The 279,450-nt window shown below is 46.0% G+C and overlaps 7 protein-coding genes across 16 annotated transcripts; 4 read left to right on the top strand and 3 right to left on the bottom strand.

Annotated features, from left to right (window-relative positions):
* The first annotated feature begins 2,498 nt into the window (after nt 1–2,498).
* On the top strand, nt 2,499–10,698 carry Nle1 (notchless homolog 1). Its single transcript, XM_028866999.2, has 13 exons — nt 2,499–2,583; nt 2,688–2,831; nt 3,653–3,870; nt 4,598–4,677; nt 5,456–5,532; nt 5,661–5,758; nt 6,012–6,204; nt 6,654–6,789; nt 6,912–6,958; nt 7,731–7,933; nt 9,603–9,762; nt 9,848–9,918; nt 10,416–10,698. Exons 1-13 carry the CDS (start codon nt 2,566–2,568, stop codon nt 10,426–10,428), a joined length of 1,458 nt encoding a protein of 485 aa, XP_028722832.1. The 5' UTR covers nt 2,499–2,565; the 3' UTR covers nt 10,429–10,698.
* A 972-nt stretch (nt 10,699–11,670) lies between these two features.
* On the bottom strand, nt 11,671–18,156 carry Fndc8 (fibronectin type III domain containing 8). Its single transcript, XM_028867000.2, is given in 5 exon segments — nt 11,671–12,126; nt 12,659–12,763; nt 12,765–12,896; nt 13,593–13,959; nt 17,873–18,156. Coding segments are annotated over 5 exon segments (969 nt in total). The 5' UTR covers nt 18,085–18,156; the 3' UTR covers nt 11,671–11,973.
* A 2,134-nt stretch (nt 18,157–20,290) lies between these two features.
* Nucleotides 20,291–34,661, top strand: Rad51d (RAD51 paralog D). Its single transcript, XM_028866996.2, has 10 exons — nt 20,291–20,576; nt 20,882–20,943; nt 21,123–21,241; nt 26,376–26,457; nt 26,709–26,843; nt 27,357–27,452; nt 30,981–31,071; nt 31,170–31,240; nt 33,658–33,825; nt 33,993–34,661. Exons 1-10 carry the CDS (start codon nt 20,495–20,497, stop codon nt 34,074–34,076), a joined length of 990 nt encoding a protein of 329 aa, XP_028722829.1. The 5' UTR covers nt 20,291–20,494; the 3' UTR covers nt 34,077–34,661.
* A 10,359-nt stretch (nt 34,662–45,020) lies between these two features.
* On the top strand, nt 45,021–114,672 carry Rffl (ring finger and FYVE like domain containing E3 ubiquitin protein ligase). Of its 6 annotated transcripts, none has more exons than XM_028866990.2 (7): nt 45,021–45,213; nt 96,970–97,157; nt 102,313–102,717; nt 106,433–106,516; nt 107,347–107,557; nt 109,348–109,371; nt 112,257–114,672. In XM_028866990.2, exons 2-7 carry the CDS (start codon nt 96,978–96,980, stop codon nt 112,436–112,438), a joined length of 1,086 nt encoding a protein of 361 aa, XP_028722823.1. In that variant the 5' UTR covers nt 45,021–45,213; nt 96,970–96,977; the 3' UTR covers nt 112,439–114,672. The 6 variants fall into 6 exon arrangements, with proteins under 6 accessions (XP_028722823.1, XP_028722827.1, XP_028722821.1 ...); XM_028866994.2 differs by lacking the exon at nt 45,021–45,213 and adding an exon at nt 45,408–45,609; XM_028866986.2 differs by lacking the exon at nt 45,021–45,213 and adding an exon at nt 69,855–70,067.
* On the bottom strand, nt 114,216–138,361 carry Lig3 (DNA ligase 3). Of its 4 annotated transcripts, none has more exons than XM_028866984.2 (20): nt 138,188–138,361; nt 135,514–136,067; nt 133,262–133,405; nt 130,650–130,850; nt 129,764–129,915; nt 128,974–129,140; nt 128,782–128,859; nt 128,005–128,173; nt 126,344–126,499; nt 124,531–124,662; nt 123,855–123,934; nt 122,917–123,004; nt 122,552–122,629; nt 122,181–122,304; nt 121,173–121,315; nt 120,816–120,890; nt 120,330–120,476; nt 119,080–119,287; nt 118,340–118,461; nt 114,216–117,367 (listed from the first exon to the last, which is right to left on the bottom strand). In XM_028866984.2, the coding sequence occupies exons 2-20, from the start codon at nt 136,061–136,063 to the stop codon at nt 117,134–117,136; spliced, it is 3,048 nt and encodes a 1,015-aa protein (XP_028722817.1). In that variant the 5' UTR covers nt 136,064–136,067; nt 138,188–138,361; the 3' UTR covers nt 114,216–117,133. The 4 variants fall into 4 exon arrangements, with proteins under 4 accessions (XP_028722817.1, XP_028722818.1, XP_037056864.1 ...); XM_028866985.2 differs by having other exon boundaries at nt 130,650–130,847; XM_037200969.1 differs by lacking the exon at nt 114,216–117,367 and adding an exon at nt 118,014–118,152 and having other exon boundaries at nt 138,188–138,324.
* A 24-nt stretch (nt 138,362–138,385) lies between these two features.
* Cct6b (chaperonin containing TCP1 subunit 6B) lies at nt 138,386–198,897 on the top strand. Of its 2 annotated transcripts, none has more exons than XM_037200968.1 (14): nt 138,386–138,783; nt 159,708–159,771; nt 161,657–161,791; nt 166,186–166,359; nt 167,111–167,214; nt 177,726–177,836; nt 178,561–178,720; nt 180,350–180,432; nt 181,460–181,556; nt 182,211–182,358; nt 194,763–194,896; nt 196,205–196,307; nt 198,152–198,224; nt 198,712–198,897. In XM_037200968.1, exons 2-14 carry the CDS (start codon nt 159,769–159,771, stop codon nt 198,782–198,784), a joined length of 1,398 nt encoding a protein of 465 aa, XP_037056863.1. In that variant the 5' UTR covers nt 138,386–138,783; nt 159,708–159,768; the 3' UTR covers nt 198,785–198,897. The 2 variants fall into 2 exon arrangements, with proteins under 2 accessions (XP_037056863.1, XP_028722815.1); XM_028866982.1 differs by lacking the exon at nt 138,386–138,783 and adding an exon at nt 157,664–157,890.
* Znf830 (zinc finger protein 830) lies at nt 155,367–157,625 on the bottom strand. The gene has a single exon (XM_028866983.2). It carries the CDS (start codon nt 157,607–157,609, stop codon nt 156,497–156,499), a length of 1,113 nt encoding a protein of 370 aa, XP_028722816.1. The 5' UTR covers nt 157,610–157,625; the 3' UTR covers nt 155,367–156,496.
* Nucleotides 198,898–279,450: the final 80,553 nt, after the last annotated feature.

The following is a 279,450-nucleotide window of genomic DNA, read 5'->3' as shown; positions in this document are numbered from 1 at the left end:
TTGTTCATAACACCCCTGCTCTAAAGAGCCTACTTTTAGAAAGCCCAGCAGGACTTGCTGACTTGCTGTGCGTGGGTGGGCTGCTGTTTGAGTTCAACTATCTCCTATCTCTCCCTGTCTGCATTGATGAATGTACTCAGTTCTCCCATCTGGCTGTGACTCCCTTGGATGTGGGCTCTCTTCCTCTCCATCAGGTCAGACCTGGAATCCCCTGAGCTCAAGGACTGTCACCCACTTTCCTTTGATCCAGATCTCTCCCAGGACAAGAGGAGGCTCTCTTCAAAAGTAGCAATCACCATGGCAGAGGGGTCTCTCTGGGAGCAGGCATTACTTGCTTCCTGACAGCCAGCTTTAAAGGGTTGTCCTCACCCAGAGACAGAACTCTCCTCTCCTTCAGTGTCGGCTGCTGGAGGTCAAGGATGCTGCTCAGGGACTTCTCCTATCACCATCCCAGGTATGGAGCCTAGCAGACAGTGCTCTGGGCATGTTTTATGGATGAATGAATGAATGAATGAATGAATGGTGGGGTGGCTAGCTGAATGGCATCTTCATTCGTTTTTGTTTTTTGTTTTTGTTTTTTCGAGACAGGGTTTCTCTGTGTAGCTTTGCACTTTTCTTGGGAACTCACACTGTAGCCCAGGTGGTCCTTGAACTCTCAGAGATCCGCCTGCCTCTGCCTCCTGGGATTAAAGGTGTGTGCCACCACCGCCCAGCGGCATCTTCATTCTTATGGTTTGCTCCACTTACCTCTATTCTCCCCACACCTCCCACATAGTTCAAAACACGCCTGAAAGATACTGAAGAAAAGCCGCAAATGGGGGCACTCACAGTAGCTTCTGCAAGCAGGGCTGTGATTTTAGGATGTGGATTGTACATCTATGTGACCTTGGACAGGTCTCACTGCCCTGCTGAACAAAGGGCCCAGCCCTAGCACGTGAGCTTGTTTCTTTTTTCTCTCACCTTGTTTTCCCAGCTGGCTTCAGACTGTCTTCAAACTCCTAGACTTAGGCAATTCACCGCCTGAACAGCTGGAACCAGAGCTGTGTGTCACCATGTCCATGTTAACACACAGTTTTAAAATGGTAAAAGGGTGGGTGCGTGCGTGTATGGGTAGATGGATTCCCTGCTCTCATGGGATCCCAAGCCCAGATCCTCATTTGTGGTCCAAACAATGAGGCAATGTGACAAAGCATCTCACTGCCAGCAGAAACGCTTTGGTTCTGTAGCTTTTGGACCAAGGGGTCCTACATTCAATTCCTGATTCAGTAGTTCATTCCACAAGCATTTGTTCTGTGTCTCCTATACATCAGTGGACATGACCGACAATGAGGAACACCAGAATGCTTGGAAAACACAAAACAAGAAAGACAATGTCCTAGGAAAGGCTTCCTTTAAAAAAGGATAATTGAGTTAATCTATGGAAAGTTCCCAGAACACTATCTGGCAGAGAATAGTTGCTCAGTCCATTTTGTCAGATGATTGAATGTATGTGTGAATGAGTATATTTAAGGCAAGACATGAACACTGTAAATTGGTTCCTACCTGGGTCTGTGGAAGCTGTCACAACAGAATACCCAGGTAGAGAGACTTTAATAACAGACACATACTTTCTCGCTGCTCTGGAGTTGAAAGGACAAGGTCAAGGTGCTAGAAGGGTGGGCTTCTGGTGAGGCTGCTCTCCCCTGCTTAGACGCAGCCATCTTCTGGGTTTACATGGCTTCTCCTCTGTGTGTGCCTGGTCGAGGTGGACATAAAGAGAAGAATGGAGGGACTGGGTGTGCACTTTGGAGGCTTTTCCTCTTGTGAGGGCAGTGCCTCCATCTGCTAGGGGATCTACCTTTCTGGCCTCCTTTAACTTTTATTAGTTTCTTATAGGCTTTGTATTCTTTCCACTTATGCATGAGGGGAGCGGAGACTCAATTCTGTCCATAACAGTTCCAGACAGAATAAACTGCCTATGCAAAAACCACAGCTACAGGAGTAGGAGTACAGCTTGAAAGAGCTCAGAAAAAAAAATGCCAGGACAGCTGGGCATGGTGGCCCATCCTATAAGCCCAGCATCCTGGGAGGCACAGGCAAGAGAGAGGATCGCGGAGCTCAAAGTCAGTTTAGGCTACACACCCAAAGCCTATCTCAAAAGTAAATAAATTAATAAACAAATAAAATTCAAAAAAACACAAACCAACCAATAAATAAAAGTTTCCGCCTCAATCCAATAGTTTCCTGGTTTGGATTTCCACCCCAGGAGAAAAGGGGATGCTGCCTGGACCCCTTCACCATTTCCTGCCTCAGTGAATTAGGCTGGCAAATCAGCTAACTTCTTTGCGTTTCAGCATCCGTGGTCTACTAAAGTTGGCAAGAGTCGCCCTGGTGAAGAGTGTGAAAGATCATAGCCTGCGAGGGATACAGTAGAAGACGCGGTGGAGTTGGCTCCTGGTGACTCCACTTGCACGCCTGACTCTCTCCTCCGAACACCAGAGGGCACTGTGGCCCGCGGCTGCCCCCGCGACGCGAACGCGGCGCTCCATCCCTCCGCCTCGCTTCTCCTCCACGTGGGGACGCAGGATGGCGGCAGCTGTGGCGGTGGGTGTACGCGCACAGGGCGGGGACGCCGCCTCTCCGCGTGGGGGTCCCTAGGCTGGAGGGAGGCGGAGGGGGACTGACCGCCTCCCGGCTTGTTTCCGCAGGACGAGGCGGCGTCCGGCGACGTGCAGCGGCTTCTCGTGCAGTTCCAGGATGAGGGCGGCCAGCTTCTGGGCTCCCCTTTCGACGTGCCCGTGGACATCACGCCCGACAAGCTGCAGCTCGTGTGCAACGCGCTGCTGGCCCAGGTGAGCACTCCGAGAAGAAGCTGCGGTGTTGCCGGGGACCCCACTGCGCACCGATGGTGATGTGGGTCGGTCCATGGAAAAAGGTTCTCCACGCCGACCCACCTGCGGACAGGCTGTGTTTTGAATTCACCGGATGTAGTATTTCCGTAACTCCTTGGCGCAGCCCAACATAAGTATCCCCGTTTTACAGAGATGCGCAGCGGGATTAAATTGTTCGCTACGGTGGTACGCCGTAGTTGTTGGATTGATTGAGCATTGGAACCCAGATCTGTCTGCCCGTGTTACTAATGCTGCCCTCTGTTGGGGAGGAATGACAGACTTACAGATGCAGCTGGTGGACCTCCACCCTCTTACTTAACCAGACCTTGGTGTGCGTTTTTTAACCATCACCGATTTATAGGTGCAGCATATTTGGTGATTTCCAAAACAGTATATGATGCTGTGTATTGACTCTCATCCTAGACCTTAAAAATACCAAGGACCTGAATTAGTCGTCAGGATTAGGGCTTTGAGCTAATTATTTATTTGCACTAAGCAATTTTTAAAAACCCACCAAGTGGGGATATTAATCTTTACTTCCCTGTGTTCTGAGATGCAGCTAAAGGGCTTCAAAATTCTGTGAGTTGCCTAGGATTACTCCTCCGTAATTTTAAAAGGTTGTGCTTGGTGGGCAATGGTGAGGATATCCCAAGAGAGGTGGCTGGAAAAAGACAGCCTCATCCCCCCACAGCCCATTGGGGAGCAGGCTTCCCCCCAACTGAGGGCAGAGGCTCATCCTTCTGTGGCAGAGTTGCCCTTTACTCCATTTTTCTTGCCCTCAGGAGGAGCCCTTACCCCTGGCTTTCTATGTCCACGATGCTGAGATTGTGTCTTCGCTGGGGAAGACGCTGGAGTCCCAGTCTGTGGAGACAGAGAAAATCATAGACATCATCTACCAGCCCCAGGCTATCTTCAGAGTACGTGCTGTGACTCGGTGCACCAGCTCATTGGAGGGTCACAGCGAAGCAGTCATTTCTGTGGCCTTCAGCCCTACAGGAAAGTAAGGACCTGGGCAGAGTCATTGGGATTTGGAGGTGCAGCCTTTGGTGTGGAGAGAGCACTCCTGAATTACGATCCATAGGGTCTTAAGCTGGAGATCTGGACTCCAGTTACAATCTTATTGGGGTTGGGTCCCCAAAGGCTAACACTACCTGCCTGGAAAGAGGCTGTCTTGGACCTCTGGAGATTTGATCCACCCTGTTTTTTCCAAGCTGTGTCAGTTAAACAAGTCAGATTCCTTTATCTGTTACTTCCCTGTGAAAATGAATCGTTTTTTCTCACAGTACTTCTCAAGTATTCCAGCTCAACAGTTGAGCTGGGTGTGGTGGCCCATGCCTTCAATCCCAGCACTTGGGGTGGTAGCATACGCCTTAAATCCCATCATCCGGGAGGCAGAGGCAGGCAGATCTCTGAGTTCAAGGCCAGCCTGGGCTACATAGTGAGCTCCAGGACAGCCAGGGCTACACAGAGAAACCCTGTCTTGAAAAAGAAGAAGAAGAAAAAAAATTAAAGCCCTGGTTATAACTGTAGCTGTTCCTGCCAGGAAAGAGGAAGAGAGAAGTGGCGTCCTGGGGTCTTTTCTAGGTGGCATCAGTGTCCTGTCTCTCCTCCTCAGGAAAGGAGAGTCTGTTCCCAGAAGATGGTTGGATAGGCAGCAGGAAATGCACATGTGCAGTGTCTCAGGGTGGCCCCACCACTGCAGCAGTCAAGCGGCCTCTCTTCCCCAGGTACCTGGCCAGTGGTTCCGGAGACACCACTGTGCGCTTCTGGGATCTCAGCACCGAGACGCCGCATTTCACGTGCAAAGGTCAGTGTGCATTTAACCATGTAAGGGATCTTAATTCATGCCAAATGGTTAGCTCGGGTAGCTTCTGGTAGGACTCAGAAGGATCCAACCCATTAGCATCCTGTTCACAGCTGCCTGCCCCTAGAAGCCAGTCAGCCACTTAGAAACAAACAGATACTGGACCAACGTGTGTGTGGGGAGGAGCTGAACCGTTGGTAGCAGGGACAGCCTGACTTTGTGTTAACCTTTGCCAAAAGGGTTTTCAGACCTAGCGTAGATCAGAATCACCTGGAGGGCTTGTTGAAATACAACATCCTAGCTAGGTTCTTAACTGCTCCCCACACCCGGCATTCTCCAGAGCTTTTTTTTTTTCAGCAGGGTGGGGCCTGAGTCCATTTCTAAGAAGTTGTATGTTGTGCTGCTGGTCTGGGGACCCCCTAGAGGAGTCCACCGCAGGGTGTGCTCCCTAGCTAAACTTTAGTTTTTGCATCTGGAGAATGAGAGTGGTTCTTGCTTTTTATCCTAGAGCTGGTAGAAGAAGGGGTGGTGTGCGTAGAAACACCCCGTACCATATGTCAAGCACGGACTACTAGAACGTGGCCGAGTTAGCTGCAGAGCCGTGGCGCCTGGCCTGTGTGTGTCCCCACCACCCCACCCCACCCCTCCCGCACCACTCCTTTAGTTCAGTTCATTTACATGGCAGTTGGTTAAGGGGGGTTTGCTGTTTGCCACACAGCGCTAGGCACTGGCTAGAGATAAAGGTGAATGGAGCTCCTCTCTCCCTCCCCTGCTTTCACAGGACACCGGCACTGGGTCCTTAGCATATCCTGGTCCCCAGATGGCAAGAAACTGGCCTCAGGCTGCAAGAATGGCCAGGTAGGAGACATCAGGATGGATGGGCAGAGAATGGCCTCTGAGATCTTGAAGGGTGTGTTGGGGGGTAGCTGGGAGGTGTTTGTTAGGACAGGTTGCAGGAAGTTATTTTATGAACTTCTGTCCTTCAGATTCTCCTGTGGGACCCAAGCACGGGGATGCAGGTGGGCAGGACCCTCGCTGGTCACAGCAAGTGGATCACAGCCCTGAGCTGGGAGCCTCTTCACATGTAAGTGAGACATTTTCTGGAGAGAGAAGTCAGTGACAGCTTGACCTTCCGTGGCCACGTCCCCTGCTGCTTGGAGGCAGCTGCTCATCCTTGACCTGAGCTGCTCATCTGCTCATCCTTGACCTGAGCGTAGCCTGGCTATGCAGTCAGAAAGCCGACAAGAAATTGTCCTCAGCCTCTGAGCCAGGAATGAGACACGCTATGGGCAGTCATGGCCAGATCAGACCTGAGGTTACAATTCTCCCTTGACCAGGAACCCCGAGTGCCGATATGTGGCCAGCAGCTCCAAAGACGGCAGCGTACGAGTTTGGGACACAACCGCAGGCCGCTGTGAACGCATCCTCACCGGGCACACGCAGTCAGTCACCTGCCTCCGCTGGGGAGGTGATGGGCTTCTATACTCTGCTTCCCAGGACCGCACCATCAAAGTCTGGAGGGCCCATGACGTAAGGGCTGGGAAGATTCCGAAACCGGTCTCACGGGTCATGGGTGCGGGTGCCAGTGAGTCTGGTGTTTCAAGAATTATATTAGGAGTCCCGCCAGTCCTCCTGGGACAGCAACTCAGTGGTTAGTGCTGCAATGTTGTGGGGATTCTGGCTTGTTATGGAGTTGTTTGCCACCTACCGCATCCCAAACCCATTGGACTAGGTAAACCCTTTTATTCTGATGTACTTCTCTGCCCTGAAACAGGCCAGTAGTTACCTTTTCAAATGAAGAGGGGTGTGAGTCCCCAGGTGTGGTTTGACTAAGGTGACCATGCATAAGTGATGGATTCTTGGGTTCCTGATTCTTGTCCTATGTTACCCATCCCCTAGTGGGGTGTGGGGTATGATCTCTCCCCCAATCCTAAGGTGTGTGTGTCTGTGTATGTCTGACCTGTCTCTTTCTGCCCTAGGGTGTACTGTGCCGGACTCTTCAAGGTCATGGCCACTGGGTGAACACCATGGCACTCAGCACAGACTATGCCCTGCGAACAGGGGCCTTTGAGCCTGCTGAAGCCACAGTGAATGCCCAAGACGTGCAGGGGTCCTGTGAGTGAGAGGTGGGAGGGGAGCAGGCTGCCTGGAAAGAAGCCAGTTCTTCAGGCTAGTGCGTGGGTGTCGGATGTCTAACCAGTCTCGTTCTTTCTCTCTCTCCTTTGGTACCTGCACAGTGAAAGAGCTGAAGGAGAGAGCATCGAGCCGCTACAACCTTGTGCGGGTGAGTGTGTGCCACCAGCATGCAGCCCCAGCTCAGCCCCCCTCCCCCTCTTTCTTTCCCCCAAGACAGGGTTTCTCTGTGTAACAGCCCTGGCTGTCCTGGAACTCACTCTGTAGACCAGGCTGGCTTCAAACTCAGAGATCTGCCTGCCTCTGCCTCCCGAGTGCTGGGATTGAAGACATGCGCTACCACTGCCTGGCTCAGAACTCTTTCTCATCTGGTCACAGAAGTTCCACAGTCACTTAGGCCTCTCCCTTCTAGCCCCAGCTCAGTGTTTTTATTCCCAAAACTTGTTCTTGGTCCTCATCCTTTATAATCTTCAAGCCTTAAAGACTGGGCATCATTTAACTTTTATTATCTTATTTACTACTGTTGTCTATTTTTTTCCTTTCTTGTCTAAGGAACACATTTACATGGTCTGAGGTTCAAAAGATACAAAAAGATCATGAAACACCTCCCATCTTTCACCCAGTCAGGCATCCCTTCTGGAAGCATCCAGTGCTGCCAGTATGGCCGTTCATGCGCTCAGTATGCACAGAGTGTATATACATAAATACAAAAGCCATCCCCTTTTAGCGCCATTCTGTACGTTGGTTTGTATCTTAGGATTCCTTCCACCCGTATAGAATTCCTTCTCCTCGTGGGCTAACCTGGAGTTTGGTGTGAGCTTGTGTCCCTGCCGGGCTTCATGTCCCTGGTCCTGGCCTCTGTTGCTGTTTGCATAGCCAGTATCTGACCACATCCAGCAAACATGGTGTGCTTTCTTGCCCAGGGCCAAGGCCCAGAGCGGTTGGTATCTGGCTCAGACGACTTCACCTTATTCCTGTGGTCCCCAGCAGAGGACAAGAAGCCCCTCGCACGGATGACAGGACACCAGGCCCTCATCAACCAGGTGCTCTTCTCTCCGGACTCCCGCATCGTGGCCAGTGCCTCCTTCGACAAGTCCATCAAGCTGTGGGATGGCAGGACCGGCAAGTGAGTGCCGGGTGGGGGCCGTCCCTTATTAGCAGTGGCGTATGGCGTGAGCCTGAGGTCGCCACTTGCTACTTGTGTGGCACTGGTGGAGTCTGATTTCCTCAGCTCACACTTCTCTCTGACACGTACACTGAACTTGGATTAGTAAGATGGCATCTTTAGGGCTAGCACTAAATGTTCGGACTAGCCGCAGAGCCAGGGATGCAGCAGCCCTAGAGAAGGTGAACAGTAGCTAGGACTGAGTTGTCCTCGGAGGGTGTTCCACACACCAGTGGCACCAGCATATCTCTGGGAACTTGGACAGAAATGCAAAGTGTAGGAGGGGGTCTAGAGAGATGCCTCAGCAGCTAAGAGCGTATACTGCTCTTGGAGAGGACCCAAGTCCACTCCTTAGCACCTACCTCGGGTAGCTCACAACCACCTGCATCCAGCTCCAGGGGGATCAATGCCTCTGGCCTCCACAGGCACCTGCAGTCCTCTATTTATTTAAAAATAAAAATACGCCAGGCAGTGGTGGCGCACACCTTTAATCCCAGCATTCGGGAGGCAGAGCCAGGCGAATCTTTGTGAGTTCAAGGCCAGCCTGGTCTACGGAGCGAGATCCAGGAAAGGCACAAAGCTACACAGAGAAACCCTGTCTCGAAAAACCAAAATAAATAAAATAAAAATACATGTCTTTTAAAGGTTAAAAATGCAATTGTGTGGGGCTGGAGAGATGGCTCAGAGGTTAAGAGGACTGGCTGCTCTCCCAGAGGTCTTGAGTTCAATTCCCAGCAACCACATGGTGGCTCACAACCATCTATAGTGGGATCTGATGCCCTCTTCTGGCACATGCAGATAGAGCACTCATATACATAAAATGAATAAATCTTGAAAAATGCAAGTGTGGACTCCAGTCCAGACCTTGTGAATCAGAACCTGCATTTTGTAAGATCACCTGGTGATTGTGTTGTCAGTTAACGCCTGAGAGGCCCTGATGGGAGGGGGCATGATGCACCAACCATTATTGGGTTGGAAAAGAGGCATGAGTGTGTGGGAGCAGAGACGGAATGTCCGTTGCTGTGTATTTTCATACAAAGTTCTTTGACATGGTAATTCAGTTCCTTTAGAAAACCAGGAAATACCTGCCTTTAATCCCAGCTCTCAGGTGGCAGAGGCAGGGAGATCTCCGAGTTCGAGGCCAGCCTGGTCTACAAAGCGAGTTCCAGGACAGCCAGAGCTACACAGAGAAACTCTGTCTCGAAAAATCAAAAAGGGGAAAAAAAAAAGAAAAGCCAGAAAACAGTCCCAGGCCTAACAGCTCATCCAGACGTCACAGCCAGACTCTGTTAACTTGAACGCTCCAGCTGGGCCTGGCCCACTGTGTTACTCCATGCCACCTGTCAGCTGGCACCTGTTGTGTTGGAGGGCATCAGGCAGATGGGCTAAGCAGGTGGCACATTGGGTTTTCAGACATGCAGAGTCGTGCGGGTCTGGAGGCTTAGCAGGAGGCAGCCTCAGAGCTGCTCACCTGGAGAAGTTTCACACAGTAGTAATGGCCAGTGATGATTAAAATGGTCTAGCATGGGCCCAGGCAATGCTAGCAGGCAGCCAAGGTTGAGAACCACTGTTGTGGGTACAGAGGACATATTGAAGCTCTAATATCCATCCCTGGCTTCCCCTGGCTCAGGTACCTGGCTTCCCTGCGTGGCCACGTGGCTGCCGTGTACCAGATTGCCTGGTCGGCTGACAGCCGGCTGTTGGTCAGTGGGAGCAGTGACAGCACACTGAAGGTATGGGATGTGAAGGCCCAGAAACTGGCCACAGACCTGCCTGGCCATGCTGATGAGGTAAGACCGACCCCGCGGGGGCTGGGATTGACCCTGGCCCCTGGCCCCTTGCCCTTAACCACTCTACTGCCCAACTTCTTTCTAGGTATATGCTGTCGACTGGAGTCCAGATGGCCAGAGAGTAGCAAGCGGCGGGAAAGACAAGTGCCTCCGGATGTGAGTGGGGGTGCAGTAAAGACTGGGGTGTTCGGGTCTCCTGGCCTCTGCTCTTTGCCATGGCATGGAATTCAGAACGCATTCTTATGCTCTGGAGGGAGGAGGTGGGAGCCAGAATCTCTATGGGAGGTAGAGCTAGGGGTTTATGGGCGACCCTGGAGGAACCTATAGGTCTCCACGGTGCAGCAGTAGTTCACTATTAAGATATCAGGCTTTGCACTCGTGAGACCCAGGTTCAGATCCCGGTTCTGTCAGTGTGCGGGTACAGCAGCACTTTCCTAGACAGGAGGGTCACAGGAGAGAACGCTGACACCTAACGCGCTCTGCTTGTGACCGCAACTTGACGATCTGTAGGATCGCGGGGCAGGACTGAGGGAAGGAGTGGGGTCCTGGAGGGGGCTACTACATAGCTGAGCCTCAGAGCTAGAGCAGGTGCCAAGCTCTTGACAGGGCTGTAGGCAGCATGGACCCCTCCCACGACGACTCTCCCCCCACAGATGGAGAAGATGAAGAACTCCACAGCTTCCTGACCCCTACCTGGACTCAGCCTCCTCCTGCCCTGCCAGAGACCAAAGCACGTGGTGGCCACCTGCCCAGGACAGGTGGTCCGCATGTGGCAGTCCTTGGAAGTCACAACATGGAGCTAAGCCGTGGGCACGTCTGGCTAGTGCTGACAGCACTGGGAAAGCCAGGCCTCTGGTCCCGTGTCCCTTTTCCAAAGTGCCAGCCGTACAGGCCCGGACCCTCGGCTGTGAGGCCAAATAAATAACGTGTATTCAAGTGCCTGTCCTATAACCCCACGGTCAGCTGAGGACTCTGAGAAGGTCCATGCATCCCCTCCCTTGCACCGTGTGACAGCAGCCCATGCTTCCTAGCTACCCTTCCTGCTGCTTCACTGTGTGACAGTGACCTCAGGAAAGGCTGAGGCTCTGCCCTCCGACGGGGTCACTCTGGCCGTGCGCCTGTTTGTACCAGCCAAAGTTACGTCTGGAGACCCTTCTCAGCCTGCTCACGAGGACTCTGGTATTCAAACCCAGAGGCTTGCCGCTGTCTCTCCTGACCTAGCACTGTGCTAGGCCCTCAGGCTAGAGAGGAAGGCCAGGGCCATTCCACCTGGGGGTAGGGGGCACTGGTGTGGAACACTAGCCACGTCGGCACAGTATGATGAGGACCTGTGCTCTCTGAGGACCTTGAAGAAGGAATGAAGGTTATCCCAGTATTTCAGGCCTTGACTGAGACCTTTCCCCTGCAAGAACCTACCTTCCTTTTCTCTTGCTGTAAATGGTTAGCTGGGGCTCAGCATTGTCTGTTCGTGGCCTCCAGTCATCTGTGGAGGAATTCCTGAGTCTGCCTGACCCTGGATCCGTATGCTTCCCGCCTCCATTTGGGGCGTCTACAGTTTTGCAGTCACCTAGCTGTGGTGGTCAGCCTCCCCTCACACATTAGGACTGCAGGAGAGGCTTGGGGTCGGGCACTTCTGCTGTGTCCCTGACCCTGACCCTATCCCTGATTGGCCTCACCTATTAGGGTTAGCGACCCAAGCCCCAGGAGACAATGACCTGTTTGTACCTCACAAGAGGGAAGAGCTAGGATATAGCTAGAATATCTACCCCCACAAAGCTGGGCTCTTAGTCTCGAGTGTCAGCCTGTCACCCAGCCATCCTTATTCTCATGCTGGACTGTTGGTTCCGACAAGAAGCTGGTGCTCTGGCTCGGCTTAGATTTATGGCAACAGGAAGCAGACTCTCAGGGTATTGGATGGGCCTTCAGTTCTTTAATGAGGGACCTGGAACCAGCCAGGTCAGGGAGGAAGGAGGGCACCTAGCAGCTGTTGGGCAATGGCCCAGCCCAAGGTGTCTCAGTGAATGGGGCTTATGTCTGTCCTTGGCCTCGACCCAAGGGTGAGGTTCCAGTACATCTGCCCCCAGGCCCTTGGCTGACAGGCTAACTAGTGGTTCTTGGTACTTGGTGGTACAGTCCATCTCATGATTCTGGTTCCTGAGGACCCAGGGCCAAGACTGACAGTGGGCAGGGGATAGCCTCGACCCACGCCCCCTAATACGGATATAGGTATTCCAGATCCTCCATCCTCCGCATCTCATCCATCGTCATGGACACGGTTCTCCGCTGAGGTTGTTTGCGCTGCACGGTGACCTGGATGGGATTGTTCTCGGGGAAGCTGTTGAAGTCGGTAGGCACGGTTGCAAACTGAAATAAAACAAGCACGCTCAGGATGCCTTCCCAGGCTAGAGCCTGGCTCTTCGCTCCTCTCCATCAACCTCTTGCTGCTAAGTGAAATCTTAGCCTCATGCAACACAGTCATCGTGTGGTTCTCTCTACCCTAGAACCCTGACACCTACAAACTGTTCCCTTTGGTCTCTTCCCTTTTTCCCCTCACTCACAATTACTGGAATTGAGATATATGAGAATTCACAGCTTTAGAAAATGAACACTGTGGCAATACTACTACCATTATCAGCTTGCATTTCTAATTGGGCCCTGAACAGCTTAACCCCTAAACCAGCAGTCTGGAATTAATGCTTGTTGGCCCAGGCATAAGGAAAGCAAGGACATGAGGCTTGGGGGGGGGTCCTTCCCCCCACCCACCCCCCACCCCCCGGTTTGGTCTTTGGCTTGTAGTTTTTTGCCTATCTGGGCCAATGGTTCTTTCCTTCAGCACCTTCGTTCTCTGGGTGGGACTCCCTCCCTAGCCCTGGGCCTTTCTGCTTCCAGGACTTACTTTATAAGGCTTACACCACTTCCCTACCCCCGCTGTGTTGGCTGCGCGGACAGTAAGGCAGTAACCCGTGTTCGGCTTCAGCTCCATCAGCTTGACAGTGGTGCCCCAGGATCTTGTTGAAGATCCAGGGGCGGTTCTTGACCTTGGGCATCTCCTTGTCGCCTCGCTTGGTCGCCTCCTGCAGCAGCACCTGGTAGAAACTGACCTGCTGCTTGCCCACAGCATAAGTCCAGGAAATCTAGGGGGAGAGAGAGAGCCCAGGCTTCCTCAGGTCTAGCCTGGCCCACAGGGAGAGGTCACAGTGGCGCTTCCATTCCTGTTCCTACTGGAAGAGCTCACTCAGGCATGTCTGGAGGAAAGTGCAACCACCCAGCAACACTGAGAAGAGGAGGAGCTCTGCCCACCACTCCACCATAGGGTGCTCATTCCAGAGACCTAAGTGGCCAGCGGAAAGCTACCTATGGAAACATTCCTTTCTATCTGCAGAGAGGCCGTCACATAGCAACTAAATGACAGACTAGAAGTCTGACTCATATTCAGGGACTTATCATATTGTTTCCATTATCTGGGACTATGTAAACACTGCGCATTATCAGGCCTCCTCCTCTAGGAATGGAGCCTGGGAGTCTAGGTATTGACAAGGTGGCCTGGAGGAACGTGACTGTCCGAAGTCCTCGGTTAGAAACAGACACACTTTCCAGCTCCAACCCTCGCTCAGCTGGAAGTAAGCTTTCTCTGAATTTCTGACGAACTTGATCTTAATCTCTTCTGCATTGATCGGGAAAGCAGTGAGCCCATTTCATCTTGCACTAAAGCTCCGTAGACCAGCGCTCCCCTAGCTGCCTCCCTCCCTAAACCATGAACTTGAGGTCACACTCTCCATGGAGCTTAGTTACCGCCTACACGGTAAGCCTTTGCCAAGAGAAAAGCATACCATAGCTGTGGAATCGCCAACAGTGTGCTCGCAGATGAAGGGGGCCTCTGGCACATCCAGGACCACAGAAGACTCAGAGCGTGTTGAGGAGGTGTCTGTGTCCAGTGCAGGGTTGTCAAGGTCCAACAGGCCCGCGGGGGCTATTTGGGACCTTGAGCGGGGGCAGATGGCCAGATTCTCATTTTCTCTGTTCTTGGTCAGTGACGATAAACTGAGTTTGTTTAGCTCACCCTCCAGCATTCCGGCAAAGAAGCTGTTATTGGGCTGAGTCACAGCCAGTTTGATGGGGTTCATCAGAGTGGATGATATGGGGGACACACTAGTGTCATCTGAGCTGTATTCAGAATCTTCTGCTGGCATCTGCTTCCTGGAGTGGGGAGGATATGGATGTCAGATGAAGGAGGCTACGCCAACCCATCCAGCCTGAGGAACCCTGAATACATGGCCTGGGGCCTCCACCAGCATCCCCAACTGTGGAACTGCTTGGAACAGCAGCCCCAGGGCCTCAAATCCACCAAGGTGCTCACTAAAACTGCAGGTTCTCGGCTCCTGGTCCCCAGCGGGGATGAAAGCTGCATTTTAAGTAAGATCTTCAGGTGGTTCTGATATGAAGTGCTCTGAGAACCACTTAATTTGAGAAACTGCTAAAACTTTTGAGTCCTCCCACCAAAATGGGGTACAAGGGTCCCAGGAAATGACCACAGCAACCAACTGGAGTAAAGAGAAATGTCTGCAAGTACCTAATAAGAAAGTAATAAATTGAAATAATGTCTTTGTTAATATTTCTTTTCTATTACTTTGTGTTCAATGTAATTTGTATTTACTTACTTTCTAATAACTTCTAACAATATTAATTATAAAACATAAAATTAATAGTCTATATTATATGCAATACATATATTGGAGGAGCTCTTGTTCTCCTGGGTGGGGTGGCACAAACACACCTGTAATCCTAGAATTCAGGAGACTGAGGTGTCAAAAGTCCTAAGCCAGTCCAGGCTGTATGGTGAGACCCTTGACTCAAAAAAGAATAAAAACACAGCAAAACAAAACAAAAAACCCTTGTTCCCCTGTGGTGGTTTGAATGAGAATGGCCCCCACAGGCTCATATATTTGAAAACTTGGTCCCCAGTTAACAGAACTATTTAGGAAGGATTAGGAGGTGTAGCCTTGTTAGAGGAAGTGTATCACTGTAGGTAGGGTTTGAGGTTTCATAAGCTGGCACTGGGTCTGGAGAGATGGCTCAGTGGTTAAGAACACTGACTGCTCTTCCAGAGGACCTGGGTTCAATTCCCAGCACCCACATGGCAGGTCACAGCTGTCTGTAGCTTCAATTCCAGGGGATCTGGCACCTTCACAGACATACATATAGGAAAAAGAATACACATAAAATAAAGGCATCAAGCCCAGTCTCTCTGTCTCTGTCTCTCTGTCTCTCTCTCTGTCTGTGTCTCTGTCTCTCTCTCTCTCTCTCTCTCTCTCTCACACACACACACACACACACACACCTGCCTGTCTGCCGCTATGCTTCCTGCCATGATGATACTGGACTCAGCCTCTGAAACTGTAAGCAAGCCCACAAGTAAATGTTTTCTTCAATAAGCTGCCTTGGTCATGGTGTCTCCTCACAGCCGTAGAACAGTAACTAAGACATCCCCCATTCTTATGTTGTTGTTTTAATTAGGGGGTATTTTACACACACCACACCAAGAATAACATATTACACTTTTCTTTGCTCTCATCCAAACTCAGATATTAAGACATATTGGCATTACTAAGACCCCTGGATGCCTCTCTCACACTACAAATCCTCCAGCCGACAGAGCCAGCAGAGTAAGATTTTTTTTTCTTCTGTTTATTACTCTCTAGGTGTCATCTTAGGCTTGCTGCATATGTATATTAACTGGAGACAAGACCTATTTTTTTTGCATGTCTTTAGACTCTGTATAAATAAGAGGCATCATCCAGCACATACATACCTATCCAAAACTTGGATTTTGCTCTGTGTTGTGTTTTGATTTGTCTGTACTGATGTACTTACTATATGTAGCAGAGGCTTCAGCCGTTTTGTTTGTTTCGTGGTTTTTTGTTTTGTTTTGTTGGGTGTCTTTTGTGTGTGTGTGTGTGTGTGTGTGTGTGTGTGTGTGTGTGTGTGTGTGTGTGTGACATGAATAGTTGTTGCTTTTGAACTTACTTTGTGTGTGTTGGTGTTTTACCTACATGTATGTATGTATACCACATGTATGTATGTATACCACATGCATGCAGAGGCCAGAAGATGACATTGGATCCCCCATAACTACAGTTACAGATAGTTATGACATCATGTGGATGCTGGGAACCAAATGCTGGTCCTCTGGAAGACCAATCAATGCATTTAAGCACTGAGCCATCTCTCCAGTCCCTGCATACATATGTATATTGTCGCTATTCTTTGCTGTTACAAAGAAAATACATGACCCTGCATTGTCTTGCTGAAGTGCACGAATCAAAAAAAAAAAAAAAAATTAGCTTTCAAATCCTTAAAAAGAACAACTTTGATCCACACATACATATAAGTAAAACTAAACATCACAGACTGATCCTTCCCCTGTGATGTGCTCTGGGACTTCTGATTCTTTGTCTAATCATTATTATCATTTCTACCAGCTAAGATTTCCTGGCCTGTAACGAGGTCCCAATCTCAATTAGTCTAGTCCAGATTCTTACTTCCTGTTTGCTCTGTGGGTCATATGAAGCTCCCTCCCTAGGCTCTAACCCACCAACCTCCTGAGAGATCTGGATCAGTCCAGAACATCCAGCCCTCACCCCAACACTAGCTCTTGAAGGACATTTGAAGCAGATGTTCTTTCTCTTTAAGTTCTGTCCTGTATTTGTAAACTGAAGTGTCAGGATGTTGACATCGTTTAGTCAGACTGTCCTAAGAATCTCTTATTTCAGTCACCTACTGGAGCATGGCAGTGGTGGCACACACCTTTAAACCCAGCGCTCTGGAGGCAGAGACAGGCAGATCTCATGAGTTCGAGACCAGCCTGGTCTACAGAGCAAGTCCCAGGATAGCCAGGGCTACACATAGAACCCCTGTCTCAAAAAAAACAAAACCAACAACAGCAACAAAACAGACTTCCCTGCTGGAAATGCTGGTGCTAAAGGGTCACAGAAGACCCCTAGATCCTGGACTGCTTTCTGGACTCATCTCTTGATTTCCACAGCAGCCCTGCTGGATGGGTGTTAGCCTGTGAACTTGGCTGAGACCATGTATCTAAGCAGTTGAACTTGGATTTGAACTCAGGGATCCTTGCCTGAGATTTCCTCTCCCCCTCACCCAGTAAATCATGAAATTTCCTACAAACAATAGTCATTTATCCAGGTCACTCTAATGATGACCTAGAATGGACACATACCTCTCTTTCATCTAAACTAGCCCACAGTCTGTGGATCCCAATGAGAACTAAAGTATGGAAACTTTTTTTTTTTAAAGAAATAATGAAGGATTTCAAGAGTGGGGCTGGAGAGATGGCTCAGTGGCTAAGAGCAAGGGTTCAATTCCCAGCACCCATATGGTGGTGACTCAAGACAGTGACAGCAGAGCATTAAGCGAAGCCCAGGGCCCACTCATGGGTCACCCCAATTGAACCTGTACTGTTACCTCAGTCATCACCTTGGAAACCCTTTCCCTGGAGATCTCCCTCAAATGTCACCTCCTCTAAGAGGTCTCCCTTTCCTGCAGCTTGTCCCAAACTATACCAAGCCTTTTGAAATCCCCTCTGGTTTCTCAAGGCGCCCTGGGACAGTATTTCCCAGGCTGTACCGTACCACCCTCTTTATTGCCTGACATCCCCCACAACCAACACCACGCACATTAGGCCTGATGTTCTTTGAAGGCAGGCACTATGCTTCCCAGTCTTGCATTCCCAGCTCGACACTGGGTTATATTTCTCACCGAGAGGAAAAGAGTTTTGTGGCATGAAGTTAGAGGAAGCCCAGACTTACTAAGAGGACCAGTGAACCTCAGCTGGAAGGTGGGCAAGGACAATGAAGCGAGAGAAATGAAGGAGAGAAGCCTAGGATGGGGCAGGGCTGGTGGTAAGCACCCAGCACCCTAAACTGACTGATCGAGAAAGGCCTCCCAGAGCAGGCAACCCACATGCTCTCAGAAACTGTCGTGGGGCTCAGGGGACGCCTGGGGAACCTCCTGACTTGTTCTTCCTTGAGGGACTCCGGAGTGGGCTGCGAAGCTTCCCCGGCCTTCGAAAAGAGGACCCAGAATTGTATCTTACATGACGTCGGTGGTGTCTTCCTCTAAGTGGTTGACCAAGCTGTGTCCCGAGGAAAGCGGGAGGCCTTTGGTAGCCAAAGACCGGTTAATAAACTTGGAGTTTGGACAGGGCTTTGGCAGTTGGTCAATCACATTCATAATGTTGAGCGTTTCCTTCTTCTTCGGTATAGCCTCCTCCCCACCCCCCACTTCACAGAACACCTCGGTTGCCATCTGGTGTAGGTGGGACCAGAGCTGTCACCACCGTGCAGGAAGCAGAGAGAAAACTGAGGCAAAGGTCCCACCTTTAGTTTGGGTGGGATGGGTGAGCAATGAGCTGACTTCACAATCATCACCGAGTGTAACAATTAGGGGCCAGCCTCCCCTGGAGGTGAGCTTTGCTGTGCAGCTGGACAGACCAAAAGCCTGTGTCGGGGTGGAACAGAGCCAAGAAACAAACTTCATGGCCCCTTCCAGCACACATGGCCCCTTCTAGGCCACATGTGTGGCCACAGCTGCTCTGTCCTCCTCGGAGGACACCCTCTAGAGCTGTCCTGGGAGGAGGAGCAGGCTAGTGACAGAGAAACACCACCTGGGCTGAGCCAAGGAGCCATTGAAGAGGAAGACCTTGCCTACTGAGGCCGAGGCTCTCTGTCCTGGCATCTCAGCGGTAAATCCCACTGTGGCCAGTAGCACAGGCCCAGTGAAAGCTTACTGTGGTGTGCCGCTCACAGAATAGCTGATTTTAGTGCTAGAATTCCAAATACCTTGAAAGATATCCGAGGCAATTGGTGAACCTGGAGAAATGGTTCTAAAAACGAGCCAGACTTCTCTGCTATGGAAAGAGCCAAAGTATAGGTGGGAAGCACACCCACTACTTCCGGGGAGGGGAGAGAGCAAGTCCAGCAACACTGGCTTTGCAGTTGGATGTGGGCTTGAGATTCAGTTCTGTGCATACTACCTGTGTGACTCAGAGAATAAAAGTCCCATTGAGCCCCAATTCCTTCAACTACAAAAAAAAAAAGAGAGAAAAAAAAAAAAACCTCACTAAGGTTTGTAAAACTGCTTTATTTCTTCCACCGGATGTGGCAAAGAACATTTCAAAATAGTAAACTGTAGGCGGACTTTTCTGCTTGCCGGTTCCCAAATAACCGACACGGAGGCTTAATATTAATTAAAATGCTCAACCAATAGCTCAGGCTTGTTACTAGCTAACTCTTATATTTAAATTAAACAACATTTCTTATCTGTGTGTTTGCCATCTGTTCTCAGAACGGCATGGCCACCTTGCTTCTCTCTGCAACTGCTCCCTACTCCTCTGACTCCGCCCTTCTTCCTCCCAGCCTTCTCAGTTTGGCTCCTAACCTTATCTATCCTGTTCAGCTATTGGCCAGTCAGCTTCTTTATTAAACCAATCACAGCAACATAAATTCACACAGTGTAAAGGAATATTCCACAGTAAACTATATTTTATATGTTCTAAATCCTCAAGCATTCCCCTACTCTCACTAAAATAAAGATTTGGAAAATGCCAGGTGGTGGCGGTGTATGCCTTTAATTCCAAAACTCAGGAGGTGGAGGCAGAAGCAGGCAGATGTCTGCGTTCATGGCCAGCCTGGTCTTCAGAGTGAGTTCCAAGACAGCCAGGAATACACAGAGAAACCCCGTCTCGAAAAATAAAAACCTTCGGAAAATATGGGGCTAGAGAAATGGCTTAGCAGTTCGGAGCACTGGTTGCTCTTCTAGAGGACTAGATTTCCCAACACACCGCACACGCACACGCACACACACACACACACACACACACACACACACACACACACACACACACTGGCTTACAGTCACCTGTAACTCCAGCCCAAGGGAATCTGACTCCCTCTTCTGGCCTCCTTGGGCACCAGTCATGCAAGGGGTGCGGGGTGCACAGACCTTCATGCAGGCAAAACACCTATATACATAAGATAAAACTTGAAACAATTTCTTTTGAAAACACAGGGGTGCAGGTGTTCTCCGTGAACTTTGGTGGTTCATACAATCTGTAATGATATTGAACTGACTCCTCATTGTCTGTCTCCCTAACATGAATGCTACTAGAAGGCAGGTGTGCTTCACTCAGTAAGTAGGGTGAGAGTGTCCCTAGCGTTTGAATGGAGGCTAGTATACAAGGGGCTCTCAGAAGAGGGGGTAGGAGAGAGAGGGAGGGAGGGAGGGAGAGGGGAGGGGAGGGGAGAGGTGAGGGAAGGGAAGGGGAGAGGGGAGGGGAGGGGAAGGGACGGAGGGAGGGAGGAAGGAGAGAGATAAGAGTAGCTCTGAGGCTGGCAGGTGGTTTGGCGCGAGTCGCCAGGCCGCCGCGTTTGCCCTCTTGGTCAGCAGATGGCGCTGCAGGCCTGGGCCACAAAGCCGCTCCAGTCGCGGAACCCGGAAGCGTCCGCCGGGAGGGGGCGGGCCCAGGGTGCTGGAGTCCTGCGAGTCGGGAAGGGCTGGTGTCCCTCACCCCGACCTGCATCCTCTTTCCGCCCTCTCCTCCCGCGCTGGCGCATCAGGACCCTTTCCAGAAGTGGAACCGAGGGACGCCCATTGTGGGGGAGTTGGCGGGCACCCGCGTGACAGAAAGACCCGGGGGCGTCCCAGGTTTGCAGGGAACATGGGCATGCTCAGGGCAGGGCTGTGCCCGGGCCTCACCGAGGAGATCGTTCAGCTTCTGAAAGGCCGAAGGATCAAGACAGGTGACCTTTTGGGCTCGTAGCACACAGCATGGGCACGACCACAGGGATTGGCGCCACAGTCTTGGCACAAGTGCGGGGCGCTTCTCTCTAACAGGACGGCCACACTCTGACCTCTTGGGGAGGCCGGGTTCGAGACAGGGCTCTACTGTGTGCTGGGCTCCTCGCCGGGTCCTGCATCAGGGCCTGCGTACTTGAAATCGGGAGTAGACTAAGACCTTAACGCCGTTTCCCAACAGAGGAAAAGGCAAGCGTGGCATGGCTAAGTCATCCCTGTTGCTAATCAGTTGCACTTGGTCTCTTTCCAGTGGCGGACCTGGCAGCTGCTAACCTGGAGGAGGTAGCCCAGAAATGTGGCTTGTCCTACAAGGTGAGCTCACCATGTGCAAGCTCCATCTCAAGGTATCTTCTAGAGCGGGTCCTCAAGCTGCAGGATCAGAGTTCCCCGAAGTTGATAAGGGGGCGCTAGATCTGGATTGCTCTGCGAGGGGCGGCTGGTCGCTGGGCAGTCTGGGCATTCTGGAGCCTGAGTGTCTGCCCTATTGGCAGGCCCTGGTTGCCCTGAGGAGGGTGTTGCTGGCGCAGTTCTCGGCTTTCCCATTAAATGGCGCGGACCTCTATGAGGAACTGAAGACTTCCACTGCTATCCTGTCCACCGGCATTGGAAGGTTTGTACGCTTACCTGGGCAAGAAGGTGAAAGCCGAGCTTCCCATGCTGAGACTACCAAGGGCAGGGTTGGTGAGGGCATCTGGAGCTGTCAAGGAACCTAGAGGCATCTGGGCTCTTGAGTTCTTTTTCCTTAGAGTAAAACAAAAGGGCTTCTTAGCCTCAGCACCAGGGAGACAAGTAGTCATTGGCTGGGGTAGGGATAGCCTCTGTATTGAGAGACATTTAGCAGCATCCTTGGGCTCTACCCACCAGATGCCAGGATCACTCCCCCCCCCCCCCAGTTATAACAATCAAAAATGTCTCCAGATACGACTCAGTATCTCCTAGGGGCCAACATTTCCCAGTGAAGAGCCACTGCCCTGTAACACAAGATGTCAATAATATCCCATTTTTCAGTAGAGTCCCCGATACTTTAGGATTCCGGGCAGGATTGAGATTTCCTGGGAGTCTGAACCTAAGGTCTGACCCTGGAGCAGTGGTTCTCAACTTTCCTAATGCTGTGACCTTCTAATACAGTTCTTCATGTTGTGATGAACCCCCCTCCCCACCATAAAATTATTTTTGTTGCTACTTCATACCTATAATTTTGCTACTGTTATAAGTTGTAAATATCTGATATGCGCGACCCCTGTGTAAGGATTGTTCAATTTCCCAAAGGGGTGATGACCCACAGGTTGAGAACCACTGCCATAGACTATAGATGTTAGAGATTGTTGACCTCCTTTGTGGTTAGGGGCCGGCAGAGGTGAGCCCAGGGCCATATAATCCTGAGCCTGGTGCCTTTGCCATAGGAGGCAGCAGCCGGGACCGTGCACACTCACTGAAAAGAGCAGTTACAGTTACATTATGCCCTGTGGTTCGGGCTGGGAACGAATTGGAAGACAACTGGCATTTTCTGGCCAAGCAAGCCTGACCTCTCTCCTGGCCTGTTTGTGTGGAGTTTGATGAATAACATTGCCATCACAAAGGTCTTTGGATTGGTCTGGGCCTTGCTGTTTCCATAACACATTCTCTTGGCAAGGTCTGCACAGTCTGGTTCTTGTTCTTGTTGGTTGGGGGTCCGTGTGTGTAATCCGTCAAACATTGGCTGAGTGCCTACTGGGTGCCAGACACGTGCAGATGCTGTCTGTACGCGTGAGGCAAGACTCCCACTCTTAAGTGTGGTGGTTAGTCTATACAGGAGACTAGCGAGTACAGCAAGAAGGCACATTGGCGTTGGAGCCCGGGGAACTTATAAAAACAGCTTCCACAGAATGAGCCAGTGAGAAGGTACACCGACCGGCAGGATTGCAGCAGCGGTCATCATGGGGTGGGTGGGGTTGAGGACTCAGGGTGGTACAGGTAGCCTTGGCATTGGCAGACCACAACAGCCAAGCTTGCCCTGAATGCTCACCCTGACTCTGGCACTGTGCTCAGCATTTCATGGCATATATTCCATTTGTCCTTCACAACCCCTAATGAGAGTTCACTGCCCTTGAAATCATTGGTGTGTATGTGAAGAAATGGGGTTCAGGTTCCGGCTCAGGGTCCTGCAGCTGCTAGATGGTAGATTGGGCGCTGGAGGTCGCGTCTAAGAACTTCATTCTGGCTGGACTGTTCCGATGTATACCTGGAGGGGAGAGGCCACTGGGAAAGCGTTTGTAGGCCGTGGCGCAGAGATGTGCAGGATGGACGGGGCTGGCCAGACGAGGTCAAGCAGGGATCTGGTGGTGCTGGTATGGGGCGGTGTGAATCTGATCCAGGATTTGTGACGGTGGAAGACCTGTTGAAAGAGAGCTGTGACAAGAGACTTTCATGTCAGACAGGGTGTAGGCAGGAAGAGTAAAAAGCGATTGGCTAGATTTTTAGACTTCCCCACAGGGAGCTGTGCCTACCTAGTGGATGTGACTTTGAAACTTTGGAGGTAAGTCAAAGTTAGTGAAGTGCGTGATTGACTGTTGTTATCATATTAGGACCGTTGATATCTTATTAAACCGTTAAATAGGGTCCTTTGTTGTGAGTCTCGGGGTGCTGAGGAGCAGTGTGAATCTTTGCAGGGCAGTAGAGCCTGTGGCACACTAGGGGAAATGCTCTCGATGGGGGAGACTGGGTATGCCTTGCAAGCCAGAGCTTTTGTCCGTTCATCTCTGTTGGAATGAGGTCTTCAGGAAACGTAAGGCAAGGTGTCTGAATGACTGGAAGGAAGCTGATGGGAAGGTCAGTGGGAAAGGTGGGGAGAAAGCCCTGCATTTTAGGCAGCCCTGGTTGGAGTCCCTCCACATATATTGATATGCTCAGAGGTAACAGGGGATTAATGGTAGGGTGCTCCACTTCAAAAGCAGTGGGAAGAGTCAGGGGTAGAAACACGGGGGGAGGGGAAGATTGGAGAGAGGGACAGATGGCTCAGTGGTTAAGAGCACTGACTGTTCTTCTAGAGAACCTGGGTTCCATTCCCAGCACCCACATGGCGGCTCACAACTGTCTGTAACTCCAGTTTCAGGGGATCTGACACCTTCGGACCAATGCACATAAAATAAAGTTAAATAAGTTTGTTGTTTTTGTTTGTTTGTTTGTTTGTTTGTTTGTTTTTTTGAGACAGGGTTTTTCTGTATAGCTTTGCGCTTTTCCTGGAGCTCTCTTTGGAGACCAGGCTGGCCTCAAACTCACAGAGATCCACCTGCCTCTGCCTCCCAAGTGCTGGGATTAAAGGTGTGTGCTACCACCGCCCGGCCTAGTTAAATAAATTTTAGAAAAAGAAAAGAAAGAAAGAAACACAGGTGGGAGGTTGTCTGGGAGGCAGATTTGGAAGTACTTCATGCAGGTGGAGTCTCATAACCCAGTATGTGGTAGCTTTTTTTTTTTTTTTTTTTTTAAAGATTTTATTTTAGCTGGGCATGATGGTTCACATTTTTAATTCCAGCACTTAGGAGGCCAAGGCAGGCAGATCTCTGTGAGTTTGAGGCCAGCCTGGTCTACAGAGTGAGTTCCAGGATAGCCAGAGCTGCACAGAGAAACCCTGTCTTGAAAAAACAATAAATAAATGAATGAATGAATGAATGAATAATGTGCACAACCACAGCTGTCTTTTTTCCTTTTTTGAAAGTTATTTTAAGCCAGACGGCGGTGGCACATGATTTTAATCCCAGCACTCGGGAGGCAGAGCCAGGAGGATCTCTGTGAGTTCGAGGGCTGCCTGGTCTACAGAGCAATATCCAGGACAGGCTCTAAAACTACACAGAGAAACCCTGTCTCAAAAAAAATCAAAAAAAAAAAAAAAAAAAGATTTACTTTAAAAAAATTTAAAAAAAGTTATTTTAGCTTAATAATTATGTATATGTATCCATGTGTGAATGTGTTCCTGTATGCAGGGACCTATGGAGACCAGAGGTGTCAGATGTCCTGGTTGGTTGTGACCCAACTGCTCAGCCACCTCTCCAGTCCCTCACACCCAGTTTTTTTTTTTAGTAGGTTCTTTGGTGCAAACTAAGGCCCCCATGCTTGCAAGGCAAGCACTTCTAATTGCCTGAGCCATCATGCCAATCCCCATCTGGGTGGAGTTCTTGAACTCTGTTCAGAAGCAGGATCTCACAGTGTCTGTGTTGCTGATGTTGTTGATCTGGGGCCCACCCTGGGAGAACACACTGAGAGGAGCTAATGTAATGGACCTGGGCTTCCGGTGTCTCGGGGAGAACGGGATTCAGAAGCAGAGGCTGGGGAACTATTAAGTAGCTGCTTATTAAACAGACCCAGAGCTTGCCCAGTTATTCCAAGCCACTGGGCTGGAGTAAGAACCAGATTTCCACTGGCAGGAACCTGTGGTCCCTGGAGTTAAAGTAGGTGGGGTGGTGACTGGTTGCTGCTTGTCATGTGATCATAGGTCATGGTTGGTCATCAGGAACCCCTTCAGAGGCTTGCAGCCTGTGACTATTATTGCCTAGTTAAGAAGGGTGGTGCGCTGGGCAGTGGTGGCGCACGCCTGTAATCCCAGCACTCGGGAGGCAGAGGCAGGCGAATCTTTGTGAGTTCGAGTCCAGCCTGGTCTACAAAGTGAGATCCAGGACAGGCTCCAAGGCTATACAAAGAAACCCTGTCTCAAAAAAAAAAAAAAAAAAAAAAGAAGGGTGGTGCATGACAGTCAGGCATTGGTCCAGGCTGCAACACAGAAACTTCAGCTCTCATCTTGGGCCTAGCGTGGAGGGTAGTAACCTGGTTCAGGGGCAGAGCTGAGGTTAGGAAGTGGCCGTGTTTGGAGATTCATCGCAAGGCTTCCACAGCCAGAGTTTTGACAGTCTAGCCACTGTTCTTTTAATTTTTGCAGTAACATTTACTGTGTGCCTTCAGGGTTTTCGGCTCTGTGTGCTAATATTGGAGACACATCAGGGATAAAGACCCAGTCTTTGCCCCCGGGGTGCTCCTACCAGATGAGGGAGGCAGGCAAAAAAACAAGCAAATAAAAAATAATTACAAACTCCCAGAACTAATAATCGAGTTTAGCAAGGTCTGGGGATACAAGATCAACACATAAAAATCAATTGCATTTCTCTGAACTCACAATGAACATGTGAAAACTGAAATTAAAAACACAATGCCATTTGCTGTTGCATCTAAGGAAATGAAATACATAGTTCTAAGTCTGACAAAGCCCGTGTATAATTTGTATGCTGAAAATTAAAAATGCTGATGAAGAAGGTCAAAGGTGACCCAAATAAATGGAGAGACTTTCCGTGGTCGTGGATTACAAGATTCTACATTAGTGAACGCCAACTTTCCCTGACCTCCTTCCCACCCCCATACTAGAGATTGAACTCTGAGGGCTTTGCATGTGATAAGCAGGCATTCTACCATTAATCTATCTCCCCAAATATATGTTCAAAGATGTGTGTGTGTGTGTACATATATACATATATATACATATTATATATAATATATAATATACATTATATATATATATATATATATATATATATATATATATATTAGTCAGGGTCTTATGTTGCCATTGACCTCACAGAGGCCTGCCTTTGTCTCCCTGATATTGGGATTAAAGGCATCTGTTACCATGCCCAGCTTACTTCCCGAATTTATCTGCAAGTTTAATACAATTTCTTCTCTCCTCTCTTTGCCCATCCCCTGGTTCTCTTTTCTATCATCAGCCTGGACAAACTACTTGATGCTGGCCTCTATACGGGGGAGGTGACTGAAATTGTAGGAGGCCCAGGTAGCGGAAAAACCCAGGTACCCTTGGGGCCAACAGCAGGGAGATTTGGGGGAGATGGGTGCACTGTCCTGGATTCCTTGGGGAGTTCTTGCAGGTGTCCCTGTGGGTTGCAAGGTCAGAACAGACCAGATGGGTGCTGAGAATGGGTTTGGCTTTCGCCAGTGTGTGTTGTTGGAATCTGGGCAGGATGTGGCGGGGAAACTGTCTGGTGGCACTCCCTCTTCTCCAAGGGCTTCGGTTTACTCAGCGCCCCATCTTGTCTCTGAAGGTATGTCTCTGTGTGGCTGCAAATGTGGCCCACCGCCTGCAGCAGAATGTACTGTATGTTGATTCCAATGGAGGGATGACAGCGTCCCGCCTCCTCCAGCTACTACAGGCTAGAACCCAAGATGAGGAGAAACAGGTAGGGGGCAAGATGGCTGGGTTCCTTTAAAATCCTGATGCTAGAGGGCTTCATGACTCTTTAACATTGTAAGAATGTACACCATCTGTGAGAATCATTTCTTGAAACTGGAGAGTCCTCTGCATTCCTAGAGCTGCCCATGTTAACGGCATCACCCCAGCTTGGGTGCCACCCACACTGATTCTCCAGGAACTTCCAAGTCCTCGAATACCGTAAATCAGAGCTGGCAAAGACCTGCAGCTATGTTTCCAGCCCATTTCTTGTCAGGGCAGGCATCACTAATCAATCATATCCGTCCTTCCCGCTGAATTCTGAACGTCTTACAGCTCAGCACCCAGGTAGTCACCACTGTGAGATCCAGCCCATTAGGCAAAATCCATTTGCCATTTGCCATTCTGGATGCCAGCACTGTGTCTAAGTGCCTCTTTGCCTTTTCAGCTTGGTGATTCCTCTTTATCGCTTTCCTGGATCCCCTCTCCAAGTCCCTGCTTCTCTTTCCCACCCCTCCCTCAGGCAGGTGCTCTCCAGAGGATACAGGTGGTGCATGCATTTGACATCTTCCAGATGCTGAATATGCTGCAGGACCTTCGGGGCACCATGGCCCAGCAGGTGAGCCTGCTGATCTACCTGTTTCTGCCTTCCCCAGCTGGCCAGGTGTTGTCTGTATTGTGGCAGGTGTCCTACCACAGACTATTTGGAATGTGTGTGTCCAATGTAACATCTCCAGCTGTGTTTGCCAGCCCTCCCTCTCCCCCACCGGCCCATGCCCCAGGTGGAATTCCTTGGTGCTTAATTCATAATTCATGTGCTTCATTGTTTACAGGCTCACCAGCCCTGTACAACAGTGAGCTCCTTGAGTAGAGGATTATATTGTCTTTACCTCTGCATTACTCACTGAAATCAATTAGGAAAACTCGTGTGTGTGTGTGTGTGTGTGTGTGTGTGTGTGTGTGTGTGTGTAAGAGAGACAGAGAGAGAGAGACAGAGAGAGAGTAAGAGGGGGGAGGGTCTCACTATGTAGCCTGGCTGGTTAGGAATTTATAGAGAAGCCCTGCCCCGTCTCCTGAGTGCTGAGATTGAAGGTATGCTTCACCACATCTGGCTGGGAGACTTCACTCTTGAGACAATCTGATTATCTTTTGTGAGACTGGAGGCTGGCACTGAGTCCTGTGTCCGATTCTCCTGTTCTTTAACTCAAAATTGGCTAGTGGCTGCTGTAGCCCCAAGCACACATGTGCTCCATATTCAAGCAAGTAAGGGATATTTTTTTTTTTATTATCTCTTCCCTTTTATTAAGAAAAAACATAGCTGGGTGGTGATGGCACACACTTGTAATGCTAGTCCTTGGGAGGCAGAGGCAGGTGGATCTCTGAGTTTGAGGACAGCCTAGTATGCAGAGTGAGATCCAGGACAGCCAGGGCTACACAGAGAAACCCTCTTTCAAAAAACCACCACCAACAACAAAAAGCAAAACAAAAAAAAGGAAGAGGAGGAGGAGGGAAGAAAAAGAGGAGGAGGAAGAGGAAGGGGAAAGAGGAGGGGAGGAGGAGGAAGAAGAGCAGCAGCATCCTCTAGGGCCTCTAGTAGACTCCCTCTTTTTACATATAGTTAGCCAGGTTGGTTTGGTTTTTGTTTTGGTTGGTTTGGGTTTGGGTTTTTTCAAGACAGGGTTTCTCTGTGTAGCCCTGGCTGTTCTGGAACTATAGACCAGGCTAGCCTTGGACTCACAGAGATCCTGCCTCTGCCTCCCAAGTGCTGGGATTAAAGGCATGTGCTGCTGCCGCCACCACCCGATCCAGGTTTCTTTCTTTAATTGTAATGATAAGGATCTGGTGAGGATGTTTCCTGGATAAAGGCACTTGCTGCCAATCCTTACAACCCAAGTTCAATTCTCAGGACCCACGTGGTGGAAGGAAAGAACTGACTTCTGCAAGTTGTCCAAGGCTGTATCCATGAGTATATGCACACACTCACACACGCTCACACACGAAAATAAATAAGTACATATTTTTTTTATTTTTTATTTTATTTTTTAAGATTTATTTATTTATTATGTATACAGTGTTCTGTCTGCATATATCTCTGCAGGCCAGAAGAGAGCACCAGACCTCATTACAGATGGTTGTGAGCCACCATGTGGTTGCTGGGAATTGAACTCAGGACCCTTGGAAGAGCAAGCAGCGCTCTTAACCTCTGAGCCATCTCTCCAGCCCAAAGTATAATTTTTTTTCTCTTTTTGTGACACTAGAGATCTAATCCAGGGCCTATACACGTTAGCCAGACACAGCCACTGAGGTATCCCTCCAGCCATAGTTAACCAAAAGCAAATCATCTACCTCTATATGTATCTTGAATTGGGCGCTGGGCCCATCCTCACTGATGTCAGGGGATTTCTACCCAGTACCTAAACATGTTCAGATTAATGTTTATAAGGAAGGGAGAAGGAGATTTTGATGACACTTGGCTTTTTTTTTTTTTTTTAAAGGTTTTAAAATTGTATTCTATGTGTCTGAATGTATGTACATGGTGTGCTTGCCTGGTGCCGTTGGAGGCACGAAGAGGACATTTAATTCCTCTGGAACTTGGTTACAGAAGGTTGTGAGCCATCTTGTGGGTGCTGGGAATCAAACCCAGGTCCTCAGCAAAAGCAGCAAAGGTCTTGCTGTGCCATTTAGCTGGACAGGGCTGAGGAGGGCCCCTGCTGGTTGGTTTTGACTTTTCCCATTTCCGCTGTCCTCTCTTAGACGCATTGGTAACAGGCTCAGAGTCAGAGGCTGGAAGACTGGCGCACAGTTCCAGGCTGGAAGTGAGATACACAAAAGGCAGAGTGGAGATGCCAAATAGCCAAGGCTTGGCAAATGGAAACAACACATGTAGCGGAATCGGGATCTGAGGAGTAAGGGAGAGAAGAAGGAAGCGTGGAAGACAGCTTAGGTCCATAGACGCTGGGACCAGGCTCACCTGTGGAAAGACACCAGGTTATGGTCAGAGAAATGGCATCAGGCTCTTAGAGAAACAACTACCTTTATTTTTTATTTATTTATTTTAAGACAGGGTTTCTCTGTGTAGCCCTGGCCATCCTGGAACTCACTCTGTAGACCAGGTTGGCCTTGAACTCAGAGACCACTGCCTGGTTGAAACAGCTGCCTTTATTTGGAACCATGGTAGCTGTGGGAGAAGAGGGGGCTTGGGAGGTAAAATCTAGGAGATGGAAACAAAAGAAGACAAAGGGGCAGAGACTACTGTAACTAGGGGAGAATGCTTTCCCAGCATGCCCCAGGCCCTGGGTTCCTCAGTGGAGAGCAAATGCAGCTTGGAAATTTGAAGTGAAAGTGAGCAGCAGCAGCAGTGAGGGGATTCAGAAGAGGAGAAGGGGCTAACAGTAGGCTGGGTATAAGGAGATTGCCATTGGAATCTGCACGAGGATTCCTGGGTGGAGAGTTTCTGCTGTCCTATGACTTAAACCCGCTCTGTCTACTAAATCCTCAGTGGAGTCTGTTATGCGAATGAGGTCAGGGAAGGTGCTTCAGTGAGGCCTGTCGGATTTGGGTAGGAAAGGTTGTTTGCGACTGACTTTTTTTTTTTTTTTTTTAATGTATACAGTGTTCTGCCTGCATGTATGCCTACAGGCTAGAAGAGAGCACCAGATCTCATTATGAATGTTTCTGAGCCACCATGTGGGTGCTGGGAATTGAACTCAGAACTTTTGGAAGAGCAGTCAGTGCTCTTAACTGCTGAGCCATCTCTCCAGCCCATGACTGGCTTCTTTTAAAAAAAAGAAAAAGAAAAAGAAAAATTCTGAGGAGTAAACTTCATTTTTTAAATTGTGTGTGTATGTACAGACAGGCACAACTGAGCACATGCATGCCACCGTGTGTGTGTGTGTGTGTGTGTGTGTGTGTGTGTGTGTGTGTGTGTGTGTGTGTGTGTAGGTCAGAGAAGCTAACTCTGTGGAGTTGGTTCTCTGCTTCCACCTTTACTTGCGTTCCAGGGGTCAAACTCAGACTGCCAGGCTTGTCCAACCATCGCCTTTATCTGCTGAGCCTTTATCTCACTGGCCTCCATCTCCTAGAGGAGCTTGCCCCGGGCGTCCCCTACATCACTGGTTCATGGTACCTACTTTCCCCATCCCTACAGGCAACGGCCTCTTCAGGCACTGTGAAGGTTGTGATTGTGGATTCCGTCACTGCAGTGGTTGCCCCACTTCTGGGAGGTCAACAGAGGGAAGGTCAGTAGGAAGGAGAGCCTGGAGACAGGGTGGGGACTTCACCTCCCAGCTCTGTCCTTCGGCCCTCTTGCTGCCTCTCCTGTTTGCTCCTCCCCCAGGCCTGGCCTTGATGATGCAGCTGGCCAGAGAGCTCAAGATCCTAGCCCGGGAGCTGGGTGTGGCAGTGATGGTGAGGAGGCTTTTCCTATGAACATAATTTCTAATTGTAGCTAGCACTATTTCTCTTAAATGTTAGCTTAGAACTATAATAGCCCTTAAGGAGGAGGACAGAGCACAGAGCTCAGCTTCCACAGGTCAGAGAGTTATTTGGACTATGAATAGCTTCAGGGATTAGGGACTATCTTGTTTTAGGGGGGGGGGGTTGTTTGGTTTGGTTTTTCAAGCCTCCAAGTACTGCGATTACAGGCATGTGCCCCCATGTCTTGCTTTAAAATGCCATCTTAAAGAATCTATGTAAAGAACTAGGTATAGGGGCATATGCTTTTGCTTTTGGTACTCAGAGGCTGAGGCAGGAGGATCTCAAATTCAAGGTACTTTGGGATATATAGTGAGATCCTTTCTCAATAAAACAAAACAGAACAAATTGAAAAAGATGGTAATTGTTAGGTCTCAAACCCAGGACAAATGGCTGAAATGCCTAACATCAAAGCAGACTCTGACCACCAGGTTCTCCCAGCATCCCCCAGTCCTTACCTGTTACAGAGCCCTGGCTAGCATGCCATGCCCCCTCCCCCGAACTCTCCAGCCCAGGGGCTGGACTGTTCCTTCCCTCAGCACCTCTGGTGCCTATATACCTCAGCCATTTTGCTACACCAGTGTCTTGGTGCAGGCTGCCTCTCTTGGTCAGTGGCTCCACCTTGGCTCTCTCTCCCCCTCTCCTCACGTGGCCCTGCTCAGTCTGCTGGTCATGTCTACCCTAGATCCTTCCAGATGCCTCTGGCTGTTTTCTCCCTTTTATCTACAATAAACCTTCTCAACCCACACCTAGGAGCAGTCACGTCCTCCCTTTTTATTTTTATTTTTCTTCATTCAATAATGAAAATAGAAAAAAGGGTCTATGTAAGAACATAGAAAATGGAGCTGGAGAGATGGCTCAGAGGTTAAGAGCACTGGTTGCTCTTCCAGAGGTCCTGGGTTCAATTCCCAGCAACTACGTGGTGAGTCACAACCACCTATAATGAGATCTGGTGCCTTCTTCCAGTGTGCAGGCATACATGCAGGCAGGCAGAACACTATATACATAATAAATAAATCTTAAAAAAAAAAAAAAAACACAGAAAATGGCCTGAGATGTTACTTTTTTGGGTTTGGTTTTGGTTTTTCGAGACAGGATTTCTCTGTGTAGCCCTGGCTGTCCTAGAACTTGCTCCCGTAGACCAGGCTGGCTTCCAACTCACTGAGATCCACCTGGCTCTGCCTCCCAAATGCTGGGATTAAAGGCGTGCGCCACCACCACCACCACCACCACCACCACCACCACCACCACCACCACCACCTGGCAGCTTTTTTTAAACTCTTTTTATGAAAAGTATTCCTTCTATCAGGACAGGAAACAGCTCTGTGGTAAGAACAGAAGTTGGTCCTCTGCAAGAGCAGCCTGTGTTCTTGGCTGCTCACCCACTCACTGCTCCAGCCCTGACAGCGAGCACTCTTATGCATAACTCTGTACATCATATTTCCTGCCTTTTTGTTTGTTTGTTTGTTTTGTTTTGAGACAGGGTCTCTCTACATAGCCCTGGCTGTCTTGGAACTCCCTTTGTAGACCAAGCTGGCCTCGAACTCACAGAGATCCACCTGCTTCTGCCTCCTGAGTGCTGGAGTTTGAGGGGTGTATTACTGAGCCAGGGCTGCCTGTCACTTTTATGTGTTTGACATGGTGTCTCACTAGGCTGCTCAGGCTGGCCTCAAACTCCTACACTGAAGTACTAGCCCTACTTCAACCTCCTGAGGGGCTGTGACTATAGGACATATCACCACATCCGACTACATGTATTTTAAATGTCTAGATAGGTCATTGCCCCCTTTTAAGGAAATATTACACTAATCTGTGCACCTGCAGGCAGTCTGAAAGAACTGGTTTCCCCGCTCTTTTGTTCAAGTGCAAGGTCCTGGACCTTCCTCTCCTGGCTTCTGGGCTTTTGAGTGTTTGTGGGGACTTGGGTGCCAGTCTCTGGCATGGACTATAGGGAAGGAGCCATAGTCACTGTCATCAGGAGGCTTTGGCTTGGGTCTCTGTGGCTGGCTTGCTTGAGACTAGTCCTAGAGTGGGACTCCTTATCTAAACCTCCTTTTTGCCCAACACACAGACACTCCAGACACCAACGGCTGAGTGCACTGGTCTTAGGATGCCTGTGGCAGACCCAAGTCCAGCACCAGCTCCACTTTAAGGAAAGGATGAATAAAGGTGCCCCATTGCTTTGTGGAAAGCTGGGTGCGGATCTGGAGCCCTGAGATGTAGCTCTAGATTTAGCTGTAAGTTATAATACCTGGGAGAGTCAGAGATCTCAGATTTCTTGTGTGTAAAATGAAGTGGTAGGAACAGGTGTCCTCTGTACTACCATCATGGATCTGTGTCCCTTTCTGCAGGTGACCAACCACTTGACCCGAGACCGAGATAGTAGGAGAGTCAAACCTGCTCTGGGACGCGCCTGGAGCTTTGTGCCCAGTACCCGGATTCTCCTGGATGTCATTGAAGGGGCTGGAACTTTAGGTAGCAGCCAACGAGTGGTGTGTCTGACCAAGTCTCCCCGCCAGGTGAGCCAACCCAGGGGACGCCAGGGATCTTGGGCCCTGGAGAGGGTGGTTCCCGTGCCCACTGGTATCTCGTTGAAGGATTCTTTGATGCCGAAACCCTGAAACAAAGGCTGACCACTTAGATTGCTTAATTCTACCACCCCCCTCTCTGGTGTCTCTCCTTCCAGCCAACAGGTCTGCAGGAGGTGATAGACATTGGGACACTGGGGACCGAGGAGCAGAGCCTGGAATTGCCTGCCAAGCAGACGTGATGCTGTGGATTGGGAAAGGGACAGCTCCCAGGCCCTTACAGCATTCTTTCTCAGTCAGCTGCTGTCCACTGCCACAGGGGACCGGGCAGTGCAGATGTCTCAGGCTTGTCGGAAGCCAAGGCTCAGCTTCCTCAGCCTCACTCTGTGGGATCTCATGGAGCCACTGGCCAGAGGATGCTGCCACGGGGAGGCGTGGAGTGGGGAGGAGGACCTAGAAGTCCATCGTAGTCCATCTCGGCCTCAAGTTTTCTTCCTTTGCGTCTGCCATATGTTTCAGTGGAGGTTGAGGTCAACCTAGCTTGGGCACCGAACACAGTAGTGACTGGGTGAATAGCTTCTTGGCCCTGTGTGTCACCATCCCTCACACGGTAATTGATCCAGGAAGCCTTCACTCCACCCATTCCCGTTTATTTTGGCTGCTGTTTTCCCACCTGCAAGATGGGACTTCCTTTGAGTTACTCAGTAGAAACATCCTCAGAAATGTAAAGCTCTTTATGTATGCCCTGCTCTTAAAAATACATAATGCTGGGGGGAGGGGGATGGTGGCGCACGCCTATAATCCTAGCACTAGGGAGGCAGAGCCAGGAGGATCTCTGTGTGTTCAAGGCCAGCCTGGTCTACAGAGTGAGATCCAGGACAGGCACCAAAACTACCCTGGGGAAACCCTGTCTCAAAAAACCAAATAAAATAAAATAAAAATATTTTTAAAAAGTAAAAAGGAAGTCCTCTGAACCCTAGAGCCACTAGATTTTCCCCCAAGAAGGTTGTTTATCCGTTCCTGCAGTGGGATTCCCAGAGAATGAGAGTTCTTCCCTGCTTGCTGACTGGGTTTCACACACTTGCATGCATCACCCTGATAGGTGAGAACTTGAGCTCACTGCTGTCCCAGGGATATAATTTACCAGGGAGGAAGGATGTGACCTGCTTCCAGTGAACCAGACACTTGTTTCATATGCATGGTGCCCTGTGGGGGCCCTTCCTCAGTCTAGAGTAACCAGAGGTGCTGAACCATGGCCTAACCCATAAACAGACAGAGGAGAATTTGCACAGTAAATAGAACCAGCTGGGAAAATTGATGCTGGCATAAATAATACATGGCCAATCTAGTCTTTTATACAGAAATTCATTGCCGGTGGCTCTAAGACACAGGATAATTACACCTCTCGTCTTGCCAGCTGTACCACAGCCTCATGTCTTAGTGAATAAAACAACCCTCTGTCTGTTACCAACACTGTGGCCATCCATCTGAGAGTCGTAACTCTGCCCGAGAGGGGAGGATGGTACCAGGGAATGGAAAATGAAAGGCAGAGTAAAGAAATGATCAAGATTGTTTATGGACCACATCTTTTACAGGAGGGTCACGCTTGGTTAGAGAGCCTGTTGTATAATTAGTTTTGTCTTAGCAGCAGGAAAGCGGGACCAGAGTTACAAGATCTGATATTTAGGGCCAATGAGATGGCTAAGTAGATAAAGATGCTTGCCTCCAAGCCTGACGACCTGAGTTCAGTCCCTGGGTCCCACATAAAAGAGAGAGAATTGACTCCTGCAAATTGTCCTCTGACCTCCATACATGCTGTGTGGCATATGTATGCCCCCTCACGTATAATAATAAAAATGTAATAATAAAAGAAAATATGCCAGGCATGGTAGCACATTCCTTTAATCCCAGCACTCAAGAGGCAGAGGCAGGCAAATCTCTGTGAGTTCAAGGCCAGCCTGGTCTACAGAGTGAGTTCCAGGACAGCCAGGGCTATTACACAAAGGAAACTTGCCTCAAAAAAAAAAAAAAAAAAAAAAAAAAAAAAAAAAAAAAAAAAAAACAAAAACAGAAAAAAGAAAATATGAGCCAGGCGGTGGTGGCGCACGCCTTTAATCCCAGCACTCGGGAGGCAGAGGCAGGCGGATCTCTGTGAGTTCGAGGCCAGCCTGGACTACCAAGTGAGTCCCAGGAAAGGTGCAAAGCTACACAGAGAAACTCTCTCGAAAAACAAAAGAAAAAGAAAAAAGAAAAAGAAAATATGACCTGGGTAATGGGTATAGCAGGATAGAAGCAAACCTGAAGGATAGAGAATGAGTGCCAAGTGGTATAAGGGTATCTGTGATAACGTGGAACCTCAACCCTCACACTTTCTTCCATAGAAGACCGAGGGAGACAACAGTCTTTGGTAGCTACACCATGGCTGGTCATTTGGCAGCTTCCTGCAACCCTAGTGAGAACAATACATCAAACCAGGAAAAGCACATTCCTGCCACTCCCCGTGCTTTTTGGGCATCCCGATCTCATAGCAGACAGCACCAACTAGTCAAGGGCACTCTCTCGTGGAGTGTTTGACAGTGTCTTAGTGCAACTTAGGAACTACTTCCAGTTAGGGGGACTGGTGTTCAAGGAGGAGCCTGGCTCCCGCTCTGCCCTGGATGGATCTGTCCTGTTTCCTGCAGGTGGTGATTTCAAGTGTTTCATACTTGACTGAGGATTCCAGAACAGTGCAGTGTGAGGTTTTTTGTTTGTTTGTTTGTTTTTTGTTTTTGTTTGTTTGCTTTTTTTTTTTATTGCAGCACAAGGATTCCAACCTAGGACCTTACTCATGCTACGCAAAGGCTCCACCACTGAGATGCATCCTAGCTCCCATCTCATCATTTTGTTAGAGGAAGAACCCAAGGCTCAAAGTAAAAATGTGACAATTCCAGTGCAGAATGCAAGGCCTCCCGTGTGTGTTTTTCTCTTGTTCTTTCCACATTGTGGAGCTTGTTTAGGAGTGGGCTTTAATGAATTTTAGACGGTGGCCTAGGAGTGTACATCAGTGATAGAGTGCTTGCCTAGCACAGGCCAGGCCCTAGATTTCATCCTCAATACTAGAAAAAAATGAAGAGAGCAATGTAGGATTGTTTCCTCCTTGATCTAGATAGTCTTTAGGTCCCCACAGTTTATTGTCTTTGTTTAACCTTGATAAAAGGAGGTCATCGTATGTCTATTTGAAATTAGACCAAATAAACCTACTGGGCGCTAGTGCTTGGTGGCCTTGAGTCAGGAGGTTGAGCTTTCTGAGACTGTCAGGGAGAAGAGAAAAAAAAAAAATCCATGTATTATTGAAGCTGCTTTCCATAGCAAGTAACAAAATCCCACTTAGAGAGGCCTCAGTGATAAGGAAGATCACTCATCCCTGATAATGTGAAGCCAAGATTGGTTGATGCAGTGGCCCAGTGTGGAGAATAGAGGGCCTTTCCATCTCTGTCCTCGATTCTCTGTGTTGGTTTTGTCTTCAAGCTTGTTGCCCTCATTAAAACCTGGCTGCAGCCACTCTGAACATTAATCCAGACATGGCAGTATCTATGGACAGGAAAGGGATCATCTCCTTGTGTCCTTTGAAGAACAAGGAAAACTCGAGCTTCCTCCTGACGACTGCTTGACCTGCTTCCTATTTCATTGATGCAGAACTGCCTCGTGCACTGTGTCTAGTTCAGTAGCGGAAAAGGAAATGGTGCCTCAGTGGTGGGCTCAGACCAACCAAGAAACAGCCATGGAGTTGGGGCTGCGGCTTAGCTTTCTTGAGGCACCTGCTGTGGTCCTACTAGAAATGGACTGCGAGGGGTGAGGGTGGGTTAGACAGTAGGTGGCCCTATTTCATCCAGTGGCGAGTCTATCCGGGCTCGTGTGAGTGTGTGTGTGTGTGTGTGTGTGTGTGTGTGTGTGTGTGTGTGTGTGCGCGCGTGCTCAGCGCTTAGCACAGGACTCACGGGGGGCTTAGCACAAGCCAAGTGGCATTGGCAATCACTTCATCTTCCAGACTAAATGGAGCTCATTGAGGTTTTAGGACATGTATCTCTTAAGCGACAGCATGGGAATCTAAACTTGAATCCACTCGATGCCAGACTCTCTTTTTTCAACCTCTTGCTGCCTTCAGCTGTAAATATGTAAATATTTTAACAAAATTCTCTCTCATATTGTGCCCCAGCAGCTGAGGCTGAACATCGCAACTCCCTTTCGGCTGAGCTCACTATAAAAAGCTAGATCAGAGATCCACTTTATCAGCTTTTGCTGATTTTCCCCGGGGAAGAGGGAATGACAAACACTCCCGAGAAGGCAGATACCGTGTGCACGCAAGAGAGCTGAAGGGTTCGTGGGGGATAAAGCTGAATGAAAAACAACAGGCAGTGCATGCCTGAGATGTGAGCTGGGAGGAGATAAGATTTAGATGCACGCACGGCCTGCTAGGCTTTCACTGTATTCTGGCATGGAGGTGTCTGGGTAGAGTTTCAGCTGTCCAGTTCTCTGTGGCTGTGTACACCTGAAATTAGAATGAGATATATTATTCCGTATAAATATGTTTATGTCTCCACACATGTTGTGGTGGTTTGAATAAGAATGGCCCCCATAGGCTCATATATTTGAATGCTGAGTTATTAGGGAGTGATACTACTTGAGAAGGGTTAGGAGGTGTGGCCTTGTTGGAGGAAGTGTGTCACTGGGGGTGGGCTTTGAAGTTTCAAAAGCCCATGCCAGGCCCGGGCTCTCTCTCTTCCTGCTTCCTGTGGGTCCAGACATAGAATTCTCAGCTACGTCTCTACCACCATGTCTGCCTGTGTGCCACCATGCTCTCCGCCATTATGATAATGGATTAAATAAACCTCTGAAACTGTAAGCAAGCCCACATTAAATGTTTTCTTTCGTAAGAGTTGCTTTGGTCTTGCCAGGCATGTTGGCACATGCCTTTAATTCCAATTCCCTGGAGGCAAAGGAATCTCTGAATTCCAGGCCAGTTGGCCCGTGTGAGACCTTGTACCTTCAATCCTGCTTTAGCCTCTAGAGTGCTGGGATTATAGGTCTGTGCCAACTCAACAGGCTTTTATTGTTTGATTTTATTTTTTAAAAGATTTATTTATTTTATGTATACGAATGTTTTTCCTACATGTGGATATATGTACCATGTATGTGCCTGGTGCCTATAGTAGTCAGAAGAAGGTGCTGGATCCCCTGGAACTGGAGTTATAGATTTGTGAGCCACTAAGTAGGTGCCCGAAACCAAACCTGGGTCTTCTGCAAGAGCAGCAAATCCTCTTAATACTGAGCTATTTCTCCAGTCCCTTGTGTTGTGGAATATTCTTTCACACTGTGTGAAGATGTGTCACCATGATTAGTTTAATAAAGAGGTGAATGGCCAATAGCTAGGCAGGAGGTATAGACAGGACTTCTGGACAGAGAGAGCTCTGGGAGGAAGTGCTGAGGAAGCAGGATGGGCAGTACAGAATAAAGGTAACTGAGCCATGTAAAAGAACATAGATTTAAAAATATGGGTTAATTTAAGTTATAAGAGCTAATGGGACAAACCTAAGCTAAGGCTCAGCTTTCTTAATTAAGAGTAAGTCTCCAAGTCATGGGGGGGGGGTTGTGTGCACTGGTGGCCCTAAGAAAAATCCATCTACACCCTTGTTTTTAATGAGAGCAAGGTATATTATCAGCCAGGTGTAGTTCAGTAGTAGAGCTCTGTCTGGCATGTCTAAGGTCCTGGTTTTGATAGCCAGCACAACAGCTTTGCACACACAGATAAACACACTCACCATTAACACTTCTCTCTTTCTGTAAAGGAGCAGGATTTTTGACATCTCAACTAACTGGTCTCAGCTCTCTTCTTGCTATCTGACACTAGAGGACGAACTTGGCTTTTTTAGTTTCATCACAAATTCCATCCCTTTCTTCTATCCTTAACTCCATCACCATCACCAGGTGGCCAAAGCTGCCAAGTTCTGCTGCTTACTGGGGCTGGGCATGGCCCCCTCATTCAAATTACATCTTCACCAATTTTCTATTTTCAATGGTTTCCTTTACTGCCTAAGGCTGGCTGATCTGGAACTTGCTCTGTAGACCAAGCTGGCCTCAAACTCAGAGATCCACCAGCCTCTGCTGTAGCTAGAGTTTTCCTGCCTGGCCCACAGTCAGGACAAATCTTTATCACCCGCCAGTCCCACAGCCACTCAGACCCAACCAAGTAAACATAGAGGCTTATATTGCTTACAAACTGTATGGCCGTGGCAGGCTTCTTGCTAACTGTTCTTATATCTTAAATTAATCCATTTCCATAAATCTATACCTGCCACGTGGCTTGTGGCTTACCGGTACTCTACATCTTCCTTGTCCTGGCGGCGGCTCCAGGCAGTGACTCCTGCCTTCCTGCTCTTTTATTTCTCCTCTCTGTTAGTCCCGCCTATACTTCCTGCCTAGTGACAGGCCAATCAGTGTTTTATTTATTGACCAATCAGAGCAACTTGACATATAGACCATCCCCCAGCACAGCCAAGTGCAGACCATCTCAGACATCTGCACTCAGGCCCGTGGTTCTAATCATCCTCTATGCGGACCTGCTGGGTAAAGACACGAGGAAACCGAGAACGGGCTCCCACAGGACATACAGAACATCTCACAGCACTCTGCCTCTGGAGTGCTGGGATTAAAGGCATGTGCCACCATACCTGGCTCTAAGCTTTAATTCCTTTTCACAAATAGGAAACTAAGCAGGGTGGGATCGTGCCCTGAGGTCACCACTCCCTTTATTCCATTTCTTTCTTTCTTTTTTTGGTTTTTCAAGACAGGGTTTCTCTGTGTAGCTTTGTGCCTTTCCTGGATCTCACTCTGTAGACCAGGCTGGCCTCGAACTCACAGAGATCTGCCTGCTTCTGCCTCCCAAGTGCTGGGATTACAGATGTGCGCCGCCGCTGCCGCTGCCGCCGCTGCCACCTGGCTATTCCATTTCTTAATCTGTTTATCTCCTTGAACACAGGACTTAGCTCTATTCTACTTCCTGGTGCTCCTTTTCTCCTCAAATTTCACATTTTGTAATTTACCCTGCTCAGCGTGCTCCTTTTCATTATAAATCTTTACATTAGAGTTACCACTAATAACCACACAACTGAATCCATCCTAGGCTGTTTTGAGATTTTTCTCTACCAACTTTAGCCTCAGGCAGACACTTTGGACAAGAGCAAAAGGCAGCTACATGTGGTGGTATTCTAATTGTACTGAAATGTGATTTTGATTGTATGTTAATAAATAAAGTTGCCCGGGGGGTCAGAGCTATTAGAGCCATAGCAAGAGTGTGGTGGTGGTGGCACATGCCTTTAACCCCATAGATCTCTGTGTGTTCAGTGATACAGCCAGCATTGGAGACATATGCCTTTAAGACCTGGGGGGCTGTACATACAGACAGTGACGAGGCACATGTGTTTGGGTTTACAACCAATGAGAAGGCAGAACAACATACTATAAAAGAAACGAACAGACAGGATATAGTCTCTTTTGGGAAGCTGGGGACACCGCAGGCAGAAGGGTGAGATTTTAGCTCTGAGCTCTGACCTCTCGGCTTTCTCTTTTACATTGTTTCTGTGTTTCTTATTTAATAAGACGGTTAGTTACATCTACAGCTACATTCTTCACCAAAATATCACAAGATCAATGTCTGGGCAACATGTTAAATTAAATCTTCTCCTTTGAAACCTCTTAGCCAGGACTCCACAGTTCATATAACTCTCAGCACCTCTGTCTTCCATGCTCCTACTAGTACGGCCCAGTAAGCAGCGCTTAAAGCATTCCACTGCTTTCCTAAACCAAACTCCCAAAGTCCCTATTACTCCAAACAAAAACATGGTCCAGCCTATCACAACCATCCCCCAGTCCCTGGTACCAACTTCTGTCTTAGTTAGGGTTTTTGTTGCTATGAAGAGACACCATGACCATAGCAACTCTTTTTTTTTTTTTTTAAACCCTGGCATGATAGAACATTGGAGGGCCTGGGAATTGAACCTCTTAACCACTGAGCCATCTCTCTCCTCTCAACAGCAACTCCTACAAAGGAAAACATTTAACTGGGGTGGCTCGCTGACAGTTCAGAGGTTTCGTTCATTATCATCATGGTAAGAAGCAAGGCACCATGCAGGCAGACATGGTGCTAGAGAAGAAGCTGAGAGTTCCTACATCTTGACTCACAGGCAGCAGGAAGTGGGCTCTCACACAGGGTGTAGCTTGAGCATAGGAGACTTCAAAGCTCACCCCACGATGATACACTTCCTCCAACGAGGCCACACCTCCCATTGGTACCACTCCCTTTAGAGGCCATTTTCTTTCAAACCACCACGCCAGACTTGGAATGGGTACAGTTCTTGTACTCACTCTGGGGGACACAGCTGACTTCTTAGGGAATAGCTTTATCATGAATACCTTAGATTTTACAGGTTTTATATATATATATATATAAAATAATATATATATATATTATTATATATAAAAAAATAATATATATATATATATATATATTATTTTTTTTCAAGACAGGGTTTCCCTGTGTAGCCCTGGCTGTCCAAATCCACCTGCCTTTGCTTCCCCAGTACTGGAACTGAAGGCATGTGCCACCATGCCTGACTGATTTTATGGAGTACTATATCCTGAGTGTTGGAGTGGTCTGTGACTGGTGAAGTGGGATGGTGGTTTAGGACTTTGGAATCAAAGAAAGATCTAGGTTCAATACCCTACTGTGCTTTCTGGCAGAGAACATAATGTGTTTGTTTTCCTGGTAGAAATCTATGTTGTACAGAGTTACATTTTCCTTATTGGTAAAATGCATATCTCAGGGGAGTTAACAGGTGATTTATGGAAAGTGCCTTTCACAGAGAGCCTGGCACACAGTAGGTGCTCAATCACCATTAGTTCTTCTGGCTCTTGCAAGAAGGAACAGAAATCAGGGTACTAGGACTTAGAAGCCTTGCTGCTACTAATAAAAGAAATAATGTGATTTATTTTTTCAGTACTGTTTGGGGAAAGGCATGTGCTTCATAAATATGTATTGGAAAGTACTTAGCAAATGAGTAGAAATAATAAAAATATGTCAAAGTAAACAGCTCCTATAAATATGTCACTTGGTAGACAAATTAGTGTTTTATTACTACTAAATACTACTGCTCGCCGAAAAGGATTTCAGATTACTCGCACAATGGGTACATTATTGAATGCCTCTGCGAAGGGCACGATAAAGATGAAAAATAGTGATGGTGATAACGCCGAAGGTGGAAAAAGGAGGGGTGTGGGTAAATGCAGCTCCGAGGCCTCGCTCCAGTGATCCGCCCATTAGTTAGCAGTACTCCGATGCTTTAGCCATAAAATGGACCAGAGGGCCCTGAGAAAAGGATTTCCGTGGGGTGCCATGAATCCAGGTCTTAATTATTGAGTCCAATTAAAGGAGTAAGTGCACTCCTTTTCAGAACTGGGCACTCTGCTTGTGAGCTAAGTTAACAAAAAGAATCCCAGGTATGGGCCTCATCTCACCTCTGCTCTGGATTTATTATATGTTATTATATATCTGTGGCTATAATTCATATCCAGAGGAGGGGAATGTGGTGGAGAGTATGTGAGCCTCCAGCAAGGCTCACAGACCCATTTCAGAAACACAAGAGGGTGAACCATGTTGGCACATCAAGGGACCAGGAACCAGAGAAGGAAGGAGGAGTCGATAAACGCCTTTGTGGAAGAAAAAGCCCAGAAATAAGCAGGCAAGAGAAAGGCATGACTTTCAGTTCAGGTGCAGGGGGCTCCTAGAAGGCGGAGCTCCCCGTGGATTCAGGTTGGAGAGAGAAATGGTTTCACTTCCTGGCTCTGCTTTTCTCTGTGTGGAAGTGGGAAAATTACTTAAAATGTAGATCCTTCTTGATAACAAGCAAATAACAGTACAGAGCTTGCTGGGCTGTTTTGAGAACTGGAAACAGTAATGACACTTGTAAAGTGACAGCCTGATACGGATAAATAATATTTTAGCTCCCGTTCCCTTCTGATAGTCCTTACTTTAAAATAATACAAGGGGTAGAGCACTATTGTGGTAGAGCACCTGCCTAGTAGATACAAAACTCCCAAGCACCAAAATGTTGAAGAAGTAAAAATACAAATTGCTCAGGAAATCTCTGAGAGGTCTGTGATAGGAACCTGAAGCCTGAGAAAATGATGTCACTAGACACCAGGAAGAAGAATTAGCATTTATATGACTTCCATGACTAGGCATCTCCTTAGATCACTGGCTAATGATCCCCTATGCTACCCTGGTGTTTTATGCTTTACTAAGGCCTTTGTGCAGCAGCTCATTTAATCTGCAGGCCCGGCCTGCTTTTCCGGGATGGGGAAGAGTTCGGGAAGGTTAAATACCCACCAAAAGGTGCACAGCTGATGAATGATGGATGGGTGGCCCCTACCAGTCATTTTCATTGTACTGCAGCCTTTCTCGGCTCTGTCCCCGCCTTTTTTTTTTTTTTTTGGTTTTCGAGACAGGGTTTCTCTTTGTAGCTTTGCGCCTGCCTCGAACTCATAGAGATCCGCCTGCCTCTGCCTCCCGAGTGCTGGGATTAAAGGCGTGCGCCACCACCGCCCGAGTCCCCGCCTTCCTAACGTGAAAGCAGCTAATCCTAGTAGGAACGCTAAGGTTACGATGCTTCACAGACTTGCCTTTTAACATCTCCAAGTGAGTTAATACACTGGGTGAGTCTGGGTTTCTTCCACCATGAACTGGAAAACTGTCGTCTGCCGGGTACAGTGAAACATGAAATCAAGGGTTCAACATAAAAGCAACTTGAGGATGTTAAGAGACTCGCTCAAGGTCACCCCACGCACGGGGGTGGGGGGTGGGGGGGGAGATTGACTCAGCCAAGACTCGAACTCTGGACCCCATACCTAGCCGGGCTTCCGCCGGGCCCCTGCAGCCCGAGCCCGCCGGGATTCCGCCAGAGGGCGCTCGCGGAAGCTGCGCTCTTAGACCGCCGCGAGCCCAGACTCCTCTCTATGGTGGCGCGGGCGCGGGCGCGGGGGCGGGCGGGGCGCGCTCCCGCGGGGGGCGGGGCCGCACGTGGGGCGGGCGGGGCCGCACGCAGGACGGGCGGGGCCCACGCCGAGCCGCGGGAGAGCCGGCCGGGTCGGTGGGGGTGGACTTCCTGGGGCCGCGCGTGTGAGGATGTGGTGCGCGCACCCGGGCGCCCCTCAGCCCGGGAGTCGCGGCGGCGGCGGCGGCGGCGGCGGTGGTGGTGGTGGCCGTCCCCGCAGCTCCGCTGCCTGAGTGGCCGCGGTCCAGATCCGGCCTCTGCCCTCCCAGGTGCGGCCGGGGAGCGTCCGCGGCAGGTGAGGAAGGCGGTGGCCGCGGCGGGTCGGGCCGGAGGACACGGTGCTTGCTCTCAGGCGGTGCTCCCGGGGGTGTGGGGGCTCCCGCTGCGCTCCGGGAGTCCGGGCAGCCCCATCGTCTCAGGAACTCTCCCGCCGCCAGGTCACCCTACACCTGTCCCATTGAAAGTGCCGCAAAGCATTTCGCCTGTGTGCGCCGTAACCCGGGACGTGTGTCCTCAACTTGTGTACAAGTGTCGTAAGAGCCCGGCAGGTCCTGCCGGCTCCTGCCTGGGGTGGTAGGGTGGTGGTGGGGGGTGGAGGATGCATTTCTGTCGGACAGAGAAAACTGAGGCAGAGCTTCGGCGGCACTGGCTCCCTTCCTCCGGGAGGACCCTGAAGATTCGGAGTTTGGAGGTTAGATGGGAAGTTTGGGATTGCTGCTCTCCCCTCCTCCCTGCCAGGGTCGGCTGTCTGCCTCTGGAGGGTCGACCTCTGTTCCCGAGGTGTGTGAGGTCGCCCCTGTGTGGCCCTGACCGCCACTCAGAGGGAAGTGGGGCCCCTCTCCAGCCGGCTGCCCAGGAGACATTTGACCGGGCACGGGGGAAGTCTGGTTAGACCAGGGGAGCCCGCAGCTTTTTCTGGCATCTGTCTGCTCAGAGCTTGATTGGCGGCTGGCAGACACGACAGAACCGCAGCTTAATTTCTCCTTTTTGTGTTAGGCTGTCATTTTGGGGGTGTATGTGTGTGGGTCCTGGTTGTGTAATCAAGGAAGAGTACCACGTTCCTCTCTGTCCACCACGGGGGAAGATTATTTTTAGCTCGGAAATGGGACTTTACCCACAACTCTCACTTGTACCCTGGTTAAAGGCCATGAACAAACACCCCGGGGTGCATGTGGCCTTCTAAGAAAGCAGTAAGCTCCTTCTGCATGTTTTGGCTGGTGGCTTGGAGAACCAAGAGACTTCCCTGTCCCCTCTTTTGAGAGCCTTGTGTCTCGCCACGACAGTCTAGTGTTCTGAAATGTGGCAAGGCTGTTTGAGTTTTGTGGCATTTTTCTAGGAATGGGAGGGGACTTGGTCCTGGGCCGAGTTTGTAGAGTTCTAGGACTGAAGTTGGCCATGATATTTCTTCTCTGGCAACTTATTTATTCTTCCCTCTCCCCTCCCCCACATTCTTTCACATTCAAAGAAATAGATAGTGGCAGGCAAGTGTTTCTGAAACTTTTTTTCCCTCATGTTTGCTAATTCTGGATTCCAGAGTACAGTTCAAAAGTTGTGGTGTATTTATTTACAGGTTTTTGGTTGTTTTTTTCCCCCTTTTTTGGCGAGAGGGGGTGGAGGTTCAAGGCAATTTCTCTGTGTATCCTTGGCTGCCCTGGAACTCACCCTGTAGACCAGGCTGGCCTCTGCCTCCTGAGTGCTAGGATCAAAGGTGTGTACCACCATCGCCTGGCAATTTAGAGGTAGTCTTGCCTTTGAGAACGGTTGGGCAGTGTGGAGGACAGTAGTAGATTGATGTGGCAGGTCTAACTAATAACTTGATGGTGTTCTAAGATGCCCATGTAATAGGGGACACACACTCACCTTAATGTTTGTTTAATTGGGAAGTCCAGTTTAACCACCTGCTAAAATTGTAACAAAAAAAGAGAAACTTCTCAGAAAGCTTAACGCTTTTTCAGGCTCACTATTCACCCAGCCAGTTGGCCTAAGTGTTTAGTACCATCTAATAGAAATGCCTCTTAAAGAGATTTTCATGAACTAGTTTAACAAATAGCAACATTAACAAAAAGATGGCTTCTTTTCCAAGTACAGGAGCCTTGTGAAGTTCAGTGCAGCCACATCTGGCTCTGGGTGTTACCTGCTACTTTCTGACAGCATCTACATAAACGTAAGGAATGTTGGGGAGGGAGCTAAGTACATGGTTTTTATTCCTATCGTAGAATCTTTAATATGGCTGTTATTTTAATGGTAGATGAGGGACTTTGACACCCAACTTGTGCTGCTAATTCGTTTATGTTTGGAGAGGAAAGAGAAAGATAAACTGCTCTGGAGTCTCAACTCTACAATCTAGAGTTTAGTCTGATTCAGAGTTTGCTGAGGATAGATGCTTCAGATTGCTGCTAGTGAAGTCTCAAGGGAGGGGCTGCTTTGTTTTGTTTTGTTTTTGGAGGTGATAGTTGCTGGTTATTAGCACCATGGGGGGGGATGGTGGTCTGGTAAGGGGTAGAACTAAGGTGGCTTTGCACATAGTAAACACATACTGTATCAAGGAACTACAGCAGTAACTCCTTGGTTATCTTTGTTTGGCTACTGATAGTTACCTGCCGTCTATTTAAGAATGATTTGGGCAATTGTAAGGGCGATCTTTTCATATGCAGGCACGGACTCCCATTCTTTAACAGGGAAATGTTCCAGTTCCTTTCTCGTTTTGTGACTTTATATTAGCCATGGAATTTTAAAATCCTAAAACCAATTGGGCTCTCAGGCTCACATAAAGGTCATCTCAGATAGGTAGGAATTGACCTCTTGTGTTTATTGTCCTTAGCCCGCCCTGTCCCTAGGACTTAACAGTTGCTGGACTCTGGACAGTTGGTCACAACTAATTCTGTTAAGCTGATCTTAGTCTAAACCCATTATCTTTTCTCTTCCATAAGATGGTCACGAAGTTCCTTCTTTGCTTTTATTCAGCATATATGGCTGAATATTCCATATTTTTGGAGCCTGTTTACATCTGAAGTGGAGCTAAGCAGTTGGTTAAGAGTCCTACATGTTTAAAAACATTTCCCTTTTACAAAGCAAGCATAAAAATATGCATTTCTTCTGGGAGAAACCCAGCTCTTTGAGTCTGACAGTAAAACAAAAGCTGGTTTTTCCAGCTTTCTGCCATTAGGAAATCTGTGTTAAACTTTTCCTTACTTTCTGGTTTTGCCAGTACAATGACTAGTCCGTATTGGTGAGTGTTGACCCAGTGGTACTGGGAAACTCTGAAGTCTCCTGAGCCATCAAAAGAAGGTCATATTATTTTCAGTGTAGCTTTCAACCTTGTTTTATTGTGAGGAGTTTCCAGAAGTCAGCCACTCCTTGAGAGGTTCAGTTTGTTACCCAGGCATTCTTGAAAGAGGTTGATCTCAGGGCCGCACCTTTTGGAGGTTTTGATTCATTGGATGATGACCTACATTTTGAAACCATCTGATTTCCAAAAGGCTTTCCAACTGCTTCTGAGGTGAAGCCTAGTTCAGGAACCACTGTTGTATATGTATTTGTAAGTATATAAGTATGTACAATAAAAGCATAACATACATCAAGGCTATGGAACTTTGAAAAAAGGAATTCACTTCTGCTTTCTTAACTTTTTTTTCCCAAGACACAGTTTCTCTGTGTTGTCCAGTTGTCCTGGAAGCTGGCTGTGTGGACCAGGCTGGCCTCAAATGCAGAGATCCGCCTGCCTCTGCTTCCCAAGAGTGCTGGGGTTAAAGGTGTGCACCACTCCCCTGCACCCTGCTCCTGGTTTAACATTTTAAAAATTGAAATGGGATGCACTGAATTCTTTGTAAATTGGCCGTCTCTCTGATAACATCGTGATATTTTCCGGGATGTTTGGTTTGCTAGAATAGCCCATTTCCTAGTTGTGACAGATAAACAAAAAGCTTTTATGACTTTTATATTCATTGCTTTACAGCAAGGCCCCTCTACTGCATTATCTGCTGGGAGTCATGAGGGAGGGTTTTTGGTGAAAGTAGCTCTCTTTATCCCCTGAGTGGACAAATGAATGATAATGTGGAAACAACTGGAGGTTTGAATGGGTAGTGGAATGTAGTTATGATCAGTGTGGGATGGCAGAGATGCCTGGGGCTTTGTGTAAGATTTTAAAATAAAACCAACATACTGGTTATTTTGTTTCTTGTGGCTGAAGCTCTTACTGAAATTAATAATGGATGTTTAGTAAATCGTCAGGAAGTTTTAGTCCCAGGTTCTGTGCTGAGTTCCTGGGAAGAAGAAAAGTTGCTCAAGCCTGGAAGGAGCTTAGTTAAAACAGCATTAGGCACTAGATATACTAAGGAATCAAACTTGGTTTTAAGAAATGGAATAACCTAGTTTTGAAACCCAGCTGTTCATTTCATGGCTGCATGAGTTTAGGGAAATTACTGAACCTCTGTGAGCTTTATTTTCTTTCTTTTAAATTTTTTTTTTTTTTAATTTTATGTGCATTGGTGTTTGACCTGCATGTCTTTGTGAGGAAGTCAGATCTACTGGGACTTGAATTAAAGACAGTTGTGAGCTGCCACGTGGGTGCTGGGAATTGAACCTGGGTCCTCTGGAAGAGCAGCCAGTGCTCTTACCTGCTGAGCAATCTCTCCAGCCCTGAGCTTTATTTTCTTAATCTAAAAAATGAAAGTATCTGATGGGATTGTTCTATGGATTAAAAGATGGAAAGAAAGTATGCATATGAAGATTAAAAGAGGAAATAAATGCTCTTTGTATTTTTTTTCTCTTTGTATATTGAGGCAGCTCATTTAAATGTCCCTTTAGTTTTATCTCATTGGATTAGTCGGCCTTTTTTTTTTTTTTTTAAGATTTATTTATTTATTATGTATACAGCATGTATGACTGCAGGCCAGAAGAGGGCACCAGATCTCGTTACAGATGGTTATGAGCCACCATGTGGGTGCTGGGAATTGAACTCAGGACCTCTGGAAGAGCAGCTAGTCCTCTTAACCTCTGAGCCATCTTTCCAGCCTCCTAGTCTGCCTTTTTTTTTTTTTTTTTTTTTAATTTTCTGGATTTGAGGACAGAACCCAGGGCCTTGTGCTCTACCACTGAGCTAAATCCCCATCCCCTTGTGAAATTTTTGTTTGTTTGTTTTCGAGACAGGGTTTCTCTGTCTAGTTTTGTGCCTTTCCTGGAACTCACTTTGTAGACCAGGCTGGCCTGGAACTCACAGAGATCCGCCTGGCTCTGTCTCCCAAGTGCTGGGATTAAAGGCATGCGCCACCACCGCCCGGCCCCTAGTCTGCCTTCTTAAAATAGATCTTTTTGTTTTTGGTTTTGCCAGTAGTTCATAGCAGTGAATTTTGACCCAGTTGTGATATATTGTCTATCAAATAAAGCTTGCCTGAGGGTCAGAGGACAGAGCTAGCCACTAGATTGAACATAGAGGCCAGGCAGTAGTGGCACACACTCTTTATCCTAGCACTCCAGCACGAGGCAGAGATCCATCTAGACTACAAGAGATTGATTCATTCTAGGAGAGAAACAGAGCCAGGCAGTGGTGGCACATACCTTTGATCCCAGTGCTTGGGAGTCATACGCCTTTAATCCAAGCACTTGAGATCTCATGCCTTTACTTACTAACAGTATTTGGAATCACGCACACCATCAATCCTAGCACTAGGAAGGAAGTGATATGGCTGGGCAGAGAAAGGTATATAAGACGTGAGGAGACAGGAACTAGTGCCTTTTGGCTGAGGACTCAGAGGCTTTCAGTCAGAGGATTCATGGAGATAGGATCTCACCTTCCATTCGGCCTGAGGATTCAGTAGCGGTGAGAAATTTCTCTAGTAGCTTGTTCCTTTGTCTCTGATCTTTCAGCATTTACCCCAGTATCTGGCTCTGGGTTTTTTATTATAAGGCCATATGCAATGCCCAGTGGCTTTGGGAGATCCTGAAGTCTCCTGAGCCATCAAAGGGACATCATGTTTAGTGTCGCTTTCAGCCTTACAGCTTGTTGATTGTAAGAAGGTCCCAGAAGGCAGCCATTCCTTGAGAATTCATTGTATTCCATTTCAGTGTTTAAAATGTTAAGAAAACAGAAGTGAACCTCAGTTTCAAAGTTCCATCAGACTTGATGTACAGCTGATAAAACTATCTTCTTGTACACATGTGTATAGGTTTATGTCATCAATACCTAGGTCCGTATCCGTGCCCTGCACCAGTGGTTCCCACACTAGGCTGTGTGCCAGAAGCAGTTGGAGAGCCTTTGGGTTTGAAAAGATGTTTTCAAAGTGTAGGGCATAAGGTTTTGCTACATGGACCTGGATGGCTTCTGTTGTTTTCTTTGAGGAAGTCACTGTATGTAGCCCTGGCCTAGCCTAGAATGTGCTGTGTAGACCAGGCTGCTATCACGCGTTCCACTTGTCGCTGTCTTCTTAGTGCTGAGATTAAAGACGTGCACCACCATAACTTGCCTGGTCTCTGTTGATCTTTATTGCTTTGGTTTTCCTCATAAATGCTGGGATTACACTGTGATTGGCTTTACAGTAACATATTTGTGTGTGTGTGAGAGAGAGAGAGAGAAAGAGAGAGACAGAGACACAGAGAGACAGACAGACAGACAGCGTCTCACCTGTATAACGCAGGCTGGCCTAGAATTCAGTTCTTGTGCCTCTGCCTCCTAAGGGGTACCTGGAGTATCTGGAGCTTCAACCTAAGGCCTCAAACATGGTAGGTAGGCAAGTGCTGTTCCACTGAGCTTCATCTCTAACCCTCTTTTTACTTATTTACTTATGTATACATTTTAGATTTATTTACTTTAAGCGATGAGTGTTTTGTCTGCATGTATGTCTGTGCACCGTGTGCATGTCTGGTGCCCATGGAGGTCAGAAGAAGGTGTGAGATCTCCTGGAGCTGGAGTTACAGATGGTTATAAGCCACCTTGTGGGTGCTAGGAACCAAACTTGAGTCCTCTGTAAGAGCAACAAGTGCACTTAATTGCTGAGCTGCCATCATCATTAGTCATTGTACTGGCTCGTTTTATGTCAACTTGACCCAAGCTAAAGTCATCTGGGAGGAAGGAGCCTCAATTGAGAAAATGTTTCCCTAAGATCAGGCTGTAGGCAAGCCTGCAGGGCATTTTCTTTATTAGTGATTCATGGTGGAGAGCCCAGCCCTTTGTGGGTGGGGGGTCCTCCTGGGCTGGTAGTCTTGGGTTCTATAAGAAAGCTGGCTGAGGAAGCCATGAGAAGCAAGCCAGTAAGCAGCACCCCTCCATAGCCTTTGCTTTAGTTCCTGCCTCCAGGTTCCTGCCCTGCTTGAGTTCCTGTCCTTACTGCCTTTGATGATGAACTGTTAAATGGAGCTGTGAGTGAAATAAATCCTTTCCTCCCCAAGTTGCTTCTGGTTATGGCTTTCCTCACACCAGTAGTAACCCTAACTAAGATAGTTATCATCATCAGTTTGAGATAATTGTCCAGGCTGGTTTTGAACTTGTCATTCTCTTGCCTCAGCCTCTCCAGTAGCTGGGATTATAAAAACATACCACGCCTAGCTAGCTAAGGTATCTGTTAAAATCCAGCCTGCCTCTCACATCTTTGTAGGAATGAAACCCACTTAGCTCTTTAGAAAGTATACAGAGGAGCAAGGACTAAAGAGCTAGAGATTAACTGGGTGGTGATGATGGCGCATGCCTTTAATCCCAGCCCTCAGGAGACAGAGGCAGGCTGATCTCTGTGAGTTCGAGGCCAGCCTGGCCTGCAGAGCGAGATCCAGGACAGCCAGGGATATACAATGAAACTCTGTCTTGAAAAAACAAAAAAGAAAAGAACCAGAGAATATGGGTGAGAAAAATGAAACCACAGGACAATGAGCAATGCTTTAATTTTTTTTTTTTTAAATAGTGGAGTGTTGGCATGTGCCCAGAATTACTACCTGCAGTAATAAATTAATAACATTATCCAAATTCTGCTTGGTATATTTGGACAGTAGCCCAGAAACTCAAATTAGGCTAGCAGGCTTTGAGGGTGGCCCTGTTCAGTAGTGCCTGGCATTCGTTTGTTCCCATGTTTCCCTTTCTCTGGGTCTTTGTCCTTTCTGTCCCTGCTCTTCCTTCTTCCAGGCTGCCCTTCCTTTCAACTTGCTGATCCTGCCGTGATGATTACAGGCTGGGCTCCTGGAACTAGAGGCAGAAGGCGGCTGCTGGTTTGCTAACACCTGTCTCCCAGCGAAATGAATAGGCTCTTTTGTGGGTAGGGTGTTAAAGAAGCTGATTAGTACAAAGCGGGCTCCGAGGGCCTGCTAATGATACAGCATATGGAAATCATGGGTGATTTGGAACCATTGGAGACTGTGTCCCCCCTTACACGATGTCTTTATTTTTTATATTGGATTATCGTATCGGCCGAATTTTTGCATGTGACCTATGAATCTGTTCACTGCCTAAACAGACTAATTTCTGTCATATTGACTGGGAATCATTTATATTCTGTAGAAGTCCCTACCCTTAAGGGCCTTTGTATTGTTCAGTAGTTGTCTAGTGTGTAATACAATTAAAGTTTTGTTCACTGAGCGCTGACATAATTAGTTTAATTTCTGCCCCTTTATACATTCCTGTTGGCAGCTGGAAAATTAAAATACTAGATGTTGCATAAAACTGCTTTTTTGAGGGTGATTTTACTGTCAGTTGAATGGACTTAGGCCCCAGGGTACATTTTTTAAGAGGTCTCATTCAACTTGCCTGTAATGGTCTCCTTCTCTGTATAGAATTAATGTATTAAGACACATAATTGGCTATTTGAGCATTCAGCAGAGACAAGGTTTGGCCTTTTACCCCGTGATTATATTTTTTCCTACATCTCTTTTGAGGAAATGTGTGTAATTTTTGGAAACTCTTAAGTATATCACAGTTACATGAGTACAGGACTGTCTCACGGCCTGAAGACGGGAGTGGTTCTCTCTGATAAGCCGTAGTATTTAATTCTCTCCCCGAAGGGTCGGTCTGTTCCTTTTAGATCATAGCACTTGTAAAGTTGATGGGGAAGTGGGAAGGCTGTGAAGCCCGGTAAATCCTTTCATAATTTTCCTGTATGTTTCACAGAAATGGCTTTGAGTGTTCGGCAACTGAGCTTGCTCTCAAGGAGGCTTTACATTTAATTATTCTAATCCTCACTTAATTTCCTACGGGGTTCCTAGGGAGAGTCCCACCAGGCTGCTATCGTGGCTATGACCTACACGGGTTTTTATCTGTGCTAAGGCGCCAACCTTTGTTTGCTTTATTTATTGGAACTGAAAAGTGACCTTGGTCTGGTCATTTCTCCATTGCCCTCTTGTGTAAAGGAGTCGGCACAGCTTTCCTGCTGTTTCAGCAGCCTTTCCAGAGGAGCACAGTGGAAGTTTTGGAGGGGGTTGGGGCGGAGATTAGGCTTTATGATGCTGCCAGGCTGGTCTCCACCTTGTGGGTTCAGGTGACGGCCCTGCCTGGTAGCTGTGAATGGCTTTCACTGGATGGGTGTTACTTGACTTTGTCAGGCTGCTAACCTCCTTGTCTCCTAGTTTAACATTCACCCTCGGCTACCCTAGCGAGGGAAGACACGGCTTCACTGCCTCTGGGTTGTGGAGCCCTCGGGACTAGTTGATCCCCCCACTCAGAATGTGGCTCCCTCCAACAGGAGGGGACTCACCCCTGTTTGCACCAGTAGGGTTTGCTGGAGCATTGTAACTGACCGGATCCTCCTTAAGGAATTGCTGCCTAGCCATCCCTACAGGTGTCCAGAAGTCAGGCCAGCTGGAGGCTCCGCTGGCCCCTGAGTGGTCAAGGGTAGTTCATTAGTAGTCTGCCCACCATTGTTTATTTGCTGGGTTATGTTAATAGATTTGAAAGAAAAGAAAGAGCCTCCCCCCTCCCCCACCCCACTTTCTTGTTTTACCTCATTTGTTTTGGAAACTTTCTAGGCTTGGGATGATCTCTCTTGAACACACTGACCTAGTGACAATATGAGTCAACACACTGTATCATAAAATGTGTCCTCCACCCCCTATTTTTCTTCCCTTTTTACTCAGTCATGACTAAGACTAAGATACCTGCTTTGGAAATAACCATTGCCTCATCCTCCGTCTGTTGGTTTCCAGGCTCCCCCAGGTCTTGAGTTAGTTAGGTTGGGTTGTAGCCTCCCTTAACCATGGAACTGGACCATGAGCTGTATTTGAAAACGCTGGGTGAATGCACCAACTTGGGGAAAGAGCAGTGTCTTCTAGCACTCCAACAGGTGGGCCAGTGGAAGTCCAGCTGTTCTGAGGAGCAGTTTAGTGTGGTTCTCTGGTTTTTGGAGCTGTGTAGCTATTGTTTGGACAGTGTGGATTTCTGTTGGAATAGAGGGGCTCAAGAGGCTAAAATTATATATATGCAAGGGGGTGGGAAAGAAAATCTGCCAGGCAGTGGTGGCTCACACTTTTGATCCCAGGAGCACTCAGGAGGCAGAGGCAGGCGGATCTCTGTGCATTCAAGGCCAACCTGGTCTACAGAGCAGTTTCTAGGACAGCCAGGGCTACACAGAGAAACCTGGTGGTGGTTTGAAAGAAAATGGCCTCCCAAAGGGAGTGGCACTATTAGGAGGTGTGGCCTTGTGGGAGTAAGTTTGTCACTGGGGGCGGGCTTTGAGGTCTCTTTTGCTCAAGCTTTGCTCAGTGTGACTCTGAGACCACTTCCTGTTGCCTGTGAGTCAGGATGTAAGAACTCTCAGCTCCTTCTCCAGCACCATGTCTGCCTGCACACCACCATGCTCCTTGCCATGATGATAATGGACTAACCTCAGAACTGTAAGTGAGCCACCCTAAGACAAATCCTGTCTCGAAAAACCAAAAAAAAAGAGAGAAACTTTGCCCACCTCTAATTCTGACCACTTGGGAGAGCTGTCGAGTCTGTGTCAGATCGTAGGCGTTCACTAAGTGGGTGGGAAGAGGGGAGGCAGAATAGTTCTGGAGACCTTGACAAAAGGCCCTCTACTTCCTCTGGTCACCTTTGGTCATACGGTTGGACTGAACACTCCGGTGACAGGCCCAGCTCAGTGTTCCCCAGTGTTGTGGAGCTGACACCGGTGTAGACCAGCAGCAGCAGCCTGTGGGATAGTGACTGAGCCCAGCAGGTGCCGCAGTGCACGGTCAGTGCCCTCAGACGGTTTTGACCAGACTCCTAAGTCAGCCCTTGACAGTGCCTGAGGGAATTTTTCTTTCTCTTCCTTCTCTCTCTCCCCCTTTTCCTCCGCCCCTCCCTTTTTCTCCCCCCAACTCCACATTTTGTTTTGCTTGCTGAGGCAGGTTTTGCTGTAGACCAGGATGGCCTTGAACTTGTAGCTCCCTCTATTTGCTTTCCTCCAAGTTCGCCTCCCATGTGCTTTAGTTACAGGTGCACACCGCCACACCTGCATTAAACTTCCAAAACTAGTATCAAAAGTGAAAATATTTTTAGAAATACAAATACTTAAAAAAAAAAAAAAGTACAGGGACTGGAGAGCTGGCTCAGTGGTTAAGAGCACTGGCTGTTCTCGGTGCCTACATGGTAGCTCACAACCTAGGCATGCATGTGGTCCACATACATACATGTAGATAAAACATTCACATTGAATAAGTAAATAAAATGAAATTTCTTAAGGAGAAAAAAGCCTCTAGAACTTGGGTTTAGTTCAGAGGCAGAGCACTTGCCTAGCACATGGGAAACCCTCGATTTGGTTCCCAGCAGTATGAATGTATGTGTACACACACACACACACACACACACACACACACACACACACACACCCCTCTTCTGGTTCTGAGAGAAAGTAGGACAAATTTAAAGAGTTCTGAAAATCATGTCAAGTCAGGTTTTGATGCTGTGACATGTAGCTAAATGTTTGTTTTTGAGGCAGGGTCTCACTAGGCCTGGCCTTCTAACTCTCCATTGTCTGGCCTTCTAACTCTCCATTGTCCTACCTTAGATTCCCAAGAACTGAGATTACAGTTGTGTGTTTAACCTCCCCAACCAAGCATCACTTTTGAAAAGGGGGGCAGGCTGGGATGGAATTTGCTACTACAACATACTTTAAATATCAAAGTAGTAAAACATACTTTGTGTACTATTTAATATGCTGACTATAACATCTTTATCAGATATAGCACAGACATTTTTTGTTTTGGTTTTTTTTTTTGAGATAGGGTTTCACTGTGTAGCTCTGGTGATCCTGGAACTCCCTTTGTAGACCCTGCTGGCTTCAAACTCACAGAGATCCACTTGCCTCTCCTCCTGAGTGCTGGGATTAAATACATGCACCACCACCATCTGGATAACATTGTGTGTTTTTATTCCTAGAGCTTAGTGAGGTTATGTATCTCAAATTTTAGTTTTCATCAAATCTTTTTTAAATGCAGATTCCAGCCCCATGTGGTGGTGCACACCTTTGATCTCAGCATACTCAGGAGGTACAGGCAGGCAGATCTCTGAGTTCAAGGTTAGCTAGGATTACATACTGAGACCCTAAACAGATTCCTTGTTTCTAGCCCAGGCCTGTGGCATCTAGGTGCATGGAAGTGAATTGGTAGCATTCTGTCTGATACAGCTAATCTCTGGTTCCCACTTGGAGAAGGTATATCTGTGAGGAAACAAACAAACAAACAAACAAAAAACTCACATGTTCAAAACAAAAAACAAAAAAGGTTGAGAAGTCTGATTTCAAAGAGGAGAGAGCCAGGGCACAGAGAAACAAGGGGCTGGAGTCGGGTCTGCTGTCTCCTGATGGGGGCTGTTTCTCGATACGACAGCAGCATGCTTCCTTCCCGCCTTCTGCGCTGTACGACACAAGCCGTGAGGCTGTGAGAGCAAGGGCGCTTTGATTCCTTGATAACAGCAATGACCAGCTGGCCCTTGGTGGTGGGGAAAGTTAGCGTATGGGGCTGGAGACATGGCCCAGAGATTGGCAGCACTTGTTGCTCTAGAGGGACCTCATCTCGGTTTGGTGCCCAGCACTCACAGGGCAGCTCACAACCCTCTGTAACTCCAGTTCCAGAGCACCTGAAGCCCTCTGTGGGCACCAGGCATGCATGTAGTGCACAGACATACATGTAGGCAAAACATCCAGACACAAAGTAAGAACAACAACAACAAAATTGGTGTTTGAGGAAAAAAAGAGAGAGAGAAAAGCTAGCATGTCCTAAACTGTGGTGAAGGGCCAGCTTTGTAAAGGGTTCCCCCTACCCCCGACCCTCATCTGTTGTCAGTGTTCTTGTAAATTATAAGAGGAAAAACGAATAGAAAAACCATGGGCTTGAATGTCACAGCAGTGTCAAAGTGCTGTGAAAATATCTTAAGTGTTTACATGGTTTTCTCTCTCTCGATGAATCTTGCGCACACTTTGAATAGCATTGTTGTAGGTGGTTCTGAGGATATCTGAAGAATTTGATGCTGTGGGTCTGATATTTTCTCTCTAGTGCTACCTGTAGCTGTAGCAACCAAGTGAGACTCCTTTTCCTTTCTGAGGAGAGATGTTCTGTCACCTGGGGAATTCCTAGGTCAGAACCATAAAATGCAGTGTGAGAGACATTACCTTTGATGTATTTAAGAGTAAATTGGTAGAACTGTATCAGGAGGCTAGTCAGCTCTTTTGACCAAGTACTTTCATTTTTAACTTCTCGGCCTGTCATGTGTAACTCACCACCAACAAATGAAAGACAGAGACTAGAAAATGAAATTTTGAGGTGTGTAGTCTGAGGCACTTCATCTGTGCTGCTTTCCAGCTGTCCTGTGTAAGAAGTGTGGGAAGAAGTGTTAGTCATTGTATGTCTGTAATGTCCAAATTGGTGTCTGTTTGGGGCTGGGTAAAAAACTCTCTTCGTGTATGCTTTTCATTCCGGTTTGATTGATTGTTTAGTTGTATGAAATTTTGAACTCGAAAGACTATTGGAGCATTTGGGTAGTTAAACAATAATGAAGCTGTTTGGATGTTCACAGGGAACATGGCTTCCTGTGTCTGGACTTTGCACAGAGATGGTTTCAGTTGTTCAGAAGCAGAGCTGGTTTGAAAATGCGGTGTCTGTGGCTTCTGACACAGCTGTCTAGACTTCGGGCCACGCTGGGGCCTTTGTACAAATATTGCTTAACACTTTTGGAGAGAGTTTGTGTTTCTGATTCCAATGTCTCTGTTTGTTTGTTTTTTTTTCCCTGAATAGATGAAGTTACAAAGAGGAGAAAGGTATTGCTCCTCTCCAGGTTAATTCCTGGCAGGTAGCTTTCTCACAGCATCTCCAACTAAGGAAGAGTGAGTGCTTTATGGGACCGCTCTTGACCTTAGGCCTTTGTTTCCTGTTGATGACTAGTTGGTTGGATAGCCATCTGTCGGGTTGTGAGCCATCTTACAGTGGGCCTTGGCTAGTATAACTTCCATCAGGAAAGGTAGACGGGGCCCATGAATAAGGGTGCAGATGGCTTTAAAAGTCTCTGCTTGCCCTGTGAAGTCTTGAATGTCACATTTCCTTTGGTGACAGATGTAATAAAACTGTCTCTACAAACAGCCTCCTTCCTATTGGAATCATATGTTGACTCCAGGCGCTTGGGAAGGTGGGTGTGTTCAGCAGGGTTTATTTTACTCATTCCATTGTGAAAGATGATCATTTTCTGAATGAAGTTGTATGCTTTCTAAAGTAGGTGTTAGGAGAAAGCCTCCCCCTGCTCCCCCAAATAAGGGTTCTCTGTCTAGCCCTGGCTGTCCTGGAACTTTCTCTGTAGACCAGGCTGGCCTCAAACTCAAAGATCAGCCTGAAAGGCTTATTCTTGCCTAAAACTTGGTGTAAGACTGATCAAAAGACTGGCGTTTCTCTTGCTGTGTGGAATATGCCTCTTTGTGCTGTATTTTATTTGAATGAGACGTGCCAACTCAGCGCTCCGCAGTAGGGTACTTCTCTAGCACATGCTGGGCACTGTAGGTTCCTTTCTGTACCACAAAACCCGAACAGAACAAAACGAAACACACAGCATGTGCCAGGAATTTTGTGCCGCATCACCCCTTTTAGCCCTCCTGGCCATCCAGCAGATGTCAGGTGCTCTTACCTGGGTTCCTTAGATATGCAAGCACCCAGAGCAGACCCAAGGCTGCCAGCATTAAAACTGAACCAACTGAGTGTAGTAGTTGATTATAGTTGGTTGTTTACTCTTTTGGCTCTTTGTTCTTTGCTCTTTGGGGAACGCCACCTAGCTCCCAAATAAATCATAATGAATCTTTTTCTTACTTAAAAATGCCGGCCTTAGCTTGGCTTGATTCTAGTGAGCTTTTTTAAAATTATCCCATCTACCTTTTGCCTCTCGACTTTTACCTTGTTCTTTTTCGCTATATCTTTTCTTCCCTTCTTTTCTCACTCCTCGATCTCCCTTTCTTCTTTTTCTTGCTCATTGATCTTTTCTTCCCACATTTCTCCTCCCATTTATTCTCTCTGCTTTCTCTGCTTGCCAGGCTGCCTTTTCTTTCTCCTGCCTGGCTATTGGCTCTTACTAGACCTTTGGTGCCTGTCCTAGATCTCGCTCTATAGACTAGGCTGGCCTCGAACTCACAGAGATCCACCTGGCTCTGCCTCCCGAGTGTTGGGATTAAAGGCGTGCACCATTGCCATCTGGCCCAACCAGGTGTTTTAGACAGGAAAGTAACACAGCGTCACAGAGCTAAACAAATGCAACACATCTTTGCATCATTAAAACAAATGTTCCACAGCATGTTTTAAAATAATATTCCGCCAGGCAGTGTTGGCGCATGCCTTTAATCCCAGCACTTGGGAGGCAGAGGCAGATGGATCTCTGAATTCGAGACCAACCTGGGCTACAGAGTGAGTTCCAGGAAAGGTGCAAAACTACACAGAGAAATCCTGTCCTGGGGGGAAAAAAAAGAAAAGAAAAAGAAACAACATTCCACAACACTTGAGTCCTCAGCACTAGGCTGCCACTGCTGCCCACCCTTGCAGCTCATCTAATGCACATACTGAAGGGTTCACAACACGCCCCCACGGTCGCATATACCGGGCGGACACTTCCGCCTAGCCAATTCCAGGTCAGGATAGGCATTTCCGGGTCAGGGTGTCTCTTGTAACCAGGATACCTGGCGGACCTGGACACCTCTGCCTAGCAAGTTCCGGGTCAAGGCGTCTCACGTAACCAGGATCCATGACGTTACATGGCCACGTAAGCGCGCACACGCGTGGAGTAGTGACGTGACCTGGCCACGCCCCCAGCCAGTTTTAAAGTGGAGCGCCATGTTCCCAGTTCCTCTTCTTCTCCACGCACGTGTCTCTCCCACAGGCCTGCGCACTCGATCCCTTTATCTCTAATAAACTCTATAAGTGGATTCTGTCGTGTTTCGTGACATTTCCTTGCAGGGTAAGAACACAACGCAGCTAAATAACTAACACATACTTTTCAGACTGGGCCTTTATAGCTAGATTCCATTTCATATAACTGGACCGGGCCTTCACAGATAGATTCCATTTCATATAATGTGGGCTTAAAACTTCCTTTGAGACATGGGCCTCCTTCTGTGGAATGCTGCTTAAAAATGATGTATTTGTTCTTTATTTTCCTAGTTTCCTTTTTGTTAGTACTAAAGAATTGTCTTACCATTTATTCCTAATCCTAAAATTTTAAATGTATAAGTCAGCCACCCTGAAAAGCTAAATATCTAAGGCTTTGGCTTAGGGAAGATTTCATCGATGGGTTTTCAGATCATTTTTCTTCTCTATTTTTGAACACATCATCTTGTTTCCTCACATCTTGCCTTCCTCACAGATGGAATCCTATATGAGCTATGTTGATCGGCTTGCACGTTGGAAGTGATATTAGTGAGATATTTTGCTAAAAGGCACTGGTCATGTAGGAAAGTGTAACATGGCTCAAGGAGAGGGCATCACAGGAAATAGAAATACCGTCGTTATCTTTTCCTACCCTCCATCTCGTATGTGAAAGGCCCTGCTGGGTGGCAACTACCCACAGTATGAATGTCAGTCTCACACTGTAGACACGCCATGAGCTCACTTACCAGAGTCAGTAAACCTGTTTGCAGCAACTACCCCATGCATGAGGCAGCCTGTCTGCTGACCACACCTGGATCCTATAAGGAAGCAGGCTGGGCAAGCCGTGATGACCAAGCCTTTAAGCAGCACAGGTCCATGGCTTCTGCATCAGCTCCTGCCCCGTTTGAGTTTCTGTCCTGACTTCCTTCAGTGATGAACAGATATGGAAGTGTAAGCCAAATAAACCCTTTCCTCCCCAACTTGTTTTTGGTCATGGTGTTTCATCATAGCAATTATAACCCTAACTAAGATATCATGCATCCTTCATCCAGTTTTCCCCAATGGTTACATTTGTTTAACCACCATCAAACCAGGAAGTTGACATGGTACACACACACACACACACACACCACATTTTGTGGTACCTTCTTTAGAGTCTCACACATCCTTCTGTCTCCACCACTGATTCTTGGCAACTAATAATCTGTATCATCTCTGTCATTTTAGAAATGGTATGGAAATGGATTTTTGAGAATATGTGACTTTTCGAAACTGCATTTTTCCCTTAGCATAACACACTTCATCTCAGTTGCATGTAGTAATAGTCTGTTCTTCCTTGCTGAGCAGCGGTGGTCATTCACCTGTTGAAGAGCATGTTGGTTGCTACCACTTTGGGGCTGTTACAGATAAAGCTGTTGTGAACATTCACGTGCTGTAGGTGTGTATATGGACACAAGTTTTATCTTTTATTACATTTTCTTGTGTGTAGGCATGTGCCGTGCATGGTGCAGGTATGGAGGTCAGAGGACAACTTGACTGGCCTTGGTTCTCTCCTTCTACCTTGTGGGTTCCAGGGATAAAACTCAGGTTGGCAGGTTCACAGGCCCTGGTTACAAGTTTTAATTTCACTGGGTTAAGTGCCCAGGAATGCATTTGATGGGCCTTATGGTGAGTATGTGGTCAGATTTCTTTTTCTTTATTGTTTTCAAATATGGTTTTGTTGTATTGCTTAGGCTGGCCTCCAGCCTTTTGTTTTGGTGGGATTTTTTCTGTTTGTTTGAACTCCTACAAACTGGGCAAACTTCCTGCCATTGTTGTATTCCTAGCCCCGGGCTATTTGTTTTTTAAATTCATCAGATTACTAGGTAAATTGACTTGGCCAACAAAGACAGGTTTTGAGGTGTGTGTTTTTAGCCCTCCTTATGATTCTGCCTCTGTGCACTGTGGTGGAGATCTGGTGACTCACTGTAGAACCTGTTGCTGTGTGCTGTGAGTTGGAACCAAGACATGGCTCACTCTCTCGCTGCTGTTAGCACAGTGCTGCCTATGAGCGTACATCCCAGGCTGCAAGTTTCTGGTGACTTCTTAAAAATCTGCCTCTGAATATACCCTCAAAATTTGGCTACAAATAAAAATATTTCAAATTGTTTTCTTTGTCAAGTAGTTTTAGAAACCTTAAGGTCAAGTGATTTGAATTGCTTATTTAGGAATACTTCAGTAGAACAAATTGCACATAGATAGAAGGCCAACTTCCACCTCTGCCAGAAGTAACTGAATTAGTTGTAGACTTGTTAATTACATTTCTCTCTGCTTATGTATGTGTATGTGTGTGTCAGTGTGACCATCATAAGCTGCATGTCTGCATGCATTCTCACCTCACCTACCAGTCACAGTGTTTTCTCCTGATGGCTAGTATATTATGATAATTTTCCTTGTAAAGTTTTTAAAAGCACTATGTTAGAGTGTAAGCTTTCTTCCTGTAACTCATGTCCTGTTACACAAGGGATGGGAGAGGTACCTTTTTAGAAAGATGCCAGTTTTAAATTCATTTTTTAAACTGAGACCTAATCATAAAATTGTACATATTTATGGAGTGCCTTGTGCTGTTTCAAAATGTATATACACTGTAATGTTTTCCATCATCTGTCTTTGCAAACATTTATCTTTTCTTTATGGAAAACAGGATCAAACTCTGCAGCTTTTGGAAGTACATAGTATATTATGTCATCATTATGTCCAGTCACCACGCCTCTTGTTCCTATCTAACTGTAGTTTAGCAGCCATTTATCACCTTTTCCCCATTTCTCCTTCCCCTACCTTTAAGTACCCAAAGAAGATAAGTTTTATTCCTTGTTATATGGGCTTGAGTTGAAATAAGGCTGTAGCTTTATTTGCCCATAAATCAATAGAATCTGGATGTTAGGCTGTGTTTTCGCTTTATTATAAATAATGCAAGTCTCATTTGTGATGAGCTCTCTTGCTGAACCTCGGGGAGGTGGGGACTGTGAGTACCGTCATCTTCAGAGAATGTGCAGTCCTTTGGGTATTTGTCTTTTCAGCTGCTTAGTCAGATGGAGTGTTTTCTTAATGCTCCCAAAATGTACAGCTCAGTCTTTGTTTTGAAATCATTCCTTCTGTCTTCTCTCCCTTTTCCAGTACTTTGGTTACTTTGATGAGACATTCAAGCTGTGCCGTCGTATCTTTTCATTTCCATAGCCCACCGAAGTCAGTTTGATGGTTAACTGTAGGAGAGCAGGTAACTGTGTCTACTTGGCTAGAAGTCACCCTTAAAGATGAAGTATGTGTTGACAAAGGCCCTCTAGACTTGGAGATGTGAACAAAGTTAACTCAGTCTTTGGATTTTTAGTGGAAACCAGGGTGAAAGTTTAGGAAGTTTGACTTAATGAGACAGGGTGTGTGTATTGGGTGGGGGCGGGGAGACATTGTGAGTTTGTGTGCGTGCGTGCGTGCGTGCGTGCGTGCGTGCGTGCGTGTGTGTGTGTGTGTGTGTGTGTGTGAGAGAGAGAGAGAGAGAGAGAGAGAGAGAGACAGACAGACAGACAGACAGATTGTGTGTGGGGGGGGGCAGAGTGATGTCATTTTGGGAGGCAAAGAATCCAGAGGTGTATGGTAAGGCATTACAAATTCAGATGGTCCAGCATTGAGTTTCTTTGCTCTGAGAGGAAGGTTACTGGGGTAAAACAAGTAATAGGACAAGAGCCTCCTAGTCACTTCATTATGCAGCCATTAGATTGTTTGGGTGATGGAGTTTGATGACAGGGGCTTCTTCCCTGCCCCTTTTCTGTATGAGCAGCCCCAGAAGAGAGCTAAGAAATAGCCCTGTGTAGAAAATTATACCCACAAATGGCTCCAAGATTTCCATTGCTAGGTTCTGAAATGAGCTGCCCAAGACAGCAATTTGATCACATCACCAACGACGACCTTTCTCCCAGTCCCATCATTAGGACCTCAGACTGTGTCCTGACAGCTTCAACTTCTTCTCTTGCTGCATGCTTGCTACATTTTCAATTACTGACATACAGGAATTTAGATTTTACTGTGGCTAAGGCAGGTGGTTGCTTGCCTCTTGATATTGGATACCTTTCCTGAGCTATGAAGTATTGGACCATAGTGGATAATAAAGTGCCCACAATTACATTATTGAACATATTCTGGTAGCTGTAGGGGGGTGGGGGGAGGAAAGGCTGGGGTGGCGCACCCTCATTCTGCTTGAGGTCGTTTGCCGGAAAGTGCTGTTGAACCGAAAAGCAGCTTGAGCCTCAGCTGTGCCAGTTCCTATATCTAAACATGAACGTGGCTCGTTAAAGATTAAAGGACTGCCTGGTCCTTCTGGCCCCAAGATGGAATGATCTCTGCTATGGCGACAGCTTCTCTCTCCCAGGAGAGGCCATTTTATACAGCAGGTTTGTGCTTCCAAATGTTACAGTGAGCTGCACTGGCTGATACTGTGGCGATAAGTTGACATTTGGGCTCTCAAGACATATGAGCTCTATAGCATCCCATGGTTTGGATTTCTGGGAAAACTGCCTCATCAGGAAGTCAAAAGCCTCAACTTTCAACCTGTCCCCATGGGGGAGGCATTCTCCTTTGTTTCATTTGACTGTTCTGTGGAGTCAAGTGAACTTGAATTTTCTCAGCAATAAAAGTCCATGAAGTCCCTTGTGCTGCATCCCAGGTGTGAAAGCAGCCTGGTGTAACCAGACTGCAGGTTAAGACTAGTTAGAATAATTGTCTTTTGGAGACTTGAGAGAAATAATGGCACAACCAAGAAAATAAGTAACAGTTCAGTTATATTTTGTGTGGTTCTTGTTTATAAGAGGACTGATGTTCAGGACCTGTGTGATTACTGTTCAACTTGATGGTCTTTGAAAAAACACTTCATTTTACCCTGTGCATGCTTCAGGTTCATAGCAGTAACCTCCAGGCACTATTCCAGGCTGGTTCATGTCTAAACCTCCTAGAGAGGGAGAAGCTGATTTAAAATTCAGATTTTGGGGTGCCCCTCCACTTCTGTTCAGAGCAGCGGAGGGACAAGATGGAAATGATTGGTTTTCCTAAGCACTCTTCTTGGTTCTTAAGCCACACTAGAGTTGATTCTTGAGTACCTTAAAGCTTACTTCATTTTCCTGCTTAATTTCTGTGATTAGATGATAGATGTTTTTATGGCACCCATATTATTTTTATTAAATAGTAGGTACTCTTGTTTATTTATAGGTGGAGAGATGGCTCAGTGGTTAAGAGCTATTATGCCAGGTGGTGGCGGTGCACGCCTTTTATCCCAACACTCGAGAGGCAGAGGCAGGTGGATCTCTGTGAGTTCGAGGCCAGCCTGGTCTACAGAGTGAGTTCCAGGATAGCCAGGGATGTTACACAGAGAAACCCTGTCTTGAGCTCCCGACCCCAAAAAAGCACTGTTACTTTTGTAGAAGACCTGAGTTTGAGTCCCAGCACCCACATCACCTGTAGCCTTATCTCTTCTAGCCTCTATGGGCATTTATATACACATACCCCCTCCCACACATGCATAATTAAAAACAGATCTTAAAAAAAAAATAAGAGTCCTCCTCACCAAGGATTAGAATTTGTCTAGGACAGCCATTGGTTCTTGGAAATTTGGGTTTTATTGATTCACTTTCAATAGGATGCCGATGTAAGATTAATTTTATAAAAAGAAGAAATGAGCTGAGTGTGGTGGGCATGCCTACAATCTTAGCATTCAGGAGGTGCAGAGAGGACTATCATTTGTTTGAAGCCTGTCCGTAAAAAAATTTACTAATGTTAAAAATGGCTTTTTGATCCCAATTCCCATTGTAGCTCTCTTGCTGAACGTGTTGTCCTCTGACCTCCTTTTCATATCTGCTAATTTTATGTGGTCTAAAGAACCTTGAGGAATGCATATTTATTTTTTTCATAGTTGTTTGTACTGTTAGGCTCTATTGCAGGAAAAAAAAGTCATATCCTTTTTTTCAACATCCAAGTAAAACAATGTTTGAGATATATGTGAGTTTTATATTTTTAATTTTCAGTGTGTGTGTGGTGGGGGGAGAGGGAAATCAGACAGCAACTTCTTGGGAGTTGGTTCTCTAGCTGATTGTCCTGCCTGCTCTTCCATTCCTGCCTTTGAGTGCCGAGAATACTCTGCCTCCGGGGGTAGAGCTCAGCTGGTCCAGTGTGCACAGCAAGTACTTTGACCCACTGACCCATCTCCATGGTGGGTGTGGGTGTGTGTGTGAGAGAGAGAGACAGACAGACAGACAGAGTGGGGGGGGGGAGGCGGAAATCTAAATCTAATGTTGGCCTGCAACTTACTATGTACCCAGCCAGGCTGGCCTGAAAATCATGTCCTGCCTCAGCCTCCCAAATGCTGGGATTACAGACATGAGCCACCACACTCAGCCCATTTATTTTTTTATATGTACATATATACTCTGCAACTACTCATTAAAAAGAAAAAAACAACAAACCTATTAATAGTTTTGGGTGGTAGGTTGCTTAAGTTTTAAGATGCAAAGAACTTAATATCATGACTAATGTGTTTTCCTTGTTTCTGCGTAGTCTCATAATTTTTTTTTTTTACATAATCTCATAAAATCTCAAGTGCCTTAAGCCATTAGTTCAAATTTAGTAGCTTTTATAAGCTCTTACTTTTTCCAGTCTAAAAGGAGGTACTGGGGTAGAGTGTGGCTATCAGAATCTTCAGATAGCCCTGTGTAGCTGAACGGTATCTTAGCGGATTGAGGAGTTGAGCTGTTTCCGTTCCTGAGTAGTCCTTGGTATAATTCACACCAACTCCTAGCACATTGCACTGCCTAGATTTTTCTCTCCCTAAAAGCTTACCAGTGTAGAAGGAGCCAATAGCTTTTTTTTTTTCCAAAGGAGGCTCTGTGTGTGTGGACCTCGAGTTTGTCTTATATTAGACTGTGTGGCTTATCATCAACTACAGAAGGATTTTCTGAAGTGTGGTTCATGAGATAATGGTTGTCAGCTGCTAAAGAGATGTTTTATCCTTTGAAAAGGACTAATTAACACACATTGCAGGGAGACTTGTCTTTAAGTACTGCCATTTTCTGAATAGGAAACACTGACTGGGAGAAAAACCAGGGGGCGTTTATAATACCTTCCTCCTCCACAGTGGCTGTCCTTCTGGAACTGTGTACTTATGAAGAATTGGGCGAGTGGGATGAAACAACTCGTTCGTTGGAAGGGAATGAAGGAGCATAGTTTTTAAACCCAAATTCTGTCTGCGTGTACTTCTGTTTGTTGGAGCTTTTTTGTTGTTGATGTTTTGTTTTGAGACAGGGTCTCACAGCTAGGTAGACAGCTAGGTAGTTCTAGCTGTCCTGGAACTCACTTTGTAGACCAGGCTGGCTTCGAACTCACAGGGATCCTGACTCTCCCTTCAGAGTGCTGGGGTTAAAGTCATGCACCACCACTGCCAGGTTTGTCTGTACATTTTAATTTACCTAATTTACCTAGCAGCCTGTGTTGGCAGCTCCATCTAGAGTTCATGCTATCTGAAAACTACCTTGAAAGATGGAGGAGACCAAGTGTGGTGGCTTCGAATGCCCTTATTGAGAAATAACTGGTGGGTTTGAGGGGAACACCCACATGTCTTCACCATAGAAGGATTTCATCATTTTCTCTCTTGTCAAATTAAAGCATTCAGAGGCTGGAGAGATGGCTCAGTGGTTAAGATCTGTGGTTCCTTTTCCAGAGGGTTCTGTTCCTAGCACCTACATGGCAGCTCACGGCCATCTGTAACTCCAGTCCCAGAGGCTCTGATGGCCTCTTCTGTCCTCCAGGCATCATGTGCAGGTGTGGTGCACAAATGTACATTCGGGCAAACACCCCCCCACATATTAAAGCACCTAGAGCGCAAGACTTGATCTCTGTTTTCTTTGTATAACACCAATACTAATTCTAGCCTGTCAGGGCTAGTTCAATAATAATGACTAGCTCTTGATGAGCCGTCATTCGCAAATTGATTTTTAAATAAACAGGCTAATAAGAAAGAATTGATATACATTTAGGGACTTTGCTTTCTAAGGGCAAACGTTAAGGCAGCCTCCTATGTTCCTTAGGCATCCAAAGATAGGATGGATGGTAGATGACTTAGCATTAGCATGTGACAACTAGAAAAGATCTGCTACTTCTGTTTTCATGAGAGAAGTCTAGTTGTCTAAGGAAGTAGAGGTCAGAGGAAGCTGAGTGGGAAAAGAAGGGAGCCTGGTTAGAACTGATAAAAATTCACCGATAGGATTCCACCAGCCCGGAGTGACTCCACTAGTTCTCCCAGGCCACTGACCCAAGTGTTCCCCTTTATAACTGAAGGCGAAGCAACTTTTGTATCACCCTCCTGGGAAAATCTTCCAAGCTGTGAGCCTGCTACCTGCAGCACCTGGCTGTGGAGAGCCTGAGGCTGTTCTGAGATGAAATTTCAGAAACTGGCCACCAGAGCTTTCCAGGTAAGGGCTCCAGCAGCGGGGGAAACAGGCTTTACCTGCCGCCCAGGTAAATCGCCCTTGATTGAAGACAATCAGTGGAGTGCCTCTTTGTTAGTCTGCCCTTGATTGCTGCTGCTGCTGCTGCTGCTGAGGACGGGTTGTTTGGGAAATGGGAGTTTTGCTGGCATGAGTCAGCACTGTCCTGGGTAAAGCCTAAGCTCTGTTGCAGTGTTGCTTACCAAAGATCCGTCCCCAGGCGGCACCATTCACTGTGCCTGAAAGCAGCTGCTGTTTGCCCCTGAGATGATCTCATCAGAACATGGCTTCAGCGATCTCAGCCGCAGCTACCTTGGGCAGCCTGCTGTCTGCTGTGGCAGTGTTTTGAGACAGGCAAAAGCAGGTAACCCCAGATGGTTTTTTTTTTGTTTTGTTTGTTTCCTAAAGCCAGACTAAGCTGGGAGTAGAAACCAGAAAGCCCTTAGCCTTCAGAAAAAGTGAAACACGGCTTATCAGTTTGGGAGTCTAAAGCCAGCTCTTCTACTCTTTGAAGTAGTCCTTAAGGGGACAGATTGCCTTTCTTTGGGGATCTGGGTGTTTTAGACCTGAGCAGACCAGTGATTGTATAAAAGGTATGCAGCTTTACTCATATTTTGTCTTTTTGTTTGTTTGTTTGTTCTGTTTGTGTCTTATGAGAAACAGTTTGATCAAGCTAAGTCATGGTGAAAGTAAGGCGGGCACGTTTGCTTCCCTTCCTAGTAAGTGGCTACTGAACTGGGACGCTGGTAACAGCAGCCTCATGCACGCTGTCCTTTCTCTGAGGGGTTATGAAGAACATCCTCCTCTCATTCCTGGTTTTGTTCAGATCCCTGCCCATCGCTTTCCTGTTTTTTGCCTCTAAGCTTTTTACCTGTTTAGCTGGAGTGACACTGTCATCTCTCTCGACATTCTCCTCCCTCCCGGCCTTCTCTTAAACACCTGGCCAGCTGATTAGTATACAGAAGTCACTTCTTCAAAGCCTCTGCTTACTTTCCAAGGCAGGGTGAGGCTCCGTCAGAGAGTGTGCTGTTTATTCCAGCCGTGGAATGGGCGTGTGAGAATCTCATTTGTTCTGTACTGTGTGTCTGTGGTACTTGGTTTTCAGTAAAGGCAGAGTGTGGAAAAGCCTGCACGGAACGTTCTCATTTCTGACCTCTGTCATTCCACACCTAACAGCCTGCTGCTCGTGCTTCCCTGAAGTTCAGCAGGGAGCCCCTGCTTACTGGCGCCCCTCACACCCTGTGTGCACACCCCTCTTCGCTCTCTGTCTTCCATCTCTGCCTGACAGTCACACTGATGAGCCAGTCTCCTGGCGGTCTTCACTTTTTCTCTCCCAGGGTCCTCTGTTATTTTTTCTCATTCTCTTTTCGCTATCTCACAAATGTTGAGGTGTTCAAGGCTTTGCTATCTTCCCTTCCCTCTAAGACCTTCAGATATGCTCATAAATTCAGCTACCCTTGTTATATCCTACTAGTCCAGCAGTGTTTCTCAGACATGAGCCTTACTGGCAATTGGACAAACCTCAATGACTGTCCTTCATGTATGTGAGACACAGCCAAGGCCCTGGCTGTCCAAAGCCTCTTAAACTCAACGTGGACACAACCGAACTCATTCTCACCTGCTGTCTTGCGTGCTACCTATGTATATTGCTGTATTGTGGAACTTTGTTAATTATACCCACTGAATCTTCCTTTTCATTCATTTTTATGTTCGCATCCTCTAAATGTGGTAGACTTGTGGTTGCTAAGTACTGATGACTATATTGGAGTAAGGTTCATATGGCTTTTCTTCATCCTTAGTCATTAAATTACAGATGAGTGGACATTAAAAAAAAAATTTCCCATAGCTAAACATAGTGGCGCACACCTTTAATGCCAGCACTTGGGAGGCAGAGGCATGTGATCTCTGAGTTCAAGGCCAGCCTGGTCTAAAGTTCCAGGACAGTCAGAGCTACATAGTGAACCCTGTCTGGGCGGGAGGTGGGGGTGTGTGGGAGGGGGTTAGACAAAAAAGTTTTCCCCTTAATTTTTATTTTATGTGTGTGGGTGTTTTCCTTGCCTGTATGTGTATGTACATCATGTACATGCCTGGTGCCTGCAGAGCCCAGAAGAGGGCGTCAGATCCCCTGAAACTGCCGTTACAGGTGATTGTGAGTCGCTGTTTGGGTGCTTGCAATTGAACCCTGGTCCTCTTAGAAGTGCTCTTAACCGCTGAGCTGTCTCTCTAGCCCTTGGACATTTGTTTTTACTGTGTTTTGTTTTCTTTAAGTATATCACTGGTGTAAGAGTTTTGTTTGTGAATACTTTAGACAGGGCCCACCTCCTTCAAATAGAGACTATCCTTTCCTAAAATTTCACATACCAAAGACTGGCTTTGCCTGCAAGAATCTGGTACAAGTCCTGTTCAGAACCCTGTTGGACTTCGGCCACTCCGATATAAATATTGATGTATTCACATCTTCTCCATGTTGTTGCCAACTTTTTCTTCTTAAAGACCAAATCTCATCTTCCCATTCCTGGGTTTTAGAATCATTGGGGCAGTGGTGGTGCATGCTTTTAATCCCAGCACTTGGGGAGGCAGAGGCAGGCAGATCTCTGTGAGTTCAAGGCCAACCTGGACTAAAAAAAAACCCAAAAAACATAAGCCGGGCGGTGGTGGCACACGCCTTTAATTCCAGCACTCGGGAGGCAGAGGCAGGCAGATCTCTGTGAGCTCGAGGCCAGCCTGGTCTCCAAAGCGAGATCCAGGAAAGGCACAAAGCTACACAGAGAAACCCTGACTCGAAAAATCATAAAACAAAACAAAACAAAACCCAAAAAACAAAAAAACAATCATTGCTGCTTATTGTGATTTGTAAAGTGCTCCAGACATGATAGTATCCTGTGACTACTGATAAACAGCTTGTCTCTGTCTCCCTCAGCTACCCTCACTGAATTGTTCTTTTTCCCATTCGCTGGCCATTACATATCCCTTCAGGTCAGTGGTTATCAACATGTGAGTTGAGATCCCTGGGGTTGAATATCCCTCTCATAAGGGGTTGCCTAAGACCATTGGAAAACACAGATATTTACATCATGATTCATAACAGTAGCAAAATTGTAGTTATGAAGTAGTAACGAAAATAATTTCATGCTTGGGGGGGTCACCACAACATGAGGAACTGTTTTAAAGGGTTGTAGCATTAGGAAGGTTGAGGTCCACTGCATTGGGGATTGATCGTTTTCCTAATAGCAGCCCCTTCTCTAACTGGCAAAGTCTCATCCCCAGAAGATTTGCTCATCTATAAAGTCTCTGACCTGAGTTTGATTATTCTTCCTTATTTGGGTTTCCACAACTCTCTCTCTCTCTCCTCTCTCTGCCCTCCCTCCCTCTCCCTTGCCCTGTCTATTGTTTTCTCCCTCTCTTCTCTAGTTATCTTGTTCTTTGACTGAATTTGGTCCTTAGTCTGGAGCCTGGTACATCAGGCAGAGTGGCTGAAATGGATCCCTAGGGTCAAACCATTGTTCTAAATGTCTTTATTATTCTTTTAACTGTTGGACAATCCATATGCTCTCTCATTAGAAGGATGCTTGGGTTCCTGTTGGATGAGCTCAGACTCATGGCTGCTTGTTTATTTCACTGGAGTCTAGATGGTCACTCTGAGTTTACTTGAAGATTAAAGGGCTTGCTGAAATCTTTGCACACCATGTGGCTTAGTGTTTTTATTTTGTGTGTGTGTTTGACTGCCTACATGTTAGTACCATGTGCATGCCTGGTGCCCTCAGAGGCCAGAGGAGGGCATCAGATCATGGAATTGGAATTAATGGCAACTGGGAGCTGCCTGATAGGGGTGCTGGGAACCAAACTCAGGTCCACTGCAAGAGTATCAGGGCCAACTTAACCGCGGAGCCATTTCTCCAGCCCCATTAACATTTTTTATAGTGCATTATAAAACTATTTCTGTATTTCATTTTATCTGATGCACACAATAACCTTGTGTTGGATTGGCTTTATTGCCCACCCCCAACAAGTGATTATAAAGCTGGTACTGATATAGAAGCATTTATTCACATAAAACTGGAGGGGGTGTGTGTTCTTTTATAGCATTAAGCAACTAGCAGGCCTCTTTGTAATTAAATAAACCCTGTCCAGTTCTGTATAAATGGTGCCTTTGCTCAGAAGGCAGGGGCTAAGGATCATTTCTTTACAGTGCCACTTTATTATGATCGAGGTAGAAGGAGGAGTAATGAGATCTGGCCTTCTGCCCTATGGAAAGACCCCCATTATGGTTAGAAACCTCTCCACTCCAACTTCTTGTGCTGTGCGTATATATTCTTGTGCCCATGCCCTGGGGATTGGGTCCAGTGCCTCCCACGTGCTCGCATGCAAGTGCCCTTTTTCACTGAGCTACCGTCCATCAGGCTTTCTTCTGTGATTCCAAGTTTGTTCATGCTTCCCTTTGTGCTGTGAGACCAGGTGAGAAGAGAAAGCATGAAGTGGAGTGAAGTGTGTGAGGAGCAGAAAAGGCCTCAGACATTCTAGTGGGTAGTCACGTTTGTGGAGCATGTCAGAACTTTTGGGGTGCTCTCATATTTGGACTGCAAAATTAGATTATAGAAAAGTCCTTTGGGGTTAGGAAATAATGTCTGTTAGGTACTAATGACATTCAATTTTGGTTCCTTTATACTTAAAAGATGAATAAAAGGTTGAAAAATAGGTCCAACTAGTTAAAAAGTTGTTAGCCTAGAAAAGCAAAAGCTAAGGGATGGCTTGATTTCCATCTTCAAGTAGAAGTATGGTTGCCAAGAGGAGTTTTGTTCTTTTGTTTTGTTTTTTTGTGACAGGGTTTCTCTGTGTAACTTTGGAGCCTGTCCTGGATCTCGAGCTGTAGACCAGGCTGGCCTTGAACCCACAGAGATCAATCTGGCTCTGCCTCCCAAGTGCTGGGATTAAAAGGCGAGTGCCACCACCGCCCAGCCTTGAATTCTGTTCTTAATGAACCTAAATGGCCTTGAATTAAAAGAGGGAGTTATTTCGATGAATATGAGGAAGAGGCTTTTTTTTTTTTTTAAGATCATCAAAATTAGAAAACACTGGAATGATTGCTACGGAGAGTTTTGAATTTTGTAGTGTCCCATTTATCGATTACTCAGTAAACAATTACTCTGAAGCTTAAGTAGCATAGGATGACCACTCTGCTGTTGATAGCTCTGTGGGCTTACGGTGCTCCGTGTGACGCTGATGTGATGAGGGATCCATTTGGCTTCATTCACTTGTTCGGTCTTGGTACTAAGTTGTTGGTTGCAACTTCTTGGTGGTCCTCAATGGAAGTCTGTCTCTTTCTTCGTCTCTCTCATCATTGAGCAATATCAAGCTCCTAGGCCATAATGGAAGCTGCAGGGTCAAAATCTTCAAATTGACCACTTTGCCCCCAGTGTTTTGGCCAAGTCTAGGCCAGAGTCAGGCTAGTTCATGGACTTCACTCCGTGGAGGGTAGAGTGTTGAAGTCACCCTGCAAAAGGATATGTGCTATGATCGGGATTATTGCTGCTAATTTTGAGACAATGTACCATATTACCTTAGATATTTTTCATGAGAGAATATTCAGTGTACAGTCACTGAATGGATAGGCACATGACTTAATGAATTTGGCAGCGTATCTGAGTCACCTGGGGGAATTTACAAGCTTGGACTCCTAGGTACCAGACGCGTGACTAAGTGTCTCCTGGGGGGTGTTAGTTTATAAGAGACACTGTGTCCTCTCAGGTAACTACCAGCAACATGAGAATGGGGGTGGGGGGACAGGTCCAGATAAGTTTAATATGTAAGGTATCGTGGTGGGTGCGTTAAGACGGCCACACCTGACTTCCTGCTGCTTCCTGCACTTGGCCAGGGCTGCCTGGTACACTTCATCCACACTTCCTCTTGTAAGTTCTATCTCATTCAGGCAGCACATCATCAGAGCTTCTTTCTTGATGCATCACTCAATTTTCTTTGTCCTAGTGTCAAGTGTGTCACAGTGTGTTTTAGTCTCTAATTAAATATTTGCGAGATGATTTGACTATCTTCTTTCTTTTCCTCTACCACAGTGCTTCCCCTTCTAGAGGCTCTCAGTTTTTGTTGAATGGGTAAGTGGTCGATTGAGCGCATTCAGGAATGCAGTGATACTTGCAGCATTCAGTTTCCAAGGTCATTAGGATTTTGGACAGGTGGAGCAAATGAATGATGAGAAGTTAGTTGTTCTGAAGTCTACAGTGTGGATCCTATTGCTTTCAGAAGGTGGAGGAACTGATTTGGAAGAGTTGAAGGTTTGATCTTACTTACCAGCAGGCTTCCAAAAATGCAGTCCTGAAACCAAGGCTGAGACCTGACGTCAGAAAAAACAGCATGGTATACTCTGCTGCGGGCCAGACAGCCGAGCTAGAGGGAAGGGGAACGAAAGACCGATAGCGCCTCCGCCTGAACTGTGAGAATATTCCAGCTAGGAAAGGGACCCCAAATGTGTAGGCCTGGGGGCCGTAAACTGCTATTTGTTTTGAAAAATTGAAAATAGAGTGATAGAAAGTTAGAGTGAGGTGAAGGAGAGGAGAGGTATACAGTAAGTGGGAAGGCTGGCACCTCTGGCATGGGGCCTTCATGGGCCATACAGGGAAGGGAACCTGTGCTTTATTCGAAAGCATGATGGGAAATTATTGAAGGTTTGAAGCAGGAAAGGAATAAATAGTGAAGGTCTATTTATTTTCTTTTAAATAAATGTTCACTGTGACTACTCTAGAGACTAGAGTATGGCTGTATTAATGACTTTTCTCAGTCTATGGGGACAGCATGGCAGAGTACATGGTGGCTGGAGCATGTTGCGGGTACCTAATGTCTGTGAAGAGCAAGGAGCAGACAGTGGGGGATGTTGGCGTCCCTCTTGGGTCGAGTCGTGTCTGTCCTCCCCTCCCTTATCTATACCCCAAATCATGGGATTGTGCGGCCCACATTCAGGGTGGGTTTGTGGGTCTTCCCTCTCCAGAATACCCTGGAAGACACATCCAGAGCCGTGTTTCCTCAGTGAGTCCAAATCCAGTCAAATTGACAATGAAGATTAACGGTCACAGTGACAGAGAAGGAACCAGCAAAGAAGTGTTTGCTCTCCATCTTGGGAGCAGGAGGCAGATGGGCAGGGTGTAGAGTGTACACACCGAGAACGTTTTTTTTTTTTTTTTTTTTTTTAAGATCTTTCCAAGTTTCTCTCTGGACCACTCTTTGATATAGCCACATTCTTTGGTTTGTTTGTTTGTTTGTATTTCCAGCCAGTCTTGTGGTTATTTATTGCTGTGGCCACCTCAGGCCTTGACCACACACTTGCTCGACAGGTACAGCCTTCCCCTCCTCTGCTGACTCTTGGTCTTCGGCTTCTCCTTGCAGGCACGTGGCTCTAGTCTCCTTCAGAGGCTTGTACCTTGCCCTTGTAGATTTTCCTGAAGTTTTCCTTTTGAGTCTGGTTAATAACAATGAAGACACTTAGGATGGACTTGGGGCTGACTGGTAACTTGGAGAGCTTGGTGTGGCACTGCCTGTCACCTTAGCCAGAAGCAGGGACAGCCCCACCTTCACATCGTCCAACTGCTAAAGCAGATCCTCCTCCTCTTCCCCTTCCTCCCCTTGCACCCCTTTCCTTCCTTGATCTTAGCACTGGCTCTGCTGCTCACCACTTTGGGCTGTCTGGCGCAAGAGCGCCCCCTTCCTTGTATAATATATTTATACCATATCACCATCCGAGCCTTTCTTACATACTGTGCACACAGACTTTATGTCAATTTTAGGGGCCAGGGTTTTGAGTTTCTTCAAGCTCCTAGCTTGTCAGCACCCTCTTCTTCCATGACATTTAAATTCAGATTCTAAAGCCGACTTCTGAATTCTCACTCTGGCTCCAGTCCAGCTGTCCAATTTAGTCATGGCTCTAGGATTGCTAGGTTTATTATTAAGACTGCCTTCTCTTCCTGCCTTCCTGTGTCTCAAATCAAATCCAGGTACTTGTCCTTCTGCGTCCTTGATTTCTTTCTCAGGCACCTTTGTTTCTGCTCTGCTTATGACTTAGAGTGTCATCCTTCCTGTGAAGCCTCCTTTGTCTAGTGTGTCACTGGGAGTGCCACACCCTCCTCTGAGTCTCTTCTATGTCACCTTTCTGTCGCAGTGCATTCTCTGCCTCTTCTAGTGGCTGTGGACATGCCTTTATCTCACTGTGTGCTGTGCGTGGAGCTGTATGCTGACTTTTGCATTTTCCCTGGTGTCCAGTTCTGTCCCCTGCACACAGTAGGCATCCTGTCTGTCACATGAAGAAGTAGAGCTTCTGACTGACATTTGTCCCCTCTCCCGTCTTTCTGAGAAGCTTGCTGTGATCTGCTCTTGCACTGACTCACAGACTTATCTTCACCACTCCCTTTTCTCACCCAGATTTTGCCGGTTCTTTCCCCCATTAACAGTCACTGTGTGGGTGTGCCTCCTGCTGCTGGTCCTATCTCGCCCATCCTCTTGTGCTTCTTTCTCTTCTTTCCACAAATCACATGACTAGTGTGGGAAAAAAGTGTGATTATGTCTTCATATTATAAGAAGATGATATATGAGAATGGTCTTTAAGGTTTATCAGTAGTTTGCCTTCAAGTGGGAAGTTTTCTACGCCACATTGAAAGAGAGGAGAGGGGACGTCTTTGGGTACTAGATTGAGGCATGTAATATTCCCACTATGGGATGTGGGATGTTAGAGACATCTTTTTTAAACGGAAGAAACCATCCAGGAAGCCACAGGCGCTTCCACTGACTGCTAATTTTAAATCTCTTGAGTTTTTTCTACAGCTGGAAGAAACATTAGAAATTAGTGGAGTCCTGCCCTCCTATTTTCCAGATGAGGAGACATCTGGAAAGAAAGAAACTAAATGACTTGTCCATAAAAGCCAGGCTGTTGTGCCCAGTGTTTACTCCTAACACTGAGTGTGGTCTGGGAAACCTCCAGCGCTTGGAAGGCAGTCGAGTCAGGCCATAGGCCAGACCCATGCAAGGGATGCAGTCCTCTCAGATGGCCGAGGCCACTGAAGTGCTTACAGTAGCTATTAGGGTGGTGGCAGGCTGGTTCAGGGCAATGTGTACCACAAGGACCCTTTGAACTGTCTCAGACACTCCGTCTGGGGGATCTGCTCTGTGGGGACCAGCTGACAGAAATCTGTTTCTTCTGCATTTGAAAGGGGGCCATGGTTTAATTATGAAAACATTTTCAACTTCTGTGGCTCTTTTTTCAGCCTTCATATTATTCCAAGTTTTGTTTTAGACTTCATTTCCTTATCTCAGCAGCATTTGTGGTATTTTTATTGCTTATTGCAGGTCAGATGTCAGTATGAAGCCTGGGAAATCCAGAAAATGTCTTAGAGGTTCATGACTTACGAGTGCTTGCTAGGCAAATCTTTGACATTAAATAGTAGTGGATTTTACTGCCCAGTGAGCTGGTTGTCAGAAGCTACGAAAGGTTACCTGTTTTGTCGTGCTGGAGAGCTGCAGCACAAAGCAGTCAGACAATCCCAAACAGGAAGTCAGGTTCAAACAGGATGTGTTGTCTTCACTGCAGCTTGAGTGCTTGCATTCAGAAACTTGTTGTGGGTAAAAAGTCAAAACTTTAACCAGGTGTGGTACACACCTGTAATTATTCCAGCATCTGGGAGCCTGAGGGAGGAGTGTCCAGGCCAAGACTTTTAGTACTGAAGCTTGCTGGAAAAGTGCGTTCCTTGTGTGAAAAGAAGCTAGTAGCCATTTACTGCACACATGAATTACTTTTCTCAGTGCTGTGACCCCAACCTGACTGGCAGCAGCTTAGGGGAGGGAGGAAAGGGTGTTTGTTTGGCTTACAGTTTGTGGAGATACAGTCTGCCATGGTAGGAAATGCGTGGTACCAGGAACATGCCTAGTCACATTGCATCTGTAGTAACAGGAAAGCAAAGAGTAGACAAGTGGGCTGTAAAACTTCAAGGCACATCCATAGTGCTGACTTCGCCTTATAAGACTCCATCTCCTTTAAGTCTCACAGCCTTCCAAAACAGCCATCACCTGGGGACCAAGTGTTCGAACACAGGAGCCTATGGGGACGTTTCATATTCAACCACAACACAGCTTGTCCTCTGAACATAGCAGTGTTTCTTCTGGGGCCCAGGCCTGTCTGTCTTTGGAGTCTCAGGCATGGTGTTTACACCATATTGCATACATATGGTTTATAAAATGAAATAGCACTGGATCAAAGGTCTGCTACTCTTGGTAGGTGTGGAATTCAGTCTGTACCAGCTTTAAAAAAAAAAAATTCGGAAATTTTAGCACATAATTTACCAGACTTTTGAGTAACAGGTTCCTTTTGTGGGTGTCTAGGATTACTAGCACCTCAGTGTGTTCTGACCAAGGTAGTTTACAAAGTACTCACGAGCCTTTGTGAAGGACTTTTATCTTTGAATTGAAAGTTTCCTTGCATACTGGAGGCTGGATCTAACAGTAGCTGCTCAATTGTTTCTTTCCCCCTTTGGCAAGTCTCTGGAGAAGCCGTTAAATAAGTAATTTGCCTTGGGGTCACTCAGCTGGTAAACAGTCTCAACAGCCCCTATTTTCTAAGTCCTACCCCTCTTTTTCATTGCTTCCTACTGTGAAATCTGCTTTATTGCCTTGATTAGGGGACCAGGTTTGCTGTGGGATAGCCACCTGCAGGGAGTCACCTTGGAATCTTTGTGGATTATTAAAACTGCCTGAGTTATTTCAAAACTGGCCCATTCTGCCGTCTCAAGCTATAATTAGGTATAGGTAAAGGTCTTTTAAATTATCCTTTGACTAAGAAATACATTTTTATTGTCGTAATCACTAGGATTGCTGGCTACTAAGGCAGGCACCTCTTGGAGCAAGTTCCATTATTAGACTTTCAAAGTCGACATCTCCTTTTGTTTCACAGAGAATTGCTTGGAGACACTTAAGAACCAGCCAAGGACACTGAGCCACCATGTGTCGATTTTTTTTAAGGTGCTGAGAGTAAACTTGGTTTATTATATTAAACTGAGCATGCTCGGAAGCACCTGGGTTTTGCAGGTAAAGGCCTTAATTACATCTTTTCCTGTATTCAGTATCTAGCCACATTGCAAAGAAGTCTGTGTGTCTTTCTGCTTTGTAACTTAAGGGGCAAATGAGTAAGAATAAATTGTTAAAAAAAAAAAAAAAAAAAAAAAAAAGGCAGGTGGGACTGGCTGGTGGCCTTGCAAGTTAAGGTAGTGAGGACTGTACTTCCTAAAATCTGCACTGGGGGCTTGATGTTATCAAGGGATGTTGACTAGGAGCCATTTTATAATTTGTTGTGGGACAGAGGCAAAGTAAAGTCTGGGTGCCAGCTTAAGCAGGAGAGAATAATACTAAGTAGGTGAGAATATGGTGAAATTACAAAGGTGGTTTGTGTTGTTCATTTGTTTTTTTGTTATAGAGTAAAGGCCACAGATCATTTAGCCTCTTGCTGAGAACTTGATTGAACTGGAGTAAAGGCTACAGCTAGACATCTCTATTTTCTTCTGCTTTGCTGGATGCTGGTGAGCACATCACATCCAGCAGGAGCAGAAGGTAATACAGAAAGTCAGCCGCCTAATTTTCAGGTTGAGACCAAGCATCAGACCAGCTAAAAGTTAGAGAGGAAGAAGGCACTTGATCTGAATCCCTCCTCCGTTTGCCGCTGGCTGTGTCCAGGTGCAGTGTGGTGCTGGTGCCGCGCAGCTCTAGGTCAGCGTGGAGGTGAGGATGTCTGCTCTACCCTGAACCTGGCAGGGAAGCGCCAGATTGTGAGTTGGCTGGACTGCAGGAGAGGAAGACAAACTGAAACTTAATGCAGTGGGGTAGAAAAGGGAAGAGACATCACAATCTGGCCTGCAAAGAAAGCCAGGTCACTTGCAAGTGGCTCCAGGAAGTTCTTCCAGTGGTTCCACACTCATTTAGAGCCAGAAGTAAAGGCCACAGGTCATTTAGCCTCTTGCTAAGAACTTGATGGAACTGGAGTAAAGGTTTTGGCATGGCTAAAGGAGGCAAAAAGGCAGAGAAAGGGGGTCTTGTGTTCTAAAAACCTGGAAAAGTCAGGTACACTGGCATGTACCTTGTGAGGTGGGAGGGTTGCTTGAGTCCATGAGTTTGAGACCAACCTGGGCAACATAGATTCCAGCTGGGAAACAAAAGTAAAAAGCTTTAAAAGCAATTTGTTTAGACCAGCAAGATGGCTCAGATCCCTGGAACCTGTATGAAAATGCCCGCCACCCCAGCCCCAGCGTTCCTACAGTGTGAAGAGAGGGTGACACAGGAGGATCATCTGCCTTGTACAGCACCTGTGTAGCAGAGCTGCAGAGTAACAAGAGAGGCTGCCTTCAAAACAAAGTGGAGGGCCAGCAAGCAGCCTTAGTGGGTAGAGGTGCTTGTTGCCGAGCCTGGTGACCTGAATTTGGCCCCCAGGATTTATATGGTAGGAGAGAACTGTGACTGATTCCTGGAAGTTAACCTCTGACTGTACATATGATCTGGTACATGCCCACCCCAAATGTAATAAAAATTATATTTTAATGTAATCAAAGTTTTTTTTTTAAAAAAAACCCATCTTTATAGCCACTTTTCCCTGAGTGCACATTATATATTTAGCTCTCGGGTAAATCCTTAAAGCGCATATTTTAACCCTTTCAGTGTTTCTTTTAAAGTAGCAGATTCTGTTGTTTGGAGATTAAGTTTTAAAGCAATTAAGCAAAAGCAGGATTTAGGGTTCTGTTTATTATATTTGGCCACATTTGTGCAGGCCTCTTTGGAAGAAAAGCAAATTGCATCATTTGATCCTAATCAGAATTAGTGCATTGCTTTTTCCTGGGGTACCAAGAGCCCTCTCCACTGGCCCCTGGCTTCTTTATTTTAATCCTGGCTCACCTGTAGTCTTCCAGCATGATAGTGTTTTGTGAAAGCAGCTGCTTTTGTTTGTTTGTTTGTTTGTTTGTTTTGTTTTGTTTTTCCAAGACAGGGTTTCTCTGTGTAGCTTTGGCACCTTTCCTGGAACTCACTCTGTAGCCCAGGCTGGCCTCGAACTCACAGAGATCCGCCTGCCTCTGCCCCCGAGTGCCGGCATTAAAGGCATGCGCCGCCACCACCCAGCCGTGAAAACAGCTTCTTGAGGCAGAAAGTCCCAGAAAGTTTACCTGATGAGTCCTGTTTTCTGCACAGGAGAGCTAGAGGGAGCTGAGTCTCTCCAGTCCTTCTGGACTGTGTCATCAGTTTTGACGGAAGACGAATCCTGCAGTAATTAAACTGCCGGCCTGTTTATTCTGTGTTCAGCCTCATTAGAAGACTTCACTCCAGACTGCTTCGGTTTTCTGATGGACTCCCCCTTTGGGGCAGAGTGCCTGGGCTGCAATGAATTTGTGCGTTTCTGCTGCAGTGTGTTCAATCTGTCATCTCTCCTAAACGCCACACTAAGAGGCAGCCATTTAATTGGTCCAACCCCGGGGGTGATATTTTGGCACCGCTCCATCGGTAGGAATTACTTTTCCTTGAACTTCGGAGCAGATGCTGAGATCCCTCTGCAGATATTTGTCATAGACTAGTTGGAACCAGGGAGTTCCCAAGAACATTTATAACTTGTGATTATTATGTATGTTTTTCAGTTGTTTACAGTGGTTCTCACTTCAGGAAGAGAGCTCATTTGTTGCTGGTGGGAAGTGTGGTCTCCCTGTTATCCTCACTTGGCAGTGTTGTTTTAACCCTTTATGTTCCGGGACCCTCTAGTGTCCTACTGCTCTGTTCTTACTGTTGCTTCTTCCAGCCTGTGGGCTGTGTTGGGTGGGACAGGAGAAGCTTCTCCCAGACCTGGGTGTATTGACTAGAGGTGTGCTTCTCTGGTTTCTAGGGTTTTTCTGCTGTTATTTTACTTCTGTGTGGTGGTGGTGTGTGTGTGTGTGTGTGTGTGTGTGTGTGTGTGTGTGTGTGTGTGTTCCTTTGCATACTTTGCAGTTCCTGTCACAGCTCTATCGCAAAGAGCTTAGATGGCTCCGAGCCTTTGCGTGCAGGGAGGGAATGGGAGCGATGGTCCCGCTTCCCTTCAGCTCTACCTTTCTGGTTTCCTGCTGCTGGACAACCTCCAGCACTAACATTGTTCTGTTACTTTCCGGCCAGTCTGCTACTGCCTTTGTTTTTTGTTTTGTTTTTTGTTTTTCCTCTTATCAATCTGAGCTTAGTGGACACTTAACTTGGAAGAGTTAGTGGCTCAGGTCATCCCTTAGATGCACCGCTGCTGCTGCTACCTGGATATCAGCCCCTTAATTTGCTGGTCATTTTAAAATCATAATTGCAGAACATAAAATTTTGACTTTTTTTAATAAAGGTTCTGTTATCATTAGTGAGAGTCAATGATAATTTTCCATACAGTAGTAATACTGAGAATAAAGCTGCGAGAAGACCCACTCTGACTTTATTCATGTCTTACCTTCCATTCCATAACAAAAGGAGAAAAAAAATAAGTACTTGGGGAAAGATTATACAAGTAATTTTTGAATGGGTGTAACACCATGCTGCCGGACCACTCTCCCTCTGGGATGTAGTCATCTGGAGATGCTGCCTCTCCTCTGTCCCTCTTGGATCTCCAGTGGTGTTGGCAGGGAGTGATGCAGACAGATTCTCTGATGAGTGAGTTAGAGCTACAGGGAGCTGCTTGAGATGTTGGGAGAGCACAGAAAAGGTCTCTGAGAGGGAAGTGATGTGGGAGGGAGAGACAGTGGTCCAGGCTGTGGACTCTGGAGGATGATGCTTTCACCAAAATAAATTTGGCAAAGAAAAATAGGGTAGCTCAAGCATAGAACAGGAGAGTGAGGCCCTGAGTGTTAGGAGTTATTTTCATTGCTACTTAGATCTGATGAAAGCCCTCATTAATAGGTAGATGGTAGAGCATTAATTGCAATTTTGAGGCAAATCAGAAACTGCTCCTTGGGATGAGTGTGTAACTCAGCAGTAGAGCACTTGCCTAGAATGTGCGAGGTTCTAGCCTCAGCGCTGAAAAACAAGCAGCCAGCCTCATCAGCTAGGACAAAGGTGTGTGGGAGGAGAAAGAAACTGAGGGGAATCTTGGGTATTAAAGGCTTTATCTTTAGAAGTATGCCAAACTGTACAGAGTAGGGAAAGCAAATGATCTCCTAGGTGTGTAAGTTAGAATTCTGCATCCTTAGGAATGGTTTTTGTTCTTTTGACAAAGTGCTCAAGTGTTGAAAGATCGGCTTTGTAGATAGCTTTCTTTTTCTTTTTCTTTTCTTTTCTTTTCGTAGTATCTTTAGAAGGAGTGAGAAGTTATGAAATACTTCTTTCCTGCAGGCCACCTCAGGTGCTTCCCACTGTCTTCTCTCTCGGTAAACTCTTGAGTTACTAGTGGTGACTATAGGCAAATGGACAGTCCAGGCAGCACCTGTTTCTGTAGGATGCTAAATTAGTTAAATAACTGGGTCTCATCTCTCTCATCTAGTAGCTGTATGACCTACTCTCTTCATTCATTTTAACTTGGATTTATGTAAGATTTAGTTTCTCAATGAGACATTATAATGATGCAGGCATAACTCAGCACACATTAGGTGTTTTGAAATGTTCTTTGTTCTTTTTGTGCTTTGTTGTTGTTGTGTGTTTGTTTTTGTTTGTTTGTTTGTTTGTTTCGAGACAAGGTTTCTCTGTGTAACCTTGGGTGTCCTGGAATTTGCTTTGTAGACCAGGCTGGCCTTGAACTCATAGAGATCCTCGTGACTCTCCCTCCCAAGTACTGGGATTAAAGGATTGTGCCACAACCACCTGGCCTTACTTTGTTCTTAAAAAAATAAGATCACTTTCCTGAATCACTGATGAACCTTGAGACTGAATAATTCTTCCAGTTTTCCTTTTGCCCCTCAAAACAGCATCACAGGAGATATCTCACTGCCAAGGCTCCAATCCTTTGTACTGAAGTAGCTAGCTTGGTAGTGGAAAGGAGCTGCCAAGCTTAACTGCCCTAATGACAAGTGCATGTGTGTGCATGGAGGCTTTGGAAGCTAGTGTGGAGAGAAGCAGACATGTAATCCTTACCAACCCCTTGCCCAGTAATGTCTATACCTAGCACTGCCCTCTGCGGTTGTGTGTGTGTGTGTGTGTGTGTGTGTGTGTGTGTGTGTGTGTGTGGAGGTGTGTGCGTAAGAAAAGAGATAACAGGGTCTCATGTAACTCAGGCCTTGAATTCTTCTGGATCCCTCTGCCTACCTCCCACCCTTCAAGTGCTGGGATTATAGACTTGGACTATATACCTGATTGCCCTCTGCTCTTTATGGAAAGTTGGAAACTTAGTACAAGTAAGATTTCTCCATGCAGAGCACCACCTCTGTGGCCAGCCTGTGAGGATAGAGATGTTTATTCCTGTTAGTCTGAAGCCCGAAGACTACATTCAAGCGCACTCACTCAGTATGACAGCCAGAATTTAAGGACCAGTCTGACTGATTCTAAAACCAAATTAAAACATCATATTTGGGAACATCTCCCCCCCCCCCCAAAAAAAAACCTGTTATGTCTTCTCTTATTTTATCTCTCAGATAAAATTCTCATTTAGGAAATCTGTGTTATCCATTATCCCACCCAAAGGACTGCCTTGGAGGGTGGGGTATCTCTCTTAGGATTTACAGGGCTTAGAAATGAGTTCCCACCTTGTGAAGTCTTTCTTGTTTATGCCTGGTCCATGCACCACTTCAGCAGGGGTTTTATTCAGCTATGGGTTCTAAAGTTCCACCATACTCTTGTTTCCTCTGTGGCTTAGGGGCTCTGAGTTCTTTACTCTGAAATAAATATGTTAGAAATAACCTGAGAATCAGAGAGAACGAACGTGCTCCACTGCTGCACACCCAGCATGTGAGGCCAGTTGGTAATCCGGTTCACGCTGCAGGTTGCTTGCTTACAACAGCAGTCACTTAGTTGATGTTCCTTGTGTCACCAGCACACGAAATCTTCCCACATCAGGGCTCCATGTCCCAGGCAGGTTTGCTGGAGAATTCCAGTTGCAGCCCTGAGATTCTAACAGCTTCAGCAAGTTCAAGTTTCTTGCTTGATCAACTTATTTTTAAAAGCAAGCAGTCTTCCAAGTTGAGAGATGATTGTAAATTTCAGGTGAGTTCTTGAGAAACAGGGATTCTTTATCATGTGGGTAGTGTAGTCAACCAGCTGTGTGCCAGCCCTGCCCCCACATAGTACCTCGGGTGACCAGGGAGAAAAAAAAAAGGAGTCACTGAAATACACAGGTCATTGCCATTTTAGAATTGTAACACAGTTTAATAATGTCTCTAATGTGCTGTCCGTCAAATATTTCACCATTAAATAGGTACTTTATGGATGTTACTTCTTATCCCTATAGTTGCCTACCTCTGGGAAGTATATAGACTTAAAAATTAAGTAGGGGCTGAGGAGACAGCTTAGTTGGCATAGTGCTTACTTGAAATCACAAGGACCGGAGCTTAGGTCCTCAGCATCCATGTAAACTCAAGAGGCAGTTGTGTGCATCTGTAATCCCAGCACTGGAAAGGACAACGAAGAACTCTCGAGCTCATTGGCCAGCCAGTTAGTCAAATCGATGAGCTCTGGGTTCAGTGAGAGACCTTGTCTCAAAAAATAAGGTGGCAAGTGATTAAGATGGCACACAATGCTGACCTCTGGCCTTTACACACATTGGTACCATGTGCATATGCATCCACCCATACTTGTGCGCACACCTATATAATAAGTACAGACGACACAGACACAAGCTTAAATTTGTTCACCAAGATTTTTTTTTCTCACTCATGTTGTCCCTGTAAATATTGAGAATGAGCTTTTTGGTCCTAAGGAGAAATGAGAACTTGCCATATCAGATATGCTGATAAAATATGAGTAGAGTTTGACCACACTCTCTTCATCCCACAATTTGGGTGTCTAGAGTTACATATTATGAAAGCCTTGAAGGAAAGCAGGGGACGTCTGGGCAGTTAAATGGGGAGGATTCCAGAGAAGGGTCAGACTCGAGACCAGAGGGAGCTATCCAGGCAGAAACCTGACAGACTGGAAACCTGAACAACCTAAGGAGGGACAGGGAAGTAAGGGATAAGAAGCAGACTGCTGCTAGGGTGGAGGGGGTGCTGATGGGACTCTTTAGCCTAAGAGTGTTGCGGAAAACCCTCTGAGGTGTGCTGGAGTGTCCTGGCCTCTGAGAACCAGCAGAGAGCTCCGTGGGAAGAGAGGAGTAAATGGTGTGGAGCTCTAGAGGCTAGGGGATGGTTGGAATCGTGAGGGTCACCGCCCAGGAATGCTGAGAGATCGAGGAGATGAGACAGAGAAGTGTGAGTAAGATCTGGCCACTTGAAATTGGCTTTGATGACTTACGAGAGATGATATGGAGCACCCGGGTCAAGGAGTTTGGAGGAGCTTGATGAGTACGAAAGAGGTTAAGGGACTCTAGTAAAATATTGAGAGGCATTTTGATGTAGAGAAAATGAACTTTACAGGGGTGGGAGTCAAATGGGTTTTGTTGTTATTACAAATTGTATATATTTTACTAGGTGCTTAAAATATCCCATATAAGTTGGTGTGGTGGCACATGGTTTTAATCCCAGCATTTGTAGGAGTAGAGGCAGGAAGATTACTTTAAAAAAAAAATCCACATCTCACAAGAGAAATACACAAATTACATGTATAATTTAATTAACTCTTACAAATCATATCTTTGTAATCACCTAGGAAACATTGAGGTTGAAGAGATGGTTCAGTGATTAAGAACTCTTGCTGCTCTTGGGGAAAACGGGTCCATTCCCATCGCCGATGTCTGGCAGCTCTTAACTGCCTGCAATTCCTGTTCCAAAAAATTTGATGCCCTCTTCTGACCTCTGTGAGCATTACACATGCAGACAAACAGGAACATAGATTACACATAAATAAGAGATTTAAAAAGAAACAGTATTAGCAGAAGTCCCTGTGCCTCTTTCCACCTATCATTCCCAAGCACGGCCACTATTCCTGATTTTGTTCTGATTGATTGGTTATGTCTTGCTGTGTTGCCAGGCTGGCCTTAAATTCATGGACTCAAGTGATTTAACTGCTTCAGTCTCCCAAGTAGGTGGGATTTGGGATATGCCATCCTGCCAGGATCAGAAACTATCCTAATTTCCACACTAGATTGGCATTGCTCCTTTTGAATGTGGTCGTTTGGTATATATACATTTGTGCCTGTTTCTTTCAGTCAGCATTAGGTCTATATAAGATTTGTCTGTACTGCTGTGTGTATATCTCATAGTTGCAGAAACATAATTTACTTCTCCATTTGCTCTCGATGAGCATTCGGGCTGTTTCTAGCTTGGGGCTATTATAGTAGTGCTTCCCTGGATATTTTGTGTGCTTTCTTTTGGTGAATACATTTCCTTTAGCGAGTGTATTATACCTGGAAGCAGAATTACAAAGCCATGGAATTAAATGTGTGTGTTTGTATATGCCACACACATACTCTCAGATGTATGTACACATTGTCCCTCCCCTGTCATTACTGATACACACCTGGTACCAAGTGGGTGCCACTTCTCCCAGCAATGTCAGAATCCTGTTTGTTCTCCAGCCTTACCAACACTTGTTAGAATCTCTTCCATTTTGACTGTGCCAGTGGGTATTTGATGGCAATACACTGGCCTGTAATTTGTATTTGCCTTGTGACAAGGAAACATTTTTAAAACCTGGGGGATCTTGGAGCATGCCTGTACATTGACAAACAAGTTCTAATAGAGTCAGCACTCAGAGTAGGGTAGGCTGCAGGGTAAATTGACTTCTGAATCTAGGGACCTATGTTTAGGGCCTGGCTCTGCTACCCACTTTCTGTGAATTTCAGCAACTTATTTCTCTTGGTTTTCTTCCCTGAAAATGACCAGTTCATACTAACTTGTTAGAACTGCATGAGCTAATAATAATGCTAGGTGAAGCACCTAGCTCAGTGTCTGATTAAAAAAAAAAAAAAAGCATTCTTTTAGTTGGTGACTACTGTGTCCTTCTCAGATATATAATTACTCATCAATTACTTCAGAGAACCTTGACTAAGCCATATTGATAGGCCTTCCACAGCATTTCCCTCCAAGCCTTTGCAATTATACTTTAATTGCTTTTTAAGGATAATATACAAGATGAAACTCAGCCCATTCTGTATTAACGATCCATAACACCAGATGCTTTGCTTTATGCACTTAGAGCATAGATGCTGTCAACCATTCCAGGAATACATTAGTGGCCATAGGTGTGCCACCCCTGGATAAATGAGATGATTCAGCCATTTGATGATTTGCTGTATCAAAAGGTACTTCTCTGAGGCTTGAGGGGACTTTAACCTGGTTATTTTTAAGGGTTCTTTGTGAGGTTGTGTACAGTGGGTTCACTATGGAAGTGATAGTTCCCGGATGTAGCTGTTTGCATCTGTGGAGCTCTTGTTGCAGAGCCACGTTGGTGCACCAGACAGTTAATTAAAATCAGGACAGATTATATGCAAAACTTGGGGCCATTAGATATTGTTCAAGTCTTAGATAATCTTTTAATAAAACAAAAAACAAACCCAGAGCCAGATATCAGGGTGAAAGCTGGAAGATCAGAGAAGCAGAACAGCCAGCTAGTAGTTCTTACCTCTACGAAATCCTCAGCCTAAAGAGACTGAGTTCCTCACACCTTATATACCTTTCTCTGCCCAGACATCACTCTCTGCGATTAAAGGTGTGTATGCTTCCCAGTACTGCGATTAAAAGTGTGTGTGTGTGGGTGTGGGTGTGGGTGGGTGTGTGCGCGCGCGCCACCACTGCCTGGCTCTATTTCCAGTGTGGCCTTGAACTCACAGAGATCCAAACTGCCTGATCTTTATGTCTAATCTAGGTGGCTGGCTCTGTCCTCTGATCCTCAGATAAATTTATTAGGGTACACAATATGTCACCACATTACTGCTTTAGTTTCTTGTGGCTGGTGAGGTGGTTTTGGAATCTCAGTGTAAATCAGTGCTCCCTTTCTATTCCCGCTCCTTTTGTGGCCAAGCCCATGACAGCCAGTGATCCACTTTAGATTATTTGCCTTGGGCAGGTGTACAAAATGGAGGAATAGTTTAAAATTACTTAGGAATCTACATTTTTTTTTTTTTAAGAAATCATATTATCTGTTCTCTTGCTTCTAGGACTGTACCAAACCCACCTGGAATAGGCAATTTGTTTTACCTTACTATTAACACCACAATTTTCCTGTTCAGCATCAGAAATACTAGCATATCCCACAAAGTTACAAAATCCACATGCTCACTAGCCATACTTGCCTCTCCTGCAGGGTTCTTCAGGGAACAGTACAGTTTTTTTATTTACCACCTACCTTACGTTCCCCCACCTTTCTATCCTTCATGCAGGGCGCAAGGTTTCAGTCAAGCACAGTAAAAGTGCAGTTGGTGTTTGAAGATCAAACCCCAGAATCCCTCTTCTCAGAATGGGTGAGGGAACTGAAGAGGAGTTTTTGAGCCTTCAGGAAAGGTGTGGTACTTGTCTTCTTTTAAGATCTAGAAAGGGGTTTGCAGGACAGAGACTAGCTTTCCAAAGTGTCCTGCTTACTTATTCCCCATCGATGGTTCCCTGGTTAGTTATTTAGCAATGTAATCAGATGTTTGTGTGTCTATTTAGGGCTAAGGAATCAGAAGAGCCTTCCCAAGAGAAGAGAGTTTAGTTTGCATGGTGGCATTGACATGACAACCACTTGCCCTGAGAACCAACTGTGAATATAGTTGTTAGTTAGAGCTTGCCAGCTTGATAGGAGAATACTTTGAACTGACCACAGTAGCAGATGTTTCTTTTCTGATATTTAAATATCTCTATGAACAAAAGCATAGTCCACTGACTGCTTACCTGTGTTCTGTTAGACTGAGCAGGTCTGAGGTATTTTGACACTGCTACTCTTGTTATTTGCTACCTCTGTTCCATAGTTAACCTTCCCTGAATTTACATACCCCAAATGAACACAGGCCTGTGGGGTCACAATGTGGAAAGAGTCAAGTCTTCTCACAGGGCCATCTGCTTCTTTTCAGAACAGCCAAGACTTGAATAGGCTGTTCTTCCGAGATGTTTAGAAGAGGCCCTTGAGGTTGGAGAAAATGAGACAGTGTAGAGGAAGCTAGACTGCTCTGACTCCTGGCTGAGAAGTGGGCCTGATGTAGTATCACAGTGGCTGAGGGTAGCTATGGTGTCCTGGGCCCTTAGCTCTTTTGGAATAGGGCCTTGCTTGTGCAGTTCCAGTGCCTCAGCATAGCAGCTGCTTCCTGAGTGTTCATTAAGCTGGTGGGGTATTGTAGCAGGCTTCCTTTTGGGCCACCAGCCAGCTCCCAAATACAGACATGGAGACTTATTATTAGTTATGAATGCTCGGCCTTATCTTACGCGTGTCCCACTAGCTTATAACTTAATTTAACCTGTTCTTCTTTATCTACATTTTTGCCTTGGGGCTTTCTACCTTTCATTCTGTATGTCTTTTCCTGCTTCTTCCATGGCTGGCTGGCCCCGGGCATCTCCCTTTTTTCTCCCTTGTTTCTCCCTTGTTTCTCCCTTGTTCTCTCTCGCTCTCTTGAGCCTAGATTCCTCCTACTTATTCTCTGTCAGCCAGCCCTGCCTATCCCTCCTCTGCCTAGCTATTGGCCATTCAGCTTTTTATTAGACCAATCAGGTGCATTAGGCAGACAAGGTAAAACAGCAGCACATCTTTGCCTAATTAAACAAATGCAGCAGTGGCGCACGCCCTTAATCCCAGCACTTGGGAGGCAGAGCCAAGTGGATCTCTGTAAGTTTGAGGCCAGCCTGGGCTACAAAGCAAGATCCAGGACAGGCTCCAAAAACCCTGTCTTGAAAAACCAAAAAAAAAAAAGCAACATAAACAAATGTAGCACATCTTGACATCGTTAAAGTAATATTCCACAACAAAGTACAGCACGCAGCCTTTGTTTACCTGCTGGTTGTACCTTACAATATAGGTCTACTGCTTATATGACAGAGCCCTTACCTCTTTCTTTGTATGTTTGTTTTTAGGAATCCTTATCTCCTTGTCATGATGAGGATGAGCGTATGACCTTGTGCATGCTAAATACTTTTACCTCGATGAATCCCCAGAAAAAATTTGAGTAGCCAAATCTGTCCCTCTCTTTTTATTTTACTCTTTTACTTTTCTGTTGTTAATGCTACCAGCTTCTCTTTGGTTCCATCGGCCTTCATCTCCATTCCACCATGGTGAAAGAGATGAGTTTCTCCTGCCCAGGAGTGAGCTTAGCTCCTTACCTGACCACAATCCCTTGTTCTCCTAGCCCTTGTTCCCCTCACTGATGGCTTCTCGTCCTCTGCGGTCTGTGTGCCTGCACTTACCCTGGTGACCCTGGGTCCCCTTCAGCTGCTGCCTTCTCTCTTCCTTCCAGTCAAGTTTGTGAACAGACAGCCTTCAGCGTTGCAGGTCCTCACTTTTCAGTCTCGTTCCTGTGGTCACCAGTCAGCTGCTTTCCTCCTGAACTGCCCAGGCAGAGCACACTCACACTCTGTTAAAACAAAGGCCCTTGGACGTTTTGAAGTCCCTCACTGTGTACCATTCCTTGAGTTATTTGACAGCACTGTTGGTTTCTTTGAAGCAACAGTCTTCCGGTTCTCCCCCGTGAGCATCCTTCCGCCCTTCCCTGGTTGGCTTTCCTCTGCTTCTGTTTCTCAAAGCCTTCTTGGCAGACTCGGAGCACTCAGTCCGTCTCTTGCCCCACTCTGGCCCTATGGATTCCCAGTAGGTCAAGCATTCCTAAACCCTTATCTTCAGCCTAGACATGCACACATGGACATGCCTGTCCCACTGGTGTGAAACTCGATTTTATCATCTTAATACCTGCATGTGCTCTCTCCTGAGGATGGTAGTTACCTTAGTTGAGTAACCCCCTTTAGTTATCCTGTGTGTAAATAAATAGGAGACCCTTAGATTTGCTTTGCACCTTCCTCCTACCCTCTTCAGTTCATTGGCATATCTTGCTGATTCTGTCAGAGATCTACCAGCCGCTTCTCTCCTTCCCGCGGCCTCTACTTCTGCAGCGGTGTCCTGTCCTAACCCGCGCCTTGCTGGTCTGTCCCACAGCGTACTTACTGCCACAAGGCACCCAAATATTGAAGTGAGCTGGTCATGATAGAGTCCTGGTTCCCTCCACTAGAATACACGATTTTTCCATGGCTCCTGGTTAACGCATGTCCTTTTATTTACCTCATCTACCCTCACTCCTAGCCCTTCGAAGCATTTTGTAGTTTCTCTCTTCTATGGTGCATATCATTTTGGTTTTCCTAGAAAAGGTCCCTCTTCCTGCCTCTCTGGTAAACTCTCCCTGCTGCCATAGCAAGATATGGTACCTCTTTAATGAACTCTTTCCTTGTCCTGCCTCTGCCATCTTTGTGGGAGCCCCATTCCCCAACCACCACCATGCTTTGTACAAACTTCCACTAGAGCACTGGCAACTCTGGCTGACCATTAACTCCCTGGGTATGGTTACTGAGCACTGGGAAAGCACAAAGGGATTGGCATTAGTAAAGGTTACGTGTGTGTGTGTGTGTGTGTGTGTGTGTGTGTGTGTGTGTGTGTGTGTGTGAGAGAGAGAGAGAGAGAGAGAGAGAGAGAGAGAGAGAGAGAGAGAGAATGAATGAATATGTGAATGAGGAGATTTTTGTTGTTCTTATTTTATTTTTGATGGAGTCTGGCTAGCCTGATACTACGTAGACCAGGCTGGCTTTGAACTCACAGAGAGATCTGCCTTTCTCTGCCTCCTGAGTGCTAGGATTAAAAGGCATGTACTGCTTGCCTAGCTAAGGAGAGGTTTTCAGAGAAGTTACTAAATCATCCATGTGCTTGTCCTCTGCAGACAGGCCCAGAAAGCTGCCTGGTGACCATCATGCCTTGTGTACTATGAATTTGCAGAAAGGCAGATTTGGTCTCTCTTCTCTGGTAACTTAGAGACCCAGGCATCAACAGAGATCGGAACAAATGGTTTTGATGTGCACCTAGCCAAGATGTCTTGACTATTCAGCAGTCCTTACTTAACCACCTGTGTGACAACCTGGGTCCTGTCACATTCCCTTTTCTCACAGGGGTCAGGTCAAGGAGTCAGGTGTTCAGCCAACGTACTTACAGAAGGAAATGACCTATGTCATGAGTGTGTCACAGGCCATGTTAGAAAGCTAACAAGCTTGGGAGAATCAAGAACCCTAAAATTGTAACCCATGGGGCCTGGTGCGTTTCCTCCCCTACCTGTGCACCATTCTGTTCTGTGAAATGACCAGCATTGAACCAATTTGCCTCTTAGTACATTCCAGTTTGCTGTCTTTGAACTATGAAAACGCCATTGTTAAAAAGAGACAATGCAGGAAGTATCCATTTGTGTGTGTGTGTGTTACAGTAACACACACACACACACACACACACACACACACACACACCCCTACCTATTATCTCTGTGAGCCAAGAGCTCAGGCTCAGAGTGCCCACACAGCTGACTGCTTACTCTGCCATGGGACGCACTCACGCCTCCCAGCAGTGCTTTGTGTTCAGTAGACCTTACTGTCATCAGGTCATTCTGACATTTGAGGGGTTGGGTCCTTTTTGTTCTGCGAACTTAAAAATCAATCTCTTTTGTCGTCGTGTCGTCCCCCCTCCCACCCACCCCCAGTTGAGGACCGAACCCAGGGTTCTACCACTGAACTAAATCCCCAACCCCCTCTTTTGTCCTTAATACCTAAATCTGGTATGTGTGATTCGAATAAATAAATAAAACACTCTTTGTTAAAGGATGATGCTAGGGTCCAGTATAGACATTAGGAAATAGTCCCTGCCCTAGATGAGCTAAAGTTGGGGAGTAGGACATAAGTGATCAGTAGGAAACTGTTAGAATAAGTGCTGTCACAGTGCTGTGCTGGAGAGGTGGCTTCGCTAGCTGGAGTAGACGGCTTGGCTAGCTGGAAGAGCTCCTGCTGCTTTTCTAGAGGACCTGAGTTGTTCTAGCAGACACGTAGGGCAGCTTACAACCTCCTAGAACTCCAGCTCCAAGGCATCTGATGCCCTCTCTGGCCTTTACAGTTCCAGTACACACTCATTTACTCACAGACACACATACACATAAATAAGAGGATAAGTCTTTAAAAAGAACAGTGCAACCGCAGAAGCTTAAAGGAGCAGGAGTGTGGATTAAGGGTGTTTTGTATCGGCCAGTGGGAGGGAAAGTCAGGATAATGTGGTGTACAGATCAGAAGACCTGGGCTTTTTCAGTCTCAGTGTTCTTCTTAGTACCTTGCGTTAGCTATCTACTTTTCAAGCCTGGTTGGTGTCTGTTATTTTTTCAGAGAGGACATTGCTATGTTGCCCAGGCTCAAATGACCCCTCCTCTTCTGTCTCAACTAGTTAGGTAGCGGAGCTGCAAGTGTATGTTACTGCATCTGGCTAGCCCATTTATAATACACACCCTCTATTGTAGCTGAAGTATTCCTGTGTCCACCCGGCTACCACTCAGACCCAATTAAACACACAGGGACTTACATTACTTATAAATTGTATGGCTGTGGCAGGCTTCTTGCTATCTCTTCTTATATCTTAAATTAACCCATTTCTATTAATCTATAAGTTGCCACTTGGCTTGTGGCTTACCGGTATCTTACATCATGCTTCTCCTCGTGGCATACATTATGCTTCTCCTCGTGGCGGCTGGCAGCATCTCCTTGCTTCAGCCTTCCACCTCCCAGAATTCTCCTCTTCCTTGTCCCGCCTACACTGTCCTTCCTGCCTGGCTACTGGCCGATCAGCGTTTTATTTATCAATCAATCATAGCAACATATATTTACAGCATACAGGACATCCCACAGCACTCCATGGTCAGTGTGCGTGTGTGTGAGACAGAAAGTTTTGTCTGAGCCTCAGGGCAAGGCGATGCCTTTGAACAAAGTGGCTGTTAAGCTGGTTGTAATTATAAGAATGAATTTTAATGAAGTGAGATTTCAGATTAAACAAGTCAGGAACAGGCAACCTTGCAAAGCCCTATATAGCTCACCTTGCTCTGGTGGAACACTAACAGTGGTGGTAGAAGAGGTGGCAAGCCTTCCATGGCCCCTGAAGTCATGGCCTCATACTCGGCAGGTGTGGAGATGTATCCTGTCTTACCTGTGTCCCTGGGGATAAAACTGCAGTAATTCTTACCTCTTCCTCTCCTGTACCAGATTTTATCATGTGGGCATCCTGCTGCAACTGGTTCTGCTTGGATGGACAGCCTGAGGAGGCCCCACCACCACAGGGAGCCAGGACGCAAGCCTATTCCAACCCTGGGTACAGCTCCTTCCCTTCCCCCACAGGCTCCGAACCAAGCTGCAAATCCTGTGGGGTCCACTTTGCAAGCACAACCCGAAAGGTAAGTGTCACTGCACTATGACTCCGGGACCTCAGGCCAGCCACCTGGCTTTTACCTGTGTTTTGCTAGGGACCCAGGCCTGACCTCGTTATATAGAATGTTCGAGAACAGCCGTTCAAGTGAAGGCAAGGCATCTCAGCATGGACTGGGAGCAGCTGCCCCTGCACGACCACCAGCTTTGGTGCTCGCCAACTGTAGGATTGCCCCAGCTGTGAAGTGCCCTGTTCTAGTGCTGGGAATGAACCGAGGCTAAGTGTGCCCAGCACCGCGTTGGAAACATGGCGGGTGTTGGCTCTGTTAGCTGTTGCATACAAGGCCTGACTGCAGATTAACCTTGTCCTCATCATCGAAAGCCCGTCAGAGCTTCCTGAGAGACAAGGAAGCCCTCACAGAGAATCTGGAGCCCACTCACTAGCCTGGACACCATCTGTAATGGGCTGCAGTAGGAGTATGTCTGTCCCTTTGTTGGTGCCCTCAGGCAGCACATGTCCTGCAGAAGAAGAGGTTTGGAGCCCAGAATGGCTGGTAGGATTGAAGGATAAAATGGTGATGCTGGGAAACCAGGAGGAAGTAATGCTTTCCACTGTGTGAGAGGAACTGTTGACGGTTTGAGTCAGGTGTGGTGACATGTACCTGATGTGGTGAGTTTGAAGTCACCCTGAGCTATGTAGTGAAACCCTGTTTCAAGCAACAGCAAAAAAATTTAGACTTTTAAAATTTTACTAAGACTTTTTAGTTTTTGTTTGGGGATTTTGTTGTTGTTTTTTGAAAAAGAGTTTTACTCTATAACCTAAGCTAGCCTTGACCTCACCATGTTAATCTAGCTGGTCTCAAACTCTAGGCAATCCTCCTGCCTCAGCCTCCCAAGTGCTGAGATTATAGGTATGCCACTATTCCTTGCTTAGATTTTTTTTTCTTTCCTTATTTTGTTTTGCTTTTTGAGACAGGGTTTCTCTGTGTAGCCTTGGCTGTCCTGGAACTCACTCTGTAGACCAGACTGGCCTGGAATTCACAGAAATCCTCCTCTTTAGTGCTGGGATTAAAGACATTCGTCACCACCACCCAGCAGGTTTTTTTTTTTTTTTTTTTTAATTTGGATTTTTTTGGGGGGAGGGTCTCATTTAATCCTCACAGTAACTATTTCAGTTTTAGAAACCAACAAATCCTGTTTTACATATGACAAAGTCTTAGTGTTTAAAATTTAAAAAGAAAGTAGGACAGTGGTGGTGCATGCAGAGGCAGGTGAATCTCTGAGTTCTAGGCCAGCTTGGTCTGTAGAGCAAGTTCTAGGACAGCCAGGACTACACAGAGAAACTCTTGCCTCAAAAAACCAAAAGAAAAAAAAATAATAAAAGATACATGTCAGGTTCTTGGTAAACAGCAAGAGATATCAACATGCTCATTTTTTCCCCCATAAACAACACTTCACTGTCACAATACTAGAACCAGTATTCAGACTCAGGTCTTAGACTTGAAGGAGCCTACAAGAAGACATTTAGAGTGTCGATTTGAGGAGGACAGGTAACAGGCCGAGGTTCTTGGGAGCATGGGCATGATGAAATTGCTCTCTTCCCCCATTGGAGATAAGTGCTAAGATCTAGCTGGTGTCACGTTGTCTGGGCAAGGCAGACAGGGATGAAGGAGGCTGTCCCTGCTTAGGGAGCTTTCGGAGGGTCAGAGAGGTCAAGGCAGAGTACACCCGTGTAGTCACACAGGAGGAAAGCCACTGTGGCCTGAAGCACTCCATGGGGGAGACAGGTCCCAATTTGGATGATGAAAGATGATAGTGGTGCAATATTTTCTTGCTCTAAATTATGAATTAATTTTGTGCAGTTTACAGTGAATTTTGTGAATATTAAGGATGTTTTCTGCTGCAAGTATTTTTCATTTGTAATTTCATGCTTAAGTGGACCAGCGTTCTTAAGGGTTTAGCATTTCCCAGCCAGAGACTTTTAAAACAGCTTTTCTAGAAGTAGTTGAATTGCCTTGATTACATAGATCCTACCATCATGTTTTTTTCCCACTGTGGTCAGTATTTTCTACATGCTTACTGGGTTCAAAGCATAAGCCCACAGCAAAGACTTGTAGAGAGAATACAGGTAAGATATGTTCCCTTCATCCTTCAGGTTCCCAGTCCTGGAGAGAAGGGACAGGCTGCAGTTCTGCCACAAGCTAACTGCCCCATCTGTCCTGGCAATGCCCACCTGTAGTGTTGCACTGGCCTCACAGTTTCAGAGTGAGTTCTGGAGCCCCGCCTCTTCAGCTGGACTGCCATGAGGTGGTGGAGGAGGCTGTTTGTACAAGGTTGGAACTTGGGCATAGTATTCAGATGCAGAGCAGAAGTGGGTTTTTGGTGTTGAGATCTGAGATGGACTAGAGGGTTAAGAGAGTAATTATCCCTTCCTGTGGGTGTCTGTCTTAGGATGGTTTATATAAATGATCTCTGATATTTCAGTGGTTCAGAAGCCAGCAGGATGAGAGTGTGGGCCTGTGCAGCGCCAGGGAATTGGTTGAGGATACACTGGGGAAGTAAAGACAGCCTGGTGAAGGGGAGGAAGCCAAAGAGTGGTGCCTGGCCAAGGCTGGCTGCTAGCTAGCTCTTGTTTCAGTTCAGGCCCAGAACTTCTTCTGATTCATTTTTCTTGTTTTTTTGTTATTCTGCTTTGATCCGTCTGTTAGAATTTTCACACGCCTTTTCTTTGCAAATTCTCTTGTTCGCTGACAGCCTTCCTCCTTTCTCTTTGTTATCTCCCACCACTGCACTCGGGATTTTAGCCTCAAGTGTTCCCCTCCTCCTCTAGAGTTGTTTCAGAGGGAGGCTTACTTCAGAGCCCCTGGTGGGCGGGCGTAGCAGAAACTGGGTTGTCATCCTTGCCTTCTGATCTTGCATCCAGAAGCTACACACCTATGAAGAAGAGAGAGATTTGGATCTGGCTGACTGAGCAACGCAAGCTTCATAATTGAGTCAAGCGCGGTCCTGTCAGGCTGCATTGACTTAAGTAACCCTCCACTTGGGGACCACAGCTTCATGACACTGCAGCCTCTTCCTTCTCAGCCAGGCATCAGGGCTGAACCCAGATACTCAGAACTCCCATTTTCCATTCATGTGGCTGCTGGTCACAACTGTTCTTTTCACACATGTCCTTTTCAGTCTCGGAACAGCTTACTGTCTGGTTATAGCCGAGTTGAGGAGGGGACTGGTGTATGACCCCTTGCAACACCCAGGTTTTCTTGCTTTGCCTGCACTGTGTGGATGTAGACAAACACTAACTAGAACCCTTAACTATGTGGACTCTTCAGCCCCACACAAAGATTGCCCTGATCCTGCCTCTGAGAGTGTGTCTCAGGCGTTCTTTTTGTAGCTGAACAGCTTTCCATATTGAGAAAAAAGGAAGCAGAAACATGTAAATTAATGTAACATTTGAGTGACTGTGAAATGAAAAGTTTCTAACCTCTTGAGAAGGTGTCCTGGAGTAGATCCCAAGATGTTCAGGAATGACCTCTTGGAAGAGTGACTTGTCATTGGCTGGAGCAGAGCTCAGTCAAATGTCACTGTACTAGTACAGCCTGCGGATTGAGCAGCCTTGGTGTGCCCTCTGTGACTGCGGGAGTAGCTGCACCAGGCAGTGCCAGCTTGCGGGTCAGTCACACTTGTCTCTAAACTGAGACACTATGTGCTTTCATAAAGGACAGAAGGTAGCATCTCAGTCCTTCGTCCTATCTAAATATTTATCATGGAGTGTACCACCCACTTCCCAGCACTCTGAATGGTCTTGCTGGAGCAGAGAAACCTGTGAGTCTCTGTGGACAGAGTATTGACTAATCCCGGCTCTGCCTTTAGTATCTGACCTTGAATATAATGATCTCTAATTCTTGGTTTCTCTCATTGTTAATCAGGGAAGAACACTAATACTTAAAATTTAAGGGTCTTTAAAATGAAATGATAAGCCAGATCTTACTGTAGTGTCACAATAAATTCTATTGATACCACTATTAACAGTAGCTGCTAGCTGGGCATGGTGTCACATGCCCGAAATTTGTAATCTGTACTGGAGGCCAGTTTGAGCTCATAGTGAGACCCTATCTCAAAAACCAAAGGCTGGTTGGGCAGTAGTAGCACATGCCTTTAATCCTAGCACTTGAGGCAGAGGCAGGCCAATCTTTGAGTTCAAGGCTAGCCTGGTCTACAGAGCAAGTTCCAGGACAGCCAGGACTAATCTCAAAAAACAAACAAACAAAAAACAAAACAAAACAAAACCCAACCAAACAACCCAAAAAAACAAAAGCTAAAGATGTAGTTCAGTGTCATGGCGCTTACCCAGCTTGCAAAAGGTCCTGGGTTCAATGTCAAGCACTGAAAAACAAGAAGAACAAAATACAACAACAGAAACCAGCCCCCACTGTAACCCTCATACACCCGCTTTCCTTCCTCAGCAGTCAGGTAGAAAGGGGCACAGATAGGCGCTGAACCCCAGCTCCTCTCCTTAAAACCCATTATGAATCAGGAGTGCCTCAATGCATTATTTCTGTATCTCCACAATGACCTGTTTTCACTTACTTTTTACAGGTAGGGAAACTGAGCACCAGAGAGGCCAATGTAACATACTTATACTCTGAACAGCATTTGAGATGGAGACATGAATAAAAAGGCAGAGCTTCTTTATTCCAAATATGGCATCACTATTAATAGCCTCAGGTTTCTTGTAAATTAAAAATTACATAAGCCACTGGGTGTTGCTGGCACATTCCTTTAGTCCCAGCACTCAGAGGCAGAGGCAGGCAGATCTCTGTTCAAGGCCTGCCTGGTCTACAGAGTGAGTTCTAGGACAGCAAGGGCTACACAGAGAAACCCTGTAAATTACATAAGCCTTAAATTAAGTTATCAATGTAAATGATTGTATTGTGTATAAATGTCAGGTATCCTGTTGGTGGATACAGACACAGGCAGTCTGCCACCTCCAAGTGGCCTTTAATCCGAGAGCTGCAGTGTGGCTCACACCTTGGATATAGGGAACAGTTTAGTTGAGCAGGAGCTCCTGGAGGAGGTCCTGCTGGCCCTGCTGGCCCTGCTGGCCCTGCTGGCCTTGTAGCTCCCATCCCACTTTCTGACTTGTTCTTCCAAGCTGACATGCTTTCCTCTGTCTCTTGCTCTAAGCAGCAAACCTGCTTGGACTGTAAGAAAAATTTCTGCATGACTTGTTCAAGCCAAGAGGGGAATGGGCCACGCCTCTGCCTCCTCTGCCTACGGTTTCGAGCCACAGCCTTTCAGCGGGAGGAACTCATGAAGATGAAGGTGAAGGACCTGAGGGACTATCTCAGCCTCCATGACATCTCTACCGAAATGTGCCGGGAGAAAGAAGAGCTGGTGTTTTTGGTGCTTGGCCAGCAGCCTGTAATATCTGAGGCAGACAGGACTCACGCTCCCACTTTGTCCCCGGACTTACCTGCGCAGCAGGCCTTCCTGACGCAGCCCCACACCAGCACAGGACCTCCTACCTCACCTGGCCTCCCTTCTTCACCTGCACAAGCCACCTCTGCTCCCCGAGCCCAGGAAAACCAGGTAGGAGTCAGCATGCGTTCTTTCACCTCCACGTCTGCTCCAAGGCTCATTTCCTCTCCATTGCATTGTGGGAATGGGGTGGGAGGTAGTGGGAGGTGTGAACTTTTCTGCCTGTTGATTCTGGAAGTGATGTTTTCTGGTCATCAGGCTTATCCTTTGGCTTTGAGGATGGTTGACTTGGTACCATGTTTTTGTGGGTTTTGTTTGTAACACCATCACACCCTAGTTAGACTTAAAAAAAAAAAATCAGCCGGGCGTTGGTGGCGCACGCCTTTAATCCCAGCACTCGGGAGGCAGAGCCAGGCGGATCTCTGTGAGTTCAAGGCCAGCCTGGGCTACCAAGTGAGCTCCAGGAAAGGCGCAAAACTACACAGAGAAACCCTGTCTTGAAAAACCAAAAAAAAAAAAAAAAAAAATCATTGCTTCAGAATGTGTGTGTGTGTGTGTGTGTGTGTGTGTGTGTGTGTGTGTGTGTGTTGGTTTTTTGAGACAGGGTTTCTCTGTAACTTTGGAGCCTGTCCTGGAACTCACTCTGTAGCCCAGGCTGGCCTCGAACTCACAGAGATCCGCCTGCCTCTGCCTCCCAGTGCTGGGATTAAAGGTGTGCGCCACCACCGCCCAGCTGCTTCAGAATATTTTGAGGAAACTTACAATTACTTCTCTAGTTTGGTTCAAATTTGCCCTCCAGCTTACTACCCTTTTGACAGGTCTGTCCTGACTGGGCAGGGAGGGGAGAGATGGGAAGCATTGTGACAGGGCCTTGCTCCTGTCCTGGTCCCTGTGTGAGAGCTGTCTAATGGTAAGCCAAGAGCAGCAGGCTGAGGTGTAGAGAGTCCATAGTAAGCAGGGAAGCCTTGGGAGAGAGAAACTAAGTATGACACCCACTCTTGGGTTTGTCAGGAGTGGTGGTGTCACACAGATCTATGGAAGTCCTTCACTGATGCTGCAAGTTAACAGGGCATGGGCACTGTCAAGATTGGGGCCTAGATCAGGACTCTATATCCACTGATGTTTTTTTCTTCAAGACAGAGTTTCTCTGTGTAACAGCCCTGGCTGTCCTGGAATTTGCTTTATAGACCAGGCTGGCCTTGAACTCTCAGAGATCCATCTGCCTCTGTCTCCCAAGTGCTGGGATTAAGGGCGTGTGGCACCACAGCCCGGCTGATTTTTGTTTATTTTTGGTGCTAGGTATTCAGCTCAGTACCTCAAGCACGCTGCTGGGCAAAGGGGCTCTCCCACTGAGCTACACCACCAACCCCACAATTACTTTTGTTTCTGACTCCTTGGTCATCTGGGGCACACTTTGAGCCTAGAACAATGGAAGAGACCCCTTTGGGCTTGCTAGGTTGTAGAGAGGCTCAACTACCACAGTATATTTATGGAGCATGGAGCTGCTAAGAACTGGCAGCTCCTTTCCCACATGACATGGGTGGTGGCTGTGCCTCTCGTTTATGGGCTACCTCCTTGGCCAGGACTGGCACTCACTCAGCTCTTAACACATTTAAATATGATAGCAGCTGGTCATTAATGCTCTTCTAAGCTCCAGCTCTTGGTGTGTTGGACAGGTTTGACCTCTTGCTGTACATTCCTTTTTTTGCTTGGTTTCTAGTCTGTGTAGTGAGCAAGGAGAGGAACCAGAGTAAATATTTTTTCATGAAGAGCCTTCAGGCAGGTCAGGCATGGTGCTGCATACCTTGATCTCAGCACTGGGGAGATGGAGGCACTCGGATCAGGAGTTTGAGACTAGCCTCTTGTACATAGCAAGTTCAGTGCATGAGTTCTGTCTCAAAAGAGGAAGAGGGGCGTGGAGGTTGGAGAATGAACACATCTTCAGACTTTCAATGTAAGATTATAAACTTACAATTTTGTCACTAACCAGAATTCTCCTCCACCAACAGGTGATATACTGTGTACCGTGTGTTATTTGGGTACCTTTCCTCTTGAGATTTTAGAGGACTTTAGTGTCAATTTACTTCTGTTCTGGTGATACCTGAGCTTTGCAAACAGGAAAAACAGGCACGGGGAAGTTAAATAACTTGGCTATATGCTACATCACATGCAAATCTAACAGTTAGCCCTACCAGGGATCTGTCCTTCACCTTTGATGTCCTAGCAGTATTCCTAGGGAAGGACGTGTATGTGCAGTAAGCAGAATAGTGGACAGATAGATACTAGTTGTAGATTTTTATTTACCCAGTAGGCAACCTGAGAAAATATTTGCAGCGTGGATTCCAGTTCCTCTTTCTAGGGAACAAAAGACATTCAAAAGCTGTTTACTCAGGAGCAGATTAGCCTCTGGCAGACCCTCAGGTAATACCAAGGTGACAGTACCCGAGTGGCTCCACTTGTGGGTACCACATCTACATGAAACTGGTAGGAAACCAGAGGTGTTGATGCATACATACACTGTTGGCTGCGTCCGCATATGTATGAGTGCCTGTCATCACTTAGGGTGTTTTAAGCTCTGCTTTTTTCCATTGTAATTGTTTGCTTCTCTTGATGAATGGGAGCTGTCGGGTCACTTTAGTTTCACAAGTTTTTGTTTTTGTTTTTCGAAACAAGGCTTCTCTGTGTAGCCCTGGCTGTCCTGGAATTAGCTCCATAGACCATGCTGGCCTCAAACTCAGAAATCCTCCTGCCTCTGCCTATGAGTTCTGGGATTAAAGGCGTGCACCACCACTGCCTGGCCCAAGTTGTCTCTTTTCTGTTCATCCAGTTTTTAGGGGAGAAAGACCTGTGAACCCAGACATGTCTTTTGCTCTGAGCTCACACAGGCCCTTTGCCTGGAGGCCGCTGGAAGTGAAGAGGAGCTAGGTAGGGGTTTGTGGTAGATGTGGTTAATAGAGTTAGGAGGTCACAATCCTGACCACTCGGACAAAAGTGAGCCCTTTTGAGAAGTGAGAATGCTGACCGGAGTGGAACCCAAGCTGAGGCACTTGTGTTCTGTCGTCTTAGCGTGTTAGGTTTTTAAATTCATTAAACACATTTGAACAGCTGCAGGCAGGTCACACCACATCCTACTAGTTAGAACACATCTCTAGAATGTGAGAGGCTGCAGAGTGACTTGGGGTGGTGGTGGTCAGTTGAGGACGCCAGGAAGATTGATGTTAAGGATGTGAATGAGGTGTTTGGAAAAACTGGTGGACATTGGTCCAGAGGCAGAACCGGGGCAATGGGTGGGTGGAGGCTGTGGGGAGGCCATTTGACATAGTGTTCAAAGAAAGATATGTGGTGGAGAGAAACTGTCACCTCATCTGTCCAAGTTGAGAGCAAACTGGTGATATAGATGGTGACTAATGCCACCATTACTGGTGGGCAGAATTAGAGTACTCTTGGTGTTTTGTTTGTATTTGTTTTTTGAGACAGGATTTCTTTGTGTAGTCCTGGCTGTCCTGGAACTAGTTCTGTAGACCAGGCTGGCTTCGAACTCACAGAGATCCTCCTGTCTCCTGAGTGCCGGGATTAAAGACGTGCACCACCCCTGCTCGGCTGGCGAACACTCTTGTTGTTGATGCAGCTTCCCATCCATTGAAATCTGTTTGTATTGTTTCTTTGAGAGTTACTGTTAGAAAGCAGGCATACTGCTTTGGGAGCCTTGGTTTCTGGGGGCTGATGGGAATATATTTTGGACATTTGTATGAACTGAAAGAGGATCATACTATGCAAGTCACTGGGAGATCTCTGTGGATGTGATGGCACCTTTCTCTTCCCACAGGCCACTGGCCATGTGTCTCAGGACCACGAGGAGCCCGTCTTCCTGGAGAGCACAGCCAGAGTACCTACCGAGGATGAGACCCAGGTGGGGCCTCTGCTCGGTCTGCACTTTTGCCTTTGGTCTTTCCCTGGTCTTCTTGGGATGTTCCTAGGAGCCTCAGCAGACTCAGGTGGAACAAGAAGGGTCAGCCTCTGAGGATAGTCCTGGAGTCCTTGAGTTTAGTAGTCGCATTTCAGATTAACATTTATTGCTGTTAGTGTGAGCAAGCAGATTCGAGGCCACAGTGGAGGATGGGGAACCTTCTGGCCCACGCTCTGGGTGCTTCTGTGAAAGTCTTGTTGTCCTGTGTACCTATGGTGTAGTAGCCACTGTTGGGAAAGGAGGTAAGATGAGGCTTTCAGGCCTCAGCCACACAAGGGACCAGTGCAGAGCATGGTTCTCAGGGGCCATGGAGCTTAGGTGAGGCCATATGTGGAGTCCTGCCAGGAAGGTCTGTACTGAGAAAGGCCAGCACCATACCTGGGGTATCCTGTACTGCCACATTTACTTTCTACAGGAACCCTGTGTGTCAGGACAGCTGTCTCTCCTTTGGAGAGGGGTAACAGGCTAAAGATGGTAACTTTTGAAAAATAATGTCTACTATTTAGTGGAGGTGTCAGTGTTGAGAACCAGGGCCCTCTGGTGCTCCTTATATGCATAGTACTGATATTCTAGTGTGTGGCTGTCTGCACAAAGTACAAAGGGGCAGGGAAAGACCAGTCTGTTGCTGTGCAAGGCACTGTGCCAGGTTCCCTCTTTTACGTGTTCCTTGAGGTTGGTCAACAAAGTGCTTTTTGTTGGGTGCTCTGGGTTCCTTGAAGAGAGCTTAAAGGACACAAGAGCTGAGCCACCTGATCACATCTTTGCTTTTGCAGTCTATTGGCTCAGAGGACAGCTTCGTCCCAGGCCGGAGGGCCTCACTGTCTGACCTGACCCACCTGGAGGACATTGAAAGCCTGACGGTGCGGCAGCTGAAGGAGATTCTGGCTCGCAACTTTGTCAACTATAAGGGCTGCTGTGAGAAGTGGGAACTGATGGAAAGGGTGACTCGACTGTACAAGGATCAGAAAGGACTCCAGCACCTGGGTGAGGGGCTATCTGGGTGGTGACCGAACTTGTGATAGCATCAGGCTGACTTGTGTTTAGCCTCAGAGGAAGCCAGCCTACACATTTGTACTTCTCAAGTACCAAGACTAGGAACAGGCATCGAGTACACAGTTGAATCCACAGAGCATCCTATGCAGTAGGCTCTAGTAGTATCACTTAGATTTCCTAAGCCATTGTCTTCCTGCCGCATGGTACACACTCCATACTCATTCTACCAGCAGTACTAAATTTGAATCAGTTTTGGGTTGGAAAGCAAATTTAGCATAGAGTGGGGCTTGGACTTTTTCTTGTTCATTTCCCAAATCATTTTACATGTTGTCATTTTAGATTTTTACACTGTCCTTACACTGATTCATTGTAGATGTTTTTCTATTAAATTCAGAAAAGTCCTGCAGAAGAGAAACATGTTTGGCTGTTTTGCTAGGCAAGCACTGTACTATTAAGCTGCATCCCAGCACAATAGCAATAGCTTGGGTTTTCTATCCTGGTGCTGGGGATCAAACCCAAGGGTCTTCCATATGCTAAGCAAGCATTCTATCACTGAGCTATACCCCTAAGCCTTTCCTTTGGCCATTTTGAACTGGACATGTCTCATCACTAGCTGATAAAGTTCTTCGAGCATTTAGTTCCTTGTATGATAAATGGTTGTTAAAGCCAAGCTTTGGGCCTTCCTCTAATAAATTTGAGTAACTCAGATTTACCAAATTAGGAGAAGTTTTATTGTATTGGCTATAGACTTGGAACCTGACAAAGAGTCTCTCTTCTCTGGGATTATCTCAAGAGTCTCCTTAGAGTCCCAAAGACTTTGGGAGTAGGTTTTGTTTTCTGTTGTTGCAGTTTGTTTAATTCTGGATCTTACGTATCCCTGGCTGGGCAGGAACTTGATATGGAGATTAGGTTGGTTTCAAACTCACAGAGGATCCACCTGCCTGTCCCTCCTCAAGTGCTTGGGATTAAAAGTGTGTACTACTCTTTCCTGTGGTACTGCTGCTGCTGCTACTGGTGGTTTTTGTTTTGTTTTGTTTTTTGAGATTGGGTTTCTCTGTGTTAACAGCTCTGACTATCCTGGAACTTGCTCTGTAGACCAGGATGACCTCGAACTCACAGAGATCTGCCTGCCTCTGCCTCAGGTGCTGGGATTAGAGGTGTGCACCACCACCACCACCACCACCACCACCACCACCACCACCACCACCACCACACCACACCACCACCACCACCACCACCACCACCACCACCACCACCACCACCACCACCACCACCCCTGTATTTTTTAAAAACAGGCTCTCAATACATAGCTCAGGCTGTCCTGGAACTCCTGATCCTTATTCTGCCTCTTGTACTGGGATTATAGGCATGTACCTACCATGCCTGGCAATAATAGGACTACATGTGGGAGCTTTGACAGAATCTTTGGCTCATCGAAATAGTCAAACTCTTCATTCCTTTTTACCTTAATGATGGCTTCAGGGGCAGTAGTAAAGGATATCATATATGTGCAGTGCCTTTTCAGCTGACATAGTGGCTACTGTAGACCAGAGGAACCTGCTTTTCTCAGAACAAAGCAGATAGAACAGCTGGGGCTCCATGTGAGTTCTCAGTACACAGCGAGCGAGTGAGGAGGGTGAGCATCTGTCCAGATTCCAGCCAGGTCCCATTCTCAGCCCTGAGCTGATTGGAGTGCAGAAATGATTGTGGGGGTGGGGGGAGGGGGTAGGAGATTATGTACCATCACACTCATATTCACACATATTTTCTTTCATTTTCAGTGTCTGGTGATGAAAACCAAAACGGTATGTAATTGTTTCTGTTAAGGATGGGCTTAGGCTCTTAGCAGTTTTGTTTTCTGTCTACAGCCCTGATGGCTGTTCACAGTCTAAGACTTGTAGGCATATGTGCATACAGAGAGGCTGTGGGAAAGCACAGAATCAGGCATTGTCCTTGCCCAACTCCTATGAAGGAAGACCACAGCAGCCTAGGGGCTTGGCTAATTTGGAGATGCAGATGCCTGATATGGGGAGTACTATGCTCAGTCTCTCCGTGTGGTCTGTCTAGGGAGAGTCTACACTTTCAGAGATGTCATCTGAGTTTCGTTGTTTTTTTGAGACAAGGTTTCTCTGTGTAACAGCCCTGGTTGTCCTTGGAACTCACACTGTAGACCAAGCTGGCCTTGAACTCACAGATTCACCTGCCTCTGCCTCCCAAGTGCTAGGATTAAAGGTGAGTGCCACCACCACTTGGCTGAGTTTTTTTGTTTTTAAGTCTTTATTTGTCTGTGTAGCCCTGGCTGCCCTGGAACTCAACTGTGTAGACCAAGCTGGTCTCAAATTCACAGAGATCCACCTGCCTCTGTTTCCCAAGTGCCAGAATTAAAGGCTTATACCACTCATTGTACCTAGCCCACTTAAGTCTCTGCCAGCCAAACCAAAAACCAAGGGTGGTGACCCAAGAGAACCCTGTTTGAGTGGTAGTCAGAGCTGCTCAGCAGACAGCAGCAGTGCTCTGTGGATGCCTTCTGAGCTTCAAATGCATATCCCACCTGGCTGCCTTAACACCCACCGGTATGTTAAAGGGCACCATTAGGACATCCTCAGAGCACACTGCAGAACCCTGGTAGCCTGTGGGATGTCACACATGTTGTACATTTTTCAAAGCCTTGAGGAATGGGCTGAGGGGGATTTCCCACAACTATTCTGAGTAGTGTTACAGCTTACAGAACATTTTTAAAAAATTTATCCTAGTGGGCAGTGGTGGTGCATGTCTTTAATGCTAGCACTCAGGAGGCAGAGCTGGGTGGATCTCTGAGTTTGAGGCTAGCCTGGTCTACAGAGCAAGATCCAGGACAGGCGCCAAAACTACACAGAGAAACCCTGTCTCGAAAAACCAAAAAGGAAAAAAAAAATCCTAAGTAAAATTATCTTCTGTGCAGAATGGGCAGTTGAGCTTTTTTGTTTGTTTTTTGTTTTTTGAGACCGGGTTTCTCTGTGTGGCACCGCCCGGGGAAGGAGCTTTTTTTTCTTAGTCCCTATAATCATCTGGGTTAGCCCTCCTCCCAACCCCACCCCAGATAATACCAAGATCAGATTAATCTACTTGGTACCATCCTTCTTCTCATTTCCTGGAGAATGCTGACCACTGAGCTGATGCATTTATTGTCTCTCCTCAGTGAAGGAATGAGTGACTGAAATTCTGTAAATGACTCAAGCTTGTTTTAGGTATGCCTGTGCCTTTCTAACCTCTGTATCCAGGCCACAAGAGGCTTTACCTAGTTTGAACTCTCACAGTCAGCCACCTCCTGTGGGAAGTGTTCTTTGACTTGATGTGTATTTCATACATAGTTTTATTTGAATAGCTACATGAAAATACTCCAGAATCACCAAACTAGCAAATGTCCATGAGAAGACTTGTGCATTCAGTGACATGACTTTTTAGACTAGTCCAGAACAGAAGAGAAAGACTAGAAGCAACAGATAAAGAATTCCCCTAGAGAAGCACAGGTGTGAGAGGTGGCAGGTGTGAGAACAATTCTGTTTTATGGCTGCTTAGTTTAGGCTTGTTTGACGCACTGGAGATATGTGAGTTTCTGAATATGAAGGTTTTTCTCAGCTGAACTAGGATAGTAACTGTGTCCACTACTAGCATTAGCCAGTTGGTATTGAGAACTCTGTGTACTCAGAGGTAACTCTGGGTAGTTAATGCTGTCTGAATAGTCTCTGCCCTTGGAGCTTTTGTCCAGAAGGCCATATATCCATGAGCCTCTCTGATTTGAATGTGAACTACTTCAGCAGCCCTGTGTCCTTGGGCAAGCCACTTTACTATGGCCCAAGTTGTCTCATCTATAAAACCTACTTCAGCACCTCTGGGTTAATAAAGAAAGCTCTTAGGACCCGGCCTGACACATGGTAGGCAGTTAGTCAATGTGAACAGTTATCATTCCCTGGGCAGAATGTTCATTATCAGATGTTTAAAGAATACCTACCATGTGACACATGTTTTGGGAATTCAAAGATAAGTATCTGACCTCAGAGCACAAAGCAAATGCTAAGCTTATGATTGTCAGCTGAAAAGTTAAATTAAGCTCTTAGTCTACTGTGGGAGATAAGTGAATTATCATGAAGTGATAAGCAGTCAGGGGTAGGAATAAAATTCAATGATTGTAGCACAGAAAAGGGAACAGTGTGTCTGCCCATGCCCCTCCATCAGGAAGTCTTTTCAGAAGCAGAGGTAGATTGTCGGATAGTACATGTGGTCCCACATGATTCTCAGCTTTATTAAATTTGGACTATGTTTATAGATAAGATTTATTATTTCTAATGAACCATTCACTACAGTTGTTTATATCCAAACTTTTCTGAACCAGTTTTATCTTTTTTGTACATTCTGCCTCAGGGGATGTGGTACCTAAGTCCTGCTCACTCATTGTATTACAGCCTCCTTGCTCTAAGTTCCTTCTTTTTAGTTTGAACTATCCTATAGTTCTAAGTCCTAGGATGTTTTTGATCTGAGAGTACAAGCAGCTGGAGGTGGTTTGGGTACTGAGTTGTGGTTTGTGGGTTTTTTTTTTTTTTGTTTTTTTGAAGGCACTCTGTTTGAGGGAAGTGTGGGTTTGATGGTTTGCTCCCTGTAGCCCCTCTCAACACTGAGACACATTTTCTTCTTTTCTGCCTTGTTTGTCCAGGGGGAGCAGTGCCTTCTGGCTTGGAGGAGAACCTGTGTAAGATTTGCATGGACTCACCCATTGACTGTGTTCTGCTGGAGTGCGGCCACATGGTGACCTGTACCAAGTGTGGCAAACGCATGAACGAATGTCCTATCTGCCGGCAGTATGTCATCCGAGCAGTGCACGTCTTCCGGTCTTGAGGGCTAGCATTGGCTTCTTCAGTGCCTTATAGGACATAGCCCAAAGTGTCTGGGCTCAGGGTTGGTCCAATGCACAAAGGCAGTTTATTGCGAGAAACTGGCAGTGTTAAGACCAGGACAAGCAGAGGTACCTGGCATACCTGTCTTGCCATGGGGTGTACCTCTTAGATGGCAGAGCACAAAGCCAGTGGGAACTGATTCAGATCTCATGGGTGAGTGCCTGCTTCTCTGATTATTGGGTGGTGATGGTAATCAATGAAGAGGACTTTCCAGAGCTTGGATCGTGTCTTCCCCCTTCCCGAGAACCTAAGACACATCTCACACATCCTATACACCACCACTCCTGCTTCAGCAATCAAAAAGTCCTGCTGGAAATGGTTCCCTTCCCCCAGCACATCTGGATTTAAATTTCTGGTTTCTGCGTGTTTTAAGTCTGCTACATTGCCTAAAATCCATGTTTCTATGGACCAAAAATATGTTAATCAGACCAATAGTATTCCCTAGGTCAGAATTTGGATCAGTAGGCTGATCTCTAGTGAGAAATTAAGTCTAAATGCTGTAGAAAAATTTCTAAGTTGAGTCCCTTCTGTTAAGTGTTGGGGTTGGAAATGATCAGTCCGCTGACCTGACCCCTAAACTGCTGGGAGTCCCTAGGAGGTGGTACGTGGTTCATCTCTACTGCTTCTCTTTGGGTTTGACTGTGCCATCCTTCACCTTGGATTATGAGGAAAGAGAAATGGAGGCAATGGCTTTCTGTTTATCTTTGGCTTCTGATATTTTTTTCAGCAGGCTAAACTTTTTTTTTTTTTTTTTTAAGAAAAAACATTTTGTTTCTCTTCTTCGGGTTTTAAATTTGCTTACCGAAGGCTTAGGAACTTAGGCAAAGAGCTCTGCTCTTCTTTAGCCTGGCTGCTCATGGAGTTCCTGGAGAGCAGACACACAGGACAGTGTATGAGGCATTGGAAGGTGCTGAACGAGGCTGGACTATGCCCATGGCTGCTTCTCAGCCTTTTGGGTAGGTCAGAATGAAGCATTTTCTGAATCATGATTCCAGCCTTGTGGGGTCTACACTGACAGGGCTGAAGGGTTTGAGTGGTGTTTGCTGGAACAGCTCAACAAAGCACAAAAGGAGCTGTGTGCTCCTGTAGGGTGCACCCTCAGCACTGGATAAAAACCACTGCCCTCCACTGCGCAGCTAAGTGAGACTGGAAGAACCACTCATGACCCTGGAAAGCAGAGGGACACCTCTAAGGGGGCTATTTGAATACTTAGGCTTTCTTCCCATCATTAACCACTAAATCCTTTGGGGGATCAAATAGTTCCATGAAGTAGTTGTCAGAGCTACCAGGCCACTTTACCTCTGCATTCTAAGTCCAGATGGCTAGATTTTGGGTCAAAGCCTTTGCAGGTGTCAGGAATCACAAGATTCCTCCACAAAGACTACCTTTCCGGAATAGTAGGTACTGTAGTTTACAATGTCTTCAGTTTAGCACAGCCCACCGATTTTGCTGCTCTGGGACTCCACTGTGAAACAGGTCTGATTATGCAGCTCAGTAAGACCTAACAAGACTTCAAAGCTGACTCTCCCTTCTTAAGACTGCTTTCTCTTCTGAGGCCTTACCGCCCTACCTCCTAGACAGGAACAGAAATAATACACTGATGGCCTGTTAGCAACCCAAGTAACAGTCAGAGCTGATGTTACTTATTTTGAAGAAAGAACTTACCTTTAAATCTCTTTCATCTTTTGGTATTTTCTTTTGGAAAAAAAGACCAGATGTCAAACAAGTTTTTTATTGTAACACCAAATGAAAGTTGGAATTCTAAGATTCCATTTCAGTTAATGTCTAACCCAGGTAGAAAACTTGATTTTTTTTTTTTTTAAATACTTGAGCCCCTTTCTGTTCTTCACGGATCCTTGTTCTTAATTAACATAGAAACACCTAATTCTTCCAACTATTCTGTGGCTTTTGCTGGGATTGCGCCAAGACTTAGTTTTAAAAGATGGACAGCTGACTGGTTCATAGGTTGGAATAGCTGGTTCTAAACTAATAAGCTGTAAAGGAATTAATAGTCTATATTGTACAAATTTGTTAAAATCTCTTGGATGTGAATGTATTACTCCAAGTGGCTTATATTAAGATTTTTCTCACCTGGGTGTTAAAAAGCAAACCCAAATGTGTATTTTTTGTTACAGAGCTCTGCTTTATAATTTTGTAATAAAGTTTAAATACAGATGCCTGTTCCATCTGGTGTGGGGATGATGCCAGAGGCCACAAAGTACTAGTGAATGTAGGCAAGCATCAGGCTACGTGTAGAGGTATTGCTCTTCAGAGATCGCATTCCACTTTGGGAGATGCTTGGGCCACCTGGTCTTGGTCAAGGTACCCTGCTCTGTGTTGTGACTTGCCTATGATCACAAGAGTGTGTGGGAGAAATTACGGAACAGTCTAGAAGTGGAGCTAGTATAAGGATGATTCTCAAGAGCAAATGTGAAGCACCAGGTGAATTATTTACACACTGTCTCACTGGAAAAGGGCCTTCAAGAGCTAAGTGGAAAGGAACATCACGACAGCTAGGTAGCCAGTTACGTGGATATAGTTGTGGCAGACAAGTATGGCTCAAAGTTTGGCCCAGCCTAAAGGGCAGACTGCAAAATAAGCACAGGCCTATACCAAGCTACCTGACCAGGTGCCTGAGGGGAGGGGAGAGGAGTACATCATCTCCTGGAAAACTGGATGAGACAAGAGTCTACGCTGTCTCTTAAAGAGAATAAGTCTTGCTAATGGCTGACTTGTTCAGCATCCAGTGATAACCACTCAGTCATCAGCTGGCACTATGTAAACAAAGGCCGGAGAGAGTGGGGGTAAGTTTAGGGTAATATTGCTTAGGGTTGGGTGGGATGACAGGAAGAGATACAAAGGTGTACACACACACACACACACACACAGTCCAATCTCCCTGCAGAGAAGTATGTCAGAAAGACAGGAGGAAACATACAAACACTGGACAGTGACATAGTAAGGCATTCAAGGGGCAAGGGGCTGACCTTTCGGCCCTGTTGGTGGGGAAGAGTTGTCTTTGATGCTCTACCTAGCTACTTGATCCAAAGAAGTTGGAGATGTATGCAAACAAGTGCTCAAAGCAAAAAGTGCTTTTGCTTTGAGGATGGATTAGAAAGTATCTTACTCACCAGACTGAGTGGTACCTACTCTGCCCTAGTTGTCAGAGCATCTATAGTCACTGTGTTTCCCCTCTGCACATCTGAAACAGTAGGTGAAAGGCAAAGCCAGACTAGTAAGCAACGTCCTAGTAGGGTATTAGGAATACACAGGGTGGTTAAGTCTATATCTTAGAAGCCCACACAAGTGTTTAAGAGGTTTGTTTGGTCACAGTGACCTAGCTCACAGGAGATGACAGATAAGTCTGCTGAAGAATAGAGAACTGACCTTTGAGAGGTGGCACAGCATCGGCGTGGAAGCCAGTCTACCACAGTACCTGGAGAAGCCCATGCTCAGAGCCAAGTGTGAACTTTGTCATGCAAGGTGGTAAGCCAGGCCTCCTCCCCGATAACATCTGTACCAGGTTCTGTGCCTCATGTTAGTTACATAAGGGATCCAAGGTTACTGACAGTCCAGTGATTCAGGAGCAGTGCCTCTGCCCCTTCCTCTTGGAAAACTGATGCTCAGGTGTGTGATGGTCACTGCTGACTTGAGACCATTTGAAGTCATAAAATGAGGTCTTTAGTGCCACATTTCAAGGGCTTGACAACCAGATGAGGCTAGTTTAGGACACTTCCACTGTTGTAAAATAGGATTCTGTGTGCGGCTGTGCACAGAAGTCATCTTTCTTTTGCCTTTCAAGTACATCTGCTGCAGGTCACAGGAGCCAGCCTTGGTAAGCAGGGTGTGTAGATTTTCCTGGCTGTGGATCTGTACTCCTTATAGTCGTCCAGATTTTGAGGAGGCAAATCCTCCTTCAAGGAGCCTCTATCTCTAAGGAGGCCAATTTTCCTATAGATGACAGCCTCTCCCTCCAAGCTGGGACCTGTAAACTATAATCATCGGGGTCCATTTTGTCTTTCACATGAGGGCTCACCCTAGCAAAAGGGACCAGACATAATAAAGGTTTTGCCACATACAAGAAGCGTTTGAGGACAGTTTAAATACTGCTTTTAAGATGCACACAGAAGTGAAAAGGAGCAGACAAAGGAAGTAGATTCTGCTCAGCATTCATTCCTTAGTCACTGAGGAAAACTGGAGGTGGAACTGGTGGGAGAGGATGCTTTTTTGTTTTGTTTTGTTCAAGGCTAGCCTTGAACTGACCCTCTGACTTCTTGCTCCTCATGCACTACCATGCCTGGCTTAAGATTTCTTACTTATAAAATTTGTAGTTCAATGGGAGGACACTGTGTCTAGCATGCGTAAGGGTCTAGGTTGGTTATCAGCACCTCAAACAACTAAGATTGGCTTCTTTTTAAACAAGAAGGCAAAGCTAGCACCCAGATCTGCAAGATCTAGTTAAACTAGCAGGAGAATTGCTTGTGCCCACAGCAACTAACTCCTGATCCAGAAGGACCATGAAGAGTTGGAGGGTATAAAAGGTATATTGCTTAGCAAAGAGGCCCCTACCATCCAGGCAGAGCCTCATGCAGTAGAGTGGGCAGGTGAGGACAGCCCAAAGAGGAAGACCAAAGTCCTAGCAGGGAGTTATCAGCCTCCGTTTCCGGATACATGCCCAAATCCACTCTGGAGAGACCAGCTGAGCCTCAGTGTTGTTGTCCCTGTTACCCAGCACATGTGTGGCTGAGGCCATGTCAAATTCCTGTACCAGGTCCCCGTCGAATGCCACAAAGTAGCGTTTGAGCTGTTTGAAGTCTGGTGTGGAAGGTGGCAAGTAGAGCCGCACCCCAGTGAAGACATCCAACAGCACCTGCAAACAGAGTGGTCCATGCAGTGTGAGCCCTATACTGGGTGCAGGACAACCAGGGATGCACAGGATCTAGGATCTAGGACACAGATGGTTTACTGAAAAAAAGGCAGAGGTATTGCTAACCCATCCTCTAGCCACTCTGGCTGACCCAGGTCTGACAATCCCCCTGTCCCTGACTAGGAGAAAAGGGAAAAGTGAATGGGCTCTAACATCTGAGGCCAGGGTATGGAAAAAGGGGATTCTCCAAGAGCCACCCAATGCAAAATACCTCCCCAAGATTAGTTTGCTCTGCAGTTACCTAGAGAGCCTAGAGTCTTGTTCATCAGTGTGCATGAGTTCAAGGGCTTCAGGGAGGGAAGAGAGATGGGAATGGTTTCTACTGAGAAGTGGCTTCAGGCCCTGAGATTTCAACTTCTGTACTTATGCTTGGGCAGGGGTGCAATCTCTCTGTTGATGTTTCTTCATTTACTCTGGGCCAGAAGCCACCCAGGGTACCACAGACTAACATGTTGCCAGACCAGGGACTAACAAAAGGGAAAATAATAGGCTCCTTAGCTGGGAGTTGTCAATGCCATGGCAGTCTCCCTCTCCTTGCTGGGTGGACCTGCTCCGAGAGACACAAACACACTGCTGCACCCCACACCCAGACTGGGCTTCGTTTTTTAATGTGAACTTTAACGACACTGGCAGCTGGTTGGGCCCCTGCCGCCTCTCCTGCTAGGCCGGCTCTATCTCCTGCCTGTTGACACAGCTCTCCTTCCTCTTTGCTGGCTGGCCCGCCGCCTCTGCAAGGCAACAAGAGGGCACAGGGTGGAGCAGCAGAACTGTTCATCTGCCCAGAACAGGAAAGGAAGGACTCCAGTAGCCTTCCCCCAGACCAATACAGACATCTTTTCAACTTCACACATGGGAACTTAGAATTCCAGACCCTGAGCCAAACTGGCCTGTCTCGTGAACCATTCTTATCCTCACCTTTGTTGGGCATTGGGTCTCATCAGCAGCTTTCCTCTTTACCCCCACTTTCACTGGAGAAGACTTCACGGCTGGCTTGTCTCCTGATTTCATGGGGGAAGGCTTTGGAATCACCCTGTTGCCTGCAGAACAGCAGAGGTCAAGAGTATGAAATTAGTAAGTACTTGCTGAGCATGTATGAGGCACTAGGTCCGATCCCTAGCATTGCACCAACTGGGACATGCCTATAATCTCAGTACTAAGGAGGTAGAGGCAGAAGGCTCAGAAGTTCAGGGTCATTATGGGCTACATAGTGAGTTAAAGGCCAGCCTGGTGTAGAAACATGGCCATACAAAAATCATCAAAACTAATACTAAAACCAAGAACAAGGAAGCGGGCAAGGGAACTTTTAATGGTCCTGGAAGTCAGGGGGAGCCAAGAGATGGGTCAGGCACTTCTGCTATGACATGAAAGGGGAGAAGGCTATCAGCTAGACCCTTTAGCTCCAAGGTGGCTCATTCCCCAGCCAGCCTGGCTCTCCCTGGGTACTCTGTCACTCAGGTTTGCTGAACAGGTAAGAGGTGGCTGCCTGGTAAAAGAGTTTCTGGCCCATGGCTAGTCACATGCCAGGAATGCACTGAATGTCTGTTGTAGTGGACACCTAATCATAGGATGGCAGAATCAAATCAAAATGTATGCCTGTGTGCTACCATCTCTTCCTACCCACACCCCACTCCATCACCTCAGGCCCTCTTACTTACCACCTCTGCTAGTGGGGTCATTCAGCTTCTGTTCGGTTTTCTTGCCACTGGCAGAGGACTTACTGGGAGGTACCTTGGGGGCCTTGTGGGGTAGAGCAGATCCAGCAGTGCCCTCGTTCTCACCATTGCTACCTCCAGTAGTGGAACTCCCCTCATCTCCAGCCACTACCGTGAAGTCTGCCTTTTCTTTGGACAGCTGGTACAGTTCCTAAGAAGTGGGGGGACGTTAGGTGCTGTCATCCCTTCCCTGACCTGACCTGCATTGGGATGAGTGGTACCTGGCACATGCAGCTAGGGAACAAAGTAGGACCCTGGAACCTGAGTAACTGTGGTGAAAGTGACCTTCTGTGGCCCCCAAATTATTTTATCTTATTTTTTTGGACTGGCTTTAAACTTAAGGTCTTCCTGTCTTAGCCTCTCCAGTGCTAAGATTACAGGCTCAGATGAACCACAGTTTGTTTTTTTTTTTTGAGACAGGGTTTCTCTGTGTAGCTTTGCGCCTTTCCTGGAACTCGCTTTGGAGACCAGGCTGGCCTCGAACTCACAGAGATCCTCCTGGCTCTGCCTCCCGAGTGCTGGGATTAAAGGCGTGCGCCACCACCGCCCAGCATTGTTTTGTTTGTTTTTGAGACAGGGTCTCACTGTGTAGCTCTGCCTGGCCCAGAATTCATCATATAGATCAGGCTGACCTTGAACTCAGAGAAACTTTGTCTCTGCCTCCTGAGTGCTGGAATTTTAAAGGTGTGCAATACTATATTCTGCCTAAATCCCAGTTCTTTTTCTTTAAAAAAAAAAAAAAAAAAAAGGTGTTTGCCTGAATATGTGTCTATGTGTCTATGCACCATGTAAATGTCTGGTGCCTGCAGAGCCCAGAAGAGGGTACTGGATTCCCTAGAATGAGTTACAGACAGTTGTAAGTTTCAGTGTGGATGCTGTGAATCAAACCTGGGTCCTCTGGAAGAGCAGCCAGTGCTCTGAACCCCCTTGAGCCATCTCCCCAGCCCTTAAACCTCAGTTCTTAATTAGTAAAGTAGGACTGTGGCCTGGGGCAACTCCTAAACAGGCTGTGGGAAGCTAGAAGGCCTTTCAGGAGACCCGAGGAGGGTGAGCTGGGACAAAGTTTCAACTCTTAACTGCTCTCCTTGTTTTGTCACAGAGCTAAGAAGCCAAATGACATGTGAATAGGCCAGATGCCCAATAAGAGCAAGACAGTGGGGTGGAGGACATTTAGAAAGCCAAGGAGATGGCACCTTGAGTTGGGGGAGGTTAGTGGCAGATTTCCAGTCCTTGTCGTTCCGGATTCGGGTGCAGCGAGGAAATCGGATGGAGATCCCATCAGCAGTGTGAGCCTCAGCTTTGGAGAATTCTGCCCCTGTGATCTCCCACACAGCAGCTTTCTGTCAGGAATAAAAGAGGTAGATTATCTATAGCCAAAAAGGAAGTCTTCAGCAGCCAGAAACAGTGTCAACCAGGTCAAAGCACAGAGGTTCTCACTGGCACTCAGGAGGCATGTCTGCCAGTTCTGCCTCCTCTGGAAACTTGTCTGCTTAAGAAGGGCCTGGCTAGGTCCTTCTACAATGGCCCTTGGACAAATGGATTGGAATTTGCTCCCCCTCTACTAAGAAAGTCCTCAGTGATGGCTGAATATCCAAGTCCCATCCTGGGCTAACTTTATGTGGCACTGGAGAACTGCATACTACTTCCGGGGTGGGGCCCACAAACTATCAAATTGATACCTTTGGGTCTGGGACAATAAAGTCAGGATAGTAGATTTTGTTGATCTTCAGCCAACTGGGTATCTTGCTGGGATCCTGATGGAGAAAAGACACTGTGAAATGTGGCTTAGCTAAAAAGGATGACCCTTCACCCCAAGTGATCCTTCCTCTCCAGAGAGGCTGTGGCCCATAGGACACAGGCCATCATCCACAAGGTAGGATCTCTGAGATTTTAAAGCCTAATCCTGCTCCTATGGCCAAGAAGCAAGCTCCTTACTGAATTAAAAACAAGACCTGAAGACCTCAGTCCCCAAAGCACAGCCTGTGTCTTGGGAGTGAGAACTGTCAGAGCCAGGGTCAACCGGAAGCCTTTCTCACCTTGCTGATCTTCACCATATCTAGCTCCTTCTGCAGTCGGGCAAGTGTGGCATCATCATGGCCTCCAGCACATTTGGTGACAGTGCACCACTTCTGGCTGTCAGGGTCATAGCAGCCCATGAGGAAGATAGACATCATGCCACCTGAGAGGGGAACATGAATTTAGTGTGGGCTAGAATGGGCAAGGCCCATGACAGGCTGGTTGGAGAAGGGCCTTAGCATCAAGAGTGTTACAGTAGCCAGACAGTGGTGGTGCACACCTTTAATCTCAGCACTTAGGAGGCAGAGGCAGGCGGATCTCTGTGAGTTCGAGGCCAGCCTGGTCTACAAAGTGAGTTCCAGGACAGGCTCCAAAAACACAAAGAAACTCTTATCTCAAAAAAAAAAAAAAAAGTGATCACACTCAATAATTTCCTGGGCTCTGAGGAATTGGACAGTGCCTAAAACACAGCAAAAACAACTGATACACTGCCTTAAGTGTTTGTTCCTCAGACCTCATCCTTCTCCCCAATCAGGAAACTGAGTTTTCTGAGGAGGAAGCTGTCAGGCCTTGAAACAGCTGGTGTTGAGCTTCCTTGTGTGAGGACAGCAGAAGGTATTCCCGACCAACTTCTTTTTATTATTTTTCCTTTTTGAAACATTTTTGTATTTATCTTTTGTGAGCGTCTACTTGTATGTACCAGTCATACTCAATATTCAAACATGCTCAGTGTAGTGTGTGTGTGTGGGGGGGGGGGAGGTCAAGGACAACTTGTAGGAGTCAGTTCTCTCCTTTTACCATGTGGGTGCTAGCGATCAATTTAGGTTGGAAGGATTGGGGGTGAGGGGCATCAGCTCTTCTTACCAGACCTCTGAGTGTCAGCCTGTAGATCCCAGATGTCCCTGCCTGGTGTGACCAGGGCCCCAGATCCCAGGACCAAGCAATCCATGACCAGCAGATCAAGCTAGCAAGGAGGCCAGTGTGTGTCTTCAGATAGAGTACCATCACAGGGACCAGACACCACTGACCTTTGCTCCCTTGCCCATAGAAGGCCCCAAGAACCACCAGATCAGCTGTATCAGCCATGGCCCCCTCGTTCAAATAATCTTTCTTAACTTTCAGCCAGTGCCGCTTCCCAGGCTCGTATGTACCCTGAGGGGACACAATAAATAGATCACAGAGAATGGACACTCCATGAGGATAGGGTCTGTCTTTTTTACCACTGTGGCCCAGCCAAATCTCTGCATTCAGGCACTACAGGACACACAAGGCCATTTTCAGATTCAGGACTGGCCTGCCCCAGTTAAGTAGGAAAGACTCCCATGTAGCTTTAACTCTCTCCCACCTCCAGTGCCTCTGTCATCTCCAACAGGAGAAGACAAGGGTGTAGCCATCTTACCTTCACATCCTTCAGCACCAGCCCTTCTAAGCCCTCTCGGATCACTCGGTTTATCATGTCAGCCAGGTCTGAGGCTTTCTGAGGAACAGTAAGAGAGACATGCAGACAATGTGAGAATGGACAGTGTTCACTTCTATACACTTAGGTAGGAACATACTTAGATGTAAGGAAAAGGTCCTAAAGAGTTGCTGCGACTTTGAGATGAAGGCTGCTTACCTAGGAAAAGACTTTCATGCCCTTCAGAGTGAAGACAATTAGGCAATAGATGGACCCCACAAAAGAACACCCAAGCCTCCTCCTCTCACACCCCATGGGGTTTTCTGCTGTTAAAAACCATCCCCGCCTAGGATTGGAACTTCACTTACTGTGACTTGCTTCATTTCTGAGAACATGATCCGGTTACGGATTTCAACCATGTTGTCATGAAGAAACTTCCGTCGCTCACAAAGTGGCCTAAGGGGAACAGCCGAGCTGAGGGAAAGAGCCTCCCCCCCACCCCTGGCAGGGTTTCTAACCAGGACAGTCAGTGCCCAATGGTAAAACTGATGCTTCAGGAGGGGGCGGCTGCAGATTCCCATATGAACAGTTCTGTTGTCAAGGGTTGCAAGGACTCATCAACACTGTAGATGGACTACTGTGAACTGTGGCTCATAGCCAGTTCATAGCTGTGCTTTCTCCTCTATTGAGCCAAGAGAACACCGGTCTCCAGTCCAGACTACAATGAATAACGTTACAACTCTTGTGCCAATGTCCCACTCTGTCTTACCCTAACCCCCAGGGTGGCTAGCCTCTGAGTGAACAGCCTGACACAGGTTATGCTCCACACAATGCCTAATGGGTGTGGGGCATAACACAAGGCTGGTACAGGCTTCGAGACCCCTCCCCATCAATTCTTTCCATTTTCTTTCTTAATCATGGATGCAGCAACTATAGAAACAAGATTAAGGAGACATCCTAAGTGCGTAAAGGACAAGTATCAGCTGTGTAGGTCTAAGCCTATGGATGCAGCTCACACCAGACTGCCAGTTCTCCTTGGATATTTCACCCATGGCATCCCCTACAAGCTGATAGATGCACAAATGTTAGCCTATCTCTTTCCTAACTGAAGCCTCTAGAGGCCCAACCCAGATAAATCTCCAGTGCAGATAGATTCTGAGTTTAAAGATGGTAGCCTGGGAATAAAATCTAATGTAGAGCATATGCTTAATACATGTAAGGCCCTGGATTTCATCCCTAGTACTGCAAAACATGAAAAACACACACATACAAAACAAAAACAAAACATATCAAAACACTAACTTACCTATCCATCAAGCTGACATCATTAAAGTAGATACAATCAAAAACAAACAAGCAGACATTAGCATCCTGGAAGGCAGCTTTCTGGAGGGGAAATGAGGCAGTAAGTACATGTGGGCATGGAAACGGGAGTAGCAGTCCACTTCTGCAGCCCCCAGTGGACAGTCCCGTTGGTGCTCTGCAGGCCCCAGGCCATAGAACACTCCATAGATGGTGCTCACTAAACACCAACATTTCCCAAAGGCCCAAGTGTTAAAGGCTCAGCCCCCAGGGTGGTGAAGTAGGGAAGGTCTTAAGTCACTAGTGGTGTACTCTTAAAGGGATTGTGGGGCTTTCCCTCTCTGTGCTCCTCAGTTCATGATGTAAATGATTTTGCTCAGTCACATGTTCTTGCCATGATGTCCTGCATTAGTACTGATCTAAGGGTATGGGCTCCTGTATTCCCTGACCATAACCTCTAGAACTATTTTCCTTTATAGAATAGTTACCTCTGGTATTTTGTTATAGTGATGGAAAAACTGAACTGAAACCAACTCAATTCTAAGTTGGTTCCTAATAAGCAACTCCTTTTTATAGAAGAACAAACAAAGGAACAGGCCCTGTCCTGAGTGACTTATCCTCCCTTCACCCCCTTTTTAGATTAACAGCACATTTTTGCACACAGGACTCTGAGTGTGTACCTTGTGCACTCCCAGAGTCCCAAAGGGCAGTGGTTTGCCTGTGTTGTTGTCAATCAGGAGCACCTCGGAGTCCAAGATCATGCTCTGACCGCCAGGAAAAGCTCTAGGGATGTAGTCCTTAAAGTGGGCCACCTGGAAGGAGAAAGGTAGCTTTGGCAAGGATGGCTTGGTAGTTAGGACCTAAAACCAAGCCATAGTGATCAAAGCCCCGGCCAAATAGAGAAGCATATGGAAGCTCAGGCAATGGGTGAAATGCACAGCTAGGCTGTGTCAGTCCTCCCTGAGAGGGGAGCAGGCTATCTGTTTATCACCTCTGTCTAGACCCAGCGAATGGTCAGCCTACTCTGAGTCATGTTCTATGGGCTGTACAGATGGTTTGGAGGAAAAAGGAAGAAACAGAGTTAGTATATCAGGAGGACATGGGACATAGACAAATATGGGAGGAAAGGAAAGAGGAACGATGGGCAGGTAGAGACTAGTGTCCATTCCAGAAGATTGGTGTTACCGGGCGGAGGACAGGAATGGGGGAAACAAAGCCCTTAAACAGTGAAGAATGAGAACAGAGTCTTCTCTAAATGGGAGCTCTGAAGCCCCTGTTGTCTTCAGAGTATGAGCCCTGGGACTGGATGTTTCCTAACAGAAGCAGAGCCCTAATTCCTGACTTCTCAGTGGGATAGATCCCACTGCAACCCCAGGTATTCCTTGACAAAGGATACCAAAGAGCCTGACAATGGTCTAATTCCTCAGCTAAGAGCAGCACATGGTCAGTCACTGCCTTGGATATGGAGTGGGATGAGGAAAGACCTGATCGTTTATCCTTATTCCCTTCTAGAACCAAAGGACCCTGAGGTGGGGACATAGCTTAATGTGCAGCCCTCACCTAGCTTCTGTAAGCCTGGGTTCAATCTGCAATATTTAGAAAGGTAAAGAAAGCTGTGTTCAAATGTCCCAGGGTCACAAGTGGCTCTGTATAACACCATCCTTATCACAGCAGTTCCTGATCAGTTTCAGTGCCCCTGGAACAAATGAACCTCCTCACTTACAGCTCCATGAAACACTAATGCCCAGCTCTCTTGCTGAACCCATAAAACAAGTAGCCTAGCTACCATGTCTCTATTGGACCATACAACACATTCCCCAAGGCACAGACTCTGAGAAACCAAGTCAGAACTGAGAAAGAAAGGGGAAGCAAAGCTAGGAATCCATTTACTCACAAGCTACTAGGGCCATATAACCCAGCTGCTTCTCTCCCATAGACCTCAAAAGGCTGGCCCTGGGAGCTGAGAAGGGCTGAGGAATGAGGTTCTCAATTTCCATCAATCCTGATTAGGGCAGGAATCAGGGATCACAGAGAGTCCCACAATAATGTGCACATAAACTACAAGCTCCATGAGGGTCAGAGCTTTCACCTATTTGTACTTTTATATGTCCACTAGCTACAACAGTGCCTAGCATTTGAGAAGTACTTGTTGAGCAAGCTAATGAAGGATGACAGCACAAGAGTTCCTTGTACATGAACCTTAATCCAGCCAGCAGGAGTACAGGAGACACAGACACCAGACCTGCCCTGAGCTTGCTGTCTGTGCTGCTGCATTATCCGGGGAGCTCTTTCCTGCCTGATAACCCAAGTCTGGGCTCTGTGGCTGTCCCAGCTGAGCAGCCTTTCATTACTGGAAGGGTCCAGGAATGAATTCCCTCCATCCGTTTACAGATAGAAACAAATTCTCTTCTATAAAGCACAGCTGGAAAGACCTGTAATTCTGGCCCCATGGTTCTTAGAGGCAAAGAGAAAGTCCTGGCTGCAGGCTGTTACCTTGTGAGGCAGGACAGGCTTGAGACTGCGGCTGAAGTAGCTGAAGTGGTCCCCCTTCTTATGCACCTGGACTCGCTCACCGTCGTACTTGATCTCAGAGAACATGCCATTGGGACACTTCTTCATTGCATACTCGATGGACTTGCAGGCCTCAGCCTTAGGATGGAGAAAGCAAATGCTGGATCCCTTCAACTGGGGCTCCTTAGCAGAGCCTGGGGCTGGGGTTGTCAGGACTGAATTGGGTTCTGGAACTGCCTCAGGACAGACTGCTGCTGAAGGGGTGATGGTATTGCAAAAGGCCGGGCAATGCTATATTCTGATTATAAAATCACCAGTTGATATTATGGCCTACACAGCAAGATTGTCTCAAATAAAAAATAGCTTATCCATCAGCAGAGTTGGCTTAACAGTCTGCATTCTGAAAAATATAAATGCTATCCATTCTAGAATAAATACAATTCTTCTGAAGTAAGATTTTTTTTCTCAGTAATTAGGCTCTTACAAGGCACCTGGCTTATTAAACACACTTGCTATCACAGTAAGTGACGGTGACAGGCTAGCAGGGTGACTGCAATCTGAGACTGACGGGATAGGACACCCAGACACAGACACACTCACTCACATACTGGCACCAGCCAGACCCAAACAGTAACTACCATTTTGGGGTTCTTGTCAGGCCAAAAAACACAATGTCCTTTCATCTTTGATGACACCTTATATGACAAATGCTGCAGGAAAGAACAGGAAGTCTGGGCGGTTATGCACTCACATAAGGTCAGGCAGCCAGTAAACAGTCAGACTCAGATGTGTATATGCCCTCCTCCCAAGCCTGTGTGCTAAAGCACTAAGCATGCAATCCACACCACTCTTCAGACAAAGCTGTGGCAAGGTCCCTAGGAAGCACTCCCATAGAAGACAGAGAAGACCCTTCTTCAGATGAGGGAGGTGGTTCTGTCCCTAGCATGGAGACCACACAATTCTGGCACTGGCTATCCTGTATTTTTGGTAGTGAGAGAACTCTTCCCTATCCCAAACATAAAAGCCTAACACAAGGATTTAATATTACAAGGCAATTTCAAAGAAGAAAAAACAAAAAAACAAAAAAACAATTCTTCCCTGCATACCTTTGGACAGCCCAAGGGGATTCACAGCAAGTGGCAGAGCAGCAGATACTGACTCTGCTGCACATAAACCCAGAAGGGACAGCCATCCTCACTAAAGCTGCAGAAATCCAAGTTATGTACTAGAGTGAGGCTTTATTCCTTGAGCTTCTGTCACAAGAGGCCTGGCTCTGTTGCCAGCTCTGAACTATCCTGCAGGAGGTCACAGCCATGGGGGCTACTGAGCATAGCCCTGTCTTCAAGTGTGATGCTAAATTACTTGGTCTCACATGCCACTCCCACAGGGAAAGTAAAGCGCTAAGGAAGCCGGGTGCCCTGTCCCAGGCTTGCTGGTGGCAGTGCTGGGCACTAGGCTGAGGTTGTACTAGGTCACTGTCTTCTGCACCTTTACTTCCCAGCCCAGCCCTGCTCTGCTCATCTCCACTCTTCCTTCCCACACTTCTCTAGGCAACCTACAAGAAAGAGCCCTTGCCTTTTATCCCCTTTCAGATGCCAGCAACTTGGAGACATGGATTATAGGGACAAGGCAGTGTTCCTTACCAGCATGGGCTGCACAGGAGTCATCAGTGAGGCCTGGACGCTCAGAGCCCGTCGCTGGCCTGGGTCCTTCTCCACCTCCTGCTCATTGTGAAGGACCCGCTCCACCACATCCTGCAGGTTGCGTGAGGCTTTGAAGGCTTCATAAGCATTGGGGTCAAGGGCATCTAGCCTGCCAAAGGCAACAGAAGCAAGGAAACAAACCTCTACATCTGACATTATGGCTTAGGGTAGCAGTCTGTCATAGACAGGAGAGATGCTGGGGAAGTAGCCTTGTTCCATCCTTTAACTTGAAGATGTTTCTAACCTACAGCAGTAGTCACATGGAACCAAAGAGTTACGAATGCGCTCCAACACAAAATGGTCAAATTTATTTAAAACAAAAAGTTTTTCTAATTTCCTTTTCTGTAACTTGAATAAACAATTCTTGAGCATGAATTTTGTAGATGTTAAAAAGCCAAAAGGTTGGAAATCAAAGCTGGCACAGGAAAAGACAGAACACTCAGGGTTCTGAGACCCTGTACCTTACTTGGTATAGCCTTGGCAGAGAATGGAGCTGGAATGGGCAAGAAGCCTGTTCCAGGCTTTCAGTTGTAGCAGCTTTGTGTTAAAGATAGCTATCTCTACTTTACATGTGAGAAAATGGGTGTGGAGGTGAGTTAGGGTCCCGCAGGAAGTAACAATTAGGGTTCAAATTTGTAGCAGGTCTCCCAAGTCCTGAGAGCAGTGGGGAATGAGGAAGTTGGCAGTTCAGGCTGTCAGAGGAGCCATGGTACTTACACATGTTTTGCACCCGAGTTCATCTTCAGATCATGTTTGATCAGCCGGATGATGCACTTAAGGTCATTGGCTGTACACCTAGAAAGAGGAGGAATACTCAGCTTGATCTCTGAAGAACTCTGATCCCCCAACCTTCCTTCCTAGAGCAGTCCATCCCCATTGGGTCTGGTTTGAATAGGGCAGCTCCCCCACCTGGAGGCAATGTCCTGCAGGGCCTGCTGCTGCTCATCCTCTTTGGTGAGCTTGGAGAGGTGCAGGAGAAATGCATCCACTTCCTGGATGGTGAGGAGACTCTTGGCAGCTGGGGGGAAAGACTTGCTCTGCTCAAAGAAGACTCTGATCGTCTCTGACACGTCACCCTGTCTCCAAAAACCAAAATGCCACTGCTGCAACCCCAGGAAGCTCGGGACTAATCAAGAGTTCAACCACAGCTCCTGTCCCAAAGTAGTTCTCAGGAACTCTCTCCCCACCAGTTCCTAGAAGGAGCCTATCTATCCACATGAGGCTACCCACTTGCTTTAGCTGAGTAGAGACATAGCACTAAGCCAATTTGATTCCTGTTTAAGAATATAAACTAAGGCACAGTCCTTCCAATAGTAGACGTTTGGAATGAAACTTTCCATGGCACCAAGGCTGGAGTCACAAACAAGCCAAAGATGAATGGGAAGTCCACAGAAAGAGGGAAAGCAAGCAAGCAAATAAAGCCACAACAGCCCCAGGAGATACAAAAGCAAGTCTTAAGTCCTGACTTTTCAGATAAGGCCTTTTGTGGCTTGGCAGTGGTACGTTTTTTTCAGTTATTAAACTTAAGAAAGAAACTGCTGTGTCCTCACACTCAGCTTCCCTAGACTAACAGAATCTTGTTCAATAAGTTTCAGTTCCCTACACCAGTATGTGCTCAGTTATTTTTAAAACTGGCTGTGGGAAAGCTAACCCGGCAGAGTCCCACCTGGGGTGTGGCCTCCCTACACCGGCCTCTGACCTGTTCTAGATCCCGAGCCATCTCATCTGGGTTGCAGTTAAAAATGCGGCTAAAAAGTTTCACAATCTGCTTATCGTTCAAGTTGTAAACACTCTTAATGACTCCCGGCAGCAGCAGCTTCACTGTTAGGTACACATCACCGCGGAAGCCATCTGAAAACAAAAGGAAGGAAAATTCCATTCAGAAATGGAGCTGCCAGGTGTGTGGTACACAGCTTTAATCCCAGCACTCAGGAGGCTGAAGCCTGCAGATCTCTGTGAGTTCAAGGCCAGCCTGGTCTACATAGTAAATTCCTGGACAGCCAAGGATACACAGTGAAACCCTACCTAAACTACACATACACACACACACACACACACACACACACACACACACACACACACACACACACACACACACGAAAAAAAAGGCAGGGATTGCTTCCCACAGCTCCTTGCAAGTATTACTACAGTAGCGGTGGTCACTGGCTATGGTTTTGGTCTGCTTCACCTTTTTACCTTATGATCTCCCACTGGGCGAAGCCCTGACTTTCAATTTGTGATGATACAACAGATACTACGTGACAATTTTCTGGATCTATGAAAGAAACAGCCGGAAGATTCTACTCTACACTCGGCATGTGGTCCACCTAATCACATATCTAAGTGGACTTCTCTACTGGCCAAATGGGTTCTTCTGCCTCCTAAGGACTAAGAACTGAGGAAGAAAATGGCCAAGCACCCTGCACAGAATTGGCTATTAATATAAAAGGTCTGGTGACAATTACAACTATAGGATCCCATTTCAAGATTATCAAGAATTAAGACACCGATATGTATGCCCATAAAGCTGGTCATGGCTCTGAGCTTTTCAGAGGGAAAACATACTCGGATGCTCACAGCCTTACCTCCTGCAGAGCCTTTCTGCAAGAAGTCCTGGATGATCTGGGTCTTTGTATTGTAGCTAGGATTTTCAGCTACCATGGCACACAGCTTCCGGAACTCTCGAAGTAGACAATCTTTGTGCTGAGGGTCACATTTACGTGCAGACAGACTTGTCTTAGGGGCAGGGCTTGAGGGGGTTTGCTCAGAGTTGTTGGGTTTGGCTGCTAGAGAGAGAAACAATGCACATGATTCTTTTTTTCCTTTTTGGGAAGCACAAAGAGGAAGGAAGAAAATGAAAATTTTGCTGGGGCTTTATATGTAGTTTTGTTCAGTCCCCGCAACAAGTCACTGGAGGTAGATGTACTGGACCCATGTCACAAGTACAGATATGGAGGGCAAGTAATTGGCCCAAATACCACTGCTTGAAGACTGGACTGAGAAGCATCTGTTTATATGAGCATCTCACACAGGAACAAAGACTACTTTCATGCCACAAGCCATTGAATGGATCTCAGAACAATTGTAATTCTCACTCCAGAAAGGCTGGGATGAGAAAGGGAGAAGAAACCAAAGGACATGTGGAAATTACTGCCATTGTGGGTTGTCAGGGCTGCTGCAAACCTGAAGGATTACAGAGTTCACTGTCCTCTTATGATGAGACCAAGGCCCGAGAGCAGACAGCTCAAGACCACCTACCTCCTTGGTAAAAGAACCAAGACAGAGATGCCAGCAAGAAAGTCAGGACCCACCAGTGCATTCCAGTTTGTCTTTTCTTATTGTCAAAATAAAAAGTGATTCTTTCTCACCTCTTTGTGGCCCTTTACAAGGCCAAGGCAGAAGTTGTTTGAGCTAGGAGCTGTTAACGAGGCTTCTTGTTTGGGTTTTGTACACTGTAAATCTGTTGTCACCTCTGACCTGGAATCTTAATCTGCTATGGGGCAGGGATCTTTCCAAAGCATAGTATTTAGCTAGGTTCAAGAAGGATAGCACCCTATTCCTTCCAACTCTTCTAAATTCCATGCACAAGACCAGAGTCTTTCCAGAATCATGTTATCTTGACTGTCACCAGGACTCTGCTTCGGCCCTATCGTTGGCCTACTACCAACAACAAACCTACCTGAGTTTTCACATAATAAAAACTGCCAAAGACCAGCACATGCCTGTATTTCTAGCACCCAGAAGGCTGAAGCAGGAGGATCTTAATTTCAGAAGGCTGGACAGAAGACCCTTTCTCTTACATTTCTGGGTTGTGAGTCCAGCCTTTAACAGGTGAGCCATCTCTCCAGCCCAAGACTCTCTCTCTTAAACAGAACAAATTAACCGTGTGTGCATGCGAAACTCCTACAGATCCAGGCATAATTTTTGTAACATATCCCACAGTCCTCATGACAGGACTAATGTCTTAATGCATCTTAATGCACAGCTGAAGCCACAGAGACTCAAACAGGTGAAGACTTGCTCAAAGCACCGAGCTGTCAAGTGTGGGCCAAACCTCAATTCTCCTGACTTCACATCTAGGCTTCTTTGAACCTCCAAACTACTCAAGTCCAAAGGGTTTCATTTTATGATTTTCTTCAACTGAGCCAGTTATAAGAATTGTTTATCTCGAACAATAAAACAGAATACAGGGTATAGGAAAAATAACACACTACTGGAACAAACAGACATCAGTGCAATAATAGCTCCACTGTGAGCCTGAACTTCAATTCATTCATAAAATGAGCATAATGAGCATAACAGAAAAGCACTTCTTCAGGTTAAGTGAAGAACAAAAGTCCATAGGCCAATGCTTTCTCTTATCTATAGCCAATAAACGGTCCTCTCAATTCCCATCAGCAGCATAAGTTCTAGCAAAGTTTTATGGATTCCATGTCTTTGAACAGTAGTTTGTTACACAACAGAAACAACTTACCCATGTGTGTGCATGTTTACAAATTATTCTTTATCTTGCTGAGACATAAACAAGAGATAGGAGATGGAATCTGAACCCAGAGCCTGTTAATTTGCAAGTCCACCTGCTTTATCATTGGGCTCTACTGTCTCCTAACAGAACGAGACACCTGTTGTTCAGATTTTCCTTCTGGCTCCTTACTCATACATCTCTACCATACGAATATATAGGCAATGACTATCAAGGAAAATCAAAGAAAAATGTTCTATGCATGACACTTCCATCTCCAGTTCAGGCAAGTTTGGGGAACAACTTCCTCAGAATTCTGTCATTAAAAGAAATAGCCAAGCAGTGGTAGCGCACGCCTTTAATCCCAGCACTCGGAAAGCAGAGTGGACCTCTGTGAGTTCAAGGCTAGCCTGGTCTACAGAGTGAGATCCAGGACAGCCGGGGCTGCACAAAGAAACCCTGTCTTAAAAACCAAACTAAACCAACCTAACCCAAGCAATCAAACAACAAAACACCAAGAAGCAAAGAGCTGGTTAGAAAAATCTTTTGACCCAGGTAATAACTTCAAGTGGTAGAAGTACTGACAAAACAACATGTTCCTTGCTACAGGAGAGATTAAAGTTCACAAAGAAATGCTATGCCAGTGGAGCACGGAGGGTGAGCTATGGCTGGACTGCCCAGACAAGCCAAACAAAGGAGGGCCTTTAAAGGGAAAGTAGCCTTAACCCATCTTACCTGAAAATCCAGAAAATTTCCGGGGATTGGTACTGGTGACAAACGAGGCACCTTTCACTGGGGATGTCACCTGGCCAGTGGTTGTCAGCTTGGCCTGGACAGCGGTCTTCTTCTTTGGTGTGCCAGCCGCCTTAGAAGACAGGTCTACAGGACCCACAAAGAATAAAAACATCCTTCAGAGAAAGACTGCTGAGGAAGCTTTTGGGGATTTTATCAACAGTTCCCAAATCCTTGCGTGGTAAGTTTCTATTGTACTATGACCCCAGGCTGGCTGGTCTTTTTGAGTGTTTGGAGAAGGTACAGGGTATTGAACAGAGAGAAGAAAAGGGTATTTTGGTGATCATTTGCCTCTACTGGTAACGATATTTCATCAAAATTCCCCACCTCTTATCCAATATATAATAATTGCTTAAAGTACAGATTTGGGGAAAACAATAATCATTTATTCTTAAACATTTTTTATTTTTATATGAATGGGTATTTTGCCTGCACATATGTCTGTGTACCATGTGTGTATCTGGCACCCAGGGAAGCCAGAAAAGTGCACTGGATCCCTTGGGGTTGGAGTTACAGACGGTTGTGAGCTGCCCTGTGGGTGCCGGGAATCGAACCCAGGTCCTCTAGAAGAGCCACCTTTGCTCTTAACCGCTGAGCCCTCTCTCCAGCCCCAGTGATCACATTTTGGTAGCTAAAACTTGGACCTAACTCGGGATAGCAAAGAAACCTGGCATGCCTGTTTGGCACAGGGAGGAAAACCCCTGTTGACTGCACTCCCCTTCCCTTGAATGAGACAGTCAGTAACAAAGGCTGAGAATAAGAGACCCATCTTTAGAGCCACAGCCTTTCGATCTATTACTTTAGAGACTCCAAGAGTCCTCAGATATGCATATAGGAGTAAGCATGTACGTGTGGCTATATGTATAAATATATGTGATTTTATGTATATGCATGCATGTATCTTTCTAGTTGTCTGTTCCAAGGACTTAGAAGCAAAGATACCCTAAGATGATGAGACATACAGCATCCAGATTTTGGTTTCTGAAACTGTTTTTCATTAATGGGAATTCAGACTCCTCAGAGGAATGGCTACTGCCACAGCTAGGAGAGGACATACAGAAGAAAGTCAAGAGCATCCTCTTATGCCCAATACATGAGTACTTATAAAATGTGGCCCAAGAGGTCTTAAACTCACTTCTGAGTCCTTAACCAGGACTGCAGGCTAAAACTCAAGGAAAAGGACACGCCAGGTGTGGTTGACAGATGTGTTCAACTTCGGGACTTGAGAGGATGACGCAGAAAAGACTGAGAGTTTAAGGTCAGCTAGGGCTACCAGCAAGACTGCTCAGAGAGAGAGACAGAGAAGAAACTAGGGTATACAGGATATAGAAGCCACCCTAATGGGACTACTAGCTGGCCAAATATGAGACAATTAAGTACCATAATGAACTTAAGTCCCTGATAAAAGGTAGTAATCTACAAGTTCATAAAGATAGCAAGTTGACAGCTAAAACAGTGGTAGCCAGTCTTTTATTCTTTAAAAAAAAAATCAACATCTAAAAGAAAGACCATAGTGTACCAGACTTGGTGACACAAGCGTATATTAGTCCTGTAGAGACAAGGCAGGGTGATTGCTCCAAGTGTGAGGCCAGCCCAAGCTACATGGCATGGCAGGAACACATCTAAAAACAAAAAACAAAACCCCCAAAGACCCTCTAGAAATGTTGCAGAGTACAGGAGGCCAAAGAGACATGACAATTAAACGCAGTACCTAATCTGATTCTACACCTGAATCCTGCAACAGAAGAAAACGTACTACTAAATTATAGCATTCGGTCAATTGAAAAAAAACAGTATACAGATAAGAAAGTATTGCATCAAGGTAAAGTTTACTGAGGTTGACAGGTAAGCTATGGTCATGTAAGAGAAGATTCTATTTTTTATGATACATGCTAGAGTACCTCCCAGGCCTGATGACATAACTTTCTCTGAATGGCTCAATAAAAAACAAGCCAGATATGTAGAGAGCAAGTACATATACAGAAATGAAAAGTAAACTGACTAGTGTCAAGAAGGAAATCTGTGTAAAGAGAATGTGAGTGTTCTTGTTACTACTTTTATTCTTATAACTATTCTGTGAATTTGAAATTATGTCCAAGCAAGACACACAGAGAAAGAAATCTCCTAGACACTAGTCCCCTTGCACCTTCCTCTATTAGCCCCAGCAAGCTGAGGAAGCAGGCTCTCCACCCTACCTGCAATGTGCTGGTTTATCTGCTCCTTTTCATTATCTTCCAGCTCTTCCCAGCCTTCCAGCTCTGTGAGGTCTTCGATTTTTTTTGTGGTAGCCCGTGCCCGCTCCAGCTTCTCAAACATGCACTTAATATGGTACCACTCTTTCATATCGCCCCCAGACTCTGAGAAGGGATTGGGCACCACTTTGCCAATGCGGCATACGCCCTTTACAATCTTCTCCTTGCATTTCTTGCAGCCAGCTGTGCCCCGCTTGGCATAGTCCACACAGAACCGTTGCTCCGCCATCTCACAGGGGCCAGTACAGAGTCCCACATGCGACCCTGGGAAGAAAACAAGGTGGGTGGCACGCGGTCTTAGATGACCTCCCCGGAAGGATAGGACAGGCTTTCTTCTCTGGAGGAGGCAGCACCCACGAAGGAGATCTGTTTCCGACCACTGGCTGAACTGTCTTATGACAGGCCAGTGATTCTGTTCTAGGAACAGGCACAGTTCTTTTCTGCCAAGGGCACCAAGATTTCTTGGGAAGAGGATCTTGAAAGCCAAAGTCATATAGCTGCATGAAAGGGTAGGAAAACAAACACAAAGACATGAAGAAGACAGGCTTACAATTTCTTAATGGTCAGAATCTCATACAGAGCTCATGATTAGTCAAGCACTTCCCAAAGCATTCACCTAGGCTAAAATAGAGTTCTAATACAGGAAACATCAGTTTCCAAAGGGGCATGCACCATCAACAACATGAGATACTAATAATGGATGGTGCCCTTTAAATATTACCAAAATTCTGAAGCACTGTCTTAATAACCATGAAAAATTACATCGTGCTTATGAAGTTTCCCTGTGAAATATAACACACGAGTCACCTTTAGAAAATAATTAAGCCACTATAACAGATTTGAGATTTCAGAAGAAGCCCTCCTTTGAGAAGCAACTCATCAGGGTCTATAATCAGACTGACTGCCTGGGTTCAAAACCTTACTCAGCCATTTATCAGCTGTGTGACCCTCAGCAAGTTACTTTACCCATCTGCTCCTAAGAGTAAAATCCTTAGAAACAGGATAAGCAATTCCCTTGCTAAATTCAGCAACCTGAATCAGGGTAAGTTGAAATAACTGGACTGTAAAAGTCAAAGGAAGTGATGGATGAATCAATCCAAGTGGAAACTGTGATTATACCTACCCCTTCTTATATTTATAAGTACTGAGTGGCTTTTTAGTTTTAATTTCCAATATACTAGAAACTATTTGTAGTCTACACACTGCTATGAAGCAAAATTGCTCCTGTGTCAACAGAAAGCCCACTGCACTCCTCACAGTGCTACACAGCACACAGCACAGCAGGTGTACTATGGAAGAAATAGTATGGGAGGCCAAGCCCACCCGTGGGCTGGGGCACAGATACCAGGTGGCTCAGTTTCCTCCAACTTGCTATGTAAACAAGGCCGACCCTAAACAGCCAATCCTCCTGCCTCCAGTTCTGGGATTATAGGTGTGAGCCACCAAGCCTAACTTCAATTTATTTATCTATTTATTTATTTATTTTATTTTTTTGAGACAGAGTTTCTCTGTGTAACAGCTCTTGCTTTCCTGGAACTCATTCTGTATACCAGCTGGCCTCCAACACACAGAGATCTGCCTCCCTCTGATGGGATTAATGTTGTTCATCACCACGCCTGGTTTGCATTTATTTTATGTTTATTTATTTTTTGATATGATCTTTTTATGTAGCCCTGGCTGTCCGGTAAGTCACTCTGTAAAGTAGGGTGGCATTGAGTGCAGGTAAAAGGCATTGTGCCACCACACCCGGGCCCAGTTTTATTTTTATAACAAGACTAAGAGCTAATTATGGTGGTTCTCGCCTGTAATCTCAACACTCAGAAGGCAAAGGTAGAAGGGTTGCTGTGTACGTTCAAAGCCAGAGTGTCTGGTTTACTCAGTAAATTTCAGTCTAGCCAGGGCTACATAGCAAGCTCAAAATGAAAACAACCCCCAGGATTAGAACTACCGCATGGGGTGGTTAGGAGAATTACAACGAATTCGAGGGAGGGCTGGCGATGGAGTTCTGAATTCCCGGAGAATGTATACCAAACTTGTGTAATTGACAATGTACGACTCGAGGGAGAGGGAGGTCGGTTAAATGGGAGGCTCACAGTGGGTCACACAAGCCCCACGTTTCAGAGAAGCGACTGAAGAACAGCAGGGCCGAGGAGGAGCTAGGGGCGGGTAGGAGTTTTCAACTTTCCGCAGAACACGGAGAATGGAGTGCAGCCCCCACCCATCCCATGGGTCCGGGACAGGACAATTAACCACCGGGGCCCAGCGGCGCGGGGAGGCTCGGGAACCCCCGGGCCGCGAAGACCAGCACGCCGCTCTGCTTACAGGATCTGCCGGGGAGCCGCGGCCGCGGGGAGGGGCCGGCCAAGGCCGGACCCCGAACCCCTGGGGACGCCCACTCGGGCGCGGGTGGCATCCTGCCCTCCCCGGTGCCCGCCTGGGGTCTCAGGGCCCGCGGGCCTCCCGTGGGCTCCCGGGGGGCCGCCACGTCACGGAGGGTGTGCCCCCAGGCTGAGCGGCGGGCGGGGGAGGAGCCACGGGCTCTCCAGCCACGCAGCTCTCGGCCCCGGCCCTATCCCTCCCCACACCGCGCCCCGCGCCCCGCCGTGCCGCCCCTCACCTTCCTTCCCGGCTGTCCAGGCTCCGACGGTCCACACGGGCCTCCCGACTAGGAGCCCACAAGGCCGCGGGCTTCTCACGATGACTAGACCGCCTGTCTCTTTAAATACGGGTCCTTGAACCAGAGACAGCGCGCAGGCGCAGTAGCCGAGCCGGGCCTCCGCCTTCCGACCCCGCCCCCCCCCCCCCCCCCCCGCTGGCCGCCACGTGTGTCGCTGTTCCGTTCCGGTCTGGAGGGTTTGAACTGAGGCGTTGTTGGGGTTCAGGGGCGGCTTGGGGCCCTGCGGACCTGAACTTCCTAGAATGTCTCAGATTCTTAGAGAGTGAAGATAGTAATTGAAAAGTTGTCGCGGTGAGCCGGGGGAAGGAAAGATCGAGTCGTCCCACCTTTAGTTTGTCTTCCTGTCCACATGCGTTTTGCCGAATTAAAAAGAGGCTACTTTAGTTAAAAAGGGAGTTAGGAACTGTGAAGGAGCGACGGGGACGGTGGCCCCCGATTATATGTTATTTAGTGTACTACCGCGCCTAAGCCTCAAGCCGCCTTTGTGATTTTTGAGGTGGCTAATTTTACAAAAATAAAAGTATCCAGGCCAGAAGGTAAGTGACCTTGTTCAGTCTGGGAAGGGCAAACAATTGGGCTTTGTTAGGTAAATAAAGAGCAGATCTTGGAGCGAAGTTCTGTTTTGTGTGATAGAGTTTAGCCTTTATTCCATAGGGATAGAACGCTCTCAAGAGCCTAGGGAATAGTAACTATAGTTAAAATGGTCAGGGGAGATGCTAAGGCAAGCGAACCCGCTTCAAGGCTGTTCTTTATATTAAAGTGGCCTTGGGGTGGAGAGGAAGGTGCATGTTTGAAATAATTTACACTTTAAAATTACCTATGTGAGATGCTCAATGATCCATTGATTAAAAAAGATGACTAGAGTGAGCTCAGAGACAATAAGATCCTTTACAGACCTGGAGAATGAGAGCTGAGGGAAGCTCTTTGGAGTGAAAAGATGAGTGGTGTTTGGTGTACTGAGGCCAGCTAGATCCCTGTGTTTGAACTGAGGCCAAGGCTCTTTGTCTTCTCTTAACCTGTGGCGGGATGAACCTGGGTTTGAGAATCAGGAGGGCTTAGGAAGTTCAAGGCCTCCTAGTGAGGAAGAATGAACATTTAGACTGGAGAATCTTAACTGTACCCGGCTTTTCCCCTGGTCCTGTTGCTGTCCAACCCTTTCATCCCTAGCCCTATATGTGGTTGCTGAGCACTGGAAATGTGACCAGTCTGAACCGAGAGATGCTGTGAGTGACCACTGTACACTGACAAGTTCACAACCCTTCCCCAAAGAGTGTAAAATAGCCAATTATCTGCTGAAATGATTTTTGATGTGTTGAGTTAAATAAAATATATTTTTATGTCACCTGTTTAATTTTACTTTTTTGAAAATGTGACATCAGAAAATAGGAGACTGCATGCTTGACTCCCACTGTACTCTAGGGTACAGCACTCCACAGATTTAAAGCTTCTGGTACCGAGAGACATATCTGCACCTCTTCGTCCTGTATCTTGAAAGGTTCTCACTATAAAACCCAGGCTTGTCTGAAACTCTTGTCTGGAGCCAGTGTTAGTCTGAAGCTCCCAGATCTTCCTGCTTTCCTTTGCCTCCAGAGTGCACATAATAGGCATCCAGCATATACTCTTTATTGTTTGTTTTTGAGACAAGGTTTCTCTGTTTAGCCCTGGCTGTCCTGGAACTCACTCTATAGACCAGGCTGGCCTCGAACTCAGAGATCTGCTTACCTCTGCCTCCCAAGTGCTGGGATTAAAGGGGTCTGACACCACCACTTTCTAGCATATACTTCTAAAAGATTGAAATTTGTGGGCTGGAGAGAGGGCCCAGCATTAAGAGCACCAGCTGTTCTTCCAAAGGACCCAGCACCCACATGGCAGCTCACAACTGTAACTCCAGTTCCAGGGGATCTGAGACCCTTACACAGATACATGCAGGCAAAACAGCAATACATATTTTTAGAAAAGTGAAATTAATGAGCTAATGAAATGAATGGATAATACTCTGAGTGCTCAAGATCCTTAGAAAAGTTCATTATGTCTTTGACAATGGTGTAAGTTTACAGACTCAGGCCCTAAATGTTTGGTCTGTTTGATGAGAAGTACATGGCACCCATAATGATCTCTGACTAGGATCCCCCTGCTGTGAAACAGAGCTAAGATGAAAGTTGGCAATTGCATTCTTTTTTCTTTTTAGTGGTAAAAACACTGGAGTTTCATTTAGCATGAATCTAAACGCAGTGACTTTTACTTTTCCATTTTTGGGGGTGGGGGTCGGGCAGTCTCACTGTAGCTGTAGGTTTGTCTCTGATGCACCATCCCCCTACCTCAGCCTGTAGTACTGGGGATTCAGGTGTGTGCCCCCATGCCAAGCTTTCATATCTTTATAAAGGTGAGGAACGATCCGTCAAGGAAAGATAAAGTTTGGTGAGGAAATAGGGCTTTGGAATAGCACAGTCAGGTTTGAATTATGTCCTCTCCTGAGCTGTGTAACCTTCATTTAATTTATTCTCTGGGTCTTAGTTTCCCTGGTGAAATGGGAGAGTTCTGCATTTTACATTTAGATCTGCGATCCATTGAATTGCTTTTTTTGCGAAGGACTGTTATTCATGTCCCTCCCCGCCCCTTTCTCTCTTTGCACATGATTATTCAAGCACCAATTCTTGAAGGATTGTCTTGTCTCCCTTTTATTGCTTTTGCTCCTTTAAAAAAAAATAATTTTTTAAAGCAGGAAATGGTGGCACATGCCTTTCATTGAGAGGCGGAAGCAAGTAGATCTCTGAGTTGGAGGTCAATATCATTTTTATATTGAGTTCTGTGAGGTTGGTGTACAAAGTAAGGGATTTCACCATGATGTAGATTATACTTGGTTCTCTTGTTACCCTCCCCCACTGCTCTTCTTGTGCCTCTCTGCTCTGCTTTTGTATTACAGGTATTCCATTACCCTGTTTCCCACCATTAAGATCGCCCCCCACACCCCCTTTCTAGTTTCATGACCTACAAACACATATGAATAATTTTAAATTTAGGTTGCACATATGGAGAAAAGTGCAGTATCTGTCTTTGTTTTTTGCTCCTTTTGACTGTGAAGGTCTACTTCTGGGCTCCTTGTTCCTGTCATTGGTGTATTTGTTCTTTTATTAGTATGACCATGTTGGTCTCTGTAGCTTTAGAGTGAGCCTTGGCATCAGCCAGCATCAGTCCTCTAGCTGTGTTCTTTTCCATTAGTAGTTAGGCTGGTTACTGTGGGCCTTTTGCTTTTTTATGCAAACATTGGAATCATCTCAATCTACTAGCTACAAAGTGACTTGCTGGGATTTTGACTGAGATTGAACTAATTGGAGATCAAGTTGGGAAGAACTGACATTTTGGTAGGTTTGAGTCTTCCTCTCCATGAGCATAAAGTTTTCTCCCTTTTATTTATTATTTGTGTAACTGTATGTGGTGTTTATGTGTGTGTGTATGCTCACTCACAATGTGCATGGGATATTAGCATGTCTTCCTTAAGTGACTTTCTACCTAAAAAAAAAAGGGGGGGGGCTGGAGAGATGCTCAGTGGTTAAGAGCACTAGCTGCTCTTCAAGAGGACCCAGATTCAATTCCCAGTTCCCACATGTCAGGTCACCACTGTCTAACTCTAGTAATGGTATCTGACACTCGCACACAAACACATGCAGGCAAAACACCAGTGCATTTAAAATAAACGTAAATTACAAAAAGATAAAAATAAAAGAATATCTTATTTTTTGACAATTTTATACATGTAAGCCATGCATCTTGATCATATACACACCTAGCTTTCCCCTTTCATCCTCCTAGGAACCCCCAACACATCCCTGTCTACCTTCATGTTCTCTCCTATTTTGTTAATAACCCACCTAGTCCAGTTAGCCTGTTGGTGTATGGACCGATCTTGTTGACCTGATCGTGTTGAGATTACCATAGCACCAGTGAGTTACTGGGTTCGGTAGTTATGTCATGTCCAGAAAACAGCATTTCACAGCCCTGCCCCCCATCTTCCAGTTCTTACGTTCTTTCTGCCTGCTTTCTCCAGTGTTCTTGAGCCTTCGTGGGAGGGGTGGTAGTGGTTGATATACATGCTCCATTTAGGTCCCAGTCTTCACTAGATACTTACTCTCAGCATTTTGACCAGTTATTAACCCCTGACCACCACAGAGAGAAGCTTCCCTGGCCAAGGTTGAGGGCAGCACTATCTTTGGGGATAAGTATTTAGAAGGCAGCTGGACAACATGTCATTTCACAAAACCACAGTATAGATTCTCCTGTAGAGCCTATGACCTGCGGAGTCTTGTGGTAATATCCTGTATTGTTTTAGGCGTCTCTGGGACCTTCCCAGGCAGTAATGCAGGGAAGTATCCCTCATAGGTACTGAGATTTTCATATCAGTTTGATGCTTCCAGGCCTGAATTCCTTCCGAGAAGCAGGTCTCAAATCCAACCCCAAAGCAGTTGGTTACCCCCATAACCTTCATACCATAATTGCACCAACGAGCACATCTTGCCTGGAAGGTCAGTATTGTATCATGTGAGGTTGGCTGCAGGGGTATCATTCATGCCTTTTCTTGCTCAGCATCCTGCATAGCCCCTTCCAGCACTATGGACGTGAGTAGTCAGTCATCAAGGAGAAAGTCTTCAGGACAGTTCCAGCTTGGTTTGTATGTCCTACAACCTGAGTGTTGTATCTTTAGCAATAGAGTCTACCATCTAGATTTTGGTTCTGATGGGCAACCAAGAACAGTGGTAATATCCTGTATTGTTTTAGGGGTCTCTGGGACCTCCCCAGGCAGTAATGCAGGGAAGTATCCCTCATAGGTACTGAGATTTTCATATAATAACCTATGTCTTCTAGGGTTCACCTAGAAGGGTCTCTGTGTTCAAACTCCCCCTTTTTTGGGAGGTGGGGGACAGGGTCTTACTTTGTAGCCCTGGCTGGTCTGGAACTTGCTATGTAGACCAAGCTGGCCTTGAACTCACAAATACCTGCCTGCCTCTAGCTTCCAAGTTGAAGGGTTAAAAGCATGCACCATGATACCCGGCGTCTATGGTTTTGTTTTATTTTGTTCTGTTTTTCCTTACAGAGTCATGGGTTTTCATAGGGATTTTTCATACATCCTTAATTTTTTTGCTTAGTCCACTCTATCCCCTCCTCTCTGTTACCACCCCATCATGGTTTAGGTAGAGGGCAGAAATATTGGGAGTTAAAGGTTTACCTTAATTTTTATGACAGCGTTTCTCAACTCACTGTTTTCTTTTAGACTGGTAGGTCAGTGAACCCTGGGTAACCACTTGTCTCTGCCCCTCTGTCACTCCCCGTGAGATGACAGATGTGTGCACCACTGTGACCAGCTTTTACATGGGTGCTTGGAATCTGAACTCAGGTCTTTGTGCTTGCACAGTGAGCTCGTTGCCCACAGAGCCATCTCTCCAGCTCTGTTTCAGAATTTTGAGACAGGAGCCCGAGCTGGCCCGAGACTTGTGATCTTCCTGCCTTTGTCTCTTAAGAACTAGGATAGAGGAACATACCAAAGAAAGGTCCAGCGTTCTGCGCTCTCTCTCTCTCTCTCTCTCTCTCTCTCTCTCTCTCTCTCTCTCTCTCCTCTCTGTCACACACACACACACACACACACACACACACACACACACAGGTACATTCATGTATATGCAGGTGTACATGTACATGTGTATCCATGCATGTAGAGGCCAGGGAACAATCTCAGGTGTGGTTGCTCAGGTGCTATCCCTCCATGTTTTTGTTGTTATTGTTTTAGACTCAGCCTCTAACTGACTTAGGACTCAACAAGGAGGCTAGGCTACTGGCAGTCAAGGCCACCTCTAGGATTTCTTGGCATGCTTGCTTGCTTGGGGGGATGAGCGGTAGTGGAGGGACTTCTGGGGCTTGACCTTGGGTCTTTACACCTGCAAAGGCAAACACTTTACTGACTGAGCTATTTTCCAAGCTCTCTCCTTTAATTTGTCCTTTGACTTTTTTCATCAGTTTTATAATAGATTTAATTCATATTTTATTAGATTGTAGCTTAAAATTTCATTCAAAGGGATGATGAGATAAGGATAAAAATACCTTCCAGGATTGTGGCAAATGAAACGACTAATGTTAATTTGTAAACTGCACGTTGCAGCTATTTCAGTAAGTGTTCATTTTCTTCCACCCCAAACCTGGATACATGTCTGTCACTGCAGTGTCTCTAATGATCCCATCAGTCAGGCTCAAGTACTTATTGAATGCCTACTGTATGTCAGACAAAATTCCAAGACCTGGAATCCAGCAAAAATCCTTGCCCTCATGGAGTTAGCAGGTTAGTGTGGGCAACAACAAATAAGTAAACTGTGTCGACTGTAAGATATGAATGGGTGTCGTGGAGAGAAAGGCAGGGTGCGTGGTGTGGGGCACTGGAAGTAGGGTTGCAGTTTTTAATGGCTGTCAGGGTCTCATCTGCCAAGTGACAGCTAAAAGAAGACTTAAAGGAATGGAAGTGTCACTTGCAGATCTAAGATAAAGGATCAAAGATCTGCTGGGAAAGCAGCAAGGAGAGCTCTATGGCTCGAGTAGTCCGAGATTAAAAAGAGCAGCAGATAAAGCCTGCAAGGAGATCTACCCTGTAGGGCCTTGTGTGCCATTGTAAAAAGACGGGCTTTTAGTCCAGCCGAGATGGGGAGCTGATGGGTTGTACTGTGCAGGGACCAGACATGATCTGACTTGGATTTTAACAAGATCCCTGTCAGTCTGGCTGGGTGCCCTGTTTAGAAGGTAGGAGATGATAGGTGGCCAACAGTAATTACCTGTGTGAGAAAGGAGGGCAGTTTCACTAGCAAAAGCAAAAGAGGGAGAAGTAACGGGGGCTTATGGTCCCCTAGAGGATCTGTGGGTAGCCTCGGGCATCCTTGAATCTCCTAATATTTTAAAATCAACGTTTTTTGTGTGAGTGCATTTTGGAGAGGAGGACTTTGGTCAAAGTCTTAAAGCAATTCTCTGAGCTAAATCAGTAGATATTAAGACCTTTAGTGGTGAATAATGAGCAGAACATCCTAGCTCATTCTGCCTACCCAGAAGCCCGAAATTAACTCCATTCCTCAGACTCTAGTCACAAATCCTCCAAGGTCTGTCTCAGAGCTAACACCACCACCACCCCCTTTAATATGACCATCCCTGACTTACAGTTGAGGCTTATCAAGACTATTAATTAAAGAGAAACAGGGTTAAAAAGACAGCTCAGCAGTTAAGAGCTCTTGGTGTCATTGCACAGGACCTGAGTTCAATTCCCAGCACCCACAAAGCAGCCAGCCCACCTGTGCCTGTATTCCACCTGCAGGCACTTGCACTCAATGTGCACATGCTCACAAAAAAAAAAAAAAAGATTTTTTTTGTTGTTGTTGTTGTTGTTTGGTTTTCCAAGACAGGGTTTCTCTGCGTAGCCCTGGCTGTCCTGGAACTCGATCTGTAGACCATGCTGGCCTCAAACTCACAGAGATCCACCTGCCTCTGCTTCCAGGAGTAAAAGCATATGCCACCACTGCCCGGCTAAAAAGATCTTGAAAAGAGAAACAAACAAGAGAGATGTGTAGACTGTTCTTTGCTGCTCACTTAAGCCACGGACAGTACTAGAGTGAACTCTTCCCATCGTCCCGGAGAGGGCTGACACTTGGGAAGTCGGTTTGGTCTCAGTGGCTTCCCTTTTTAATAAGTTCTGCTTTATGAGTCACATAAATCTCAGCAGCAAGATCTGCTCTTACAGTTTGGTTTGCTTAATGTTACACAATTAAAAGAAATTTTAAAGAAATACAGTAGATAGGTTTGCCAGGAAAAGTATTTAAAAGCGAGCATCAGCATGCAGGAATATAGGGTAATTCAGTTCAGCCTTGTTCTTCACCATCAGCATCAGCAGGTTGCAGAGTTTGCTGCTGCTACTGCTTCTTGGTTTTTTGTTTGTTTTTTTGTTGTTTTGTTTTGGTGTTTTTGTTTTTGTTTTTTTTTTTTTTGTTTTTTTTGTTTTTTTAAGTTTTTTGAGACAGGGTTTCTCTGTGTTGCTTTGAAGGCAGTCCTAGAACTCATTCTGTAGACCGGCTGGCCTCGAACTCACAGAGATCCACCTGCTTCTGCTTCCCAAGTGCCAGGATTAAAGGTGTGTGCCACCACCATTCAGCTTAGAATTTGCTTACTAGCCAGAGGGGTTTCATGTTCTCTTCTCTGAATGTCTTGTGCCACAGCTGCCAAGTTGAGGCAGAACTGAGTTGAAGAGTAGAGTTTGAGTGTCCAGTGCATGGCAGAGGGATGGGGGTTTTGGGACACAAGAAGCCTGGGGTCTCACGTGCACAGAAGACTCAAAGTGCTTCTTGTCTTCCCTGAACTTCTTGTTGGGTTTTCTAATATGAAGTTCTAGTAGGTAGATCTTTGGGAATCAAGTGAATACTTTTCAAAGCAATACATACACTTTACAAAGGGGCCAACCTGTTTCTTGCTTTGACCAAATATGGAAGGGACTTAAGAGGAGGACTTATTTGGCTCACATTGTATGTCGGGGAAGGCGAGGCAGAATTCAAGAGCATGTGTTGGACTCCTCACATCTGGGCCGACCAGGAAGCAGAAAGCAGAAATGCTGACACTCATCTGGCTTCCTTTCTCCTCCCTTTTATTCATTCCACGGGATGGTACTACTCTCATTCAGAATGGGCCCTTCCTCCTCAGCTAAAGCTCTCGGGAAATGCCCTCAAAGACATACTCAGAGGAACAGCCAGATGGCTTAGTGGGTAAAATCACTTGCTTCACATGCCTGACAAGCTGAGTTGAATCACTGGAGAATGGACTTCTACAGGTTGTCCTCTGTCCTCCACACACGCTGTAGCCAGCATACATGTACCTACTCACATATACAGCATACATGCAAAATAATAATTAAAATTAATAAGAAACACCCATGGACTGGAGATATGGCTCAATGGCCTACTAGCTGCTCTTCCAGAGGTCCTGAGTTCAATTCCCGGCAACCTCTAGCTGGTGGCTCCCAACCATCTGTAATGGCATCTGATGCCCTCTTCTGGCCTGCAATCGTACATGCAGACAGCACTCATTTATATAAAATATAAATCTTTAAAAAAGAAAGAATCACCCTTTGGTGGTTGAATAAGAATGGCTCCGTAGACTCATTTGAAGGCCTGGTCACCAGAGAGTGACACTATTTGAAAGGACCAGAGGTGTTGTGTGGTCTCGAGGTGAGCTTTTCAGATTTCAAAAGCCCATGCCAAGCCCAGTGTGGCTCTCTTCCTGCTGCCTGTAGATCTGGATGTGAAATTCTCAGCTACTTCTCCAGCACCATGTCTGCCTGTGTGCTACCTTGCTCCCCACCATGATAACAATGGACTAAACCCCTGAAACTGTAAGCAAGTTCCAATTAAATGATTTCCTTTATAAGAGTTGCTGCGGTCATGGTGTCTCTTCACAGCAACAGAAGAGTGACTAAGACATAACCAGAGGGGTGTCTCTTAGGTGATTCCAAGTTCAGCCAGGTTGACAATGAAGATTAATCATTACCGGAAGCAAACTTCGATTCCGTATCCTCCACAGGACTCAGTGCTGGTTTATAGGTAGTACTGGTGATAGTTTTCCAACTTTGGTCTGGCAGCTAGAAGAGATTAAAGCTAGATACTTTCTGCCATTCTTTTTGGTTTGTTTGTTTTGTTTTCCTAGACAGGGTTTCTCTGTGTAGCCCTGTCTGTCCTGGAACTTGCTCTGTAGACCAGGGTGGCCTTGAACTCAGACATCCGCCTGCCTCTGCCTCCCGAGTGCTGGGATTACTTTCTGCCATTGTTGTAGGTGCCACTTTCCTTATACTTGAAGAGCCCTTCCCCTTCCTCAGTGTTTTGATGATTCCATTATCTCCACCACCCTGAGCTCTTCAGACCTGCAGCCTCTTGTGCTCTCCCTGGCCTACCTGTAGTAATTCCTTATTTGGTCTTGGTGATAGACATATATGGGAGAGTCCTGAGATAGTACCTAGACAGTGTAATCTTCAAGAGGATATGTAGAGCTGGGTGGCCCTGGTGCACCCCTTTAATCCCAGCACTCGGGAGGCAGAGCCAGGCGGATCTCTGAGTTTGAAGCCAGCCTGGTCTACAGAGCGAGACCCAGGACAGGCCCCAAAACTACACGGAGAAACCCTGTCTCGAAAAACAAAACAACAACAAAACAAAACAAAAAAAGAGAGGCTATGTAGATACCACATAACCAAGTGAGGGAGGGGTACAAGTGAGACTTTTTTATTTAAAACCAGCTTCTTAATATGTAGCCCAGGTTAATGTCAAATATATGATCTTCTTACCTTAGCCTTCTGAGTGTTGAGATTATAGCCATGCAGCACACCATGCCCTGCCAGCATGATATAGTTACCCCTCTCTCTACTGCCTATACTGGTAGATTAATAAATAACTGGTCCTACCAAATCTCTTATGTTATTTACAATAAGATTGTATCCCTTTTTTTTTTTTTTTGGTTTTTCGAGACAGGGTTTCTCTGTGTAGCTTTGCGCCTTTCCTGGAACTCACTTGGTAGACCAGGCTGGCCTCGAATTCACAGAGATCCGCCTGGCTCTGCCTCCCGAGTGCTGGGATTAAAGGCGTGCGCCACCACCGCCCGGCTTTTTTTTTTTTTTTTTTTTTTTTTTAAGACAGGCTCTCACTATATAGCCCTTCCTGGCCTGAGACTCATTATGTAGACCATGGTAGTCTCAAATTCAGAGATCTGCTTGCCTCTGCCTCTTGAGTGTTGAGATTAAAGGAGGGTGCCACTGTGCCACTTGTAGTTTTCTTGAAGGGCTACTTTTTTGTTTTGTTTTTTTTTTTTGTTTTTTTGATACAGGGTTTCTCTTTGTAGCCCTGGCTGTCCTGGAACTCTCTGTAGACCAGGCTAGCCTTGAACTCAGAGATTCTCCTGCCTCTGCCTCCCAAGAGCTGGGGGCTACTTTTCAGTTAACTTTGTGAACAGGTATTGTGTGTCAGCTCTGTCAACAAAGCATTGGCTGGGTACTAGATCAGTACTGTCAAACATGGTCCCTACTGTCACAAGGTGTTGACATCTGTCTTTGAATTTCTTGTAAACTCTTATGTGGTAGCTGATAGAAAAGGAATACTCAGTGAGTGGTTATTATTAGTATTATCAAGTGCTTCTCATACTGGACAATGTCAAGCAGTGTGTGCAAGTATGTGTTGATTTCATCTTTACAGTGATGATGAGGCAGGTTCCATTATCATTTCTTCAGATCATAGTTTGGCGGGGTTCTCTATTGTTAATCACTGGTTTCTGCCAGTGCAGACTGTCTGAAATATTTTATAATGCTGTTCCCACAGCCCTAGTGGAGAGCCAGTGACCAGCAATCTCCTAGGCCAGGCTGGACAGTGGAAATAGTTATGGAACCACTGCCTTAAGGATGGGCCTGTTTGGACCAAGTGAGACAGCCCTTTGCCCATAGCTTAATGTTGATGTCTGATGTTGCTGCCTAGGTGTCCCCTAGCAAAACATCCTTTGGAACTCTCTCCAGAGCTCCCACTGAAAGTCAGGAGGCTCTAGTCCAACAGACCCTGGGACTGGGGCTGTAGGTCAATGGTAGTGTCTGTCTAGTCAGGTGTGAGGTACTGGGTTTGAGGCCCCAAACATAAACAAAGCAAAACAGAACCTCTCTATTTGACATTCTTCATCTTGGGTTTTAGTTAGTGTTTGTGTTTTAAACTTTGTTTTGTTTTTTGAGACAGGATTTCCTGTAGCCCAGGCTTTGCCTGGAACTCATTCTGTAGCTAAGGTTAGCCATGAACACCTACTCCTCATAGCTGGACCTCCCAAATTCTGGGATTATAGACTTGAAGCACTATGCCTGTCCCCCCACCCCCACCCAAGACTGGGTTTCTCTGTGTAACCTTGGCTGTCCTGGAACTCATTCTGTAGATCAGACTGGCCTTGAACTCAGAGAGATCCACCTGCCTCTGCCTCCCGAGTTGCTGGGATTAAAGGTGTGTGCCACCGCTGCCCCATAATGAAAACTTCCTAAATAGTTTCTAGAACTAGAAGTGAAATTCCAAGGTCTTCCCCTAACTAAGTATTAGGGTCTTTAAAAAGGAAGGCTTCTCTCTTCCCCCCACTATCTCCTCTGGATGGCTTTAGAAGCGTGGCCAGAGAGGCAGTCCTTAACTGCAAGAAGTCCAGATAGAGAGAGCATTCATTCCATACTGTCAGTATCGCTGTCTTCTTCTGATTGAGGACAAGAACTTGTTTCTGCCCTTTTCTTTACCACATCGGAATTCTGATTTTGAATAGGAGTCTAAACACTAAATTTAGATGAAGCATATAAGGTTACTTATAATCTAACCCCCACAGACATCTGTCCTACCTTACACTTCTTTCTGTGTACCTGAAGCTACTATTTGCCAAGAAGTCTGTACATTTTGCCTATCTCTGTCTCGGTCCACTTTTTTCTCCTTCCTCAAAGCTAGCTCACGTTTTAAATCTCTTTTCTCACCCCTTGTCCCAGTCACTCACACCCTCTAACACACACATTCAATATGCTGAACTGACACTTTATTATATTACTGCTTCCAATGTAGGACAATTATGTCTTCCTGTCCCCTTCTGTCCTCAATGGGGCTCATTGAGTCAGTTTGTAAGGAACATTTAGCTACCCCTTAAGGCCATGTAGGCTTAATAAGGGATTGGCCTTTTTATTTCTCAGTGTCATGGAAACATAATAAAGGGCTTTGAGTGACAATTGAACATTTTAAAAGGATTACTATACTTTGTTAAAGTGGCTGGGCAGCAGGGCAAGGCAACAGGGACTAAGAGACATGGATGGCTAGAGCCAAGGCAGACAGCAGCAGAGATTCTGGACATTCTTTAGAGTAGAACAAGATCTAACTAATGCCCTAGACTTGGAAGGTGAGGAAAGGGTCTGGATCACTCCCAGGGGCTGCCTTCAGCTCCTGGATAGGTTGGTAGCTCCACTTCCCAGAGGTGAAGGGGAAATTTTAGAAAGCATGAAAGCTATTTGAGATTCGCTAAATTTAGAGCACTTATTAAACATACGAATACAGTGTTAGGCAGAGCGGTAAAGCAGAAGAGGCAGAAAACCACCATTTCATTGGTTAGGAATATACCTACATATAGAAACCGAATTCTCAAGGACTTAAACAACAGTGGCATTTACTGGTAGTGTGGTATGGTGTGATCAGGGCTTTGGCTCTACATCTCTGTAATGCTCTTAGCTCTGCCCTGGCTGTAGGTTGAAGTCCTAGCTTAAAAAAAAAAGTCAAAGTTGATATAAACTTGGACCCTTCAGTACAAAGGTGATAGATAGATATTCAAACCCACATGAATGGATGAGGTGGGCTGATGGTGGAAATTCCATATAAGAAGACACAAGGCAGATGCAGTAAAATCTACAAGAAAAGAAATTCAGTGAATTGGGTGGCTTTTGTTCCTATTGAAACCTAAACCTTTTCTTGGCATCACACAGACATTTAGTCCTAAAAAGACGAATGTCCAGGGTTGGGGATTTAGCTCAGTGGTAGAGCGCTTGCTTAGCAAGTGCAAGGCCCTGGGTTCGGTCCTCAGCCCTGAAGTAAAAAAAAAGACTAATGTCCATTTAACCATCATGCCCACTGATAAGCTCGATTTTCTGCATTATCTGCCAAGTTGCTAGGCAACTGGTGCTTCTCTGAGAGAAAATGTTTTTTTGTGTTTTTTTGTTTTTGTTCCTTTGTTTTTTGAGACAGAGTTTTCCTGTATATCCTGATAAGAAAATGTATTTTACATTAAGATTTTCTCTTCTATATTTAGAATGATCCCACAGACTCTCACTGCATACCCATGAGGAGGACTATGTGTTTTCATTTGATACTTGAGCAAACTGAAGTTTAGAGGTGACTTGGCTAAGATCATTAGCCACTTAAAGGTGGAGCAGGCTGGGGATACAGCTTAGTGATGGAACCCTTACCTAGCATGCCTAAGGCCCTGGGTTTAAATCCCCAGTACTGCAAAAGAAATACATAAAGTGGAGCAGGAGCTTGAACTGGGCTTTCTGTTGCCAACTGCTTTGCTTTCTTAGTCCAGATTAATCTGATGTTTGTTACTATTAAAGGTTTTAGGTCTAAATTTTATATTATTTTCTTTTCCCTGCAATACCAGAAAAGCAGCCATTACTTCCATCATAAGTGAAATACAGGTGAGCCAGGTGGTGGTGGCACATGCCTTTAATCGCAGCACTTGGGAGGCAGAGCCAGGCAGATCTCTGTGAGTTTGAGGCCAGCCTGGCCTCCAAAGCGAGTTCCAGAAAAGGCGCAGAGCTACACAGAGAAACCCTGTCTCAAAAAACAAAACAAAACAAACAACCCCCCAAAACAAAAAAAGAAAAAAGAAATACAGGTGAAACCATTTCCTAACTGTAAAGCACTGGACAGATGTTTATTTGAAATCCATTTAGATTAGTATTCCTTTTCTTCCAAGTTGGGAAATGGAGTGTTTTTGATGAAATGGAGAAGAAACCTTTTGCCCTTTACAATAATTGTGTATTGTGATGATGGCTGAATTAGAGACCTCTCTATAAAGAGCTGTGGCTAGAAAGAATCCTTGGAACTAATTCTGTCAAGGAACAGCACAGTTGAACATCAGCCTCCGACTCAGCTCAGGGGATGTAAGGATCTTTGTAGTTTGTGGAGCTGCTCACTCCCATAGCTGTTCCATTGGTCTCAAATTCAACAAGGACTCCCTGAGCACTGGTTATGATAGGGGTCCTTCCTACTGTTCTTAATAAGGACTACTGAGATCCAATTTTGATGTAGTAGTAGTAGTTCATGTGCATCTACACACACACACACACACACACACACACACACACACACACACACACGACTAAAAACCAATCTTACTCTTTACATCTTGACATTCAGTGATAAACTACCTTATCACACCTAACCTCCACTGATGCCAGGAATTAACCCTTTATGCCTACTTCCTCAGCATGTTTCCGTTCTTTACCTATGTCACTATTAGATCTGTGCTGTCCTTTAAGGAAGCCATAGGTCACCAGTGGCTAATGGGCACTTACGTGTGTGTTGTTAGATACACTCAAGATTTCAAAAATGTATGCAAGAGTACTCAGTAGTCTTTAAATATCACTTACTGAAATTTAGTATTTTGGAAATAGCAGGGTAAGTAAAAACATTGAAACTAACTTCACCTGTTTAAAATGGCTACTAGATTTAATAGCTTATATTTTATTTTTTTGCACTTCAGTTTTTTGAGATAGCGTCTTCTGTCAAACGTATGGCCTCAAAATGACAGGAATCCTCCTGCTAGGATTACAGATATGACCCACCATGTACTTTTGGTGCTTGTCCTGGAACTCACTCTGGAGACCAGGCTGGCCTTGAACTCACAGAGATCTGCCTGGCTCTGCCTCCCAAGTGCTGCGATTAAAGGTGTGCGCCAACTCTGCCCAGCCAGCTTTGTATTTCTAATGAAGGTGCTCTTGCAGATCATCATTCACCTTTGAACCCTCCTAGGTACTTTCTTGCATGCTGAAACTGAAAATTCTCAGTGTGGGGAAAATACACCTGAGGCAGGTCCACCCTTTGTGATTATCAAACTGAAATGGTTACCCCTAATCAGTAGGCAGTCAGAGGATTCAGACGTTGTATCACAGGCAGCACAATTATTAATAATGTGTGGCACATACCACATCAGACAGTGTCTTCTTGGTACCCACACCTAAAGAAGATCCTTTGACAGCCTATCCTTTGCTGTGGATATCACTCTATGTAAATAAAACACTGATGGCCAATGACCAGGCAGGAGGTAGGTGGGACAAGGAGAGAGGAGAATTCTGGGAAGCGGAAGGCTGGGGGAGAGACACTGCAGCCACCGCCAGGAGAAGAGCATGTAGAGACACCGGTAAGCCACCAGCCACGTGGCAAGCTATAGATTTATAAAAATGGGTTAATTTAAGATATAAGAACAGTTAGCAAGAAGCCTGCCACGGCCATACAGTTTATAAGTGATATAAGCGTCTGAGTGATTATTTTATAAGTGGATTGTGGGACTGCGGGGCTTGGGGAACCTGGAGAGAAGCCCTCCAGCAACAATCCTTATCCGTTCTACATTTTTTTTCTACTTCTAGTCATTAAAATGTTAGCTCTTGGGGGCTGAAGAAGTGGCTCAGAGGTTAAGAGCACTGGCTGTTCTTACAGAGGTTGTGAGGTCAAATTTCCAGCAACCACGGGGTGGCTCACAGCCATCTGTAAGGGAATCTGATGCCCTCTTCTGGTATGGATGAAAACAAAGCACTCATATACATAAAATACACATCTTTAATATGTTAGCTTTTCCTGAGGAATTTTGTCACTTTCTCCCCACTTCGTCCATAACTAGTCAGTTTTAGTCACTTTACTTTCGAAGTAGTTTCTACGTAATTTCCCAGTTCCTTGTCCTGTGCTCTGTCTATACCATATATGACAACTAGAGTAACACCTAATCACCACAGAATCTTGTTTCAAGACAAAACCCCCTCCATTTAGTTCCTCATTGCCTGGGGGAACAATTCTTTAGAACTTAAGGCTTTTATTTTTCTCCATTTTGGACATGATATCACTATGTAGTTCAGGCGTTGCCCAAACTTCAGCCATCTCCCTAGGTTTCCCAAAAGCTGAGTGTCAGGTGTGAATCACCACATCAGTTTTGTTTGTTTGTTTGTTTTTTATAAAACATTTTTTAAGATTTATTTTTATTTTATGTGTATTGGTGTTTCTGTCTACATGTATACCTGTGAAGGTGCCAGATCCCATGGAATTGGAGCTATAGACAGTTGTGAGCTGCCATGTGGTTGCTGGGAATTGAACCAGAGTCCTCTGGAAGAGCAGCCAGAACTCTTAACTGCTGAGCCATCTCTCCAGCCCATAGTTTTTAAGGCTTTTCAGACCGTTTTTCTTGGGCTTCCCCCTATAAAGTCTGAACTAGAATGGGTTAATATAAGTAAAGTATTTAGAATCTTGTCTGGTTTATGCTTAGAACAAATAGTATGTCTTAGCTATTATTATTATTAATTTGAACATGCTGTATATAAAATACTGCTATTTATTTTCCTTTTTGAACACCTCATCCTCCAAGTACTTTGGAGGAGTGGAGTACTTTAAACTATCAACAGTTAGTATAAGGCAATTGTCATTGCTTTCTTAGCAACATCAACATCTTCCTGCAATTGAAAGAACCGGTAAACACAAGCCTAATTTACCACAAAAATCAAATTTCAGCCTCAATGGGGTAGAAATAAAAGGCAATATTTCCTTCACTCGAAAACCAGCTCAGTGGTGGTATGTACTCATTGCCCTGGATAGGATGCCTACCACCACTGCAGGACAAGGAGTACAGCAAATTTACAGAACATGTTAGAGGAAAACCAACCCTGAAATAATATATAAATAGGTCTGGACTTAGGGCAGCTGCTCTCTAATGTGGGCACATATTAGAATAACCTGGGAACATTCAAGAATATTGTCATCTGGAGCCCTTTAGATTTGTGGAATCTAAGGCCAGGGTTCAGGCACTAATGTTGCATAGGTGATTTGACATTCCATGCACAATCAAACGTTTCACAGGTGATACTGACCTACATTTTTGACAATCATTGGTCTTGTCCAAAGAAATGTTGGCTTAAGGAGGTTGGGCATTTGTGGCATGTTTTTCTCAATGATCTCATGAAGTATGCTTTTGAAAACAATACTCATTCGCTGCTTTATGAAAAAATATACGTGTTTATGAGTAGCCTTTTAAAAACAACCTTCCCAAAGCCCCAAACCCTGGAGTTTAAGGCTCGAAAATACATATGCACATCGAGGTCATAGAAACTTGTGTCTTTTTGGTCTGACTTCTATTTATAAGTTTCAAAACAGTGACTTATGTAAATATATATTTAGCTATATACAGCATTTACAACTGAAAATCAACATTAAGTCTGTAAACACGGAAAAAGTTGGCAATTTGCAGTTATAATTTCAAAAATGTCAAAAACAGGTTTGCCTCAAACATTTTATAATAAATAGCACCACTGTACCTTCCCCGAAGTATTACTGCTCACTAGCTTATTTTATCTCAACAACTCAGGGTACCCAAGGCTAGAGTAACACAAGTACTAGAACACAGCACTTTTTACGGGGTAGCGGAGAATGATGGAAAGCTTGGATCTTCAAAACCTTACAGCAAAGCCCCTTTCACCCGCCAATCTTGGGACAGCAAATCCTGTAATTCTCCCTCGTCATCACTGTCCACATTCTCTTCTTCCTTCTTCTGCAATTCCTTTATGGTCAGAACCTCTTTAAGTTTGTTTTTTATTTCATCCTGGCGATTCCGCAGCTTTTCCACTCGACGGTAACACTCTATCTGCTCATCAATCTCTCCAATCTGCCGATCCAACCGTCCCTCCTCATCCTCTTCGGCAACTATAGCTTCGGAAATAGTGTTGACTTGCCTCATGGCCTTCTGAAACTCGTCCCACTCTTTGTCCATTTGATCTTTGGGGGCATCAACCTTCCGGACCTTTGCGTCTACCTCAGGGTCGTCGAAGAACCCTTCTGGTAATGCTTCGGCGGTGTTCTCTCTCCTTTCCACCACCTTTTCGTGTATTTCTGCTTTCTCAATTGACCCTGAATGAGGAACTAAGGGGGCCTTGGGAGGATTTGTATTAAAGGGATCATTTGGCAGCACATTGCTCGTTGTCGGAGAGGCAAGCGAATGTTCTTTGGTTTTGCCCTGTGCATCTGGAAGATGCTTGCTGCTGTCCCTTCTTCCTTCTCCACCTCCCTCTTCTTCCTCCTCCTCTTCCTCATCTTCATAATCAGGGAGTAAACCGAGTCCAGAAGGTTTACTGGAGGTTGCCCTAGCGGCCTCTTTTCCCGATTTCTCAAAGTTGGCGGGCGAGGCCGAGGTGGAGGGCTGTACCTGAGGCCCCACGGAGGCCTTGGTTCTCTTGGCGTCATGGCTCTCCGCATCCGTCGCTCTCCTCTTGATGGGCTGAGGCGCCGCGCTGGCCGACGGTCCCGGGGTTGCTCCCTTGGCGCCTTTCAGCTCGGCTACTCTCTCCCGGTGCTGCTTCCCCAGAACATGGGTCTGCCACAGGAGCTCGCTCTTGACCGGCGTGTTACAAAGTGCGCAGCTCAACTGCCCCAGACGGTTGTACTTGGCGAACGGAGATTCTATCCTCTTCCGGTTGGTGCTCAGGCGCTGCTTCTCCTTCATCAACCGCCTCAGTTCTTCCTGATTCACCACCCGCTTCCCCGCCGGAGTCCCAGCAGAAGCGGAGGACGCCATGTTTGGGCCGGCGATTCAGGCTTCCGTCCCGGCGAGGCGTGATAGCGTCACTTCCTGTTATGGGGTCGATTGGCCGAAGCTCAGGAGTGTGGGCGTGGCGCCAGGGTTCCGACTCCGCAGGTTGAGGGCTGAACCGTTGAACCCATGGCTGCGATCAAAGTCGCCAACCCTGGGGCTGAGGTGGCGCGCAGCCAGGCGGCCTTGGCTGTGAACATATGCGCCGCCCGAGGGCTGCAGGATGTGCTGCGGCCCAGCTTGGGTCCTAAGGGCGCACTAAAAATGTGAGATGCCGCTAGGGTGTGTGAGGTGTCGCGGCGCCCTTTGAGGCTGCTGCTGATGTTCAGTGAAGAACGGCGAGCAGAGCTGCAGCGCTTAGCCGCCCGGTTTTCCTCCCTCTCACATTCCGCTCTCCGAGATCTCTAGCCTGTTTGCCGAGGAGAAAAGGCCCTGCCCGTAGAAGCTGTGACACCCTCCCCTTTCACTAGGGTTCATAAACAGCCTATTCATACCGTGGCTCGCTGGAAACGTTAAGTCCTGAACGCTTCTGGAGCTTACTCCCCGCCTCTCCTGTTGGGGATGAACTTAACCCTGTGCACGCGCTCAGCAGACGTTGGACTGCAGCCCCACCGTAGACAGGATTGTTTTGACTTGGCAGGGTGTTGTTCTGGCTTTGGAGCTAGGCAGGCATAGGTTCAAATTCAGGGTCCATCATCTTCCATCTGTTAGTACTTAATCAAGTTCTTGCAACTCTCTGTACCTAGAGTTCTTTATAGTTATCCATCCATTTGGACATACGTTTATTTGGCGCCATTGTTTTACGTAGGAAGAAGAGAGTGGGGGAGAACAAAAGGTCTCTTAGGAAAGTGACACCCCGAGAGGAATGAGCAAACTAATATTAATAGTAAATGAGGCCACTTAACACTAGATGCTGGGAAAACAGATGAGATAGTTTCTGTTCTTTTCTTTAAAGAAGGTTGATTTATTTTAACTTATGTGTGTGCACCTGTCTGAGTTTATGTGCATCAGGTGTGTGCAGATGCCCCCAGAGGTCAGAGGGTGTCAGATCCCCCGAACTTGAGTTATAGGCAGTTGTGAGCCATCTGATACGGGTGCTGGAAACCAAGATCAGATCCTCTGCAAGAACAGTAAGTGCTGTTAACTACTGAGCCATCGCTCCAGCCCTTGAGATAGCATCTGCTCTTAAGGTGACATGGTAGTGACAGGTGTGTCAATTATATATAGACGTAAACGATTTTACAGAGGAAAGGGTCCAATTACCGATGGCGAAAGGAAAAGCCTCTCAGATAACAGGTGATGTTTGATCAGAGTTGTAGAAGAATGAATTGAGCAGTTGCTGAAGGGAATAAAGGCCTCCCAGTGGTGTGAATCCATCAGAAATTAACATTATAATGTATGAAGGGGGACTGAAAGACCTACTGTGGGAACGATGATGATCGATGGAACAGGAGAGTTTGGGAAAAAGCCAAGCATGTTACTGTTAAATTACTTTGACTTTTACCTGAAGATGGTGGAGAATATAAATTCACTGCAGGATTCTTGGTCAGGAAACTGAGTCACATTGCCTTTTAGAAAAATAGAGTGCAGAGAGTTGATTCAAATTTGGAGACAAGATGGCTGTCTAAGCAGTCTAGAAATGATAATAAAATTGGAGAGAAGAGGTGAAGATTTAAAGGTATTTAAATTGTAGAATTGACAGAGCTTGGTGCATTTAATAAATGCAGGCATGAGGCAACTAAATTCAGTCACTGAATTATGACATTTACCAAAATAAAGAACCTACAGGAAATTTGCAGATTTGTTCTTTGTTTTATACTTTTCATTAGCCAATGTTTATAACCCATCAGCTACTCTGTAAGCCCATAAATGCTCCATTTGGAATGAAATCACTAGAAGGTCACCTGGGAGAAATAATTCTATGAGATGCAAGTGGCAGTCATTACCACAGTATCACCTCATTCGATGGAGAATTTCCAAGCTCAATCATCTGTGTTTAGAACAGTGGATGGCAAGAAGTGGGAGTGAGTGCTTTTTGATTCTTGACTTGTGGAGTTAATAAGTACCATTGTTCTTTGAACAGGCTTGTTTCTGGGGCAGGTGACATCAAACTCACAAAAGACGGCAATGTACTGCTTCATGAGATGGTGAGCTAATGCTCTTCTTCATTTTCTTTTCTCAGACAGAATATTCTCAGACAGAATATGGCTGGCCACAAACTCATCATCCTGCCTCAGCCTCCTGGCTGTTGGATTTAGGCATTCAATACAATGCCCAGCTGCTGCTGCCTTTAATAAGCCTTAATTTAACAAATGGCACACAGGTTGAGTATGCAGCTCAGTGGTAGAGCACTTCCCTAGCACATGCAAGATTCTAGATTCAACACTGTGAGGAAAGGGTATGCTTTATATATCATATGCAAGTTTATTTATTTAAAGATATTTTTGTGGGCTGGAGAGATGGCTCAGTGGTTAAGAGCACTGGCTGTTCCAGAGGACCCAGCTTCAATTCTCAGAACCCACATGGCAGCTCACAATTGTGTACCTCCAGTTCCAGGGGATCTGATACCCTCATACAGACATACATGTAGGAAAACATCAATGCACATAAAATGAAAGACAAAAGAATTTTAGCCAGGCTTGGTGGTGCACACCTTTAATCCCAGCACTCAGGAGGCAGAGGCAGTGGATCTCTGAGTTTGAGGTCAGCCTGGTCAATAGAGTGAATTCCAGGACAGCCAGGACTACACAGAAAACCTTGTCTTGAAAAAAAAATTTAAGAAATAACTTTTGCAACGCTAGGGATTGAGCATATGCTAGGCAAGTGCTCTTTACCACTAAGGGATAGCTTCAATCTTATAATTTGTATTTTTAAAGATTTATTGGTTTTTAAATTTTATGTGTATGAGTGTCTATCTATGAGCCACCATGTGGTTGCTGGGAATTGAAATCTGGACCTCTCAAAGAGCAGCCAGTGCTCTTAACCACTGAGCCATCTCTCCAGCCCCGAGTGTCTATCTGTATGAGTGTATGTCACATGCATGCTGGTGCCTACAGAGGCCAGAGAAGGGTGTCAGATCCCCTGGAGCTGGACTTAAGGCAATTGTAAATCACCTGTTAATGGGTGGTGGGAGCCAAACTCCACTTTTCTGGAAGAATAGAACATACTCTTAATGGCTGACTATCTCTCTAGCCTTTTTTTTCAGGGGTGGGGGTGGGGGGCAAGGATGAGATAGGATTCCTCTGTGTAGCTCTGGTTGTCCTGGAACTCACTCTGTAGACCAGGCTGGCCTCAAACTCACAGAGATTCACCTGCCTCTGCCTCCCAAGGGCTGTGATTAAAGGCATGTACCACTGCTGTCTGGCATCACAATTTGTATTTTTAAGATAAGGCTATCAATGCTGGGTGGTGCTGGCACATGTCTTTAATCCCAGCCATTGGGAGGCAGAGGCAGGTGGATCTCTATGAGTTTGAGGCCAGCCTGAGCTACAAAGTGAGTTCCAGGAAAGGCGCCAAAGCTACACCTAGAAACCCTCTCAAAAAAAAAACAAAACAAAAAACAGATAAGGCTATCAGCTAAAAACTACAGTCTTGAGATATGGTTGTTGGTTTAAACATCAACAAACTGAATTTTGGCTATTTTCAAATGTTTATAGAGTCTAATAGCTTAGGAATACTTACAAATTAATATTTTTGGAGCACTTCATTGTATTCTTTGTAATCATGGAAAAAGAAAAGTCCTTTGCCATTTTCATAAATGTATTCATCTTTGAGATTGAAGGGCTTAATCTCTTCTTGGAAATGTCATTGCGTTTTGAAGCAAAGATTTTCATAAAATGTTCAAACCTCATTAATTCTCAACTTTAAAATTTTGAATTTGACATTTACCAAATATTGATAATGTAAAACCTGTAAATGTGCAGCATAAAGTTTGTTTCTTAATTTTACTATTGACTCTTGGGTTATCTTCAGTGTAGTGGCCTTCTTTATCACAGTCTCTGTCTTTTTCAATCTGGTGTTTACCTTTTCCAGCAAATTCAACACCCAACAGCTTCCATCATAGCAAAAGTGGCAGCAGCCCAGGACCACATCACAGGAGACGGCACCACCTCGAATGTCCTGATCATTGGGGAATTGCTCAAACAAGCTGATCTTTACATTTCTGAGGTATTAAAATTTCACACTATTTCAAAGGAAGTTTTTTTAAAGTTCAATTTTAGAGAATAAGAACTAATTACAATTAAGATAATCTTAGGCAGTTGTGAGTGGAAACTGATTTTTATTTTCTGCCAAACTAATGGCTTTTATTGCAGTTATATATTTTTAAAAATATAAAATAGTTAAAGATGTATAGAAAGGTTAAAAAAACACCCACATATACCTATGAATCATACTTACAAAAAATTTAACTAATAAAAGTTGAAACAAAATTATGTTCTTTTAAAATTAACTGGGGAGAAATTACTGAAGGCTTTTCACCTTGTGCATGTGTTTAATTTTCTAATTCCTCTTTTCTTTATAAACCACCTAGCTGGACTCCTCTTTCCTTAGCCTATGGAATTATCATTCGCATTTCTATGTCTGTGCCTTTGTTCAGTCATATTCTTTTCTCAACATTGCATGTCTTTTATAGAATTATCTGAGTATTCCCTCTCATTCAGAGACTATCTCAGCAAAGCATAACCTGGTCAAAGTGGAGATTCTTTGTGTTCCATTTAGTATTGCGAATTATCCATTCAGTATCTGTAACTTACCTCATTTAGAATGATTTGGGCTTAAACAGCGGAAACTTGACTAAAACTCTCTTGACTAAAACTATGCAGAAATCACCATCTCATACAAGAGAGCAGTGAGGGATAAGGTAGGGTCTGTGACTGGTAAATTTAAAAGTTCAATGAGCTATCAAGTAAGTACCCAGGTCCTTTTGGTCTCTAAACTCTTCTGCATATAATACAGCTTCATTCTAAGCTGGATCTTGAAGGTCAGAACATCAGAGGAAGTCAGGGCTACTTATTTCCCTTGGTGAGACTCAGCAGGAGAGGTAGACATAAAGACATTCCTCCAACTATAGCATAGGAATCCTTCCTTGGGCCAACGTTAGTCTTATGCTTTTCTTAAACTGATAACCACTGTCAGGAGAGTTGATTAGGCTGATGTAGACCCCACTGCTTGAGCTGGGGTTAAGATTCCCCTGAAGCACAGGTGAAAGATGGACATCTTCTGAAAATCAGGGTTAGGTGAGGAAGAAAGGGGAGTGTCAGTGGTGAGATGTTGCCAGATCCATAGTGTATATCTGAACATTAATAAAGTGAGGCACAGGATATGAAAGAAACACCAGGGACACATGGAGATGCTAAATTAGCCTGCAGTAGCCAGGAAACATCCAGGTGAGGATCTTGAACACAGAGTCTTCAGGATAGAACGTGAGGCACATGGTGTTCCAGGCCGAAGCTCCACCCCCGAATTGGTAGAGAGCTACAAGCAGTTGGTGTTACTGGAGTTTGAGGGGATGTGTGTGAGAGTGAAGAGGTTGGGGAAGAAAGTGGAAGACAATCTCGGAGGGTGAGGAGCACTGTTGTAGTGAGCAGACCAAACAGTAGCATATTAATGACTGCCGTGGACAGATTGGCATTTTCAATATGTGGGGACAATTCTAAGGAATCCACAGTCAAGGTTCTCCTAGTAGTCCAGATGAGTAATTATGAAGACCTAGATTGAGGAAATTTTTACAAATGATAATAGAGCAGGTTGGATTAGAGTGTCGGGTCTTACAGATTTAAATCTTGGCTCCATGTTGGGTCTTACAGATTTAAATCTTGGCTCCATTTCTGAACTGCTTGCTGATGTAAGACAAATTACATTATCTGTGTAGAGCAATAATAGGACCCACTTTATACTGTTGTTGAGAGGATCAAATGAGATAATTCACATAGAGCCCTTAGAATTATGCCCAGCACAAATGCTCAGTGTCACCTTTTAAGTATTATAGGATAACACAAAGAAATGAAGGGAAGGAACTGTGGTTTATGCCTTTCATGTGGTTCATGCTTTCCCAATGTCTGTGTATTGTTTTGCAAAGTAAACAGTCCTGGGGAGTGGAGAGATGGCTCTGTGGGTCAAGTGCTTGCTGTTCCAGTGTGAGGACCTAAGTTTGAATCCTCAGACCCTTGTCAAACTGAGCATCACAACACGTGTCTGTAACCCCACTGTTCCTGCGGGAGATGGGGCAAAGCCCTGAAACTGGTTGGCCAGCAAGACTGCAAAGTATGGCAATAAAAGAGACCCTGCCTCAAGCAAGGTGGAAGGCAAGGACCAACACCTAAGGTTCCAAAGTTACCTTCTGACCTTCACACTCATGCTGTGGCATGTACATTCACCAGCATCCACACACCATACATAAAAGATAGAAAAGATACACAAACACACCAGAAAAGAGAATAAATAATACTACTAGTTCTTTTGATGACTATTTCAAAGACCAAGGACTTTTTTCATCCTAGGCAGTTGCTCTATACACTATATCCTCAGTCTCAACAGTATTTGAAAACCTTTTAATTTTGTGAGCCAGGTGTGGTGGTACATGCCTCTGTAATTCTAGGACTCAAGAGGCTGAAGTGGGGAGATTACAAGTTTGAGGGCAGCTTGGGCTCATGATGAGACACTCTCTCAGAAAAATTGATTTTGGTCAGAATTTTAGACTCACAGAAAAGTTGCAAGAATATTGCAAAGAATCAGCATATAGCATTTATCCATGTTTCTAAAAGCATTATTGTACCTCTGCTATGTTTTCCGTGAGACATGTAATTAATATTAGGCATTTAAATGTTTTCTGAGTGGGTGAGAGTAAGTTGCAAACGTGTCCTAATTTCAGCGTGACTTTTTTCTTTGTGTTTTGTTTGTTTGTTTGTTTCTGTTTTGAGACAGGTTTCACCACGTAGCTCAGTCTGGTCCTGTTGTGTAGATGGAAGTGACTTCTAACTCACCACCTTCTTGCCCCAGTCTCCCAAGGGCTGGCGTTACAGCCATGTCCTCCCAGCACTTAGTGTATAATTTTTGGCACCACTGAATTCTCATATATAGTCACAACATATGTATATAAAAGAGGAAATTAGTCTTCACATCAACAGCTCACAGAGTATACTATTATCTAGTCTGCAGATTTCTTTCAAATTTCACCACTTGTCATAAGAGTGTCTTTCACAGAAAAAGGAAACTCTAGGATAATGCATTGTGTTTAGTTGTCATGTCCCTTTAGTTTCCTTTAGGCTGAAATAGTTCCTGAAGCACCTTTTATAGTTATAGTTTATTTTATGGATATGCATGTTTTGCCTGCATATATGTATGTCAACCTTATGTGGGCCTAGTGCCTTGAAATTCAGAAGAGGATATTATGTCCCCTGGAACTGGAATTATGAATGATTGTGGGCCACTATGTGGGCTCTGGGAACTGAATCCAGGTTGGCTGTAAGAGCAATAAGTGCTCTTAACTTTTGAGACATCACTCCAATCCTGACATTGCTACTTTTTTTTTTTTTTTTTGAGACAGGGTCTCTCTACATAGCCATGGCTGTCCCAGAACTCACTATGTAGATCAAGCTGGCCTTGAACTCACAGAGGTCCATTTGCCTTTGCCTCCCAAGTTCTGGGACTAAAGGCATGCACCACCACACCTGGTTGACATTGCTATTTTAAGTTGCATGGGCCAGTTATTTTGTAGATGGTGCCTCACATGGTAATGCCCATTTCCTCATGATTAGGCTCAGGTTATTCATTTTTGGCAATACTGCAAGAGCAGTTCTGTGGTGTTCTGAATGTATTCTATGGGGGCATGAGATGACTATCCAACCCATTACTGTGGTGCACTTTTCACAAAGTCACTGCAGCCTCTTTCCCTCTGCATTCAAAGGAATATTTTGTGCCTAGATGTAGTTGAAACTTTTGAAAAAATGCTTTGACTGTTATGTTAATCATTGTGCCACACACCTTTCATCTCAGCACCAGGGAAGCTGAGTCAGGAAGATCGTGAATTTGAAGCCAGACAGAACTATGCATGCATCAAGACCCTAACTCCAAATGAGTGAATTAATTAATTTTTTTTTTCTGGCAACTGTTCTGTAGTTTTTTTTTTCTTTTTTTTCTTTCTTTTGTGTTCTTTCTTTTGTGTTCTGTAGTTTTAAGATTGTTTTAGGGGCTGGAGTGATGACCCAGTGGCTAAGAGCACTTGTTGCTCTAGCAGAGGACCTGGGTTTGGTTCTCAGCACCCTCATGATAACTCAAAACCATCTGTGACTCTAGTTTCTGGGGGCCCAACTTCTTCTTCGGACCTCTGTGGGTACCAGCATGCCCATGGTGCATATACAAGCATGTACATACACACAGACAAAACACTCATATACATTTTAAAATATTGTTTCAGATATGAAGCCTGAGAAATAATTTATGAATGATACATACTTACATTAGTGCCATCACTGTGGGTCACATACTTATTAAAGAGAGCGTAGCTGCCTTTTACTTTGCATGGTTGCTGTGTAATTTGTGTATTTATGTTGTTACACCAGGGCCTGCACCCTAGAATCATAGCTGAAGGATTTGATGCTGCAAAGACGAAAGCACTTGAAGTTTTGGATGAAATTAAAGTAGAAAAGGAGATGAAAAGAGAAATCCTCTTAGATGTGGCTAGAACATCCCTGCGAACAAAAGTTCATGCGGAACTGGCTGACGTGTTAACAGAGGTATATGATCCACTGTTGTCTAGCAAGGATAGCCAGACATGTGGTGATAGTCTTCTGCTTTTCTATAAGACAACCAAATATTGCACATGACTTTTCAGAAATATAAAAGAAGGCAAGCGTTTAAAATTCAATTGATCACAACACTGATTTTCCTAAGGTGTCTCATTACTGCTTACATGACTTAAAAGTTGGGAGAGGCTTGACTTCCTGTGACTTATCTCTTGTGGAAGCTCTTGGACAGTATATTCAGCTAAACCTAAAGGTCCATACTTGAGTACATCAGGTGACACATGAGCAGGCTGTTTTGGCAGTTGCCTTGTAGTTAGGGTTGTCGCTTTAATGTGGCAAGACTGAGCTGATATATAAGAGTCTCATGTTTATTTGATTGACTGCTAAAGGTAAACTATATGCAATGTAAAGACAAAACTGCCTGGGCCGTTCTGGAAGACTTTGTATCTGGTGCTTATCATGTGATTATATTGCTGTTCCTCAGCTTTGCTGTTTCTCAAAATCAGGAATGAGAAATTCGCAATAACCAAATTCACGAGGCACTGCCCTGTGAAACAGAACGCTCTGCTATTAATCTGCCTTAAGAACACAAATGTGCCAAGTGTGGCACATGGTGGCCATGCCTTTGGCTTTGAAGCCTGAAGCCCTTTCCCTGGTTAGTCTGGTGGTAGGTCACTTGGACCAGGAGTTTCTTTCAGTCCGGGTAATATGCCCTTCCCCCACCCCCATGCTTCTCTTTCAGGCTGTGGTGGATTCTGTCCTGGCTGTTAGAAGACCAGGTCTTCCTATTGATCTCTTCATGGTGGAAATCGTGGAGATGAGGCACAAGTCGGAAACAGATACACAGTAAATCACAAAAATTTACAATACCCACCCCTGTGTGTGTGTGTGTGTGTGTGTGTGTGTGTGTGTGTGTCACAGTATGTGTGTCGTTTGTGGAGGTTAAATGGTAATTTGAAGGTCTCCCTCATCACTTTGTGAATTCCAGGGCCCAAACTCAGGTTGTCAGGTTTCTTACCTGCTGAGCCATCTCATCAGCCACACTTGGGGAACACACAGTTCTGAAATATTTGGCTTCCTTCAAGTGCTCTTTCATTGATTTTATTGGTTTTACTTAACACCAATGTATTCATTTCACATATGAGTTAGCTACAGTGAGCCTGTCACTTTCAGATGCCGCAGTGAGGAGTGAGCCGAACACACACTCCTCAGGAAGGTTACATTGCCAGTCGAACTGGAGGGTGAAGCGCAGTCATGTGTGATTTCATAGCATTCAGAGAAAAGCGTTCTGATAAGAAACTGAACTACAAAGCCAAGAGGCCTCTAACGAAACAGGGGAGCTAGCCATGTCAAAAAAGAGCACGCTAAGCAGAGAAAATAATCACTGGAAGTTTCCAGAAGTAGAAATGGGCTTGGAGTGCTCCAGTGAGCCCGCAGCACTGGTGAGAGGAAGCAGCAGTGAGGGATGAGGTGAGAGCTAAGAGAGGCCATGATGACTGCGGATTTAGTTCTTTAGATATTCAACCCCAAGTATAGAGATCTCTCCTGCACCTCTGACTTTTATCTTTATCAGTTTTCAATCTAATTTCAACTATATACTTTTCCCTTCTCCGTCTTCCCCTTCCTCCTCTTTATCTTCCTCCTCACAGGTGTTTTTTTCTCACATTTGAGATGAGGCCTCACTGTGTAGCCGAGACTTGGACTTGAGATTCTCGTGCCTCCCAAGTGCTAGGACTAACCAAGATTATTTAGATGCAAATCTTGAAATAATATTTCACTTTCAAATACTTTATCTAGAAATAGATATAATATAAATATTATCAATATTAACTAATATACCTCTAAAATAATACAGCTCATTAATATATATTTAATTAATATTTCAGTTTTAATGTTTTTCCAGTGAATTTAATTTTGATTGGGATGCAAACACTATCTACATATTCCATATGCAACTTACATCATTTTCTTAGGATCAGTTAGGTTTTCTACATTCTTTTTGAATCATGAGTATTTCTAGGAATTTGTCCATCTCTTTTGAATCTTCAAATTTTGGGACAAAATGGTCATAAAGATCCTGTTTGAAGGATTTACCCCACTCCTATTCTCTCTTCCCACCTTCCCTCTAATTTGCCCAGGCTTTTGTCTGATGGTTTGTTTTTGTTTTGTTTCATAAGGCCTTTTAATTTTTTGATTTTTGGATTATGGGAGTGGGGAGCTTTTTGCTTCTTTTGTCTTTTTAAAATAGCACTCAGGTCATTCATTTTTAGCTCTCTGCTTTTGTGAAACAGTATTTGAGGCTTTTCAGTTTTCCTCCAAGTATTACTTAATTACACCCCTTAACTTCCATTTTATTCATGTGTTTTTGCCTTTGGGACTGGCTCTTACTGCATCGCTCGCTACCCTGGAGCTTTTGATCCCTTTGTCTGGGCCTCCTGAGTGCTGAAATTACAAGCATTTGTAATTTGTATTATGTTTAAAATATTTTCTTTCTTCTTTGCCTTCCAAAGATTTTACTGAAGAGTGGTTTGGGATAACAAGACTGTTTTAAGGGCAAGAGTAGTGTTAAAAGTACAGGTGTAGTAGAAAGTGGCTTTGCCGTGAACCTCTCTTGGAGGCAAAGTCTTTCGCTCAGGCTGGTTCTCCTGCCTCAGCTTTCCGAGTTCTGGGATTAAAGGCATGAGCCACGCCCAGCAGCGCAGCCAGCCTTTGGAACACTGCCTTCTTCTGTTTCCTACCTGGTTTCAGACCATTTCCTGCCTTTCTCAACCTTCCTGCTGTTGCAGCCCTTTCATACAGCTAGCTCCTCATGTGGTGGTGACACCCACCATGAAACTATTTTCATTACCGCTTCATACTATAATTTTGCTACTGTTTTGAATTGTAGCGTAAATATCTGGTATGCAGGATATCTGCTATGTGACTCCCAAAGGGGTCGTAACCCCCAGGTTGAGAACTCTGCTTTAGAGCCTCGTCCAGTCTCCTTGTTTTTTCCCTCTGCATCTCTCTTTGTCTGTCTGCAGAAGTTATTTGTTGTCAGGAGAAGTTGGCTTAAAAATGAGGGTTTTTGGCATGCTTTCCTGTGGCTGTGGAGTTGGTCCCACTGGCAGACAGACTGACTGAAGCTTGCTGGAAAACATAATCCATTTAAAATATTTTCCAATTTCTACTTTCAACATGTGTCTTAATTTCAAAATATATATAAGAATTTAGTTATTGACTCTAGTTTAATTATATAATGGTAGGGGGCATTCTATAAGATTTCACTACTTTGAAATTGGTTGAGATTTGCTTTAAGGCTTAAGTATAGAGTCAATTAATTAGTTTATTTTATGGTTTTTTTTTGGGGGGGGTGGGCAGCAGGCAGGGTTTTATACTTACTGCCCAGGCTGGCATTGAGCTCGCAGTAATCCTCTTGCCTCATGAGTCCTAGGATTACAGATGAGCTACCATGCTTGACTTAAGAGATTTGTTTGTTTGTTTGTTTGTTTTTCGAGACAGGGTTTTTATGTGTAACAGTTCTGGCTGTTCTGGAACTTGCTTTGTAGACCAGGCTGGCCTCGAACTCACAGAGATCTGCCTGGCTCTGCCTCCTGAGTGCTGGGATTAAAGGTGTGCGCCACCACCACCCAGTGAGAACTTATTTTTAGTGTTTTATGTACTTGACAGAAGGTACGCTGTAGTTGTGAGGTACAGTTTTCTATCAAGGGATCAATTTTGTTAATGCTGTTGTTCAGACCTTGGTATCCTTATTGATATTCTGACTGCTTATTTTGTCAATTACTGGACATGTTGATATCTTTGAATATTATAGTAATATCATCATAGATTTGTTTATATTCTCTTTTAGTTTTGACAGCTTTAATATATGTTAAACGTATATTAAACAAAGACACACACACACACACATAACACATATATATGTTTGTTTTAAAACAAGGTCTCCCTATGTACCCTTGACTGACCTGGAACTCACTATGTAGATCAGGCTGGCCTTGAACTCACAGAGTTCTACCTGCTTCATGAATGCTAGGATTAATGACTTATGCCACCATGCCTAGCTATTTTATATATTTTGAGACTATCTTGGCCTGGAGATATATCTGAGCATAGAGCCCTTGACTGATATCTTCAATGCCCTGAGTTCTATCCTCAGCAAAGAAAAACAAACAAAAAACAAAACTGTCTTATTAGGTGCATACAGAATTTTGTTGTTGTTTCTGCTCTTTGACAAGGTCTTGCTGAGTACCCTGGACCAGCTTTTAACTTAGGATCCTCCTGCCTGAGCCTCCTACTTACTGAGAATTCAGGTTTATGTTACTATGGCCAGCTTTAGGTGTGACCAGCTTTTACCATAGCATTTGTTCCTCACACAATGAACTTTTTGTACTGATATAAAGTGGCCATCTTTTCTCTAATAATACCTTTTTATTCCAGTATTGAGGATTGAACTGGGGTCTTTCACATGCTGGGCGTATGCTCTACTACTGAGTTATAACTCTGTCCCTTTTCTCTTACTTTTTTATTATGAGATAGGGTCTTACTAACTTATGAGAGCTGGCCTTGAATCACTCTGTAGCCAAAGTAGGTCTTGATTTCTGATGCCCCATCTCAGCCTCTCAGGTATTTGGGATTACAGAACTGCACCACCAGATCTGCTTAAAAATGTCTTAAAAGTAGAATTTATCCCACATTGATACAGTTGCTATACTACCAGCTTTCTCTTTTAAGGTTTTTTTTTGGGGGGTGGGAGGCTCAAGACAGGGTTTCTCTGTATAGCCCTATCCTGGAACTCTGTAGACCAGGCTGACCTTGAACTCAGAGATCCACCTGTCTCTGCCTATCAAGTGCTGGTGTTAAAGGCATGCGCCGCCACTGCTTAACTGTGAATATGTTTTCATTTAAGATCTTTAAAAAATTATATTTTGTGAGTGTTTTATCTGTATGCATGTATGTGCAGCATGTGCACAGCTGGGGCCTATTGAGGTCAGAAGAGGCTGTCAGATCTTCTGGAACTGGAGTTAACAGGTTGTCATTATCCACTGCATGGGTGCTAGGAACTGAACCATGGTCCTCTGCAAGAGCGGCGCATGCTCTTAACCACTGAACCATCTCTCCAGTTCCCACAGCTTTCTTTTAATTAGTATATGTCTGTCATATTTTCTTTGTTTTACTTTCAATCTTCTTGTCCTTATATTTTAGAAGATTGGTTTTTTTTTGTAAGTGACATATTGGGACAAATAGAAATTATTAATCAGATAATCTATATTTTAATTGAAATACTAATCTATGACATTTAACATTGTTATGAGTATATTTGATTTCAAATCTCCTATCTTTTTACTTTCTATTTATTTCCCATTGTCCTGTTTCTTTTAATTGACTTTTCATTTTATTGATTTCATCATTATATTTTCCCCCTCTACTAATTTGCAAATTTCACACTTCTACTATTTTTTGATTAGTAGAAATTATGTAATTATAGTAACTTACAGGAGTCTAGCCTTAATATCTTAATATCTTTTCTGGATAGTATCCCCATTTACTTCTTCCTGAAGCATGATATTGTTACTGTTTTTTTTTTTAAATCCCACTTGATACTACTGCTATTTCATTCGGTGTTTGCAAAGATTTATATTCATAATTCCAACTTGCTTTGATGTTTATGGCTTTGTACAGCTCAGCTTCCTCTTGAGATTGCAGCTCTCTCCCACTTATTTGCTGGAGATGTTTTCCAGGATTCTCAGTGGATATCTAATGGTACAGCTAGTGTTCAACCTTTTTTTCCCTGGCTCTTCCCAGCATACCTGGCACGAACACATTCAGCTCAGTTTCTTCTTTTTCACTTTCCTTTTGCTCTGTGGATGACTCTGTACGTTCATCAATTTCCTTAGTTAACATAACTTTGATTTGACAGTGGGTCACTGAGACAGCGATGAAACTAAGGAACCTCCTTCAGACAAGGAGGCACTGTTGTATTTTCCTCTGCTTACTGTCCATTCTATAGGTTTCCTCTACTCATAGTTTGCTGGAGGCATACTGTCAAATGTTGATTTGCTTTCATTTTCACTTTTTGGTGTTTTTATTGTGCATAAAACGAGGCTTACAGTTATAGGTGGTCCTGACATACAGTTCTTCATGCGAAGGTGATACACATTCAGGAGAACCTGGACTTTGAATTTTACATTTTGACTTTCCCCCAGCAGTATATTGTATGATACTTTCTTGTGATGCTGAGCAGTGGGGTGAGCCATAGCTCACAGCTGACTGTGCAATCACAAAGCTAAACAGCCGATACTCTGCAATATACAGCATTGCTAAACGATGATGGTAGGAAGGTTAGGTGGATTAAATGCATTTGACATGATTGTTTCAACTTATGATGGGTATTTTGGACTGTAATCATGTGATGGTTAATTTTGATGGTCAGTTTGGTGGGATTTAGAATGGCCTAGAACCTCTAAATGTACCTGTGAGAGTATAAGAGATTTAACTGAGGAGAGAAGACCCATTCTATATGTGGGTGACGTAAGCTGAGATCCTGGTATGAGTTCAGAATAGAGGTCAGGATGAGAAATACATATTTGGGAAATATTGATGTATGATACCTGCAGTGATAGCTTTTAAAGGTACCAGAAAGCAGCCGCCAGGTGGTATTGGCACACACCTTTAATCCCAGCACTTAAGAAGCAGAGGAGGGTGAATCTCTGAGTTTGAGGCCAGCCTGATTTACAAAAATAGGTATCAGAAAGGGGGCTGTAGAGACAGCTCAGTGGTTAAGAGCACTGGCTACTCTTACAGGAGACCTGGCTCCAATTCCCAGCATGCACTTTGTGGCTCACAACTGTTGATAACTCCAGTTCTAAGAGATCAAACACCTTCTTCTGGTCTCTGCTGCTTTTACATGTACATGGTGCAAGACATGCATACAGGCAAAAATCATCCACATTAAAAACAAAAACCCAGAAGGCTACCCATACAACTGGAGTTGGCGATCCACCAAGTTCAAATCCCCCCACAGCCATGATGTGCAGTTTCTGACTTGATGAGCGGTGCAAAGGAAAAGAATCTGAAAGTGAAAGGACCAGTTGGCATCCAGTACAACAGTAACCACTACAGGAAAAACCCCTGGTGGTGCAGGTGCTAAGACACAGGATTGTTTCCAGATGAAAATCTATGGCGACTGAGCGACTTACACAGTCCTTCTGAGATCGTTAAGTGATTACTTCCATCAGAATTGAGCAGGGAGTGGAGGCTGGAGTTACTATTGCAACTGTCTAAGTCAACTATTTTAATATATTGACTTAGCCAGTTAAAAAGAAAAAAAAAAAAAAAAAGAACCAAACCCTGAACTCAGGAAACTTCAATGTTTGGAACTTGAAAAGAGATTAAAAATCCACCAATGGAGACTGAGATGAGACTGGGTGATCAGGGAGGTGGGGAGTCAAAGCGGAGTCAATGGTGTTGAAGTATATTGTTGGGAACTGAAAACTGATCATTATATTGATTCAGTAAAGAGGCAGAGATGGACGGTAGACTGAAGGCACACTAAGGAGAGAATGGTGAGAGAAGATGTGTACTGTGACTGTGGGTGGCACCTTCTGGTAGCAGTGCAGATGGAAGGGTGTGTCAAGAGGGAGGGCATCCAGCCTTTTGCTTGGCCTCCCTCTCCCCCAGAGTCAGTTTGCCCTGTTGTTGTAGCTGCTGATTCCTTGCCAGTATCAGAAATTGCTTTCATCCTGGACTGGGGCCAGGGGCTTCCCAGGACCCTTCTGAGCTGCTGGTACCAGATTGGCACTGCTGAGGTAACCAGTGTTGTTTCCTTCTCCTCAGTGAGACCACTCTGACTACCAAGGCACCCAGTATTTCTCTTTGTCCCTCTTTCTTTCTTTCTTTCTTTCTTTCTTTCTTTCTTTCTTTCTTTCTTTCTTTCTTTCTTTCTTTCTTTCTTTCTTCCTTCCTTCCTTCCTCTCTCTCTCTCTCTCTCTCTCTCTCTCTCTCTCTCTCTCTCTCTCTCTCTCTCCCTTCCTTCCTTCCTTTCTTTCTCTTTCTCTCTTTCCTTCTTTCCTTCCTTTTTTCTTTCTTTCCTTCCTTCCTTTCTTTTTTCTTTCTTTCTTCTTCTGTTTTGCTTGTTTTTCGAGACAAGGTTCTCTGTGTAAATGCCCTGGCTGTCCTGGAACCTTGTCTGTAGCCCAGGCTGACCTCGAACTCACAGAGATCCTCCTGCCTCTGCCTCCTGAGCACTGGGACTAAAGGAGTGCACCACCACACCTGGTTAAGGCAACCAATCTTCAGGACCAAGAAGTGCTGGGTTCCCAACTCTCAGGTGTGATTTTGCTGTTGTTCCCATTTTAAAGCTCGTGGGAGGCCATGCCACTCCAACTTTTCTCCAGGGTACTCTTGAGCAGGAGCAGCAGGAAATATTAGATAGAAATTTAGAGGGGGAGAGAAGCAGATAGAAAATACAGGATAGCCTTGAAAGGGCCTGGATCCTAATCCATCCGCCCAGATTATCTCTGCCAAAGGGCTCTTAAGGGAATGCCAAGGGGTGGAGCAAAAGACCTCCTCCCCCAGCACAGCCAAGGGCAGACCATCTCAGACACCTGGTACTCAGGCCTGTGGTCCAATCATCCTTTTATGCAGACCTGCTGGGTAAAGCCACAGGAAACCTGAATGGCTCCAACAAAAGCTGACTTCATAAATTCTTTAAATAATATATTCATCCCATTGGTTCTGTTTCTCCAGAGAAACCTTACTAATACAAAGTGGAATTGCAACTGTAAACAGTTCAGAGTGTAGCTGTAAACAAGAGCAGTGAAATAGGGACAGCATTCTGTGCTAGAAGAGAACTTGGGGATGGAGTGAGAATTCTTTGTTTTAAAGAATTGGAGATTGGTGGGGACTTGTGAGGTGGTGATGGGGCAGTTTCTATCTTCTCAAAGCAGCAAATTCAGTTGCTGAGGTTGAGAAGAGAACAAGCATGAAAGGTAAAAAATATTGGATGTATAGTTTAGTTTTTTTTTCCTAAATAAAGTCTTTATCTTCATTTGGGAGTTAGAGCATTCTAGTCAGATTAAAAATTTGAAAACTCCTTTATATCTGTGTTGGAAATTTAAAAAATGTCCTCCCTCCCTCCCTTCCATCCTTCCTTTCTTCCGACAGGATTTTACTCTGTAGCTCAGGCTGTCCTGGAACTCACTGTGTAGACTAGGCTCACTTCAAACTTGTGACAATCTTCTTGTTTATGCCTCCCAGATACTGGGATTATAGGTGTGTGCTACTATGCCTGGTTAAAATGTATTTGTTTAGTACATAGCAAATATTGGGTATAAACAATTCTTATGGGGCTGGGAGTATAGCTCAATGGTAGAGCACTAGCCTGCAATGTACAAGACCTTGGTTCAATCCCTAGCACCATACATACTCAAAAAAGATTCTTACAGGCCAAGGAGAGGGCTTGGCAGGTAAAGTGTTAGCTGTGTACACATCACATCTGATGACCAGTGTTTGATCCCCGGAACCTATGTAAAAAGCTGAATGCATAGGCTAGTTAGCCAGGAGTATGGTGTTCAGTGGCAGAAGCAACAGGAGAGACCATGCCTCCTCAAGGTGGAAGGTGAGAACTGACTCCACAAAGTTGTCCTCTGACCTCCACATGTGTGCTGTGGCTAGTACATGCCCACACTCATACATGCAATGAATAATTCTTTTAAAAATTTTCAAAAGAGATTCTTACATAGAAATGCTACCACCTTAGTGTGAATAAGTGACTTTAAAATTTTTATTTATTGGCCGGGCGGTGGTGGCGCACGCCTTTAATCCCAGCACTCAGGAGGCAGAGGCAGGTGGATCTTTGTGAGTTCGAGGCTAGTCTGGTCTACAGAGCGTGATCCAGGAAAGGCGCAAAGCTACACAGAGAAACCCTGTCTCGAAAAACAAAAACAAAAACAAAACAAAAAAACAAAACAAAACAAAATAAAATTTTATTTATTATTTATATTTTATATATGAATGCTCTGCATGTATAACTGTATGCCAGAAGAGGGCACCAAGTCCTATTTTAGATGGTTGTGAGCTACCACGTGGGTTCTGGGAATTGAACTCAGGTCCTCTGGAAGAGCAGTCAGTGTTTTTAACCACTGAGCCATCTCTCCAGCCCACGTGACTTTTATAAAGTTATAAAAATATTTACTCAAGAAAAATATATTTAGAAAACTGAAAAGAGTCCCATAGTCTAAATACCTCCCATCCAAGTCTAGTCATACCCTCAGGGTCCTCTATGTATGTATGTATGTATGTATGTATGTATCTATCTATCTATCTATCTATCTACCTACCTAGTTAGGTTTTTCTTTTCTTTTTAAATTTGTTTTAAGTATGTTGTGTTTTACCTGCAGCTATGTATGTGTATCATGTGCATGCCTAGTGCCCTCAGAGGCCAGAAGAGGGCATCTGATCCCTTGGCTATAAGGGGCCCCACGGGAGCTGGAGAGATAGCTCAGAGATTAAGAGCACTGACTGTTCTTCCAGAGGTCCTGAGTTCAATTCCCAGCAACCACATGGTGGCTCACAACCATCTATAATGAGATCTGGTGCCCTCTACTGGCCTGTAGGCAGAACACTGTATATATAATAAATAAATCTTAAAATATATATATAGTAAAAAAAAAAAAAAATAAGGGGCCACACGAATGCTGGAAACCGAAAGGTCCTCTGAAGTGCAGCAAGTGTTCCCAACTGCTAAGCCATCTCTCCAGCTCTCATATGTTTATTTTTGTGGTTCTGGGATTCAAAGAATGTAGACTCTCAAGCATGCTAGACACGTAGTCTACCAACCAAGCTATATTTCCTATTAATTGTCAACATTTTTTTTAAAAAAAGAATAGTTGCAATCATGTTTTACATACAGTATATACTGTGTTATTCTGTACTTATTGGCTATCCCTGTAAATATTTTTCATGTTACTACATAGTTTTCACAACCATTGAATTGCTGGGCCATTATTTGCTGAACAATATCCTATTGTGCTGGACATTTAGGTTAACAATTTTTAGTCATTCTATATAATTATTTTGAACAAATATCCCTAAGAAATTCATTGTGTGCCTCCCTTTTATTATTTGATCAGCTACTCCTGTTTGGAGCTGTATAACTTAGAGAGTAATTCTGGGCTGTCTTTTCATTTTGACTTATGGTCACGCTGTTAAAAGATTCTTTCCCTAATTCTACTAATTATATGTTAGGTTTGAAGTTATACAAGGAAACAATGTGTGTCCTGGCTGTTCCTAGCTTTGAATAGCTTTTGAAATTCTAATTTTAGGATGTGTATTCCATGAAATGTTATGTGTTTTACTAGGTTGATTCGAGGACTGGTTTTGGACCATGGTGCCCGTCATCCAGGCATGAAGAAGCAAGTGCAAGATGCATTTATCCTCATTTGCAATGTGTCACTAGAGTATGAAAAAACGTGCGTGTCAGTTTGTCTTCCTAATATTTGAAACTCTTTTAACACTTCTTTTTCTTTCTTTCTCTCTTTTTTTTTGTAAATTTGTTTTTATTTTTAATTATGTGTATATATCCATGTGAGTAAAGGTGCCCCAGGAGGCCAGAAGAGGGCATCCATCCCCTGGATCTGATGGTCCAGGCAATTGTGAGTCACCTGACAGGGTGCTGGGAACTGAACTCAGGTCCCCTTAGCCTGAGCCATCTCTCCAACCCCAATTTAAAAATTATTTTTTCCATCTCCCCACTCCATCTTTCACAGTCCCCCCCCCCTCTCAAGAGTTTCACTCTTTAGTCCAGGATGGTCTCTAACTAACATGCACACTCCTCCTGCCTGTCTCTTGAGTATTGGGATAACAAGTATGAGCCACCGTGCCCAGCTCTCTTTCCTCTCAAGGTGTTTTGTAACTTCTTTTTCTCTTCTATGCCCACCTCGCTAGCTTTTCCCATTTGTCCATTTTTTAAGAAAGGGACTTCCCCAGGGTTCTCCCATTGTGCTATAAGCCTGTATTTAAGACCTCTTCCCTCCTTCAATAAACAACATTTGACATTAAATAAAAAATTAATTAATTAATTAATTAATTAAAAAAAGAAAGGGGCTTCCATTGCTCCGGGTGACTTCAAACTTGTGAACCTCTTGCTTTAGCCTCCATACCTGGTTTACTAACGTGTTCTTATTAATTCTTTAGAGAAGTGAGTTCTGGTTTCTTTTATAAGACTGTAGAAGAGAAAGAGAAATTGGTAAAAGCTGAAAGAAAATTTATTGAAGATAGAGTGCAGAAAATAATAGACCTAAAACAGAAAGTCTGTGCCGAGACCAATAAAGGATTTGTTGTCGTTAATCAAAAGGTGAGAAGGAAGTTTGCAGCGTAAGTGCCTGTCACTGTTTTTCAACATTTCTCAAAGTGTGGCTGTTGACCCCGAAGGGACCTTATGACATTTTCAGGGAGTTTGGGGAGGAAACTTTTCATAGTAATAACGCCTTTTGTATTGTGTGGACATTTGTGAGGAAAGGTAAAGCTGCTGACCTCCTCCTGCACACCAGGAGAGCAGCACCAAGCTGTGCCCGCCCTTGTCCTCTTCACCACCACAGCACCAGGGAAGAAGCTGCTTCATTTTTGGGTGGCTGGATGGTGGGTCTGGAAAGGTGGCTCAGCAGGTAAAGGCCTGTGCTGCTCTTTGGGGTCTGAGTTCAGCTCTCACACCCACGTGGTCGAATGGCTCACTGCTACCTGCCTGCGGCTCCAAGGGAACTCTTGCCCTCAGGACTCCACACACCTGCATGCGGGCACATTTCCACACACAGACATACCATACCTACATTGTTTTTTAATTTAGAAAAGAATGTCTTGAAATGCTAACTATTGATCTTATTAAAAATTGACCCTTAGGGATTCATCTTTTTAAAAATTATTTATTTAGTTTATGTGTGTTGACGTATTACCCGCATGCATGTCTGTGTGAGGGTGCCAGATCCTCTGGAACTAGAGTTACAGACAGTTGTGAGCTGGCATATGGGTGCTGGGAATTGAACTTGGATCCTTTGGAAGAGCAGCTACTGCTCTTAACCACTGAGCCATCTCTCCAGCTCCAAGGATTCATCTTTTTATAATTTTGTTTGATAAAATATGAAATATACATAAAGCACTTCTTCATAGCAAAACATGATGGTTGTCTTGAAGAAAGCCTATGTATAATTGGATTTTGAGTGAAACTAGCTACTTTTTCATGGAAAGTCATTTTTAGTTGAAAAAAGGTTCAACAGATAAACTGTGGTTATCTAGATTTGGATGTTCAGTGGATTTTTTTCCTGAAAAACAGATGGAACAACCCTACTACTCCAAGGAAGATAGCTCACAGGGTGTGCTGCCAGTAGTAACATTTGAGCTCAACTCAATGAACCAGTGCTTTCTAACTGACTAAAATCCACATGATTTTACAAAGTCATGCATGAATAAATAACCCACTTAAAATATAAGATTAATGATTTTAAAAAAACCTTTAAAATGTTTTCCTGTTTGAGTTATGCTTGGGAGTGTATGACTGAAACTGGAGTTGCAGGCTGTTGTGAGCCATCCCACATGGGTGCTAGGAACGGAACTGAGGACCTCTGAGAGAGCAGCCTGTGTTCTTAACCACTGACCTCTCTCTCCAGCCCCTGTTTCTATGATATGATACAGATACAACTCACTATACAGCTTAGGCTGACAAGGAACTTGCTCTGTAGTCTATACTGCCCTGGAACTTTAGATCTTCCTTCTTTAGCTTCCTGAGTGCTGGGATTACCGGTGTGTGCCATCATGCCCAGGCTTGGTTCTTCTTGATTTTTAAGACTGTAAAATGGTGCTGAGAAAAAAAAAAAAAAGCTTGAGAAATACTGGCTTAAATTTTTTTTAAGGTTAAGAGTAGAGTTCAGTGGTAGAGCACTTGCTAGTGTGGAACAAAAACCACTTAACTTTTGTGTTAATTTGACTACAGGGCATTGATCCGTTCTCCTTAGAAATGCTGGCAAAACATAATATCGTAGCTCTTCGCAGGGCAAAAAGAAGAAATCTCGAAAGGTAAGTGCAAATTATGTATCCGAAGTGTTTTCTGTTGCTCTTGGTGCTGCTGTCCTTTTTGTTTGTAGTGCTGGGAACTGAACCCAAAGCTTTCTAAGTTTTTTTTCTTTCTTTTTAAACAGTTGCTGGGTGTGGTGGTGCACGCCTTTAATCCCAGCACTGGGAAGGTAGAGGAAGGGGAATCTCTGAGTTGGAGGCAGCCTGGTCTACAGATCGAGTTCCAGGACAGCCAGGGCTACACAGAGAAATCCTCAACCAAACAACAGCAACAAACCCTTAAGATTTGGGGCCAGGGAAATGGCTCAGTGTGTGAAGTGCTTGCTGAGCAAGCCTGAAAACCTGAGTTCTGGTTTCCAGAACCCATGAAAGGCAGGAGCAGCAGCACTGGGTGCCTGTACCCCCAGCTCTAGGGACTTGCTGGTCAGCAAGTCCAGCTAAAACTTCAAGCTTCATGTTCAGTGAGAGACCCTGCCTCAAAAAAGTAAGACAGAGAAGTGACTGACAAAAGACAATCTGGCGTCAACCTCTGCCCACCCCTCCATGCATGGGTGAGTGCACCCTCACGTACATGGGCACACATACACTCCCTCCCCCACACAAAACAGATTTTAGAAACACTATAATACTGTATGATCTCACTTATATGTAGAATTTAAGAATACTAAACTTTCAGAAGTAGATAAGTGAATGATAGTTACAGGAGGCTGGAGTGCTAGGGAAGATTAAGAGTTTGGGAGATGTTGGTCCAAGGATACACAATTTTCATTAGAGAGGAAAGATAGATTTAAGGATTTGTTGTGCATCATTGTGACTATAGTTAATAACTATATGTTTGTTTGTTTGTTTTTGAGACAGTGTCTCAGGTATAGACCAGGCTTGCCTTGAACTCACAGGGAGCCACCTGCCTCTGCTTTCTTAGTGCTTGGATTAAAGTGAGATCATACAAGGAGAAAAAAAAAAAAGGAAAAGAGAAATTAGCCTTTGTATTTTCCATAACCAAAGTGAAGGTGACATGATGTGATTCCAGGCTTGCTCTTGCTTGTGGAGGAATAGCTGTGAACTCCTTTGAAGACCTTAATGAAGATTGCTTGGGGCATGCTGGCCTTGTATTTGAGTATTCATTAGTGAGTATTTCTTTGTTTTTTATTTTTATTTTTTGAGACAGGGTTTTTCTATGTTGTCCAGCTGTCCTGGAACTCACTCTGTAGACCAGGCTGGCCTCGAACTCAGAGATCTGCCTGCCTCTGCCTCTGCTTCCCAAGTGCTGTGGGATTAAAGGTGTGCACCACCACTGCCTGGCTCATTAGTGAGTATGTCTGTGAATAGCAGTTATAACATGATTCCTAAACCATTTTTGGTATTTTATATCTTTTAATTCATATTTTGAGGTCTGACAGGACAAAGTTTACAATTTTTTTACCTAAGTGTTAAGAGTTTTGCTATGTAGCCCCAGTTGGTCTTGAACCATCTTCCTAATCTAGCCTCCCCAAATGGTGTGGTAACTTAACCACTTAAAAATACATCTTTAGTTATGCTTGACAAGAAAAAGTTACATGAAGATTGGATCCTAATAGAATATAGATTTGAATTTCATGATGCCATTGCAATACAATGCGTCAAATGTTATACTTGTCCTGTATGTGTGTGTGTGTGTGTGTGTGTGTGTGGTGTGGTGTGTAAGTCAGGATCTCATGTGTGCTGAGCAAAGTGCTCTACCACCTGTACCCTTCAGCTATATCCCGAGCCTTACAGCTGTATCTCCTCTTGTTCTCCATTAGGGTGAAGAAAAGTTCACTTTTATTGAGGACTGTGTGAATCCTCTCTCTGTCACCTTGTTGGTCAAAGGACCAAACAAGCATACTCTCACACAGATCAAGGATGCTTTAAGAGATGGACTTCGTGCGGTCAAAAACGCCATTGAAGATGGTAAGCAAGCTCTTTTTGTGGTGGGTATCAGCCTCATGCTTTTTAAGTAGTAATAAATCAGTCATGGTATATATAGTTTTTAAAGGTACAAATGATTATCCTTTCATTTCACTGTAGACAATTTTTTAATTTTCCTTGGATATCTGTTAAGAATGAAGATAAAATAAGATAATACTAATTAGCCCCTCTCTAAGAGATGAAAACCACTTACTACTATACTGTTACTTTTTATACTTAGGAATTTATTTTTCAAACCACGAGAGAGCTTTTATAGTTCAGAACTTACTCCTTTACCTCAGGTATAGTGTAATTGTAAGGAAGGTTAGGAAGGGATGCTAACATTTTAAATTTATTGATAATTTAGAACTAGCTTGTATATAAAAGGAGTTAAAGGAAGTAATTCAATAAAAGCGTCCCTTTAAAATCGAGTAATAGACATATGGAAAAATGTTCAAAAATCAGTCAATAAGAAATGGAAATCAAAAGTACAAGGGGATGTCTGTCATTTTACATCCTCTAGGATGGCTGTAACACAAAAGTTACATAACAGGTAAGTGTCCTTCTTTGGCAAGGACATAAAGAACTGGAACCTTGGTGAGAACTGTTGGGTGACAGGTGGTGCTGGCTGGTTCTGTCTTTTAGTTTTCCGATGAATCTCCACACACTGATTTCTGTGGTGGCTGTACTAGCTCAGGCTATAACCAGAGTTTAGGGTTCGTCCCACCCACAACTTCAGTGGCATTTATTGTCATTTGATGATCCATTCTGACTGGGGGGAGGGAGAATGCTGGTATAGTTTGAATTTGCATTACAGTAATGGATAAGGATGGTGAACATTTTCATGTATTTGTTGGCCATTTGTACTTATTTGAAAATGGCACATTTATCTCTTTCGTGATTAATTGTTTGTTGGTTTGGAGTCCTTATATGTTCTGGGTATTTTTCCCCCTGCGGAGGAATAACTAGGAAATCTTTCTCCCATTCTCAGCATTCTTTACCATCTTCTGTGCTGTGCAGAAGCTTTTTAATTTCATGCAGTGACATTTGTCAGTTCTTGCTATTTGGTTGGACTTTGGGGAATATATTCAGAAAGGTTTGCCTTTACCTGCACCATTTATTTGTTTGTTTGTTTATTTATTTGGTTTTTTTGAGACAGAGTTTCTCTACATAGCCAGGTTGGCCTTGAACTCACAGAGCTCTACCTGCCTCTAACTCCCGAGGTTATAGCATTATAGATGTGCATCAGCATGCCTGACATATGCTTGCATCTTGAAGAGTGTTTTTTTCCTAGTAGTTTCAAAGTTCCTGGTCTTAATGTTGACATCTTTGGTCTATTTGAATTAATCTTTGTACATGATGAGAGGTAACATCTAGTTTTATTTTTCTACATATGGACATCTAGTTTTCCCAGAATAATTTGTTAAAGAAGCTGTCTTTTCTCCATATATGTATTTGGACATCTTTGTTAAAAAGCTGGTGGCAGCCAGGTATGGCAGCACACACCTTTAATCCCAGTACTCCAGAGGCAGAGGCAGGCCTGAGTTTGAGGCCAGGTTGGGCTACAGATAGAGTTCCAGGACAGCTAGTGCTGTTACACAGAGAAATCCTGTCTTGGGGAGCGGGGGGGGGAGGGGGGGGGAGGGGGGGGCAGTGGCTATAGCAGTGTAGGTTTAGTACAGGATCCTCTGTTCCATTCCGTTAGCTTGTGTGTCATGTCTGGTTTTGTGCTAGTCCAAAAAAAAAAAAAAAAAAATTCCACTTATCTAAGTTGGGAGCACCAAACTATTGATTGTGAATGAAATATGATTTGCTTCATGTTTTTAGTAAATAGGTTTTATTGTAACTCAGTCATACCCCCTTGTGTGTATTGACTGTAACTGTTTTGTGCTGTAGTGGTGGGATGAAATAGTTGTAAAGGGAATAGTAGAACCCACGGAACCTAGTCTGTTAGCTGGCTTAAACGTTTTTTTTTTTTTTTTTTTTTTTTTTTCAGTACTAGGAATGCAATCAGAGATATGAACATTCTAGGCAAGCTTTCTACCACTTAACTATACCCCTAGATAAATAAAAATCATATTAGTGTGTATGTGTGAATGTATGTGTGTGTGAGTGAGGATGTGCTCATGCCTTGGTGTGTGTGTATAGAGGTCAAAGGACAACTTTCAGAAGTTGGTTCTCTCCTTCCACTTGGGTTCTAGAGATCAAAATTCAGTCTTGCATGGTTGGTGCTTTTATGCACTGAGTCATCCTGCTGGCCCTTACCTAAGTTGTCAACTTTATCGGTATAAAGTTGTTTATAGCATTCCTTACTTCTTCTCTAGCTGTAAGGATGCATTTCCCTCTTCCTCCTTTTTGTTTCTCCCTGCCTTCCTTCCTTTTTTTTTTTTTTTTTTTTTGAGACAAGAGTTCACTCTAATCCAAGCTGGCCTGGAACTCAAAGTGTAGCCCAGGCTGGCCTTGAAGTCATACCAACATCCCTATCTGAGTTTCCTTAGTGTGGGGTTACAAGTGTGAGCTCTGTTTGTCGGTTTTCTTACCTCCCAGTTTTCTCCCCTGATTTCTTCTATTTCCATTCCCCCTTACACCGAATGCTGTTTGCTCCCCTCTCTAGTTCTAAAGTAGGAAGCTCAGCTCGCTAGTTTAAGGACTCTGTTCTTTTCTAATGTAGGTAATTCTATAAATTTCTCTTCAACAGCATCCCACAACTTTATGTTATGTTTTCATGAAGAATGGGCTCTGGGGAAGCTCTCAGAGGTGTAGTAATGTCTTTCTTAAGATGGGTGGGACGTACATAGGTACATGTGTTTATTTGCATATTTAGTCTTTATACCTCTTACAAAATAATACAAATATTATTTTGAGTGCATTCTTTCTTAGGAAGGAGCTTTTCAAAACATGATGAGACATAAGGATATACCCAGCTTATAGATGAATAATTCCTTCAGCACTTATTTATGAAATGAATCAGAAAAGGGAGATGGTAATAAAAATGTTGAGCTGAGAAATAATTGATTTTTATATTGTTTTGCTATAATCATAGGTACTTACAAAGCAAAACAACTTAACAATTTCAACAAGTCCAAAGCCTTATGACACTATACGAGCAGGGCTGGAATCTTCTGTTGCATGGTAGAGCCCGTGCCTGTCAGGAGCAAAGCCCGGGTTCACTCTCCAGCACCACAACACAACTACCTGAAACTGTACAAGCAGAGGTCTCGCCCTATCCAGGTTGTGCATTTTAACACAGAGCTCTTGGCTTAGAATAAAGGACACCTAATGTTTTCCTTGGGCAGCAGTTTAGATTCTGCTCTAATATAGAAAGCAAATACTTCATGGGGTCCCAAGAATTCCATACCAAAATCTCTGGCCACATTACTTGCCCTAATCCTCCCTTCATTTTAATATATTTTCGCATTAACTCAACCCTGGTTAAAGGTCTAAAAGTCACACTTTCAAATTGTTTTTAAATAAAAACAAACATAATTTTGCATGACTTTAATTCCTTTTCTTTTTTTTAGAAACTATGGGGTTGGGGATTTAGTTCAGTGGTAGAATGCTTGCCTAGCAAGCACAAGGCCCTGGGTTCGATCCTCAGCTCAAAAAAAAAAAAAAAGGTAGAAACTATGTAGACTAGTTTCTAGATGTATGTAACAGTATAATCACTCTCCAAAGCATAATGAAAACATAATACACTGTCAGTAAGTCATTGTTCCCACCAGTGACATTCACACATTGAGATTAGATGGGATCAGGCAGATTCGAGGTGGCATGGCTCTATGCATTGCTTCAGTTAAATAGCAGTGTGGACACACTGTGGATGTCACTACTGAACTGCTATGATGATACAGGAACCATGGTCCAGAACTGTTACATCTTATATCAGCTCCAGCAAACACTGGAGAGTTCTTTCTCAATTAAAAGATTTATTATGCATATTCATTGTACATGGCTCTATGTTACATAAGGACACTTCATACAACTATATAATGTATATTGAACATGCTTCCCTCCATATCCCTTCCTGCCTCTCCCTTCCCATCAGTCCTCTTTGTTCCCCTAGCCAGTGTCATTTAGACTTTTATGTCATATGTGGGGCAGGATGAAAGTCAGGGGAAATTATGGGGAGGTGGGGTGGGAAAAGAGCCCCTTCCCCTTTCCCCTTCTGCTTGAAGCTTCTCTCCAGCTGAGAGTCGAGAGTTCCAGCATCGTTAACAACATGCACTGTGAAGGTTACCTACATGGAGACAGTCTTCCTTTTATGTAGTGGTGATTCAAATAAGAGTGTTTAAATAGCAATGAACTATGCCTGAGGCCTGAATGTAGGTGACCTTTTCCCATTCTCATCTGTAAACCTGCAATCTTCTAGAACTCTCATAAGACTCTCCACTTACAATAAATGACATGTCTTAACCCCCTTGTGCAACCCTTGTGGCTCATGGTTTTTTTTCTTTATTAGATTTTAATCCCATCCAAGGCACCCTTATCTTACCTATCATAAAGATTGGGATAGGACTGGAAAGACTGCTCAATAGGTAAAGACACTGGCTGCCAAGGCTGACGACATGAGTTCAGTCTTGGGATCCTCACAGTGGAAGGAGAGAACTGACTTCCTAATATTGTCCTCTGACCACCTCCAGTGATCACTGTGGGATGCATGCACCCGCCCACCCTCACACACACATAAATAAGTAAATGCAATAAGGGAAAAGGAGGAAAAAGTTTTTACAGTAACCATTAAGAGTTATAATTTTAGAGTTACTAAAATAGTATATAACGACTGCTGAGACACTTAAGCAGTACTCTTTTGAGGAGCTCGTGCCTAGGCTCTTGGGTGTGTCTTATTCTTCCCCTAAGCACCTCTCATTCTATTAGCCCCTTGCTGAAATCTGTGTTTGTTTGTCTATTTATTATATGTGTGTTATGTGCATGGGCACATGTGTGCCATGACAGAGTGCATGGTGATCAGAGGGCAACTTCAGGAGTTGGTTCTCTCTTCCCACCATGTGGGTTCTGAGAGTTGAACTAAGGTCATTAGGCACAGCAGCAAGTACCCTATTTCTAGTTTGCTTTTTTGTTTCTGTGATAAACACCATGACCAAAAGCAACTCGGAGAGGAAAGGGTTTATTTCATATCACAAGTTACTGTTCATTGAGGAAAGCCAATGCAAGAACTCGAGGCAGGAACTTAACAGAGAAATCATGGAGGAATGCTCCTTACTGGCTTGTTCCCAGACTCATGCTCAACTACTTTTCTTTTCTTCTTCTTTCTTTTCTTTTTCAAGACAGGGTTTCTCTGTGTAGCCCTGGCTATCCTAGAACTCACTCTGTAGACCAGGTTAGCCTCAAACTAAGAGATTCACCTGCCTCTGTCTCCTGAGTGCTGGGATTAAAGGCACGTACCACCACCACCTGGCTCCTACTTTTCTTTTATAGCCCAGGCTCACTTGCCTAGCTGTGGTTTCACCAACAATAGACTAGACTCTCCCACATCAATTAGCAGTAAAAAAAAAAAAATCCTGTCCCTCCACAGCCATACCCACAGGCCAATGTGATGGGGGTGATTCTTCACTTGAGGTTCCCTCTTCCCAGGCATGTCAAGTCGACAATGAAGATTAGCTGTCACATACTCTTACCCACCAAGCCATCTTGCTGGTCCTAAACTTTCTGCTTAATGAATTCCATTTCTGCTTCAATGGGTTCAGTCTGATTTTTTTCCCCTGTGGGGAAGTCAAGGATTCATCATCACCTAAGTGGAGGTCTCTGAACGAGAACTCCTTATACTGCTGGGTGCCGTTTTGGTTTTTGCTTCTGCTGCACTGTGTCTGACAGTGTATACTCATGGGATTTTATGTACCTAATAAAATCCAGGAACCACTAATTAGAAAAAACATGCAATATTTGTCTGAGACTGAAAATATGAATATCTACAGTTGTACCCATTTCCCAGCAGATGACTGAAAACTTTTCCATTGTGTATCTATGTGACATTTTATCTATTCTTGTCTTATTGGATATCTTGGTTGGTTCTCTGACTTAGCTATTGTAAACAGTTCTGTAACAAATCTTGATGCCTAAGCCTATCTGTGATATGTTGACTTGGAGCTCTTCAGGCATCACTGAGAGGTGTAGCTGAATCACATAGTAGATCTACTTTTAGTTTTTTAAGGACCTCCATTACCAGTTTACAGCAGTGTATACAATTCCCTTTGGAATTGTATCCTCACTAGCATTTATTTGGATAATTGATAATGATTACCATTCTTCTGGGCCTGAGATGGAATCTAAGGTGTTTTTTTAAAATTACTATTTTATGTGTACAAGTGTTTTGCCTGCATGTATGTCTGTGCATCACATGTATGTGCCTGATGTCTGTGGAGGCCAGAAGAGAGTGTCAGAATCCCTGGAACTGGGATTACAAGTGGTAATGAGCTACCATGTAGATGCTGGGATTTGAACCCAGGTCCTCTGGAAAAATCACCAGTGATCTTAATTGCTGAGCCATCTCTCTAGCCCCTCCAATGTAGTTCTAAAGTAAGTTATTTCTTTTAAGTTTGACAATATCAAACATGTATATACCGAGTTTGGGGCATTTCTACCCCTATTACCTTCTCTTGTCCCCTCTTTCTACAGCTAAAATCCTTTTTCCCAATAAGTCCCCTTCTACTAAAATGCCCTTTGTTTTTGATCCACTCAGTCTAATTGTGGCTGCTTGCATGAACATGAGTGGAGGGTTTTTTTTTTAAGTTATGGAAATGTTCATGTGAAACCATGACCTATGGAGATCATAAGAGTAAATCAGATTCTCATATGCAGACATTCCTGGATGACCTGAACTTTTCACATGTCCTTGGCATTGAAAAGTCAAATCTGTGAAGTTGGGATTTATCTTGGCAGTAGAGTACTAGCCTAGGGGGTGGGAGTAGACAGGGTCACAGCTTGGTAACAGTACCTGCCTAGCATGTGTGAGATCCTGGAGTCCAACCAGGATCACAGAAAAAAAATCATATATTTTACTAAAAAATAAAAGACCCACATTCCTCCACTCATATCCCCAGGATGCCCAAAAAGTCCTGAGTCCTCAGCAAGTCCCACAGGATGCTCAGGATCCTGGCTTGGCTCTGACATTTTGGATCAAGTTCTTCTATGTGAACATCTCATGGGACCTGAATTGTGCTCAGATACCCCAAGGATTCTGGGTGATATTGAGGATCTTCTCAGTGTCCCCTCGACCTGTGAGGTGGCTCAGGTGCCTTTGTGTCTCTCTTGCCCTCCAACCTCCACTGCCAAGTCTAATGCCAACTTATAGCGGTCAAGAACATCCAGCCAGTGCTGGAAGTGATGCGGATACCTTGCCCAGGTCAGGAATACCTGGTGGGCCTGCGAATTAGTTCCCACCCATTGCAGACAGCTCCCTTTTGAGGGCCTTCAGAAGGCTGTCCACCCCTTCCTGGTCAGGTATGACAGTGGCAGTTGAGGAGTGGGGGGCAGAGCAGGATTTGGGGCTATCAGTTGGATTCTTTCAGTGCCTGTAAGAGGTACTGACTGTAGTCATCTTAGCTACTCACTTCTAGGGGAGTTCCCAAGACATCTAGGAAGCTCCAGCCAGAAGGAGGCATTACCAGGATGCCATCTGCCTGTTCCAGCCTCTCACCAACCCTGTACCTTCTCTCAATCTGGCCACACTCCTCAGCAATGCTGGGAACTGTGACTAGATCCATATGGATCATCTGCAAATAAGGATACTTTGACTTATTTTTACTATTTATTTATTTATTTATTTATTTATTTATTTATTTATTTCCCTCTCTTGTCTTACTGCTCTAGCTAAGAATGAAAGCAGAGAAAGTGGGCATCCTTGTCTTGTTCCTGATTCTAATGGAAATGCCTTGAGTTTCCCTCCATTTAGTATAATGTTAGTTATAAGTTTGTTGTATAGCCCTATTTATTATATTATGCTAGGATGTTATTTTTATACCTACTTTCTTCAATGTTTCTATCATGAAGGGATGTTAGATTTTGTCAAAAGCCTTTTCTGCATCTATTGAGTTTATCATGTGATTTCTGTGATTTTTTTTTTTAGCATTCTTATTGCAGAGCATTGCTTTGGCTGTCTGAGGTCTTTAAAAATATTTTATGTGCATGAGTGTTTTGCCTGTTTGTGTATCACATATGTACAGTGCCCACAGAGGCCAGAAGAGGGCGTCAGATGCCCTGGGACTAGAGTTGCAGATGACTATGGGCTGCCATGTGGGTGCAGGGGATCAAAAACAGGCCCTCTTGAAGAGAGGCAGTGTTCTCAACCACCTTGCCATCTCTCCGGTGCTGTATGGGGGGATTTTATGTTTTCACATGACTTTTAAGATTTTGTCTTATTTCTATGAAGAATAGTACTGGAATTTTCATGAGAATTGCCTTGAATCTGTAGATTACTTTTTGTAGGGTAGTCATTTTTACAATATTAATTCTTCCAATCCATCATCATGGGAAGATTTTTTTTCTATCTTCTAGTGTCTTCCTCAGTGGTGTTTTAAAGCTTACATTATGGAGATCTTTCATTTCCTTGGTTAGGTTTATTCCAAGATATTTCATTTTTTTTTTGAAACTAATTTGAATGATATTGTTTCCTTGATTCTCAGTGTGTCTTCCATTGGCGGATAGGAGGGGTACTTGATTTTTGTATGATGTTTTGTATCATCTTGTCTTGCTGGAAGTGTTTATCAGATGTAAGAATTTATGGTAGAGTCTTTAGGGTCTCTCTCTATAGTATCCTGTCACCTGCAAATAAGGGTATTTTCACTTCTTTTCCTGTTTGTATCTCTTTTATTTCCTCTCTTGTCTTACTACAAGCTCTGGATAAACCTTCCATCTCTGTGTTGAATAGGAGTGGAGAGAGGACAGCCTTGTCTTGTTCCTGACAATAGGAATGTTGTGAGTTTCCCCCATTCTGCCTGGTGCTGGCTCTAAGTTTACTATATATGTGGCCTTTGTTATGCTGAGATATGTTCCTTCTATTCCTAGTCTCTTCAATGTTTTGTCATGCAAAGGTGTGAGATTTTGCCAAAGGCCTTTTCTGCATCTGTTGAAACAATTCATGATTTCTGTCCTTGAGTCTATTTATATGCTGTATTACATTTGTTGATTTATGTACCTTAAATCATCCCTGAATCTGTGGAATGGAGTGAACTTGATAATGATGGATGCTCTTTTGATGTATTCACTTCAGTTTGTAAGTATTTTATTGAGAATTTTTGCTTCTACGTTCATAAGACAAATTGGCCTATAATTTTCTTTTGTGTGTGTGTCTTTATTTGGTTTTGGTATCAGGGTAGTACTGGCTTCATATGTGAGTTTGGAGCATTCCTTCATTTTCCATTGTGTGGAATAGTCTGGAAGCATTGGTATTACTTCTTTCAAGATCTAGTAGAATGCAGTGAATCCATCTGAGCTGGGATCTCTTCTTCTTCTTCCTTCTTCTTCTTCTTCTTCTTCTTCTTCTTCTTCTTCTTCTTCTTCTTCTTCTTCTTCTTCTTCTTCTTCTTCTTCTTCTTCTCCTTCTCCTTCTCCTTCTCCTTCTCCTTCTCCTTCTCCTTCTCCTTCTCCTTCTCCTTCTCCTTCTCCTTCTCCTTCTCCTTCTCCTTCTCCTTCTCCTTCTCCTTCTCCTTCTCCTTCTCCTTCTCCTTCTCCTTCTCCTTCTCCTTCTCCTTCTCCTTCTCCTTCTCCTTCTCCTTCTCCTTCTCCTTCTCCTTCTCCTTCCTTCTCCTTCTCCTCCTCCTCCTCCTCCTCCTCCTCCTCCTCCTCCTCCTCCTCCTCCTCCTTTCTTGCTTCTTTCTTCTTCACAGGGGTTCTCTGTGTAGCCTTAGCTGTCCTGGAACTCACTCTGTAGACCAGGCCTTGAACTTACAGAGATTCATGTGCCTCTGCCTCCCAAGTACTAGGATTAAAGGTGTGCTCCACCATGTCTGGCTGATCCTGGATTTTTTTGACTGAGTATTTGTTTTAGTTCTACATCAGTTTCATTGCTTGTTATAGAACCATTCAAATTGCTTATTTCAGTTAAATTTTCATAGGTCATATGTTTCTAGAAAGCCATCCATTTCTTTTTCTTTCTTTTTTAAAGATTTATTTATTTATTTATTTTTATTCTGTATACAGTGTTCTGCCTGCATGTATGTCTGCGCTCCAGAAGAGGGCGCCAGATCTCATTACAAATGGTTGTGAGCCACCATGTGATTGCTGGGAATTGAACTCAGGACCTCTGCAAGAGCAGCCAGTGCTCTTAACCTCTGAGTCATCTCTCTAGCTCCATCCATTTCTTTTAGATGTTCCAATTTAGTGGAATATACATTTTCAAGGTTTGTCCTTAGGACTTTCTGAATTCTATTGGCAGTAGTTAGAAACCCCCTTTTACACTGGGGCTGCTTTCATTCTATCTCATAGTTTTGTTATGTTATATCTTCATTTTTATTTAACTCTAAAATGTATTTCCTTTCTGATTTCTTCAGTAAGACAGTTGTCTAATCTCCATGAATTAGTGGTTTTCTTGCTGCTGATTTTTAGCTTCATTTCATTGTGGTCAGATAGAATACAAGAAACTGTTTCAATTTCCTTGTATTTGCTGAGACTTGCTTTCTGTCCTGTAATATGATCTACCTTAGGGAAAGTTCTATGGGCTACAGAGAAGAATGTGTATTCAGCAGTATTTGTGTGGAATGTCTTGTAGATGTCTGCTAGCTCCATTTGATCTAAGGTATCCCTGAATCCAGATGTTTCTCTGTTTATGATTCATTGGGATGACCTGCCTATGGATGAGAGCTGGGCACTGACATCACTCAGTATTCTTGTATTGGGTTTGTCTGGGTCTTGACCTCTAGTAGTGTCAGGTGCACTTGTGGCCAGTGTGTATATGTTCATAACAGCAGTATTGTCTTATTAGAGTGTTCTTTTAGTTGGTATAAAGTCACTCTCTTTACCTCTTTTGACTAATTTTGGTTTGGAGTTTATTTTGTCAAATATGAGAATTCTCTTATAAATCCAGTCTCTTTAAAAACTTTTTTCTATTTTCATGTTTTTATTTTATTTATGTATTTATTTTACATCCTGACTTTAGTTTCCCCTCCTTCTCCTCCTCCCAGTCCTTTCCCCATGCCCCCCCCATCCACTCCTCCTCTGTTTCTATTCAGAAAAGGGCAGGCCTCCCATGGACATAACAAACATAACGTATCAAGTTGCAGTAAGACTAAGCATCTCGCCTTGTATTAAGTCTGGGTCAGACAACCTAGTGTGAGGAATAGGATCCCCCAAACCAGAAAAGAGTCAGAAACAGCCCCTGCTTCCACTGTTGGGAGTCCTACAAGAAGACCAAGCTACACACCTGTCAGATATGTGCAGAGTGACTAGGTCAGTCCCATGCAGGCTCCCTGGTTGTCAGTTTGGTCTCTGTGAGCTCCTATGAGCCCTGGTTAGTTGTAAATCCAGCGTCTTTGTCTTCTAGGTGGGGAGTTGAGACGGTTGATGTGCAGCGTTCCCATTGAAGGGTGTGCATTGGCTCCTGTTGTATTGTTGATCTCATAGTGATTGATGAGTCCTATCTTTCACTGGCTTCACTTCTCTTCTACCATAACCTGCTGTTTCCTGTGGTCTCAGAGAGTGTCTTTCTTTTCAGACCTCAGGATCCCTTTGAACATCTTTAGTAGAGCTGGCTTAGTGACCATGAATTCCTGGTCCACTCATGGAAAGTTTTCCTTTGCCCTTCAATTATGAGAGATAGTTTCATAGATAAAGTAGTCTGGGTTAGCAGTTATTGTCTTTCAAAGGTTGAAATACATCATTCTAAGGCCTCTTACATTTTTTTTTAGATGAGACAGTATATCCAGCTACTTGCTTCTATAAATTATAAATAACAACTTTTCAGTGTACTCATAGAACTGTAAGATGTAGGTAAAAGAGATGTCTACCTAAAAAGAGATTTATTTTTTATTTGTGTGTGTGTGTGTGTGTGTGTGTGTGTGCGCGCGCGCGCGCGCGCGCGCCTGTGTGATGTGTTAATGCAGATTAATGCAAGACAGTGTTAGATTCCTTGGACTTGAGTTATAGCTGGTTGTGAGCTGCCTGATGTGGTGCTGGGAACCTTCTCTCTACCCTAGAAATTCCATTTTTATTTTTCAGAGAATAAACATGAAACAACTTGTATGTGACCAGTGTTTGTACTGTGCTTAGTTGTTTGATTTCAGAATGCTTTATGGGAAAACCTAGTTATTTCTGAACTGTGGAATTTATTTGATCTCTAGATATATTCAAAACATTTCAGAGGTAGTCAACTAATTAAACATACTTGCTTTTCTAGCTAGTTGCTTTTCTCGCTCTCTTTCCTTGCTTGACAACTTTCTATTATTTCCCTCTGGCAGGCTGTGTGGTTCCAGGGGCTGGAGCAGTTGAAGTCGCAATAGCAGAAGCTCTTGTTAACCACAAGCACCGTGTGCAGGGAAGAACTCGCCTTGGGATCCAGGCCTTTGCTGATTCCTTACTTATTATCCCGAAGGTACAACTGTCTCCTAGCCAGATAACAACTGGCTATCCTGAAAGATCCTTGATTACAAATTGCCCATCTTGCCCAGCAGTTCACAGAGTTAGAAATGTGCTTATTTGCATTTCCTGTTGTGTTAAATATTTTACAAACCCAGCAGAACGACTGTAGGGACTGAAGCTTATGGTACTTTGGGAGCTCCAGGAAGCAGTCAGGTTTTCCTTGGGTCCAAAAGCACTGCAGAAAGTTCATTAATAACCAATCCTAATGAACAGTTTGGAACTTAAGTTTTGTTAGATTTTTATTTTTAACATAGATTCTTGTTTTGTTGGTGGCATCCAACATGTTATTACTTTAAATTGTGAGAAGAGAAGAACTTCAAAATGTTTGGCGTTCCCAAACACGACCAGCTTGAATCTGTTGTAATTTCGAGACAAGGAGAGAGGCAGCGAGAGGACAGAGAACAGTTGTCCTTCCTTGCTTTCTGCCTTCTGTTAGTTGTCAGCCATGTAGAAATATAGAAAGCTGTTTCCAGCACGCTGTTACCATGAATTAAACCATTATTAACCATCCTAGCAAAGACTTAAATAATTTATATCAGATTTATTCACAATTTGTGCGTTGCTTGTGAATCAGATGTCTATTTTTTTTCTTTCCTCCAAGCAGCAAAGTCGTTAAGTAATGATGTTGTTGACATAAATTGGTGGCCCTGGCACACAGTGGCCCTTTTCTCTATCAGCTGTCAGTAGGGAAATTAGGCTGGTATAGAGTAAGGCATCTCCATCCAAGCTGCTGTAGTTCATGGCCCTCCTGAAGCCAAGGGCCATACAGTGCTGCGGATGCTTTGCTTCTCCCTAGTGAGTGCTGGGAAGAACAGGAGGGCATGTGGCTCAAAGGCCGGGAGAAACAAAAAGGATCTTAAATCTTTTCTAAGAAAAGAAAGAAGCTGGGTGTGGTGGCACGTGCCTAGTGCCAGCACTTGGGAGAGGAAGCAGGAGGACGGGGAGCTCCATGAGGGGAGAAGGGGTTTGAGGCCAACCTGGACCACAGGATGCCTTGCCTGAAAAATATGTGGGAGTGGGGAAGTCTGGTCCTTGGAACTTAGTGTTCTGTACACAAGGGGAGCTGTTCAAGTATAAAACATGCTAGGGAGATAAAACAACCATTTGGTTTAGATTGGGCATGGGATTCTTCTAAAGGAGATGAGCACTGTATTGTGATTGTATTTTCACAAGACTGAAGAGTAGTACCTGACTTTCGTACTTGATTTTCAAGTGCATATGTGAAGGCACTCCACACAATACTTATTGTTTTTTCATGAAGGTTCTTGCTCAGAATTCTGGTTATGACCTGCAGGAAACGTTGATAAAAGTTCAGACTGAACATGCAGAATCAAAAGAGCTTGTGGGCATAGACCTAAATACAGGTAAGAGATTGAAGGAAACTTAGCTTTACTCAAGAGATTGTTCTTCAAGAACCCAAATCATATAACAGAGAGTGGTAGGTTGGGACATTTTGTTACATCAATCTTGATTGCATCTAGCTTACTCCAAAAAATATTTAATGTGTTTAGGTGTTTTTGCTTATGTGTATGTCTGTGCACAATGTGCATACAGTACCTGTGGAGCTCAGAAGAGAGCATAAGATCCTCTGGAACTGGCCCTGAACCCGGGTACTCTGCAAGAGTAACAAGTGCTCTTAACTGGTGAAACATCTTACCAGCCCTGAAACAAAAGAATTTTAAATGTGGGTTCTGGGGACCAAACTCAGACTCAGTCCTTGTGTTTGTACAGCAGTTAACGACTGAACTATCGACATCTCCGGTCCTCTCTGCCCTCGCCAATGTTTAGAAAGATGTACTTATTGAATGCTTATTATTTGGATTCACACTGGGCAAAATAGAGCTTCTCTTGTAGTAAGTGAAAACAGGCAGTAAACAATAACTCTAACAAATAAATTATTTAGCATCTAAGAGAACAATAAATTTGAAAAAATAAAAGAGTAAAGTAAGGATGATCATGAATGCTAATTAAAGAACGTAGGAAAGGGATGAAAATTACAACATTTGTACAGTATATACTAGGAAAATGTCTACTAATGAAGCTGAAGGAACTGAGCAGTTGGGGGGTGGTAGCATTAAGTGCTCTCTCAGGACAGGGCACAGCCAGCGGGAAGGAAGGAGATAGGAGAGGTGAGGTCAGATTATACACTGGCATGTGGGCTAGTCCGAGAACTTTGGCTTTGGTTTTTTAATCCTTGCAGTGAAATGGGAGCGATTTTGAGCAGAGATGTGACATGGTCTATTTAAAAGGATCACTCCGACCACTCTCCACCCTATGGAGAGGAGTTAGCTAAACAACTAGTAGGTTAGAATTGCACTAACAGTGGGAGAAACTAGATAGAGCTGGTTGTGGACTGAGGGACTGTTCAGTTTTGGCAAAGTCTAGTTTGAAGTACTTATGGTCTTTTGGGAAAAGTTGTTTGATATATTGAGCTCAAGAAAAAGATACGTGTTGGAGGTAAGAGCGTTATCAGGACGTAGATAGTTTAAACCCAGAAAATTGGATGAGACCGCCTGGGAAATATGTTGTGCTAGGTAGTTTTATGTCAACCTGACACAAGCTAGAGTCATCTGAGAGGAGGGAGCCTCAATTAAGAAAATGCCTCCATAAGATCAGGTTGTTGACAATCCTGTAGAGTATTTTCTTAATGATTGATGGGGGAGGGTCAGCCCATTGTGGGTGGGCCATCCCTGGGCTGGTGGTCCTGGCTTCCATAAGAAAGCAGGCTGAGCAAGCCAGTAAGCAGCATCCTCTGTGGCCTCTGCATTGGCTCCTGCCTCCAGGGTCCTGCCCTATTTGAGTTCCTGTCCTGACTTCTTTTGATGATGAACAGTGTGGAAGCATAAGCCGAATAAACTCTTTCGTCTTCAAGTTTCTTTGGTCATAGTGTTTCATCACAGTAATAGTAATCCTGACTAAGACATATGTATAGTGAGAGAATAGAAGAGTCTTGGGCTGGACGGGTTTGCACAGTGAAAAGAAAAGGGAGCATGGTGTCTGAAAGTCAAGAAGGAATTGTCAGAGGGATATGATGAGCTGTCAAGCAGTAGATAAGGCTGGCGAGAGCCCACAGCACTTAGCACAGAGGTCATTGGTGACCTTGACGAAAGTAGTTCTGTAAGAGATTAAATATTGTTAGACTCCACCAGTCAACATTGACAGGGTATATCAAGATTGCTGTATTAAGAGGTTTGTTTTTACTTTGCAGGGGAGCCAATGGTAGCAGCAGAAGCAGGAGTTTGGGATAATTATTGTGTGAAAAAGCATCTTCTTCACTCATGGTAAATTGGCAAAGAAGAGAAAGACCTTTAGGGATATAACTGATAGCTTTGGACGTTTCCTGTTATTTTTGTTCTGAAGTGTATGACATTGTAGTTGCCAGCTGCTGAGACTAGCTTTTGTCCTCCTACAGTCCCTTAAGCACTGTATCTGCAGCAGCGTAAGTCCCTGGAAAAGCTAACCCTCCCTGTTGGAGGGGGAGAGGGAGGCAGGAAGTACCGCCACAGCACTGTCTGTGTGGCAGGGGGGAGCAGCGCCATGTGACAGTTAAGCGCAGCTTTGCTGGGGTATACATTAGACTTCTACCGAGTCAACAGAGCAGTCAAAATTACAGTGTGAGGAGGGCTGCTTCGTTCCTGATAGCTTTGTTTCATAAACTCTCACACCAGCACAGCCGAAGGAAAAAGTGCCCGGCGCTGCCGGAAGATTGCTGGGGAGATGCAGGCATGCGCTAGGAGCCTTGACTCACTCTCCTCTTTTCATTCTTAGCACAGTGATTGCCACCAACATTCTCCTGGTTGATGAAATTATGCGAGCGGGGATGTCTTCTCTCAGAGAGTGATTGAATTCAAGATCAATTCATCTGGAAGACAAGATAGCATGCATGTCATATCCAACACCGTCTTATGGCCTTAACTGTTACAAAATAAATGTGGTGTGTAGCTTTCGGTCTCAGCTGTTTCAGAAACACTTAATCAAAGTATAAAGAACACACAAATTTTCCCAGTAAAAGAATAATAATGGTAATATTTTCTGAGTCTTAACTCCCCACCCTATAATATGTGTTATTTCCGTTTTCATAAAATAAAATGTGTCATGATGCCTATACCTTCTGGGCACAGGTTTTAGAGTATCCAAGTCAATTTCCAGTTTATCAGAGATCTTAAATGTAGTAAGATAAATGTTCTCTTTTCTTTCTAAAGCCCTTTAGTAATTTCCTGCTGCCACTCTCTTAGGAATGTGGCATCATGTGTAATATAGGTTTCTCATGCATGGTCCCTCACCCAAACTATTTAGCATATAGTTTGTTATAGTTTGCTTAGCCTTTAAAGGTGTGGGCAGGGTATGGCTATGTAGCTTGGGCTCGAATTTCGAATCCTCCTGCCTCAGTGTCTGAGTGCTGGTGTTATAACCCTGCTCTTTTCAGCAACCCGTACTCTGTCCTAGCTCTGGGCTCTTCCTGGATCTGGTCTTTTTCTTAGTTAGTTTTACCATGTGCTCACTGAGGGACTTACACTTATTAGGACTGCAGCGATGCTATAGATTATTTCAGGTAGAATGGACAGTTGTAAATTGCTTATATAATTTTATTTATATCTTCCTCATGATCCAAGTTTTTATTAGTCAACATTTTGCTTTTAACTTTTAAATGTTTCTTATAAAATGCATTACATTTTGGCGAGATTTGTTCCTGTGCATTGTGTCTTAGAAGATTTTATGAATAAGACCTTTTATGAAGGTTACATTTTTAAATTGTTTGTTGTTGTCCTGTAAGGCCTCTAGGATTTTTTTTGAGGGGGTGTGAGGGCTAGAGGGGTTGTTTTTTGTTTTTTAATAGTGGATTCTGTATTTGACAACTTTACTGGGTTCTCCCATTAGTGCCATCATGTGGTTATAGATATGTAGATTATCTTAACATATCTGGGTTGAGAACAACTTACAGTTTTACAGTTGAGAATAACAGCAGTTTAGTCGTCCCCCCCCCCATTCCAATCCTTATATTAGTATCAGCTGTTTCTGTGTCTTGCTGATCTGGTTAACCCTTTTGTATAGAAGTAATGACAGCTATCATCTTTATCTTGTTCTTGCCTTCAGAGACTGCTTCTGGTTCCTTCTCTTCTGTGCTGGCTAGTTTATGTCAACTTGACACAGGCTAAGTCATCAGGGAGGAGGAACCTCAATTGAGAAAACACCTCCATGAGAGCAGGCTTCAGGCCAGCCTGTAGGGAATTTTCTTAATGAGTGATTGATGGGGAAAGCCCAACCTGTTATAGGTGGTGCCACCCCTGGGCTGGTGGTCCCATGTTCTATAAGAAAGGCCGCAGAGCAAACTATGAGAAGCAAGCCAAGTAAGCAACTTCCCTCCATGGTCTTTGCATCAGCTCCTGCCTCCAGATTCCTGCTCTGTATGAGTTCCTGTCCTGACTTCCTTCAATGATAACTATAATGTGGAAGTATAAGCCTAATAAGCCTTTTCCTCCCCAACTTGCTTTTGGTCATGGTGTTTCATCACAGCAGTAGTAACCCTAACTAAGGCACCTTCCTGCCTCCCATATATTTTTGCTGTGAGATATTGGCAGGTAACTACATAAAGTGAAATCTGTTCCTTTCTGTTTTGCTACGAGTTGAACTTTTTGTTGTTGTTTTTTGAGTTTAAGTGATTTTCTCCATACAGTGAGATGTTTTGCTTTAATATGGTAATGTGGTTACCCATTTTAATAGATTTTTTTGGGACAGGTCTTACTATATATCCTTAGCTGGTTTGAAACTGGCTATGTAGACCAGGCTGGCCTTGAACTCAGAGAGATCTGTCTGCCTCTGCCTCCCAAATGCTGAGATTAAGGACGTATATATGCCACTACATCTGGCCTATTTTAATGCATTAGTAAACTAATTTTTCATTCCTGAGATAAACCGTATTTGTTAGGATATACCATATTCATCAGTTGTGACATGCATATTTTTCATATTTCAGCATTTCTGTAGTTAGGATATACTCTGCCGACAATGGCATCTACTAATTCCTCTTAAACTTGGTCACTTGTAATCCCTGACAGATCTCTTACAGACCATTGAAGGAAGGAAAATGAATGTTGGTTGACCAAATTCTTACTGTTGTCATTTTCTGGCAAGTCAAAGAAATCTTCAGCATCAAAACTTAGAGAATTGGCACACGTCTTTAATCCCAGCACTCGGGAGGCAGAAGCAGGCCGATCTCTGTGAGTTTGAGGCCAGCCTGGACTACAAAGTGAGTTCCAGGACAACCAGGGCTACACACAGAGAAACCCTGCCTTGAAAAACCAAACCAAACCAAAACCAAAACTAACTAACAACCTTAAAGAATGCATGGGTTGGGGCTGGAGAGGTGGCTCAGAGGTTAAGAGCACTGACTGCTCTTCCAGAGGTCCTGAGTTCAATTCCCAGCAACCACATGGTGGCTCACAACCATCCATAATGAGATCTGGTGCCCTCTTCTGGCCTGCAGTCATACATGCTGTATACATAATAAATAAATAAATCTTTAAAAAAAAAAAAAAAAGAATGCATGGGTTTAGTGGGGAACACACCAGAGATACAGTAGGACTCCCAAGAAATCTTGAGTTACCACCTCTTGATTCCAGGAATGATACCAACTGTGTTGAACAATGACTTAGAAGAGTTGGACTCTGAATATGAAGTTTGAAGAGTACCTTGTTTATCTTGCCTATGTTTTATTTATTATGAATTCATTGACCATGATCTATGGCAAAGAGTCTGTATAAACAAATCTAAAAAGTTCCTCTGGTAAGTATAAATAAAATGTATGAGTGTCAAGAAAACATTGTCATGGTTGAAGTGACAATATATTTTTCTCTTAGTATATAAAGAGATGGTACATCTCATAGGCAGTGATGTTTTAGATTTGATGAAATATTACATTTTATGCATTTCTGGGCTCAATGCTAATGCATATTTAGAAAGGTTTTTTTGGGGGGTGCATTTTTATTGGGTTGATAACTCAAACAGCAGTAGATAAGCAGTGAGTGAGTGAACTTCCTGTTGCCACAAGCAGACACATCTAGGTTTCAAATGTGCTCAATGCAGCGCTGGCTTACACTTGGCTTTCCTTCTACTCTGTTTGGTGTCAATGGTCTGTTAGGCTTCTGGCGTGAGCTGTGCAGGGAGCTGCTGTCTTTCTTGTGGCACAGTTTGAGACATAACAATGAAGGGCTAGCTGTTTCTCGAAAGCTTGGACTGGTCTAGTAGTTTCTTAAATGGCAGATAGAGTTTTGACTCAATTTTCTTTATTGCTGGAGGTCTCAGATTTTCTGTCATTTTGAGACTTTTGGTAATTTATATTTTTATAGAAATCCATTAAAGGTGATTTTTTCCTTAAAGTTTATTTTGTTTTATGTTAGATGTGCCACCTCTTTTGATGAGGGGATTGAGAAAGGGACTTCTTTATTTTTATTTGTTATATGCCAAAGATTGAATCCAATCCAGAACCTTCGGCAAATACTCTGCCACTGAGCTACATCCCTAGCTCCAGATAATATTTTTCTTTCTTTCTTTCTTCCTTCCCCCTCCCTTCCTTCCTTCCTTTCTTTCATTCTTTCTTTTTGTTTTTTTGAGAGAGGGTCTTTTGAGATATGTGTAGCCCTGGCTGTCCTGGAACTTGCTCTGTAGACCAGGCTGGCCTCAAACTCACAGAGGATAATATCTTTAGGTAGTGGTGAAATTTTATTATAAAATTAATTATTTGGTTAATTTTTCCATCATTATCAACATGTTGAATTTATTTCTAACACATATTGCTGATGTTTTTCACTTACATTTATAAACTTTTCCCCCTTTCATTGTCTTAATTTTTTTAAATTATAGTTGCGTTGGGGGACACACAGTGAGCATGTGGAGTCAGAGGATAACTTGGTGGGGTTGGTTCTCTGCTGCCACTTCTTTATGACAAGTTCCCTTAACCAGCTGAGCCATCTTTCTGCCCCACCCCAGTCCTTCCACTGTCTGCTGTGTTGTCCAGTTCTGTCCAGTGCCCCTCTCTCTCCGTGGCTGGTTTGAAAATGATACATCCAGATCCCAAGCTCATGTCATTTTTATCACTTTATTAAATATCCAGTGCCAGTGAAGCGGACCAGCTCTGTCTTTCTTTGTTCTCATCTCTGCTTTCCTTTTCTTTCATTCTCTGTTCTTTCATTTTCCTTCTGATAGACCTTCCCAGGGAACGTCAATGAGACTGTTTTTGAGAGAGGTCTGTGTGCCTCAGCTTCTAGAGAGGCTGATTATTTGGGCTACCTAGTTGACTTATTTGCCTCTTTTTATTTGTAATTCTCCCTTTAGGGAGAGTTCTCTCCTCTTCCCCGACTACCATCCACATAGAGCACAAGCAACACATGAGCACTATGGTCACTATGAAAATGAAATCTATCAATCACGAGCATAGGTGTGTAATTTTATACTAAAGGAATAGAAATTTTTCAGTAAGATCATAGCAAAAAATTGACCAAACTTAGGGGTAGAGATGTCCATCCAGGTATAGGAGACATTGGAACACCCAACATACAAGACTAGAAAAGAGCCCCCATGTCATAGTTAAAAACACTAAATTTAAAGATCAAAGAAACCATGTTGAAAGCCACAAAAGAGAAACAAATCATGCATAAAGGCAGGCCCATCAGAATTACAACAGAATTCTCAACAAAATCCCTAAAAGGAGGGTTTGGAATGATGTCTTTCAAGATCTGAAAGACAACTGCTACCCACACTACTATACCTAGCAAAACTATCATAATTGAAAAAGAAAAAAACTTGAAACAAAAACAGACTACAAGAACTGATGATCACTAGGCCAATGCTACAGAAGATACTTGAAAGAATAACGTAGATGAGGCAACAAGAGAGAGAATAAAACACCTACCCTGGCAGTTACACAGATGAATAGTGAAAAACAAGATACTGGCCTTGGGAGGTGGTTCAGCAGGTTAGTTTCTACAGAGGACCCAGTTTTAATTCCCAGCACCCACAAGGTGACTCACAATCATCTGTACCTCAAGTTTCAGGGAATCTGGTGCCACCTTCTGATCTCTATGGGCTCTTGCAGAGGACCTTAGTTCAGTTCCCAGCTGCAATATTGGGTGACTCATGAATAGCCTGTAACTCTTTTTTTTTTTTTTTTTCTCGTAGAAGTTTTATTTGAATGGGTCAGGTCTAGAGTTCTCGTTCAGTGTACAGACAACTCACAGTTCAGTGTAGTGGTTCTAATACAAGCCATATACAATGGGAAGTCACTGAATATAGTGCACTTGATACAAAAATAAATTACAGTTTCAAAGCTACTGCAGAGCTTAATAAAGAAAAAGTAAACACAGAATAGTTGGTGAGTCCTCAAACCATCTACTGTATCCAGATGTAAAACCAAAGAGTAAAGGGTTCCAGGAACACACACACACACACACACACACACACACACACTCCTCTGACAAGAAGAAATCCTGAGAATTAGTGGCTATCATCCCCAACAGCGCAGTAAGAGGAAGAGCTGCAGCCCCTGTAGGCAAGAACCTGTGACCACAGGGGAACCCCCTCCGACAAGTCCCCATCCCAGCAGCACCTGTGACCACAGGGGAACCCCCTCCGACAAGTCCCCACCCCGGCAGCACAGGAGTGTTTCCAGTCCATCCTAATGGTCCACAAACCCAGCTTTAATTTTTTTCCAGAAAAAAAGCACAAATGACTACAAACACACATTCGTTATCACACAGTTGTATCCCAGAGTCCAATCAACTCCACATCCAAGAGCTGGATAAATAAAGGGATCTCAGCAAGACTCTCACAGCTGAGACCCACGATCTCCTCCTGTGGCACCATGGACAAGGACACGATGTTCTGAACTCCAGGAAGCACTCCTCTGCTCTCGGAGATGGGGACCAGCACTTACAGTGGTCCTCAACCTGCCCAATGCCGTGACCCTTAATACAGCTCCTCATGTTGTGGGGACCCCAGCCATAAAATCATTTGCTGCTATTTCATAACTGTGAGTTTGCTACTGTTATGAACCATACTGTAAATACCTCATATCAGAGTACTGGATATACGACCCCAGCAGGGGTGATGACCCACAGGCTGAGGACCGCTGGCTTAGCGCCTGGTTGTAAATCAGCTTTAGCGAACACAGCCATGCTCCCTGCGACGACCCTGGGAGTGGGAGTGCCCGCAGAACCAGGTGGGAACTCTTAGCTAGCTCTAGCTCTCCAGGGAACAAACGTACTGCATTGATAGTCTGTAACTCTTACCTCAGGGATCTGAAGCCGTCTTCTGGCCCCAACCAGCATTGTAGTCATGTGCACAAATTCATAGGCATGCATGTACACACACACACACACACACACACACACACACACAATTTAACAAGTCTTAAAAATGACCAAATGGGGGTTGTTTGGGGATTTAGCTCAGTGGTAGAGCGCTTGCCTAGCAAGCGCGAGGCCCTGAGTTCGGTCCTCAGCTCTGTTTAAAAAAAAAAAAAAACAAAAAACAAATGCAGCAAAACATTAAGAATTAGTACACAGCTTTCAATCCCTGACTATAAATGGTCTTAATTTTCCAATCAAAAGACATACTGGCTGGGCGGTGGTGGTGCATGCCTTTAATCCCAGAATTTGAGAGGCAGAGGCAGGTGGATCTCTGTGAGTTTGAGGCCAGCCAGGGCTACAGAATGAGTTCCAGGAAAGGCGCCAAAGCTATACAGAGAAACCCTGTCTCAAACCCCGCCCCCCAAAAAAAAAGACATATACTAACAGATTGGATAAAAAAAAGAGGATTCAAGGCAGTCAAAATGGCTCAGTGATTAAAGGTGCTTGCTAACAAGCTTGATTACTTAAGTTGATTGCCTAGGACACATGGTGAAGGAGAGAACCAATTCCCTCTATATGCTTAACATGGCACACACAAAATACACACAATAAAACTTAAATGTGAAGAAGGCTGAATAGATGGCTTAGTAGTTAAGAGCCTGGCTGCTTTTCCAGAGACCTGGAGTTCAATCCCCAGCATCCACATGGTGGCTCACAACTGTAACTCCAGCTTCAGGGGATCCAATGCCCTCTTTTGGCCTCAGGGCATGTGGTGTAAAGACAGACATGCTGGCTGTCCTGGTTACTTTTCCATTGCTGTGATGAGACACTACAACCAAGGCAGCTTATAAAAGAAAGCATTTAGTTGAGAGCTTGCTTACGGTTTCAGAGGGTGAGTCTGAGATCATGATGGCAGGAAGCACAGTCACAGGCAGGTAGGCAGACATGGCATTGGAGCACTAGCTGAGAGCTTATATCCCAAAGTAGAGAGAGACATTGGGCCTGGAATGGGCTTTTGAAATCCCAAAGCCCACCCCTACTGACACATCTCCAACAAAGCCACACTTCCCAGTCCTTCCCCAAACTTCCATCAATCATTCAAATATGTGAGCCTATGGGAGCCCTTTTCGTTCAAACCACCACCTGGGCAAAAGACCCAGATGCATAAAAATTAAAAGTTTTAAAATGTGAGGGAGCTGGAGAGATGGCTCAGAGGTTAAGAGCACTGGCTGTTCTTCCGGAGGTCATGAGTTCAATTCCCAGCAACCACATGGTGGCTCACAACCATCTATGAGATCTAGTGCCCTCTTCTGGTGTGCAGACAGAACACTGTATACATAATAAATAAATAAATATATCTTTAAAAAAAAGTTTTAAAATGTGAAACAAACAAGGATTCATCCATTTGCTGCCTCCAAGTTATGTACTTGACTATCAAAGTCAGATGGATGAAGCCAGAGAGTGAGAGGATGGAGAAAGGCATCCCAAGCAAATGGAACCAGGAAACATAGGTGTCGATGTTCTAGTATTTGATAAGATAGACTCCAAACCAAAATCAGAGATAAAGAAGGTCCCTTCATACTGCTTAATGGGATAGTCCATCAAAAGGATATTACAATCCTAAGCACACTCACCAAACATAGGTGCATCCAATCTTATAAAACAAACATGGCTAGAGATAAGGACATAGATCAACCCCAGCATAACCATATGGATGACGTCACCCATTTTCACCAATAGGCAGGCCATCTTGACAGTGAACAGTGAGACACTGAGTAAATGACAGATCAAGTGGACCTCATAAACAGTTACATAGTATTCTACCCTAAAAATGCAAAACATGTTCTCAGCAGCCCACTGAGGTTTCTCTAAAATAGACCACATAGTAAGATACAAACTAAATCTTAATAAATATAGGAAAATTGAAATATTTCCTTGTATTCTATCAGACCACAATGGAATAAAACTAAAAATCTACTGCAAGAGGAATTATGGAACACACACAAACTCATGGGGATTGAGCAATATCCCATTGAATAGCATGTCACTGGAGGAATAAAGAAGGAAAAAATTCCTAGAATTGAATGAAACACAATCTACCCAAACCCACGTTACAATGAAAGCAGCCCTAAGGGGGAGTTTACAGCTACAAGTGCTTATATTAAAGGCTCAAGGAGATTTCAAACAACAATGCACCTTAGGGTCCTGAAAAGCAAGAAAAATCCAATTCCCAAATCAGTAGAAAAAACAGGATAGGAGGCGTGTGTGGCAGGGAACACATTCAGTGCACTAGATACATATATACATGTGCACATACATTTATATAAAAGTGTCATGTGACACAGTACTGTGTACAATGAATATTCACAATTGCAATAATTAAAAACTTGTATATTTGACAGTTGGATCTGTAATTTCTTGTTCTTCCAAAAAGCTTTTTAAAAATTTAAGGAAGTTTTTTTTCTTATGGTACATCAATGCTTGTTAGAGGCAGTGTGTGTGTGTGTGTGTGTGTGTGTGTGTGTGTGTGTGTGTGTTTTGCTGGAACTCTGACCCAGGACCTGTGTGCATGCTGGATATATGTTCTACCTCTGACCAAACTCCCCAGTGAAACAAACCCCTAGCCCTTCTTTTAAATGTGTTCTTTAAAAATTTTTATTTAGGTGTGAGGATTTTGTCGGCACATCTACACGTGCACCACTTAAATGCTTGGTGCGCATGGAGGTCAGAAGAGGGTGCCAGATCCCTTGAAACTGGAGTTATGGATGATTGTGAACCACCACGTGGATGCTGGGAAATGAACCGGGGGTCCTTTGCAAGAACAAGTGGCTCTTAACTGCCATCTCTCCAGCCCCTTGAAATGTGTCCTTATTCAGTGTTTAGACTTCGACATCTGTTCACTCCTCATTCACTGCTCTTGGCCTTACTGCTGTTCTACTGCTGGTTTCTTCCTCTTGAGGTCACTCTGAGGCCAAGGCTTCCTTCCTCAGCCGGGCAGTGCAGCTGCGGTGGGAATGCCCTGTGCGTCCCTCAGACTGTCTCCATCGCCCTTTACTGTCTGGTGGTAATTTACCCAACCAGGGCACTCTCACTTCGCTGTTCCCTCGGCGTTTTGAAGACATGGTCCCACTGTTTTCCGAGACCACATTCTTTGTTCTTTTGATACACATTTCCAAGTTCCCTGCAGGAACCTGTTGTGATGCATTCAAGCATGGCGTAGCTCTCTCTTTCTCTCTCTCTCTCTCTCTCTCTCTCTCTCTCTCTCTCTCTCTCTCTCTCTCTCTCTCTTTGGTTTCTTGCCATGGGTTAAGCAGAGCACATTCTCTGCTTTCAGTCCTTTTGCATAGAAACCAGAGTAGAATGGTGGATCATATGGTAGTTTCATTTTTCATTTTTTTTTTTTTTCTGCATTGCCATACGTTTTGCAGGTCCAGCAGTGATGGGCAAGGAGCCCGGGTCCCTCTGCATCCTCACCAACAGTTACTCCTGGCCAGAGCCATCTTAATAGATGGGAAATGGTGTCTCATTGTGAGCTGTCTGTCTTCTGCAGCATTTTTATGTCTCTAAATTGGGGTGAGGTGGCGGGTAGTCCACGTCAGTAAGAGTTGCTGCGCACTGGAAGTGCTAGACCTCTGGATTTTTAATGCAATTTGTCTAACTCATTTTTCTATCTTTTGGAGAGTATCCAACTTATAAGTACATAAAAAATTCATGACAGTTCTCTTAAAAATAAAAAAAGCCTTTATCCTAAGATTGTTTTATAAATCTCCTGGTTTCTGTTAAAGTATCATGGAGCCAAGAATCGTTATCCCCCTATCTGCCATTCTCCTATTTGTTTCTCACCTCTTTTTTTTTTTCCTTTTACAATCCTTTCTGTAACAATAACTATTTCTCTGCAATCACTTTATTGGTGCCATCACTATGGCTTTATGTTTTGATCCTGTCTCATAGTCATACATAACTACTCTCCCAGCCTCCCACAGTATCACTGCTATCTCAGGGGTTTGGCTCGTGAACGTAATTCAGCTTAATATCTCTAGGTATTAAGGCCTTGTAACAATTCATTCACTCTTCCTTTACAGCTGCCTATATAATTGTCAAAGAGATCCAGGGGAGCAAGGATACAGTCATTAAGGGTATCCGTGGCGACTCTGTAAATAGCCTTCCTTTTCTTAGTCTGTTCTGGATTGGGGTCTTTGAGATTACCAGTGAGGAAATCAAGTGCCCCATGAACTAGATTTAATCTCCAATCATATTTTTTCCTGGCCAGATGTTTAGACTGTACAGATGGTCCCTGATTTATGGTTTGGTTTATGATACTTCAACTTTAAGGTGGTGGAAATTGATACGCATTTAGTAGAAACGGCACTTCAATTTCTGAGTCTTGATCTTTTTTCAAGGCTGATGATATGCATTACAACTCCCCCTAGTGATGCCGAGCAGCTGTAGAGGCCCAATCTCCAATTAGCCACCCAACCATGAGGGTAAAAGACTGGACGGTATACTGGTTGGTAGGTCAGGGATATTAAATGCTTTAAAAAAAAATCCAACAACTTAATTTTTTAATGAAAATGTTTTATTTTATTTTGCTTTTATGCCTATGGGTTTTTGCCTGCACATATGTCTGTGCACCACTCTGTGCTTGGTGGCTTCAGAGGCCAGAAGAGGGAGCCTTATCCCCTGGCACGGGAGTTACAGGGGGTTGTGAGCTGCCAGGTGGGTGCTGTGAGTCAAACTTGGGTCCTCTGAAGAGCATCCAGTGCTTTTAACTGTTGAGTCATCTCTCCAGCCCTCCAAATGCATTTTGACTTATGATGGGTTTATCAGAATATAGCCACAGTATGTTGAAGAGTCTCAGTAGAGGAAAGGAGCAGAATTGGAGATTGGGGTTTAGGTGGCTTTAGTGAAAGGCATACCCTGCTAAGTGATCCATACATGGGGTGAACTGTAGCTTCCTGATCACTCTGCTGTTTATCTATCTATAGATCTGGACTTTTGTATTAATGTTCTTTTTTAATTTTTATTTATTTATATTTTATATATGAGTGTATACCTGCACACCAGAAGAGGGCATCAGATCTTATTATAGATGGTCATGAGCCACCATGTGGGTGCTGGGAATTGAACTCAGGACTTCTGGAAGAGCAGCCAGTGCTCTTAACCCTTGAGCCATCTCTCCAGCCCCTGTATTAATGTTCTTATTGCCATGACAAGGCCTCTGTCAGGAGCATCTGAAGAAAGGAAGGCTTTATTCTGCGTCACAAGGAGTGCTGTCCAGCATGGCAGGAAGGCACGGTGACAGAAGCATGGAGTGATTGGTCACAATGTGCTACCTCCTTTTTATCCAGGCCCGTGGAACACTGCTGTCCACATGTAGGGTGAGTCTTGCTATCTCAATTAATGTAGTCTAGAAGCCCCGTGGAGACCCAAACTAAGACCTTTGCAGGATGATATTATATGTAAGGACACAGAGAAAGTAAAAGCCAGGGTGCTGGCATTTCCCTAGAGCCCCTGGATGCTAAGAGTCTTTTCTCCATGGGCATGGCCAGCCAGCTCCTTCATGCTCAGCAGAGTCCTTGACAGTACAGAACTGAAATGATGACAGTCGCAATGGGAAATGACGGCAGTTTCCTCTTGTCTGGAACTTTGTCAACATGTTCTAAGGGCTTGGTCCAGGAATCAGATGGTATCACCTCCTATCTGCCCACTGCCAGGGCCAGCATAGGGCCCGGTGCCTTGTTGGACAAATAGCCTGTGCCCTTGAATCTGGCTCTTGTCCATGCCTTGGAGACAGATTTAGTTACAGAGGTTGAGAAAAAGGGTTGAGCCATATGCTCACCTGGCAGGTGCTACATAAAACCCTCATGGTGTGTAACAGAAAGCTTTGAAAGCAGAGAGCCTAAAAGGCTCTTTCCCATGCCCTTCCTGCAGTGACTCTGGGGCTGTACAGCGCCGCAGTTTGACTACAGGGTAGTGTTTGTGGGCTGAGGTGAAATTGATAGGGCAGAATTATTCATCAAATTTGACTGTTCTGTCTTCTCTAGGATGCTTCTTGCCTCTGGAATGCAGGCACTGAAGGCTAGTACTACACTGCATTACTTCTTTAAAAAAGTGTCCTCCTTCCCCCACATTTTCAGATGTCTTTTGGAAGATGCTACTACTGAAGGAAACTGCTCTCTGCCGCTTGTGGATCATTGTTTAGCTTGGTTTCTTTGCTTTCACTAAACCAGTCTCCCAGGCTCTTCTTTTCGATGCTACACCCCCAGTACGGTGGGAGAATATGATAGGCTAGCCTGTGAAGAGGAGAATGCTGGAAATCCCTCCGTCATGGAGTTGTCTCTCTGGAGAACGCTGATGCTGGAACCACAGTGGGAAGTGGGCTCTTACTTCATCCCTGCCCCTGTAGTCACTGTCCGGCCCCAGGGCCATCACTGAACTTCAGTCTCTGCAACCCTTTTCTCTAAGAGAGAGATGACTGCTGTCAGAAATAGCACGTGGAAATTGCTTCTCAGAGTGCTCAGGCAATTCTTTGAGCTTAACAACTGGTTATTTTTATTATCTATTGTGTGCATAGGCGATAGGTCAGATATACAATTTTTAATGTGAACAGAATAAAATCAAGTGACAATTCCCCTGAAGATTTGGGCTCCAGTGGGGGAGAGATGTTAATACTGCTTTGGCTTTGGCTGTGCTTATCAGGGCAGGTTGGAGAGTGTGGCTAGTATTGTGTTTCCTGGCTTCTTCCTTAGTGGCGTTCTCTCAGTCTCTGCCCTAGGAGTGGTATTGGTGACCTTGCATCAGTGGGGCTAAAAAACGGCTGAAAGCCACAAAGCCTGTGAAACCATCTTCTCCACAAGGGTAGTACCTAAGTACTTCTGTCAGTCTATTTTAAACTTTCTAGGGATGTGCCTAAGCTTGTACATACATATGGGTAAGCTAAGGAAATACATTTTCAGAGTACCAAGGATATCCAGACAGATGTCAAACTTTCTTATCTCCTGAGGTTTAAGTTCTGACATTGGCATTTAGTTTCAAAGCATTAAACATTATCTACTTTCTGATTTTTGTTTTAAATGCAGATGTACGAGAAAAGCTTGTCATGTGAAGGGCCTGTTTGGTCCTCGGTTGGCATCTGGGAACTTGGGTTTGGGAAGTATTCCTACTATCCTGATAAGAACATCTCAGTGTCCACACTGTCAATATGGTTCAGTCCATTTTGAGAGTCTGGAGTTTGAGTACATGTTAGGCCTAGGGTTCCTGTGTGACCAGCCATGATCCTAGGTACCAAGTCTCTGGCGATGCCCTGTTTATTAATATTTCACATGACACAGTTCTTTCTGGAGACCTTTCTTTGTATCATCTCTCTGTAACAAGATGTAGCCACATAGGTGCTCTGTGCTGACCACAGGTCTTCCTTGTGAATCATTCAACTTGGGTGTGGCCTAAGGTAATCTCTGTCATAACAAAGAATTTTTGCCATCACACACAGACACACAAAACACACACAACTACAAAAAAAATCTGAGTAAAGATCCTTAATAAAATATTAGGAAACCAAATTTAACATCACATACAGCCTGACCCACTGGGGTTTACCCGAGTCAACTAATGCAATATACCATATTAATAGAACAAAGGACAAACCCACATAACTGTTCCGATATACATGTTGTCTTAGTTAGGGTTTCTATTATTGTGAAGAGACACCATGACCACAGCAATTCTTAGAAAGGAAAACATTTCATTGAGACTGGCTTACAGTTTCAGAGGTTTAGTTCATTATCATCACAGCAAGAAGCATGGTGGCATGCAGGCAGGCATGGTGCTGGAGAAGGAGCTGAGAGTTCTACATCTGGATCTACAGGCAGCGGAAGGAGACTGTGTGCCACACTGGGCATTGTTTGAGCATCTAAGACCTCATCCCTCACCCCCACAATGACACACTTCCTCCAGCAACCCCACACTTACTCCAACAAAGCCACACCTCCTAACGTGCCTCTGGGGGCCATTTTCTTTCAAACAATCACACATGTAGAAGCCTTCACAAAAATCACAAGAACTCAAACTTAGAAGGAAATTTCCTTTTCCTGAGCAACAGCGTCTACAAAAACCAACCATAAGAAGGAGGACTGTACATAGGGGGTGGAAGCCCGGTGTTCTCCCCCTGATCAGGAACATAGCATAGTAAATGCTCAAGTTCACTCTTCAACACGGGCCCAGAAAGTCTCAGTCAGTGCTGTCTTGGAAATAAGGAAAAGAAGCAGGATTCAAACTTGAATCTTTCTGCTTCTAAAATCCATGATCCCCCTATCCCCTTGGTAAGAGGCTTGGACAACTCCCTCTCAGGACTTCATGGAAGGGCACAGGAAAAATGTCTTTTCTAGACAACATGACCCAGCCTCCAGAACATTCTGAGGACTAGTTAAGTACAAGTATTGCCAAGAAAAGGGCGCCTGCTGAGGTGGAGAGAGAACAAGTTTACGGGGCTTTTCTCTGAGTGCCCTTGGGGAAAAAGTGGCAGCTTGGCCATTAGATCCGGAAGAGGTGTTACCTGGGGCTCAGTCGTGTGTCTTCTGCCTGCCTTGGGGATAATTATCTACTATGGTACATAGATAAAGCAGAGATCTGCTGTGATGTTTCCCTCTCGTTTGTATGTGGTTTTGGAGATAGGCTCTTACTATGGAGCCCAGGCTGGCCTCAAGGTCATGGTCTTCCCACGAGCACAGGTTACCGGTGTGTGCCATCACACCTGGCTTTGTGGTGTGTATATCTAAGAAAAGAGCAGGGGCAATACTACTGCAAACACCACGAGGAGCCTAGACCAAGCTGGACCCCTGATTCCATCACAGGACAGAGTTTCAGGATAAGTCAGAGTGAAACCAAAAGTTATTATTTAGAGAGACATACAAGGAGAGGACAGAACATGTCTAAGACACGGCGTGGGCTTCTCCAGACAGAGTAGCATTTAGGAGCCTTTGCAGTGGTTATGTATGATTTTTGTGGATTTCTAAGTTGCGTTCCTCAAAGGATATAATTTTTAACAAGTCTTAGTGACTATCTAGCACTTTAAGTTTAAACACTAAGCAAAAACCACCAAGATGGCTTGGTGAGTAAAGGTGTTTGCCACCAAGCCTGAGGATCTGAGTTCAATTCCTGGGACCCACACGGTAGGAGGAGAGAAGTCATTCCTGACCTCTGTGCAGGTGCCATGGCGCACCCCACAAAAAAATTAAGTAAATACATGTGAGTGGATTTCTTTTTGTAAATGAAATATAAAGTAGTTTCACAGGGTGCATTGTTTAGGGTTTGTGAGGAGCGAGGAGCATTTTCACACAGTTAAATAAACGATCATAACCACTCTGGCCCTAAGGAGGTACAGTTTGTTGTTTTCTGCATCCTTGTTTGAAGCATCTTTAGGAAGATAAGCAATTTTGACATTCTCTGTTGTGGCGTTTCTGATCCCCAGTTGGACTCTAGTGTGAGTGGCGGCTTTCCGTTTCCTGTCTTTCTCTCTCTCCCTCCTCAAGACTGCTGCATCCGGTGACCTACTGACTGATGCCAGCAGCCTGACTACTGAGGCCAGCCACTGAGATGGGGAGAGTACCGACTCTGAAGTGATGCAGGAATTTGCTTCTCTTTCAAGTCCAGAAGCACAACGATCAGGACTGGGGCATTCTCAGATCACCTAGAGTCCGGGCTCCTAACTGTTCTGAGCTTATACTTTTCTTGATGGGGGTTGTTTGGAGACAGGGTTTCACTGTGTAGCTCAAGCTCTCCCAGAACTCTCAAGTTTTCTGTGTCAACTTCCCTGGTGCTGGGATTCCAGGTGTGCTCCACCACATCCCGTTGAGCATATGGATTTCATCCTCAAGGTTGCCTTTTGATCCATGATGCCCTCTGAAGCTTCAGCCGCCGCCGCCGCCGCCGCCGCCGCCGCCGCCGCCACCACCACCGTGTTCCAGGCAGGAGGCAGGAGACACAGAGGAAGGACTCACTTCAGCAGCCTTGCTGCTTCTTTTTAGGGAACTGTCCCAGAAGTCCCTAAAAAGTCCGGTTGAGTGATTTCCTCTAACATTTCTTTAGGCAGAAATTTAGCCCTCTGGGTACACTTAATTACAGCAGAGACTTTAAAAAATGTAGTCTTTAGTTAGGTGTGCAGGCAATAAACAGGGTTCTCGGGATGTAGAACAGGTTCACTGGAGAGGTCTCAGCCACACGCTCCCTGCTGAGCTGATGGAAGCCTTCGGTGATAGAGTACAGGAAAAAAACAGCAAGCACGGAGCAGGAGCCCGTGGCTGCTCCCACACCTTCCTCCCCTGCTGGAGTGCTTTAGCCAGGAGTTATGGGGCTGTACAGAGGATGTAGCTGACAGAGGCACTAACCAAGGGATCCTTTCAAGGTCAATGCTTCTTGTTTAAATACTTAGCTCACTGCCTGACACTAAATAGGGACCCGTAAGTAGCATTGGAATGTCTAAATTAGCACAAGTTTGAAGTTAGGCAGACCTCGTATTTGAACCCCTCATCCCACCCCCAAGTAAGCTCCAAAATGTTGGTACTTCAGGTGTACACCATTAGGCTCACCTATCTGGGCATATGACCTTTTTGTTTTTTTTGAGACAGGGTTCCTTTGTGTAGTTTTGGCTGTCCTAGAACTAGCTCTGTGGGCCAGGCTGGCCTTGAACTCAGAGATTCTGCCTGCCTCTGCCTCCCGAATGCCGGGATTAAAGGCGTGCACCACCACTGCCTGGCTGGGCATATGACTTTTGATCTCTTCAGAGGTAGCATCTTCATATATAGACTGGGGTAACAGCCGCTCCACAGAGTCGTTGCAGGGGTCAGCTCGGAAGGCACTTTGTAAACTTCCCGAGCATGGAATGAATAGCCCGGCACGGACTATGGGGAGAAAATAGTATGACCCCAGATTTGTTGCCCAAATTCTGCCCTCCCTCTCTGCCCAGTCTGCTTTGAGTTGCCTCTGACCAGGTTCTGGTCCTGAACATACTACCCGGTGGCTCTAAGCATAGACTTGAGCCTGCCTGCCTGGTTTGAATCCCAGCTCTGCCACTTTACTGGTTACTCTGAAGTTACTCCACGGCTCGGCCTGGATGTTCTCATTTGTGCCGTGAGCACCCATTCTGTGGGGCTGTTGGGAGGACGAGGAGACCACAGAAGGCTTCAGAACAGCCCCTGGCACAGTGTCAGCTGAGGTTTTCATTTGACGTCTTCCTCGTCTCTGCCTCACTAGAAGTTCCTTTTTGTTCCTTTCCCTGTAGAAACTCATGGTCTTTTGTCCACCACTGGTGAGCTTCAACAGCAAGGATGGAGATGTAACTGGCAGATGCATGTCGCCTTCCTTCTCTTCTCCTGGCTCCATATTTCAGGCTCCAGAAATTCTAAGTACTATGCTCAGTTTTCAAAGCAACTTATACTGTCTTTTCTGACATTCATTTCAGGTTTGTAGCTAAGGATGGCCTTGAACTCCTGATCCTCCAGCCTCTGGCTCCCGGGATCATGGGCATGCACCAGCACACTGGCACAATGATCATAATTTACTGAGGGAGGCAGGCTTTATTCTAATGACAATTTTCAAACGGTGTCGACTACAGATAAACGCAGTTTTGGTGCGGCTCTGGGTGGGCGTGAGGTCCCTGACTTGGAGATCAGACCAGCTCTTGGTAGGGGAACTCAGCAGATATGCAGGCCCTGCTGGTTCAACTCCATGGACTTTATGATCCATTCAAGCCTATAGTTTATGATTCTTCTATCGTTATCTTCCTCATGAGGACACTAAGGCTTAGCGACATGAAATCACTTGCTCAATATAGAGATCTGGGGAAGGAGAGGCTCATCTAATTTGTACAGAGCAGCATGCCCTTCCACCTCCTCCTCCTCCATGCTGGCACAGAGCCAAGAATCTCAGGTATTGACTTTCTCATGCTCTGAACTGGCCATGGATGACCCAGGTGCTATATACTACGTCCTCCATGAAGGAGACAAGGCTAGAGGGCACAGTTCCCCCTGCTTCTCGCTCAGGCATCAGCTCCTAGTCCAGAACCCATTTAGGGCTGCTCCACCCACCCCTCCCCATCCTCTATATTTTGCTGCAGGCTATTAAGGGCCCCCCAATCTGCACCATCTCATTAATTAAGAATGCTACAAACCATCTGTTGGAGGAAGCCTCTGAGAGGGGCCTGCTTGCTCGAGGCTGCATTCCCCCATACTTTCTAACTTTAATTGAAAACTCTCTTTTAAGAATAAAATCTGGGCACCCAAGCCCTTCTCGTGGCTGTCAGCAATGATGGTGACAGCAGCAGGGGTCAATCTGGTGGGCTGTGATTGACAGAGGCTCTGGAGTCAAGGATGGTGACACTGACGGGATTTAGGAGGCTTGATTTAGCCAGCCTGTTCAGGCTGTGGCGAATGGGGGACAAGGGGATTAAGAAATCGTCTTAGGTAGCTAGATGACAAGGGCAGTCACATGGGTGGCTCGGTTTAGATGTTGGAGAGCCCAGGAGGCCTAGTCCTAATTCTGCCCTCCATTTTGTGGGACCAGTGACACCTGCCTATGTCCCTGGGATACTAGAGTCAGCATTGGTCCTTGCCTGTCTGCAATGGGTGGCCTGGTGACAGGGATTCAGGGTCTGGGCTCTCCACTGAGGACCCTCTTGGGGAGCAGTGCGCCCCTGAATTGCTTCCTCACTCTGGGTCATTTTCCATTGTCCTGACATGTCTGGTTTCTTGGAAGCAGGCAGGGGAAGGTAGTCACTCTCCCCCATTTGTAGACAATGGTCCCCAGATTGATAATCACGATCCTGCAGCAAGATGGAACAAGATTCTCAGTGGTGGTTCCTCCATTTTTATGGAGAAGATGGCTGATGGCTAGAAATAGAAAGTAACATGTTCAAAGTCAGGCAGCAATTGGATCCGGTGCTGGTTGGAACACCGGGGCCTCTGGCATCAAGGCCAATTCTCTTTCCTCCCCACTGCAGCATGTGTCTGGTCCTCCCGCTCCTCTAGAGCTGGTGACACACCTATGATGCCAAGTTGGCCCAGGCCACAGGGGCACTGATGGCCTTTGACTTTATCAGCCAGAAGTACCTGACTCCTATCTATCGCCAGCACCTACTGTAGAAGCTCATAGAGATTTGATCTCAGTCCTGTGCTGGGGGGACAGATGGATGAGGGGGAGGAAAAAGGTGGGAGGCCAGTCAGTTCTGAGAGGGGAGAGCCCTTCTGCCAGCCTCTAAGCCTCAGAGGGCAGAGCTATGGAAGCCAGGAGAGACTAATTTATTGACACTCATCCAAGACTCGTCTTTTGACAAAGATGCCTAGCAAGAAGGTGACGGGTCCAAGGTCACAGGCCACAGCAGGAGACGGAGCCCTCATCTTCTGATTCGTGATCTTTGCTCTTGCCCCTGCAGAGATCAAGGTCAGGAGGCTCTGAGCCACTTAGAATGGGCTCCACGTCAAGTCACGCCAGCCTCGCACCACCAAATCTCTCCAAATCAATTTGCAAAACTTCCATTAATACTGTCAGGAAATCTGCAAGCTGTTTCAAGTCTGGGCACTGTAATAACTACAGGTGTAACGACTACCCGGGGGAGACAGATATTAACGGGATAATTAAAGATGAGCGTGGCCTTGGGCAGTTCAGCAAAATTTACCTTTCCCAGCAGCTGGTTTCAGAAGAACCTTGAATCACAGAAAAGCCTCGCTCACTAAGCTCCGTGCTGGGTGCCTGCCGAGCCACCTCTTTTACTAATGCTCTCCTCTCACAAGGAGGCTATCTTCTGGGGCAGAACACACAGGGTTGTTTGACTAGCTATGGCCAGTCTGGCACCAAGCAGGGCTTCTTGAACTCTAAGGGGCAGTATGCCATTTGGGCACCCATCACTGCAGATTCCAATACAGAAAGGCTGAGTGGCTGGGACTCTCAGTTACTAATGGATTCCTTCCCAGGTGATGCCCATGCTTGAAGGTGTTGGACCAGACTGAGGAGTTAAGCCACAGGAGGAAGTCAGAGATGAGGACAGGAGCCGTGGCCTGGATGCTGATGAACAGTTTGATTGCATTTAGCTTCATTTGAGGGAAAGAGCAGGGGAATCCCAATAGGCTGTTGCTAACAGTACTTTAAATTGGGCCCTGTGATGGATGCCTTCTCACAAGGATCAAGACAGACACAATCTGAAATTCTGACTGTTTAGGTCAGAGTTCTGGATCTAGGCACCTGGCTCCAGACATTGAAGATAAGAATAGTACACACTTTATAGAATTGTTATAAAGACTAAACAAAATTAATTTAAAGTATTTGTTCTGAGCATGTGGGATGAAATCTATGCTAGGGGCAGTTGTTTTCAGTCCTAAAACACAAACACACACACACCCATCCCAATTCCAAGAGCATTTCTAAAGAGTATTTATCAAAATCATGTACTTTATAAAAATCTTATTTTTGTTTTGTTTTAGCACCATAACTTTTTATTATTTTACTTGTAATTCTACCAGATGTTAGCTATCACTTTTAAGGAGCTTGGTTGCTGTTCATTCCATGCACAAAATTAACCAAACATTTTCAAATATTTAAAACAGCACTTCACAAATTCAACATGTCTAGGCTCTATATTCACTACTTGAATGATAACCTTCCCATATGATTTAGTAAATCTTACAAATCTAAGAGAACCGTAAGTGTGTACAAAGGTAAATGACTGTTTTTCAATAGAAAATAAAAAACCTAAGTGAATTACTAAGTTATATTTTAGATTGGATTTATGGGGCTGGAGGGAGATTTAAAGGCAGACCTGTCCTTCAAATAAGTCAAATTCTTAAACATCTCAAATACTTAGAGTACCAAATACAACCAGACTTTTTAATATCTAAAAGTATTCATTCTGTATGTTTGCATATTTCAGCCATTTCTATATAGAAGGCTGAAAAAAAAAATCCTTACCCACTAGGAAGACAATTGTAACTTCTAAGTAGTTTGGGGGTTACCTCCTCAGATGGTGAAACTGCTGTTCTGTCAGAGCCGTCAGAGCTCAGACTGGGTTCTTATCTGTGGCACTGAGGGACCCCCTGAGCTTGGCTTTCTTGCTATTTTGTTGGGGTCTGCATAAATTCAAGGAGGGAGGAGCCTGAAATGGAGGCTTTTCATTACTCAGCTCCTCAGTTTACTCAGTTCTTAAGCTTTTCTTAGGCCCCTATCGCACAAAGGGCTTGCCACTGTCTTCTGGAGAGATGAGGCTGAGGGGAGTCTCCAGTCTGTTCATTCCTGCTGTTTCTCAGTCACACTTGACAAGGCATAAAAACAGCATCCCTTGGATTCCTATACACTCTTGCGGTTTGTTTTAACTTTGTAGTCAACTGGTCCCAGGCATGTTTTCATAAATAAACCTTAATCACTGTTGTTCCTAACCCGGATGTTCTTAGAATGGTGAGGGGACTGTCAGAAGCCCTTGAGATGTCTAGAAGGACACCATGAGGTGGCTCTTGGGCCCTGCAGAGTTCTGCTCACTCTTTCTTGACATTGATGTTGTAAACAACGGAACATCTGAGCTCAGGCTCAGATCTGAGACCTGTCAAGTGCTGTCCCCTCTCCGGGAGTCTGTTTGCTGATTTGTACAATTGGAGATTGTGGCCGTTTAAATGTTTTCCTGGACAGGGTATCAGGAAGAGCAGATGAGGTGGATGTCACAGCTTAGTAGCCAGTACAAGTTATGTTCCTGTTTCTTCAATCACGTTTCAAAATAGCAATTGATTACAGACCCTCCCACAACGCACAGACACGACTCCATAACTACAGGCCAAATGCAAATCCAAGTTAACAGAATAGGTGTCTTTTCTTCAAAATCTTTTTATTTTGAGATAGTTGCACTGGCTGGCCTGGAACTTGCAATGTAGACCAGGCTGGCCTTGCACTCATCGAGGTATCCTTGCCTCTGGCTCCTGAGTACTGGGACTAAGGATGTACACCAACTAGACACCTCACTTCTTCAAAATCTTAATGAAAATAAAAAAATAAAAAAGGAAGGACATAACTGTTTCTAGGTATGGTAGAGGAGAAAGCTTATTGTAGATATGAGGGAGAGCATAGTCAGAGACATCTGGAAGAGTCCAGAGTGAACATGACCCTGAGCTGGGCCATGTGAGGAGGAGGTCTTACTCCCCAACACACAACATAATGATCTTACTACAGACAGAGGAAAGCAAGCTGGGCCCTGGGTACCCAAACCTTGCATGGAGAGCTGAGTCCTCCTTGGAGCTCACTTTCCCACCCCCCTGCCTCTTGCCCCCCCCCTGCCACCGCTGGGCCTTGGGCTCACTTCCTGTTGGTGCTGGGAACCCTAAGCAGAGCTTCTGCTCCTTGCCTGAAGCATTGAATGCAGGGATGAGAAATGTGTTTGCTTATTGTTTTAGGAAACCACTCGGGGAAGGGGGGAGGGGGGAAGAAATTGAATCAGAAGCAACAATTTATCTTAAGCTAAAGGGGACTGCAAGGATTCCCGGAAGGAAGCCGGGTGCTGAGCCCTCATCTGTTTGGAAGACAATTAGCTGGTAGAGCTGGAACCTACATGCACTGGCCCTGCGTGCGCAGAAGGAAGGAGAGGAGATGGCCTTGCCTGGCATTCTGGTTGTGGGGGCGGGGGGGGGGTACTGACATTCTGGTTCTGGGGGGCCAATGGCCTGACTGACATTCTGGTTCTGGGGGGCCAATGGCCTGACTGACATTCTGGTTTTGGGGGGTCAATGGCCTGACTGGCATTTTGGTTGGGGGGGGGGGGTCAATGGCCTTGCCTGGCATTCTGTTTCTTTGAGGCTCTTTCTCAGCATGGCAAGGGCACTCAGGAGCCTTGATCACTTTCTTTCTTTCTTTCTTTCTTTCTTTCTTTCTTTCTTTCTTTCTTTCTTTCTTTCTTTCTTTCTTTCTTTCTTTTCTTTCTTTCTTTCTCTTTCTTTCTTTCTTTCCTTTGTTTCCTTTCTTTTCTTTCTTTCTCCCTTCCCCCCTTTCTCCCTCCCTTCTTTCCTTCCTTCTTTTTTTTTGAGACAGGGTTTCTCTGTGTAGCTCTGGCTGTCCCGGAACTCACTCTGTAGAACAGGCTGGCCTGGAATTAAAGGTGTGCACCACCGCCTGGCTCACCCTTCCTTATTGGCCTTTCTAAATCCTCCTTGCCACCACTACCTATGACCACATTTCTGAGGCTCTTCAGTTCTTGAAGAGATGGGTCAGGAACGATGTGACAGCTGCAGTTCTGTCACTACTGGGTGGGCCAGCTTAGGTTTCCTGCCCTATCTGAAAATAGAGAAAAAGTCAGAGTCTCCTTATAGCCTGGCCTCGTCCCATACCAGTCTCGGGCCTGGAGAGACGGCTCAGTAAAGTGCTTGCCATTCAGGTATGCAAACCTGAGTTTGATCCTCTATACTATAAAAAGTGGAGTGTGGTAGGCCATGTTTGCTACCCCAGCACTAGGGAGGCGGAGACAGGAGGCTCCCTGGTGCTCACTGGCCAGTGAACCTCACCTAGCCTAAAGGTTCCAATGAGAGACCTTGTCTTATAAAAGGACAGCTCCTCAGGAATCATACCCAAGGTCAAGGTTGATCCCTGGGCGTGTGCACACCCCCCCCCAAACAAACAAAAAACCCAATTTGACCTTATACTTAGAGAAATCCTTTGGGGTGGGGGTCATTCTGATGGATAGCTCTGAGGAGATACATACACTCTAGAGGTGGCCCTCTTGGTGCATACAGAGATATGTCCAGGTGATGTCAGAGAAGTTCAGGTCCAATGTGGGCCTTGACACTGAGCTGCTGGGAGAATCCTCCACGGTGGAGCTTTGGTTCCTCTTCTGTCAAATGGGGGGAAAACAGTGATCGCCACGGGACAAGTCTGCTGGATGGAAAAAGGAACTGTTGGGTACTTAGCAAGGCCTGACACTTAGAAACCACACCACAGAGAAACCACGCCATTTTGAGAGTGTTAGAGACAGTTAGGCAGGCTTGGCATCATTCAGGAAGAGCTGCTAAGAAAGGTAAGCCGGTCCAGCTTCCTGAACCGAAGTGGCCCACCCCCCAGGGGGTGGGGTCTGGTCAGGCAGTGTCAGGATTTGCTCCCAAGAAGATCATTTTGGTCTTTCCCATTACTGACCAAACACCTGCACACAACACACTCAACTTCAGCAGCCTTGTCCTGCCACAGGCACTCTGGTCATTGGCCTTGCCGAATAGAGGCTCCTCCTTCTAAAGGGGGCTGACGGTAGACTTGCGTAGATGTAATTCTAAACCGTCTTATTAAATAAGAAACACAGAGCCAAATAAAGAGTTAAAAGCCCAGAGATCGAGCAGTAGCCAAGAGCTAAGACCACCTTATCTTACCACTCGCTGCCGTCCTTCCCCTGAGAGAGAGACCTTCTTCTTGTGTCCTGTCTTTTTTATCGCCTTTCTGTTCTGCCTTCTCATTGGTTCTAAACCCAACCACATGACTTCCTTGTCACTGCCTGTCTATACAGACCTCCAGGTCTCTATGGTTCGTACTGAGATGAAAGGTTCAGGTCACCGCTTGGCTGTGTCCTTAAACACACAGAGATTCTGCCTGCCATGTGATCCGATTGTGCCACCACTGCCGGGCTTCTGCTAAATGGCTTGCTCTTAGCTCTGATCCCCAGGCAACTTTATTAACATACAAATAAAATCACATTTCAGCACAAGTGAAATATCACCATAGACTTGCCCACTCCAAAGTCCTCCCTCAAATGGTCATTCAGCCTCTGATTGGTCCTGAGTACGGCAGGAGTACTTACTGTTCCTGAGACTTTCCTCCACATCAGCCCAACCCTGCTAGTGGCTTTATGGATGCACATGATACAACAGGCTCTGAGGCTGATCCTCTTGATATTCCCATTTCACAGGAGAGGAAACCAAGGCCCAGAGGCCCAATAGTGGGTTGTTGTACTCAAAGTAGGAGGGTACTGTACATGAGTTAGTCTGCTCTCACAAAACGATCAGTTCCTAGAGAAGGGTGTGCTGGGGTCAGATCCTGCCAAACTGCACCTAATAGAAATGTTATCAACTTATAGCCCTAACCATCATTCAGTCTTCCTGTTTTCCCAAAAGAGATCAAACCTAGACTTGTTTCCATAACAGATACACAACACCAGCATCCTGCTCCAGCTGCTGCATTTCCCCTTGTTATCGAGACTGCTGCTGCCCTCGCCACGTTTGATGCTAGTCTATCCGTCTTTGTGAACCACCTGACTGTGCTCTTCATGAATCTTTAAGATGGGATCTTAGTCTTTTTCTCATTAATTCCCAGTTCTCTAAGCAATCAGCTTTATTGGTGAGCTATGGACTAATGAGTATCAACCTTCAATTCATCGTTTGTCTTTTAATTTTGTTCCAATTTTTTTTCATGTAAGTTAGCAGTTTTCTATGGAGCTGAAATGTATGCACTTTGACTTTTCTTTGGGCTATGGTTTGTGTCCTATGTAGAATTTTGCTTATATTAAGAGTTCTCTCTTTGTGAGGACGTTTGTGGTTTCATTGTATATGTTTAAACACTGAGATCCATCTGGAATTTATTTTGGTGTATGGAGTGAGGTAAAGATCTAGCTTCAAATGTCTCCCAGATGGCTGGTTCCTCAAATACCAAGAAATAGGAATCTGGAGAAAAGTAGCAGTTTGTTTGGGTTTGCACAGACAGCAGGGCCAACAATACTGTAGCCCTGAGAGAAGGGCATGGCCAACAGAATAGTTTCACAAGAGCCAGCCCAGGAGCAAGCTGGCCATAGTTTGTGGAGTTCCCCAGCATTGCTCTAACTGCAAATAAGGAATGGGGGAGGGGAGAATTAAAGACCCATTAGACGGAGAGATGGTTGAGGTTTCTCCTCCAGAAGGTTCTGCTCTCGTGGGGAGAAAGGGCCCTAGGTCAGGATTTCACCACAGAGGGGTGCTCCCAGCTCCTAGGCCTCTCAAAGCCGGAGGGCAGGGCCACTGCCTTCTTCTCAGCTTCAGAGTCTGACTGGGATGAGGCCCCACCCCTCTGCCTGGCCAGAGCAGGAGCCCCTAGGGCAGGGAGGATTCACAGAGTGATAGGCTGAGTCAGTGTTAGATCTTGGAAATGAATCTTCCCTTTAGAAAATTGAATTTTGCCTTGGAAAACAAAGTCTAGCTTTCACAATACAAATCAAAGAGAAGGAATAGATTTCAAGGTTACCCTGTGCGTTAATCAGGATTCTCTAACGAAAAGCCAGGAGGCCATAGTTACATACATTTGTTACACACAGACATTTAATACACAGAACTAACTGGCTCATTCTCTTATGGATATGGGCAAGCCTAAGATCGGCAGAATGGGTGACCAGCTAGAGAGAGACTCAGAAGAACTGGGTTTCCCTTTCGTCTGTGTCCGCAGGCCTGAGAGTCCCAGGGAGGAGGATGTGACTCCCATCTGAAGGCTGGCAGACCCAGAACCAGGAATAGTCATCATTTCCTTGAAGAGAAAGGGTAGGAAAAAGCCCAAGTCAGTTTGATGGCAGGTAGGCAGGGTGGGGGGGTGGGGGTAGGGGCAGGGGGACTGCGGGGGTGGGGCGCAGGAAACTGTTTTCCTTAGCAGGGTGGGTTCAAGCCTTCAACCAACGGCCATCTGTTTTTCTCCGTCTACTTGCCCAAGTGCTAATCTTAACCATACACACAACAGGAAACACCCCCGGAGACATACCCAGAGCAATGTCTAGTGCCCAGTGAAGTTGGCACAGGAAATTAACCAGCACGCCCTGTTCAAGGGACGTCAGTGTAAAAAACAAAAACAAGCAAAACAAACAGCCACGCAATCTCTTAGGTCCGCACCTGAGAACATTCAGATGGTGGGAGTGGCCCGAGGTCACAGGAAGACGTTAGACAGGGAAACTAGACTTTAGTGTTACATCTTACCACTAGCTACCTGAGAGTGGTCCGGCCCCACAGCCCCTTCAGATAAAAGGGGGAGGAGACTACTTAGCTCACCATAGATGGCTGAATGTTGTGGGATATTTAACTAGGCAAAGATGTGCTATGTTTGCTTATGCTGCATTTACATAACTGTGTAAAGATGTGTTGCATTTGCATTAAATAAAATTAACCTGGGCCCAGAGGGGTGGGATTAGCCACTGGTTGACAGGAAGTAGCAGGGAGGAGCAAAGCCTGGGCTTTTTAGTCGGGGCGGTGTGGAAGGAAGGAGGCGTCTATGGACGGACGCCGGCAAGGAGAGAAAGTTAGCGCTACTCTAATCTCTGAGCTCTCAGGTTTTCACCCTAGCCTTTGAATCTAAAGTTTTCTTTCTAAGATAGAGATTTAGTCAAAGCTACCTTTGTCGGCAGCAACAGAGCCATTGTCTGGGGGAAGAGACTTGCCCCGAAGCTACGGCCGAACGGCCTGGCCACACAGCGACTGTGATAAAGCTGCTGAATGTATTAGGATTTCTGGGTAATGAGTCCCGGCCCAGCTTGTCATTTACCAGGGGCACTTATGTCCCTGTTCACTCCATGCAGAGTTGGTCCTGGCAGACCATTTGAGGGTTGGGAGCTCTGAGCTTGGCCTATGGGAGCGAGCGGAGCGCCTGCTTCTTTCTCTTGCTTCCTGCCCTTGCTCTGACAACCTCCCAACCCTTGGTACCTCTTCCCCTGCAGCAGAGAAGAGGCGAGCACCATCCTGGGTGGGATGGAAGATGCTTTGGTGGGGGGTGGGGAACCTGCCTGGGAGCCACTCCGGAACTGCAGCTCCTGTTTGGAAATACAAATTGCAGCAAATTTGTCGTCTCCGGAGAGAAATTGCATTTGGCAATTTCGATGTTTTTCTGCGCTTTGATGCTTCCATCTGGGGGAGGGGAGGGGGAGGGGAGGAACTGGGCTATGGTCAGTAGGAAGTAGAGGAAGAAAGTGAGCAAGGAAAGTCACTGCCCTGGCATTTTGCAGAAGGCTCCTCCTCTCTAGGTGTCAGTAACCTGCTCTGGGCTTGAAGCCGAGGTCTGCCATGCTCCGGCCCTGGTGATGCTGGGCACATGGCTGCTGCATTTGTAGAGCAGAGGAACTAGGAGTTAGACTTCCTGGCAGGCAGACAGACAGCGGGAGAGTCCCTAGCTAGGTAATAAGGGTGGTGAACTTCCAAGATGGCCGGCTTCTTCCTCACTCTCCTAACCTGAGACAAAAGCCTGGCAGCTTAAGACAAAGGCCTTGTGGGCTTCCCCCCCCCCCCACACACACACTTTTGCTGGTGGGGCCCCCTGCTGATGGACTGGCTTGAGCTCCAGGCCCAGTCAGAACACAGCAGTCGTGGGCCAATCAACCACCCTGTCTTTCTTCAAACTGACCAACCCTAAATCAGGGGAGGAAGACTCTCCAGAGAGTAAAGACCCCAGCCTTAGAGAAGAGACTGGAATTTCAGCTTCCTGAGACCCCTTCTGCTGTGCAGAGGGCCTTTTCCTCTGTGTGTCTGTGGCACTGGAGCGCCTCCTTACCCCCCAGCAAAAGCCTTTTCTGTCTGCTGCTGTTTGCGGTGTTTGTGATTTCTCCGTTACTACCCGTCACAATTGGAGATTTTTTCCCCTGCCTTTTAATTCTTCAGCTGGCAGACAAAATGAACCCAATCAAGACCCTTGGACAGTAGCAGAACCTCGCTAGACCGGGATCCTGGGTGTTAGATGGGGAATGGATTGAGACAACGAAGGAGAGAAAGAAGAGCACAGCCCAGACCGGGACAGGAGACTGTTCTTTAATTAGAACATTGGAGGATAACAGCCTTTCAGGAGGAACGAGGCTGTGCTCGAGAGACCTTGGGGCAGGCTTACCTCAGGGAGTTGAAGGTAGGGGAGTTGCAGGAGTTGACTCCAGACCATTTGTGGTTTTTTCAGAACATAAAGAGGCAGGGTGTTTGGTAGCCCCCCCCCCCAACAAGAGGAATGCCCCTGACCAGGGTTGGGGGAAGCAGAATAGAACAGAACATCTCTGGGTCAAACTAATTTAGCTCAACACTAGGCCTGTCACTTTGCTGGTGGCCTTGCCCAGGCTGGGGGCTTGCGCTGGGTGGGGAAGCCTCCCGCTTCCCCTCCATCCACAGGAGAGGAGCTGACAAGAGTTTCCATGACTGTCCTGCCCCGTTCTAGTGCCTGTCACTTCTCACTCCTCAGTCATCCTTTGAAGAGAGTACTACTACTGTCCCTGCTTCATAGATGGGAAACCCTAGGCACAGAGACGTGGCTGGCCTGAGGTCACAAGGGAAGTTGGTGTGTAGCTAGAGTTTTCCTGCCTGGCCCACAGTCAGGACAAATCTTTGTCACCCGCCAGTCCCACAGCCGCTCAGACCCAACCCAGTAAACACAGAGACTTATATTGCTTACAAACTGTATGGCCGTGGCAGGCTTCTTGCTAACTGTTCTCATATCTTAAATTAATCCATTTCCATAAATCTATACCTTGCCACATAGCTCGTGGCTTACTGGCATCTTTACATGCTGCTTGTCTTGGCGGTGGCTGGCTGTGTCTCCTGCCTTTCTGTTCTTTCTTTTATTTCTCCTGTTAGTCCCGCCTATACTTCCTGCCTAGCCACGGGCCAATCAGTGTTTTATTTATTGATCAATCAGGGCAACTTGACATACAGCCCATCCCACAGCACAGCCAAGTGCAGACCATCTCAGACACCTGCACTCAGGCCGGTGGTCCTAATCATCCTCTATGCGGACCTGCTGGGTAAAGCCACGAGGAACCCGAGAACGGACTCCCACAAGACATACAGAACATCTCACAGCATTGGTGCAGGACTCCAAGCCTCTCAACTGTCCTGGATTTGTTCCCAGGTCTAGTCTGTGACGTTAGTTCAAGGTGGCCCCTTTGAGGTCAGAAGTGGGTGAAAGTGTGGTGGGAATGGAAGCCGGAGTGTTCTGAGTCTGGGAAGATCACGTGCATCTGGTTAGTCTTGAGAAGGGAGGGTGTCTTCTGCAGCAGCAAAGCAATGAGAGCCTTCTTGGTATTGGAGGCATCCCAGGTATATGGGTCGGTGTGGGCCCAGGGCCAGGAAGCTGCGTGTGGTGGTTAGGAAGAGGAAGCTAAGGTGTCAGCAATTAAGGAAGCTTGTCTGTGGAAGAGCAGGTGACAAGGGGTCATCCATGTCCCAGGATCTCTGTGCCAGAAAGCCAGGGTCTTAGCACCTATGGTGGGAGCAGGGCTACAAGAAGCAAAGTGTAGATGAAAACTCCAGGAGGGTAGGTGGGGTGAAGACCACTGACTGGCCTATGCCCTGGTCCAGGCAGGTGCATTCTGGTTACCAGTGGCCTTGTGTGGGCTGGGCTCCCTGGTAAAGCCTGCCTTCTAGCAAGCTCCATCTCCTGGCCCTGGCCATAGAATCACAGCGTGCTGGGAGTTGGCCAGATCTGAGGTCCAGTCCTGGGGGGTGGGGGCTGTTGCATTTTACTTGCAGACTGTGGGCAGAGGGCTCCTCTCCCCTGGACTCATAGCCCTGAAAACTGCATGAGTTTTAGACTGAAGTTAGTATCAGGGTGTTGGACATATGATAGTTCAGACTCAGCAAGGCCGCCTTCTTACCCCTTCTCCTCTGTTCCACATGACCTTTCCCCAACACTTCCCAGGGTAAGAAATTTGGGGATTTTACAGCTGTATCTTTTGAATAAGGTCTCACATGGCTCTGGATCCTGCCTGATCCATGGTTTAGGCAGGGCCATGATATCCTTCTACACTCTTGTTCTGCCCATTCCAGACCAATTGCTCTGGTCTCCACACAGAATATCCCAGCACCTTCTCTTCTCAAGGCTCTCAGAAAGGCTCCCATGAGTCTTCAGGCCCGGGAGCCTGCCCTAGAAGATGTGTGGGCTGTGGGGGAAGGGTGGCAGAATTATAGAAGAGGAGGCAGTGGGCAATTTAGGAAGGATTTGGGAGAGATGCTTGTTGCTAGGTGACCAGCAGGGGCCAGTTAGGAGAGGTGGTGCCAGACTGTGGTGAGCCTGGTCCCTATCCTTTTAACTTTAGGATGAATCCTGCCCCCTTGGGGGATCTTGGTCTGCTTCCTCCTCTCCCTCTTCCCTGAGTCCCTTCATCTAGTCATCAAGACTACATCTGTGCAGGGGTGGTACAAAGCCTCAGGCCGTTGGCAGGTTTTCATTTTCTTCCCTTTTACTAATATTTTCCGTTTGTGTGTGAGTGGGTGAGTTTGTGAGGGTGGAGTACCTGCATGTGAGCACACATGAGTGTGCCAGTGTACATGCATGTGAAGACAGCGGTGGCTTACCAATATTGTGTGCTTTTCATGGACCGAGTACATCCTGCATCCTTAACATTGCTCATGGCCATCATCTCCCCTGGGAAGTAAGCAATTAGAGTCCCCTCCCCACTTTCTGACAGACCCTTACTATGTAGCCCAGGCTAGACTCAGACTAGCATTCCTTCTGCTTTAGTACCCAAGAACTGGGATTATAGGTATGTGGAACCATGCCCGACTCTATACATTCATGTTATATATATATTAAAAAAAAAAAAAGGCCTGGTGAGCTTGAGTGTCTGAGGTGTTCTGTAGGAAGCATAAGAGCTGTGATTTGAACTCAAGTCTCCCTGTATACTTGGGAACCAGGTACTATTCTGTAGAGGAAGGGTTCTTGGCTTGGTGAAGTTGTCTCTGGCTTCAGGAGAAGGGTGGGTACAGGAACTGGGCATTGTCTTGTCTCAGCATATTACCTGTGACTCTCTCTTTGACCTTAGGCCAGCTTCTGGCCCTCTCTGGGCTTCCTGGCTCTAACCTGCTAACCAGTGAATGGCCCTGCTGAGCAAATGTTCTTGTCCCTGGCCATAGTCCGACCCATACTAGATATGGGGGCTCTGAAAGACCTTGCCTTAGCTAAGGACAGAACAGTTCTAGGGATTCCTCCAGGACAAAGCCAGGAAAAAGTCCATATATTTTGTCTTTTTGGTGATTCCTGGACTTAACTAATTAGATCCACACTGTGGCTGGTGCCAGGAATTACAGAGTCAGAATACAGAGGGAATGCTTACCCCTTTATGGAGAGAGCCCCCCACTAGGGGAGGAGTCTGAGATGCAGATAGGGAACTGACTTGCCTGCCCTGTCCATCAGATTTGTCTCATAGCAAGTTCCAGGCCAGCCTGGGTTACATGAGATTCCATCTCAAAAATATAAAACATGGCCATGCAAGATGGCTCTGTGGGTCTGAGTATTTGCAGTGTGAGCCTGATGATCTGAGTCCCATCCCCAGACCCACATAAAAAAAAAAAAAAGCCGAATGCAGTGTCAAGTTGAATTCTGAATCTCCCTGAAGCTTGAGTACCAGTTAGCCTGGAATACACCAAGCACATGATGGAAATAACAAGAGACCCTGCTTCAACAAGGTGAAAGGAGAGACTGGACTTCCAGAAGTTGTCTTCTATCCTCCACATGAGGCATGAGCATACCCACTATAGTAACAATGATAGATAAATAAATAAATAGTATATGAAACCAACAGAAAGATCCAAGGCTAGCCTGGCTGGGAGACAGCCATCTCCATACTGGAGCTGGCTCTGAAGCAAGGGCTAACGATTTCATCGCTGACTGAGCCCAGGCTCCCTGCTTCAGATCTGTTCCAATGATGCAAAAGAGCAGCTAGCTTGTCTTGGAGGAAACCAGGCTTTGGGCCAACAGAAGCACAGGCAATTGCCTTGCAGAGATGCTCCCTGCACTGTGATGTGTCTCCCCTGGCCTGCAGCCTCCAGTTTCTGTCTCCCACAGACTCCTTTCCCACACTTGTTGTGTCCTGTTCTGGTGCCTGCACTCATCTCTTCCTGCCCTGGACAATCAGGACTCCAGCCTGGCTTTGGGTCCCAGCTTCAGTTGCAGCAGGAGAGATCTTGGTTGGATCTCTGAAAGTACTTTCAGACAACAGGAGGCTATGAGATGAAGGAGATGGAAGGGACCAACCACAGAGTCAGCAGTCAGGACAGGGAAGGGGTATGTGGTCGTGGACAGTGTCCCCTGACAGTGCTGGGTGAGGGATCTGACTCTGAGAGTCTCTCTGTCCAAATCCCACATCCTAATGCAGGGCTTAGAAACCCTCAGCCCCCACCCCAGTTCTGAGTTCTCTCTTGACATCGTTTAAATGGATTTCTCTCTGCCTCAGGGTGAGGTTGAGGATCATGGAGATAATCCAACAAAGAGATTCTACACAGCCCACACCCTCTCCCGGTGCTGGAGAAGGGATTTCAGCCGCTGAGTCCAGAGACTTCCTCCTCCAACTGCCTGTGGGGGGCAGCCTTGCCCCACGCACCCTCTGCAGAGTCTCTGGTGGAGACCACTTGCTCCCAGGGTTAGGTGGGGGTCCCTCAGGGGGAGGGAGAAGGGCAAGGTCCCTTGCTTCCTTCCCAAGTCACACACAAGGGAAGATCTTGGCCTTTAAGGGTCAGGGTGTCCTGGGTGTTGGGCATATGACTGAGTATATGGGAACCCTGAGGTCCAGCTTGGTCCCCCAGGGGATGGCTCTACCCCAGATCTTAGAGCTTCTGCTTCCTGCCTACAGCCACATTAGGCCTCTCTCAGGTATGGCCATGGGAAACAGATGGCATCAGTTAGAAGGCTGCCTGAGCAGGGAGAGAGAGAAGCACCTCACTAGGATACACAAGGCAGGGCATCACCTCACTGCCCGTTCCCAGGATGTCCAGTTACTCGTGCTAGAGGGGCGATGGATTCGGGGAAGCAGGGCAGGGGGCGACTGGGGAGTAGGATGTAGAGCATAGGGAGGTTGGGGTCCAAGCAACAGGGAAGCAGAATTAGCCAACTTGGGCTCAGATCTCCTGAGGCAGGGGACCTAGGACTGTGGGCCTCAGCAGCCTGCAATGAGGGTGATGCCCTGGAGTTGCTTAGAGTAAGGAAGGCATCAGGGGCTCATGGATCCCCACCTACCTTTGCCTCTTCCACTTGAACCCTGCTCGGTAGAGGCTGCAAGCCTCAATGGTCAGAGAAGGGCCTGGAGCTACTAGCTGTCCAGCAGCCCCATCAGCTCACTGGTAATTTACTCACCCTTTACCGAGTCAGGGACATCGAGGGCGAGGCTGCTGATGTCAGCTTGTGATCAGTGCCACAGTTCCTTATATCTGCACACCCTGGGCTCACAGAGCTGTCCCCCAAGTAAGCTGCCTGAAATTCCCCGGGAGTCACGCCTCTCCTCAGATGGGCACATGGAAGCTCCAGACATGGAGGCTCAGACAACATAGAGAACTGCCCAGGATCCCATCATCTGGTGTGCATGTCTAAATGCATGCTTGTTCAAAAATCATTTTATGTGTATGAGTGGTTTGCCTGTATGTGCACCACATGCATGCCTGGTGTCCGAGGAAGTCAGAAGGTATTGGATCCTGTCTATTGCTGTGAAGAGACACCATGACAACTCTTATAAATGAAAACGTTTAATTGGAGTGGCTTACAGTTTCAGAGGTTTAGTCCATTGACATCATGGTGAGAAACATGGCGGTGTGCAGGCAGACGTGGTGGTGGAGAAGGAGCTGAGAGTTCTACATCTTGATTCCTAGGCAACAGGAAGTGAACTATGTCACTGGGCATAGCTTGAGCAAAGGAGACCTCAGAGCCCACCCCTCAGTGACACACTTCTTGCAACAAGGCCACACCTCCTAATAGTGCCACTCCCTTAGGGTGCCATTTTTCTTTCAAACCACCACGGATCCCCTGGACCTGGAGTTGCAGATGGTTATGAGCCACCATGTAGGTGCTGGGAATTGAACCTGGGTCCTCTGCAGGAGCAGCAAGTACTCTTAAATTCTGAGCAACCTCTCCAGACCCCTGTCTGTATGCTTTTTGAGATAGAGTCTCACATAACGCAGGCTCTCAGCCTGAGAAGATGGCTCCCCACCCCATTCCTTCTCCTCCTCCTCCTCCTTGACTCCTTCCTTGCCTTTTCTGCTTCCTCACTCCTTCTCCTCCATCTTTACCCTTTCTTCCCTCTCCTCTCTTCCCCTCCCCTCCTCCTCTTCCTGGCTCCCCTTCTCCAGGCTGCCCATAGTGGAGAGCACAGGAGGAGATGCAGGTGCCTGGTGGGGGCGTCGTTGGGGCTTCCATGGCCCAGGTTCCCCGTCATGACGTCAGTGTTTGTATGAGGCTTTGGGTACCTGTGACGATAAACCATTCACCTCTCAGGTGAGGACTAGCTTCCCTGGCTGGGAAACTGACTCCTTGAGATATCCTGTCTTTCATGCTTTGGGGAGGGGTCTGAGTCCTGATGTGACACTTTTGGTCTCAGCTGAGCCTCTGATCCTTTTCATCCTCACACCAAATGCCATGTGGGGTCCTGTGATGGGTGTGAATACTCTGTGTGTGTAGGGTCCTGTGGTGGGTGTGAATGCCCTGGGTGTGGGGTCCTGTGGTGGGTGTGAATGCCCTGGGTGTGGGGTCCTGTGGGGGGTGTGAATGCCCTGGGGCCAACAATAGCTCTGGGAGGATTACAGCCACACTCCAGAGGCAGCCAGACCTCATTTTTTTCTGTTTCACTTAGTCACTGTGTTGCTTTGGTCAGCTCAATTAACCCCTCTGATCTTTCATTTCCTCACCTGAAAATGGTGCTAATGGTGTCCCCACGACCTGGCTATTGTGAGGAGTAAATACGATAATGAGAGTCAAGTGCTTAGCACAGCACCCAACGCCCCTGGAAGCGCCCAGCTAGATGCTGGCTGTCCGAGTACTCTGTAGGTAAGGTTGTGCTTTGAGACCCATACAGTGCCTGGCTCCCACCTGCACACTGCCAGGAGAGATCTGCAGAGGTTTGTTTGCCACCCTTCCTGAGGTCCCTGCCCCAGGGAAAGGCAAGGTCTTCTCCGTCCAACCTGTACTAAGCACCAGTGTGCTGATAGCACCAAGCTCTACCTGAGACCCTGCTGTTGCTCCCAAGGACCACAGCTCTGTCACAGGTAGGAGTGAGTGCTCCTTGAGTGAGGAATGATGGACTCCTGGTATGTGCAACTGGATGACTTTCCAGAGGAGGTGGCACAGACACTGTGCACCAAGGCACATAAGATCTAGGGCAGGGTCAGCAGAGTGGTTTCTCTGACGACAAAACAGCATTCACAATGTCTGGAGGAGGGAGAGCCTGGGTCACGCCTCTAACTTCCAGTAACACAGGTGTGGTCCTGCTGAGGCTGAGGGGCAGGTCTCAGGTGGGGAATGCAGAGTTCGGCTGAGCTATTCCTGGAGGGCAGTGGAAGCTAGCTTTGAAAATGCCTCTGTGTGGCGGGAATGTTAGCTAAAGAAACAAAAGCAAGGGGCAGACAGAGGAGGAGTAGACAGGGAGCTAGACCCATTGATCCTCTTTCCTCACCTGAGCAGGGCCATGACTGAGACCCCACAGAAGGACAGGCAGCAACGTTGGGGGTGTGGCCTTTTCACACTAGTGGCTTCTTCCCAGCAGGGACTGCCAGTCAGGACTGAGCCATGTGTTGAGGGAGGACAGGATAGCTTCCGGGCTGACCCAGCTTAAGCTGAGTCTCTCATCTGGTTGGCATGTGTCATGATGATTCTTCACACCCCAAGGCCTGTTTATTCATTGATTCCTAGCATCATAAGATTTTTGAGGTGCAGGATATCCAAACACTTCACTGTCCACAATGGGGTCATTTATCTACAGTTGTGTCTGCTGGAATAGGACGGAGGGGTGGTGGAAACAGATGCTAGAGAAGGTGTGTCCCCAGGAGATATGTCATTGTAGTACCTGGAGAGGCCTGGCCTTGGTTCTGGCTAAATGCCTAGGGACCATGGAGACAGTTGTCTTGGGATACGTGTATGGTTGTTCACCAAACTCTTCCAACCATAAGCATTGATGGCTTATGTGTCCGTGGAGAGAAACACCATGTGTGTACATGCTTGTCCATGTGTGGTTCGTGTGTATGTGTGTGTGTGTGTGTGTGTGTGTACATGTGAGCATCTGTGTGAGTATGTGTGTTTGTGTATGTGTATTTGTATGTATGTAGAACAGGAGTTGTTTCTGCCCTCTAAGTCTTCGGGGTCAGGCAATGCTGTGTAGGACCCTTCATTCTGGCATCTGCCCTTCTTCAAGAGGATGATGCTGAATCTTAGCATAGTCAGTCCCATGCTGGAATACTTGATTAAAGCAATGATACATTTCAATTTTAAAAGCGCTCATTGAGTGATTTTTTTTTTTTTTGTCATTGCCAATTTGCAGGGGTCTGGAGAGAAGAGAGACTCCCGCAGAGCTGCAAGTGAGCGAAAACCCAGGCGCCCCATGGTGAGACACCCCTGGGGCTCCTAGAAACAAACGGGCGCAGGCTTTATGAAGAAGGGAAGTCCCCGGTTGACCGATAGGCGCTTGTGGCCCGTACTGTCCTAGGTGGAAGCCGTTAGTGCCATTCACTCCCATGCCGGTGAAGAAAGGGCTTGTCGATGTTTTTTCTGCATGAGGAGAGAGTGACTCGTGGACAGGAGAGCTGGGTCTAAGTGGGGGCAGCCTGGCTGTGACTTTGGCAGTGATAAGAACAGCTCAATAGCTGTCTGCCCTCCGTGTTTACAACTTTCCTTTTGTCTTCTCCTCTGGTCTCAGTCGCATGCTAGCATTGACATATTATTGTGGCCCTGATGAATAGGGGCAGGAACAACAGGCTTTCCAATGCCCACACCCCAAGATGGGTCTCTGTAGGAGGCTTGAAAGCCTAGGTGTAGGCAGAGAGGGTTAAGTGCTGTGTTCTCTTCTGGTACCCACAGACCTCATAGTCTTCTCCCTCGCCTTCTCCTCAGCAATATAAGATCAAAGGCTGTAAATTATTCATTCACAGTTGAGTGGAGTACATTTCAAAGTCAAGGCTGCTGGGCATGTCTTCCTAGAATTGCCAAGGGCGAAGACCCACATTTTTGGTTTATCAGTTCCACTAAGTTGCAGCCCGAAGGTCTGAAGCCTATCCTACCTCAGCTCTGGCTCCCGCCAGTCTTGCTTCTTCCCCCAACCTTCCCCTGTCCCAATTCTACACTCCCAGCCCCAGACTTGCCCTAATGGAAGCGGGTATTAGCTTCCCTCCAAGCAGCATGGCTTGGGGGGTTCCAAGGCTACCAGGTTCAGGGCTGCTGGGCTGCCCCCCTGGAGGTGGGAGAAGATGGGTGCCAACCATCACACAATGGGTTTTGTGCTCTCCACAGAAGCAGGCGTCCTTCTCAGCACTTTCTGTGGGGTGTCCTTGTTTGCCCTACAGCAACACCATGCAGGAGGCACCATTTCCATGCTGATTGGATGGAAAACGAAGCCAGAACTGGGAGAAACCAAGGGGCATGGTTTGGAAGAGGTGAAGCTGGGAATCTAGCAGTATGACTGATGTGGCACACACACACACACACACACACACACACACACACACACACACACACTCGTGACAGTACCACACGTCCCTGAATGCTTTCATCTATCCTCACGTCCCCCCCCCCTCAGGTACCGAGAGAGGAGCTGAGGGGTTGAGAATGTGACTCATTCTTGGTCACTTAACTAGTGATTTGAATGTAAGCTACACCGACTAGGAGCCCACATTTGTTTAACTATACCTCCCTGAGACCAAAGGATCAACTGACGCTCTCCACATCCTTGGAGGGGAAGAACAGGGAGAGACCCACGCAAGGTCCAGACAGCTCACCCTGGGTATGTGGGATGGGGTGGGGTGCCAAGGCAATCTGGTTGTCCTTGGAATTCACTGAGAAGGAACTTCCATATGTGTGTCTGGGATACGGATTAAATCTAAAGCCACCACCATTTCAAAGACTTGGAAGAATCAACAAAGGGCAGAAACAAATGCTCGGTCTCCCAGCCTTTGCTTACTAGAGAGCTTATCTCCCAGGAGCAGACTAATCACGGCACGCAGCGCCCGTGTGGGGCTAATTCTCTTTGTTGTAAGTTTTATTTGATTACAACAGCAAAAGTCTGTTCATGACTTAGGGTGCAGCTGTATGGTTGCTTGCTCACTAAAAAAAAAAAAAAAAAAAAAAAAAAAGCAGCCGCTGCAGAGGGACCAGCAGGAACCAGGAACCTCAGCTAATGAGGCTGCTGCTTAAGAGCAGGTTAATCAGCAGAGGCCCTGGGTTGGGGCCCTTGGTCTACAGAGCCCATGCTGTCTTAATGGCCTTCACAGTAGCCTCGAGCTTCCTCCGTGCAGCAGGCAGTGTTAGGTCAAGAGTTGGGCTGTTCATGGGGATGAGGAGGTTGAAAGGGGATTAGGAGCATAGGAGGGAACACTGAGTGTGACTGATGACTAGTGGTGTATGCTTCCTTTCTTCCCCGAGTGTACCTGCGAGAACGTGTGTGCGCGCGCGCGCTCGGGGGTTGTGTTTCTTGGGATGGAACCCAGGCCTTACACGTGTGCTAGGCAAGAAGACTACAACTGTGCTGGCTGGTTTTATGTCAACTTGACACAAGCTAAAGTCATTTGAGAGGAGGGAACCCCCATTAAGAAAATGCCTCCATGAGCTCGGGAAGCCTGTAGGGCATTTTCTTCATTAGTGATTGATGGGGGAGGACCCAGCCTACTGTGGGTGGGGCCATCCCTGGGTTGGTGGTCTTGGGTTCCATAAGAAAGCAAGCTGAGCAACCCATGAGGAGCAAGCCAGTGAGCAGCACCCCTCTATGGCCTCAGCTTCAGTTCCTCAGTTCCTGCCTCCAGGTTCCTGCCCTGTTTGAGTTCCCAGCTTGACTTCCCTCAGTGATGGACTATTACCAGGAAGTGTAAGCCGAGATAAACCCTTTCCTCCCCAAGTTCATGGTGTTTCATCATAGCAATAGTGACCCTAACCAAGGCAACCACCTAGCTCTAGCCCTTTTTTGTTTTAAAGACAAAATAAAATCCCCCACCTTGTCTTTGGACAATCTGATTTTATTTTATTTGTTTATTTGCTCTCTCTCTCTCTCTCTCTCTCTCTCTCTCTCTCTCTCTCTCTCTCTCTCTCTCTCTGTGTGTGTGTGTGTGTGTGTGTGTGAACAGTCTTTCTATACATTCCTGGCTGGCCTGGAACTTGCTTTTTTTCTCCAGATAGGCTTTTAACTCATGACAATCTCCCCATGCTGGGACAGCAGGCATGTACCCCCATGTCTGGCTGAGGAGGGGTTTTGAGTATCTGCTCGGTGAGTGCAGTGCCGAGTGTCTGCACAACAGCCTTACCAAGCAAGTGTCTGAGCTCAGTGCATAGATGAGGAAGCCAAGGCTTGGTCAAGTGCTGTAAACAGTGTGTCGGTGGAGACTGGGAATCTAGATGGTGTCCAGTGGGGCCTGTATCTTTCTGGCCAGGCTGGCCCCAGTGGTGCGTTGCAGGAAGGACTCATGCTGACCCCAGCCATCCCACTCAGCTTCTTTGGGACTTCCCAAGGGAAAGAAAGCAGAATAGTAGTGTGTGTGTGTGTGTGTGTGTGTGTGTGTGTGTGTGTGTGTGTGTGTTCACATACACAGTACTGGGGAGTAAGTGTAGGCCATTTTATATTCTGGGCAAGTGCTTTGCTACTGAGATATATCCCCAGCCTTTTTCTTTTTTTTTTTTTTTAACTAATTATTTTGAGACGGTGTCTTGCTAAGTTGCCTAGGCTGACCTTGAACCCACTTTATAGCCCAGGCTAGCCCTGTGCTTTCCATCCAACTGCTTTAGCCTCCTAAATCACCAGGATTATAGGCTCAAAGCTTTTTAAACTTTCAGCTGTCCTCAAGGCTCTCCAAACCTCTCCAGAGACCCAGCTTTGCCCAGGCATGATTTACTTGTAGGGAGACTGAGGACTCATACAGGGACACCATTCCAATGAGGGACATCTGGAACCACGCCCCCGACACACACCACATGTGTGGGGGTGAGCATTATTGTCAGGAAGTGACGCCTCACAGCAATTAAACACACCCACCTGTGCATAGTTTGCATGTGTCTGCCAGTGAGATGTATTTTATCCACTGGCCCTCCCAGGAGTGACTCTCTCCTCTGCCAGCTTAGGCACCTGGGCCTTAACAGAACTACATTCCACTGTTCTACTTGCTAGAGAGGGAAGGGCTGTGGTTGGCAGCAGGCAGGAACATTTTTGGATGGTTGTGTGTGGAGCGATGCTTTTGATTTTAAAAGGGGGTGTGTGTCATTGCTCAGTGAGGGGCTGTGAGGCTCAGTGGCAGGTGGTAGAGGGGGTAAGGGAACAGTGTAGAGAAGTCTTCTTCTTTCAGCATGGGGTGGGGGTAAGGGGGGATGCTGGGTTACAGCCTGCAGGGCCACCATCCGTCCCCACTGTTTTTACTAGCTCAGATGCAGCTGGGGGCGATTTCTCAAGTTCACACTGGAAGGCGATGAGCAGGTGTTTTAAGAAGGAGGGGCTCCTCATTGGATGGAGATAGGGAGCATTGTGAGGGGATCTTCTCTCCTGGGGTACAGGCTTAGTATGTCCCCACAGGGGTCTGGGCAACTCCAGTCTGGACAAATTCCAAAGTACTGCAGATGTGCTGTGAGTCCTAAACGTTCCTCTTGTCTTCCTGCGTTGGGGGAATGTGGCCTGCAGGGCCAGGTGCAGCTCCACAGATTGGCCATGGCAATGGCTAGATACAAGGTTGTTAATGTACTGGATGCCACTGAACTGTGTATCAAGGTGTTTTACTTCAAACATGTTTTAGTATAATTAAAAAAAAAAAAACTCAAAAAAAGTTGGAACTGAGATATCATTTCAGGTTTTTTGTTTTGTTTTGTTTTGGTTGGTTGGTTTTTTTTCAGTCTTACAGATACCAGGCTGGCCTCAAATTCACTATGGAGGATGACTTTGAACATCCTGATTCTTCTGCCTCCACAGCTCAGGGGCTGGGGTTCTGGGTATGCACCCTCAGACCTGGTTTACGGGTGCTGGGCATGAACCCCAAGGCTTTGTGCATGCTGTGCAAGCTCTACCCTCTACCAACTGGGCAATTGCTCTAACCCACTACCCCTTACATCCCTCCCAGTCCTCTTGCCCTGTGCAAGAGGTGTCCTTGGACTTGAAGAAACGTGGAGACTCTTGTCCTTGGAGCAGACCGTGTGCTTGCTAAGTGACCCCTTCAGATTCTACCTCCTTTGGTAGCAGCTTACAGTGGCACCTTCTGCCTTGCTCAGTGGCCTTCCAGAAGCGTCCATGCAGACTTGTCCCCTCTTCAGGATTGTCATGTTCCCCCCCCCCCCCACACACACACCACTTTGGTGGTCCTTCTATCACTTGTCTCGGCCTCTAGAGCTTTTCTTATGGGCCGAAGGGACCTGAGCTTGGTGGTTCACTAAGCCATTGAAAATTTCATGGATAATTCAGGAACACAAATCAAACAGGAGCCTGGAAGCTCAGGATTTATGAAGAAAAATGAGTCAAACTCGGTGATTTATGAGCAGCTCAGAATAGCAGCATGGGGAGGTGCTGGGGCTGGGGGAAGGTTGGAGGGCTGGTCTGCATGACTGGGGTGCCTGTGAGGGGAGGCCTTAGGAGCAGGACTAATAGAGCATAGGGACCCCCATTCCCTAGCACCTGGATCATGAGCTCTGGGGAAGTTGTATCCTGGATACCTGGGGTAAGTAGGTCCAATGAAGGGCAAGACTCCTTCAGACCTCAGAGAAGGAGGAGCCAGCCCAGAGATCTGAATTTGGCCCCTGCAGACTGGGCTTTGCGTACCAAGAAGATGGAAGTACGGACAGAGGTAAGGGGACACTCTCTAGCCTTGCAGGACACTAGGCCCGAGTCCAGAGGCCTGGTTGGACTTCCAGAACAGCACTGAGAGGTGGACATAAGCCTTCTCTAGGGGTGTGTGTGTGTGTGTGTGTGTGTGTGTGTGTGTGTGTGTGAGAGAGAGAGAGAGAGAGAGAGAGACAGACTCAGCTGCCCAAGAAGATTCCCTTGCTCACTTCTCAGTGGATGATGGTCCTCCCCAGAAGTCTAACCTAAGGGGAGCACAGAGCTCATACCCAAGATAAAGGCCTCAGAGGCTTAGGAGCCCAGCAGGGTGGGAGGTCTGACTGGCTTTGCTCTTGTGTTGACCAGCAAAGGATGGTTCCTGTCACCCACCTGGCATGCATCCTCTGACCAGAGATGAGCATGAAGTCGAGTGACAGTGGCACAAGCCATGCCACCTTCTAGGGTCTTAATGTCTTCACCTGTACAATGGGGCTAACATCCGTTCCCTTCCATCAGCCCTCCTTATAGCTCACAAACAAAATAGCAGCAGGAATGAAGCAAAGCCATGAGTGTGTCTTTGGAGTCTTCTACAGCGCTGTGGTGAAGTTTCTCTTTCTTCTGCAGCTTTCTGGGGCTGGCAGCCTCCTGAGTGGCCCGATGATATAGGTATGTGCTTCCATGCCTGGTTAATGGAGTCGTTCCTTTCCCGCAGGGAGCCAGGAGACACTGCATTAATCCTGAACCTACCTTTCAAATTTCCTTTTCCGTGGGCATCAACTCCGGTTACTCTGTACTGGACATTAGAGCCATGATGCCAGAAGGGATGGGATCACAGCAAATCTTGGCTTGACTTCCCAGGCGAGGGGTGGAGCCTGTAGAGTGAGGACATGGAGGAGGCAGAACTGTGCCAGCCATCGAACAAAATAAATTCTAGGTAGGTGTTGGGGTCCAGGAGATAGCACTCCCTCCCACCTCACATGGCGCCTTGGTCCATGAGTGTTTCATACTGAAGGGGAGACAGGGGAGCTGAGAGGAGTAAGAGGGTATCTTGCTTTGCCCTACCTTCAATCCAGAAGGATGGCCATTGAGAATTCTGTCACCTGATAGTAGGTCATGAGACCCTATTCCAGAAGGATCCAAGCCCTATACTCAGAGGCCAAGAAAACTCAACTAAATAGGCTTTGGCAAATTCTTCCCATTCTCTATCCAGGAGATCATAGCTTTTATCCTTAGAAAACTGGTGCTCAGTTTTCCCTGGGTCTCTGGCCTTCATTCCAGAAGGTGCATATCGTATGCAAAACTGAGGTTAATTATATTTTTTACAGTTTCCTTTCCTTTGTGGGTCTGTCCTTTGCTATAGGTGGATCTGCCAGGCACCTTCCTGTATGTGAGGAAAAGACAATGTGCTTTTGTTGCCTGTGGGGCCCGTATCTCTCTCTCTCTCTCTTCCTTTTTTTTTTTTTTTTTTAATTTTTCGAGACAGGGTTTCTCTGTGTAGTTTTGCGCCTTTCCTTTTTTTTTTTTTTTATACAGGGATTTTCTCTGTGTAGCCCTGGCTGTCCTGGAACCTGCTCTGTAGATCAGGCTGGCCTCAGAGGGGCTTAAAGATTCCTGAGAGTTGGATGGGGACTTGGGGAAATTGTTATTTAGACATCAGTGCTGCTTTAAGCATTTCAGGTTGTGACTTCATTCGACATCACAGGGGCCGTGAGAAGACAAACTACATCACAGGGGCTGTGAGAGCACAAGCTGCATCAGTCTCTCAGGACAGAAGAGAAAAGTAAAAGAACTCAACTTCTCCAGGTCACCCACCCGTGTGTGGTGGAGCTGGGGCAGGAGCAGGGCTCTCTGTGCTCAGAGCAAGCTTCCCCTTCAAAGTGATGTCACACTAATTTTTTGTGTGCCTTGAAGCTACAATGTCACCCCACCATTGGTGTCCTTGATGGCCTCTTGAGTAAAGCCACATCTTCCTATTTCTTCATATGTCTAGCAATTTTAGATTGTATTGTAAATGGCCTGTCAAAGGGACTCTGGGTTCTGTTGTATTCCTCTGAAATGTGCTAATTTTTATTTTTATTTTTTTTTAAGATAAGCTCTCATGTATCCCAGGCTGAACTTGGAACTTGCTATGTAGCTGAGGATGACCTTAAACTCCTGATCCTCTTTCCTCTGCTTCCTACATGCTAAGGCTGGAACCCAGGGCTTCATACATCCTAGGCAAGCTCTCTGCCTACTGAACTACAGCCACAGATTTTAATTTGGCTAAACTCAATCATCAAGCCATTTTCCCTCTGGGGGGCAGTAAGTGGAAGGGTCCATTCAGTTTTTATGGTCTCAGTCTGGAGCTCACCTGTGCAGGCATCCTGAAGGATCGGGCATGGGCTGGGCAGAGCTGATGTACAAAGATCAGGGCTTCCTCTCTGTTACTCTTCTCCATCACTCGCTCTCATTTTCTGATTCTTCCAGCTACTTAAATGGTTTTTCTGTAAATTTGGCTACTTTGTCTGATATCTGCTTTAAGGAGCAAAGGTTTATAAACATGAAATGCACCCACTTCTAAGAGTTCATTTTCTTCCTTTTTTTTTTTTTTTTTTCTGGTTTGTCTTACCAATGCCCTTAAGTTCTTTATCTAAAGTTTGTGTTGTCTGTGGTCTGTGGGAGTGAAAGTTTGGTAGGAGCTGCTTGGCTGTTATTAGGAGCCTCGGTCCTCTTTGGGTTGATAGTTCCTCCTGTGGTTTGGGTCAGGCACAAACCTAAGCATACTGCATCAGGCTTCGCTCTCTCTGGGAATCTCAGGGCAGTGTTGTGGCTCTTGGGAGCACTGGAATATGGTGCCCGTGACAACCTTCTATACAATGCTCATTTCAATGCCACCTTTCTTGGGGCATCCAGCCGCAGGTCATTGTCCCAGACACCCTGGTCTCCAGAGGTGGGATGTGGGTGCTGTCTCTCTCTCTCTCTCTATCACAGCCATGGGGAAGTCTACTGGAAAAACACACCAGGAGAGGGAAGGTTGGAGTTACCAATACGGTCTAAGGCAAGCCTCTTTAAACTCTGCTAATGGTATTTTCCCCCCTTCTGGAGCGGCAGGCAGGCACACATCAGGGGCTGGGGTAAATTGGCTCCTGCCCCAAGTCCCCCTTCTCTTTCTTTAAACATGGCAGGAGAGCCAGAGCCTGGGGGCCACAGCAGCAAGCTTCTGCTTTATAGGGTGCTTGTTCCCCTCCCCCTTTCTTCTTAAAAATCTCTCTTGTATCAGAAAGATGAAGACAGAAGAGAGACGTCCCTTAAATGGCCAAGAGTTTTTTATTCTAAAGGCTTTATTTAGGCTGCCCTTAACACAACTGTAACTTCTGGCTTGCGGTGTCTGTGTGCCAACGGTCAGCTGGAGGGAGTGTGTGAGGATGGCGAGCGACCAGGCTGAGGGAGAGGAAGGCAGGGGCTGCCAAATCTAGTGCTTTGCAGTGCCCCTCTGCCTTGGAGTGATGCCTGATGGGGCTGCATGAGAAGAGGAAGAGCCCACTGCCTGGGGCATCTACTTACGGGAGAGACATTTGCTGGGGTGAGTCTACCCATGTCTAAATCTTAGGGTTTAAGGTCTGAGAGAGGCAGGGACGGAGCCTCAGAGAAGCTGAAGCCAGGCTGTGAGGAAGAGGCAGGAGGATCACGTACCCGTGCCGGATGTTTTTACATGTATCGTCAGGTTTAGTTCTTGTGACATCGAGGTAGGTGTATCTCATCCTCTCTAGATCAGAAAACCAGTGTTACAAGTTGCTCATGTTGGGGGCTAGGGAGACAGCCCCGTGGGTAGTGTGAGGATTGGTGTTCAGATCCCAGAACCCACATAAAAGCTGGGTCGGTGTAGCAGCCACTTATATTCTCATCATCTAGGCTACACAGACAGGGAGCCCTGGGGCAGGCTGGCTAGACTAGCTAGACTCAGTCAGCTTCAAATTCAGTGAGAGACCATGCCTCAATAAAATGGGGGGAAGAGGCTTCAAGAAAAATAACTAATGTCAACGTTGGGCCTCTACACATGCACATATGCATGCACCCATGTATCTACACAGATATAACCATGGACATAAACACACACAGACATAATACAACAAACACACACACACACACACACACACACACACAGAGAGAAACATAGGACACAAACACACACACATGGAAAAAAAGTGTCTCTTCCATTATTGTATCTCATCGCCTTGCCCATAAGCTGCAAACCCTGGCTTCCCGGGACAACATACTGCCTTCTTCCACAACTTATGTGCTCTTCTCTGGCTGGGAAAGCAGAGGGCTCTTACTGTAAGTGGCTTCTCAGGCAATGAAAGGATCACTGTTCCCAGGCTATAATTCTGGCCTTGACATGCAAGAGCTGTGTGATGTTGTACATATTACTTAACTTCTCTTACTTACTTAATTTCTTTACTTAATTTACTTACTTAATTTTAAATTACTTAATTTCTCAGGTAGGAGTAAGTCCGTAGGAACCTAATAAGAAATGTCTGTTAAAGACCACAGTTGTGTATGACAGAAGAGAGGTACCTACCAAGTGTTCTTCTCCAACAGTAAGAAACTCAGGGTCTAATGCAAGAACAAAGGTTTGAGGTACAGAGACCTGAGGGAGGCAAGGGATGCTAGGATGTTAGCAGGCTCTGGGGTGAGTCAGGTGGGCTCCAGCTGTACCGATTCATTCATTGGCTAGTGAAGGCTTGTGTTCAGAAGCCTTCACTAGCCATGTGGGGACCAGGGTAGAGAGTGCCCGTCTTACTGTGGGGTCCAGCTTGCTGGTGCTTTTAACCTCAGGTGCCCTGGAATTTGGAGTTCTTCCTTCTACACAGCCCCCCCCCCAGGAGCTGTCACCTCCAGCCTTCATATTATACAGGTAGGGAGAGCCTGGAGTAGGAAAGTAAGGGACTTCACAGGAAGCAGGGGCAGAGTGGACAGTAGGCCTCAGCACTTCAGCTTGGAAGCCAATGCTGGGACTGAAGGCAGCAGGGTTGTGTCTTCACCAGAACTGGGGCCTCCCTGGAGCCCAGAAGCCTGTATCTGTAGCTAGCAGCATCTGTAAAAGGCCTGGAATGGCTCTGCTCCTGCTCACGTGGCTCTGGTCTGCCCATGAGCATCTGGTTCCCGTGCTATGGTTGCTTTGTGAAAGAAATCTACCCGTGAGTATTTCACACCCAGGGGTTCAGCATGGCCAGACCGAAGATGCCTGAGACCAGAGTCTCTTGCTGCTGCCTCTCAATGAACTTAAGAAAGCTTCCCTCTCCCTGCTTCCTCCTTTTCTTTTTCTCTTCTTTTTTTTCATGGGGTCTCACTGTGTTGCCTAGGTTGGTTTTGAACTTAGCATGTTCCTGCCTCCTCCTGCTAAGAGCTGGGATTGTAGGTATGCACCATCCTATCAAATGCCCCTTTTTTGCTGGGTCTCAGAGTTTCTAGCTATAAGATGGAGTCAAAGGACATGCCTCAGAAGGTCAGAGCATTGCAGCAATCCCCGAATTATGCTTTGGAAGCCGGGGGGGGGGGGGGGGATTGAAACAGTCAATATAAAGTACCTTCCGTTACATTCTCTCCTTCCCTCCTCTCCCTTCCTTCGTCTCCCCTGCTTTTCCATTTCCCGTTTCTTTTTCCCCCTCTTTCCTCCTTTATCTCCCTCTTTTCCTTTTGTGGCATTTACTGAGTATCTGAGAGGTGTGTCCAAAAACTAGAATCACATGGGGGAGGGCTGGATATGTCCTGAGACTTTCTTTAATTCTGAGCATGGGGCCAGGGGCCCATGAGAGGCTGTAGGAAAGACATAGGTGGCCATTGATCAGGGATAAGCCTAGGGAAAGATGGAAGGGTAAGGCTTGGGGGACATTGGATTTCAATGTGCTGAGGATCAGGTTGAACCAGCTGAAGAGACCCCATCCAGGATTTGGGAAGCCTGTATCAATCCCACTCCCCCTGAAAAGAGCCCACTCAGAGGTCCTTTTTCCAAGTGTACCCCAAGGGACCCTAGCAGCATGGCTGCTGTAGGCCATGCTGGCTAGGATGCTCTAGAAGCAGTGGGGTCTGTGACCTGAGCCTGGGATGAGGACCTGCGTTAGTTACTTTTGCATCACTATGGTCAAGGTCACATAAACAGCTTGTGGGGGAAAAAGGCATCATTTGACCATGATTTCAAAGATGTCATTATGGTGAGAGGGGGGCTTGACGGAGCACAGCAGCTCACACTGGCAGCCAGGGAGCAGAGAAAGGGGAAACAGGAAGTCAGCCAGAGCAGAGCATCCCCAAAGACCTGTCCCCAGTGACTTACTTCCTGCAGCTAGGTTCCACCTACTTAACTTTTCAGGGCCTCTCAAGATAGTGCCCCAAGTTGGGAACCAAGCCCCCAACACAAGCCCGTGGAGCACATTCCTACTCAATCGGTAACAGAGTCTGGTTGTTGACCTTCAGAAGGTGACATTCCTGTGGAGTGTGTGTCCCCGGGGCGGCCCATGGCTTCCTCTGATGTCTCATCTACGCGGCCATTGGCACTCTTTCATCTGGGAGGTGGTTGAGGAACTGTCTGTTCTGGAAGACTATGATGTCTCAAAGACAGGGAGTCTACATTGTCAACCAGACACTCCTAGACCCAGTTCACCCTTGACGGGTCAGCGTTGAGGCAGAAGACTCATGGAAGAACAGAGAGAGAGAGAGAAAGGGTGTGTGTTGGAGGCTCACAGTGTGTGCACCTAGGAAAATACACATGAGAAAGAGAGGGAGGGTGGTAGGGAGGGAAGGAGAGAGAGAGGGAGAGATCGAGGTGGGGGAAGGGAGGCTTTCTGAGGAAGAGGGGGGCCTGAGTGGGGTAGTTTTGAGCAAAGGGCAATGACACAGGGACTCAGTTGTCATTACTTAGTGTCCGCAGGGCTGACAGCTGGGATCAAGGACCTCAGCTCCAAAGGGATGAAGAGAAAATTGTACAGTGCAGTACGACGTCCAGAGTAGCCATCTTGAGTGCAGTATGATGCTCCGCTGAGCCCCTGTTTCCACAACCGTGGGTTGAAGATGGTGCCTTTATTCCTTTATTGGTATTCTGGAATGGACACTTCGTTGTTGTTGGAGGCCATCTGTGCATTTTAGGGTAGGTATCCCTGGTCTACCCATCCAGGTACTCTCTTGTCAGATATGACAACCAAGCATCTCCAGGTTTTGTCTGACGTGCCTTGGGAGAACCACTGGTGTGGGGGATGAGAATCCAGGCAGAGCAGATGATGGAGGTGCAGCCTGAGGTGCAGGCATCACCCATGTCCACAGAACAGGGAGAAGCCCAGCGTGGTCGAGGTGGAGAGACCCAGGCCTGAGGGGACAAGAGAGGAAAGCGAGGATGGCAGATCGTGTGGGATCTTCAGGTGCTTGCTGGGCTCGTGTTGTTTTTACTTTAAGTAAAAAAGAAAGCCTTGGAGGGTTCTAAGCGGGGAAATGGTACAGTGTGACTTCAAAAGAATCGCTGTGACTGCTCCTTATGTTGGTGACGGAAGACGAAAGAAGGGCTTCGTGACTCAACGGGCACTCAGCAAGTGGGCCCTGTCACCTCCAGGGGCAGGTTCAGTGTGTCCTCGGTTTGTGTTTGAGGTCGTTGTACGACTTGTCTCCCATCCCACCCTGGGCGTAGAGACAGGCCAGTGTGTTTGGGGCTCTGGGTTGGAATCGAGGGTCTGGTGTGTCAGAGCCGGCAGGCGTTTGCGGAAGACCCCCCCCCCCCCAGAGCATTTACTGTAGAGAGGAAAGCCAGCCTAGAGAGGCCCAGTGACTCAGTCAGCTCACCGGTCCACGGCAGCACGAGGGTTAATGTACACAGACCCGCTCTTTGAGAAGAGAAAGAAGTCTTTGATGGTGACCCAATTTGAGTTTCCTTATGTGAGTGGGTTTTTTTTTTTTTAATTAAAAAGAGAGATAAAATTCAAAGACAAGAATGTGCTTAGGGCTTGATGGGTTTTTGCACAAATAAAAGATTTTCCCGGAAAATTAGTTGTAAAATAATAATAATTAAAAGATAGGTTTAGCTTTCCTCTTACCCCGAGGAATCTCCAGTGCCGATTCAGCACACGGCAGCCCCCTAGGTGGAAGGAGCCGAAGGTATAGGTATCCTGAGACCTTGCTCTTGCTAGTGTTCTGGCTTTGGCTAACATTCCTCTGAAAATGAGTCCCACCCTGAAATGGGGAAACAAGGTAGTACTAACCTTGACTTTGACCTCTGTTGATGGGGATATGCACCAAGGAGTAGGCAGGGCCCCAGTGATCCTGGCTCTGTTAAACTGTCACCTTGACTGAGCCCTGACGTATCCTGGTGCCTTCATTTCCTGGTCTCTGCGTGATGCATAAGTTTCTGTCTTTTCCCTGTGTGATCTAAACAGAACATTTTATCTTTCATACTTTCTCAGCCCAGGGCTTTGCCTCAGATGGGTACCTGATACATGTTTGCTGAAGGTATGAATATTTATTGAGAAACATGAGGTGATATATGAGAATGTCTAAACCAGAGCGTGAAGGACTTTGTAAGCATCTCTCAAAGTGATTGGGTGAGCTCCTGGCCCCTGGTGAATTGATGACTGTGGGCTGGGAGGTTCATTCATCCTCCAGCCTTTCCAGGCTACCCCATATAGAACTCTGCAGGGAACAGGGCTTCCCTTCTCTGGCTTTTAGCCTTTTTGGCCAGATCTGCTTAGCAGTGGTTCAGGTGCTGGCTCTGGGACAGGGTAGCATCATTTTACTTCGGGGGCCTGATGCTGTGGCCATCCCTGACCCCCATGGGCAGAGGCAGCACTAGACATATCCAAGGGCTTGGGTTGCTGGCAAGGAGAAGTTCAGATACAAACACAAGAAACAGTCCCTGCTCATTCTGGCTTCCCTAATTTCCCACAGGAAACTCTGGAGCCTGCAGAGCTGGGGTTGAATCTTGCCTCTGTCGGTTAACCATGATACAGTCAATTGCTATGTTTCTACAAATTCTCTTTCCCCACATATGTAGTGGGGTTATTATATACAACAAAAGAAAAATAAGTGAATTGGGCTTCATCAAAATCAGGTTTTTGTGTTTCAAAGGATATTGTTCAAGATGATCATAGTGAGTGGTGCATGCATGTAATCCTAGCATTCAGGAGGCTGAGAAGGAAGATTGCAAGTTCTTGGCCAGCCTGGACTACAAAATAAGACCCTATCTCAGAAACAAACTAAACCAAACCAAATCATTCATCCATCTACGAACCAACCAAGCAAACAAAAACACCACACCAAACCAAATGAGACCATTCAGAAAGTGAATAGACAACTCACTGAACAGGAGAAAAAAAATTTAAATTACACATGTGATAATAATTTGTGTTTAGAGTATATAAGAATGTTTATAACTCGACTGGACTTCAAAGTGGGCAAAGGATCTAAGCAGACACTTCCAAAGAGGGGCCAAATGGCCAGTAAGCACCCGAGATGATGCTCAGCCTCATTAGCCACAGGGGAAATGCAAACCAAAGTCACTGTGAAAGCACTGGGGACCCAGTAGCACAAGTGTTCTGAAACGGACTGAAGTGTTTGGAGGATGTGCAGAAATCCCAGCCGCCCACACTGGCAGAAATATAAAAGGATGCAACCACTTTAGATAATAGTCTGCGTTGTCCTCAAAAAGTTAAGCTGGAGGTGGTGGTACAGGTCTCTAATCCCAATACTGTGGAGGCTGAGATGGGGAGATTGAGAGTTGGAGGCCAGCCTGGGCTATATAGACCTTGTCTCAACAAACCAACAAACAAAACAAACAAAGAATAAATAAACAGGGCCTGGAGAGGTGGCTCAGCAGTGAAGACCACTGGCTGTTCTTCCAGAGGACCTGGGTTTGATTCCCAGCACCCACATGGTGGTTCACAACTGCCTATAACTCTAGCTCTGTCACCATCTTCTGGCCTCCAGAAGAGGTGCACAGGTATGCATGCACACTGATTCATGTACAATAAAAATACATCTTTCAAACAACTAAACACATGACATTACTATGTGATTCAGCCATTCCAGTACTTTGTATATGCCTCCAAACAACAAAAATGTGCATTGACCTAAAACTTATAAAAGGCGTTGCTTATGGTAGTCAAAAGATGGAAATGACTCCAATGCCTATCCACTGTTCAGTAGATAAACAAATCATGGTATATCCACACAATGAAATATTATTTGGCCATAAAAAAGAATGGGGTATAGAAACATATTATAATAAGCTTGAATCCTGGCAACTTAATGCTAAATAAATAAAGCCCCTCACGGAAGATCCCAGGTACAGTTCCACTTACATGAATGTCTGGAATAGGCAAATCCACAGAGGCAGAAAATGGGTAGGAAATTGTGTAGGACTGACTCAGTGGTGGGAAGGTTGTAAAGGGGCTCAGGGTGTCAGTGATGAAGATGAGGGTTCTTTGGGGACTGATGAAAGTGTTCCAAACCTGTAGTGAAAGCCTGTCCGGCTCTGGGATTATACTACTACTACTACTACTACTACTACTACTACTACTAATAATAATAATAATAATAAACCATTAAATCATCCCGTTTGGTGGGACAGTTATATACTGTGTGGACTGTATCACAACAAAGCTTCTGTGAAAGGAAAATGGGCTTCCTAATAGATTCCATCACTCAGTTTTGTAGCAAGGGACGAGAAGATAAAGTCCAGTGCCTAGCGGGTAATGAGCTCAGCCAGCGTTCATTATCTTCCTATTCCCATTACGGGACCAGTGCAGATTATATGCACTAAGAGACACAGTTGCTAGAAGAGCCCCCCCCCCCCCCCCCCCCCCCCCCGTGAATCTGGTGATTGCAGTGTCCTTGCTCCTACCTGCTCGTGTGTGGACAGACCTAGGCAGAGCGTGGAGACCCCCAATGGTGGGAGACTTACCCTGGGAAGAGCTGAGGGGCAGGTTGGGTTGGGAATCCGTAAGGGGGTTGTGTGTCTTTAGACACTGAGAGGAGCATTCATGGTTCTCAGCCAACTTGACGACCTGTCCCTGTTTTTCCTCTCCCAGACCCCCCTCCCCACTCAGGTAAAAACTCAGCAATTTCTCCTCTTTGTTCCGGACTGCTCAGAAAGGAGCGGGTTGTTGTCTTTATTAATGGGGCCCCCTGAGCATTTTCAATTTGAGTCTTTCCCTGGAGCCCAAGTCTCTTCCCCCCAGTTTCCCTTTGTAGTGCAGATTAGCTCCTTGGAAGGATCTTTTACATTAGTTTGTTCCCAGGAGGCATGAGGAATACACAGGGCTGAACTGGGTGGGGGTTGAGGTGGGAGGCTTTGGCAAAAAGGTGCTGGCTTTATTACATTATTATTATTTTCTTTTTTTTTTTTTTTTTTAATTTGGGGGATGGAGAGATGGTTCAGTGGTTAAGGTTTTAATTAACAGCATGAGGTCACAACTGACCTGTAACTCTGGTTCTAGGGGATCCAACGCCATCATCTGGCCACCACAGCTACCACATACTTAACAGAGTCACAGACATACACAAAACAAAACACTCATTCACATAAAATTCAGTTTTAAATCCTGTTCCCAACTCTGGTCCAGGAAACAGCCCTTGGATCTCCCTCCTGTCTTTCTCTGTCTTTCTCCTCTCCATGCCATGTTTCAGTTCCAAGTGGTTGATGTAAACACGGTGGAAGGGAATCAGAAGACTCAGGATTGGTGCTCTGTGTATTCCTTGATTTCCTCAAAGTCAGATGATACTCAGAGGAGGACTTCAGAGTCCTGTGTCATCATGCAGGCCATACACATGTGTGCAAGAGTGTAGGGAGGGGAAAGTGATGGAGACAGAAGGAAAGGAAAACGGACTATAATGGGTGCTATCAGAGATACTAGGCCCAGACATCATCCTCTCCCTGCTTTGGCCTGAGTCGTTTATTCTCCCAGCTGCTGAGAGTGTGGGCTGCTGATGTCTCTGGTTGCTTTCCTCTCTGACACTGTTTCAATCAAAGAAAGCCCTTTCCAGGCCTTTCCTGTGGATGGTCTGCACCCAATGAGCAACCAGTGTGAGGGTGTAATAAGAGTTCCACTCTTTCCTCGGGTCCAGATAACTTGGAAGGGCCACCCAAGCTCATAAACTCCACCCAAGCTCCCTATGTAATCATGGAGGTCCCGTCTGTGAGCTCCTCCAGCTTCTCAGAAGAGCAGCCCTTGCCATCCAGGGGCGGCCTTGGTCCTGCCACTCAAGCATCACTGTCACGAGGCATTGCTGTGGCACTCACACTTGGGTCTGAGTTCTCTGGCTAACACTCGCATAGATCACTGGACACAGTCCCTCAGTCACCATCATGGGCTTGTCCCTTTATAAGGCTGGTCACTCTAAGTGGCCAGGTCCCACAGCCTGAAGAAATCAGGCTTCACTCTGCTACAGTTCTCTCTTTGGCACAGAGTTGAGAAGCCATGCTGTGCCATGACTTCACTGGCTCCAATTTAATCTGTCATCCTACCCAGTATCTAGCTCCTCCATGCTCCTTATTAAATAAACTATCCCAGACTAAGTCATGTGGTGTAAAACTTTCTGAAACCCTTTGAAAGGAGAGCAAGAGAGTGAGTGAATGAGAGAGAGTGAATGAGAGAGAAAGAAAACCAGATATTAACAGTGGAATAATAAAATTCAGAAATAGAGAAAATGGGAGAAATGAGAACTGTACCAAGAACCCATGCAAGACAATTCCTCAAGGCTGAGGACTTGAGCTGAAAGGACCTATTACTACTCGGCCAAATGGAAAAACATATGAAAAAGAAATGAACCTTAATCCCTATAAGCTACATGGAAAAGTTAATTTAGGCTGGATGCTAGGCCTAAATATGAGCAGGAAAGTAGAGCTTTTAGGAAGAACCCTTAAGGGAATGAATTCATGTCTTGGGGACAGACAAATACTTCTTAGAATACAAAATAGTAACCACAAAAGAAATTATCACCTGATAAGACTGTTAAAATTAAGAACTGATTTTCAATAAGAGACTATCTTAAAGAGATGAAAGGCAAGGCAAAGACCCGGAGAAGTATTTTCATGGCTCAACAATGTTTTTTGCATCCAATGCATACAAATTCTTGCAAATTTATAACATGAGATGATTTGGCTTTTAAGAATGCTCAAAGGGACCCGAGATGTGCCCACTGGGGCAACAGTGGCATGAAGGTTGTTGGGGCAACTGATTGCTTTCTAGTTGGATGTGAGCTCATTCCCCCAGGAGAGAATTCATGCCTGGTACTGCAAACCTGATCAAAAGCTTAAGGCTTGGGAGGACATGGGCCCTGGAGAGGGATCTTATTATTGTTATTTTGCTAAATAAACATATTCTCAAACTGCCTTCTAAGTATTGATGTCTCTACTATTAGATCAATGCTGCTCTCAACCTTGGTCAGAAAAGCTTCTCTCTGCTATGGGTCAGAGTTAATGTAGAGAATCATAACTGTCAAAGAGTTGGGGATAAGTTACTACTGAGTTTTCAGACCTAAACATGGCACTTTTTTCAACACCTCATCCCTAGGACTCAAGGGACATCACAGAAAAGAGGACTGAAGGAATGTAAGAGCTGGAGGATGAGGAAGAGGACTGGAAAATGCCGCCTTCTGGATCTGACATGGCCATTTTACTCATAAACTCACTGCAGCTGCGGTTATCTGCACAAGACAAATCAACAAGATCATTCGATGTTCCAATAGGCAGCACTGATTGAACTGGTAGATTACAGAAAAACAAAAGGGAGGACATGAAGATGGGCTAAGGGATATACTAAGAGATGGGTATCTTGAAGGAGTAGGGAGTTAGGATCAAGATACATTATGCACATTTAAAAAGTGTCCAAGAATAAGTAAAATAGGCACGTTACAAAATAATCTCACAAAAGATGAGTAAAAATGGTCAGTCAACATATTAAAAGGTGATCAGTGTTATTAGCAACCAGGAAAATAATGATCACAACTCCACGAAACACTCACCACCACACTCCTCCCATAATGGTGAGAATGTAAGGTCTGCAAGTGTTGACGAGGGGGCAGCCACACTGCCGGTGGTTGCAGGTATTTTTGCTTCAACCCCCTTTGAAAGCTGCTCGGTCCTGTCTTAGCTCCGGTTTCTGTTGCTGTGATAGAACACTCTGACAAGAGCAGTTTAAGGGAGAGAGGATTTGTTTGGCTTACAGTTCCAGAGTACAGTCCATCCCAGCAGGACACCAACCACAGCAGTGGCAGGTACTGGAGGCAGCTGGTCACGTTGTAGTTGCAGTCACAGAGCAGAGAGTGATAGGTGTTTGTGATCAGCTCCCTTTCTCCTTTTCCTGCAGCCCAGGATCCCGGCTCACAATGGGCGGTTTTTCCCAACTCAAGTAACCTAAATAAAATAGTCTCCCACTGGCATGCTGCTGTGGGACGGTCTGTATGTCTGTATTGCTATGATTGGTCAATAAATAAAACACTGATTGGCTAGTGGCCAGGCAGGAAGTAGGTGGGACAAGGAGAGAGGAGAATTCTGGGAAGCAGAAGGCTGAGGCAGAGAGACACTGCCAGCCGCAGCCATGACCAGCAGCATGTGAAGACGCCGGTAAGCCACCAGCCATGTGGCAAGGTATAGATTTATGGAAACGGATTAATTTAAGCTATAAGAACAGTTAGCAAGAAGCCTGCCACGGCCATACAGTTTGTAAGCAATATAAGTCTCTGTGTTTACTTGGTTGGGTCTGAGCGGCTGTGGGACTGGCGGGTGACAAAGATTTGTCCTGACTGTGGGCAAGGCAGGAAAACTCTAGCTACAGCATGCCCATAGGCCCAGCTGCCGGGTAATTCTAGACCTCATAAAGTTGACAATTGAGTTTAATCATCATAGGCACCATCTACAAAAGCTAGACTAATGCCTACTCTATGTATCCCAAATTTGACCTCTAGATATAGACACACAAAAAGTGGATACTTATTTCTGCCAAAAGACATGAACAAGAATGTTACAGAAACATCATGTGTAATAGCTCCAAACCAGGAGCAGTTTTGAACATCTGTCAACATTTATATAAATTAATTGTTCAAGTCAACAATATTGAAATATTATACAGCATTAAAAAAGAAGCAATGATTCCTACATGGAACAACACGGGTGAAAGTTAGAAAAACAATGTTCATAAAAGTGGTCAGGCATAAAAGGGCACTTAATGTAAAAGCCTGTTTACATGGCACTCAAAAAAAGGTGGTAGGTGTTGGAATGGTGGCTGATGCTGGGATGCTGTTTTTTGGGAGAGGCATGAAGGGACTCAGGCTGCTTAAAGTATAAATTGATAAATTGTGTAGTTCACAAGATAGAATTCACAGAATCATATGTAAGCCCCAACACAGAGCCATCTTGAGAGTTAAACAGGATACATGAAAGAGCCCACACCAATTTCCTCTCTGTGAGTCACAAGAGAGACAGGAAAAAGAACCTTCTAGAGATTCCTATGAGGGAAATCAGGTCACTGTCAAAGCGGTAGGACACAGGCTGATGCCGGTCTGTCAGCAGCATCAGATATCCTCACATTCAGAAGGAAATAATTTTCCAGAAAGCGTGGGCTTTCTGTATCCAGCCAACCCATGATTCAAGTTGCAATGGCTCAGGAAATTTATCTCCCATAAATCCTAAGGAAGCAACTCGAAGATGTGTGACAATAAGCTGGGGGGTGAACCAGACAGACGCAGGCTGGGGGAGCTGACAGTCGGAGTTTGGAAGGGCAGGGTGAGTGAGTGCAGGCGCATGGCAGGGGCATCCCTGCCCTCCCACCCCATGAAGAGGGGCTTGTACGGAATGCAGTGGATGTGGGCTTTTGAGAAGACCTGTGACGGGGCTGGGGAGACACTGTCGGTAGAGCTCTTGTCATGCAAGCGTGGAGACCTCAGTGGGACCCCCATGTTTACAGAGAAAGGCATAGAAAAGCTGGGCACGGTGGGGCATGCTTGTAATCTCAGTGCTGGGGTTGGGGTGGAGCATGCTTGTAATCTCAGTGCTGGGGTTGGGGGGTGGGGCATGTTAGTAATCTCAGTGCTGGGGTTGGGGGGTGGGGCATGCTTGTAATCTCAGTGCTGGGGTTGGGGTTGTAGAAAGGAGGATTCTGTGACTTGCTGGCCAGCCAGCCAAGCTTCATCAAGGAGTCCCACTTCCTACTAAACTTGAGCTTGTTTCAAAAGACAAAGCAGAAGGTACCTGTGGTACAACACTCGAAGTTGACGTCTGGTCTCAATAGCATGCACACACAACAACAACAACAAGAATGAGAAGAACTGTGATAAAGATAATTAGGACAAAAGAATAAAGAAGGACAAACGAAGGACAACTCAGCTAGACCTGGTGGCTCACACCTCTAACTCAGGAAACTGAGGCAGGAGAATTGCCTTGAGTTGCTAGCCAGACTGGGCTACACATCAAGACCCTGTCTAAAATCTGAAAATAAAAACAAAGAAACAAAACAACAACAACAAAAAACCCAAAACAACTCAAAACACAACACAATCCTTCCAACCCCCACCAGCAAGCCAGCCAAAGCACACACTTGACCCTTCAGTCAACAGTCTTTACCCACATCCAGGAAATGCTTTTTGATGATGTTTCAGTATTCACCTCATTCGGAGAGCTCTATTCTGGCTGCAGAATAGATATAAACACTTGAAATTCCTTGCAACAGGACAGAAAGCAGGGTTGAGGTGAAGGGCGGTGGGGTGAAGGGCATGGTGTGTAGTCACATCCTCTTTTTACAGGGTGCAGCTCTGTGGTCCCACACCTGCTGGAGATGAACTAACCGAAGGGCCCGAGCTGGGGAGGTGGCTGGAGGGATGAGGGTGTGGGTGAGATAAATCCTTGTTTACTATAGCAGTAAGTCAATAGGCTGTGTCTCAAATTGATGAATCAAGAAATATGGGTAGAAGAATATTATTGGGAAAAATGGAGGTAAATACAGAACAAGACATTTTAAAAAGTTAGATGTGGCTGCCCGAGGGAACTGGATGGGGAGGAAGAGGCTGTTAGCAGGGTACTGTTTTTAACCTGATGCATATATTACTTCAAATCAAACCAGGGGTTTGGAGGCTGGGGATGTAGCTCAGTTGGCTGAGTCCTTGTCTACCATCCACCAACGCTCTGGTGTGATCCTTGCCTCTGCACAAAAGCCAGAGATGTTTCTGCTCCCCTGTAGTCTCAGCACGGGGAGGTAGAGGCAGGAGGATCGGGAGTTCTGGGTCATTTTCAGCTGCATAGCTTGATTTGTCAGGCCAACCTGGACTACACAAGACACTGTCTCAAGAGAACTCCAAACAAACCACAGAAGGGCTGCCAAGAGAGCTGAGCAGGTAAAGGTGCTCCCTGCTAGACCTAAGAACCCGCAGGGTGGAAGGAGGAAACTGACTTCTGCAGGCTGCCCGCCGATCTCTGCCCATGGGTCCTGGTACATGCACCCACGCATGTGCGCACATGGGTTCCCTTCCATAATAAATAAATGGGTGCAATTTACAAAACAACAAAAGAAGGCAGGGCATGGGAGGCTGAATTTGATCTCCAGACCCCCACGGAGCAGAAGGCAGTAACATGTATCTCTAGTCCCTGCACCCCTAGAGTGACAGGGGAGGTGGAGACAACAGAATCCCTGGAAGGCCAAGGGCCAGGTGGCCTGAGGGTACACGGTGGTGCACAGCAAAGAAGAGGTCCTGTCTCACAAAAGGTGGAAAGGTGATGACTTGCTCTTAAGGCTGCCCTCTGAACTGCCCCAAACTGGCTGTCATGTGCGTGTCCACGTGAACACACACACACACACACACACACACACACACACACACACACACACACACGAGAGAGAGAGAGAGAGAGAGAGAGACAGAGAGAGACAGAGAGAGACAGAGAGAGAGAGAGACAGAGAGAGAGAGAGAGAGACAGAGAGAGAGAGAGAGAGCCACAACAAAAACAAAAATCCCTAAAATAAATAAAATTAAAGAGGGGGGCTCAGGGAGAGGTCAGATCTAGAGGATAATACTTCAAACTGGTTGTCACTTCCTGAGGCCAAAAGAGCCTCCAGGAGCTGCCACCAGCCACCACCCTCAGACTTGGCGTCTGCATATGCTTTGACATCTTGGTGGACAGTGCACCCATTCACTTGGTCTGGGATCACTTTGTCTGGAATTGGGTACTTTGACATGTCACTAATTTTCCTGCTGTGGCTTCTTCTCTGCGATAAACCTCATCCCCTTCCCCCTCAAAAATACAATTTTCAATAAATAGCAAGCTCATAAATAACATGGGCACTGCAGCTCCTAATGATATAATGACGAATGTTCTGTCTCTGTGTTCAGGGGAATTCGCAAAGGGGAGCCTGTGGAGGGGACTGGAGCCCCAAAGTGCACCAGATTTTTTTTTTTTTATTAAAAATCCTTTAAGTTTCATGCAATCTATTAAGGTGGTTCTTCTGTGAGATAATTAAGGACCATTTGGAGATCTCATTACTTTGTTAAGAGGACACACAGCCTAAGCTTGGGCAGGCAAAGGTGGGGAATGGGCTAGCCTGGCCTCTCACTCTGGCTGCCTTAGGAGTGGTTTTATGCCTCCCCAAGACCCTTGGGTTCTTCATCTGTAAAATGGGAGGGTTGGCTAGATCAGTTTCTCATCTGTTCAGAGTGGAGTCTCCATAAAATTGTGCGTGTGTGTGCATGCATACACACACACACACACACACACACACACACACACACACACACCCCTGTACACAATTCCAGAGGCTCAGGGTGCCCTATGTCAATCTGTATTCCCCGGTCACTCTGGTCAGTACCTGAGGACGCGGTGCTTTTCCTTCTGCGTGGCTCACATCACAGCACAGCATCTCTAGCTGTAGTTTGATTCAGGTTGCTAGTGTAAAACTCATGTAGAAATCTCTATGAAGGTCTTTGTTCCTTTCAGGTACCATTTGCTAAGCACTGGTGGGTGGTGCCTGAACTTTCTGAGATTGTAGAGAGCCACAAGAAATATCGTGAGGGTGAGCAGCATGACAGGACCCAGCACTGGCTCCTTTTACCTCCCTCCCTCCTGGGGGCATCAGCTCCCTGAGACAGGAAGCCTTGTGTCTATGGGAACCCTTCCTGACCTTCCTCTTGTAGCCGCAGGGTTAGCTGAGCTCTGTGAAGTCCTCTCGAGTTCCCAAGTTGACTCCTGCAGATTCCCTGCATTTTCTTGCCTCTAGCCTCCTATAGCAGGAATCTTAGAAGTTCTTATTAATAAAATCAAACCTGAGCCAGTTATTGGGGTGAATACTGGAAGGTCAGAGAACCAGAACAAGCCACAACTATCTCACCTCGCCGGATCCTCAGCTGGTCTTGTTTCCTCAGACTGGAGGCCTCTGAGTCCTCATCCAGAATGGGTCTCAGCTGAACTGTGCTGCTCAAAACCTAAAAGCTTAACCAACCAAAAGCTTAACCAGCCAAATGCTTCTAGTTTCTGGTCCTCACACCTTATATACTGTTCTGCTTTCTACCACCACTCCCTGGGATTAAAGGCTCGCTTTCTGGGATTAAAGGTGAGTCACCATGCTTGGCTGTATCCTTGAACACATGGATTTCTGCCTAGCTCTGCCTCCCAAGTGCTGGGATTAAAGGCGTGTGCTACCACTGCCTATCCTCTATGTTTAATATTGTGGCTGTTCTGTCTCTGACCCCAGATAAGTTTATTAGGATACACAATATTTTGGGGAAAACAATACCACCACAGCCTCCAACTAGTCAAACCATTTTCCCAGACTCAGAAGACGCTCCACCCATGACCTGTGTTCAGGTTCACCATCTCTTTGTGTGTACTGGCTGCACGTAGGCCTGACCTTGTCCTGCCTTCTCAGACTCTTAGGGTAACACACTCCATCATTTCTCCCCCCCCGCTTTTTGAGACAAGTTCTCACCATGCAGCCCTGGCTAGCCTGAAACTCATTTGTAGACCAGGCTAGCCTCCAACTCATAGAGATCTGCCTGCCCCTGCTTCCCAAGTGCTAGAACTGAAGGCTTCTCCATCATTTCTTTAGTTCTTTCTACATGCCTGTTGCTGAGCACAGAATATCAGTCCCCAGGATCCCAGAGGAGAAAACTGACACTCAGAGAGGCAAAGGAGTATGACCAGGGACACATAGTTAGCCCTGCCTGTGGCAGGCAGGCTGATAGCTGGCCCCTGTCTCTGATAGCCAAGCCCTTGTGTCCTGCCACTCAGAGTTGGGGCTGGACCCAGGTGACAGAATCCCAACTGACAAGAAGAAATGTCCCTTTGTGATTAGGTTACTAAAGACGGTGACTCCAGTGCATTTTGTAGTTGTTCACTGGGCCAAAGGAAACAGGAGAAATTGCAAAAGGTATTTTGTTTACATATGCTAGAAAATTCCAGGGTCTCCATTTCCTTGTATATCCTATGCTATTCACTTAACTGTGTTATACTGCATATATTAAATAATTTGATCAAACATGATGGTGTATACCAGTACTTGGGAGGCAGAGGTAGTAGTAGATCTGTACAAGTTCGAGGCCTGTTATGGAATATTAGTCGAAGATGTGTTACATTTGTTTATGCTGTGGAACATTTGTTTAATGATGCAAAGATGTGTTGCATTCTTTTATGTTGCATTTGTTTAACTCTGTGAAGCTGTTACTTTGTCTGTCAAAAAAACCTGAATGGTCTAATAAAGAGTTGAACGGCCAATAGTCAGGCAGGAGAAATGATAGGCAGGGCTGGCAGGTAGAGAGAATAATAGGAGAAATCTGGGAAGAGAGGATAGAGGAGCAAGAAAAGAAGAAGGAGAGAGGACACCAGGGGCCAGCTACCCAGCTACCCAGCAAGCCATGGAGTAAGAAGTAAAGAAAGGTCTATAGATTAGAGAAAGGTAAAAGCACAGAGGCAAAAGGTAGATGGGATAATTTAAGTTAAGAAAAGCTGGCAAGAAACAATCCAAGTTAAGGCCGGCATTCATAAGAAAGAATAAGCCTCTGTGTGATTATTTGGGAGCTGGGTGGCGAGCCTCCCAAAGAGTACAGGGGAAAAAATAAAACAAAACAAACAAAAAAACCAGAGGCCAGCCAAAGCTACAATAGTGAGACCTGTCTCAAAAAATCCCAAGTGTGTGTGTGTAAACAGAACTGGACAAGTGAGTCCTAATTTCATAGTATGTAGTCTCTAGCCGTCAAAGATCACGACTTCAATCTTGCTAACAGACTCTCCTTGACCTTGAGCTTCTGTCTGGAGAGAACTCACGGCCTGGATGGATTATGGCAAAACTGGGCCTGGGGTCATAACCCACGGATACTGTGTAGTGAATGAAGGCTACTTTATGGCTGTGTCCAAGGCGCCCTGCAGAAGTGGATTCCTTGCACCATGCAGAACTGGGCTGTGAGGGCAGGCCTGCCTGGGGCTTGGATTCAGAGCTGGGCGGGTTAGCTTCCTGTAGAGGATGCATAGGTAGTTAGTTGGTAGCCAGAGCACCTTGGCTGCAGCTCAGGGGTCACGTGGCTCAGTGGGCACTCTGGAATGGTTGCCTCATTCAGCTTGGAGCTGGAGGGGTGACTGGGGAAGAAGAACCAGCCAGGTGCAGGACGGTCTGCCCTCGGGTCAGCTCTGTTCCTTGCGTATCCTGTGAGCACAGGAAGACATTCTTCTCCCAGCCTCTGTGTGCTATAGGATGACTGAATGGGACCTCACTAGGGTTCATCCCAACTGGTTCTTAAGGCTCTTCAAGGCTCAGTTCAGGAGGAAGTGACCTGAAAGGGAGGCTGCTGGAAGTTGAATTGAGGACTTGAGTCCTCAGTGTGTGTGTGTGTGTGTGAGGGGGGGGTGTCCTGCCTTGGACCCTGAAATTCCTACCTAACCGTCATTTTCTGAGGGCTTCTAGTGATCTGGAATAAAGATGCACGAGGAAAGCCTGATTCTCAGAGCAAAGGGCAGGATGGCAGAATGGTGCCTGTGTTGCACAAGGGCAGTGAGCTGCTGGGCTCCAGAGGGGCATCTACCAGTCCAGGGCCCACCCCCACCCCCACCCCGACCCCCCAGTTCAGCCTTGGGCAGATTTGTACAGCTATATTTATGGTCTAGAGAGGCTAAACCAGAAAAGTGATTTCACACCGTTTTCTTTTTTCCGTATCTAGGGGCAGGGGCCAGAAGAGGGCTGTGTGTATGTTTTAACCATCTTCTATAAACTATAAATCTGGATGCTTGCACAGGCCTCTCCGCTGTCATTGCCCTGCAGGGAGACTCGGAGCGACCTCCTGAATGACTGTAATGGCACAGACAGGGTTAGGAGTATGGGCAATGTTCCTCTGAGTTCAGGCTCCTCTACTTACTACCTCTGTGACCTCAGCGACGTTATTAGCCTTTTGGGCCTCTGTTTCCTCATTCTGTAAAAGGAGGACAATAGCACCAAAGGTGGCAGAATGCTGTAAGGAGTTTAGCATTGAATGGTTTACAGCAAGTGGCCTGTGGTGCTGGGGTAGGTACTCACAGCCCCGAGATGTGACCTGCTTCCTGTTTCCAGCAACCTTGAACCCCATGCTTCTCCCAGGAGGCTGCACCAGCAGCTGCCTCTCTCCGAGCCCTGTGGTTCCTCTGAAGTTGGCACTTAGCCTGGTTTTAATTGTTTTCTGTAGCTTCTTGAATGAATTCTTTGGTCCTTTTGGGGGAAGGAAGTGGGAGGGGGGGTGAGGAAGAGGTGAAAAGGAGAAAGGACAAAGCGCTAGACCTCCGGGACAGGACCATCTGTAGCCCAAGCCTGCCTCTTCTGAAATCCACACCAGACTCCTCTCCCACCTTCCTTTTCCTCTGTCCACAGGTTAGAGTGACCCGTGTAATGTTAGCTCTCCTTATTCTGGAGAGGAAAGTGCCACTGTGTGGGGTAGAGTGACTTGTCCAGGGTAGCACAGCTGGGGAATAGAGGACTCAAGTTCACCCCAAGATTTGGGCTTCCCTCTGAACTCTTGGCCATTTCCCAGGTGTTCCAGGCTTTGGGTAACCCTGGGTGAAGCCCCTCTGAGGACCTCATCTCCCTTGCTTGGGGGTGGAGGTGTCAGAGCTGTTCAGCTAGACTCCTTGCTGCAGGCGAAGCCCAGGGCTCCTTGGTCCTTAGCAGGGATGTGCCTACTTCCAGGAATCTTGGCTGGCTGCTGATGGAAAATTTTGGCCTCTGCTACACCATGCCTTTTTGGAGTCTTGGGCCACAGAAGCCAAATGTCGTGCTTAATTATTCAGAAGCCCATATATCCCCAGTAAGCAAGAAATCCACTCCAACAGGCGAGGAACACCACAAATTGTTTATCGCTCTTGTTTCGGATCTGGAGTGGGAGCAGGGAGCAGGGCTGCCTCTCTGGCTGCTGGGGGAAATCTGCTGACTTTTGGGTAGCAATGCTCTGCCTTGTATGGATGAGGCAGGAGCAGGGTGGTCCACGGATTGGTGTCAGGAGGAGTTTGTGGTTCAGGTCCTTGTCCTTCCACAGATTTGCCCAGTAGCTTTTGTGGAGCCAGGAAATGGCTTCTCACACACCCTGCCCTGGGGGACTTTATGACTGGTGCAGTTAGATCCCACAGTGGTGATGGGTTGTCTGGTCTGGTCTTCTGATCAGGGGTGGGGTGGGTGGTGGGAGGATGGGGTGGGTCACAAGAAGGGGTGTAGAGAACAGCCAGGGGCTAGCAGCTTTGGTCCCAGAGTTTTTCAGTACAGTAGGATGCTCAGCTTCCCGGGCAGGGAATGACCTCCACCCTCTAGACTTTTTTCTCTGTGGCCTCTGCTGGAGGGAGAACTTCTTCATACCTCTTTGTAGGGTATTGGCATCAGACAGCAGGAAGCAGGCCTGGACTGCCTGGGCCAGGAAGAGAGAGGGGAAAGAATGAAGCAGCTCCATCCTTGAGCTTCGAACTTTGCTGAACTGAGTTCATCTCCTTTTGTGCCTGCTGGTCTGGAGTTTCGCTGTTGGGTCTTGGCCCCGCTCACTAATTGATTTTTCAGTTCAGTCTTTTAACCTGATGTTTGACAAGGCTTACAGTGAGCCAGGTTGGAGACAGGCCTGGGGCTTTCAAAGTCCGTGTCTGGGTGTTGTATGTGCGCATGTGCACATGTACAAGCGATGAGACATGATTCTGACAGTCCTCAGGAGATCTCAGTGAAGCAAGGGAGGCAGACTTTTGTCGGAGATGAAGTGGCCTGGGCTATACAAAATAAGTCTACAGAGTGGGGGCATTGTTATTTCCTCATGGAGAGGATGGAGAGCAGCCTCAGGAAAGGCTTCTTGGAGGCCTTCTCTGCCATGGAGGATGACTGGAGGGTTACTCTCCTACATGGAGCTCTTGGAATTGTTGCCAAATATTGTCTTCCAAAAAAGGGCAGGAGTGGAAGAGACCAGGATCAAGTGGCCATGCTCTCCAGGTGAAATGTCAAGAGTCAGGCTGCAGGGACAAATGCTTTCTTTGCATTTGTGTGTCCTCTTCATCTGCGACAAGGCTCTCATCCCAAGTGCACATAGCCAAGAACCCCGAGGTCCTTATAGCACAGTCAGTGTCTGGGTCAGGATTGGATTCTGGCTCCCGATCCCATGAAGCTTCTGCTGCAGAGATGTGTTTGTTTTGAGTGCAGAGAGTTCTTGGAACATCTAACGTGCCCAGTCACTTTCCTGTGTTTGACGTGAGGACTGAGGCCCTACCTAGGCCTGACACCTATGCCTTCGCCCAGTTTATTGTGTTTTTTGTTTGTTTGTTTGTTTGTTTCTTGAGACAGGGTTTCTCTGTGTGGCTTTGCCTGTCCTGGATCTTGGTCTGTAGACCAGGCTGGCCTTGAACTCACCAAGATCCGCCTGCCTCTGCCGCCTGAGCACTGGGATTATAGGCGTGCGCCGCCGCCGCCGCCGCCGCCGCCGCCGCCGCCGCCGCGCCGCCGCGCCGCCGCCGCCGCCGCCACCACCACTGTCTGGCTTTACCTTTGCACAGTTTAGACTGCTCTCCAGACCTCAGGTCCCACCCTGTGCTTTTCTGTACAGTTGGAGGTATGCTGTACCTCCAGGAAGATGTACTGGAGGAGGCCAGGCCAAGAGGGAGACCAGACGAGTAGTAGGAGGGCCACAATAAATGCTTTGGGATTCTCCCCCAGGTCGTCATGGCATTTATCGTTTCCATGCTTTCAGCTTGCCACCTGAGAGGCTTTCTGTGGACTCCCTCAGGCTACTGGAACCTGTTCTGCAGTCCCACCACAGTGCATTAGTTATTTTTCTATTGCTGTGATAAAAGACCGTGATCAAGGCAACTTTAGAAGAAAGAGTTTATTTTGGCTTTTGGTCCCAGAGGTAGAGTCCATGAGGGCAGGGCAGGGCAGAGCAGCAAGCAAGGCGGTCGAAGCAGCAAGCTGAGAGCTCACGTCTTGAACCAGAAGCATAAAACAGGGAGAGAGGGGGTAGGTGGGAGAGAGCACACTAGAAATTACATTGCATTCCCTAAGCCCAGCTCCAATGGCACACTTCTTCCAGCAAGGCCATACCTCCTTAAATCCCCAAACAGGGCCACCAATTGAAGATGGAGTGTTCAAATGCTGAGACTATGGGACATTTCTCCTCCAAACCATCACATGTAATGAATGAACACCCTCTACTAGTAAGTGACTGACTAGTGACTGTGGATGCATGCTGGCTCCCTCTCTGCTGAGGTCTGCACCCATTCCCCTGAGCTCCTCAGGTGCCTGGGCATAACCTGCGTATCAGTCCTCACTAGCGTCCTTGCTTCCCTGGGCCCACACTCCTCTCTCCTTCCTAGATGGACTACCCTTGGTGCACTCAACCCTTGTCTCAGTATCTGCATGTGGCAGGAGCCTCACTGAGACAGTCTCTAAGATAAAATGACAGAGGGCAGATGGATTCAGTGTGAAGGCTTGAGGCACTGTGTTACCCCAATGAGACCCAGGGCTGGTCACTCAATTCCTGTGTGTCCCTGCTGTCATCTAAGGGCCAGGGCTAGCATGGATGTCCTGAACCAGATGAGCAAATGCTCCTGACCCATGGCAGATGCTGAGTTCGGGAAGCTGTGATGACTGTGAGAAGCTGCGGAAACTATGAAAGCAACCCATAGGACAGTGGTTCATCAGGACAAGGCAGGCAGAGGACACTTGCCTGGACTTCTAGACATAGGTCCCACTGCCTTCTGGGATATCCTGGCTCTAGGAGGGAGGGATGAGATATCTAGAAATGTGGTAAAGCTGATGGAGAGCTGAGGTACAGTCCAGGGAGTTTTATCATGATGTGGAAAGCTTCTGAGTTGCCTGGCCTTGTGGCAAAGGCTCATAATCCCAGCTATTCGGGAGATCAAGCAGGAAGGTTGCAAGTTCAAGGACAGGCTAGGCAATTTAGGGAGACCCTGTGTCAAGACAGCCCTGGAGACATGTCAGTGGCAGAGCACTTGCCTAGCATGTGGGAGGCCTCAGATTCAATCCCTAGTACTTAAAAAACAAACAAACAAACAAACAAACAACAAACAAACAAAAAAAAACTTTTTATGGTGTCTGGATTCTGTTCCCTCTGTGGGATGAATTTGCACATCCTAAATCCCCCTACCACTGACCTGATCTCCAACATCCAGTTTGGAGCCTCATCTGGTAGCTGCTCTCACCACCCCCATTTTGGGGCCCAGATTTCACTGGAAAGCATTTATTACCCGTCAATGTGATAAATGATAAGTCATATTTTACTGTGAATTATTCCCAGTCCATGTGAAGCACAGATCTATGCCTGGAGAGTTATTAAGTACTTACCACAGAATCTATAAAAACCTCACCATTTTCCCAAGGTCCGCCCCCTCCACGGAGGGGGACAGGGAAGGACTCCAAGGCCCAGCTAGGTGCTCAGCTCAGGGAAAGCCCCTGGGTGGCATCTGGGGCTGCTGGCTTTCTGTTTGGTTGTGACTCTGGGTAAAGTTCTAGGACTCAGTTTTCCCTTAGAACAAGTAGGCGTGGAGAGGAAAGGTTTTGGAAGTTGTGAGCCATGAGCCACTCAATGGCCAATAATATAGCTTAGTACTGAAATGGAATAAGGCTGACAGCAGTGATTCCATTAATTAATTAACTTTATTTATTGAGAGAGAGACAGAGAGACAGAGAGAGAGAGAGAGACAGAGAGAGAGAAAGAGACAGAGAGACAGAGACAGAGACAGAGACAGAGAGAAGTACTGGGGCATGCGTGGAGGACAGCTTTCACTAGCTAGTTCTCACCTCCCACCTTACTGAAGCATGGCCTCTGTTGTTTTGGCTACTGTGCTGTGTATTTGAGGGTAGCTGGCCTGTGAGCTTCTGGGCCATTGTCCTGTCTCCACCTCCCATCTCATCATAGGCGTGTTGGGATTTACAGACATGCACCACCACACCCAGCTTTTTACATGGATCCTAGGCTTTGAACTCTGGTCACCAGGCTCTGTTAGCTGGTGCCTTTACCTCCTGAGCCATCTATCCAGCCTGATAAAGTGATCCCGGTTCACATTCTGCGGAACTAACCGTCTTAATTGTGGCACGCGGAGAGGACAAATTGCTTAATTCTTTTGTCTGATTAGGGATCCTGTGCATCAGTCAGCACCCTGGCAGGAGCCAGATGGCGTGAACGCATTATTATAATTCCAGCATGGTTTTTGGTAAAGGAACAATTCGTCAAGGTGTGGGCAGGGTTGGGGGGGGGGTTCCTACCAGGTGGGACAGGGTTAGTGACAGGTGTGGTGTGATGGAGCTGACACTACTTAGGTGGTGAGGGACAGGGAAGAAAGTGTGACCAGAAGCCAAAGTGGCCGGGGTTGTGTCATGCAGGCTGCTTAGAGAGGTTTGTGACCTCCTGTCTAAGGTGATCCTGCCGGGAGGGAGCCCAGAACATGCATACCTGTGCCCTCTCTCCCACCTCACTGCATGGCTTCAGGGTTGCTCAGACCCAACAGGAGCCAAAGGCAGTCAGGGCCTAGGCTGGGTTTCAGGTAGATAGAATGAGGGTGGAGAAAGGACCTGAGAGGTTGAGGAGGGACCCTGCTACATCACAGAGGTCTGCACCTACATGTTGGTTGCAGCTGCCCAGAGCCATGCACCCCCACCTGCCTCTTAGTTCCCACTGCTCCTGTTTTAGAGACCTAAACCTCCCTAAGAACAAACGCAGGTCAGCTCCCCTGTAAATGCCCGAGTTAACGGCAAACTGTGGTGTTGAGGTTTGTGAAGAGGAGAATGATGGCATCCAGGTTAGCGTCCAACGTTAACCCTCCTCACCGGCCCAGGACCTTCCAGCTCTCCTCTCCTCTGTCAGCTCCATGTGTGAGCATTAAGGACGCTGAAGCTGCCTCTGGTCCTCAACACTCACAAGGGACCCTCACCTCCTCACCTTCACCAACAGACTCATGTGTTGGGCTAAATGTTTCATTATGCCAGGTTCCCCGGGACCTTGTGAACTCCCTGAATACCTGAAGTAGAATCACATCTGCTTTTCTTCCTGCTGGCATTTTCTCCTCCAGGTCCCCAGCCCAGTGGCAAATCCCAAAGTCCCAGAGAGCCTTACTTCTGCCTGGAGACCTGTATCTCCCTCTGGAGACGCGAACTCCCACTCAATCCCTTTCACTCTCCCCTCAGATCCTTGCTTTCCCCCTGGAACTCTCACTTCCTCCCAAGACCATTGCATCCTCCCAGAGACCCTTGCTTTCTCTCCCAGAGACCCTCACTTCCTCCCAGAGACCCTTGCTTTCTCTCCCAGAGACCAGCACTTCCTCCCAGGGAGCCTTGTTCCATCTCATTTCCACCCTGCAGACAGACCTAGGCTGGACTCCTCTTTTAGACCCAGCTCTTTGCTGGGAGCTGTAGATGGACCCACTTCCCCTAGGCATAGGTCTGTGAGGAGTGGGGCAGACACAGGAACATGTTGGCCTTCAACAGTTTCTGCCTGGGTCCTGCTGTCATGGAGTCTGAGGAACGCTGGAATGGGAGGACCTCAGAGTCCAACTCTTTCTGACATACCCTTTGAGGGGGTCCAGTTCCTGTTTGAATAACTCCAGGGGCAGGAGGCTCCTCACTCTTTAAGGTACCTGTCACCTAGGTAAGGAGATTCCTGGCTGTCTCAAGCATTTTGCTCCTGACAGAGGAGAATGATGGGTATAACCGGAATATTAGACACCTATGTGACTCAGGCAGTCACCACTGTGGCTTTGGCTGGCCTTACCTGTGTGGCTTCAGAGAAGGCTGGGGAGTGCTGGGTACTTCCTGCTGTGCCTGGCTTGGCCTCAGCCACTAGTCCTCAAGCCAATTATTCAGCTGCCAGTCACAGGGATCTGAATTAACCACTGGGCCATAGGCATCTCAGGGCATGCCAGGCCATCGGCTTCCTGCCTCACCCTGGAGGCTTACCTGACAGTGTTCCTCAGGGTGCTGCCCAGGTCTACTTCTGTCTGCTTCTCATACACCCCAAGTTAGCTTCCCCATTCTTCTGGGACTCCATGATACCTCATTCCCTCCTCTACACCCCTTTTCTGCATCTTCTCAGACAGCTGTGGGCTTCTAGACAGCACCCCTCATCTACGAAGAGATGGGGGAGCAGAAGACGGAGGGACAGAACTTACAAATTAGCATCTAAGTCTTTTCCCATTCTCACAGAGTCCTTCCACCTCCCCAGCCTCACCCTGGCTGAATCCTCCCCTCCCTTCTCTCCATCCCTATCCTAAAGGAGTCCCCCCACTTCCTACTCCCATCTTCCTATGCTCCCCTCCCTTCTCCTCCACCTCCTGCGATCAGATTGTAGCCCTTTCTTTTCCCGTCCACCATATCTGCTCAAATTCTAGATGTATTTACCTTATTTTTTAAAAGCCTGTGCACCAGCATAGATAATGTCTGTTTTTGTGGAAGAATTAGAAAATACAGGTAAGTGTAAAGAAGATAAAAACCCGCAATCTACCACCTGGAGATAGCCATGGTTGAAATCTTGGGTGTATATCTTTTCAGACTTACATGAAGATATTTTTCTCCTACAAGAATGGCATCGCACCATACGTATTATATTGCAACCTGCCGTTTCACCTGAAATATATGGGGATATTTTTCCACATCAATAAATATCCTCCCTACACAGTGGTTTACAGTCCTGCTGTGCTCTGCAATGTGGGTCAGGACTGGGGTGCCTAGAGTGCAGAGAGGGATGCTCCCCCGCTCCCCTGCCCCCCATGCTGTGACCTCATCCCATTCTCCCTGGTCTGTTGGTTGGCATCTGGCCCTGGATTCTCCTCATCCCACTTCTCAAAGTTTAGTCATAGCTTGGCTGGCCTTGTTTCTGTCCTCCCTCCCACTTTGCCTCTCATCCTGGAACCCTGCAGCTAGCTGCAGTTCAGAGGCAGTCCTGGATGCTGCTGTTTTCAGGGGCAGTGGGTAGGAGTATTGGTAGGGAGTCAGCGTCAAGTGCTGTTGGGATTTTAGTTCATAAATGTTCCTGTCTCTCCCTCCCTAAATGTTTGCATGTCCATGTTGCCTCACTGTTTCTAGCTTCAGGTCAGAAGCCACCTCCTCCAGGAAGCCTTCCTTTCCTGAATGCCCACACTATGTGACCTTTTCTCAGTTATGGACCTTGTCACATCAGTTGTAATTAGTGGCCATATGGATAAATGTAAGGATGGAGTGTTGGTTTTGCCATTGACTGGCTGTGTGACTGTCTTAGTTACTTTCCTACTGCTGTGAAGAAACACTGTGGTCAAGGCAATTTATGGAAGAAAGAGTTTATTTGGGGGCTTGTTTACGGTTTTAGAGGGTTAGTTCATGACAATCATGGCAGAGAGCATGGCAGTAAGGCAGACATGGCATTGGAGCAGCAGCTGAGAGCTTACATGTTGAGATAAAACCATGAGGCAGAGAGAGAGAGAGAGAGAGAGAGAGAGAGAGAGAGAGAGAGAGAGAGAGAGAGAGAGAGAGAGACAGAGAGAGAGAGAGAGACAGAGAGAGACAGAGAGAGACAGAGAGAGACAGAGACACAGAAACAGAGACAGAGCATGCTTGCTAACTGGGAAAAGTGTGGGCTTTTGAAATCTTCAAACCTGCCCCCAGTGGCATACCTCCTCCAACAAAGGCGCACCTCTAAATTCTTCCCAAACAACTCCCCAAACTGAGCAGAAGCATTCAAATATATGAACCTATGGGACCATTCTCAACAAAACCACCACAGTGGTCTAGAGCAGACTCCTGAGTCTCAGTTTATTCACCTGTGAAATGGAGACAATTCTAATATCTAATCCAGAGGAAACAATCACTGCATCATAATTACTCTTGTGTGCTCTGCTAGATGGAGGATTCTTGTTGTTGTTTTTTGTTTTGGTTTTTCGAGACAGGGCTTCTCAGTGTAGTTTTGGTGCCTGTCCTGGATCTCGCTCTATAGACCAGGCTGGACTCAAACTTACAGAGATCCACCTGGCTCTGCCTTCTGAGTGGTGGGATTAAAGGCGTGTGCCACCATTGCCCCTAGATGGAGGATTCTTGAAAGCAGCAAAGACCTACTATGTTCCCAACTCTTGGGCCCAGGACAGGGCCTGGTACTGAGTTAACTACAAGGTTTGTGGCCTAAGGGATTGAAAAATAAAAATCCCAACAAGGAAACTGAGGCCCAGAAAAGAATCATGGCTCATGATTGTGTGGAAAATGGGCAGTGTGGCCCGTCCTCAAGGGCATGGCTTCATCCTTTCCTGGCATCTCCTCTACAAAGAGGAGTCTTAGCTCTTCCACCAATAGCTGGAGGAGCAAACACTGTGTTTAGGAATATTTTGGCCTGGAGAGATTGCTCGGGGGTTAAAAGCACTTTCTACCCTTGTAGAAGTCCCAGGTTTGGTTCCCAGAACCCACAGTGGCTCACAACTGCCTGTAATTCTAGTTCTAGGACATCTGATACGCTCTCAGACCTCTGTGGGCACACGTGCAGGCGTGGTGCACATACACACATATGGGGAGTGGAGGAAATCCTAGGTGAAAAGGTATCGTTGACATGCCCTGGCCATGTCAATGACCTCAACGACTCAGACCCAGTGGAATGGGCAAAGCCTTTCTCTGGCCTGTGTGCAGAGGTTGACAGTGTGTGCAAAAACTGAAAACTTCAGTGTCCTCTTCCAGGACGATTACAACCTGACCCTTCTTTAGAGCAGTGGTTCTCAACCTGTGGGTTGTGATCCCCTTTGGGGGTAGAAAGACCCTTTCATGGGAGTCACCTAAGACCATAGGGAAACAGAGCTTTACATTATAATTAATAACAGTAGCAAAATTACAGTTAGGAAGTAGCAACAAAAACAATTTTACGGTTGGGGGTCACCACATGAGGAACTGTATTAAAGGGTTACAGCATTAGGAAGGTGGAGAACCACACTGACTTAGAGAGACCTCCTGCTAAGATAAGCTAAACCTGCCTCCTGTTCAGCTGGATACGACAAACCTGCCTCCCGGATTGATACTGTTACCCCATCTCCATCAGAGCCCACCGCCCACCAGATCCCAGCTTTTCTGTAGGAGTGTTTGTGTTTTTATCCTTCCTCCATTTCCCTTGTGCCCTAGTCAGAATTCCAGGACCAAGTCATGCAGAAAAGGCACAGGCATTCGCACATTTTTTAAAAAAGTGTGTCCTACCCAGGGGCTGGAGAGACGGATCAGTGGTTAAGAGCCCTGACCGCTCTTGCAGAGGATGTGGATTCAGTTTCAATTATCCGCACGCCACCTTACAACCATCTATCTGTTAACTCCAGTTCCAGGGTGACGGATCTCTGTGAGTCTGTGGCCAGCTGGTCTACATAGGGAAATCCAGGCCAACCAGGACTACATGGTGACATTTAAAAAGAAAATAAAAAAAAGAAAGAAAAGAAAAGAAGAAAAGGTCTGTTGAAAGAACCTGGCAGCTGTGGAGTTCACGTCAAGAGCTCAGCTCTGTGGTCCTCAGAGGCTAGGGACTTCTGCACCTGGTACTCTTGCTCCCCTGCTTCCTATCCTCTGATCTGCTCAAATCCTGTCCTTGGCAGGGACAGGAGAGCGGAGGCTATAAAGCCCAGCCTGGTGGTCGCTGAATGCCCTAGAGGAAGCTTGAGGTAGCTCCACTTTCTGTCTCAAAGTTGGGGGAACAAGTGGTTGTTGGCGGGGCTCTGAGAACATCTTAGGTGCAAGGCAGGAAGAGGCTGGGTGGGCAAGGAAAGGAGAATAACCAGCTAACTACACAGGGGGCAGCCTGGGCTAAACAGTCTCCTGGGCTCTCTGGGCTAGGTGCCCGAGGCCTCTATCACTGGAGAGACTTCATAGACCATATGAATTGGAGTTGGAGTCTTGGCCCTGCCATGCCCTAGCTACATTATCTTGGGTATGTCATTTGACCTCTCCGAGCCTCAGTTTCCCCATCTATAAAACAAATGTCACCATAGCATTCTCAGGTTGTGGAGATGAAATGCTTGCTACCTGTGTGCCCAGCATCCACCCAATCCTCTGCCATCTAGTTTTCACTCACATTTATTTCGTCATGGATACTTCTTTTCCTTTCCAGCAGAGAGGCTCCTGTGGACACTCTACTCAGCAAGACTTCCTGCCTCGTACCCCATCCTTGGGTGTGTGCTGGGATCTAGACGCCAGCTGCCTGTGCTCCTCATTGCCCACACTTTACTAGACTGCTGTATTCTTGCTTAGAATCCCGCCCAACCAGACTAGTTGCTTTCTTGCTAACACCAAAACATGTTTCCAGAGGGATCTTGGTGAGTGCTAGCATTCCGGTAAGGCTATCACAAAAGATGGCCTTAAGAACTTCCTATTTACAGGTGCTGGCGAGATGGCGTAGTGGTTTAAGAGCACTGACTGCTCTTCCAAAGGACCCGGGTTCAATTCCCAGCACCCATATGGCAGCTCACAACTGTCTGTAACTCCAGTTCCAGGGGACCTACACACAGACAAAACATTAATACACATACAATAAAAAATAAATTATTTAAAAGAAAAAGAACTTCCTATTTACTTCGATTCTGAACTAACAGTATGTGGTAAAGACACCACCAGGCCTTTCTTAATTTCCACACCCTACTGGGGAGGCAGGCTCTGAGGAGAAGCCTCACTCGGGACCTTTCTAGAATGTAGACCGCCAGCTGAGACACACAGTGTCACCAGGGTTCAGGAGGCCGTCCTTCCTCGCATTCTGTATGAACAGTGATGATCCCAGGGGCGGCGGCTTGCCAGGCTCTAAGAACACAACCAGGGGGAGCTGGGAGTCGGAACTGGCTTCCCCGATTCCCATTTGGAACCCCGATGTCATACATTGTTCCTGGTGTGGCTCCTGTGGCCATCTAAACCTTGGGCCTGGGAAGCAGGTGCTCAGCTTGGGAAACAGGTGCTTAGCTTCACCCCTGTATCTTGTGGTAGGACGTTTGGGTTCTAAGGCATCGGGAAGTATGCTGAGACTGGACTGACAGCTTCAGGACCGCTGGCAGCAAGGTTCCAGGTGATGGATTTCTGAAGCTTTCCCAGGCATGCAAGAGCCCTTCCTCCACTGAGCCACCGTTGGTGCTGCTGCATTTAGGGCTTGAATGCCTCCTACATTCCTGTGTGTTAAGAGCTAGGGTCCACAAGGTAGTGCTGCCAGAGGTGGTGGAGTCTTTAAGAGGTGGGTTTTAATGGGAGGTATTTAGGTCATTGGGGGTGGGGCCCTTAAAGGGCCTCCATGAGATCCTGATCTCTTCCTCTCTCTTTTGCTCCTCAGCCATGAGGGGAGGGGTTGTGCTGTCACTGATTGTGCTCTGTCACCGTGATGAGTGTCCACAGACCCAAAAGAAATGAGTCAGCTGATGGTGGGCCAGAGCCTCTGAGACCCTGTGCTGAAGTTTTTATTAGTGGACCATCTTAGGTGTTTGTTGTCGTCATGGCCAACCAGCTGACCCAGTAGCCCCCTTCCTGGGACTGAGGGTTGAGGAAGGTCCTAGTGGTTCCTATGCCCCGCAGAACCCAGAACGGTCCCCTCGCTGGGTCTTACTCTAGTTCCTATCACACAGAAGCAGCCCTACTTCTCTTGCTGCTGCCCAGACTGGGGAAGCAAAGGGTTCGGGGCGGGGGGGGGGGGGGGGGGGGGGGGGGACTTAGCCTCATGTCACCTGCCTGCTGCAGAGGCTGGGAGACGACATGCACTTTTCCCATCTGCACGCTGAGTCCTTGTCCTGAAACTGCACATTTGCACCCTCCCTCCGCAGCTGGTGAGGGCAGTGGCCTCCCTGCGTGCTGGGAAGACTTAGCTGCATTCTAAGGCATCAGCAAAACCCAAGACATTCAGCTCTGCTGAACTTGTGTGTCATGGAAGCTTCTTGTTCACAGCTCAACTCGGGTCAGCTGAAATCGCATATGGCAGGTGCAGGGCAAAGCAGTACCTCACTCTCCTCAGTACTCAGTGCTTCTGGAGGCCCCGTCCTGGTTGGCTTTGATCAGATCTGTCTGAGGATCACCTAAAAGTGGTGGGTCTGCTCTCCAGAAAGTGGCAAGGCTATGTGACCATTCCACATAGCCTTCCAGATGCCACAGGGTCTCCCCTGGATGGGCCCCTGGCTTGGGATGTAGTTGGCACTGTTCCCCTTCAGTTTTAGGCTGGGATTGGGCCGGGAGAGGTGTTTCTCACACAGGATGAAGAGAAACAAATCTGGAATAACCCGAGCTCACAGGGGACTGAGAAAAGGCCATTGTTTATTGGAAGCAAGGAGGAGGAATGTCTGGGAAGGCTTCCTGGAGGAGTCAGAACAGGGTGAGAGGCAGGGAGGGTCTGTGGGAGGTGGTGGGTGGGTACCTGTCCCAGAGCATCCCAGGTGCTGGTGCAGAACCTCAACCCTGTCAGGTGGCCTCAAAGGGCACGGTGTGCCAATGCACATGCTCTGATTTACAAAGTTCACCTTTATGAACACCTGCTGGTTTTCTCCCCCGACAAAGGGAAATAGTTTCAAGCATAAATCCCAGAGTGACTCCAGGGATGTCCTCCCCTCAACCCCATCCCTGACTGCAGGGCCGGAGGGGGTAGACAGTGTGCAGCCTCCTGCGTTTATCACAGCCAAGCAGAGCTCCGGTGGCAGTGCTGACAATGTGGTCACGTGGAGGTAATATACAGAGGCTTGGGAGAGGGCCCCAGAGAGGAGACTTGGTGTTCGTCCTTCAGATACAAAGTCGCTCGTTTGTTTGTTTATTTATTTATTTATTTATTTATTTATTTATTTATTTAACTATTTCTTTCTTGCATGAGGACAGCTTTTTGCAGTTGTGATTTGGGGGGTGTGAGCACAGGACCTAGAAACGGGGGAGACAGGAAGCTTGTTCCTCTGCAATGCCTTGAGAAGCAGCAGCCAATGGTACCCTTGTGGGTTCAGCCTTGATGGCTGCCAGATGGGTGGCCTGGCTCTCACCTGTTCATTTCCAGGACTGCTCTGGAGCCTTGGCTTCGGGGACCCTAGAATCCGGAGACTCTGTGATCACATTTAAGATGTCACAACCTGTCCTGGAGACTCCACGGTTGACGTTGCAGAGTCCACCACTCATCCCAGAGTCCTATTCTTCCTCTCTGGAGCCTCCTGTGGTCCTCTCAGGGGAGTCTTTAGTGTTGGATTCGGAGGCTTCAGAATTATTTCCTCCCCCCAAGCAGTGTGTGATTTCAAGCTGCATCAAGAGTTCTGTGGGATTATCACACCCTGTGGAGGTGAGAAAGGATCTAGTTCTCACTCATACTCCAGGGAAGTGGGGTGTGGGGGGGATATGCTGCAAGGACAGAAGAGAACCCCAGCGGCACTCTATTCTTCATTAACTTCCCTCGATAGAGAGGTCCCAGGGCAAAGCCCCTGCCCAGATATTTCTTCCCAGGCCTGAAATCCACGTGATTCTTCTGTCACAGATGCATTGAACCATGGTGTGAAAAGCCTGTCTGGGGAACCGGAGGAAGCCTGAGGTCTCCCTAGATCCCTGGTTGCACCTTGAGGACTGTGATGCATTTGCAGCCATCTGGCTTGGCTGCAGAGCTGTGAAGCAGGGAAGCAGCTGGAGGAGACGGCTCATCTGACTTCCCAGCCAGTTGCTAGAGAAAGCCCACTCTCTGTGACTGATGCTGGCCCTTCTGTGGTCCATGCTGGAGATTCTCATTGGAACCTTCCTCTTTACTCACTGTTGCGCCTAGATTAAAAACCCCGTGATTTGAAGTCTCCATGATTTGAATTTGAATTGAATGATAAGGAAAACCATGGTTAGAAGCCCCATGATTTGAATTAAATGGTAAGGAAGATACTTACCTTTAGTTGCAGTAGGCCAGATTTTCCTGTGATAGCAAGGGCCAACTATTTTGTTGTTTTTTTTTGTTGTTGTTGTTGTTTTTTTTGAGACAGGGTTTCTCTGTGTAGCCCTAGCTGTCATGGAACTCACTCTGTAGACCAGGCTGGCCTCGAACTCACAGAGATCCACCTGCTTCTGCCTCCTGAGCGCCGGGATTAAAGGCGTGCGCCGCCGCCGCCGCCGCCGCCGCCGCCGCCGCCGC

This window comes from Peromyscus leucopus, chromosome 8b (assembly GCF_004664715.2).
Source record: "Peromyscus leucopus breed LL Stock chromosome 8b, UCI_PerLeu_2.1, whole genome shotgun sequence".
NCBI classification, from domain to species: domain Eukaryota; kingdom Metazoa; phylum Chordata; class Mammalia; order Rodentia; family Cricetidae; genus Peromyscus; species Peromyscus leucopus.
This window is presented reverse-complemented; position numbering and strand designations above follow the sequence as displayed.

Bases quoted from the DNA above. Each gene is read 5' to 3' on its own strand.
- Nle1 (XM_028866999.2), top strand. The intron at 5,533-5,660 runs GTAGGAGACATC...TCTGTCCTTCAG, and splicing joins CAGGCTGCAAGAATGGCCAG to ATTCTCCTGTGGGACCCAAG. The intron at 7,934-9,602 runs GTGAGTGCCGGG...CCCCTGGCTCAG, and splicing joins TGGGATGGCAGGACCGGCAA to GTACCTGGCTTCCCTGCGTG.
- Rad51d (XM_028866996.2), top strand. From the start codon at position 20,495: ATGGGCATGCTCAGGGCAGGGCTGTGCCCGGGCCTCACCGAGGAGATC. The intron at 27,453-30,980 runs GTGAGCCTGCTG...CCATCCCTACAG, and splicing joins GGGGCACCATGGCCCAGCAG to GCAACGGCCTCTTCAGGCAC. The intron at 31,241-33,657 runs GTGAGGAGGCTT...CCCTTTCTGCAG, and splicing joins AGCTGGGTGTGGCAGTGATG to GTGACCAACCACTTGACCCG.
- Rffl (XM_028866986.2), top strand. From the start codon at position 69,971: ATGATCTCATCAGAACATGGCTTCAGCGATCTCAGCCGCAGCTACCTT. The intron at 97,158-102,312 runs GTAAGTGTCACT...TCTTGCTCTAAG, and splicing joins TTGCAAGCACAACCCGAAAG to CAGCAAACCTGCTTGGACTG. The intron at 106,517-107,346 runs GTGGGGCCTCTG...TTGCTTTTGCAG, and splicing joins CTACCGAGGATGAGACCCAG to TCTATTGGCTCAGAGGACAG.
- Lig3 (XM_028866984.2), bottom strand. From the start codon at position 136,063: ATGACTTTGGCTTTCAAGATCCTCTTCCCAAGAAATCTTGGTGCCCTT. The intron at 122,630-122,916 runs GTAAGTGAAGTT...ACTGTTCCTCAG, and splicing joins CAGAAATGAAGCAAGTCACA to AAAGCCTCAGACCTGGCTGA. The intron at 117,368-118,339 runs GTGAGGATAAGA...CTCTGTTTGCAG, and splicing joins AGACCCAATGCCCAACAAAG to GTGCTGTTGGATGTCTTCAC.
- Znf830 (XM_028866983.2), bottom strand. From the start codon at position 157,609: ATGGCGTCCTCCGCTTCTGCTGGGACTCCGGCGGGGAAGCGGGTGGTG.
- Cct6b (XM_028866982.1), top strand. From the start codon at position 157,754: ATGGCTGCGATCAAAGTCGCCAACCCTGGGGCTGAGGTGGCGCGCAGC. The intron at 157,891-159,707 runs GTGAGATGCCGC...TTCTTTGAACAG, and splicing joins CCTAAGGGCGCACTAAAAAT to GCTTGTTTCTGGGGCAGGTG. The intron at 178,721-180,349 runs GTGAGAAGGAAG...ATTTGACTACAG, and splicing joins TTGTTGTCGTTAATCAAAAG to GGCATTGATCCGTTCTCCTT.